This window comes from Danio aesculapii, chromosome 7, assembly GCF_903798145.1.
Source record: "Danio aesculapii chromosome 7, fDanAes4.1, whole genome shotgun sequence".
Classification (NCBI taxonomy): Eukaryota; Metazoa; Chordata; class Actinopteri; order Cypriniformes; family Danionidae; genus Danio; species Danio aesculapii.
This window is the reverse complement of record NC_079441.1, coordinates 15,780,060-16,068,417: the sequence shown is the minus strand read 5'-3', so window position 1 is coordinate 16,068,417 and position 288,358 is coordinate 15,780,060. Positions and strand designations below refer to the sequence as shown.

Below are 288,358 nucleotides of genomic sequence, written 5' to 3'. Positions count from 1 at the left end.
TGGATTGATAAAACGACATTGCTGAGAGGCCAATGTCTTGATCCAAAATGGTTTAATGTCATTTGGCCATTCCTGAAGTGAATCTAATGTGCTTGTAAGAGTTTGTATAGATGATATTCCAGCGACACAAGAAGCCAACGGACATGAAGGTAGGAGTTTTGTCATAGTAAATGTGATGTCTCGTTTTGGTGAACTTGGAAAGCAAGGAGTCCTTGCTTTTCTTGGGCAAGATGGCACTAAGCTCACCATACCAGTTAAACAATCCTCTTTTGATACATTTACAATTTGTGGCAAAATGGACTGGTTCTTCCGTGCTATTATCAGAGATGATTCAATATTGGATGGCCACTGCTGAATGATATTTTGAACAGCAAGGACCTTCGCAGATGGAAATCCAGCAATACTGGAAACCTTTGGACAACAATGTGAAATCCTGACCATATTTGGTACAACTGCTTTTGGAGCGGATGGAAATCCTGGAATCTTAGGTGAAGCTGAACAAGATGGTCTAAGTGCAACCATATTTCTTGTCATTTCATCATCTATCTTCATTGATGATGTTGGCAAAATCTGTTCCTTATTTTTCCTAAAACAAAACATTACATTCTCTTTAGGCCAGAGTTCATCTGTGCAAAGGCTTGAATATCTTGAAGAAAACCCTGTAATTTCAGAAACATCTGGACATAATGGTAGAAGGCTGGCCATACAGAAAGGCAAAGATGGAAATCCAGGAGTGCAGGTAGCTCTTGGACAAGCTAACTGTAGTGATATCATATTTTCCACTGTGCTTTGATTATACAGTGAGGTATCCATATCTTCAATTAATTCATCTGGTTTCTCTTTCTGGATATACTCTTTCAATATCTTAACAGACTCATCCGCAGGACACTCAGTGTCTTGAAAGCTTATAGATGCTATCCCAGGTACAAAAGTAGCTTTTGGACATGCTGGAAGAAGATATAGCATGCTGGAAACAGATGAAGCCTCTTCATCTGCAAGCACTTTCTTATCAACGGGTAAAGCACTGACTTCCTGGTTCATTACAGGAAGACCCTCTATAAAAACGTCTGTTATTTGATTCTCAGCTGTTTCATCAGCCAAAATGGATGGTGACCAAGGAGAATGGGATGTTTTTGGGCAAGAGGGCAGCAAAGCGGCCATGCTTTTGGTGCTGAGGGACAGGGACATTAGAACAGAGATCAGAGGGATGTAGAATGAATTTATGAATAAGCAAATGGATGGCAATGCATACATTATATGCTTTAAACAAGCTTAAAAAGCTTCATATGTAAATAACTATATACTAGGGGTGTCAAATATAATTGCTTCTTCATTGCATTGCGATGCAAAAGAGATGTCGGTTTTGTAATTGACCATAACTGGTTATAATGAACTGACGGATCTGCTGGTTGTTGAATTTGAAGCACATTATGGCAAGGGAGGTGAGATGCATTTGCAAGTAATTCAAAATTTAAAAGCCTACATATGAGCACATTACACTGATACTGAAGGTACAGTAAAACCCAAAAATACCCTGTCCTGTGTTACTGCTAAGGGCACACTGAGCAAAAGATCAATTTCTCCCATTCACTGAACAGCAAAAGTCAATGCTAAACATGTCTGTCACAAGGGGTGTGTGGTCGAACAGCCTGCACAGCATGTTAGGAGAGCGGAGGCTGAAAAGTAGATCAATAAAAAACATGACTACTTTAACACCTGTGTCTTTGCAGTGATTGAGATGGAGAGACGGTCTCCTAAAGGCTGATTTATACTCGAAGCCTCCTCCAGTTCGCTTGAGTGTGCGGCAACTGCAAAGTTATTGCGGTGTTTGCGGAGGTTCACTTTGGGTGCGCGCGACATGATTTCGGCTGGAGGAGCGCACTAAATTTTTTGAGACTCGAGTGAACAGTGTACAGACATCTTTATAATTCGTCCATTGCGTGATCATAGGGATGAACAGTTAATCAATAATTCTTGGCCAGAAATTTCAACGCAGTGGGAAAGGAAGAAAGTTTTTGTTAAAAAGTTTAGAAAAACTTGAGGGATAAGTTTGTTAAAACCAAAAAAAGAGGACAAGGCAAAAGGGGAGACATTTGGTTTTAATAAACAATTACTTAATATGTTTTTCCACCATTCATAGGTTTTACACTGATGTATATATTACAATTTTGAATTCAAAACAATTTAATAGTTACAACTAAAATAAAGTAACAAATTTTGTCTTTGATAGCTGGAAAAGACTATTTGAACCTATCGGTTTACAAAATACTGATGCCCTGTTTCTCTAGGCTTTACTGGTGATAATGAGCAGGAATGTTGGACCATTATTGTCTTTTTAGTATATAATAGCAGAGGATACAAACTAGCCAGACAGTAATGTGTGAATGTGGAGTGGGCTAAAACGTCAGTACTTTTTTGGTAAGTGTACTTTTTGCCATAATAAAAAATAAATTTGTCGAGCAACTCATGTTCTCTTGTCAATAATATTTTAATAAACCATAATAAGTAGAATGCTCTGAGATATGAACAAAAAAAGTGATGCATCAAAGTTTGATTTAAAAAAAATCTTAAATGGTTATAGAAGTGCTTATAATCATTCAAAGAGTTTATAAAAATAATAAATAAAAAAATCTTGAATGTTATAAAAATGCTTATAAATGCTCCGCGCAGTCAGCAGAGGTCTGCAACGCTGTGCTAGGCGAAAGTATAAATCAGCATTAACGTGTTCTCCCTCTATGTTGGCTGTTCGACCACACCCACCTCATCACAAAATGTCCTTATCACTTATTTGATGTTTGATATAGTAAAGAAGCATTTTGAGTTCATACTGTATATCCAACAGCTTGTATTTAATGGCAAAATTATATTCATGAAGTAAATTGAGGATGCAGTGCAATGCATTGTGATATTGAATTGAACAAAATTGATGACAAAATAATCCCAATCAATCTAAACCATGAGACCAGTGTAGGTTCACACCCCTACTATATACTATCAATTTTGATGGTCTTAGAACATGCATCATTCCATACATACCCCTCATCAGTGTGATATGATGGGGACACTTCTGAATTTGAGAGCACCCGTGGCACAGATTCTGCTTTGGCTTCTTGCTCTTGTATTTCTGCCAGATGAATGCTACTTGGACATGGCTCTGGCTTGTTTTTATGAGGAATTGTCTCGTCTTCTGTCTGCTCATGTGCAGCCGAGTGTAAAACGTCCAGCTCAGCAGGGCTCTGTGAATTCTCTGACTGATTGATCTGGACCTCAGGTAATGGAGCGGTGAATGCAGGGGCTGCAGCAGGTTCTAGGGCAAGGGTTTCAAGGGTTTCTTGAATGGGTACTTTATCTTTATGGGACAGTTCTGATTTTGGCAGTTCGAAATATGTGATATCAGTGACAGTGGATGAGGTATGATCACTGGCCAACAGAGAGGTCATACTCTCTGGTCTAGGAAGAAAGCACATCAAAACTGATGAGGTGTTATAGGATAACACCAAAAAATATATAAAAATCAGACTGATATAGTTATCCAATCTGTTAATGAAACACCATGCTGAATAGCAAAGGCATTTTGTAAAAAAAAGTTAATGTTAAGAAACTTTAATATATATTGAATAATATATATGAGAAAAAGAAAGACTAAAATATACTCTGCTTATAAACATGCGCATACAGTACATCATTTTAAGTAAGTTAAGTTTAACAGCTTTATTAATCCCACCAGGGGCAGTTAAATTAGGGCAGTAGCATCATGATACAACAAACACATAAAAAGATAATTCACTTACAAACAATATTAAAAAACACACTCCAGCATGCTTCATAATAACTTCATAAATAGTAATAAAATATATATTTAAATATATAAAAACTTTAAAACTTGCTTAAATGTAAGGTTGTAAAGCCTTACTGCCTCAGGAACAAAGGTGAATTTATATCTGTTAGAGGAGCATTTAATGCTTCTAAACCTTCTTCCAGAGGGCAACAGAACAACAGAACAGGAGCAAGTCTTAACTAAGCCCTGCAGGCACAGGATGTCAACATGACGTCATATCGACATTGTACCCCACCATACCCCAACGTCAAGGGGACGTTGGATTTTGTTTGGAAATGAAAGGTTGACGTCAGAACCCAACATCAGATCTATGTCAATGTCCAATGTCCAACCTAAAATCAACCAAATATCAACATCTAATCATGTCACACCTTGACGTCGTGTAGACGTTATCACTATGACATCTATCAGACGGATTTTGGTCACTTTCCAACACAACCTACAGTAAAATCAACCAAATATCAATGTAATTTGACGTCGTTATTGGACGTCAATATAACGTCCTTAGATGCTGGTTAGACATTGAATTTTGGTCACCTGACATCATGACCTAAATCTAACCTCATATTAACATCTTATGATGCCTGCTGGGAGTTTTAAAGGCGATTTTTGTCTCTAACAGAAAGTGAGGAGAATCAGCATAAAAAGGAAAAGCTTAATATACTCTCATAGGCGGTATAAAAAGTTCTCAGTATATTTTTTTCTACACAGAAAGACTTCAGTTTCCTAAGAACATACATTCTCTGATGCACTTTCTTAGCAACAGCTAATGAGTTTGGCTGGAACTTTAATGTGGTATCAAAGATTGTGCCAAGATACTTATATTCCTGTACCATTTCAACTTGTTTTCCATTAAAATACACTGGTTTCACCTCTGTGGCATTTCTTCTAAAATTAATTACCATCTCTTTCGTTTTGGTGATGTTCAGTTGTAGTTTAGCTTCTTTGTACCACTTAAAAAACTCATTATGATTATCGCTGTCATTAGTTAACAAGGATAAAAAAACGGTGTCATCAGCATATTTGACTATATGGCAATTGTGCTTAGTGGCGCGACATTCATTTGTGTACAATATAAAAATAATTGAGGACAGTACGCAACCCTGTGGAGATCCTATTGATGTAAAAAGCATGTCTGTAAGCACTCTGTTCAACATAACTCTCTGCTGCCTGCATGTCAAAAAGCCTAAAATCCATAAAACCAAACCATGACTCGCATCAAATTCACCTACAAGTTTATTTGCTAAAATAAAAGGATTCACAGTATTAAACGCAGTGGAAAAGCACAAAAGTGCCTCCACTCTCTAATTCTCTCTATTTTTACTCCATTCATTCCAGTTTTAACATGCAATATAATATAAAAACAAATTAAGTGATTTTAGCCGCACTTATTTTTACCTGAGGCTCAAAGTGAATACTTTTTGGTAGCTTTAGTTAACTTATTGTCAGTAGCCTAGTAATAACATAGTGATAATAGTAATATAGTAGTCAACATTTAAAGTGGATCATGACCTTTCATCAAGTCCTAAAACTATTGAACAACACCCATTTTTGTCTTAGAACAATTTTGAAAAACCTTTTCGATTCACTTCAAATGTTGGCTACTGTATATTATAACAATGAAACATTTCTGTTTTAATGCAGGGGTAAAGTCCTCACAGATTAAAGCAATCGTCAGTTTAAATATGACAAATATTTAGACAACAAACCACTACACATTCAGGTTAATTTCACACATGTGAAATAAAATAACACAAAATCAATTAGACTATTGCTGTTGCATCCAAGAGTTCAAAAATAAAGCAAAGAGCCAAGAGGGTTAGTCTTTACACAAAGTCACTTGTAGTAAATGCAACACTGTAATACACCAGAAACTTGTTCACTACCTGTGCATCATTGCTACCAACATTTGTTCACCGCATTAGATCTACACACATGCAACAATGAACAATTCAGCAAGTTTTTTTTTTTTGCGCACCCTTACTCACCCTTTAGCAGGTCGTACAACCTCAAGTTCAAAAGCAGGCCGCTGTTTGTCCAGTATGCTGTTTGGTCGTTGATTGGCTGTACTGAGGACTCCGGATCTGCGAGAGTGAGGCTCATGGTTTTGAGGAACATGTATGGCTTTAGTATCTGCAACCTCATCAGCTGTAAAGGTATGGACAAACAATAACTAATACTTCAAGAAAGATGCGCAAAATTCTAAACAATAAAGCCACTGTAATGTACTGTATACTCACCAGAACTCACTGTATTAGGACATTCCTCCTCTGTTAATACACTTAACTGTCTGTGTTTCTCTGAAACAGAAATATAATATAATATAATATAATATAATATAATATAATATAATATAATAAAATATAATATAATATAATATAATATAATAAAATATAATATAATATAATATAATATAATATAATATAATATAATATAATATAATATAATATAATATAATAATGCACAAAATAAGGCATTATTCATCATGCTTTCAATCATTAAAAATGGTTTCCCCTGCTGAAGAGAAAACAGCACACCACATGGAGTTGCCAGGAATGTCAAGCTTCATATCAGTTTCTTAAAACACAAGTCTGCTTGTAAGTTTAGAATTTTGTCACATTCATGCAAGCTGCATGCATAATTTAATGTATTTTATGCATCAAAATAATTAATATTGTGTATGACTCCCATGAGTTTGGAGGACTGCATCCATGCATCTCTGCAATGACTCAAACAACTTAGTAATAAAGTCATCTGGAATAGAAAAGAAAGCATTCTTGTAGAACTCCCAGAATTCATCAAGGTTCTTTGGACTCATCTTCAGTGCCTTTTCCTTCATCTTACCCCAGATACGCTCAATAATGTTCATGTCTGGTGACTGGGCTGACCAATCCTGAAGCCCCTTGACCTTCTTTGCTTTCAGGAGCTTTTATTTGGAGGCTAACATATGAGAAGGAGCGCTATCCTGCTGGAGAATTTGCCCTCTCCTGTGGTTTGTAATGTAATGGGCAGCACAAATGTCTTGATACCTCAGGCTGCTGATGTTGCCATCCATTCTGCAAACCATGATTTTTCCTTCACCAAACTTGACTGATTTCTGTAAGAATCTTGGGTCCATGCGGGTCCCAATAGGGGTTCTGCAGTATTTGTGATGATTGGGATGCAGCTCAACAGATGATTCATTGGAAAAATCTACCTTCTACCACTTTTCCAAATGATCAAGTAGAAGTCAAGTTATTATTTGTTGCTTTGACAACTGGGATCGACGACAAGACTTTTGTCAGGTAGTGTATCTTGCTATACTGTATATCGCACATCTTGATGATTAAAAAAAATATTCAGTATAGCATGTATTAAAACTCATTGAAAATTACAGTAAGTGACTTTGATATCATATTTACAAAAGAAATATATTTTAAATAAACAGTTCAGGACTTTTTTTAAAGCACAAAGCAAACAATGAAGTTTCCACAAAAATAGCAAGCAGCACAATGGTTTTCAACAACAAGAATAAAAAATTAGAATTTTGAGTGATGACTCCAGAAAATAAAACAAAAAACAGGAACATAAAAGCATTATTCTTATATTACTCTGTTGCCATTTTAAATAGTTATATTATAATGTTGCAATTTTAAATACTGCAAATTTCTTCATTTGTGATAATATTTCAAAATATTTCCATATTACTCTAAATAGAATAGAGTAGAATAGAATATAATAGACTAGAATAGAATAGACTACAATCAAATAGAATAAAATAGAATAGAATAAACTAGAACAGAATAGACTAGAGTAGACTAGACTAGAATGGACTAGAATAAAATAGAATAGAACAGACTAGAATAAAATAGAATAAAATAGAATAGAATAATCTAGAATAGAACAGAATAGAAAAGAATAGACTCTAGATTAGTACAGACTAGAATAGAATAGAAAAGAATTGAATAGAACAGAACAGAGCAGAATAGAACAGAATAGACTACAATAGAATAGAATAGAACAGACTAGAATAGAATAGAATAATATAGAATAGAAAAGAATAGACTCTAGAATAGTATAGACTAGAATAGAATAGAAAAGAATTGAATAGAACAGAACAGAGCAGAATAGAATAGAATAGAATAGAATAGAATAGAATAGAATAGAATAGAATAGAATAGAATAGAATAGAATAGAATAGAACAGACTAGACTAGACTAGACTAGAACGGAACAGAACAGAACAGAAAATAATAGAATAGACTAGAATAGAATAGAACAGACTAGAATAGACTAGACTAGAACCGAATAGAATAGAACCGAACCGAACAGAACAGAACAGACTAGAATAGAATAGACTAGAATGGAGCAGACTAGAATAGACTAGAATAGAACAGACTAGAATAGATTAGAATAGAACATAATAGAATAGACAAGAATAGAATAGAAAAGAATAGAATATAATAGAAAAGAAAAGAAATTAATAGAATAGAATAGAATAGAATAGAATAGAATAGAATAGAATAGAATAGAATAGAATAGTAAAAGGGTACTATATAATATAACATCAGCAGGTAGCTGTTACTCAGAAGTTGCCCTAGAGGGGGCACAACATCATGTCAATCCATATCAAGATTTACTGACTGAAATATACTGACTGTTTTATTAGTTCTATAGTCATGAAATATGAATGCAGTTCACTGGGGAGAATGGAATGCTTTGGCTTTCTGACACTGCACTGTTATGCAACATTGGAGCGAAATCAAAAACAGATCTCACAAGCTCAAGACATGTTTAAAACCTGCTCTCTGAACACACACACACACACACACACACACACACACATAAACAGAAAAAAAGTCTCAGCCAGGCCAACATACTGCATGTATACCTGTGAGTGAATCGGAGGAAGGCACGGAAATGGAGGTTATGGTAGATGTTTGGGTATGAATGGAAGAGGGTGAAGGAAGAATTAAAGAAGTGGAAGAGGAACGAGAAGAAGGAGCATCTACAGGACAAGGAGCTATTGGTCTGCGCGAATTCGGTATAACCACTGTGGGCACAACCTGATGTCTCCATTCAGACGTCTGGGGCTCTGGGACAGACTCTGAGGTTGACCAGATGAGAGAGGACAGAGGACAGAAAAAGGAGAGAATGATTAGAAAGGATGAATGGAGAAAGGAGATGAGTGTTGAGGGGAAGCAAATTAGTTTGGGAGCAGGGTGGATCAACATGTTCAGTTTGATGATTACATACGTCAGTGAACCAAATTTATATATTTAATTCAATTCCATCTAGTTTATTAATCAAACCTATTGGATTTTTCAGTGTTTTAAGGCAGGGGTTTACAAACTTTTCAGTCAGTAACCCCTAAAATAATAATGCCAGCGACTTGTGACCCCCAAATTCCTCGGAGATGGTTAAAAATATTCAAACATTGCTCATACAACAATAGGCCTATATAAACACGAGCATATTGACAATACAAAAAAGTGCAACAGTCTAACAACCATATCATTTTTACAGTCATTTATTAATTTGATTTAATATTAACCTTAAGAGGCAGCACAGTGGCGCAGTGGGTAGCACAATCACCTCACAGCAAGAAGGTCACTGGTTTGAGCCCCGGTTGGGTCAGTTGGCATTTCTGTGTGGAGTTTGCATGTTCTCCCCACGTTCACGTGGGTGTCCTCCGGGTGCTCTGGTTTCCCCCCCAAGTCCAAAGACATGTGGTACAGGTGAATTTGGTAAGCTAAATTGTCCGTAGTGTGTGTGTGTTTGAATAAGAGTGTATGGATGTTTCCCAGTAATGGATTGCAGCTGGAAGGGCATCCGCTGCATAAAACATATGCTGGATAAGTTGGTGGTTCATGCCGCTGTGACGACCCCAGATTAATAAAGGGACTAAGCCGAAAAGAAAATGAATGAATGAATTAACCTCACCTAAAGAGACTGTTTTCAGCACCAGTCTATTCTTGGTTTAATTTTGGAGACCGCCAATCAGAGATCATTCTCAATGTTCAGTTGTGGTCTGTATTTAATTTTTATTGTATTTGATTGGCATAAATCTGTCAGAAAGTTTAACCTGGTGCTATAAAATCAATCTGCTGCAGCTGATGCTATTGCTGTGTTTTTAACCTAACGCAAACACACCAATCCTATGAAGTAAAATAATTTAAAGGCTGATGGCTTTTCATTTGCATGTTATTGTTTTTTACTACAAAAAACTACTATTTTTATCTTCTATGATCCCGACCCCCACTTTGGGAACCATTGTTTTAAGGTATGTTGAGTGTATTCTGACCTATAACCTCTAATTGACTATTGCAGCAGTGTGTGATTCTTAAAGGTGAACTAATTTTTATATAAAATAAAATGGTGACAAGTTTGCTTTCCTGCACCAATATATGTACGAACATGAAAAATTGCACACTTGATGATGATTTTACTGTTCAACTCCAATCTGTGAGCAGCAGTCTTTTTACAAAAAAAAAAAAAAAAAAAAAAATAGGTGTCTTGTGAACACTTATGATGTCTATCTGTGCTCTAGATCTCCCAGTTTTAGAACACCGAATGAATATTTTCTCTCATAGACAGTTTGGCGCAATTATGCATTAACAACGGTATGAACTGCTATAGTGGTGGTTAAATGCATATTTACATTATCTATTATTAATATTATTAATTATTAATATTATTATTTAAGATACAGATCAGAACTATTTCTCACTATTTAAAGGCAACATTTTTTAGATGTTTGTATTAGTATGTCAGTTTTAAGAATATTAATAATCTAGTGTGCTCCAAAACAGTGACAAAATTTGCATTTATAAGATATAAACATCCAAAGCTTGCAGTCAGTCACTTCCGCCTCAATGGATCAACTTTAGTTTCTCATCAAATCATATGACCAATCAAATGCTCGATACTATCTGACATGTCCTACCTCCTCCAAAATGCTTCTCAATTGATGCGCTTGAGCTCAACCGCTCTCACTCGCAGAGCTGTAATAAAACGATACGGTACTGGGCGTTTTTTAAGAAGAGGAGGAGCTATTCTATGTCCCAACCTCTCTTTGTGATTCAGTTGAGATTATGTCAAACATCCAATAATAGTTAAAAAAAAAAGAAATTTAAAATAAAATGTAAAATTTAATAAAAAATTGATTTAAAAAAAATAATTCATTCATTCATTTTCTTTTTGGCTTAGTCCTTTTATTAATCAGGGGTCGCCTGTTTTACACAGTGGATGCCCTTCCAGCTGCAACTCATCACTGGGAAACACCCATTCACTCTCATTCACACACATACACTACGGACAATTTAGCTTACCCAATTCATCTGTAGCGCATGTCTGGACTTGTCCCAGCTGAGGCTCGAACCAGTTACCTTCTTGCTGTGAGGCAACAGCGCTACCCACTGCGCCACCGCATCGCCCAAAACATAATAATCAATTCATTAATTAATTAAAATTAATTCATTTTGCTTCAGTTTGGTCTCTGATTTATCAAAGGTTGCCACAGCAGAATGAACCGCCAACTATTCCAGCATGTTTTACACAGCAGATGCCCTTCCAGCCGCAACCCAGTACTAGGAAACACTCATACACTCTTGCATTCACACACACACTCATACACTATGGCCAATTTAGCTCATGCATTTCACTTATAGCGCATGTTTTTGGACTGTGCGGCAGTGTTGGGGGTAATGCATTACATAACACATAATAACATTACTTTTCTAAGTAACAAGTAAAGTAACGTGTTACTTAAAAAAATTAGGTAATAGTATTTGAGTTACTTTTTTATAAATGTAACTTGAGTTACACTTTAGATTAATTTATTCGCTTTTAAAAAATACATTGCTGAATTAACATGAGTGTAGGCACGTTGAATCACACTCAGTGAGAGAATGCTCTCCCCGCAGGAACACACAGAAACCAAGAAAGCAGAGCCTTACATTTCTGCAATGGAAGTTGTAGGAGCCATATTTAATAGTTTATTGTTTTAGGTAAGTTTTATGGTTATATATATATATTTGCATGTTATATACTTTTTTATATATACTGTTTTTATATACTTCTTATGTTCTTGCCATTTGCATGTCATATACTTTACGTTATTTTCTACTGCGCATGTGTAGTATGCTTCAAAAAGTTTCCACAGTTGGTGTGACACACGTGAGTTTTTAGTGCAATGTGCAGAAGTTGGAGAGCACAAGCTTTTGACCGTAGAAGTGAAATATTGGAGTCATTGTTCATCAGGCTGGAACAAACAAGTTGTATGTGAGTGGATTTTGACAACATTGGCACGTGTGGATGTCTAATGTGAAAATAAAACGAAGATACATTGAATTAGATGGACTCTCGCGTCTTGATCGAATGTAAGAGCACTAATACGCGTCAGGACTTGTGAATTAAGCATAATGGTCACATGTACCCTACATGTAAAGTCAAAAGCTTTCTCCGTCGACAGAAGATAAGTGGTTTAAGAGCGCATTTTCACTTTCACTGCACGTTGTCAACTTATTGGATGAACGAGCGCACGCGGATGGAAGAATGCATCAGGACAGGTGCATATTGCGGACGCAGCATCACGTCCCGCCGAGCGCAGATTCGCGCCTGATTCAAGTTATGAATGAGGAAAGAAAGATCGCATTACAATGCACACAATGTGTATTGAAAAGTACATGCAATAGTGAATGGATTTGCATGCATTAAGGTCATAAATGGCGGACGACGGTGACGATGCGGCTATTACCGATGTTGAACGCAGGAGGGCGCTCACAGACAAGGGTTTGGAAGAGAAGCTTCACAATAAGATCAACGCAAGAAGAGGCAAGTTGAGACAATTAACTGCAAAATCCAACGAAATTGAATCGCTTATGGAAGATGCTTGCAATTTGAATGATATTGAAACAAAGCAGTTTAAGGTTTATAAAAGACTATTTGAAGAATTTGTTGAAAGCAATACTTCAGTGCTGATGTACTTAAATAAGGAAGAGTGTGAGACAGATCAAGAAATTTGGTTTCATCCTAAAGAGTCGTGCTGCAAAAGGTTCATAGAAAAGATGAGGCTGTGGATTGAGGAAACTACGGACACCATTAAAATGTCTCAAAGTTGTGACAAAGAAGTGTCACCATTAGACAGTGTATCAATGGTGTCATATAAGACACGTGCTTCTAATAAGTCTGGAAGTGCAGTGACATCTGCATCTAAAAGGTCCTCAAGGTCTACAGCATCATCAGCTCGTCTTAAGGAAGAAGCAAACAGAGCAGCATTGTTAGCTAAAGCAGCAGCATTAAAAGAACGACAGGCATTGGAGCTGAAGGAAGCACAGTTAAAGGCTGAAATGGAAAAGCTGGAAATAAAAACTGCTCTTGCCATTTCTGATGCTAAACTAAAAGTATATCAAGATAGTGAAGAACAATATGTTGCAAGTCAAAGTGTTGCTACTAAATTAAGTGACACAGATCTTCCCAAATTACAGCATAGTGTGCAGAATGAGTACAGTGCGCCATCAATGTCTAGCAAATTGTTAGAACATCCTGAGACAATTCAAACAAGTGAACCTCCAAGTGTCAGACCTAAAAGATCAAGCATGATACATGAATGTTCTAAACATGGTGATGAGACTTCACACCACAATATTGGCACAGTACAGCTTCAACAAGTGATGCAACGCCAGACAGACATAACAGAAATGCTTGTAAAGAATCAATGTCAGTTATCCTTACCTCAGCGTGACGTTCCTTTGTTTCATGGAGATCCACTTGAATTCAGGTCTTTTATTAAAGCATTTGAACATGCTGTTGAATCTAGAGCTGATAGTGATGCTGATAAGTTATACTTTCTGGAGCAGTACACTAGAGGAGAGCCTAGAGATCTTGTGAAGAGCTGCCAGCATATGCCTGAACATCGTGGGTATGCAGAAGCGATGAAACTGTTACATGAGAGGTTTGGTAATGAGCTGAAAATTGCGACATCTTTGATGCAAAAGGCATTCAAATGGCCTGAAATAAAGTCAGAGGACGGAAAGTCTTTAAGTGCTTACTCACTGTTTTTAGTGACTTGCCGCAATGTTATGGAAGACATTGATTACATGGATGAGCTAGACAATCCTACCAACATGAGGATTATCATTTCAAAGCTGCCATACAAATTGCGTGAAAGATGGAGGGCCCACGCTTATGAGCATGAGGATCGCACAGGAAGGAGAGCCAGATTCATACAGTTGGTGGAATTTGTTGACCGACAAGCAAAGGTAATATCAAATCCACTCTTTGGAGATCTGGACGTTTTGTCAGGTGATAAGAAACACACTAATAAGTCTTCTCAGGCAATCAAACTGAATAAGGAGGGCAAAAGAGGTAGCAGCTTTGCAACTGGCATACAACAGTTTAGTGAAAGGCACAAGGACTTAAATACAGCAAAAAATGATGGTGCATCAGTTATTAGTGCCTTCACTAAACCCTGTGCATTATGTGAGAAAAATCACACATTGGATGAGTGTTACAAATTCAGTGCAAAGTTATACAAAGACAAGTTGGACTTTCTGAGAAAGAATGGATTCTGCTTCGGATGCTTAAAAAAAGGACACGTAAGCAAGGATTGTACGAAGCGAATCACTTGTAAGTTGTGCTCAAAGAAACATCCGTGCATGTTACACATTCATGCACATGACAAAACTCATGAGAAGGTGGTAACAAAAGTGGATGAAACTGAAACAGTTAAAAATGTTCCTGTTGCAGTGAGTCATGAAACAAGTGCCTGTACTGGGGCCGGAGACAATTGCGTTCTTGCCATAGTACCTGTTAAAATAAAGTCCAAAAAAAGTGACAGGACAGTGAAAGTATATGCATTTATGGACCCAGGAAGTTCTGCCACTTTCTGCACTGAGTCGTTAGCAAGACGGTTAAATGTTCAAGGCAGAAAAGTTGACATGTTGTTAAACACCATGAACTCAAAGAAACGAGTAGAAAGCTATCTGCTCACTGACTTGGAGATTAGTGGTCTGGAAGAAAACAACTTTGTTGAACTTTCAAAAGTGTTTACACAAAAGAGCATTCCAGTGTCAATGGAAAACATCCCACAACAACAGGATATCGAAAAGTGGCCATACCTCAGCGAAGTAAAGTTGCCTCAGATTAATGCTGAAATTGAAATCCTCATAGGCAATAAGGAGTACAAGCTTCTAGAGCCCTGGCAAGTAATCAACAGTAAACACAATGGGCCATATGCAGTAAAAACTGCTCTTGGATGGATTCTGAATGGACCTCTCAGAGAACCTGTTGAGGAAATCATGTATGACAAAAGGCAAACAAGTGCTTCAGTCAACAGAATTTCCATTGAAAGTATGGAACAGATGCTAATACAACAGTATAACCAAGATTTCCCTGAACGGAATTGTGATGATAAAGCTGAGTTGTCGCAAGATGATTATCAGTTTTTGGACTCTGTTTCTAATTCTATGGAGTTTTCTAATGGTCATTATTACATTGGCCTTCCATTTAAGAAAACAGTTGTTCAAATGCCCAACAACCTAAGCGCAGCCATCCAGCGTGCGTTAAATCTTAAAAGGAAATTCAAGAAAAACCGCTCTTTTCATGAGGAGTATTCAAATTTCATGAATGACATGTTCACCAAAGGTCATGCAGTCAAGGTCACTACACCTCACCTGAGCCACCAAGAGGGTCATGTGTGGTATATACCTCACCATGGGGTATACCATCCGCAAAAGAAAAAGTTAAGAGTAGTTTTTGACTGTGCAGCCAGCTTTCAGGGAGTATCATTAAACAATGAGCTCCTGCAAGGACCAGACATGACGAATTCTCTCATTGGAGTGCTTGTACGTTTCAGGCAAGAATCAGTGGCTATGATGGCAGATGTTGAAGCCATGTATTATCAAGTGAAACTTCCTGAAAAAGACACTGACTTTTTGCACTTTCTGTGGTGGCCGAATGGAGATGTGAATCAGGACTTAGTGGAGTACAAAATGCTGGTCCACCTATTTGGTGCAAAATCATCTCCAAGTGTTGCTAACTATGCCCTTAGAAAAACAGCAGAAGAAAATCGCAGCAATGCATCATCTGAAGCAGTCAACACGGTGCTTAAAAACTTCTATGTAGATGACTGCTTGAAGTCAGTTTCAAGTGATGAGCAAGCCATCGCCTTATACAAAAATCTCACAGATCTTTGTGCTAGTGGAGGGTTTCACCTCACCAAATGGGCAAGTAACAGTCGTGCTTTATTGTCTTCTATTCCTGAAAGTGAAAGAGCTAAAGAAGTAAGAGACTTAGATTTAAGTCAGGATGCACTTCCTGTCGAAAGAGCTCTAGGGGTGCTGTGGTGTGTTAATACAGACACGTTCAAGTTCAGAGTCAATGTGAAGGAACAACCTGTCACCAGAAGAGGAATCCTGTCAATTGCAAGCTCAATCTATGACCCGCTGGGTTTTCTCTCACCCGTTATATTGCCAGCAAAGATTTTGATGCAGCAATTGTGCAAAGAGAAGTTGACATGGGATGACAACATTCCTGAACAGTTTGCAAAAAGATGGAAAACTTGGTTACAAGACTTGCATCAGTTGTCTGAATTCAGTGTGGTCAGATGCATAAAACCAGCTGACTTTGGAGTTACAACTACAGCACAACTTCACCATTTCTCCGATGCAAGTGAGATGGGATATGGAGTAGTCTCTTACCTTAAGTTGACAAATGTAGATGGACTCACACACTGCGCGTTCATGATGGGGAAGTCTCGTGTTGCACCACTGAAACAAATCACTATTCCACGCATGGAATTGACTGCGGCAGTGGTCGCTGTGAACATCGACAAGATGTTAAAATATGAACTGGAAATGGAATTACTGGACTCTGTATTTTGGACTGACAGCACAACTGTTTTGAGGTATATTGAAAACGAAAAACTTCGTTTCAAAACCTTTGTTGCCAATAGAATTGCCATCATAAGAGATTCAACCAAATTACAACAGTGGAGGTATATCAGTACCTCACAGAATCCAGCTGATCCTGCATCCAGGGGACTTTGTTGTGAAAAATTCATGAAAAGCACAAACTGGATTGAAGGTCCCTCCTTTCTCAAAGATTCAGAAAGTAACTGGCCTGAGAACATTTGTGACCTGTCAGTAAGAGATGATGACATTGAGGTTAAACACTCTGGCTCAGTTAATCTGGTGAGTGCTACAGAAAGCACAGATGCTGTATGTAAACTGCTTAGTTATTACTCTGACTGGTACAAGTTGAAAAGAGCTGTAGCCTGGATTCTTCGGGTCAAAGACATGCTTATGCAAAAAACAAAAAAGGTTAAAGCAGACGAATCTGATCACATAGCAGATACTTGCAAGTCTCTATCAACGCAGGACTTATCAAGAGCAGAAATTGAGATCATCAAATTCATTCAGGGTCGAGAATTCAAGGAAGAACTGGTCACTTTGCAGAAAGGTAACTCATGCGTAAAAAGGAACAGTTGCCTCACCAGAGTTGATCCAATAATACAGGATGGAGTGCTAAGAGTTGGAGGACGTCTTGGTAGATCTGCAATGCCTGAGCATGTAAAACACCCAGTCATTATACCTAAAGAATCCCATGTCACCACTTTAATCTTAAGAGACATTCATGAGAGAGTTGGACATTGTGGAAGAAATTATATGATTTCAAAACTGCGGCAAAAATTTTGGATCACATCTGCTAACTCAATTGTAAGAAAGTTTCTGTCCAGGTGCGTGACATGCAGAAAATTCAGAGCAAAGGCTGGCGAGCAAAAGATGTCAGAACTACCACGTGACAGAGTAACACCAGATCAGCCACCTTTCACAAATGTAGGTGTGGATTATTTTGGACCATTCGAAGTCAAACAAGGTAGAAGCAATGTGAAGAGATATGGTGTATTGTTCACTTGTTTGACAACAAGAGCTATCCATATTGAAGTTGCACATTCATTAGACACAGATTCCTGCCTAAATGCCATTCGACGGTTTGTAAGCAGAAGAGGGCAGGTGTCAATCCTGAGAAGTGACAATGGCACTAATTTTATGGGTGCTGAGATGGAACTTCGTAAGTCCATACAACAGTGGAATCAATCAAAAATTGAATGTACTCTTATGCAAAAAGGCATACAGTGGATATTCAACCCACCTTCTGGATCTCACTTCGGTGGAGTATGGGAAAGGCAGATAAGATCTGTTAAAAAAATCTTGAAATCAGTACTGAAAGAGCAAAGGTTAACGGATGAAAGTTTGCATACATTGCTGTGTGAGGTGGAAGCAATAATAAATGACCGACCACTTACCACCGCTACGGATGATCCCACTGATTTGGAACCTTTGACACCCAACCACCTGCTACTATTGAAAAAACAACCAAACTTGCCTCCTGGACTTTTCAAAAAAGAGGACACATATGCACGTCGCAAGTGGAGACAAATTCAGTACATTGCTGACTTGTTTTGGAAGCGGTGGGTGCGTGAGTATTTGCCTTTACTTCAGGAGCGTCAAAAATGGTTTCAAGCCAGAAAAAACCTTTCAGTTGGAGATGTCGTTCTTATTGTTGATGAATCGTCTCCAAGAAATTCATGGGTTCTTGGAAGAATCACAAAACAGTTCCCTGACAAAAAAGGACTTGTGAGACGTGTGTTGGTTAAGACTAAAACCAATACCCTGGAAAGGCCAATAGACAAGCTATGCCTTATATGTGAAATGGACCGTTAAGCAAGTATCTGACAATTTCTTTGGATGCAAATTGTGGACACTGGACAGTTAAGAAGATTAAATTGATGCTTAAACATTGAAATTATATGGCTCTGTTTCTGTAAAAAAAAAGGGAAAGCATAAAGTAATTGTCAGTCTGCCTGCCTGTCAATTAGGGGCCGGAAATGTAGGAGCCATATTTAATAGTTTATTGTTTTAGGTAAGTTTTATGGTTATATATATATATTTGCATGTTATATACTTTTTTATATATACTGTTTTTATATACTTCTTATGTTCTTGCCATTTGCATGTCATATACTTTACGTTATTTTCTACTGCGCATGTGTAGTATGCTTCAAAAAGTTTCCACAGTTGGTGTGACACACGTGAGTTTTTAGTGCAATGTGCAGAAGTTGGAGAGCACAAGCTTTTGACCGTAGAAGTGAAATATTGGAGTCATTGTTCATCAGGCTGGAACAAACAAGTTGTATGTGAGTGGATTTTGACAACATTGGCACGTGTGGATGTCTAATGTGAAAATAAAACGAAGATACATTGAATTAGATGGACTCTCGCGTCTTGATCGAATGTAAGAGCACTAATACGCGTCAGGACTTGTGAATTAAGCATAATGGTCACATGTACCCTACAGAAGTATTCTCATTATTTTAAAAACATGGAAGAAAAGGGGGATTGTCTCAATGGACAGTGATTTTACTGAACTAATAAGACAAAGTACAAAAGTAGCATTAATCTGTATATAAGGAAGTTCTGAGAGGATTTTATTTTATGGTAAGGTAAGTGAAGGTGTAGGTCATACAGTGTGTTGTTAAATGCAGAGCTCCTCTATTTACAAAAAGAAAAATATCCTGCAAGAGCTCATGCCTCAGCCAAGTAAAAAGTAACTCAAAAGTAACAATGCATTACTTTCCATAAAAGTAACTAAGTAAGGCAACTAGTTACTTTTTGGGGGAGTAACTCAATAATGTAATGCATTAGTTTCAAAAGTAACTTTCCTTAACACTGCTGTGGGGGAAACCGGAACACCCGGAGGTAATGGACATAAGAACATGCAAACTCCACAGAGAAATGCCAACTAGACTCAAACCAGCGACCTTCTTGCTGTGAGGCGACAGTGCTACTCACTGAGCCACAGTGCCACCTAAATGACACTTTCATTTCGGATAAAACTATTCCTTTAAAAAATTAGGCATGGTTGATTCACACAGCAAGTATTAGAGTTTTCACAATATTCACGCTCCACAAAAAGGGCATCCAAAATCTGTTCATACTGCAGACGATATTTTCATCTTAAACTCATAAGATGAAAACAGCTCATTAAATTAAATTAACACATGCAGACAGATTTAAAATAATCATCTAGAGTATATTTTCACTCTCTCTCTACCTGTATCGGAGACAACAGGAGTGATGACCACAGGACCAACATCAGAAGTGAGACACAAAGGAGCATCAGAAACAGCGGGATGAGGAGATGACAGAAGAACAGAAACACAGGGAAAAGGGGCAGATGGAGAACTAGAACTAGGAGAAATGGGGCCAGAAACAAATGATGCTGGAGGAGGGGTGAGGATGGCAGATGACAGTGTTTGAGGGACAGAAACAGGGCTGAGGATCTCAGAGGAGGGAGCGACACTGGGAGATGTTAGACCAGGATTTGGAGTAATAGTGGAAAACTCTATGGTCTGAGATGAAGGGAGTGTGGGAATGGGGGCATGCATTAGAGGATGTGTTTGTGCAGGGTGAAGCTGCTGGTTAGTATGTTGTGAGGATGTGGATGGAGCGGGACACAGAGCAGGCCGCAGCTTTGGAGATCTCCACTCTTTCTGCCAAGATGCTGGAGTGGAGCAAGATTATGTTGGTCAACGATTAAGGTTGATGAATGACACAGTGAGTGTGCATGTATACAAAACAAACGAGGGAAAAAGAGAAAAAGAGAGAGAAAAAGAAAAATGGTTAGCACAGATTTGCAATGTAGGAATAACGAATGAAAAATAAATAAAACTATTTTTGGGTAGGAGAAACGGAAATTAAACGCCCCTGAATGCTTTTGATACAACTTTTAATCTGTGTCTGTTTGTTACTGATGGTTAAAGGCAGACTGTATTTATAATTTAGGAGACCAGCATCTTCTGTTTATCTTTCCATGACAGATGGTTTACAATTTACATTTAAATTCACATTTAATTTTAAATAAATTATTTTTATTTATTCGTTATAAATAAACCAAAAGTGACTATAAACTTAAATAATGATGTTATTTTGAACTTACAATTTATCAAACAATTTGTAATGTAAAAATGTAAGACTTTAAGAACTTCATAAAGACTTAAAGCACTGGTGATAATAATTCAATTCAGGTTTATTTGTATAATTTGTATAATAATTATTGAGAAAAGCAGCTTTAAAAAAGGTGCACACTTTTGCATTAAAATAAAATCAGAAAAGTTAAGGTTATAAGTTACCTTAACTTTATTACTTACAAATAACTTTAATTTACTAATAACTTTAACAGTTAAAGTTCTTAACTAAAAACACAGTTAACCTGCAGCAAAGAGTTCAGAATGACCAAGAGGCGAGACTCTGTTGTTGTTTGGGATACAGCCACTAGAAGCCGCTGTTGCGTTGACAGGTGTGTGTGTCTGTGTATGTATCTGTCTCTTGCTGCGTCCCAATTCGCATACTATCCATCCTAAATAGTATTTGAAAGTAGAATTAGTATGTCCCAAATCGTAGTATGTTGGAAAGAGTATGCCAAAGGTTCCCGTATGTTTACTATTTCTGGTAAAAACTCGAAGTGTAGAAGCGTCCATACTCTAATCGCTGATATTGCCCACAATACATTGCACGTAGGACATGAATTCGATTTAGAACTACAAACGCAGGTGAAAAGTGTAAACAAACTACAAACATGATGTATGCGACTAGCCCATCAAGTAGAGAGGCTTCGGTAAAGATGTTTGTATGACTGTTAATTAATATCTAGTCGACTGGAACATGTTTTATTCGCGTTTTCTGTGTTATATTTCATCTGCAACAACAATACTAAACTTATATAAAGACATGTTTGGACATTAACGTCTGAATGCAGAATTATCCAAACACCTGAGGAGATTTCTCTGCATGAAAGAGAATGGGAGATGAACCTGCTGCTGTTGCTTCTCCAATAAGGTAGGGAATTAAATATGAAAGAAATGTGAATGATGTGTGGATGATTGACAGGGCTCGTAACTAAGCAACACAACGATCTGTTAACGAGGAAGTAGTATCTCCCAAAAGCTTGCAGACTCTTCTGTTACACACTCAAAAGTGTGTACTTTTCCTTCAAAAAAAAAGTACATACTTTTAGGGTGTAGTAAAAGTATGCAAATTGGGACGCAGCATCTCTCTCTCCCTCTCATTACATCTGCAGGCCCCGCCCTAGATACACAGACGAGATGACATGCCCTGTGATTGGTTGGAGTAACCCAGGGCGTCCTTTAAAAAGGGAAAAGCGATTTTTGGTTGGCGTATTGTTTTGAGTTTGGTGTGATATAAAATTATTCTTGTTGCTAAGTGTTATCGTTCATTGTGTTTCCTGTGTTGGTGTATGAGTTTTGACTGTGTTGTCTATCCATCCGTTGGACACCACACTTTTCTTTCTGTAAATATTTTCTCCTGTTTTTATACCTAGTTTGGGAGGTAGGGGTAGCTTTTGTATTTTTATTGCTGTTATTTTGTTCAGTTTAGTTAGTTTCATTTGGGTGTTTAGTTAGAGTGTACTTTTTGTTTAATATTTTTCTGTGGGTCCACTTTGAGGTAGTTGGCTTCACGTTTTTGGGTGATAAAACGCCAAAAAAAAAAAAAAAAAATAGACAAATAAAGAGACCCGACTTTAATGGGTCATAAAAGTGATTTTAGTTGTCAGGTGATCTTTTATGTTGGGGCCTTGTCCCTAGACCAGGGTCGTAACACCACTAGTGTCACGGCGGCCATTTTGGAATGAAAATTCCAATAGAACAACAGCATATTATAAGTATGTAGAATAAACTATTTAAAAGTGCTGATGATTGTGATAGTAAGTGTTGTATTGTCGTCTTTCAGATTGTATCTCAGCTTTAATGCACTTTTTAAATAAATAAATAAAAAAACAAAGCAGCTGCTCGCCATCGTGACAGCTTCCAGGTCCAATGGACGGCCGACCGCTTTCACTCCAAAATGCAGGAATCGCGGGGTTGTGCTGGGCGCTGCTGTTGCAATGGAACGTTCTATTGAGTGTCGCCTCTTGGTCATTTTAAACTCTTTGCCTGCAGTTATATAGTACATAGGTGATGCTAATAATAAGAGATATTTCTTAAAAAGCAAACCAGAACATTTATGAAAGACCTTGAGGCACTGAAGACAGGAGAAACTATACTAAAAATTCAGTTTTATCACCAAACAAATGAATTACATTTTCAAATATATTAAAAACATCAAAACAAAATATCAAGAAATACTCTTTTATCTGGATTTCAAATAAATACAAAACTGGGGTGCATACAAGTTCTTTCAAAATCATAAGTCTTTCCAAACTGAAACTTTTGAGCACCAGTGTTTCTGGTCATTTAAGAAGGGCCTCAAGTGAAAGAAATGGGCTGCGTCTGAAATCTCATACTTCCATACTATATACGTAGTATGTTAAAAACACTATGTGAGCCCGGTAGTATAGGGGTGTAAGAGATCACGGTTGATCCGTGATTCGTACGGATCACAACCCATGGTTCAGAACACACGTGGCCCGCATGTTAATACTTTTTTCTTTACTGGTAGATTAATCTTAAATTTGTAACGATCGCAGAGAGATCAGCTCTTGTGTCATTCAAATAACATGTATGAAAGTATTTAGGCTTTCCTGTAAAATATAATGATGACGGAAGAAGTTGTGGTAGGTTAATCGGGATGTGGGGGGTTTCATTAAAAAATCAAGAAAGATATTCAGTTTTTAGTCTTTTGAGTTAGTAATGAAGTTACAAACAGTCAAATATTACAGAAGTACTGTAAATTTCATAGTTTAGATAAAACCATTGTTTATGTTAACCTGATGTTTATGGTAAAGATTAAAATCACTGTAATATGTGACATTATTTAACATTATTTAATCAATAGGTGGTGACAACCAGCCATCAAAAACATGCCACTGAATAATTCTTCAAAAATGATCCATCTAGCAATGAAACATGAAGTTTTATGAGTGAATAACTGAATCATTTATTGGAAATAAGACTAAAAATAAATATGGGTTGTACAAATTATGTTAGATTTCTACATTTAGTGTTATCAGCAACAGTAGTAGTAACAGTGAATTTTTCACAGTCCTGAAAGTTTTACAATTTATTTTTATTCAGCTGATTTTTTTCTTAATTTCATTTTTAATAAAATTACAGGTTTTAAGTTTTGTTTGTTAAAACCAAAAGCGTCTTGCAATATTGTTTTTGTATAAATGGAAAGCAAATGACATTAGTCTCCTTCCCTTTTTGGCTGATCCAGGAAAATGGTCCAATCTGTGACTAAAAAAACCATTATGTGATCTGAACCATGAGATTTGTGATACGTTACACCACTACCCAGTAGTATGTCCAATTTATAGTAAATGAAAAACATTAGGCGAGAAGTACCCGGATGACCTACTACTTCCGGCAAGATTCTGAAGTATGCATCCAATGAACACTACCCTATCCCATGATGCCATGTCAAAGAGTTTATTCATTCACATTCATACTATATACTTTTCTAACGTTCATGTAGTAGTACCTACTCAAGTAGTAGACGATTTCAGATGCAGCCAATGGACTAACCCTAAACTATAACACTCTCATTTTGATTTCACAGAAACTTTAACAGCAAATTGCACCAATAAAAAAATTAAACATATATAATGTCAAATATGGACATCTGCCCCATGTACCTGTCTCTGTGGCAGAAGGCATGCTTGTAGGTTTCGTGAGGGCGGAGCCTGGCTCAGCCAATGAGGCACGATATATTTTTGAGGGCTGTGGTCCAGCTAGAGTCATTGAACCATGAGGGGAGGGGCCAAAATCAAAAGAGGAGGGGTCAGAAGCAGAAGGGGTGGAGCTTGAAGAGGGAAAGCTGTGTGGTCTCCAGGTCTTGCTACGAGCAGCAGGAAAGTTGGCTAATACAGGGCAGAAAATGATGAAACAGAAAGAAGAACATTTAAGAAAACAAGACAGAATGGAAGCAAGGATAAGATGCAACATTAAGAGACCAAATAAACTCAACGCAAAGTTAATTTTTGTTTTTTGTTTAGAGCTGAAATGGAGATCATAATGCGACAGCATCAGTCAATATATTAGGAAACATTCCCACTGTGTAAATTTGTTCAGCATGTTTTTCTAGAACTAAATAAACACACAACTAAAAATCCAGAGGTGAGAAAACAGCTGTTAGCAAAGCATCTGGTAATAGCCATGCAGATGTTTACATGAGATCTGCACATTTAGTTTGGGCATGATTTTGTTCCAATTAAAGGGATACTTCACCCTAAATTGGAAATTCTGTCACCATTTACTCACCCTTCACTTTCATTAAACCTTTTTGAGTTTCTATCTCTAAAATGAACAATAGAAGACATTTTAAAGAAAGATGGACACCTGTAACCATTCACTTCTATTAAAGAAAAACAAATACCATGGAAGTCAATGGTTACAGGTTTCCAGCTTTCTTCAAATGATCTTCTTTTGCATTCATCAGAAGAAAGAAACTCTAAATGGTTTAAAGAAAGTGAAGGGTGAGGATAAATAAATGGAGAGTTAAGTAAACTACCATCAAGCTCAAGTTCTTTCTTTGACTTTTTTTAAGTATTGAGGCATTTTTTATTAGTAAAGAGTAAACAAAATGGGAAAATAATGTCCAAAAACACATCGCACAGTTGCAAGCTACATGCAAGCTACAAACTGAGCAATCCACCTTATTTTTGAACATAAAAGTTTTCTTTAAATTTTTTTATTTTTTTCTGTAAATTATGCCAGAAATCTGATTTATAGGCCACTAAAAGTACAATAAAATCCAGTAAACACTAAAAGCATTTGCACATACAAGTGTATTTATGAATAACTTAAAATAATATAATAAAAATATATATAACACCAAATTCCACTTTGCAATATCAGGCAGTGTAATAGGCTGTACAGCTCGAATAACTGGAATATCAATCATTTGAATGAAATTATTAAAGTATATTGCAATGTTTTAGTAATCTGTGTACATATTTGTGTAAATTCATGTGCTCTCATAATCTTAAATCAAAATAACTTCCCCAGCCACTTAATAAAGGAACTCTCTTCTTTTTTGACATGTTCACTGGCATGAGGGTGGGATTAACCTGTCACTCACATGGGATCCACCAACAGCAAACCACAACCATCCAATCAACAACCCATAAACAAAAAACGCCTCTTGCATGCATTTGTTTTAAGTTCGAGAAGCCATTTCACTCAAACATGCATCACAAAATGAATAGGTGGACAACAACCATCTAATCTGACTTGCAGGCAGCCCTCTTTACCTCTCTTGGGTACATCAGGTAGTGTAGTCTGCTGAGGGGATGAGGAGGATTGAGAAGAGGACAGAGAGAAGGGTGTACTAATCCCAGGAAGAAAAGAGTGAGGCTGTGGGTGAGGAAATACACCACCTTCAGCAGATCGACTGCTCTCTGTTAATTCAGAGTTAGCAAGACCTCCAGGTGGCCTTTGAGTGACAGACACAGCAACTTAAAGGGAAAAAATATATAGCAAGATGAGAGACAGAGGGGGGGGAAAGACCAAAATAATGAAAGCTTTTTGTAAACATGTTGATGTTTGTGTTTTAAAAGATGCAACAACAAAACAAACACTCTTTAAGTGAAGTAAATAAAGATTCAATAGATAAAGTTGTGAGGGCAAGTATTGGAAAAGTCAAGAGCTTAATATAGAGCTAGATGATGATCAAATTCACAAGGTTCTACAGTGGTTACTGTGGGGATCAGGAAGACGACTGCTTGAACAGAAGCCATTAAATTAATTTGCTTATTTAAATGGGCCCTTTTCCAAAACTCAAGCAGCGGTGTTCTGGAAGTTATTTTCCCGTTTATTTTTTTACATATGGATTTTTTAAGTCAGTGTTCATTTAAAGGGATAGTTCACCCAAAAATAAAAATGTTCTCATCAATTACTTCCTCTGTTGAATATGCAAAAGAATATATTTTATAGAAAGCTGAAAACTTGTAACCATTGACTTCCATCATAAGAAAACAAATACTATGAAATTTAATGGTTACAGGTTTCCAACTCAACTCAATTTATTTCTAGAGCACTTTCAACCAACCACAATGGGTAAAGTGCGGTACTTAAAACAAAATACATGCAAACAAGCAAGGACCCAAAATACATAAACTCACAACACATGATTAAAGCTAAAGAAAATAAGTGTGTTTTCAGTGACCTCTGAAATGACTCCAAAGTAGGAAATGTTCTTAAGGAGAGTGGAAGTATGTAAAGGAGTAAAGGATAAAAAGTGGGTAAATGATGACAGAACTTTAGTTTGGGGTGAACTATCCCTTGCAGGGATAAGCAAAGACAATAATAATAATGATAAAAAAGTAAAAGAATACTTAATGGTTTTAATGACAAAAATAAAATTCATGTGAGTGGGCAGAGCTATTGGTCTCTTTTGGTGCAATTGGTGATATTTTCTGTACTGCATCATGGGTTATGTAGTATTCTGTTATCAAAATGAATTGAATAGAATTGAATTTTATTTGATAGATTTTAGACAAGCTGTACAAGTATCCCATACATTTTGAAATAAAAACTGTCAAGGATAAAAACACAATAAAGCCCAGGGCTTGTTTCCATTGCGGTCCTCGCTGTTAAATAAAACAAAGTATGGCTTCAAAATACAGATGATGCATAAAACAGAGGAATCCAACTGTTATGCTATAATAATACAATAAATGTATATAATATATAATAAATGTATATAATAATATAATAAATGTTTCACAATAACGATCATTTACAAATTAGTAATAAGTAAATTAGTAATTAGTAATGTCATGTAAGCAGTAATAAACTAATTATAATAATAATAATAATGATAATAATAATAATAATAAACAAAATATGCACATTATAATGATTTCTGCATTAAAAACTTAAGTTAAAACAAATTATTAATACATGCATTTTAAATAATTGTACATCATTACTGTGTTACTATACGCTCACTGGCGACTTATTTAAGTACACCTTACTAGTACCGGGTTGGACCCCCTTTTGCTTCAGAACTCCCTTGATCCTTCGTGGCATAGACTCAACAAGGTGCTGGAAATATTCCTTAGAATTTTTTATCCATATTGACATGATAGCATCACGCAGTTGTTGCAGATTTGTCGGCTGCACATCCATAATACGAAACTCCCCTTCAACCACATCACAAAGGTGCTCGATTGGATTGAGATCTGGTGACTGTGGAAGCCATTTGAGTACAGTGAACTCATTGTCATGTTCAAGAAACCAGTCTGAGATTATTCTATTTTGGTGAGCCTGTGCGAATTGTAGCCTCAGTTTCCTCTTCTTAGCTGACAGGAGTGGCACCCGGTAAGGTCTTCTACTGCTGTAGCCCATCCGCCTCAAGGTTGGACGTGTTGTGCGTTCAGAGATGCTCTTCTGCATACCTCAGTTGTAACGAGTGGTTGAGTTACTGTTACCTTTCTATCAGCTCAAGCCAGTCCAGCCATTCTCCTCTGACTTCTGGCATCAACAAGGCATTTGCGCCCACAGAACTGCGCTCACTGGATATTTTCTCTTTTTTGGACCATTCTCTGTAAACCCTAGACATGGTTGTGTGTGACAATTCCAGTAGATCAGCAGTTTATAAAATACTCAGATCAGCCTGTCTGACACTAACAACTGTGCCACGTTCAAAGTCACTTAAATCACCTTTCTTCCCCATTCTGATGCATTAACCATGACCATGTCTACATGCCTAAATGCATTGAGTTGCTGCCATGTGATTGGCTGATAAGAAATTTTCGCTAACATGCAGTTAGACAGGTGTACCTAATAAAGTGGCCAGTAAGTGTATTTTACTAAATCAATTAAATTGTGCAAAAAAGACTTCAAAATGCATGCAAACTAAAGCAAAATGCAAATAAAAAAATCTTACTGATCCCAAACTGTTGAACAGAAATATATAACATACCATTATTTACATCTCATTAATATAAAGCCTGCCATAACTAATGATTTCATGCACCTTTAAGTAATCCCATAGATAGGTGAGTATGTGGATGATCATTGAGATATGAGCATGTAAACAGTGGGGTGGATGGAGACCAGCATCAGGTAAATGAGTGTTTGTACCTGAGCCCGTCGGCGGCTGGAAGATTTTGGGTAGTGCAGGTGGATGAGCACGTGCAAATGCAGGTATAGTAAAGGCGTACTGGGACGGTCGTGTCTGTGGGACACTGGTGGCCGCATGGAGGGGTTGGAAACAGGACGGGGCGAGAGGCAGAACAGAAGGGTCAAAAGACAGAGGACGGTACTGGAGAGGAGCGTTAGGAGTAATGAAGGAACAGCTCATCCGATCCGGTTCAGAATGAGCTGAAAGTGATGATGATGATGATGATGATCGTGAAGAGGAACAGAAAAAAAACAGAGGAAGTTAGTGAATGAGTTTAGCTACTAAAGAAGAAGTAGCAGACCTAAAATTAAAGATGAGGAACTGAAATGAGCAGGGAATCATTCTGAAGAGAAGAAAACGAGTAGGCGAAAGAACAGAGATGCAGATGTCAGATAAACTCTCGCTCTCTCTCTCTCTCTCTCTCTCACTCTCTCACACACACACACACACACACACACACACACACACACACACACACACACACACACACACACACACACACACACGACCACTGGTATGCTGAGGTCATGGGAATGTGTTATGCAATTTCACCCACTTTCTGACATATGCAAAACAGACCTAGACTCAATCCAGTCTACCCATATATAGCTTAGCAACACTGGGTAGAAAATGCATCATTCTGATAACATATTTGTAGCTTCGGAAGCAAAATAAAAGTCTAAAAGGATTTGTGTGTCATTCATGTCATTTACTTTGGATTTGCAATACATACCTACAAATTGTACAAATATATGCATAATTTGTATAAAATAATATACTTACTAATAATATGCTTAAAATCCTTAATATGAACAATAGGAAATGTAGAAAATACTATAAATAGTATACTTATAATATAATATAATATAATATAATATAATATAATATAATATAATATAATATAATATAATATAATATAATATAATATAATGATATATAATATAATATAATGATATATGATATAATGATATATAATATAATATAATATAATATAATATAATATAATATAATATAATGATATATAATATAATATAATGATATATGATATAATGATATATAATATAATATAATATAATATAATATAATATAATATAATATAATATAATATAATATAATATAATATAATATAATATAATATAATATAATATAATATAATATAATGATATATAATGATATATAATGATATATAATATAATATAATATAATATAATATAATATAATATAATATAATATAATATAATATAATGATATATAATATAATATAATATAATGATATATAATATAATATAATATAATATAATATAATATAATATAATATAATATAATATAATATAATGATATATAATATAATATAATGATATATGATATAATGATATATAATATAATATAATATAATATAATATAATATAATATAATATAATATAATATAATATAATGATATATAATATAATATAATGATATATGATATAATGATATATAATATAATATAATATAATATAATATAATATAATATAATATAATATAATGATATATAATGATATATAATGATATATAATATAATATAATATAATATAATATAATATAATATAATATAATATAATGATATATAATATAATGATATATAATATAATGATATATAATATAATATAATATAATATAATATAATATAATATAATATAATATAATATAATATAATATAATATAATATAATGATATATAATGATATATAATGATATATAATATAATATAATATAATATAATATAATATAATATAATATAATATAATATAATATAATATAATATAATATAATATAATATAATATAATATAATGATATATAATGATATATAATGATATATAATATAATATAATATAATATAATATAATATAATATAATGATATATAATATAATGATATATAATATAATGATATATAATATAATATAATATAATATAATATAATATAATATAATATAATATAATATAATATAATATAATATAATATAATATAATGATATATAATGATATATAATATAATATAATATAATATAATATAATATAATATAATATAATATAATATAATATAATATAATAGTGAATATGTAAAAAATAATCATACATGATTTTATTGTATTTTAAAATATTTTAAAAGTAAGACCTAGAGGTCTGTCATTCCAGAGAATTAAAATTATAATTACAATTAATTAGTATTGATTAATTAATAAGTATTTTGCACATTAAGTAATTGTTAGCAATAAGGAATACTTTGTGTTTGCACTGGGACTGTATTTTAATACATCATCAAATGATGACTGCAAGAAATATGGCTAAAAGATTTTGTTAAACTACTCATACACTGATTAACAGTTTACTAGATATTTTCTTGTATACAATGTTTCTATATAATATCAAACAATAGAATATAAAACAAAACATTCATTACAACTAAAAAAATAATTATTGAATGTAAATTATGATTATAAGTGCTCCCAGCATTTTACAAACAATGATTTAAACAAGAATTATTAGCACATAAGGCTCACCGTAAAACAAATATAGCAAATTAATCTTGATATTAGCAGCAAGTTTCCTAATAAGGGCCTTCTTGATTGTGAGTAAAGTATCTACCAATTAGCAACTGCTCACAACACCTCATTAGAATATTAGAGAATTATACCATGACATAAAATGTCAAATCTTTTGTAAAGGAATGAAATTATAATATAGAGGGGTGGAAAAAGAAGCCATAGCAGGTATTCTGCTACCTGTGTCTGAGTCTACAACAGGTCTCCAGGCCTTGTCGTGTATTCTCCTAGCAGGAGGAAGAGGAGCTGAACACAGACAGGACAGAACAATAAATGAAAAGAAAGACCATCTGAGAAAAAAAAAAAGGTCTGCAGTGTGAACTAGGGGATTGCAATATTTATAGTCCGCTCTACAAAATGACTGCAATTGTTATTTTAAATGTGGAAACTGGCATTATTATTCTTGTTACAAACTTACACCTGCAATGAAACGTCAATGACCTTATAAAATATGGCAAAAATCATAATACTGATTATTTTGGTCAATGTTGTTATCACAATTATTTCTTAAAGACCAAATTTAGCCTTCACTCATGAAAATACTTTTGCTGCTTATTTAAACAACTTATTTAAGATGAGCTGAATCAACACAATTCTTGAGATTTTTTCAGGGACAACTGGATTGTTCAATCCACTTAAATTTGTAAAAACAATTAAGTTGACTTAATTAGTTTATTTGGGACAACCTGAAGGAATTGCGTGGAACCCAGCATTTTACAGTGTTGTTTTATCCAAGATGTCTATGTTTAGATGTCTATTGGGTTTTTTAATGCAAGAAAATGCATGCTGAGTTGCTTTATTTCAGAATAAATCGTTTTGTACAAATTGTCTGAATTAATAATAGCTGCACATACTGGCCCTTTTTGTGTCCTTTACTTTTTCCAAGACAGTCCTAAACCAGAACATTGTGAAGAAAGCTGGAAACCTGTAACTATTGACTTCCATAGTATTTGTTGACTTCCATAGCTATTTGGAATTGCTAATGATTTGTATTCATTAAAGAATCTGTTTTAATTGCAAAGTTGTTTTTACTAATCATTGTAATTACAGTTAACAAACTAGTTACTGCTTCTCTACACATACAGTATAGAAAAAAAGGTTTTGTTTTACTTTAGGTAAACCATAAATAAAGTGTATTTTCCCATATAGATATGTGTGTATACTTACCATTTGCCATTTTTGTGCTGCTTGAAAAGCATTAAACTAGTAAAACTGTTTTTTTTACTATACATATACCATTAAAACACAGTTTTGTTAATTTCTGTTTTGTAATAATCTGTTAATTTTTACTGTAGATATAATATTAAAACACAGAATCTGTTTATTTTTACTGTACATATAATATTAAAACACAGAATCTGTTCATTTTTACTGTACATATACCATTAAAACACAGAATCTGTTAATTTTTTTACTGTAGATATACTATTAAAACACAAAAAGGCCCATTTTTACTGTAGATATAGCATTAAAACACAGAATCTGTTCATTTTTACTGTAGATATAATATTAAAACACAGAATCTGTTCATTTTTACTGTAGATATAATATTAAAACACAGAATCTGTTCATTTTTACTGTAGATACAATATTAAAACACAGAATCTGTTCATTTTTACTGTGGATATAATATTAAAACACAGAATCTGGTCATTTTTACTGTAGATACAATATTAAAACACAGAATCTGTTCATTTTTACTGTAGATATAGCATTAAAACACAGAATCTGTTAATTTTTACTGTAGATATAATATTAAAACACAGAATCTGTTCATTTTTACTGTAGATATAATATTAAAACACAGAATATGTTCATTTTTACTGTAGATATAATATTAAAACACAGAATCTGTTCATTTTACTGTAGATATAATATTAAAACACAGAATATGTTCATTTTTACTGTAGATACACTATTAAAACACAGAATCTGTTCATTTTTACTGTAGATATACTATTAAAACACAGAATCTGTTCATTTTTACTGTAGATATACTATTAAAACACAAAATCTGTTCATTTTTACTGTAGATATAATATTAAAACACAGAATCTGTTCATTTTTACTGTAGATATAATATTAAAACACAGAATCTGTTCATTTTTACTGTAGATATAATAATAAAACTCAGAATCTGTTCATTTTTACTGTAGGTACACTATTAAAACAGAATCTATTCATTTTTACTGTAGATATAGCATTAAAACACAGAATCTGTTCATTTTTACTGTAGATATAATATTAAAACACAGAATCTGTTCATTTTTACTGTAGATATAATATTAAAACACAGAATCTGTTCATTTTTACTGTAGATATACTATTAAAACACAGAATCTGTTCATTTTTACTGTAGATATACTATTAAAACACAGAATCTGTTCATTTTTACTGTAGATATAATATTAAAACACAGAATCTGTTCATTTTTACTGTAGATATACTATTAAAACACAGAATCTGTTCATTTTTACTGTGGATATAATATTAAAACACAGAATCTGGTCATTTTACTGTAGATACAATATTAAAACACAGTATCTGTTCATTTTTACTGTAGATATAGCATTAAAACACAGAATCTGTTCATTTTTACTGTAGATATAATATTAAAACACAGAATCTGTTCATTTTTACTGTAGATACAATATTAAAACACAGAATCTGTTCATTTTTGCTGTAGATACAATATTAAAACACAGAATCTGTTCATTTTTACTGTAGATATAATATTAAAACACAGAATCTGTTCATTTTTACTGTAGATATAATATTAAAACACAGAATCTGTTAATTTTTACTGTAGATATAATATTAAAACACAGAATCTGTTCATTTTTACTGTACATATAATATTAAAACACAGAATCTGTTCATTTTTACCGTACATATAATATTAAAACACAGAATCTGTTCATTTTTTTACTGTAGATATACTATTAAAACACAAAAAGGCCCATTTTTACTGTAGATTTAGTATTAAAACACAGAATCTGTTCATTTTTACTGTAGATACACTATGAAAACACAGAATCTGTTCATTTTTACTGTAGATATAATATTAAAACACAGAATCTGTTCATTTTTACTGTAGATACACTATTAAAACACAGAATCTGTTCATTTTTACTGTAGATATACTATTAAAACACAGAATCTGTTCATTTTTAATGTAGATACACTATGAAAACACAGAATCTGTTCATTTTTGCTGTAGATATAATATTAAAACAAAGAATCTGTTCATTTTTACTGTACATATAATATTAAAACACAGAATCTGTTCATTTTTACTGTAGATATAATATTAAAACACAGAATCTGTTCATTTTTACTGTAGATATAATATTAAAACACAGAATCTGTAAATTTTTACTGTAGATATACTATTAAAACACAGAATCTGTTCAGTTTTACTGTAGATATAATATTAAAACACAGAATCTGTTCATTTTTACTGTAGATATACTATTAAAACACAGAATCTGTTCATTTTTACTGTAGATATAATATTAAAACACAGAATCTGTTCATTTTTACTGTAGATATACTATTAAAACACAGAATCTGTTCATTTTTACTGTAGATATACTATTAAAACACAGAATTTGTTCATTTTTACTGTAGATATACTATTAAAACACAGAATCTGTTAATTTCTACTGTAGATATAATATTAAAACACAGAATCTGTTCATTTTTACTGTAGATATAATATTAAAACACAGAATCTGTTCATTTTTACTGTAGATTTTTACTGTACATTAAAGCACAAAAAGGCCCAGTTTTTACTGTTGGTATTACCTTAAAAACGCAGAAAATAACCATTTTAATATTAAAAAACCTTAAACTAATATAAAATGTTTCATTTTTTTACAGTAGTTTAACCATCAAAAAACTGATATTTTTTAGTTTTTTTATGTGGACACATTAACGAAAGTTTTCTGTTTTTAATTTGCGATAAAAAGTCTGTGTAATGAGCTGCAAGTACATTTTCCAGTTTTTTTACGGTTTTTTTAGAGTGTACACTGTAAGTCAATCAATGGTTACAGGTTTTCAGCTTTCTTCAAAATATATTTTTTTCATTAAAAAAAAAAAGAAAAAAAAGAAAACTCATATAGGTTTGAAACCACTTTAGGGTGAGTAAATAGTTCACCCCAAAAAAGTACTCTCTATCCCAAAATGAGATATCAATGAGACAAAAAAAACTGAGATACTACTGTATGTTTGCAAACATTTAAATCTAAAATACAATATTAAATTGGCACAAACGCTTATTCAACACGAAACTACCAAACCACCAAAAACAGCAAAGAACCACCAGGTTATCTGCCTCAAAGCAAATTTACCTAAAACCAGGAAACAACGCATAAAATACTACAAATAGACCTTTCAGAACAGGAAATGCCAGTTTCTAAACTTGTTTCCAAACGTCTGTGCAAGCATGTCGACATTACCTATGACTGCTGTGGCATTTTTCACCGCTGCACTCAGTCTTCTGTCCTCCTCTTCATCACTATCATTAAAGTCATCCAGGTTTCCAATGTCCGACTGCTTCAAACTCATCAGACTCGCAAGACTTTGCATGTCTTCATCACTGAACACAGAAAACAACAATCAATATTGTTGATAAGTATTGACGATAAGAAAAGGTAATCTTGTTCTACAATATGCTAGCTTACTAAAACAGACTATAGACCTGTGACGTAAATAAAACTATTTGCCACTTTCAACTTGACACTGGTACCTACAGTTGAAGTCATAATTATTAGCCTCCTTTGAATTTTTTTCTTTTTTAAATATTTCCCAAATGATGTTTAACAGAGCAAGGAAATTTTCACAGTATGTCTGATATTTTTTCTTTTGGAGAAAGTCTTATTTGGTTTATTTCAGCTAGAATAAAAGCAGTTTAAAGTTTATTTTTTTTACTTTTTAAGGTCAAAATTCAAGGGCGTAGGTTTGCACTTGACATTGGTGGGGACGGGTTAATCAAACAACAGCTATAAATAAATATATATGCAATTATTTATTTAACTGCTATTAAATTATAATAATAATTAATCCTCAGTTTATTAAGTTTTAGGCCTGTAGCCAAGGGGGGTTCGAAAGACCAAAAGTTGGATTATTATTATTATTTTTGAATTTTTCTTATTATTCAAATGGCCAAATTCTGACTGAGGAAAGTTGAATGTTCTGGCTAGTTCTGAATGTTCTGGCTAGTTCTGAATGTGAAGGCTTCAGTTTTTAATTTAAAACAAGTTTTAACAGTTTCTAAAAAGAATTAAATGATAGATTATGATAAATTAGTATTTTAAAATAAAGTATATCTTCATATTTTGTAATAAAAATGTTCATTATTTATAAAACTGTAATATAAAACTCACAGTTTGAATGCACATTTGTAAATAAACACTTTAAATAGTAAAATAGTATGGTAAGCAATTTGACAGAATGGTTGAAAATATTTTTGGTACATCAAAAAGTGTGGTTATGATAACCATCTGACAAGGTAACCCAGCAAAAATTAGTTCTTAAAATGTCACTAAAATGTAAAAGGTATATTTATACCTCATAATTAAACAGAAAATTAGCTGAATAACTGCAAAAAGGTTTAGTTTTTCTGAAAACAAATAAGCACCCCTTTCAAAAAGCTAGCTACAGGCCTGATGGTGTAATTTTAAGAGAATGTTTATCAACTTATAACTGAGAGTTTAATAAAGACTTCCGTTTATTTAAGCCATAGTGCAAAGGAAACATGTCTCATATATCAGTATTATGCCTATACACGGGCTGTATTTTTTGGCGTGTACACGTGTATTTGGATATATCTGTTTTTTGACCACACTTTGTTATTACTGTTCATTTATTTGTTTGCTGGAAATTAGAACTGAATTAAGAAATAGTTTTGAAACAAGTCTTTGCCCTTAAACAAAATAAATTATGTAGGCTAATGGATGTCTTCAGTGGTGTGCACAACACCGTTCCACGAAGGAGAGAAAGGGAAAGTGAAAGTAAAGGCCAATTGGAAGAGGCTCATTCTTTATCCTCACGCTGCAGATGCTCTGTTTAACTGTTTTCTCACTAGTGAAGTGTTCAGTTTTCCCACTTGCAAAGTCCACCATAATAGCAAATGCGCCATGGCGCAACTGACTCTTTAAGGGAATGGTGGGGAGACTCTGATTGGTTTATTCTCAAAACATACCCATAACTCATGAAAGGGCACCTAGTTTACCCCTTTTTAAAATTTTTACTATTAATGTTATGGTTCTTTTAAGTGTGCCAGTTTAGGTTCAGTTCAAAACACAGTTCAGATTGTTTTATTATAATGTGTTAAAAAGTGTCATTTTGGGGGTGTGTACAAAGGTCATTGTTTTAGGGGTGTGTTGCTTTACATGAAAATTAGTTTCCCTTTGTGTTTGGCAACAGACAGGCAGACAGAGAGAAGCAACATGAGTGAGAGGACCAGCATTCAGCCGTACATGTACGACTCAGACACAGACCAAGCAGAGAGTACTGTTGAGGAATCAATATTTCTAATGTGCCAGAATATGTCAGAGTGGTAGTTACAAAATCATTTGTGTCTTTGTATAGTTTTACAGCCAACTGTGTGCTAGTTTAAAGTTCCGAGCTTGCACACCGAGACTAATAACCACGCACACTGAATTAACTTTGACTGAGGCTATAACTAAAGGGTGTCACACACCAGATGTGCTGCTCAGAGCCGCTGCACCTAGTTAAGATGACAGGGAGCTTCTGTGACCGAGGGAAATGCAAACGGTTGAAGTTTAAAGAAGACGCAATGAAAAGTACACTTGTATGCATACCCACCTAAAGTTACAAACAATGGCACCGATGAGAGAGATCATGTGGTGAATGTTGATCGTGTGTTGAGCCCAATGAGCCTTACATCTAAAAATAGAGCAAGGGTGTTTCTCGGATGTGGCGGATGTGAAACAACAAACTGAGGATATGGTGATGCGTGCCTGTCAATCAATATTGGTGGGTGGGGGGACTCCTAACTTCAAGTTGCGTTCGATCTTCAAGTAACACACTCCTAACTTCAAATTGCAGTCGATCTCAAAACCGCTCCAATTGGTCCACCGTTTTTATGTTGTTAAATTGAAAAAAAAAGCACTGGGTGTGTTTATATCACCCCAAAATGACAGTCTATACACTATACCTATACATATGTCTATCCAAACAGCTTGAAAAGTAGATTTTTCACCATAGGTGCCCTTTAAGAGAATAAGCACAGCCCTGTTAGACCATGCGCCACGGCGCACAGCGTATTTTCCCATGATTAAAATAACAAAAGTGGATTCCTTAATGCTTTTGCGCCATGCGCTTTAGACTTGCGCCTAGATCATTAAAAGAGCCCATAATGTTCGTATGGACATTCATTCATGTGTGTTCTGTTTTCATCAAACTTCTCACTGATCCCGCCACATTGTATTATTTGTAGCACAATGGATTATGGCTTTTGCCATGTGTATATTTCTGTATATGCAGTTTTGTGTCAGTTATTTGTGTCTTGTTGTGTTTGTAGTTTTATTTTGTGTATGTCCAAAAAGAAAAATATAGATAAAAACATTTAAAAAATAATAAAAAAAACACTTATGAAACCAAATCTAAGTATTATTTATTCAAGTCTCATGTATTTAGTTAACAAAAATTTATAATCAAATGTAAAATAACACTGCACAGTCTTTGTCCACAAAAACAGTCTTTTTTTCTTAAAAAAGCTACAAAAGTTGGTCTATTTTAGAGAAGCCAAACATGGTCACATTGCAAAAGATTTCGGGAAATTTTAAGCTGGTTTGTTACCTACGTTGTTATTGTTACTGTTATTTAGTGTTAAATTATTGTAACTGTGTCAGATGGCTTTATTGTGGATTCATTATGTACTTTTTTATATATAGTTTAACTCATTATTTTTTACTATTCTTCTTCAGTTTTAAAGCTGTTCTCTGTCAGAGCCAATAGCCTAGTGTACTGGTATATAGTGCAACTAGGGTTGTGGATGTCTTGAGTTTGAATCTCTGACTCCAACTTCACTTCCTGTCAATTATTACTGTCTACTGTCCTGTCATAATAAAGGCAAATGCCAAAAATAAATTTTTGAAAGAAAAAAAAAACTGTTCTCTAATGTCATCTGAAATTATTTTGAGTCTGTTTTTTTTAAGTATTGTTTCAGGCATCCATGTTTTAGAAGTATTGGTTTGGCAAAGGTATAGTAAAGAGGCCAAGTGATTCCCAAACCTACTTCTATAGTGTAACAATGACAGCATCAGAACTTACGTAGCTTTGCCCTCCTTCAGGAAGACGCAGGACAGGGTGAGCTTGAGTGTGGCATCCAGCACTTTCACAGAAAGAGGCTTTAGTGTAAGCGACAGGTCAAACTGAGCCGGGGTCGCGCTCGCAAACTTCTTCATGTTCACATCCACTGACGCTAAAACTTTTCTGTGACCCTTAGTTTCCTGTGGATGTCAGGATGAGATGGGGTTAGATGTTTTAAAAGACCATTGTACGTTCAAGCCATTTCTGGGAAGACATGAGCTTATTACAAAGCCAAAAAATAAAGTCAGGAAGTAGGCCACACTTTTTAGCATATTAGTTTGCATTGCACATAGGGCTGCACGATATTGGAAAAATGTAACATTGCAATATTTTATTACTTTGCGATAATTATTGTGATGTGAATACAACTTCCCCAGATGACTAGAATATCTCTATTTGGAAAGTATTTATAAGCTTAGACTGATTGGGATGATTCTGTAGTGGGAATGCATTTGCATAAAACCTAATAAGCAAATCTACAAGCACAGATCAATGCAGTTTCCGTTTATCATTTTCCGAGTCTAACAGGATTCAGGTACAGTAATTGAATAATGAAAATTAAATAATTCCATAAAATTAACTGTTACTAATGTTACAAATGGTTACATTTCTTATGCCTGAATACTTTTAAAACCCTTATTATCCATTATAGACCTCAAAAAAAAAAGGTGCAAATGATAAATTATAATACAGGCTCAACATTGCATATCCTGTGATGTGAGAATAGCAAATGATCACATTGCAATATCAATGCTGAAATGATATATTGTGCAGCCCTAATTGCAAACAGCTAAAGTTTGTGATTACAGGGTAATCAAACTCACATTCTCTATGATAAATGTCCAGTCTTTGTCCTCAAATTCATCTGCATTTGGATCCTATAGGAAAAAATTCATAATAAAAAAAAACATATGTTGCATATGGATATTTTTGGCAATAATCAAAAATACACTGTATGAGACACTGTATCAAAACTATTGATTTGACTTTTATGTCAAAAATGGTTAGTATTTTAAGTAAAGACCATGTTCCATTAAGATATTTTGTAAATTTCCTACTGTAAATGTATAAAAACTTTGTCTCACACTTCATTTAGACACATTTAAAGGTAATTTTCTCAATATTTTACTTTTTCTGATTCCAGATTTCCAAATAATTGCATCTCGGGCTAAATATTATCCTATCATAACAAACTATACATCAATAGAAAGCTCGTTTATTAAGCTTTGATGTGAAAAACTACACTTAGTACTGGTTTTGTGGTCTAGGGTCACATGTGTAGACAATATGTCTGCAACAATAAAACATATGAAGAGTTCTAAAATCTAAAATTTTATTCTAAAATAAACATTTTTATCAGGCTCCAGTGTGTAGGTTTTATTAATATCACTTTTATGGCAAAGAATAAGTCATTTTCATGGTCTTTAAAGTGAAATAACTCAACATAAACAAAGGGGTCTGAGAAAAATTTCCATTTTCTATGGAAATTTCAGATAAAGGTAAAGATAAAGGCACATAAAGGTTTTTGCATCAGAACTCTTCATATATATTTAACAAATCAGAAATCTCCACTTCATATTTTAAAATACAATAAAATACAAAATATGCCATAAAATACACTGCAAATATGCTGATCTGGGTAGGGTTGCACAAGCTGTTCATAAGTTCTTTCTTAAACTGAAGCATAAAGTCCACACTAGGGGCTTAGTAACTACTAGCTAGTTTGTAACTAAATTTGTTCTTACTTCGGTTGTACCACATGTTCTTAAGACAAACCGTAGTTAGTACTTCATAAGCACTCTGTAAAGTCATGTGTAGTCGCATTAAATAATGTAATATCCAATAAAAAGCATTTAAATCGTTAAACTGCTTTAAAATTCTGCAACTAATGCATCTATATATAACTGTCCTATGAAAATTAAGTGACAAATTACATTTTTAAAGCACATTTTTACAGTCAGTCACTATAACAGACGACGCACATACCTGCATCGCGAGCCGTGAATGCGCGAGAAATACACATGAAGTTATCAAAATATTAAACTTGTTTGTTTTTTATAATTCTTCATTATCATCTCGAGCTCCTCATTGTAAACTAATCTCGCTGTCATCTCTTTTCTACTGGTATACATGGGGGATGCTGCTGTAAATATTTAGTTGGAACGTAGCGTTACAGTACGTTTAAACTTCAGTTCAGTGGTGCGACACAAAAGTATTTAGTAGTGTGTAAATTGTAACTTAGTGTCACTTTAAGTAACAACTAGGTTATATTTTAACTCATGCACTGCTGGTGCAACTGGCCCCTGGTGCCCAAGAAGCATTTATTATTATTATTTTTTTTTAAAGATTTATTTTTGGCCTTTATTAAACAGATAGGACAGTTTTACAGACAGGAAGCAACGTGGGAGAGAGAGAGGGGGTAGGGACGGGACATGTCCATGAGCCGGGATTCGAACTCGGGATGCCCTGAAGTGCTAATGCACCATATGTCAGCGCGCTAACTACTAGGCTATTGCACTGACAGCATTTATCACTTTATCAAAAATTATAAAAAATAATCATTCAAAAGTAAATAAAATATTATCTACCACAAACTGTTTAAGTGTTACTCTAGATGTGATTGTTTTAAAATTACAATGCACCTTAAAGAGAGTGACGGTGATGTCCACGCTCTCAGGAACCTGCCAGACCACAGTCCCCCTGTATGGGTTCTTGATGCCCGGTTGCCAGCCATGAAGCTAATAAACACATTGACATTTAATAACACAGCTGGTGATACTTAAACACATTATATTTACACAAAGAGTTTTAACATGAACACTGCCTAGACAATGATTATGCATGCTCATGCACAATAAAAAAAAATGTAAAAAGGAAAGGATTAGTCTTCATCTATATCAGTGCAAACGTCCTGTATTCGTGACACTACATGCGTTGAAATTCTAACATCACACTGGCACCAACTGTTTTATGTGTGCTAAGAGGGAGTGTTCATTTCTGCTATGCAAACAAGAATAAATGATTTCTGTGTGGTTAATAATGACCCTAGTATATGCTGAGATTTCTTTTCTAAAAGATCTGAAAATCTTACATTTCAAAAACATGTCTTGGCAACATACTATTCAGTCATAAACTTTACAGCTTTAGTAATAAAAAATAAATAATAATAAATAAACAATTATAATGATTAATAAAATAATTAGTAATTACAGAAAATTATTATTTTTCATTATTATTTGATTATTAAATTTTTTTTGTACATTTGTTGAATTGACCAGCAATTTCGACATCAACTTTTTGAAGATTAGCATTTAAAATGGCTTTGAAAGCACTATCTTTATTGTGTCCCCTTAAAATTATAATAATGTACTTGTTTTAGTTTCATTTGCATCACTCTGGATAAGATGAATAAGATGGTTTTTAAGATGAATAAAGGCTGAGATAAAATAGCCGCAGTCATATATTCTTACGGACTTAAAAGCTATAGATGTTGCAATAATAATAACCCACGTCTGCCTCTCACCTTGCTGCAGATGCGTCTGTTTCGTCTGGTCCAAACAACTCGCAGTTTGTCTGGCTGCCTGCAAATGACAAAAAACATTATAACACAGAATAATAAAGGCTGGTTGCACACTTTTATCATCACACCTAACAAATAATTAAGATTGAGTACTGAGCATGTAACATTACATCTACACTCATCTGCCACTTTATAAGGTACAACTTCTTGTTAATGCAAATTTCAAATCTGCCAATTACATTGGCAGCAACTCAATGCATTTAGGCATGTAGACATGGTCAAGATGATCTGCTGCAAACAAACCAAGCATCAGAATGGTGAAAAAAGGTGATTTAAGTGACTTTGAATGTTGTATTGTTTGTTGGTGTCAGACGGGCTGGTCTGAGTATTTTAGAAACTGATGATCTACTGAGATTTACACGCAAAATCAGCTCTAGGGTTTACAGAGAATGGTCAGAAAAAGAGAAAATATCCAGTGAGAGGCAGTTCTGCGCAAATGCCTGGTTAATGCCAGAGGTCAGAGGAGAATGTCCAGACTGGTTGCAGCTTATACAAAGGTAACAGTAACTCAAATAACTACTCGTATGTGTGCAGAAGAGCATCTCTGAACGCACAACACCTTTAACCTTGAGGCTGATGAGCTACAGCAGCAGAAGACCACACCGGGTGCCACTCCTGTCAGCTAAGAACAGGAAAGTGACGCTACAATTTACACAGGCTCATCAAAATTGGACAATAGAAGATTAGAAAAACGTTGCTTGGTCTGATGAGTCTCAATTTCTGCTGCGACATTCGGATGGTAGGGTCAGAATTTGCCATCAACAACATGAAAGCATGGATCCGTGGTTCAGGCTGGTGGTGGTATAATGGTGTGGGGGATATTTTCTAGTCATACTTTGGGCCCATTAGTACCAATTGAGCATCTTATCAACGCTACAGCATATTGTTGCTGACCATGTCCATCCCTTTATGACCACTGTGCACCCATCTTCTGATGGCTACTTTCAGCAAGATAACGTGCCATGTCAGAAAGCGCAAACCATCTCAGACTGGTTTCCTGAACATGACAATGAGTTCACTGTTCTTAAATGGCCTCCACAGTCACCAGAACTCAATCCAATAGAGCATTTTTGGAATGTGATGGAACAGGTGATTCGCATCATGGATGTGCAGCTGACAAATCTGCAACAACTGCGTGATGCTATCATGTCAATATGGGCCAAAATCTCTGAGGAATATTTCCAGTACCTTGTTGAATCTATGCCACGAAGAATTAAGGCAGTTCTGAAGGCAAGATGGGTCCAACCCAGTACTAGTAAGGTGTACCTAATAAAGTGGCCGGTGAGTGTATATTCCACATGCTTTCAAAATATAACATAATTTCTCATGACTCATAAAACAGTGAAAATATAATCAGGATTTGCAGTCACACAGATAACATTCCCCAGGGAATTGCTTTAAGGAGGTTAGTCTCCATATATGTACGAAAAGGACGGCCATCATGTGCACTGAGTTTGGTTATTAGGTTACTCATCTGACCCACATACAGGAAAACATTAGCTGTCTCATTGTATGAAATGCTGAGGCTTGCTCAGGGGCAAGTCAATATATATTTGTTCTTGTTCTAACAGGCTTACACTGTTTTTGTGTGTAATGTATATGTAATGAGAGGTTATAAGTCCACTATGGGCAAACAAAAATGTTTTGGTTAATAAAAATAGTAACGTGAGATTCATCATGGTGTACAAACAGGACAGGCCAATATTGAATACATGTGATCTTCTGAAATTTTCCATAACAGAATTAAAGGGTAATCTCAGGATTCTTTTGAGATAAAGAAAAGTTATAAACAATTTAAACAATTATTAACCAGAAATAAAACATGAAATATATTCAAATTATTTACAATTATTTTAATAATTTGGATTCTATTATAGTAACATTATATAAATCAATAAATAGATACATTGCTGTAATGTTAGTGATTGACATATATAGAAGACGTTGCAAATTTTACAACTCAGTTATAAGTATATATAATTTTAAAAATGTATTATAATATAATCATTAATAATTGAAAAATAACAATGTTAATATTTATAATTACATTAAAATATATACTGTTTTATGTATCAAACAAATAAAACAATAAATATACGAATATTTTTTTGTAACATTAAAGAAACACTCCACTTTTTTTGGAAATAGGCTCATTTTACAACCTTAAACAGTTGAGTTACCATTTTTAATCCATTCAACCTATCTCGCGATCTGGCGGGAGCTTAGCTTAGCATAAATCATTGATTTGGATTAGACCATTAGTATCTCACTTTAAAATGACCAAATAATTTCAATAATTTTAAGCTTGACTCTTCTGTAGTTACATCATATACTAAGACCAAATGAAGAGACTAAATAATTGAAGTGATTGTCCATTGACAAAAATGTATGCAACATGTAAAAGAGTGTGAGGAGGGTTTCCTTTAGATGCTTGTGGGAAATATAACATGAGACTTGCTCTACTTTTCCCCAGTGTGTACGTCAAACACACTCACTCTCTCTCTCTCAATGGAGGGTGTGGCTTCTCTTCACACAAACACTATCAGGTCAGCTGTTAAACTGGCACACACTAAGCCATTTCCTTGTGGAAGTGCTTTTAGCTTCCAAAGTCTCATTTTTTAACCTATTTTTTTTGCCATTTCCCATCATGCTATTAATCAACAGATATGCTGGAATGCTTATTTTGAACAGCTGACAATGACAAAACAATGTCTGCTTTGTCAGCATTATTGATGTAATTACACAAAATTACAAGCTATGACCAACCGCTATTTATGCATGCAGATGATGGCAGTTATGCATCTCTCATCTCCTACAGGTCCTTTAATCTGGTAATATACAGTTCAAGTCAAAATTATGAATCCTCTTGTGAACTTATTTTCAAATCTTTCCCAGGTGATATTTAACTGAGCAAATAAATTTTAACAGTATTTCCTATAATATTTTTTCTTCTAAAGCAGGGATGCCCAAAGTTTTTCTTATAAAGGGCCAAAACCCAAACTCTATTGAGGGCTGTGGGCCGAATATATAGCAAAACATATTACAATGAATTTGCCAAGGTGAATTTGCTAATTTATTTGATTAATATTAACTAATCCAGTATAACTTTAAACATTTCATAATGAATTTATTACTGTAAAAATAAACAATCCCATTTATAACACAATGGAGTTACTGAATACACTAGTCGAGCTGCTCCTGCTTTGATTTTCTTGCAGATAACTTGTGCATTGTTCTCTATCTGTCAAGTGACACTATTTACAACATTTAATTAAATCATTTAATTTCAGTTTTTTTTTTGCATTCACTCAAACCCACATATCATTCTCCCTCTCTTTTCAGATGGGACGGTGGGCCAAATCAAAGGTTACCATAGGCCAACTTCAGCCCGCGAGCTCTCTGTTCTAGAGAAAGTCTTATTTGTATTATTTCAGCTAGAATAAAAGCAGTTCTTGACTATTTTTTTAAAGCATTTAAAGGTCAATATTATTAGTCCTCTTAAGGAGTATTTTTTTCGATTATCAACAAAATAATCGACGTTTATACAATGAATCGCCTAATTAACTGCATCCCAATCATCACAAACACTGCAGAACACCTACTGGAACTCGCATGGACACAAGATTCTCACAGAAATCAGTCAAGTTTGGTGAAGTAAAAATCATGGTTTGGGGTTACATTCAGAATGGGGGCATGCGAGAGATCTGCTGTGTGGATGGCAACATCAACAGCCTGAGGTATCAAGACATTTGTACTGCCCATTACATTACAAACGACAGGACAGGGCAAATCCTTCAGCAGGATAGCGCTCCTTCTCATACTTCAGCCTCCACATCAAAGTTCCCTGAAACCAAAGAAGGTCAAAGTGCTTCAGAATTGGCCAGCCCATTCACCAGACATGAACATTACTGAGTATATCTGGGGTAAGATGAAGGAAGAAGATAAATGAAGATGAATTTGAAGATGAATCCAAAGAATCTTGTTGAAGTCTGGGAGACTTTATTAAGTTATTTGAGTCATTGCAGAGATGTATGGAAGCAGTCGTCCAAGCTCATGGGAATCATACACAATATTAATTCTTTTTTCACTGCAGCATGACTTTATTTCTGTTAAGTGACAAGACTTTTTTCTAAGCAAAGTCAGACCTTACTGTCCCAATTAAATAATCAAGGCATGATCATATTTTATTTTGGTAAAATAAGCGTAATCTAGAGGTCTTTGCCTTTCATATAAGCCACCTCTGATACCAAATGATCAACTAGAAAGTCAAGTTATTACTTTTTGTTGAACTTGGATAGGCAACAAGACTTTGTCAGGTAGTGTACTAGTTTCTTGAAACATATCTAGTAAAATATTATCCACTGTCATCATGGCAAAGATAAAATAAATCTGTTAGAAATTAGTTATTAAAACTATTATGTTTAGAAGTGTGTTGAAAAAAATCGTCTTTCCGTTAAACAGAAATTGGGGAAAAATATACACGATGGCTAATAATTCAGCGGGCTAATTATTCTGACTTCAACTGCAAACCCACATGATTTGCCTATCCCAGGCATCTATCACTCAGTAGCACACCTGGAAAAATGCTGATCAACTCAATAAACGTGCTTCTATAAAATAATTTCCTCAAACTGACGAAAGTCTAAATGATATCTCCGCATGTAAACATGGCATCTGAAGTGGCAATGAAGGAAAGGAAAGGTGGAGTGGCAGAATGGTGGGCCTCTGGGTCTCGTATTGCAGGTCAGTGTCGGCAGCAGCTGTGTGAATGGATGCAAGAGGCCAAGCGGCGTGCTGACAGAGTCATGCGCTCCACAGAAATAGACTGAGAAATGGCACATGCATTGATATAAAGCCGCTCTGAAGCACTGTGCTATAAAACTATGCGAGAAGAAAGGGTTAGACTAGACTTATAACACATCTGTTTAGCTGGGCCTTTACTGAATGAGCACTGTGCTATGTCCGACAGATCGCATTATTATGTCTTTCCTTTTTCATTCCTTTAAAATCTGTTTTATCACATTTTAATTTTTCAATCTTAAGTTTGATTCTTTGTTGTTTTTACTGTCCTATACTTGTATTTTATGTTTCTTTTATTCATTTATGTAAAGCACTTAGAATTACCATTGTGTATGAAATGTGCTATATAAATAAACCTGCCTTGCCCTACCTTAGACAGCTGGTGCATTTACAAGGTGTACAATGTTTACATAAATGTATATACATGTAATATGTGTTGAATGATAACCCAATTCGAACACTATGAATCAACTAGTCAGTCTGGTAACACCATGGTTTATAAATGAATTTACATTCATTCTTCCATGGCGGGGCGCCACGCCAAAATTCATCCCGCCACTGCTACATTACAGCTTCTCATTCAAAACATCTTATTTTTTTTAATAGCGGGTGATAATCGCACCAAAACGTATTAAAGGGTAAGTGAATTATAACAGCGTGATCTTTTCTGTAACCGCCTGTAGTAGTGCTGTGCATCATTTGTTTAACCCTTTAAGGTTACGTACTGACTGACTGACTGACTGACTGACAGGTGCAAAAGGCCAGCAAACATGACGTATAGCCGTTTCACTCTACTTCAGGACCCATTAATACCGCTCTGCAGGTCTATTGGAGATATTCATAAATATTCCTAGCAAATCTAATAAATGTTGGAGACGTACTCGTTACATAAACGTACTAAATCACACTTCAGCACCGTTTATTTGCGAGCGCACAAGAAGACCTGCGCTTGAGCAGCGCGTATTTGAGGGGGCATGCAAGAAGTTTTGTGCATGAGCAGAGGAAATCGGCGCACAAGCAAAGAGATTCGCATGCTGTAGGCCAGGGGTAGGGAACCTATGGCTTGGGAGCCACATGTGGCTCTTTGACTAAAAATATGTGGCTCTCCTGTTTTCTCTCTTCAACAATATTATAAAGTTTTAAAAATTATAACTGTCACTCAAAATCAGTTTTCCATTGAGAATACAATTACAATTACATTTATAATGTATTTTTACAGCAAAATGAATAAGGACTTTAAAATAAAAGGATGTTTCAATCAATGCACATGTGTGGCGCTGTGGTTTAACTTGAATCGTGACACCAATAAAGGTTGAGCAACTTACATTTCTATGGTAACCTCACGCATGTAAATTCAAACATTTCATGAGTGGCGATGGCAAAAAGAAAAAACAATTATAAACACTGTCCTTTCTTAATACATTGTGATGCGTCATATTTGCTTATTTTTGAATTGTGCATGGACATAAACAAAGGTTTTGTTATGTTATATCCCCCCCCTCAGAAATGGCTCTTTGCTGAAAAAAGGTTCCCGACCCCTGCTGTAGGGTATTACATAAATGCATTCTTGACTCGTAATACTGTGCTCACGACATTTGTCATTGAAATAACGCAACAGGTAGTTAGTAGATCTGTGTAAAAAAGGCCTGCCGCCACAGCTGGAAAAAAGCCTAGAGGAAACACTGAACACTAACCGCATTTAACATCCAAAATATAGCTCAGTCATTGAAATTAATGTATCGTACAGCTGTTCTGAGGTCAGCTGTTACATCACAGGGGATGTCAGATGACATATTCACAGCATCAGCCAATCAAATCTTTCTTGTATAATGAAATGCTGAGAAATGTGATTGTATTACTTCGTAATGTAATGATTAACCTGACTCACGTTTCAATACAATTCACGATGCTAATCTTACGATATGATTTGGTCACGATTTTTAAACAAAACTATTTAAAACAAATTTAAGGTGAAGAGCCCTTTCATTGTTTCCTTAAATGCTGCACATTTTTTGCAAAGTTATATAACTTCTTCCATAACCAAATTGGCATTTTAATAACAAATAAACTCCCCGCCCAAAAAAGAATAATACAAACTAAAGAAGACTCATTAATATAAACAAACTAAAACTGTGACTGTGCTGGGATTTGACATTTTTAAAAAGAAATATTAGCATATTTATGTTTTCTGGCATAAGCTGAGGGTTTTGCACATTTACAATGTCCCCTGCTGATGAAAAAACTCTTTCACTGGAGACTGAGATGGCTGGTGTGGAGAGGTAAGCCTTTCCTAAACCAGAGAGCAGGGTGTGCAGAGGTGGTCAATAGACTCTCTGATACAAGCGACTGGCCACTGGCATAAAAAAACCTGATTATAAAATGACTAATTATAGAGTAGGATAGAGACAAGAGTTGAACATGATTATGAAGGTGAATAATTCATATTAATTGCATAATTAATTAGTTTAAATATCAGTGTGATACACTTAAGAAGAGATAATCTTGAACATTTTTAAATATTCAATAATAATAAGCAAATTATGAAAATATGCATAAACTAATTTGAAAAGGAGAGGGTAAAAATAATCTAATAGCTGCTTATGTAACAGAACAACTTTCTCTTTTAGTCTGAAAAACATCTTCACACTTTCGCTATGAAAACACTGATGCACAGTGGGATCTCCGTAGCACTTGTCAGAGCAAGCGGAGCTGCAAATCATCCGGTCCGCGTGGTTTGGCTTATTGATAGTTTTTTTGCGTATAAACATCTGTGACAGTAGTTTTTCCCTGTGCTGTTGGTTTATGTGCATCATATTAGTTGTTCTGTTACTGTAAGTCAGAGGTCACCAATCTCGGTCCTCAAGGGCCGGTGTCCCTGCAGGGTTTAGCTCCAACTTGCCTTAACACACCTGGCTGGGTGTTTCAAGTATACCGAGTAAGACCTTGATTAGCTCATTCAGGTGTGTTTGATTAAGGTTGGAGCTAAAATCTGCAGGACACCGGCCCTCCAGGAACAAGTTTGGTGACCCCTGCTGTAAGTAAACGTCTTTTCGCAGTATTTGCACAATTTGTGTTTTGTCTGGCGCACTTCACGGCTGTCATTTTACTCTGCCGCCCACCTCTTTTGCACCGCTGATGTGCAGGTAAAGCGAGTTTGCACCGGTAAACACAGCGCCCCCCTCTATTCAAAACATGTATCGCGAGTTATACAGCATTTCTATTATTTTCAACCAGAATCATTACATCCCTATGAAATACACTTGCTTTTATTACACTAATACCTTTATTCAAACCTCACGATTATGCAAATATGCTAAATATGTTGCAATTATGTAAAATATGTTCAATAATATGGGTGTAACTGCATATTTTAACAGAAATTGTCCATAGCTTGTAATCAACAGGTATATATATCCATTATTAAGACTTTAAATCTAAAATTCTGATTATATTGTTAAAAAAAATTATTTACATTTTTTTGTATATTTCATATTGGCTGAATTAACTGTGAAAATTATGGCACAAAAATGTGTAATGAGTGGCCAGTACTTTTTTCTGCTCTTAAATAATTTCACAATATTAGTTTTTTGCTATATTATGGATCAAGTAAATGCATTCTCTGTGTGCAAGGCTAACCAACCCATTTTAACAACAATAAACTATGTATTACAAAATATGCAAACATGTGGAGTCTTAAAATGAACAATAGCTTTATCCAATTATAAAGGCATTTATGTCTTATTATGGCAATTGCTGTCTTCATTCCATGGTTTGATGCCAAGTTGGCACAAAAAAAAAAAAAAAAAAAAAAAAATATATATATATATATATAACATCTCTAACTGTTCCAGCCTTTTCGCTTATTAACTCTTCTGTTCAGCAACATTCATTTTAACACACTGACTGATAAGGTCTAAAATAGTATGGAGTTGCGCTTGTTTGTGTAGAAACTATATCCTGGACACTGTTTGCTTTTAGGAAATGATCTGTTATTATCTGTTAACACGCACAATATATCACAAAAATTGATGTGATTTCTTTCCGTATTGCCGGAAACTAAATAAAAGCCCATTTCCTGTCTTTGTTGGAGGATCACTATCATATCAACTCACTTTATAAATAAGATTATGCTTCTACAATCATTGTCTTGATGGTATATTGATTACAAAAAAACAAATGCAATGTCTCCATGCTAATGCACATGGAATTATGATGATGAATTATGTTAGAGTGGTAAAGATTTACAAATAGGACATACTGTAGCTTACAATGTAGACTTTATAATCTTAAAATAAATTATTGACTTTATTGAACTGATTATGTTTATTAAGTCACATTTAAGCATATTTACAAAACCCTGTAAGTACTTTATACACTCTCATGAAGAAAAGAACACAATCTGCTATCTTATTTACTTGTTGATCAGCACCTCAGATGCCAAACAGAGACACTAGACTACCTTCAAAAGAAAAAATATAATAGGAAATACTGTGAAAATATCATTGCTCTGGGAAAACATTTGAATTTTTTTCTTACATTTCACAGGAGGACTAATAATTTTACCTTTTGTACATTTGACTAAATTTATTCAAGTACATTTTTGTATATTTGAAAGTGTACATCCTAGTGAGAGCAGACGAATTTATTTAAAAAATCCTCAACACATAAATATCTTGTGGAAAGTCAAAAATATGACATGTTTGTCTTATTTTGTGTCTTGTGATCTTAACAAACTTTCAGTCTAAATACTTATGCTCAAATGATTGAATTAAAATTTATAGGCTAAAATGTATTGTGCAGTATTATTGAGCAACAAGTGCTTGACAAGTACTCCTCCAAAAACTGTTTTAAAGCATCCCAATATGCACTTTATGAGTGTGTAGAACTGCAATCTAAACAAAGGTGGAGTAGTTGAAGAAAAATAACCTATAAAGAAGTGAGTGCATGACTAGATTTTAATGGGATAATTCACCCATAAATTAAAAGTCTGTCATCATTAACTCACCCTTTACTTGTTTCAACCCTTAATGAGTTTCTTTATAGTCGAATTACCAGTTTGTAAACATGCAGCATGCGCACCCAGTGAGGTTGCAGAAAAAAACGGGAGCGCTAGCATTTACATTGAGGGAATGACATCCGATGCAGTACAGAGTTTGTTGTTGTATTAGAGAGTTATATTGATTACATATTATATATATTATTTACATAATGCTTTCAGCGTATTATAACAGCTTGTCACCCAGTGATAAGCACAGTTACCGGTATTCTGCAAAATTAACGTTAAAGTGAGCTGTGTTCGTCTGAACGTTAAAGTAAGCTGTGTTCGATAGCACCCTCCTAATGGATAATGGATAAGACGAAATGGCCAAGCATCCAGCCAGAAATATACAACTATCTCATTGAAACTTCAAGTGATTTTACAAGATAGAAGTTAAAGGCCTACAAGTCTTTCGATGCCTACAATTTTGTTCTGTGTGGTCATGAGCAAGAAATAATGTTCCATGATTACCAGATTCAAAACTTTGCAGTGCTAAAAACCGAGGTTCTGCCTAGCCAAAGACAAGGAAAGAAGACGGAACTGTGCAAGGCCTGGGTAATCATCCACAAGCAAAACTACTGCATTCTGACTGCGAACTGCACCTGTACAGCAGGGTATGTGAACGTACGTTTTTACATTTACATCGCTGCAATGAAAAATGAGTAATGTGTATGATTCAGCATAGAGTGAACTTAACTGAATTAAAATGAGAACTGCAGAGTCCAGCATTTTTAATTAGGTCCTCACTCCATTCAGTTCTACTGATGGCTGTTAGCCAAATACATCTGAGGTTGGCATTAAAAGCAGTGTGGTGTATAGGCATGGGACGATAACCGTTTTCAAGGTGTACCGCGGTTTGGAAAAGTCAAGGTTTTAAAACTGCCAAAATTTTGTGTAATATCGTTCCTAAGGTATGTGTAAGGTTTTTATTTACATTTTTTTGTTTTTTATGACAACAGTGTCTCCAGCAGAAAAAATGTCCAAAGATTTAAAGCCGTTAAAGCCGATTTTAAGCTGTTTTAAATTGTAAAGAAATCAGTGTTTTTGAAACAAATGAAGTCAGCAGAAGTCAATGATTCATTTGAATTATTTAGCCTGACATGTTTACTGCTCCAAAATATCATAAATCTTTCCAAAAATAAAATATATTGTGTTCAAAGGGGAAAAAGTTTTTGTTTTTTACCCAGACATTTAAAAATAAAATATATTTAGAGCAGTAATCACAATACTCTGATACCGTGAAACAGTGATTTTTTTTTTATCCAAGGTTATCATACCGTCAGAATCTTATACCGGCCCATGCCTAGTGGTGTACGGTAAAATGTAAGTTTTGAATTCTAATTTGGCATCCTACCCACAACACAACATGTTTGCTATTGCAACCGGTCTTTTTTGCAACCAGTATGCGTGGTTGAACCCATGTGAAGCCATGTGTGACGTAGGTTGGTAAATTCTCCTATTCTGTTGAACACAAAAGAAGATATTTTGAAGAAAGCTGGAAACATTGCTTTTGCAGTATTTATTTTACCTTTTATGGAAATCAATGTTACCAGTTTTCAGCTTTCTTCAAAATATCTTCTTCTGTGTTCAACTATTTAAAGTAACTCATACACATCTGGAACTACTTGAGCGTGCACTGTAAAAAAATGCATGGTGCAACACAAATCGATTATTCATTCATTTTCTTTTGGCTTAATCCCTTAATTAATCAGAGGTCGTCACAGCGGAATGAACCGCCAACTTATCCAGCATATGTTTTACGAAGCGTATGTGTTTCCTGCTGCAACCCATCACTGGGAAACACCCATTCACACTCATTTACACACATACAATACAGACAATTTAGCTTACCCAATTCACTATTAAGGGCATGTCTTTGGACTGCGGGGGAAACCGAAGCACCCAGAGGAAACCCACGCGAACATAGGGAGAACATGCAAACTCCACACAGAAATGCCAACTGACCCAGCCGAGGCTCGAGCCAGTGACCTTCTAGCTGTTATAGCGACAGCGCTACCCACTGCGCCACATCGATTACGTTAACGTAATTGTTTTTACAAATTTAAGTAGACTGAACATAAAATTTTAAGTTGTCCCAAAAAAAACTCAAGAATTGTGTTGATTTTCAATTTTGAGTGAACTATCCCTTTAATGCTTCCACAGTTGGAACTCGGAGCTTCATTGATCAGCATTTGTAAGTCTCTCTCGATCTGTACAAGCAAATCAAACAAAAAGCTCTGTAGCGGCTAATGACTGTGCTGTGTCATTGAAGATGCCTATTACAATGATTGGTCATAAGAACAGAAGAACTGAAAGTAAAACGGAAGTGAACGAAGGTATAGGCTACTAATAACAAAACTCATTACTAGCCTACTGCAAACAAAAAAGTGCTCGTCAGAGTAAACAAGCTCTCAGATATCATTCCTTCTTGAAATATAACTACTTTAAATATAACTAACCACACCTCAGTGACAATAAACAAGGCTAACATTACATTATATATCGACTACATCACATATAGGCTTCAACACAAGCGCACGAGTTTCAGCGTTGTTTATAATAGGAGCGTTGCGTCACTCGCTAAACTGGTGTTACTGCAGTTACGTCAAACTTGTAATGTTAAACATACACGGCACTGTAAATAATGTGCATTCGTGACAGCAGTGTGACAATAAAGTGATAAAGTCTGATGTCTTACCACTTCTTAGTGCACTCTACGGTGAGTTCTTGAAAGGACGCGGCAAACTGAAACTTCGACGCTCTTTTTCCAGCGCGCTGAAGTCTCTTCCAAACCGATGTCATGATGGCTGGACTTACATTAGACAATTCCTCTGTGAAGAGACTGACGAGTTAAAAACACATCTCGGGAACTGCTGTGTCACTTGGCTTTCCCCTGGTGTTTGAGGGATGGCAGCTCCGCGCGCCACCGCCTCATTCACACATGCTCCAAATGTCAGATGAAGATAAGCGCAGACAGACACAGAGCAGAGGAAACGCAGGCAGCCACTGACATATCCTACAACTTACTATGACTGGAAAATATAGAAGCGCTGGGTCATGAATTATTCAAATCTAATATAATATTCATTGTATGTTTAAAAATGAATCTTAAAACGAACAGCGTTATTCTTCCACTTGAAATAGTAAGCTATTGTAGCCATTGCAAGCTCAGGTTTTATTGGGATTTACACGTACAATTTTGTGCTGTAAACACTATTTTCAGCTTAAGGTTGAACAAGTTATAACAACAACAAATATATATATAACTTTTTCAGAATAACAATACCAATACGATATGGAAATATCACTATATAGTTCTAATGATAATAAATAATGCTATTTTAATCAAAATATCTTCATGGAATGGTCACTTGACCTTTGGCATTAAAGATTAAAGAAAAAGATGTATTTTTTAACCATACAATGTATTTTTGGCTATTGTTTTTGTTGTCCAGGGTCACAAATGATTTTTTATTAGTAATAATATTAATACTAACAATAATAATAAAAAATAAATAAATAAATAGTAATAATAATAATAATAATAATAATAATAACAACATGCGTGAACTTACATGTCCTACAACTTACGGAAATAACCGGAAAATAGAAGCACTGGGTCATGAATTATTCTATGTAATTTAATTTTAAAAAAATTGCATTAAAAAAAGATTTGTATTAAATGATTTTACATATTATTTAGACTTTCAATAAATAAATAAATTGATTACTTTAAAAATTAAAAATAAATAAATACATTTTAAAAAGAAAATAAATGTAAATAAATAATTTAAAATAATAAATGCATTTAAAAATAAATAAAATAAAAATAAACAAATAAACACATTTTGAAAATAAAATAAATAAAAATAATTAATTTAATTACACAAATGAAAAAATAACATAAATAAATAAATACATAAAAAAATTTAAATAATAAAAAATTAATTAATGAATTAAAAAAATAATTTTTATAAATAAATAAATTTTTAAAATAAAATAAATAAAAACAAATAAATAAATGAAATAAGTTTAAAAATAATTGTAAAAAATAAATAAAAATAAATTAAATAAAAATAAATTAATCAATTAAATAATTAATTAATTAATAAAATAAAATAATAATAATAAATAAATAAAAATAAAAACAATAAAAAATAATAAATAAAAAAAAATTGCAGAATAATTTTGTAAATTGTTTGTTAATTTAATTTTTTCCAAGTAACATAATGGCTGGATCATATAAATTGTGGCACAAAAATGGGTAATGAGGGGCTAGAACTTTTTTCTGCTATTAATTTACTCACAATATTACTGTTTTTGCTTAATTGTGGATCAAATAAATACACTCATGGTGTGCAAGACTAGCCACAAAATTTTTATAATAATAATAATAATAATATTTTAAAAATTGTGTTATTTTAATTAGTTAATTAAACCCTTAAATCATAAAAGAAATTTCTGTAAACATAATAATTAAACAAACTCTATATAATTATAATGTTTTAATAGGAGAAATAATAATAATTATGATAAAATAAAAATGATAACATTTCAAATGTGAAAATAAAGACTTTTAATAACATAAACTGTAACATACACATACAGTATACATGTATATTTACAATTAAATGTGATTAAAGGATACTTTAACCAAAAATGAAAGTTCGATTCCCTGCTCAAGGTTCTTTGCCGATCCGTTCACTCTCACACTTTCTTGTCTATAATCTCGACTGTCCTATCACATTAAAAAGGTGAAGAACCCCTAAATAAACAATTAACATCAGAACATGTTACATTATTATATGCATGTGCCTATAATAAGCCAACTGAATGCAGGTTGATTATTTACCTAAGGAGCAAAACCAGGCTGTGATGATATATTAGCTATATTAGATGATATATTACATTCAAATGCACTTCATAACCTTTCTAACAAGTTATGAGTGTCCAGCAGTTGGTTTGTTTTGTATCTTCTTGTACACATTTAATGCTTCTCTACCAGTTTGCTGTTCATAAAGCACTTTTGGTCTTGAGGATTATCTATAGGATACAATTTTTTATTTGTGATTTGATTGGACAGGAACATGAGACTGATTATTCTAATTAGCCAATCATTGTAGATGAGGAAAAACCAGTAACCACTGACTTGGCATTTGTTTTCCTACTATGGATCTCAGTGAAAGGGATTTCCTCTTTTGAGTTCAGCAGAAAAACATATTCATCTCATATACGTTTGGAACTATGTTTGGGGTTGATTATTAATAATATTAATAATAATAACAACAATAATAATCATCATCATAACAATATATAACATAAATAGAATATGCCATATGAAATATTTCAATGACAAGTATATATATCATATGTTACTTGTATGATGTTATATATTACTGTAGTTGTCTGATACATTTAGCTGTTTAATTAATTTGTTTTGTCCTCAGTATTTATTAGTCTGAAACGGTTTATTGCCGGACAACATTCCCCACCATTGTCACTGTGTAAAATGAGCAGTAAAAATATTAGCTGGGCAAAAACGTGATATATAGCACAGATCTCCCCTGGGTGAGGTGAAGTAATATCTCATTGTGCTTTCTTACCTTGCCGAGAGAAGCAGTTTGTCTTGAAAAAGAATGGAGGTTGGCAAAGCTATTCAAAGTGCTCTACGGAAGGTCAAAGGTCATCAGTACCTCACTTGTGAGCACTTTTTTGTTTTTTAACTCTGCTGCTAACAATACCATGGGACTGATGATTAATGTCAACAAGACTGGGATATTACTTTGCATTACTTTTATATCTAATGCTGCCAAATGTGAGTTCTTGTTCAGTGCAGTACACTCCAGCCATGCTGTTTGATCTATGTTTAGGTGGGGCTAAAATAGCAGGTAGCCTGTGTTATTATGACCTGAGATCAGTTTTGTAGACATCATGATTGTTTTGGGCTTTGCGAGCTGATTCTAGAACAGTGAGAGGGAACAGGCTGAAACTTGCCCCTGTTGATCAGAGTTCAGATTAGCTTTGGCAGGTGTGGCAAGTCCAAAACCAAGAGGAACTTCTGCACAGCAAGCAAGATATATATTTAAAAAAAAGTTTGAGGTGGGATTTGTTTATTTGTTGTCTAAAAATAAAAAGAGAAAAAGTTAAAAGCTATTTGTACTGCATGTTTCATAACACGTTCAATAAAAACACTTTTCAGAAAAAAAAAAAGTCTGAGGCTTTCAACCCAGGCTCATTATGATCTATATTTACGGTACACAGGTCTATATTTTTGGGGACAATGAAATTTGAAAACGGAGTTCGACTTTTCGCAGTTTTTATTTTTGCAAATCCGCCAGAGGCCACGGTGTACACTTTTTGATGATCTCAAATTTCTCTCGCATGGCCTCTTCTCCACCAGAGGGTGCAATTTACACTTCAGCTGACCAGGCCAGCTTGCTGTCGACTGACTGACCGACTGACTGACCCACCCCTGTCCCTTAACCCAACTGATTTCAAAAGCAATCTAAAATAAAAAGCAGTCGCAGCCACGTGATTTCACCACATTTTCAGCCTGTTGTGTATTTATTTATTGTTTTGCTTTACCTAGTTTCTGGAACCGTTCTTCACCGGACTCGAAACCCATTGTCACGGTCAACTCCACTCTGTGTCCCAAGTCCATCGGTCAAGCGGTCCACATGAAGGTAAGCTGTCAGCTGGTAGAGTTCAAGACTGGGAAAGCCAACAAACTGTTATACTACTCTGTCCTGGAAACCAAACGTATCTCCTTTTAGGCCGTTCATGCTACAAGGCCCAAGTTTGGTCAAAATGTGCCTTTTGCATTTAAGATTGTTGCTACATCTCCTCGTGCCGATAAGATTCATAGTTTTTTAATAAAACATGTAAATATTTCATTTTAATAATCGATATATAAAAAAAATTATACAAGCCTCAAATTTGGCCAAAAGTTGTGTTCTGCATTAGATTGTGTTGCTTTTCAGGTTTATCAGACTAATAGTTTTCCAATAAATAATTTTAAGCATTATTTTTCTCTAAATATGGCAAGCCATAAGCTCCATGACTTAAACTCCATATTTTTTACTGATAAGCCATTTTTAAATAATGTCAAAGTCCAGTTTTTGACTGTCATGGAGACTGTCAGAGACATCAGGGTTGATTTATATCACTGATTTTGTCAAGAAGCTTTCATGTTCCATCACTAAGCTGTCAATTGTCCCCATAGCAATAAAACAGGCTAACATAGCAACCATTTAAAAACAGCAATATCTCTACATCAGAACATTGTAGGGACCTAGGTATTGGCTCGTTTAGCAAATGGGACTTCCTGTGTACTATGCATGGTAACAATGATAAGCCAAGAGCTAATAACGATTAGCTACATGCAATTAATGATTATCTAAGTGCAATAACATATGCTAGAAATGCCTACTAAGTATTAGCATTTGATCAAACATGTACACAAGCGTTGCTGTCTAGCAACTGCTTAGCAACCACCTAGCAATGCCATAAACATTTTAGCAACTGCCTAGCAACCACTTAGCAACCACTGTGCTTCCTGCCAACTGCCATTCCCAGTCCTAGCGCAGCCACATTGGCGTCAACGGACTTTAGATTCGAGTTGGTTTTTGTAACAATACTTTTTATGCATAAGAGCATTAAATTCAGCTTCTCTAACGTTGTTTTTTTTGGGGGGGGGTCAGAACATACTTAACTTTTCTGCTCTGCTTGTACATTTTGTTTAGCTGTACATTGAATGGCAAATGCTATTATTTACTATGAGCATTTTACATTCTAGACCTATCTTTAATTAATCCTGTATGTATGGTTAGTTTGATGCAGACGGGAATGTCTGAGCTAAGGCTAAATCCAACCTAATCATCTACGACCACCAAAAGAAAAGTTTGACCACCATTTGATGGAAATATTTAAGCAGTTTCCTTAAAAGTAACAGGTGGATTTTTCTTATCAGTAAACCTGTTGTAATTTGGAACTGTTAAGTAATTTAATTTGCATAATTTTGCGCTGTTTATTTAATTTGCATAATTTTACGTCAACTGGTGTACTCACTTTTTTAAAGTAAAGCCAACTAATTGCTTTTATAATGTAAAGAGAAAGGGAAGAGAGTGATGTAATTAACACTCACCAATCTTGAATACGGTTCCTGCTCAAAGCTGTAGACTTCCTGTTAGCAAAGTATGCCATGGTCTCAGAACTTCCTGTTTTCCTGTGGCATTGACCTCCTCATGCCCAAGTAACTGCAGGAAATGTTCTAAAACAAGACAAACCTAAACAAGCATGACTGGTGCGTTTCTTTAAATGCAAACGGGATGGTTTGTACAAAAAACACTAAAAATGTAACATGTTAGACAGAGATGATAGCAATATAGTTTAGGTTACGTTGTAGGTTATTTTATAATTTGACAAAAAAGTTAATTTGTTATAAGTTGACCCCCAATGAACAAATGAAATGACCTTTAATAATAACAGCACACAAGCTAGCACACAATAACAGCACACAAGCTAGCATGAATTTGAATAAACACTTGTGAAGACATGATGATCTTGTTCATTTTCATGTTCATTTAAATTTTTAGGTAAACTACTCCTTTAAATAGCTCCCTATTTTGGGTAAATAATTACAAAGATAACCATTTAAAAAAAAAAAGGTGCATTCTACACTCACTAAAAATAAATGTTGCTACTTTAAATGTTTTAGTTGACTTTTCTAGTCGTCTTAACTTACATCAGCCATACTGACTAAACATATTCAATTAAACTGTGTTGTATGCAGTTATAACATGATTAGCTTATTAAAATAAGTTAATGTCACTTAAAAACATTTGTTGTCCTGACTATTTGTCATATCATTCTTTACAATGCAGAAATAAAAGTACAAAATCTGTCACTGGGGCCGTATAGCTTTTCAAAAGGTCCATTTTTGTTCCTATCAGGTCATTAAAAGGTACAAATTATTACCTACAAAGTACAAATGTGTATTCAGTTCAATTCATCTTTATTTCTTTAACGCTTTTACAATGCAGATTGTCTTTAACCAGCTCAACATAGAAGTTCTAGTAAATTGAAACAGTGTAATTTCACATTTTTTATTAAGGTTTTTATTCCTTCACTTTCGGCAATTGGTGAAGTTTGTTCATCGCCACTTCCTTGCTTGGTTTGGGACTTGTGGAGCTGCGCATCGATGGATTTGCTCTTCAATGTTTGGACTTTCAGCAGTAAAAGTTAAACCACACTGAACTAAACTAAACTGAACTTTAACTCTGAAAACTGGACTGAAGCAGTTTCAATTTACTAGAACTTCTATGTTAAGCTGCTTTGACACAATCTACATTGTAAAAGCGTTACAGGAATAAAGATGAATTGAATTGAACAGTGATTTGCCTATATACTAACTACTGTAGTATATTTCCAATGCATTTCCAATGCAGCTCATCTGTATGTGCGTAGTGTTTTCTTTACAGTGACCTAGTAATTACTCTTTTCTTATCGATTTAAAGTTGAACATAAGATCAACCAAAGAAACAAAATTTAACAATATGATAACTAGCAAAAACTGATCAACAGACATTTGAGAGTTCTCTACATGCAAATGTAATCATATAGAGCGACATTATGAACCTGAATATCCAATCTGATGATCCTTTGACATACATCTCTCTCTAGGAGGGGAAAACTGAGTTGTGGTAAGGCTACCCCATCTGTTCGAGATCAGAGATAACATTTAAACCACTGTGGCAAATATAGACATGCGTGACACACCTGCTGAAGTCAGTCTGAATGACGGCAGTGTGAAAGCATTGAGCTCTATGGTAACAAGGTCATATGAATATACCACACACACACACACACACACAGGCTAGCCTCGTCAGTGTCAAACAAATGTAAAAAAAATAATAATAATGTACACAGTAAAAAATATCTGTTTATTATCCGTGTTTTCCGATTATGTACGGTTGTGAATTGCATTATGGGATTTTGATCTCTGCATTGTCCCTTTTGATGTTGATATTTCAACTCTACAGTTTAACAAAGTGACTTTCATTGACATTTTAGTAGTTTGAAATCATTTAATAAATATTATATAGAGAAATAAGTCTGTAAAATAACACAAAATCTGCTGGCTGTTTATTACCAGGTTTTTGTACCATAAAATGCAACACCAACCCAGACAATATATTACTTTAAACTACTAAAAATGTTTATAATAGTCACTTATTCAAACTTTAAGGTTAAAAGTTGTTGGAGTAAAGATTAAGATACCATAAAGCATTTCAAAAGTATTAATAAATGGAGATGGGGTTTGATTTAATGAGAGATATGTTCTGTTTTTAGGCGAGGATTTAAATACACATGAGGCCAGCAGGTTATGGACAATTATTGTTTATGCTTTATGGTGGTCAGAATAAACAGTTGGGGAAACCCCTATAATTTGTTGCAACTCCTCTGGGAAGTTCACGTCAGGCTTCTTTCGGTTAAGGACCCGTGTCCTGTGATTGTTAACAAATGTCAGCAGGTCTAAGATGATTTGAGGGGAGGCAGACTTACTCGTTTGCTATTTTTGTCCTACACATCTGCTACTTTTAATATTTCTTGTGTTCTTACAACTGACAGGTTATTAAGCTACTGTTTAAAGGGATAGTTCACCAAAAAATGATAATACTGTCATCCTTTACTCATGCACAACTTGTTAAAAACATGTTTGGGGTTATATTTGTTGATCACAAAGGAAGATATATTGAAAGCCATTGACCTCCATAGTGTTTGTTTGTTCCTACTATGAAAGTCAATGGCTGTTTTTTTTTTTCAACATGCTTCAGAATATCTTGTTTTGTGTTCAACAGAAGAAATATATTCATAAACGTTTAGAACCACTTGAGTGTGAGTAAATGGTGAGGAAATTTTAGTTGTTTTTTTTTTTTTGGGGGGGGGGGGGGGGTGAACTATAGCTTTAAACCTAGACTCTAAAAATGGGTTGAGGTTTCATTAGCCAGCACTGCAACAGCTTTTGGGGTCTAACTTTATTTCGGTCCTGACCTACATACAACTTCTGCAATCACATCAACCGAAGCAGAAGCAAATATTTTTTTCAAATGTAAATTATGTGGTGAAAAGCAAATATACCATTCTCAGTTTTAGATATAAATTAAAAGGTTTTGTCTTTATATCGTCTATGTTTTCATCATGTATATGTGTCTACAGTAAATATGTTGATTTTGCCTTCCAGAGTTTCATTTCTTGTCAGTGGAATCAAATCACTCGGAGCAAGTCACATGCTTTTTCTATCAGTGCTTATGCCTTGTTACAGTGCATCCGGAAAGTATTCTTAGAGCTTCACCTTTTCCACATTGTTTTATGTTACAGCCCTATTCCAAAATGGATTAAATTCGTTTATTTCCTCAAAATTATACACACAATGCCTCATAATGACAATGTGAAAAAAGAGTTTTTGAAATTGTTGCAAATTTATTAAAAATAAAAAAGCTGAAAAAGCACATGTGCATCAGTATTCACAGCCTTTGCTCAATACTTTGTTGATGCACCTTTAGCAGCAATTACAGCCTCAAGTCTTTTTCAATATAATGCCACAAGCTTGCCACTCCTCTCTTTGGGACTGTTTGCCCATCCCCCTTTGCAGGTCTTTTCAAGCTCTATCAGTTTGGATGGGAAGCGACAGCGTCCAGCCATTTTCAGATCTCTCCAGAGATGTTTAAAAAGATTTAGTTCTGGGCTCTGGCTGGGCCACTCAAGGATATTCAACCGAGTTGTTGTGAAGGGTTAAATCACAAAAATTAATTATTGGAATCGTCAAGGATCAAAATTTAGCTAAAATTCATCTTAATGTTCTACTGAAAACAGGCCCCTACATCTTGGATGACCTGAGGGTGAGTAAATTAACAGTATTCCCATTAATCCATCAGCCATGTTCATGATCACCAGCTAAACACCCTTTGGCTCGTTGCTGCTACTGTAGCCACGCCCCCAAACCTCACTATTGGTCGATATGGAAAGTGATTGACATATTTAAAGCAATAGTCCACCCAAAAATGAAGAATTACTCACTATTTATTCTCCTTCTAGTTCTAAACGCTTATGAGTTTCTTTATTCTGTTGAATACAAAAGAGAATAATTGAAGAAAGCTGAAAACCTGTAACCACTGACTTCCACAGAAGTAAAAACTAATTCTATGGAAGTCAATGGTTACAGGTTTTTAACATTTTTCAAAATATCTTCTTTTATGTTTAAGAAAATAAATAAACTCAAAGATTTGAAACAACTTCAGTTTATAGTGAGTTCATTTATTTATTTTTCTTTGGCTTAGTCTCTTATTTATCAGGGGTTGCCACAGCGGAAGGAACCGCCAACTATTCCAGCATATGTTTTACGCAGCAGATGCCCTTCCAGCCGCAACCCAGTACTGGGAAACACCTATACACTCACATTTACACACACTACGCCCAATTTAGTTCATCAGTTCACTTATACACTTCTGGGTTTGAAAAACTCATGAGTGGCTTAGTTGTTGTGATCAGTTAACAATAAACGAGCTTCAAAAATTTATTTTGCCATAAAAATCCCTTATACAAGAGACATAAAAAAGCCTGAGCATGTAAAGTATTTAAAAGTGTAGGTCACTCAAAATAAAACATTCTGACATCTTTGCTCACCCTTCACTTGTTTTAAACCAGTTTACGTTTTTTTTTGTTCTGCTAAACACAAAAGAAGATATTTTGAAGAATGTTGGAAACCTGTAACCATTGACATTCATAGCAGGAAAAACAAATATCATACAAGTCAATGATAACAGATTTCCAACATTCTTCAAACTATCTTCTTTTGTGTTCAAGTGAACAAAAATAAAGCAAAACACTAAAACACTTTGGAACAAGTCAAGATTGTGTAAATGATTGCAGAAATATATATATATATATATATATATATATATATATATATATATATATATATATATATATATATATATATATATATATATATATATATATATATATATATATTTTTTTTTTTTTTTTTTTTTTTTTTTTTTTTAGGTGAACTGTCCCTTTAAGTTAAATGCGCTCACTATTTTAGCACAACTAGGCTACTGCAGAACTGGACAATACATGACCATAGACTGTAAGAGAATAATATGAGATCATTGCAGAGTAAGAGGAGGAGCTTGTGAAGTGTGTTTATGTCAGACTGGCAGTGCCATCAGCGCTGGGCACAGACACAGTCAGGCATACACACACACACCTTCTCTTTCCCTGCTAAAACTGAAGAGAATGACATGCCAAACACTAACTTCTCAGACTGAACACTTTTATTGTAAAAGGCTGAATGCTGCAAAAATAATAAACAAATAACTCCTGTTTTTGACACTAGGAGTTCAAACATATTTGACCAAACTTAAAAAGCTTGCTCATTAAACATGTTCAATTTTGAATAGAAAGTGTATCTGCGTGTTTTTCGTCACTAACTTTTTAAATGCATGAATTTGTGGTATGCTAAATGGGAATTTTCTGCCGTCTTTTACACGCATTGTATTTTTTTGTTTCTACTTTCTATATATCTATGTCAATGACTGCTATTTTCTAACTTTTTGAAATACGTCTTCTTTTTTACACAAAAAATACGAAAAACTGCTAATTTATGTATAATTTTTTACAGCATAAAAAGAAATTCATAATTCATAATAGTTTTATTTTTAGGTAAACTAACACTATAAGAAAAAAGTATGAAATTCATGATATTACATGAAATATATGACAATAAATAAAGTTAACCACACTATTCTATACATTTCTTTTTCATTCATTCATTTTCCTTCAAATTAGTCCCTTATTTAACAGGAGTCGCCACAGCGGAATGAACCACTAACTATTTTGGCATATGTTTTTATGCAGTGGATGCCCTTCCAGCTGCAACCCAACACCCATTCACTCTTATATTCACACACACACACTCATCCACTACGGCCAATTTTGTTTACCAAAATCCCCTATAGCGCATGTTTTTGGACTGTGGGGGAAACCGGAGCGCCCGGAGGAAACCCAAGTCAACACGGGGAGAACATGCAAACTCCACACAGAAATACCAACTGGCATGCCAACTCTTGCTGTGAGGCAACAGTGCTAACCACTGAGCCACCGTGCCACTTACATTTCTTTTTGAGAATTTCTATTTTTTCTATTAAAAACTTACCAGCCCCAAACCTTTAAAGCTAGCGCAATTCTCATATTTATTTGTCATATTTGACTAAACATACACACATAAGGAATGATTGTATTCATATATAGACTAGTAATGTAAAAATATTTAACAATACAGTTGCTGAGATATCTGTAGTATGTTCCATTTTAAAAGTTTGTTTATATAATCTGCATTATTACTATAACAGCAGCCTCAGTACTGAAGAAAATAAACAAACACCGCCACCTAGTGGTCGCCAGTTTATAACTATTTTAGAAAATACTGCATCTTATGGAGGCATGCTGTTGTTGGATAACATTAGATCTTCTTACGTGGTCCAGTTTCTTTATATCAGTTACAGGATGTAGACTGACACAGATCTGAGGTGGGGTTTGGCCATAGTGAGGAGTGGTCATAATCTTTGGAGGCTGGTATGGACGGCAGGCCAAAGACTGGGAGCTGCTCTATTGTCGGAGTGGCAGGTGAGTCTGAGAAAGTAGGGGAGATGGTGGATATTGGAAGGGTGTATTGAGATTCCTCCTCTGAACCTGCCATGTCTCCGCTGAGCACGAGCTCATCCAAACCCAGTCCCTTCAGCTCTCTGTGTCGCGGGCCAGAGAAGAAACGCAGGACAGCCTGAAACTGCTGCAGCTCCCAGAAGCTTTCCAGAACCACAAGCAACACAATCAGCCCGAGCAACAGATAACCTGAAAACAGAGATTTCATACATTATAAATTCATTCAAAATATCACCTATAAGACTGACCAGCACATTAAAACTGTTTTAAAAGCGAGAAGTTTAGAGGTTTGACACAGCATGTATTATCTAATTAAATTAAACAATTTAAGTTGCTAACGCTAACACAGCCTAACACCAACATGTTTAAATAAAATACTAGCAAGATTCAATACATTGTTAACCTTTACACAGGTTGCAGCATGTGTCAACACACTGTTAGATTGTTTTAACCATTAAATTAAACAATGCTTGCATAGCATGACACTAACATGTTTTAACAAATAGCTAGCAAGTTTCAATACAATTTTAACCTTTATACCGGTTACAAGCATGCATTAACACACTTAGCTGGTTTTAAGAAATTAAATTAAACAATTTAGGTTGCTAACATAAATTAACATGACACTATCGTGTGTTAGCAAATTGCTAGTAAGTTTCAATACATTGTTAACATTCTTTAACTGTTACACTGTTAGCTTGTTTTAACAAATTAAATGAAACAATTTAAGTTGCTAACATGAGTTAGAATTCACTAACATGTTTAAGCACATTGATAGCAACATTTGCCAGTGGTAAATATTTAACATGTTGTTAAATACAAACACGTACTGTATCAAATTGTTTCCATGCTTTAAAAACTGCTGATGTTTTATACTGTTGATTGAATTTCCTGGCATGCTTTAATGCACCGTTTACATGTTTTGGCACATTTCTAACATTTGATCAACTTATCATGTTTTAACAAGCAAAAGCTTCTAAAGGAGAGACTAAAACAGAAAAATGTAAAGATCATGCATTTGGTCTCCTGACTGTTAAAGGGGTGGTCCACAGTGTATTTTTAAGGCTTGGTTGTGTTTATAAGATGCAAAGCAATGTGTGCTCATGCTTCACTTGTAGAAAAACATGTTATTTTTTCATATATCTTACTTTGATTATATACAGCTACTCAGCAAACATGAACACAACTGTCATATTTGCTAGTTCCTCTAAACGACCCGCCCTCGAGAGGCTCTGATTGGTCAGCTAACATTATGTGCTGTGTTTCGCGGATTGGCTCCACGTCATACCCCTACAAGCACGTGCGTTTGTGCTGTGTAAACAGTCCAGTCAGAGCAGCAATAGCAGCCTGAATCAGAAATGAACCTGAACCTGATGCCTGCTCTTTAAAATAAAATCTGACAAGTGTCTTTCACATATATTCAGAAGAAGCTTGTTTAAGTAATATAAAACATTCACATATCTTTTGCGAGCTTGTTATTTGAGATGTAGAACGCACAGAAAGCAGCTGCATAGAGAGAAACTGCAGCGCTGGTGAGGATTGTGGGTGTTTACAGGGGTTTGACGAATAAATATGAATTTGTAGCTAGATTGTTAGCGGTGCAAAACAGCATTTCCTGTAGTTTACATCCTTGTTTATGTCCTCGCTACAACATACCGTTAATGCTAGAAACTGTGCCTGTAGTTGATTCATTTTAACACTTACAGGTTTTGGCTCACAGCTTCGTTGGTTGGAGGAGTTTTTTAGCTGAATCCAGCACTGAACTGGGAGAGATTCAGGAAGCTATCCTTTTTCAAATGCTACCTATATATTTATTATAATTCTCTGGAACATAATTAAAATTAAACTGTAAACACTTCTCTCTGTGTGGTGTCCTTTGGAAGTCCAAAATCAGAAACAGAAGAAGATCTGTGGAAATAGCAGCATCTGGACAGCAATTTAGCGTTCTCTGCAATAACGTTACAGCACCTCTGGCCACGCCCCTTCACTGCGCGGTGTGTATGTGCATGGTATATGCGCATAGTAAATGAGCATAACCTGCAGTGTTTGTGGTCTCACCAACCCGCATGTATTTTTTTGTAGTGCCCAAACTTTGTTCGCTGTATGCTTTGCTAAGCTAGCTCTGTAAAAGTCAATGTTTTCCTTTGCATTGAACTCTGAGCGAATTACATTCAGAGATGTTGTTATGTTCACACATTTACATTAGACATCAACAAACGTTTAAAATACGCCATCATAGTGGAGCACCCCTATAAAATAAAACATAAAACAAATAAATACTTAAAATTCAATATTGAAAATGAAAAGGATTAAATAAATAAATTGTTTTGTATTGGCGATGCCAAAAACACACCATAAGACACACTTTCGACTACAAAAAAGTATATGTAAAAAATTACCAACCCAACATTTAAATGAAAGAAATATAATAGTCTTAATTCACGCTGCAAAAGGCTACAGAATATTTTTTTAAATGAGCTTATATACTTAAATGCAGATATAAATACATAAAATAAATACATTGGGGCGACATAGTGGCTCAGTGGTTAGCACTGTCCCCTCACAGCAAGAAGGTCACTGGGTCAGTTGGCATTTCTGTGTGGAGTTTCCATGTTCTCTCTGTGTTCGCGTGGGTGTCCTCCGGGTGCTCCGGTTTCCCCCACATTCCAAAGACATGTGGTATAGGGGAATTGAATAAACTATATTGGCTGTACTCTATGTAAAAGAGCATCTGTGTCAAAACATAAGTTGGCGGTTCCTTCTGCTGTGGCGACCCCTGATGATTAAAGGGACTAAGCCGAAGGAAAATGAATGAATTAATGAATACATTGAAAATCTATCAATAATGCGTCAGGCCAATTATCAAGCAGGCTGAAAAGCCTTCTCAAAACAAACTGCAGACTTACAGGAGGTGATGAACTCCAGACCCTGCCGCGCTGCTTGGTTTTGTATTCTGCCAGGAAGGTAGTCACCAAGTCCAGTCGTGCTCAGTGAGATAAAACAAAATACAGCGACTCCAGGTAGCTCCAGTTGTCCTCCAGGAGGCAGAGAGCAGCTGCGGGCAGCAGGAAGAAGAGCGCGGCTGTGCAGAAGCCAAGAACGCTGCAGTGCAGGAGGGCAGCATGGCTACGAGACATACCCCAGAACAGCTGCAAGTTCTGGATAGGGGTGTGTGTTACTCGGGGCAGAAGGGCATGAGTGAGGCAGGACAGCAGTAGCATGGTGAAAGGGATGCCCACGAGACAGTAAACCACACAGAACATGCGGCCCTCATCTGAAAGGGGCACGGTGGTGCCATAACCTGCAAAAAGAGGAATGACAGTAAAAAATAAATAAATAGCAGATCGTCTTTTTGTGTTAAAGTCATAAACTGATATCAGTCAAATCACTTATCACTCTCTAATTAACTCTGAAATAAATTAATAATTAATGTATTCCAATATTTTTTTCACTTTTTATTTATTTAAATAGTAAAAAAAAAAAAACATGCATTCATTAATCAAAATAACTAATAACTATAACTATAACTATAACTATATATATATATATATATATATATATATATATATATATATATATATATATATATATATATATATATATATATATATATATATATATAGATATAGATAGATAGATATAGTGCTTTAACATTAGCCCCTTTCACACAGTGATACCAGTAAATATCCGGAAAATTTCCATAAAGATTTTACCGGTAAATTCATAAAAAGCGCTGTTCACACAGACATGGACGTTCCGTAATTTTTTCAGAAAAGAGCATTAACACATACATTCCAAAATACTGGTAAATTCTGACATCATTAACCAGAAATGACCTCTAAATGGCTGTGATTGTATTTGTAAACATAGAAGGGATCGGGCTTTTGTTGATTGTTTCACTTTTATTTAAAGCTTCACGTTAGCATTCATGCAGCTGCTTTGTTAGACATCCAAAGGCAGAAACGCAAATTAAATTAAAATAAGGATTGTGAACAACTTATATGAAAACATATGGAGAAGCACTTTCACATGTTGAGATGTACATAATATGCGTGTGTGCTGGAAATCATCGGTTCCTTTACGTGCACGCGTGTCAAGCAACTGAAGCAGTGCTTGAAGGTAAACAAACAGCGATTTATCATAAGAAACGGTTTCTTACTAACATCTAGCAGCTAAATGTGTCTGGAAAAATATTCAAAGGCTTTTATTTACATAGACAGCGTGGATGTGAATGTGTCTGACTGTTCTGATTGGCTAAAGTATTACTTTAGAATTACCGGTAATGTTACAACTTCTTTTCCGGAAAATTGCCGGAACAAATTTACCAGTATTTTCAAAAAGGGCCTGTTCACACATACAGACCTTTCTTTCCGGAAAGGTCTATATGTGTGAAAGGGTCTATAGTGTACAAATAACAAAAACTAAAAAAATTAAGACAACATCAGCAGAATACAAGCAAAACCTGACAGCATCAGCATCGTTTTGTCCATTTACAGTTACATTTAGCTTTGGAAGTAATTTATGAATGGACGCCACATGGTAGTGAACTTGGACCCAGAACCGTTTAAATTAAGTCTTAGTTTTTCCATACTAATGAAATGCAACACATGATGGGCCCACTGTTTAAAAAAAGGGGGAAATAATTGTTTTCAATTGATTAAAATCAAGCGCAAGTAAAGGCAATGCAGTCCAATTCACTTTTTCAAATTATTATTTTCATATACAATACCAAAGACAGCTGTTAAGGGATTTAACAAACATCTATACAACATATTCTAGAGTAAGATTTAAAAATATTTGACCAAAATACAGATAATCTGTGACATAACCAAAACATATGGGCTAATGTAGCAGGGGGTTGCTTGCATCTTAAAAGTATAATAAATATTTCTGATATGAACTATAAATGGATGCATTTGGCAAATTCACTGTAATTGCAAGATTAACCATATTCTTTTCTTTCAAGTTCTAATGAATGCATAAACACTAAAAATAATTGTTTTATAATGTGAGTGTATATATTAAAATATTAAGTTATTAATATATTAATACTATATATTAATATTAAGTAATATTAATACTAAAATGTTTTAAATAGAATTATAATTAGATGCATTTGGTAAGTTGCTTGTATAATTATGGTGAACAAATGAATACATAAACAAATAAATGCATGACTATATGAATACAGTACAAACATAGTTGCATCGTTTTTAAGATAAACCATAAATAGATCATGGATTTGGTTTACCTGAAATAAATAATATATGCTTAATAAAAATGATTGAAAGAATAAATATGCAATAAATAAAGAAAGGTAGTGCACAAGTTGAGTTTAGACTTGATGTTAAAATAAACGTTTAAAAGGATTTAAAGACAGATAACCAACAAGTACACAAACACAAAGTATTGTAATGAATAAAGAGACCTTAATATATTTATTTTGATCTAACCCAAACACGGATCATGCACCCATTGACTGTATATTAAAATGAAAGTGATAAAAGTATAAATAATTCTAAATTAAAAAAATAAATAATAAAGAGTGCAATAATTATTTAAAGACCTAAACACAATTTGACTGTCAATTGCTACTACTATTCAGCGTCATTTACCAACAGATGACATGACATAATAACACTGAAATATTTGTGATCAATATTTGAAGTTTTAGATGAAAAATATCCAACCAATGTGATCATATCTCATCTGACCGCTGCTGTTGCTAGAAGGGATACAGCTGCGGCCGGATCGAGAATTATTTATATTATTTTAATAAAAATTACCCATTAAAATGACAATCACAGTAATAAAAAATAGTAATTATACCAAGTATTAATCATATTATTTATTAAATTTCCCATTAAATTGTATTTTATTGATGCCTACCCCATCCCAACCCTTAACCCACACCTCACAGTGATGTAAACATAATAATTATACCAAGTATTATTCATACTGTTTATTAAATTACCCATTAATTGTATTTTATTGATTTCTACCCCATCCCAACCCTCACAGTATGTAAAAATATTAATTATACCAAGCATTATTCATATTATTTATTAAATTATCCATTAAATTGTATTTATTAACACCTGCCCCATCCCAACCCTAAACCCATACCCTCACAATGGTGTAAAAATATTAATTATGGCAAGTATTATTCGTGTTATTTATTAAATTACCCATTAAATTGTATTTTATTAATGCCTACGCCTCCCCTACCCTAAATCTACCACTCACAGTAATGTAAAAATAGTAATTATACCAAGTATTGTTCATATTATTTATTAAATTACCCATTAATCGTATATTGTATTTTAATTTACATTTACCCTGACAATCACAGTAATATAAAAATAGTAATTATACCAAGTATTATTCGTATTATTGATTAAATGACCCATTAATTGTATTTTATTAATACCTACCCCATCCCAACCCTAAACCCACACCGCACAGTGATGTAAACATATTTATTATACCAAATATTGTTCATATTAATTACTAAATTGCCCATTAATAGTATTTTATTGATGTATACCCCAACCCTCAGTTATGTAAAAATAGTAATTATACCAAGCATTATTTATATTATTTATTAAATTACCCATTAATTGTATTTTATTAACGCCTACCCCATCCCAACCCTAAACGCACTCCCTCACAGTGATGTAAACAAATTATGACAAGTATCATTCATTATTTTACAAATTAATTGTATTTTATTGACGTCTACCTCCCATCCCAACCCTCACAGTAATGTAAAAATAGTAATTATACCAAGCATTATTCATATTATTAATAAACTACTCATTTATTGTATCTTATTGACGCCTATCCGTCACAGTAATGACAAAATATTAATTCTACCAAAAATGAATCATATTATTTATTAAATTATTAATTAAATGATATTTTATTGATACTTACCCCTCAAAGTAATATAAAAATATTCATATTCCAAACATTATTCATATTATTTATTAAATTACCCATTAATTGTATTTTATTGATGCCTAGTCCTCAAAGTAATGTAAAAATATTAATTCTACCAATTATTCATATTATTTATAAAATTATATTTTATTAACGCCTACCCCTCAAAGTAATATAAAAACATTAATTCTACGAAATATTATTCATATTATTTATTAAATTATTGATTAAATTGTATTTTATTAGTGCCTACCCCTAAAAGTAATGTAAAAATATTAATTATACCAAATATTATTAATATTATTTATTAAATTACCCAGTTTTATTGACGCCTACGCCTCAAAGTAATGTAAAAATGTTAATTATACAAATTATTCGTAATATTTATTAAATTATTCATTAAATTGTATTTTATTAACGCCAACCCCTCAGATGTAATGTAAAAAAATTTATTAAACCAAATAGTATTCATATTATTTATTAAATTATAAATTAAACTGTATTTTATTGATTCCTACCGTTCACAGTAATGTAAAAATATTAAATATACCAAACATTATTCATATTTATTAAATTATTTATTAAATTGTATTTAATTAACACCTACCCCTTAAAGTAATGTAAAAACATTAATTATACCTAATATTATTCATAATATTACATAAAATTTTATTAACGTCTACCCTCACAGTAATATAAAAATATTATTTATAGCAAGTATTATACATATTATTTATTAAGCTACCTACTAAATTGTATTTTACTACCTTTAACAGTGATATAAATATATATTTTGTAGAGCGTCACAACAATTACGCTATGTAGATGAGAGTGTCCACAGCTGTATCCCATCGACTTTGCCGCTGCTCACCTGTGGTCGTGAGGAAGGTAATGACGAAAAACAGCGACGACGTAAAGTCGAAATTACACTCGTCATTTTCTGCTTGCAGTGCAGCCACGCCGCGTTTACTCGCAGAAAGTACGTCCATTAACAAACCATCCAAACTTCGCTCCTCAACACACGGGTTATCCGCCAGAAAACGAGCTTTCAGTTCACGCACTTCTTGAACCAGCAAATTCTCCTCAGGTTGCTCCAGTACCATCAAAACAACAGCGCCCATGATGATAAACAGGCCATACGTGACCATCAGGAAGCTGAACGCGTGAACACGTAGGAAAGTCAGCGCTTTTTCCGCAAGAACAGCCATTGTTAAACTACATTTATGCGTGTATTACCTCAGTGCAGGTGTGCTGCATGTGTAACCAAACCTGGGCTCTGACATGGAGAGTTCAACACCTTGCTGAAAGTTTAATGCAGCGGGTCAGCAGACATCTGTGACACCAGCAGACTTCTCCTGTTCACTAAAACACAACCTAGAGCAAACATTTTAGGTTTTCAATTGAACAAAAGTCAATTCAACAACAAAAGTGTGTAGAAGATGGAAACAATAGCCATTATTTAAAAAAAAAAGTGCCTATAAAAAAAACTGGTTTGCTTTAAAAAATTCTCCTGAAGCCATAGAAATTAAATGTAATAAGTAAATTTCTGAAAATGTCTGTAGAACATCAGATCATAATCCAGAGTGTCTGTAGGCTCTTAAAAAACATTAAAATTTGATAAATCAATGTAGAGAAATTTAAGGCCCTTTTTATTAAAACGTCTCAAATGCTATTTTGCAAGGTATTAAATTTTATATCATTTTTGATTATGCAACGTATGGTTGTGCCCTAAAGTTAGCCTGAATTAAATCTGCCAATATCAGGATGCTGTGTAGTTTATGACATCAATGGAATCCTGCTAGATTTGACATCATGCTGCTCTGTTTACTGCAGTAATCAAGGCAACATCAATATTTCTGCAGTTCTACAGGCGCCAACCTGATGAATTAGCTAGAGTTAATAGATTTTTATTCAATATATGAATAATGTTTTCGTTTTGGATTAGTTTCTTACATTAATATTTAGTAAATATACGGCAAGTTAAATTCTCGCCAGTGGTTCCGGTTGAAACCTAATGTGGTTAAAAGGGATTGAAATTTACTCTCTGATTCCTGTATTTACTCTGTAGTCAAAATTTCACTAAAGAGTCACCATTTTCTTTGAGAGTACAAAGATGTTTGAATAAAAATAGAGGAAATTTGTTCTTTATTTACAAGATGTAGCTGATATTTCAACTAAAATATTAATATTCAACATTAAATAGGTTTTTAGCTGAAACCGTGGACGTTTTAAAATAGGACATTTATAAAAATGGATAAGAGTCAATGGCTAGTAGCACTATGAGAGTTAAAAAACGCAACTAAATGAATACGTGTGGCTCCTGATGATACATTGAGCGAGGTCTTATGAAGTGATATGAATTGTCTAAGTGAAAAAAAATATATATATATATATTCTAAAGTAACTTAATTTCTTTTATTCTACAGCAAATGGTCCTGAGTATATCAACAGTCTGGAGCATGGCCTTCATGGTGCATAATGATGTATACAAAATTACTGCAGTGTTTTGCTCAGAAGGAAAATGTGACTTTTACTAGTCTATTTAGCCACACCATATTGGTGTTTCGTAACATCTAGTTTTTTATGAGGGTAGTTGTTAGCCCAACGCTCGACCCTCAACCTGGAGGACCAGGACATATTCACCTACACTACGGACAATTTAGCTTACCCAATTCACCTATTGTGTGTTTTGGATTGTGGGGGTTACCGGAGCACCTGGAGGAAACCAACACGGGGAGAACATGCAAACTTCACACAGAAATGCCAGCTTACCCAGCCAGGGCTCGACCCAACAACCTTCTTGCTGAGAGGTGACAGCGCAAACCACTGAGCCACCGTGTGTTAAAAATAAAAATAAATAAATCACTGCCACTATTAAAAACCACATTATAGAGACAATAAAATAATAGATTTTGACTACATTACATAATGTATTTATTTTTAGCGGTTTATACATTGTAAAAACATCACTCACATACATACTGTTATAACTAAAGCCAATGTAGCAGTATTTGCTCATCTTCATCCAGCGAGAACATTAAATATAAATTTTAACTCCACTAGAAATCTGATTCTATTAACATCAGTAGATTCATTAACTATGAAATAATTCAACGTTAATTCTACTGAACAGAATCAGAAGAGTAATATGGCCATTCAAAAACAACTCCACCAAAATAATACTTGCCTTATTTGCGAAAAGCACTTTGTAAAGCCGTAGCTAGTGTTGTCACGATACTGGAATTCGGTACCAAATGATACTAAAATTTTAAAATCATTTCCCACGAACATTTGAGCGCTGCTGAGCACGTTCTTAAACAGCACTGATTTGCCATTGTGTTCATGTACTCAACGGAAATGACTGTGGCCGTTAAGGTCATCAGTTCATCGAACTCACCGCTGTTTACTGAGTGTAACCACAGATACAGAGACACTGGAGCATTTTAACACCGCGATTTATGAGCGGAATTCTCATATGTCAGCTTATAGACAAACCAGCTGATTGACATGACTTTGATACGCTCTAGTGTCTCTGTATCGGTGAACTGATGACCTTCACGGCCAATCACAGTCAATTCTGTTGAGCATGTCAACACAATGGCAAATCAGCGCAGTTTAAGAATGTGCTCAACAGAGCTCAAATGTTAGCTGGAATGGGCGTTTTTAACATTTCAGTATTGATTGGAAGCAAATTCCAGTTTTGTGACAACCCTAACCATAGCAAATTATTGTTTAAGAAATCAATTATAAGAAGTAAAAAAAATGCATCACTATTTTCTCTTAAATCGATTCTGAGCTTAGTTTTTAACAGCAGATGGCGCTGTATGCTTTACTGTTTAAACAACTGTACTCTGCTTGCATCCAATTTCTTATGAATACCACTTGAGCCTAAAATAATCATTGATAAAGTTTAAGAGAATTGAAAGAGTGTTCATAGTGATCCGTTTAAATTATTTCCATCTGTTACTCAAACTACCTCTGAATCATTCAAGAGAGAAGTGATGCATTTTGAAAATCGAATATATTTGCTTTACAAACAGCCATACTCTGCTTGCATCTAATTTCTTGCTGTTTGACTACTTAATTCATTTTGATGATTATTTTAGGTTCAAGTGGTATTTGTAAGGCAGTGTTTCCCAACCCTGTTCCTGAAGGCACACCAACAGTACACATTTTCAACCACTCCCTAATCAAACACACCTAAATAATCTCTCCAAAACCTAAAGTTAATGGGTTCAGGGAGACATCCAAAATATGTACTGTTGGTGTGCATACAGGAACAGAGTTGGGAAACACTGCCTTACAAATACCACTTGAACCTAAAATAATCATTAACAAGGTTTAGGTGAATTTATAACGAACGGTTTAAATTATTCCCATCTGCTGTGAAATTTAGCCCAGAACAGATTCCAGAGAGAATAGTGATGCATTTTGAAAATAGAAAACACTTTAGCATTAGTATTTTTAATCGCTATTACTAAAATGCAGCCACCAGATGAGATGTCACAGGAGTCTCGTGTTTCTAAACGTCCCATTCGTCACCCTCGGGTTTTAAAGCGGCAGCTAAAGCGAGTAATGTGAAGACGTCCAGCGGCGCACAGTATTAAAAAAAACTGCATCTAATACCTTACAACAGTGTTTCCCAACAATGTTCCTGAAAACACACCAACAGTACACATTTTCAACCTCTCCCTAATCAAACACACCTATATATCAACTCATCAGAACATCAGATGAGACTCCAAAACCTGAAGTTAATTGGTCAGATAAAGGGAGAACTAAAAAACATGTACTGTTGGTGTGCCTCCAGGAACAGGGTTGGGAAACACCGCCCTTCAAATACTACTTGAACCCAAAATAATCATTAATAAGGTTTAAGTGAATTCATAATGAGCTGTTTAATTATTCCCATCTGCTGTTAAAACTAGTTCGGAATCAATTTAAGAGAGAAGTGATACATTTTGAAAATAAAAAAGTCTGTATGCTTTACAAACTGCTGTACTCTGCTTGCATCTAATTACTTACAACAGTGTTTCCCAACCCTGTTCCTGAAGGCACACCAACAGTACTCATTTTCAACCTTTCCCTAATCAAACACACCTGAATCAACTCATCAGAACATAAGAGACTCAAAAACCTAAATTATTAATGGGTCAGATAAGGGAGACATCCAAAATATGTACTGTTGGTGTGCCTTTAGGAATAGGGTTGGGAAACACCGCCATTCAAATACAACTTAAAATAATCATTAATAAGATTTAAGTGAATTCATAATGAGCAGTTTAAATTATTCCCATCTGCTGTTAAAATTAGCCCAAAATCATTCCAGAGAGAATAGTGACGCATTCTGAATATCGAAAACATTTTAGCATTAGTATTTTTATCTGTATTACTAAAATGCAGCACCACATGAGATGTCACTGGGGTCTCGTGTTTCTAAACGTCCCATACGTCACCCTTGTGTTTTAAAGTGGCAGGTGAAGCGAGTAATGTGAAGACGTCCAGCGGCGCACAGGTTTGCTGACCCTCCCGATTACCGGCAGCTTGTGGGCATAAGCGCGGGGTGGGAGCGAGGTTAGAGGGGGAGTTGGGGTAAAGCTCGTCTGAAAGCGTCGGCCCTGACAGCGTCGGCCCATTTGACGCCCGCCAATGATGAAAGAGAAAGCAGGAGGTCCAGCCTGGGGCAACGGGAAACGGGCTTTAGGGAAAATGTCTCTGGATTGACTGCTCGAGCGTCCGGGACGTGATGAAGATGACCTGGAACGTGAGACGGATGAGGAGGACGAGGACGAGCGGGCAAGAGATCTGCAGACACAGGACAAAAAGAATATAAATGAATAGCATTCGGAATATACAGCTGAAATCAAAATTATTAGCCCTCCTGTGAATTCTATTTTCTTTTTCAAATATTTCCTAATTTTAACAGAGCAATGAATTTTTCACAGTATTTACTATATATTTTTTCTTCTGGAAAAATTCTCATTTCTTTTATTTCGGCTAGAATAAAAGCAGTTTTTTTATTTTTTAAAAAACATTTTAAGGTCCATCACATTTTATTTCTAATATATAAAAACACATATACATATTATACAATATAGATATATACATATTATAAAATACATATACATATATGTACATATTATAATATACATAAATACATATACATATATGTACATATTATAATATATACATATACATATATGTACATATTATTATATATATATATATATATATATATATATATATATATATATATATATACTGTTAATTCATTCATACTGAATTAAAATACTATTCATTCATTCATTTTATTTTCGGCTTAGTCCCTTTACTAATCAGGGGTCACCACAGCGGAACGAACTGCCAACTTATCCAGCACATGTTTTACACAGCAGATGCCCTTCCAGCTGCAACCCATCACTGGGAAACACCTACACATTTGAACACACTCACATACTCTTTGGCCAATTTAGCTTATTCAATTCAACTATAGGGCAACGTCTTTGGACTGGGGAAAACCGGAGCACCCAGAGGAAACCCACGCAAACACGGGGAGAGCATGGAAACTCCACACTGAAATGCCAACTGACCCAGTCGAGGCTTGAACCAGTGACCTTGCTGTGAGGCGATTGTGCTACCCACTGCGCCAAAATTAAAACATTTTAATTCTAATAATTCAGGAGGGTTAATAATTCTGACTTCAACTGCAGTTTCAAGACTTTACAGCAGAAACAAAAGCTGCTGATCTCGGTTTCCTTTTCCATTGTGTCCTTTAATATTCCGTCTCTCTAAAACAATTATTCATTGGCTTTATAAATGTCACTCTAAGCCATATTTCAAATTTCTTGACTTTTTACAGACTTTCAGTGACTAAAAGGCTGGATTTCCATCACCTATTAGAAATACTTGTGGCAGCTATTATGTTGAGCAGTTTCTCTAGAATTGATCAATTCTGTGATCACTGAATTTAATGCAAAAAGCAAGAAAAATTCAGGAGCTTGCACATTTTTTAATTGCTGCAGATTTCCTGCACTTTTGGAAAGCCAAGACACTGTTCAAATTCCTTTCAAACCATCTACACAAAATATACATCATCTTAAATATTTACACTCTCAGAAATAAAGGGTTTTGTACACATTCGTACCAAAAGGGTCAATGGTGATACCTCAAATGTACATATTAGTTCCCAAAAACTTAAAAGCTAATGGTTTTATTTTCTGCTAAGCAACATATAGGGATAGTTTTAGGCAATAAGAAACTGCTGTGATCTGTTTAAAAGAAATGTGGGATGTGAAGAAAATGTCTGATCCCCTGCAAAATATTAACAATTTTGAAAATCTAATTAATTAGAAGTTTCTAAAATATTTGTTAAACTGGTTTAAATGTGAACAATAATGTACATATGTTAAAAATGCTTAAGAAGTCATCTGAAAAGGAAGTAGCATTATATATTTTTACTTTAATCAAATCATGTGTAATCTATATTTAAATGATTCTACCTCTTTAAAATTTACTGTTTTTTAATACAATTATTATTTTTAGGGCTTTTTAACCTTTAATTTTTATAGCACAATATAGTGCAGGCAGGAAAGCATGGGAAGAAAGAGAGAGCGGCAAAAGGATCGGCAAATGACCTTGAGCCAGGACTCGAACTCAGGTCACCGTGAGCACCTCAGTACTATGTCGACACACTAATAACTAGCCTATTGGCAATAATAACTTTATGCCAACAAAATGTACTGTATTTTAAATGTAATTTGTTTACCTAAAAAGGTATTTTTTAACAGTATCTAAATTTAACTTAAGTATCCAAACAGTATATTTTACATGATCTAAATTAAGCAAACTTATTTTTGCAATATTAGATTAGAAAAAGTCCATACAAACGCCTGCACATGAGCTGCAATTAGTCTACCTTTTGTACTTGCAATCTGATCACCAAAATGTATCTTAAAGGGATAGTACATCCAAAACTGAAACTTGTCATCATTTACTAATATCATTGACTTGTTTTAAATCTTTATGCATTTCTTTATTTTGCTAAACACAAAATAAGATATTTTGAAGAAACCTACTGTAACCATTAACCATAGTATTTGTTTTCATTTATATCTTATTTTGTGCCTAATAGAAGTGAAGTTGGCACCCCATAAAAATAAATAATCCCCAAAACCACTGAAAGCCATTCATTTCTGTATTCCTTGTTTAGATATAACTGAAATATTTCAGAAGCCGTGATGTCACTTTCCACCCCAGTTTCTCTAAAGCTCACAAAACTGGCTTCATTCGTTTGTGCTCGATTTGGAAAAAGTCCGGCACAAACAAAGGACGAAGAATTTTAATATTTTGGTTGAATTTGGAGCGGCAAACCGGTTTAGAAAAATTTGGATGGCATGGGGTGTTCAGTGACACCACTGCTTTGAATTCTGTTTGTCATTTCTAAGGGAAAATATATTTGAAGATAATTTCAACGACACAAATCCAGCACGAATGACACTAGTTTTGGCCAATTTAAACCAACTGAGGAGAGTGACGTCACAGCTCTCGAAAACTCTTGAGTAGGCTATCTAAAGAGGGAAAATAGATACAGCGTTTGTTTTAATGGCACAAACCAGCACAAATGAATGACATCAGTTTCACGTCACAGCTCCCAAAATATTTTGGTTATATCTAAACAAGGAAAATAGATAACGTGTTTGTTTTAATGGCACAAACCAGCACAAACAAACTGTGATGATTTGGAGCGATTTAAGCAACATGGGGTAGAAAGTGACATCACATGGTCAAAAAAAATAATCCTTAACATCTCAGACACCAAACCTGCACAAATGTCCATTTTTGTGGCACAAACCAGCACAAATGACTGGCATAATTTTGGGGATTATTTATTTTTATGGGGTGACAACTTCATGAAGGTTTAACAAAAGAAGGTTTGGAACTACTTGATGATGATTAAACACATAGTGATTAAACTATCCCTTTAACACCATGTGTTAACAGGGCCAAATTCAAGTTCTCATTTGTTGTTTGACTCCTACCTCCCCGGGACAGTAGCAGCCAGACTGGGTGGCTGTGGTTCAGTACGTGGGCTTCCATCTTGCCGCGGGCTTATATTCATGCTGGCCGTCAGCTGGGGCATTTTTCGCGTGCTCTCAAGATTGGGGGCAGCAGTCGCCGGCTCTTTTCGGCCCTCAAGTGGTTGACTGGGACCTGCAGGTGCAGCGCCAGCTAGTGGTGGGTCAGTGCTGAAGCGCACAGCCAGACTGTCTCCAAAAAATGAGTAGAGTTCACAGTACATGGCAGGAAGAGATACAGGCGTCCACTCCTCCCACAGGCTGCCAGCTCCACCTGCTTGAAGATGACTTGCAATGCCAAGTGGAGGTTCAGAAAGAGGTTCTGGTGGTGGGCTGAGACCCGGTGAGTTTTCTCTGAACCCGACAGGTCCTGTAACGGAGCCCGAAAGAGCAGCACTGCTTCCTTCTGCTGCCTGGGTTAGACTGAGTGCCTTCATCTTCAGCAAACGCTCTACCGCCACCTTCAGGGAAGAAAAGAAAGTAGGCTGTTAATTTGAATGGTTTTTGTTTCTCAACCACGTTCCCGGAGGACCACCAACACTGCATATTTTGGATGTCTCCTTTTTCTGTCACACCCATTACAGGTCTTTCAGTCTTTGCAAATGAGCTGATGACCTGAATCAGAGACATGGGCTGTTTCTCAATTTCAAGAACGCTGAGAATGGACTGGTGTTCTTGTGAAGACCGGTCTTGCCAGGTCACTTGGAAGAACAAACTCGGGAGACCATGAGAACAGAGAAAGCGTCCTGTGAGAAATGAGATGCTGCGTCCCTCCTGATGGTCATACAGCATATATTCAATGACTTATCTTTTTCCATATATATATATATATATATATATATATATATATATATATATGTACGTACGTACGTACGTATATATGTATATGTATAAGGGTGTAACGATGAGTGTATTCGTATTGAACCGTTCGGTACGAAACTTTCAATTCTGTACGCATTACAAACCGAACGATTCAGACTAATATCTAAAAAGATACAAAATATAATGTTTTCAGTGCAACAACGTTCAACAAGGCATCCCAAAAGATGTGACATGCTGCCTCCAAACAAACACTACTCCAGTCAGGCACACGCTGCACTAGCTCGCAAAATGGCTAGTAACGTTAATGTAATCCTCCTATAACCAAAAGTGGGTCTGGCGTTTGGAAGCACTTTGGTTTACCTGTAATTTATGAGGGTGATGGCAAGAGAGTGGTTGAAAAAAAACAATGACAACTGCTATGACAGTAAGCTATTTTAGCGGTAATATTTGAGCATTTCAACTCATTTACACTGACATCACGGAATCAGTAACTACAATTAGAAGAAAACTGGAAACACGCGCACTACATGCAACTATCCCTGCAGCATTCAGGCAGGCAATTCCTATAGATTTAAACAGGGCAAAACAAATCCCTGAGGCGATCGGTACATTTATAGCTGTCTCGAAATTGCCCTGATGTCGTGCGACCAGTTTTCACAGCAAAATGTTCACCACATGCACGGAATTAGGAGGCATTCATACATTAAGCATATCTTTGCACCTAAAAAAGCCAAATGCAGTGCTCAGGAACACTTTAAAACAGATGTCATGTCAACTTGCTGCAGTAAACAAACCCCGCAATGCCTGCCCCGCCTTCAAGCTCTTCTTATTGCCACACTGCACTAGAACAGAACATGAATGGATTGGTTAAAACCAGCTGTCAATCACTGTTTCGATGACAGAGAGGTACAGTCGCAAAAACGTAAAGGTCTGGATAAGAGAGAATATTAACAACACTGACAGATTTAGTTTTAGAAACCACCTAAAGTTACTATAAATGGCACATCTGATCAGTAATCATGTAATGATTGTCAGTCCAGCATTTACACTTTTCGAAGAGTGGATAAAAGACTTCCAATGTTTAAAATCCGCTGTGAAAATCACTAAAGCATTCACCGCAAAGCCGGTGGGATGGAGTTTTCAGGTAACAGTGTTTGCCACTGAATCTACACATTTTGAGAACGAGACGTTCTAACGTTATTTAATCCTTCATTTAATCGTCACGATACTGTCAGTTGTGCGACTGCCACCGTGTTCCCTACCGCTAAAGAGCATGCATTCACTGAGATGAAACTAATATTGCAGCTCATGAAAAGACCGTTATTGCTATTAAGATGAAGTATGAAAATAATAGGTTATATGTCAATATCATCTGTGCAATATCAGACACCACCCGTGAGAACAACACAGCTATTATTGTTAATTCAGTTCATCTCATTTACGTCAAGCGGTGTGTGTAGGGCCGGGAGCGCAGGCAGATTTTTGTTTATTTGTTGTCAATTGTTGCGATTAGTGTTAATATATAATAGAATCTGAACGTGTAGTAACGTTGCTCATGATTTTTGGTGGGTGCAACTAAATTTTTGAAGTTAAGAGCACCGGTGCTACCAAGAAAAAAAAAGATTAATTTCGAGCCCTGTGAGACCTTAATCGGTTCATAAGCCCATTTCAGTCAGATAAATCCTGCTTTCAGATCCACTAAACTGGCAGGTGATAGACAAATCAAGCAGATCTGTGCTGTTTGAAGAAAAGGTGGACACTCATTTTTCTGAAAAAAAAAAAAAAAAAACGTAATTTATTGAAATCGAGTTCCATGTAAAAACTAAATTGTTCTTTTCTTTTTATTTGTTTAACTACTACAATATTACATTTATTTTTTTATAAGCAGCTTTTTGGTTTTGAGTATAAAAAGGATTTGTTTTATTTGCTGCTAAGCAGAAACCCCAGAAGTATTGCTCTATCACTGTTTAAAGTAAAAGAAAAAAAAAACAAGATCATATATTTATGATGTTTTAATACATTAAACAAATTTCAATCAGAGAAATCCTCTGGCTTTTTTCTTTTTTTGCTGTATCGAAAACATATGAACCATGACGCCACTGTGTCGTATCGAACCCAACCGTGATTTTTGTGAACCGTTACAGCCCTAATATATATATATATATATATATATATATATATATATATATATATATATATATATATATATATATATATATATATATATATATATATATATATATATATATATATATATATATATATATATATATTTATTATTTTTTTTTTTTTGCACAATATAAATAAAATATATTTTAATACAAATTTCAGCAAATAAACCCCCTTAATATGTTTATGCCTTTATTAAGATGTTCATGTTCACTTTCACAGTCTAGTTTAGGGAAACTCCTGAGATAAATAAGTGATATCTCTGAACTTTAATAATAAACGGGTATAAAATGTCAAGTCAGCATCGACGCATCTTCGATATCAAGAACATATCCAGGAACTTTCACACGTCCTCCGTTCTTGCGGTCTTGAATTTTGCAACTGAACTTTGGCGGTTGATGATGACATTACATAAGAACACGAAGAACATGAGGACTCAAGATTGTTGAAGAACGCATATTGAGAAACAGCCAAGGAAATTATGCAGATCTGGTGGTCCTCCAGGAACGTGGTTGAGAAACACTGGTTTAGTTAAGACTAAAATGCCATAAAAGTTTAGCATGATACTACTATAAACATATGAATAGATGCATCTCAATTTGCATCCACTATTCTATTCTGGTTTTTTAGAATAAATAGTGGAGGTAGTGCGTTCACGCAACAACAAAACCAAAACTTAAAACATTACCAGGATGATGCACTTATTAATGGAAAAAAATAATACACTGTGGAATGCGTTTCATACTCTATTGCAGCATTAATTACGTGGTGGAAGGGGTGGTGCTTTCAGATACTATATAGAAATGATGAATGCCAGAATAATGTTTAAAAAGTTCATAAGATGGTTGAGAGCGCATACGTACACAGTGTATAAATAAAATCATAGTAAATGCAGGTAAGACTCCACAATATTGGAAAGATTTTTTTGCAATCTATATACACATATGAAAACATTTCACCCAATTACTGAATTTGATTTCAGTTACGAAGATTATTTTAGAGATTTAATTATTTTATATTGATTAGGATCATTTCCCAGTACTGGGTTGTGGCTGGAAGGGCAACCGCTGCATAAAACAAATGCCAGAATAGTAGGAAAATGAATGAATGAATAGAAGGATTTTATAAGGAAGTGTATTTACATAAGATATAATAAACAAATTAAAAAGCATAGATAGATAAATATAACAGACAAAAATTAAATAAACTGTCCTTTGTTTTCTTAAGGAGTCTAACATTACTGTATTTAGTTACAGAAGTTAAATAATTTAAATGTAACATTGTATAGTCTTCATCATATAAATAATATTAATAATAATAATAATAATAATAATAATTATTATTATTATTATTATAAATGTTAGTAGTTGTGTCTGAATGGTTTAAACTTGAAATGCCATAAAAGCACATGTAGAGATGAACTTTTAGTCTATTATGGTTAAACTTAATTTTAACCAAATATTGCAAATATTTTGCAATATATTTTGCATTTCTGCAAATATTTTGTTTTTTGTTTTTGTTAAACTTAATTTTAACCATAATAACCAACATTGATCCTGCGATGTGACTTTTTCAAATGCGCCCATTGCAAAATAAATTACTACATTTTCCTGCCCTAACTGAGAAGATCAGAGACTCCATTCTATGCTTGATGCACTACAGTATCATACTTACTAGAATGGCTCCATACACTTTGTGTCCGTCAGCTTTCACCTGAGCATTAGACACAGAGTAATCATCCAACACAGCTTGCAGATTGGCCCAATAGGCAGGGAGGTGGGGATAGAGCACACGTTCAACAGCCTGTGTCAAAACACATACACACACAATCAAACAGATAGTGTAACATTTAGGTGTAAAGCTTGTGTTTATGTGTGTTGTGCTGTTTGGGCTTCACCTTCCAGCCGAGGGCATGCAGACCCACTACGGCTCCATAGTGAGAACAGAGAGGCCTAACAGGGTCGGATAGAACTTTTTGCAGAGAGAGAAGGATCTGATGGTACAGGCCGCTCACCAGATCACCATGTGTCCTACAAGACACAAAAAAGAAACAACCAGTCAGACCAATTTTGTGGACTGAATTAATTCATCTATTAAAAAAAGATTAGACTCATAAGAGAATTGAATAAGAAAGGGGGGGGGGGGGGTATAGCCATTTATGAATGTAAAAAGTCTGTATAACTTCACTGATGAATATGGCCAATAATTGGAGTTACTATCGCCCCAAAACAAAGTGTTTCATATGTCATTCATTCATTTTTCTTTGGCTTAGTTCCTTATTTATCAGGGATCGCCACAGTGGAATGAACCGCTAACTATTCCGGTATATGTTTTACGCAGCAGATGCTCTTCTAGCCACAACCCAGTACTGGGAAACACCCATACACTCTCACATTCACACACACTATTTTAGTTTAAACAATTTTAGTTCATCCAATTCACCTATAGCGCATGTCTTTGGACTGTGGGGGAAACCGGAGCACCTGGAGAAATCCCATGCGAATACGGGGAGAGCATGCAAACTCCACACAGAAATGCCAACTAACCCAGCCGGGACTTGAACCAACGACTTTATTGCCGTCAGGTGACAGTGCTAACCACTGAGCCACCGTGCTGCCAACCTACATGCTTGTAACAAATATGCTAATATCAGTGTATGATATGCATTTGCTGGCCATGGACAATATCTTATTTGACCCTCAAATACTACAGCTGCATCTGCAGATATTTTGTTTTTGGGTCCACTTAAGGTTTTTCTGTGCTGCAAATCAAACTCACTTCACATGCAATTCCAAAGGATGTGGACTTAATATGAATTTACACAGTAGAATCAACACTTTTACTGTTTGTATTACTGTATTTACCAATGCTTAGGAACCCTCAAAACCTATGCTAATGGCAAAAGATATATTAATGGGGCACAAGCTATAAGCAGTCAAATAATCATATAGACTTTGCCATCTGACCAATCAGAGCCAAGTAGTCTTTTGGAAAGTAGTGTTGGATAGTTTAGAAAGTGAACTGAGCCTTAAACAAACCCCTTTAAATAAATATGAGTGTTTTAGCCTTGAGTGGAAGATTCTACATCTTATATGTACCTGATCATGTCTATATTTAAAATGGTAATAGTAATAATTATTATTATTATTGTAGTATGCTAAAGAAATACCAGAAGATGTGGCTGAGCAGAAGGGCGGCATAGTCTCTGAGGGTCCAATGGTCATTGAGGGGGTTAATGGAGGCCGCCAGAGGCTCCAGGATGCAGTACATGACACTGGACACCAGACTGCGCACATACGATCCCAGATAAAGGTACGGATTCTGCACCAAACTCTTCACCATGTGGAGAAGCCGGTTTAACTGGTCCAGATCATGACTTACTGATTTTACCTGAGGAAGAGGAAACAAAGAGAATTACACATTATACTATGGATTATATAAAGACCATGGTCGTGATTTTTGTTTGTTTTTCTGTTTATATGGTTAACTTATGGCTATTTCATGGCATATCATAAGAACAACGTCTTGCATAAAGCTACAATAAAAAAACTTCAAATTTTTACATAAAAATATTAAATATGACTTTCAGTTCAATATATAATCCCATGGTCATTTAAAAATATTATTATTTTTTAGCAGCAATTACAATTATTGCAATTATGTAACTGAGGTAAAATATAAAAGTTGAGGGAGTTTTTTTTACGTCATGGACAAAAGCAAACTTACCCCACTGATGACGTAAACAAAGTAAGGCAGGAGGGCAGCGATCTTTGAATTGGACTGGAGGTCCAGCAAAGCCACCTGGCAGTAAAATAATACATATTTTACCACTTTATCACTTACATTAGTGATTTTGAAAGATGTTTAACATGCTCACTAAATACAATACCTGACAAAAGTATAAATACCTGACAACAATAAATAATAACTTGACTTCTAGTTGATCATTTGGTATCAGAAGTGGCTTATATGAAAGGCAAAGGCCTCTAGATTATGCTTATTTTACCAAAATAAAATATGATCATGCATTGATTTTTAATTATTTAATTAGGACAGTAATGTCTGACTTTGCTTAGACAAAAGTCTTGTCACTTAACACAACTAATGTACAGTATAGAATATAAAGTCATGGTGCAGTGGGAAAAGAATTAATATTGTGTATGACTCCTATGAGCTTGGAGGACTGCATCTATACATCTCTGCAATGACTCAAATAACTTATTAATAAAGTTATCAATTATACACTTTAAAATAGATCAGACAGGTTTATATTTTTATATAATTTTTTTCATGTAATAGCAAAGCCGAATTTCCAACAGTCTTAAGTGTCTTATACGATATATCTTTGTAAAAGCAGTGTGACATTTTTCAGGATTCTTTGATGAACAGGAAAAAATGAAATCTTTCAAATCTTTTTAGTCTCTTCTGATCAATTTAATGCATCCTTGTTGAATCTAACAGTTCATTTATACTGATAAAGTGACCTTACTGACATGCAGTGTTGTACACTAGTACAAGTACCTTCATGAGATGTGGATCCTCTCCTAAAATGGCCCGTGTTATCTGTTGATAATACTTCAGAAGATCTTCTGATAGAGACTGAACAGCAGTGGGCACTAACAAGAAGATAGATGGATGGATGGATGGACAGGTAGATAGACAGACATGTAGCATTTGCAATTTTTTGATTTGGTTTATTTAATGGCTTATTTTATTTGGTGCTTTTGTATAGGCCATACATAAAGGTTATGAATACTTTTAATAACTACTTTATTTAAAACAAAAAATAAATTAAATCCTGATACAGATGTTGCTGTAATGAAATACATTTGAAGTTTACCTGTGCCTTGAGGTTCTAAAGTGCCTTTCCCATCAAGATATGACACATGCACTGCAAATGAGACCAAAAAAATGAGTCTTTCTTAAAAAGAAGTGAAAGTAAATTTTCCTAATGACTAAACCAGTCTTACCTCGAACCATTGTCTCTGCACAGCCTTTGGGGATGTTGGTAGCAAGAGCTAACTCCACCAGATTTATCTCCCGATCCTCTACATAGAAAAGTTCTCCTTCCTTTAGTGGACGGAAAGGTAAGGTGTCTTGTGCACCGTAGCCGCAAACAGTCTGGAAAACATCTAGATGTTAAAGAGTCACAAAGAACGGCATTAATATGATTAATATTTACAATGCACTTAAAGCTATACCTCAGTATTGCTCCACCGCAGTGCTCTGTTGAAGTCTTCCACACTCAGTTTCCGTCTCTTTGCATGTCTCATAAACTGTGAGCTGTTCTGTGGTTGGAAAAACAGATTAAATGTATAGCATTAAGGTTTTTTTAGAACAGTCTTTACCAATACCCTTTCCTACTAATGCTTTAGAAGAATAAAATGACATGTATGAAAAAATATAAACCTATAAATGTCACATTAGCCTAAAATGTATTGAATGTGTTCACACAATCTGTTTTTGATCGTTTTTTGAATTTTAGGGAGATTTCCATTGTATTTCCACTTTGTTAGACTTGTGGTGTTCCCGGTATAAATGACAGGTCTATCAAAATAACAAAGAAGTTTTATTGTTATTTTACCATCCAAAATCCTTCTGTTATTTGTTGTTTGTTTGTAGTTTTTTGTTTGGAACTGATTGATTCCAGACATCCATTATTTGAGCAAAAAATGAATAAATGCACAGTTTATCACACTAGCGTTCTTTTACTAGGGTTGCGTGGTTTACTGGTACTTCGGCAGCAATGCGATACTATGGCTCCATAATACTGGCAATGCCTCTGTAGTTTGTAAATGGTAGTATCATCATTAACAGTTCTAAAATAGTTAATGTTGCATGTGGAAAAGTCCCTAAAATGCTTACACATTTGTGCAGGCAAATAATCAATAGACTTTTTTAGTATTATTTTTTAACAGTCTATTAAGGTTGCAAAACTGTGTAGAATCAGTCATGACAGATCATATGGTGTGGTCAATGATTTTTTTATTTATTTATTTATTTAAATAACAAAAAAAACAATCACAGTACATAGAAATAAAACAGAGAACGCCTATAAAAATAACAAATAATAGTTTTTCAATAATAAGGGAATTCTGAATTAAATTTAAGTAATGCAAGTATTGTAGTATTTCTGACAATTTGCTTTATTTTGTCTATTTGAGTTATGAATTAATACAGTATTGTGATACTACTTGAGAGCGTGATATTTCAGCTGGTAAAGTATGGTATGGTATCGTGACAAACCTAATGCCTACCTAGATGTAATGTAATGTAATGTAATGTAATGTATTTTTTTATTGCCATGTCAGCAACCAAGGCTATTTTATTGCCTACCTATTTAATGTTTTTTAAAAAATAAATGGAAAAGAAGCCGACAAAAAGAATGAATTTCACATTTGGCAATAATATAGCATAAGATTTTAAAACACTTTTAAAAGCCAACCATTTTTGACCAGAAACACCAAAAGTTTTTAACAGTTCACACAGATTTTCAGAGCACAAAGTTCAAGTCATAAACAGATGCACACATTACCTTATAGGAATGCAAAATATTTAGACAGAATTCATGCATGTGCATGTCAAATAACAGCCAAAAGTTTAGTTTAGTAAAATCCTTTCTAAAAATAACAGCACTAGGGTTGCACAATATATCGTTTCAGCATCGATATCGCAATGTGTGCATCTGCAACAGTCACATCACAGGATATGCAATGCTGAGTTTGAATTATAGTTGATTAGGGGCTACAGAACACATGTGGTTTGTAGAGACACTGCTAAGTTTAACCATAATAGAGTGAAAGTTTATTATTTGCCTGTGTTTTTAAGGCCTGTGACTGAGCATTTCAAGAACTTTTGGAACATCTGGCCACAAAAAAATATGATGTTTAGAGTAACAAGGATTGGTAACAAAGATTAGTTGCATTTAATTATTTATATGGAGAAAAAAAACATTTTTCTCATTTAAATTTTTTTCTAGTTTCTAGTCCAAAGATCTACATTTTAAAACAAAAACAAGACTATTTTTCCTTGGGCCGATAATTTAGCTTGTTTTAAGAAAAAAAACAAATCAAAATATTGACTTAAGGTGAAAACAAAACACTATTTTTATTTGATCTAAGAATTTCAGATATTTCGACTAGAAACAAGACCAAGCAAATTAAGAAAAGCATTTTTGTGATGTTTTATTCAATTTCTGTACCTAAATACTGTTAGACTCTCCAGAAAAATGTCAAATACAGTTAATCAAACCCTCTTTTGAAACTTTATTCATATCACAATATTTATTGCAGAAAAATAAAGTACTGCAATATAAGATTTTTAATATTGTGCAGCCGTAAACAGCACCCATAAACATTGCTTTAAAATAATGAATCTATGGATGCAAGAAATGCCTGAACATGTTAAAACCCCTAGAAGACAGACGTGAATATACAAGTGACTTCATTGGTCTCGATAGAAAATAACTTGCACAAAACAAACAAACGGATATATAGTTGAAGCCAGAATTATTAGCCCTTCTTTTAATTATTTTTTTTCTGTTTTAAATATTTCCCAAATGATGTTTAAAAGAGCAAGGAAATTTTCACAGTATGTCTGATAATATTTTTTCTTTTGTACAAAGTCTTATTTGTTTCATTTCGGCTAGTACAAAAGCAGTGTTTATTTTTTTAAAAACCTTAAAAACCAAGGTCAAAATTATTAGTCTCTTTAAGCATAGTTATACAATAACTTGCCTAATTACCCTAATCTGCCCAGTTAGCCTAATTAAGTTGTGTAGAAGTGTCTTGAAAAATATCTAGTCAAATATTATTTACTGTCATCATAGCAAAGATAAAATAAATCAGTTATTAGGAATGAGTTATTAAAACTATTATGTTAAGAAATGTGTTGAGAAAAATCTTCTTTCCGTTAAACAGAAATTGGGGAAAAAAATAAATAGGGGGGCTAATAATTCAGGAGGGCTTATAATTCTGACTTCAACTGTACATACATCAGTGCAAACTACAAAGCATGTCTATATAATACACTGTAAACAAAGCAGGTCCACATTTAGATGTGGACAAAATGGTTGGTGCCATTCAACTGAAGAAAGCCCCACAGTGGTCACTGAAATAACTTGAAACTGAAAAAAGTAATAAATAATCCCAAAATTGGTGAAAATAAACGAATGAAAATTAGATATTGCTTTCGAATTGTGGTTCAACAGAGACACTAAAAAGGCAAACTAATAAACAAAATTGAACGGTACCTACAAATTTTGATCATGTCTGTATAAGCTTAAAAACATAGAGGTAAAATTGGTTTTATATTCGCACATTTGTTCATTTTAAGGGTCCTCAGATTGTTTACCACGCTACTCTCAACATTGGGTCAGAAATCGCATACAAGTATGACTTCATTATAACCAGCATTAACGTTTGCACTATTTAATTGCCTGTGAACAATGTTGTACTTTAATAGTCAAATTTTGATAGTCATTGATTGCCAATTTGATTTCCCCATTTAGAACTTGCAAATAATACTTTTTTTGAAGTGATACAATTGACGTTAATAAGAAAGTCTGAATGTGGAAATATAAAACCAACAGAAGCACAGTCCTCAAAAGATGAACTGGTGTATGTGACCTGTGTGGCCTCCCTGAGCCGGTAGCACACATCCTCGGCCAGCAGACCCGCCAGCTCCTCGCTGAGCTCCACTCCGGCGCTTTCCGCCATCAGTTTGACGGACTCCCGGGGCACTTCAGCGAAGCGCCGTTCCTCCCTCTCGGTCATCTTCACGTTAAAAATAAAGATGCTGCGGATTAACTTCAGACCCGCGTAACATCAGCCTCTCCTCATTACTCCCCGCAAGGCTGCGTTAGCATGACAAACTGGGGCTAAAATCACGCACCGTACCTTCTTATTATCAACCGGTGATGTGTGCGCTCATAAATGTTATTTATTTAATGATTTTTAGCATTGTTGTGAGTACGTTAGCACAAAATGCTAAACTCTTCCGACAACACACTGCCGAACTTGAGGAGGGCGTCCGATTGGCTAAGAGCTCGGCCGCGCATGCGCAGTTTTTTTTTTTTGTTTTTTTTTTTGGTAGCTCAGTTTTATTCACTTCAACGATTCAAAAGTTAAGGTTACTAGATAGTTTGGAATTTATATTAGCAGGTGTTATGCACGACTGATTACACACACACTGTATTGTTTAACGATAATGTAAATACATTTCAGCCAAACTGTCAATGTGAACTGCTTAATTTAGGGCCTTCAACTGTCTGTGTGAAAATGTAAAGCCGCCATTTAGGGTAAAATTTAGGGTATTTGCAAAAATATTAAATATACAAATGTATATATTGCTAACCTTGCTGACAAAAACTGCTTAAACCAGTTGGTTTTGGCTGGTTTTAGAGGGGTTTGGCCATATAAGGCTAATTTCCAGCCAGGTCTTAGCGGGTCAGGATGGGAGCCCAGCCAACACCAGGCTGGTCAAGCTGGTTTTAGCTGGTCATTTTCCAGCCTGACCAACTTAAACCAGGTTGGAAATGGTCAAAACCCTTCTAAAACCAGGCTGGTCAACCAGCTAAATCAGCTTAGGGAAAGTAGGCTTTAAAATACATTAACATGGTTCCAAAAGTTCACATAGAACATATTATTGAAAAAAAATAAAGCATTTGAAAAATTTTAAAAGGGGACAGGCAGGAAGAATAAATGTCATTAACTGCTACTGACAGATCATTTGTCAAGATTTTTTTTTACTCTGAGAAGTGTTCAAATGCATGTGTGTGTGTGTGTGAATATATAAATATAAATCATTGTATAGGCTGAAAAACGCTCCTGACCCTAAAATCCATTTCTGAAGTAGGTTTTAAAAGTCTATTAAAGCCTAATTATCTTGACCTACCTATTAGCTGGATTATGAATTAAAATACATTTACATTAAGGCCCAGAAGTGTAAAATATGGGTCAAGGACTTCCAGTGAACTGCATGCAGTTACAAAATTCAGCTTATTTAAAAAAAAAAAAAAAAAAAAAAAAAAAAAAAAAAACTCCACTGCCTGATTGATACACAATATAAATTGGGTCACAGACTATACAAGCAGCACTGCATTAGATTCCTGCACCATGCCTTTAAAATCTAAACATTTATATTACTTGAGGATTTTCAGCATCCATAGGGTTTCTGCACTGCAATGGTTTCTCGTTTTACATTTGAGGAACTAAATGACATCTTAGTGTATTTTAAATTTATTACAATATTGATGCTGTAAAAGGGTCTATAAAAAAAATTAATAATAAAGCTCACCAGAAAAGTTTAAAGCAGTATGGGAAGTAATACTAGCGGTACATAAACCAGGGGAGATGAGTCCCCCTCACTTTTATAAAAAAAAAAAAAAAAAAAAAAAAAAACCACACACTTAGAAGCAACTGATTAAGAATGTAAACCTTAGCTGTCCCCCGCCCCACTTTTAAAATGTTCACTATGCCCCTGACATATACACAATCAAAAGCTACAGGAGACCAAAAGGAGAATTAATAAAAAAAAATAAAAAAAAAAAAAAAAAAAAAAAAAAAAAAAGCAACAGTCACTTCCACATGGGCCCTGCTTTAATTGAATAGAGTACTACAGTTAAATGCAGGGTGACTAATAAACCTGTTTGCATGAATTCCTCTGAAAAACCTAAAGGACAAGCACTTTAGTTCCCCATTTGACAAATTAAAAGAATCCGAAAATCATTTTAAGGGGTTTTATTAAAATCCAAGGATGTTGATGTTTCTAAAATAATTTAAGGGTCATTAAGTTCAAAAATCCATAAGTTAGAAACATTCATAAATCAAATCCTTCATATGTACAAAACAGTAGAAATTAAATCAGTTCACACACTTAAGGGGCTTCATGCAGTCTGTCAAAATAAGTGGCCTCAGAAGTACAAGACAGACATAAAATAAAAAATAAAAAAAAGCATTTGAGAATTGGTCTCAAAAGGCAAAAATTTAAAACATACTGTACACCATTACTAATAAAACAGTTAAATAGGAATTCAGCACAGTACAGTCACAGTTAAAAATCATCTCCAACGATCATCAATGCCAGGCTTCACTACAGCAGTGGTTTATCCAGGACATCTTGAGGTCCAGCACTGGCAGCTTTCTCCAGCTGCTGGAGCCGAAGGGCCAGAGGGAGCAGCAGGTCATTCAGATGCTGACTGCTGAAGGTGAACGCATTATTGGCCACAGCTTCCACTGACGGAGGGGTGATGGGACCAGAGCTGTCAGGATACACGGGAGACGCCAATGCAGATGGAGGAGACGAAGAAGGTGGAGATGGTGAAGTGCACGTGTCAGAGATGGGTGAAAGAGACCCTCCGTTGGTCATCTGCTGAGGCCAGGTTGTTTGGTTGGCATTGAGACCTTTGATGGTATTGGGAAGCCCATGCTGGAACCGACAGCGGGTGCCATAGAGGCAGAAGCCGAAAGAACTGAAGGTGCGGCAGAGGGCACCACGAGGCTTCCACTCTTGGGATTGTGACGGAGGTTGCCAGGTTCGCTCTTCCTCAGCACCATCCGATTCAGAGCCTCCCTCAACATGGAGAAAGTGGCATCTGGTGCCAAATGGGCAAACCCCAAATGCACGGAAGGTACGGCATGGTACGTTTCTGCGGCGAGGGCGGACAGGCCTCTGCTCTTTAAGGTTGTGCACAAACAGACAGCGTGTGCCGTAAACGCAGTAGCCGGCAGTGTGGTAGGTACGACACAGCTCAGTTTTGTACTTGGGGTGATGGGAGGGCACGTGGAGATCATGGAGGCCATGGGCAAACTGGCAGCGTTCGGCGTACTTGCAGGTACCCGTCTCCGCATAACGGCTGCACAGTTCCGTCTTGTAGCGGGTGGAGCAGAGCCAAGGGGTCATCGGGGGAGAGGGAGACTCCACCAGGGGAAGCAAGGCCTCAGCTAGAGATAGACCACCACCCCCTAAACCCTCCTCAGGGAAGAACGCCTCATTCTGGCCTTCAGTGGGGAACAGGAACAGGTCATCTTGACTGGTCTGGAAAGAAAAACTGCATTTTAGGATTTAAAAAATAAATTAAAATAATAATAATAATAATAATAATAATAATAATAATAATAATAATAAAGCTAACCATTGAATGCACAAGTACAATTTCGTGGAAGGTAATGGCTCACCTGATGTTAAAATGTTACCAATTTATTCTTCCTCATGCTTTTAAACCAATGAGTTTGAGATTTTCAATAATGCCAGTTGAAAAAAAAAAAAAATAAATAAATAAATAAATAAATAAATAAATATGGAAGCCAACGGGTACCAGCTATCCGAATAGAAAACATATTTTGATCAACAGAAGAAGTTGAAATAGGTCTTAAGTGAAGTGGTAGAATTTATTTGGGGTCAAATAAGCCTTTAGGAACTAGATACTGGAAAACAATTGAGAACACTTGCTATGGGGAAAGATTTCATTGATACATTTTGTCCAGCTTTCCAAACCTTGTTTGGGTTAAGAAATCAAGTTGTAGCCAACAATTGCCACAAATTTCAATGCTTAAAGGAATTTATGAAAAAAAAACAAAAAAAAAAATTCTATAGTAGGCTATAAGATCTACAAAGAGTGGTCGCCTAAATGGGTCTTCAGGGATTTTGTTTTTAAATAAAGGGTTAGGCTAACTCTACAGACCTAATCCCTGTTATTTAACATTGCATAGACCAAAGTAAGCACTTTTAAAAGGGTTCAGTTTTAACTACCTTCTTAAACTGCTACTTTTAACTTAAACCCAACTACAGATCATAGCTCAGATCTGCTATTATTTCATCCGTTTAGTAAATGTCTCAAAGATGACCTGACATAAAATTAAAAACATACTTCAAATGAAACAACAAACGAAAAACTTACCTCAAACATACTGCGTTTCAGACTGCTCCACAAATCTAAAGAAACAGAATATTAATCGTTCAAAAGCGTCCCCCACAAACAGTGGAGGGAGTTGTTAACACGCTTGGCTCCTTTGCCCAATCCTAGATGAAAGCCGCGGACTACACCTTGTACCTGGCAAGTCCCACGTACCTACAACCGCTCGAGCTGCTATTTTAAAGCGAGCAGCGTCCATTCCCGCGTTCCCTTTAAAACACGAATCAGCTGTGACGCGTCAACCTGCGAACCACCCAATCATTTCAACACAGGTGACCGCCAATCTAATTTGGAGCCCGTCTGAAGCGTCTGTGGTGGGCGTTTTCAATTTGATCAAATTTGGAGATCGCCGCTTTTCTTGCCCATTCCCCTGGAATAAACATTTGGCAAGTAGCTTGTTAGGCGACTTCAAAGGGCGAGCTGAGAATATACACACAGCCCCATCCTGTATCAATTACTGCGTCACACCTCCGGTTGTGCGTGTGTCTGTGAAGTGGAGATCCCAGGCTTTGTATTTTGCTTATTGGGAGGCTTGAGATGAGGATTTAGATTTACTGTGACCTTACACAATAACAACAGGCCATTCTCATCTAAAATGATGCCACTGCACTGATTTTAAAAGTAATAAATAACCAAATCTTGATATATATTTCAAATATACTGGATATATGTTGACTATATATATACATATATATATATATATATATATATATATATATATATATATATATATATATATATATATATATATAGACCATTTCAATGTGGTAATGCCATTGGCCCATGAACATTTCCTGCTTGTTATCAAACTATTTCATAACTGTAACAAGAGGTAATTCAACCATAACTTCATGTTAAAATAGCTATCATAGCATTATTTATCTGTGGCTCTTGTTGGATTCTCGGAAGCTATAGAAATTTAAAAACTGTAAAACAGGAAATACATTGGGACCATTGTTTTTGTTTACATCCCTCAAAATGATCCATAGAGAGAGATTTTTTAACGATGCTCAATAAAATACACTACATCAATTAAAGACTAATCTTTCAGCCACACTGTTACTTTCTGGTCTTGTTTGAAACGGTCTGATTTTGGGGGGAAAGTCTTCAGGTGTTTTTCTGCTGTTTTTTCATTATCAATATACCCACACCCCTTAAGAGCACTGTTTGGAATCCTGCTGAATATGTTGAATCAAATTCATTGCAGGCCTATAGTGTACACTGTAAAAGATGCAGGGTTCCACACAATTCATTCATGCTGTCCCAACACAAATCGATTAAGTTAACTTAACACTTTTAGCAAATTTATGTGGATTGAACATAAAAAATTAAGTTGTCCCAATGAAATCTCAAGAATTGTGTTGATTCAGCTTATTTTAAATAAGTAGTTTGAACAAGCAAAAGTATATAAATATTTTGCAACTTTACTGGCTCCCCTTCTTTTTGTCAATGGGTTTTTGATTTCTTACATGCTCTTAGAATGGAAAAGACTCGGTTCGCAATAAAACAAAAGCCAGAACAGTTGCAGAAAGTCTGGAGCCCTTTTCTAAAAAAAATTAAGGAGACACCTACAGTTGAAGTCAGAATTATTAGCCCCCCCTGTTTATTTTTCCACCAATTTCTGTTTAACAGAGAGCAGATTTTATCAACACATTTCTAAACATAATAGTTTTAATAACTCATTTCTAATAACTGATTTATTTTATCTTTGTCATGATGACAGTACATAATATTTGATTAGATATTTTTCATGACACTTCTATACAGCTTAAAGTGACATTTAAAGGCTTAACTGGGTTAATTAGGTTAACTATGCAGGTCAGGGTAATTAGGCCTTAAGTTATTGTATAAAGATGGTTTGTTCTGTAGACTATCAAAAAATATACAGCTTAAAGGGGCTAATAATTTTAAGACCATAAAATGTGTTTTAAAAAATTGAAAACTGCTTTTATTCTAGCTGAAATAAAACAAATAAGACTTTCTCCAGAAGAAAAAATATTATCAGACATACTGTGAAAATTTCCTTGCTCTGTTAAACATTATTTAGGAAATATTTAAAAAAGAAAAGAAAATCAAAGGGGGGTTAATAATTCTGACTTCAACTGCATATCTTAACTGCTTTTTTTTCTTTTTGCTTCTTTGTATAATTGATTTATTTATTCTTTTGTTTGTTTTTCTTATTACTCTTATTTTTATGTTATCTTATGTGTGTATATATGTGGTATTTTACCTTATTGCTTATATACTTATTTAGTGTATGTTACAATGTTTACCTGATAATTTCTTGTTTGGTGAATTATATTAGTGGGTAAATACAGGGATGGGCAAAAATACATTGAAATGTATTTTATAATCAAATACCAAATACTTCAGTTGTACATGTATCAAAATAACCTACAAAATACAGCAGCCACAAGTATCAAAATAAAATACTGTATTTTTGTATTTTAAAAATCCTACAAAATACTTTTACAAGGGAGCATGGCATTTATTCTCAAACCCTTCCATCAATTGGCCTATTGGATCAATCCCTTTACCACTAAACTGACCTAGTAAACAGTGTTTGACAGCAACAGCGTTACTCTGTGCAAGTTTAAGTCAGCTTCTCTGCTACCTCATTCACCTCTACTCCTGCACATGAGGAGGTATTCATAAACCTTTGTTTCTCTTTGATTTTAGTTGAAATTTTGTACGAATTTCATACAAAAAGTCCTGTTCTTCAGTTGGATCATAGTATATCTCTTTATTGTGCTTCCATCCATTGGGTGGCCAGTAAAATTGACACCATCTGTATTTTTCTAAAGCTCCTCTGCATTTCCACCTGCAGCACTGAGACTGAGAATGATTATGTGCTGTAGGCTCCACATTCCTGTTATTGGACAAACATTTTATTCCATCTCATTTCTTAAGCAAAGATGCTGATGAATTGTACACTATAATGCCATTAAAGATTTCTGGTCTTAGCATTGTGCAGTACGCCATTTTTAATGATTGTTGACTTGCTTCCAAATATACCCATGCCATTTGTCTGCTATTTTCTTTATGTGTGTTGCATAATTTCCATCCATACTCCAAGCATTGGCCACCTTCTTCAATATTAGCCAATTTTCTGTTGTGATCTCAAGCATTTGGATCAGTTGGATCAGTTGGCATCAGTTGGATCATAGTATATCTCTTTATTGTGTTTCCATCCATTGGGTGGCCAGTAAAATTGACACCATCTCTTTACAGTCTTATTTGTTAAAAAGGGTGATATATGAAGAGGTTATTTAATATTTTATTAAATTTCGATTTTTGCGATTGAAATCTTCAATACTCAATATAAAAACATTTGTGAAAAGTTGCATACATCATGTTTTTTGTTAATGTACTCTTCAATGGGCAACATGACACATGATGTCTCTAAAAAATGTTATCAGTTATTAGTTTTTACAAAAAACTATATAAATCCTGCTGCTGCGGTGTAACGGGAATCTGGAGTTTATGACCAGTCTGTATAGACTGGAATATTATTATATATTTGTCTTTAATATACTGTATTGTGTCACTTTGACATCTTTAGACACATTTTTCCTCTTCATAAACTGTACACTGCATCTGCAGATCAGCTACTGGCATTTGAAACAGCCAATGAAGTATTATCAGCCTGATCTCACGAGAAAAACGTGAGAAAAGTTTTTTCAGGGTTTTCACCTTTAATTGATAGGACAGTAGAGAGTATTGACAGAAAAGTGTGGGGAGCAGAGAGAGGGGAAGGATCAGCATAGGACCACAAGGCTGGAATCGAACTCGGGTCAACGTGAGCACTGGAGTGCATGTGTCGACGCACTAACCACTAGCGCAGACAGTATTTTACGTTTTGTCAGTTTAGTGGCTAATTCATACGAATTCGTACAAGTTCAATCATACGAAATTGTACGATTTTAAAAGGAGGCGTGACACCTAACCCCACCCCTAAACCCAACCGTCATTGGGGGATGAGAAAATCGTACTAAATAGCGCAAATTAGATCGTACGAATTCATACGAATTAGCCACTAAATCAAAAAGTTACGAATTGCTGTGAGATCGTGTTGGTATTGTAGATATTGCCACTGTAGGACTTATTTGTATGTTGTTTGTCTTATTAGCAATCCACCTAAGACAATTATTATTTGTGCAGTTTGCTCATTCTCCCAAGAGTTTTTTCAGTTCTTCTTTAACTGGAAGTCTCAGTTTACCCTCTTCGTGAACACCAGTACCCAGTCTTTTGGTGTTTTATTTTTCTAAAGCTCCTCTGCATTTCCACCTGCAGCACTGAGACTGAGAATGATTATGTGCTGTAGGCTCCACATTCCTGTTATTGGACAAATATTTTATTCCATCTCATTTCTTAAGCAAAGATGCTGATGAATTGTACACTATCCTGCCATTAAAGATTTCTGGTCTTAGCATTGTGCAGTACGCCATTTTTAATGATTGTTGACTTGCTCCAAATATACCCATGCCATTTGTCTGCTATTTTCTTTATGTGTGTTGCATAATTTCCATCCATACTCCAAGCATTGGCCACCTTCTTCAATATTAGCCAATTTTCTGTTGTGATCTCAAGCTTAGGCAAATAGCAGAGAAAGCACCAATCAGAGGCCGCATTTTTAGGATGCCATCATGTAGACTTCTTACAAAGTATTTTACAGTATTTTAAAATACAAGACACTGAGGTATTTTGATACAAAATATTAACACATTTCCATAAACCCCATAAAATACGAATTTCAAAATACTATTTTGTATTTAAAATACAAGTAAATACTGCCCATCCCTGCGTATATATCTCTTTATGTATCAATATTATGTATATTTTATTGTCTGACCTAAGATAAAGTTAATAGAGAAAAAAAAACTTCTTTCAGTGTTACTTTAATGCATTTTCCTAAGAATATTAGGCAAAATATATGTTTAAACAAACAAGATAAACACGTCCATAGACAGTATAGGATGGGGTATTGTCCTAAAGGGATAGTTCATCAAAAAATATAAGTAAACTTACCTATAAGTGGCTCCAAACTAAACCTTTACGATTTTATTCTGTGAAACAAAATAATATAAACAGATAACCAGTGAAAAATAAATACAATGAACGTCAATATTTCCAACATTCTTCAAAATATCTTCTTTGGTGTTCAACATCGCACTAGGTTGCACTATTTCATCTTGAATGTACATATAAATTAGTAATTATGTTCATATCTATCTGCAACCTACTGACTATTAATAGCAACCTGTACAGATACAGTAGATTCATCTATTGTAAATCTCTGTTCACAGCTAATAGCTCCTGTATTAAATGTTCATAGTACATCCATCTGTAAATATCACCATACTTTACACCTGTATCCTGCACTTGCTGCTGTTGCACTCCCGGTTAGACCTAAATTGCATTTCTTTGCCTTGTACATGTGTAATGACAAAATAACAATAAATCTGAATCTAATCTAATCTAAAATCAAGAGAACATAAAACATGCTGGATAAGTTGGCGGTTCATTCCGCTGTGGTGACCCCTGATTAATAAAGGGACTGAGCTGAAAAGAAAATGAATGAATGAATATTTTTAAACAAACAACATATACATGTCCACAGACAGTATGGGATGGGGTATTGTCTTAAAGGGATAGTTCATCAAAAAATATAATTTTACTAATCTGGTAATGGCAATCCTATTAATTAATCATACTAATCTGGTAATCATATTATTCTGTGAAACAAAATAATATGAACTGATAACCACTGAAAAATAATACAGTGGAAGCCAATGTTTCCAACATTCTTTAAAATATCTTCTTTTGTGTTCAACATTGCACTAACTCATCTTGAATTGCACATACCCATTGTACATATACATTAATAATCATGTTCATATCTATCTGCGTACCTCTGATTATTAATAGTCGAATCGTCTATTGTAAATCTCATAGCTAATAGATCCTGTATAAAATGTTCATAGTACATCCATCTGTAAATATCACCAGTTTTCTATAATTGCACTTTATAACTTACCCACCAAAGATATTTTGAAGAATGTTGGAAACATTGACTTCCACTGTATTATTTTTCAGTGGTTACCGGATTATATTTCTTTGTTCCACAGAATTAACTCATAAAGGTTTAGTTTGGAGCCATTTATGAATAAGTAAACTTATATTTTTTGATGAACTATCCCTTTAAGACAATACCCCATCCCATAGTGTCTATGGACATGTGCATGTTAACCTAAACTGCATTTCTTTGCCTTGTACATGTGTAATGACAATAAAGCTGAATCTAATCTAATCTAAAATCAGTAGAACATAAAACATGTGCTGGATAAGTTGGTGGTTCATTCTGCTGTGGTGACCCCTGATTAATAAAGGGACTGAGCTGAAAAGAAAATGAATGAATGAATATTTTTAAACAAACAACATATACATGTCCAAAGATAGTATGTGATGGGGTATTGTCTTAAAGGGATAGTTCATCAAAAAAAAGAAATAATTTCCTTTCCTTTTTTGGGTGAACTATCCCTTTAAGACTTTAATTTAACACATTTTCAGTTGTCACATGATTTATTTATTGCCAAACTTACATTAAATCTATAAATACAGTATCTCCCTTCATGAAATAGTACAACTGCTTTTAAAAAAGGATGAAAAATTGTCAGCTTAGGACCACAAACAAAAAAAAAATCTTTATTTTCTTATCACAAGATACATTAAAGGATACACAGACACTGGAATATTAAAAAAAACTGAGCTGTGAGTTGAAATTTCTCATCGATATACAAAACTGAAATCCTTCACACCCCTAAAATCCACCAGTCTTCCCTCCCCCAACTCTTAAAGGAGATCAATGTTAACCCAGATTTTGTAATATTATCATTTTTTTTATTTCAAGTTTTGCCAAAACACGGTGGGGTCACCCAAACCCCCTTCATAAAAAACCGGTGACACTTAAAAGGGGACAAGTTAACATTTATTTGTGTCTTTAGTGTGCAGTGCACGCTCCATTTGTTTAAGAAACATTACAAAACCCCGAATCGGGGGAAACGATTTACAATGACATTTTGTGTTGACTAATCTCAACAAGCCAGGAAAAAATAAATCAGTCAAAAAAGCCCAATGGTTCAGCATAAGGAGAGAGAGAGGAGGAAAAAAGAAAGAGGCTGAATTAAAAGGCAGAAATACACATCAGTATCAGCCTATAGTTGAGCCATGACTAGGAAAATTCAAAAACTATTTTTCCATTTCTCACTGGATCCAGTTCACGGGGAAATTATACATCAATATCAGCCTATAGTGGAGTTATTACTCGAGTGTTTTCCCTCTCGTTATCTACAACTGCTAATAAGCTTCTCAGTAGCCCACGAGACCTTTAGAAGACAAATGCGAGTGCGTCAAGATGAAAATAAAAGCTGAAGTGGAAAACAAACTGTTATGGCTTTGTTCATGACGTCACTTACGGAGAAAACAAAGGCTCAATTGAAAAATCGATGGCCACATCCAACCCTTCTACAGGAGTACCACCTCAAACCTACATTCATGAACACTTTAAAAGCAGAAGCCTTCCAAAATCATCCTCCTAAGACGGCTTTTAGCTAGAATCCTACAAGACCTTCAGATATCACTGACAGGAGTTTCTACACTGCTTGGATTCACCAAAAAAAAAAATCAACAACATTGTGTCTGAAAAACTGCCTCAAACATTACTGCAAGATCTGTTGTGTGTAGTGAGCAACTCCTTTGCCATGATGTCATCTTCCCACAATTCACCTGGGCCTGAAAGACTACAACCGGGGTGTCCAAACTCAGTTTTGGAGGGCCGGTGTCCTGCAAAGTTTAGTTCCAACCGCAATCAGACACACCAGGGTCAGCTAATCAAGCTCTTACTAGGCTTCAGGTCTCAAACTTGATTCCTGGAGGGCTGCATCTCTGCAGTTTTGCCCATCAAACACAGCTGATCCAAATAATCAAGGTGTTCAAAAGAGTCATGAACACCTTCATTAGTTGGATCAGCTTTGTTTGATTAGGGTTGGAGCAAAACTCTGCAGAGATGCAGCCCTCCATGAATTGAGTTTGAGGCTTTTTTGAAACATCCTTGCAAGTGTGTTGAAGAAAGTTGGAGCTAAAATCTGCAGGACACCAGCCCTCCAGGACCAAATTTGGACACCCCTGGCCTAGAACCAACAAGTAATGGCTGAGTAAAAGGAGCAGCGATTATTTATTAGCCTAAATAGCATGAAAAAGGGTGATCTTTAACACAAACGACCAAAGAAATGACAGTAAAAAGACCACGTTCTCCCCCTGGCACATTTAAATCCCACTTTCCATACAAACGCACACACACACATGAATCAAACTCTTGAAAAATCCTGTTAATATTATACAAATGACGACAGAACGGGAGGAAAGGAAAAGAAAGTGTGCTTTTACACCATCTTAGAATGAACATAATTTGCAGTACACAGTTAAAAATGATTTGCGATTTAAAAAAGAAAAGAAAGGGACACACACACACACACACACACACACAGCAGGGAACGAACCCTTGAATGCTAACACTGGGAGTAAAAAGGCGATGGAGTCTGGTTTATGCTGGTGTAAGAGTATGAGGGTCCGGAGGGAAGATCAGCTGATGATGGCAGGTTTTAAACATGCTCTGGCAACGGATGTGGTCTACTGGAGCGTCGCTCAGTCCTCCAACACGATGGGTTCGCTGATGCTGGAGGGTATGATGGGTACGGGAAGTGGCCGGGGTGGCAGGGGAAGTTTGATTTTGACTGGGAGGTGTGGTTTTCTGGCAGCCCGCCTCATCTCGGCCTGAGTGAGGTGTTTTCTTAGGGCTCTGCAAAAAGCGCAAAGTCTGAAGTTAGTCTCGTGGATAATCAGACATGTAGAAAAGATGTGTTTCTGAAGACATGTATACACTTGTAGTTACGTTCTTTTGGTCAGACCAAGAACGAAAAAAAAGTATGAATTTAGTTCACACCTAGCATTCACACTTTGAATCTAAAGAATACAAAAGAAAGTCTTTCAGCACCAGGAATTCAGGAACACTTATCAAAGCAACTAAAATACATTAACACACAAATACTTTGATCAATAGTTTTTTTTTTTTTATCTTATCCATGATTTTTAAAAATTTAGGATAAAATGTTTTGGTAATTTGTTTTCATTTTGTTTGCGTAAGATAACCAAAAAGAGTCCATCTGTTCATGCATGTTTATATTAAAGGTGCAGTAGGTGATTGTCTTCAGAAACATTTTTTGTTGTGCTGGTTGAAAGTCTCTTCAAGAGTTCACACTTAGATGATGATTGATAATAAAGCGTGTTTGGCATGCTGTCCCAGGAGAGAGCCCTAAGCTCATCAGATCCTCGAGCCCTGGGCTCCCTCCCGTTTGCAAGGCGAGAGGGGAGTTTGAGCTCAGGTAGATCTCGAGAACTCTCCTGCTGTAGTAGCTAATGAACAGATAGCGATTGCTCTTAGGAGATAACTACTTACTAGGAGCACGTCTATGGTGCTGATTTGGATTGGTCGGTTAACTTAAGTTGCATGTTTTTGGACAGTGGGAGGAAAACATCTGGGGGAAACCCACGTGAGCACGGGGAGAACGTGTAAACTGTATAGAAACGACAGCTGGCTTGTTAAGAACTAGAACCAGTGATGTTCTTGCTGTGAGGCAACAGTGCTAACCACTGGGCCACCGTGCCACCCATCTAGGAAAGGGGGAGGAGTAGGGGTGGGAGGGGGATTCTTCAAAGCAAAGATGCCTGTTTTATGGAACTTAGGGTTTTTATAGTGGCTTAGGAATCGTCTGATTGGTGAATAATAAATTGGATAATGCGGGATCAGCTGCAAGCAATCATAAGTACGTGATCCTCTCGAAATTAGTTTATAAATAAACTTCACTTAAAGTAAATGATTTACATGTATTTATATGTATTTTTATATTCTGGGTAAGGCATAAGATTAAAAAAATGTTCATCCAATTAAATACTGTCGGGCGGATAATTCCCATAATTCTGATAAGTAGCCCAAACTGTCTTTCAGCAAATGTGGATTTGAACAACTGTGCACCCGTTTACGCAGATCCACCGATGTGCATTCAGGCAGGATGACACCATGGCTGAAGTGTTCCTTTTAGCCAGGTAATGTTTTGTTTTAAAACTATTTTAGTTACGCAAAGCTGATGTAGATTTTTTTTTGTTTTTGAATGGGTTATATGCACAGAAGTGTTGTTCAGCAACTGAAATCTCCTGGCGAACAATTGATGTGACTATTTTCAGTTTCATACAGGACTTTTTACAGCATCGATAATGTAGATTTTTATTTGATTTAAGAACAAAACATCAGTAAATAGTGCTATTCCGCCTAACCTGCTTTACTGAGCTGAATTTGGTTTTATATTCACATTGGTTCATTTTTGAACAATGACAACCTGTGACGCGCTCCCTATATTGTTTACAATTCTATCTTGAGTATTCGCTGTGAAATAGCATGCAAGTATGGCTTAGTAATAAATGTAATTCCTGCAGCACACCGGCCAATCACCAGCTTACAGTAGTCGCTTTAGGACAAGGCTGGTGAGAGAGTGAGACTGATGACAAGTTTTGCTTGCAAACTACATAACTGAACGAAAAACTGTATTAGATCTAGCACATTTTCAGAGTTGCAGTATTATAAAGTACTATAAAGTTTTCTAACTGGCAAATAACATGATCTAGTGGGTCTTGGTCATCTTTAATATGCGCATTCATGATTTCAGGAGGCGTGGCTTTAGACGGCAGAGGAGTGATTGTATTTGAAAGATGATATGCTAACCGGTTAACATTTAGGCAGATCACCTACTGCACCATTAATTTTAGACTTAAACATACCAATGTTTTACTTGAAAATAAAGCTGATTTTGAAATAACAACAAATAAATATATTTGTTATTCTGACCTTTATTCACTGATAAATAACTTTTTGGATTAAAAAAATTTTTAACTTAGAATTTTTTTAAATTGTAAATCTTACAGCTATGGTCACGCTTTACATTAAGGTTGTATTAGTTCATTATTAGCATAAGCTGGATGAGCTGGCGGTTCATTCCCCTGTGGTGACTACTGATTAATAAAGGAACTAAGCCGAAAAGAAAATGGATGAATGAATAATCTTAGTCGTTAAAGATAAGCTCATTTGTTGATAGTTCATGTTAACTCACAGTGCATTAACTAATGTTAACAAGCATGAATTTGTATTTTAATAATGCATAAGCAATAACTTCTGTACAAGTTTTGATCATTCTTTCTTCATGTCAGTAAACACAATAACTAACTTTAACTAATGAAACCTTATTGTTAAGTGTGACCAAAGTTATATATAATCATTTTACTTATACCCATACCTAATAAATCCGAAGAAATTAATTTTATTATCATGCAACGATACACACAAAACAGGTATGCTTGAGCATTCTCTCCTTTTTAGGCTCATACCTGGAGACCTGTTAATATAGATTTTTTAGTCCATGTTGCATTTATATTTCAATCTAAGGGCTCATTCACACCGAATGCATCTTTGCTTTTAAAAACGCTTGACGCGGCACTCAAGAATGGGATAAAAAAAAAAAGTAGCATAGCGTGAGGTCCACGTGACGTGATTTTGTGAACGTGATGTAATAATGACAATAATGGACACATTAGAAATAGAAAAACGATGTTATGATAAGCACTTGAAGATACATCATATAACTCAGGATATTCTGGACAAAGCCACAACAAGCACTTGGTAAATAATGGTAAATAAAACAGTTGCCATGCCAATTTTCAATTATAAACAAAAGCTTGCAATGGTTGCGAGCTCTGAGCTCTTCTGATTGGTCCACTACATTTAGAGCACATAATGATGAGCTGCGCTGCTTGTGAAAGTAAAAAAAAAACGCTGTCAAACAACGCAAGACACGAACTTAACGGTCAAACACGTCCGTCAAGCGCCTTTACATTGGAAAGCAATAGAAAAGTAGCAAGTTGGAAAGGAGAGACGCATTCTGTGTGAACGGCCCTTAACAGCATCAGAACACATTAACTGAATGAAAGTAATCAAATGTGAACACACCCTGAAACGCATACCTGGTGTCTTTCGTAGCCACAAACACCACAGGATTGGGAGCATCGCCTTGACTGACTTTCTGCCTCTTGATGACGGACTGGTTGGCTGCTCTCATTCCCATTGCAAACGGTCTTCCATTGGTGGAGAGCAAATGACTTCCAGCCTGTGGCCAATGAGAGTGCTTAGATTGATGTACGATACTTTTTCTACCTTAGGGAAAGGTTAATGTACATTTGTATGGGATACTCACATTGTCAAAGGGCCTTTTGCCCAGCAGGGCAGATGCGCTGCGAGGCTGGTTAACCTGGTTACGGTTGATTGGTGTTGGAGCACCTCGAGGGGCTTTGAGCTTCAAAGGAGCTTGAATGGCTGAAAATAAATAAATAAATAAATAAATAAATAAATAAAGTACAAATTACTCTGAATATAATTGTGTAAAATAAAAAAATAAATAAAAATTATCTAAATCAAATGATCAGTCTTCCTGAGCCATACTAATTCACTTTTGGTAGTATATTTGTGGTTATTTTTGTGTGTGTGTGTGTGTGTGTGTGTGTGTGTATACACATTACAGCACAGTTGCAATTGTGCTGTTCATTACATTCACACCAGTGTTAATTGGTTAATTGGTAATTGTCAAAAACAACTTGACAAAACAGAAACGATGCAGCAGATTATCTCAAAAAACAGGACGTCGTTCAGTTTTTATCTTTTTAACTTCATTTTTGTCTTGTCTTTTAGTGCCAAATGTTCCTAGTTAAGCATATCAGAGTGCTTGCAATCAGAGTTTTCAGTCAGGCTACTACTGTGCATCGATAGATTTGCTCTTCAGTGTTTGGACTCTCAGTAGTGATTATTGAACTGAGCTAAACTGAACTGACACGGTTTCAAATTTACTATGATCTTCTATGTGAACCTGCTTTGACAATCTCCATTGTAAAAGCACTATAGTAATAAAGGTGACTTAAATTACTTCCACAAACATTATTCGCCCTCATATTCGTTGACGAAATGATCACTTATATTTACAGTAGAAAAATTCATCCTTTCTGGTGTGTGTTTTTTTTCTTTTTATCACTTTTTTTCTTTTTTATCTATTGTGTGTAGAGAGCAATTCCTTTGCCGTGGCGTCTTCCCTCAACTCACATGGGCAAGTTAGAAGTGCCAAAAATGTTAATATAGAGCTGCTCAATGCTTGATTCTGATTGGCAGATGAACAATTATTTTCTGGGAAACAAAAGTGGTTGGGTAAACTTTGAGCGCAGTGAATGGGAGAGTACGACAACACTTTTTACAATCCTATTTGTTTAATAAAAGAAAAACGCAACAATAGTCTTATCAAGACTTTCACAAAAAAGGAAAGAAAATTGTATGGCAGCCAGAACAGAGAACAACATTAAATTTACTGTCCAGCCCATAGACACTGCGTTAGAAACACCAATATGCATAAGCGGTAATTCCTTTTTTTGTCATTTGATGCAAATATGATGTAATACATGGATGAATAGATATAAATGTTCATATGCTTGTAATTTTTTTTCTAAATATTAAAAACTTTAAGGATTTAAGATGCTGATCTAATGAGAGATGACTTGTGAAAAGGGTGCATTCTGTATCTCTACACAGAACTATTTCAGTTATTTCAAAGCTTCAGTTATATTAAAGCGACTGCCAAAAATCTTACCAAAACAGAAGACTAAAGTCATCTTTACACTGACAATTTAAGGCGGATCAGTGTCTGCTGGGGATTCAGTGTTAAGATGAAATGCTGCATTAAACGTTTTGTGCTAATACAATTTTTAAAAAATGTATGCCACTTCAGGTTTGCTCTCTGTGCTGCTTTTGCTGTGTATAAAGAGGCCTTGAGGTTGTGTCTGAAACTGCATACAGTACATAGTATGTGAAAACAGTATGTGAACATAGCAGTATTCTGAAGATTCCGAAGTGTGCATCCTATAGACCAGGGGTGTCCAAACCCGTTCCTGGAGGGCCGCTGTCCTGCTGAGTTTAGCTCCAACTTGCTTCAACACACCAGCCAGGAAGTTTCTAGTGTATCTAGTAAGAGCTTGATTAGCTGGTTCAGGTGTGTTTGATTAGGGTTGGAGCTAAACTCTCCAGGACACTGGCCTTCAAGGACCAAGTTTGGACACCCCTGCTATAGACACTTTATTATCCTAGAAGTCCACAGGGGAAAAGCAAAGCAACTGACGCAGGTCATCATGTGATAACGACAAATGGTGCAAATTTAGCACATCTGAACACTTTTCTAAAGGTTGTGATGCAAATTCAATTTCAAATATCGCACTTACTTCAGTATTATGTGATTTCAGAATCAAATAAACACCCAAGTGGTGCCTCAAAATGTTACCTTTATTTTATTTTCTTATTTTAGCTCAACTGTCAGAAATGGAATGTTCAGGATAACCGGATAAAATTGAAAATTCATTAACTCTTGATTCAGGAAGTAAAGCAAGAATTTGGAATTGGACATGCCTTTGAATGCTGTATCTTAAGGCGACATTTAAGAGCTTTCGGACACAGCCTTTAAATAAAATCTGTAATAATTCTTCTTGTTTTGATCTATTTCTATTCTAACAGTCAAAAGAGTGGTCTGGTTGAGACCTAGTAGACAAAGTATATGCAATACCTGCTGCCAATGCACATTGTATGCCGACACTTGCATTATTATTTTCCAAAAATATCATATATGTTATTAAACTATAAAAATTTTATCCATAAGATACAGAATATAACAATCGTATTTAAGTTACATAAAAACAACATGCAAAAAACCCATCAGCCTTTCAATTCTTTCACCATTAAATTGCCACCCCTGGGGTTATCATGCTAGATTAATGACACCGCAAAAGTGTTAGTTGCAGCAGGTTGATTTTACAGCACAATGTTAAACTTTGACACCTTTACGGCACTCACATACATTAATAATAAAGCCCACGACTGAACATAGACACTAAAACAAGAATAGTCTAGTACTGTAAACATTCTGCCCAGCATTCTCATTAAGTGAGGTTAATATTAAGCGAAACAAATGAATAATGACTATAAAAAAATGATATGGTTGTTAGACTGTTGCACTTTTTTTCTTGTCAATAAGCTTGTTAATATATTTCCTATTGGTGTGTGCACTGTTTGTATGTTTATGACCACCTCCAGAGATAGTGGGGGTCGCGGGGTCACTGGAACAGTTATTTTTGGGATCACAAGCTGAAAAGTTTGGAAACCCCCTGCCTTAATGCCTTCCTGCCTTTGAATGCTGTATCCAAAGGCAGCATTTAAGAGCTTTCGGACACAGCCTTTAAATAAGATCTGTAATAATTCTTGTTGTTTTGATTCATCTTATCGATTTCTATTCAACCAGTCAAAAGAGTGGTCTGGTTCAGTGTTGAGACCTAGTAGACAAAGTACATGCATACATGCTGCCAATGCACATTGTATGCAGACACTTTCATTTACATAAAAAACCACTGACTGTATACTTCAGGCTTTAAAAGTGAGCTAATTTGATAAGATGTACGCGTGTCTCTATTTTGATTTAATGCTGAAGCCATACCCAAATCTTTAACTATATTGATGAGGGACGGTCGAGGAATAGGCCGGTTTTTCACACCACTCTTTGCTGCTTTGGGAAGTCTTATCATACCTAAAAGAAAAAAAATAAATAAATAAAGAGGCAGTCAGACACAGCTTCATGCAACTGTATAAAACTGTATTTAACTTATTTAGAAAACCTATAAAAAGACTCACACTCTGCTTTGACAGCATTGGCGTTAATGGAAGCATACGGGCGACGGGCTGCTCGACGGGACTGCAGGATGTCCTGGCACACACGACGGGCAATTCGAGTGAGTTTGGTGGTCTGCAGGATGAAGGTCTGCCTGTTTTTGGCCAGAAGTTTAGCACGTCCTGCACTGCTGGTAAACGGGGACATTCCTTGCACCTCCTGGCGGGTCATGTGACCACGTGGAGCTGCTTCCTATTGGACAGATATGACGGTCATTTTATAATATGCTCATTTTCTGGCGGTATATATTTTTAAAATTTAAGACGTGTGTGTTGACATACTGAGCTGGCTCTTGTGGCGCCCTCTAGTTGAGTTGGAGTCTTCAGACCACCGTATTTCTTCCAGTAAATCCAACAGGATGAACATAGTCGACACTGCATGTTAGGAGGACCCCATGCATACCACTGCTGAGACTGGGCAGCTGCAAGAACAACAGGTCATGATAACGCAAACATTAAAGCACACAGGAATTATTCGGCTTGTATCCAAATACTCTTTGTGGATGTTTGCAGTGGCGAGTTGACTCACTGTGGCAGCTTTCACAACTGAGGCCTTTCTGGTAGCCGGTGGAACCGTTCATGCCAGGTTTATTTCCAGGTGCAGTGATCTGGTTGGGGTTGGGTTTGGTGCTGAAGGAGGGATGAACATTTTGATTGGTAAACAGAAGATAGAAATGTACAAACCATTTGAGATTTTCAAGAGAACCCACTGCCGAAAGTTAATCGCAAGTATAAAATACACAAAGTAGAGATGCTCGCATTAATTGATTAACTGTTAACCAAAAGGATGCATTTTTAACCAATTAATGGTATCAGTTAAACGGTATAAAAAAAAATAATAATAATAAAAAAAAAGAAATCTTTTTTTTTTTCATTTAGTTTTTTTTTTTTAGTTTTGCTGCATAAATGTGCAAGATGTATTTGTTAACCCGCCGAGCAGTAACAAGTGCAACTACAGACGTATTTTGCCAAATAAGCAAAATGAAAGGAGTGAAAATAAAGACATTGATGGTCACAGTTTGACATAGACGAGTTGATGCCAAACCAGTGCTGATGGCCTCTCTCCTGGATCTGCATCATAAACACCTTGGTGTCTTTGCACAAGTGAAGAAACAAGCCGCAAACTTTCTGAAATGTCCACTGCTTTGCAAACAAGCTGGCCAACAAACTAACATTTTTTCCATTTAAAATATTGTTGTTAAAAGTTCTTATAAAAGATCTATTTAAAAAAAAAAATAGCCTACATAACTTAACTACCGGTACTTGATTTTAGCATGTTATATAGTTTACATAGCTATTAATATGTATGCAAATTAATGCAATACTATATTTAAAAATATATGTATACTATATGTAGCCTTCTCTTAAAAAAAAAAAAAAAGTCAACATATGTGCCTTGTTTGTCTCGCAAAGAGTGCACACGAACCGCAAGTGAAAAGGGAAATGAAAGCACAGAAGCTCTGAGGTAAAATCAGATGCTCAAGACGTAACCTTTAAAGTAATGACTTCTATTAAAATGTTGACAGAGGATATGTGATATAAGAATTATAGCGGGGCATTAATTAAATGCATATTTTCCGAGGAGCGATCGATTTGAGTCTGCTATTTTTATTTGATGGAGAAAAAAAAAACATTTGATTGTAAAAAACAACCCATGTTTATTAAAAAGGATTCAGTCAGTGTTTTTGTTTTATAATCTAAATTTGTCATTTAAATGAAAAATATCTAGGGCAGGACTATTTATTTTATTCTTTTTGTTTAGTTTATTCTGTATTTCTATGCTGTTGGAAACACTGCATGAGCGTGAAGATGTTCTGTTGTTGATATGCTCTGTATGCTGTTGTTCACATGTTAAAATAAATCATTACTTTAAAAAGCAATATTTCATGTGTGTCACACAAAATAGACACGTCAATTAATTTTTTTAAATAAAAATGTTATGTTAATCTGACCGGTTAACATTTAACTAATAGTTGACAGTGTTAGGGATGCTAATTTCGGTTAATTTTCCTAACTAAGGCATATCACAAGTTGCACAAAGATATTAAGGACCACAGATCATTTGAAGATGGTTGATTCACTTTCAAAAAAACCTAAAGTGGTTTCAGTGCCTAGAAAAGCACTATATCCATGTATTGAATTATTATTATCATCATGAATTTGTTTCTAAATGATCATGTGACATGTGAAGGAAAAAAATATGTATTTTCTTGCCATCACAGGAATACATTACTTTTTAAAAATATATTAATTGCAATTCTAAATAACTGTTTTCAATTTTAACATTAAATATCATACAATATACATTATACATTGTTTAATATTCAAGTAAATACATGGTAAGGAATAAACAAAAAAATGTGTAAAAATATAAATATTAGAGATGCTCCCATCAGGATTTTTGCAGCCGATGTCGGGTTCCGATTCCTTATCATAGGGATCTGCCAATACGGAGCACCGATTCTGATGCTTTAAGCTTTATATAACTTTGCTATTGCATAAAGCACATTTCCCTTCAAGTATGATGAAGTGGAGATCTCTCCTCAATTAAGGATGTTGAATATATCCCTTAAACATGTCTCTTAAAACTATTTACTGTGAACATGTAATGGTTGAAGCAGCTTTACAGAAAATTATAGATAAAACAGATCATTCTTTTGAAAACATGATGAAAGAATTTAACATGTCTCAATGAAGAAAAAGTTTGGAGTGCATATTTGATGCCTAAGAAGTTAAAATACACACCTATAAATCCATTACTTTTTCTTTCCTAAAAGAAAATAGGCCTATTTAAACTACTGTTTATTGCAACAAGTATATTTCAAGTTATATTATTAAATATAATAAAGTAAAAAAATATATATAATTTTTTTAAATTATCCTAATATTTAGAACCAGGTTTTAGTGAACTTGCACTAGTCAAAAACAGAACTTTCAGTTCTTATATATAAAAAGTCTAAATACAAGTGTATTTGCAAGGTCATTCAAATATTTTGCTCATCTCTAACTATTGATAGCAGCAAAAAAAAAAAGATGATTTAATTTTTTATTTATTTAAAAAAAAATTATTTATATATATATATATATATATATATATATATATATATATATATATATATATATATATATATATATATATATATATATATATTTTAATACACCCTTTAATTACATGAGATTTGTGTTAATTAAAAATAAATAATTGTTTGCCATATCTTTGAGAAAAGCCACTTATAGTTTATAATTACATATTTACTTCTATTTGCCACGTATTTAGAACCGGTTTTAAAAGTGCAGTGACACTAAATACTCACTAGGTGGGGATGTACACCTGCTTCAGCTTGCTGTCCGCCTCTGCTGCCTTTAGTCTTTTCTGGAGGGAAAAAACAATAACTTGAAAAACGTGTTCAGAAAACATTCACAGGCATACAGATGAAACATTCAAAATCCCCCTTATCCTTTACAGAAAAAACAGCACTCAAATGTTCTCACCTGCTGGATATAACGATCAGTAGTCTTCCACATGTAGTAGAACTGGACCACACTAGCTAATGACTTCCAGGGTAACTGCAGGACGACAGCAGAGTTTTACTTAAAGCGTCTGAAATGATGAAGTGATTAAATATGGTGTTTCAAACTCACAAAGTCTTGGCGAATGTCATTGAAGTCTTTGCCGTATTTCTCCAGAGCCTCCTCGAAGAGCATGGCTTCAGAAGCACTCCACTCTTCCATCTCGTCCCGGCACAGCACCGGGCCCCCCTGCGGCACCAGCGTCGACATGGCCTTGGCGAGGTCGTAGCCGTTCTTCTGCAGAGTGTCCATAGCGTGGAACTAGGAGCAGAGAGGACAGTGTAAATGTCAGATGTGCATGATAGTGGTTGCAGTGAATAAGTAAGGAACGTGCAATGATTGATTCTCTCACCAGTGTGATGTCTCTAGATGCTGCCGCTGCGCTCATGTGCAGACTAGGCTGGCGGATTGAACTGCTGCAGTCTAGTGCACGTGCAAATGTTCCAACAGCCCTAAAATAGAAATGAAATAACTTGAATTAACGTCGTTCTACAGAACAGTGGCTTTTTAAAGAAGCACAACCGGCTAGTCGAATGGAGAAATACTCACCGTGCCACTACCAGGAATTGGTCAATCTGTGGATCCTTCAGCTGGTTGTTTGGGTCCCAGACCTTTGTCTCGAGCTTTTCCTGAACGCGACTGTCTGCTTCAACTGAGAGAGGGAAAATATTGCATTTACAATTAGTTTTTGATTTTCCATTTAGCATTCACTGTCCATCATACAGGACGGGATGGTGGTAAGCACTATCGCCTCATAGCAAGGAGGTCGCTGGTTCAAGCCCAAGCTGGGCCAGTAGGCATTTCTATGTGAAGTTTGCATGTTCTCCCCGTGTTCGAGTGGGTTTCCTCCCGGTGCTGTAGTTTCCCCCCACAGTCCAAAGACATGCACTATAAATGAATTAAATAAAACTAAATTGGCCGTAGTGCATGCGTGTAAATGTGGGAGTGTATGGGTGTTTCCCAAGGAAAGCGAAAGAGTATCCGCTGCATAAAACGTATGCTGGATAAGTTGGCAGTTCATTCTGCTGTGGTGGCCCCTGATAAATAAAGGGGCCAAGCTGAAAATTAATGAACAAATGTCCATCATTAACCTTTTTCTGTGTACTGAAAATATCAGCTATAATGTGAAATTACAATAGATTCAGCATCTGGTGCCTGATTACTGTAAATCACGATTAGTGGTAGTTCTTTAATTCTTTATTAATTTAAAAAGCTCATTGGAAAATCCCTGGAGTGTTACTGAGGGTTATTGCAAGACTGCTAATGTTTCCATATTTAAATGTCAATAGCTGTTTCCATCCAAATTGCTAATTAAATATACGCATAAATAAGGAATATCGCATAAACATTTGAAAATAAAGCAAAAAAAGTAAAGAAATAGAGTTAAAGAAAACAAAATGGTCACTTCCTGATAAACTGGTGCCAAATATCAAAAATAAAGACTGTGGGCCTTTTTCTTATATAAAAAATTACTTGCCCCTCAGAAGAAAAATGCAATGAGCGTGCGGTGGCTTTTAGAGTATGTGAGAGGGCTCTTTGGCAGCACAGACATTCAATACAGATCTTGGAAATAATAATAATACCGAACAACTTTGATGATCAGGGTTTCTGCAGGTTTCACCAAGTCAAAAGACTTTTAAAGACTTTTTTTAGACCTTTATCAGACTTATATTGGGCTAAACGCCAAGGATTTCTTTTAATGGCCTAGCAGAAAAAAAATTTACTTGCCCCACCAAAAAACTAATTGTAATTAGCTATTTCTTAGCCACATACTTTAAATAATGTGTCTAAACAAGCAGACCCTAGTTGTGTACATACATCTCAGCCCAGCACTAAATATAAGTTATAAATATAGTTTTGCTAAAAGTTCTATCGCGGTGCATGATGGGTGATTGAATGCGTGTTAGATCGATTAAATAGCTTTACTTAGAGTAAAATTAAGAGCCGTTAAAATGTTTTAGGACCTACAAGTCAATATTTCATTGAACTTAAGACTTAAGGCCTAAAATTTAGTTTTTTAAAATGAAAGACTTTTTAAGACCCTGCAGATACCCTGATGATGGACTTTGGCTAAGGCATTTCAGAATGACCAAAACAGCATTTCAAATGTTTGTCAATTAATGCCATTTCACCATGTCTATTCTTGTCATCACATGATTTGTTAAATCCAAAAAATAAAATAAAATAAAATAAATCACATAAATTGAGGCGCATGCTGTAATGTATTCTGTAAATGTGTTTCAATCATAGTTTATGTACATTTTTATTTTAGGATAAAAAGTTTAGATCATTTTTTAATGCGCATTTTCAAAATGTATGTGCATCTTAGAGTTTCCATTAAGCATTTTCAAGCAATATGCCAAAACGCATATAAAAACAGGTGCATGAAAACATGGGTAATAAAGTTGACCACATGTGGTTCTTCCCCCGATAAAGCGATAACATATATGGAGGTTTCCAAATCAGAAAGAATTGTTTTAGGCCAGTGGATAGAGACAATGATAATCTTCTGACCTTCAGCCAGTTTGTCTGGAATCTCTGCCTGGTATTTAGACCCAACTCTGATCTCCCCCTGGTCAGCCAGCAGTGTTTTCTGCACTGGGTCAAACACCAGAGAGTAGAAGAAACAGTCCTGCAGAACAAAAAACATGTTAGAAACACAACCATGTGATGAACATTTAGTCATTTTGAACAAATAAAAGGTGTTGAGTTGTCTAAAAAAATGTTTTTAAAAGTAAAATATTTCTAATATCAGGGTTTCTGCAGGTTTAATCAAATCTAATTTAAGACTTTAAAACACTTTTAAGACCATTATGAATTAAATTTTAGACTTACACAGGGCTAAACACTAATGAATATTTTTAATGGCCTGGTCGGTTGCCGACTTGGCGACATAATTTAATGTGTCAAAAGAAGAAAACTCTAGTTGTACACACTTTTTATTTAACATAATTGTTTTTAATAACAAAAGTTTGTTAAAAGTTTATTTATCATGGAGACAATGACAATCAAAAATATACATTTGTTGGCTTCTGGTCCAAATTGATTGAATATAATGTCATCTTTATTTCTATAGCACTTTTACAATGTAGAATGTGTCAATTCACAACAGAATAGTCAGTTCACATAGAAGTTCTAATAAATTGAAGTTGAAACTGTGTCAGTTCGGTTTTCAGAGTTGAAGCAGCGATATTTCAAAAATCTAATTTTAAATACATATTTCGTACTTTGTATTACTAATAAAAAAGAAAAGAAAACGATTAAACATATCAGGACTGGAGAGAGATCATTCTACTTTATAAAATATTTTCATAAAAGATTATCAGCACCAAAGTTTAAAAATCAACAGCAGGTGGTGTTCAGCGGCCGTTGAAAATATATCCAGATGTACAGTAAGTTTACACTATTAGAGCAATCCTGTTGAATGCGTTTTTGGCTACCTCTGAATATAATGTATCACGTAAAGTTGCTCTGTTATTATCATGAGCAATTGTTTTTAATTTTCTTTCCCTGATAAGGGAATTTCATTCAGAGAAACTGCAGTAAAAAATGTCAAACAGCTATTGTAAATTGCATCTCTTTGCATTAAAAAAAAAAATGAAATATAAAGAGGATTTTCATGAGATGGATTGTTGATTGGATGAATGTCGGCCCAACTGGAAAGCTTTACTTGGACATAGGAAAATTAAGACCTGTTTAAAATGATTTAAGGCCTACAAGACAATATTTTAGTGATATTAGGACATTAAGACCCCGCGGGGACCCTGCTTTATAGAATTGTTTTTGCATTAAACGACAAAAAGCTACCATGTTTTCAGACAACTCCATACCAATGGTTTAACTTCAGAAAAGGTAAAGAAATCCCTATTTGGAGGAATAATCCTGATTTTTCAATTGCAACGAATGAAAACGTTTGTTAATCTGACACTCTACAAGAAGAAGCTTTTCTTTCTCTATTGCTTTTGTCAGTTTTGTAACACTTTAAAAAACTGCAAGGTAAATGCTCTTGTACTCAGGGAGGACACTTACCTCTCTCTCTAGGTAGCCAGTTAAAACATCAGTCTCATTTAAAAGCGTGACGTTGCATTTTCCCCTGTAAAAAAACAAAATAAAAAAACAACGCAGTATAAATGCTTTTGGTTCTTTTAGGATTTTGTCAGCCAATCCTGAGATGTTAATCGGCGTGAGTGTGTTTACCGTATATGCGTGGCCGGGAGAGACTCAAACTGTCGAGACAGGAACAGTTCTCTGTGCTTGAGCTGGTGTTTCTGCTGTTCTGATGTTGAAGGCTGCTTGGACTCCTCTTCAAAGTCCCCTAAAATACACACACCCAAACATAAGAGAGTGATGCTAATATCCTCAATTAGTTCTGATGCAAACCAGCTTCATCTTAGCGCACACACAGAGACCAAACCTTAACAGTTTACACACCACTTAAGGTTATTAGTAACGCTTGCGATCAATTTCACACTCATTCAGATACAAGTAAATTGAATATCCTTCATTAGGCTCTGTTGACTTATAAGGGAAGTAAACCATTATGATGCAACTCAAACCCACTGCATTCTGATGCATTGCTTGTGACTTCAACATGAATATGCGATGATGGTGGAGATTCTTTCTTAAATGGATGCTCGAGTGAGGTGAGCAGACTTGGCAGGACTTTATCAGACGATCTGACCGGACTCCACCCCTGCGCGGAGCCGAAGGAAACCCTGTCAATGAAGAGGGCGGGACTTCAGACCACACCCCTTTCCATTAACCCCTCCTGCCACCCCGGTGGCCCTGCCCCCTCCTTTCTCTCCCCTTGGCCAATGCGTCCCTGCCAGCTTTACTGGGAAACCCTGTGCAACAAACCTGAGGCGCCCATCCCCCCATTGAGCAACAACCTCCCCCCCATGCACAAGTACGCATTAAAAAAAATGCCACAAGCTCTCTCACACATGCACAAGCAGACAGCACTCAAGACACACGTACGACAGATCATTCATACATGCGCACACACACTCATGTATGCTTTTGATAACACTTTCACTCCTTGACAAAGACACCAGCCAGACAGCGTTAACCTAGTGTTAACCCTTTGAGCACCATGGCCCGGTGGGTCCAATGAAGGCTCTTTTGTTCTGAAAGCACAGGGCGGATGGCAGCTGAGGATAAGCACAGAGGAGCCCATTCAGGAGGGAGGGAAAGGGGGAAGATGGGCAGAAGGTAGAGAGGGGAGGAGGTGATCTAAATGGGAGCCCTGATCTTGTGTAACAGGACAGTGTGGGTCTTGTCGGGTGGCGCGACATAAAGAGGAGGATATGCTGAGCATTAAACGGGTAGCCAAGCAGACATTGACCTCGCATGACCGCAAAGAATTTGAAGGCTTTCTCCTGCCAGTGTCAATGACTTCCTCAACTCAAACCTGGACTGTGCATGCTGTATTTATTACAGCAACAGCAGATCATGTGTATAAAATTTAAACAGTTGCATAAATGCAGGTGATCAAGCACCTTAATCTATCACGTGAGGTGCTTGCGCTTAAATATGATGTGATGGTGTTCAGTAATGGCAAGAGAGCACAACACTGGGCTCTATTTGGCCATATTTAGATGCTGAAATTATGAACAGGCATTCACACCACACATTGTGCAGTGCCGATTGAGAGACAGAAGGCAAGACTTCAATTACAGAATGAGGAAAGCATCTGTGGTTTTCCAGAGGGTGCATCTCATCTGGACTTTGTCATCCATTGATGCAGAGACCAAAATTAGGCTGTTCAACACCTCCGTCAACCCATTTGCAATTTACATCAGGGAAACATGGACCAGTGTACAAGCAACAAGGCCTCTGGTCTACAGAACATCCTGAGGAGGAGTAAATGTCTATCTAACTATCATAACTGTGACTCAGAAACCCCTCTCTCCCAATTCATTTCCTGCTGAAATACAGTCCTATCCCATACATCCATCCATTTTCAACCACAGAAGCTTCAGCAGGGAACCCCAGACATTTCCTCCAGCTCCTCTGGGGGGATCCCAAGGCGTTCTTGTGTAAGCAGAGACATACGCCCTCCAGCATGTCCTGAATCATTCCCAGGGCCTCCTCTTGATGAGATAAGCCTAGAACACCTCTCCAGGTAGGCATCTGAAACAGATGCCCGAGCCACTTCCACTACATTTTCTCAAAGTAAAGAAGGAACAGCTCTACTAAAAGTTCCTTCCGGATGCAAAGCTCCTCACCCTTTTTCTAATGGTGCACCCTGCCTCACTGTGAAGGAAGCTCATTTCAGCCACTGGTATCCCAGATCTTGTCCTTTCAGTCATGACCCAAAGCTCATGACCATCGGTGAGAATAGAAACGTATATTGATCAAAATCTACTGTCCTACCCCAATAAAGGCAAAAATGGCAAATAAATTCACCTTTTTTTAAAACATATAAGACTTTGGACCACATTTCATTTGCATAAGAACACAACCAGTGATTTCTGCAGACGATTTACTATAAATCAAATTAACAAGTAAATACCAACTAAATATACCAAGCATATCGCAAATGACCATAGTGCACAATAGGGCTGTGCAATAATTCGAAATAATTGGTGATTAGCTAAATCGCAAGAGGCTGCGATATGAAATATGTATTAAATAATTTCCCCCAAATGCGTGACAGCCATCTGTGTGTTTTGCCAATTGAGTGAGCACACTTTTGTTCTGCCCAATCAGAATTGCGCAGCTGAACTATGCGGAATGCCCACAAAAAACAAACAAACAGAAAAGCGCAGACGAGTGGGATGATGGCGTCTGCCGCTTCAGAAGCATTAACAGGACATCTGTAATATGGGAATATTTTGCTTTCAAAGTCACAAGAAATTAAAGTTTAATGTTTTGATAACATCATGTGTATTTTGTGTGCATCCACGGCTCACAATGCAGGTATATGCGTTGTCTGGAGTGACTGACTACAATGTAATGTACTGTTTTTTGGCATATTTTGTCGTTTCATTTGATTGTTTTTCCTTGTTATATTCTGTTTTCTTTAATTTGTGATGTAATTTTATGGTTTGTTTCTGTATTTTTGTTTTGAATATCTAAGTTGTATAATTTATAAATCTGTATTTTTTGTTGTTGTGAGATAATAGGAGATCATATGATCCGGAAGTGTACAAAAAAAAGAGAACTTTACTGTGATGAACACTGTCTTCATAGCCTTGTGCTCGAAACATTACACGCTTTGTGTCAGCCTTTTCTAATTTAATAAATTAGCATTTGTGGATCTTTGGTGTTGCCGCCTTTTTTAATATATGTAATGTACTATAAAAATGCAATTTGTCATTTCATTTTCATAGGACAGTTATATAGATGCGTTCGATGCAGAATTTTAAAGCAGTTTAATGATTTAAATGCTTCTTATTGGATAATATGTCATTCAATGCGACTATACGCATGACTTTATGGAGAGCTTACGAACTACTATCTACGGTTTGCTCTAAAAACGTGTTACAAAGCCTCGAGTGTGGACTTCACCTTATAGTTTAAGAGAGAACTTACGAACAGCTGGTGCAACCCTACCCAGGAGTTAACTAATGCTATAACACACTACCTCGCTAAAGACACAGTGCCTTTTAATGCCGGGGGGACTAAAAAAAAAAACTAATCTAAATGCAGGATGGGAGATGAACACTTCCATCTCACACCTATATTAGCCATACGTTTAATGTCATGATATTTTGTGTAGCATCTGTGATAATTATTTTATTTTAGACCATTTAAGCTACAGAAATAGCCTAGTGGTTAGTGCGCTCTCTCTCTCTCTCTCTCCTTCTCCAACTTTGCTTCCTGTCTAAATACTGTCCTATCCAATAAAAGAAGCCAAAAGGGCCAAAAATAAATCTTAAAAAAGAAAAAGAAAGGCTCTTATCAGTCATATTAGTTTGCGGAGTTTTCTGTTTTTTTTTAATAATTATTAATACTTAATACTTTTATTAAGTATAAGTTTATTAAATTAATACTTTTGTTTGTTATAATAAGCTACACGATCTCTCTAATTTGAGTTCAACTTGTTTACAGAAAGGTAAGGTCATTTTATTTGTGTGTATTGTTTGCTCTAGAAAAAAAAAATTTAATTTCTGAATATTTAAAAAACTAATTTGAATAAATGTTTAAGTAATTATCTTTTGGTTCCTTTTTTAAAACTAATATTCACTGCATTTTAGCAGTAAGAAACTACAATACAGATTATTGAGCTGAAGCGTGACTACAAAAAAAAAAAAAAAAAAAAAAAACTCAATATCTGTCAAAAATAAATAAATACAGTTAAAATTAATTAATTTATTAATAATAATAACAGTAATAGCAATAATAATAATGATAATTTGCAATTAGATATTTTGCCCAAATCGCTTAGCCCTAGTGGACAATTCTCATAAGGTGCAGGTGATCTACTTAAGACTGGGAATGGCGCCAGATTTTTAAATATGTGGGGGGTCAATGTTAGCTTACTTTATAAATGGGGGGGGCCTCATATTCAACAGAAGTATGCGTACAAATATTTTTGTTCCAAAGTATAGATACACTAAACAACAACAAAAAAAGTCCACAAGCGACTACAAATCAATGATAAAAACCTATTACTTGCAAAGGTGAAAGACTTCAGAACTGGACAGCACCAATGTGCTCAGCTCTTCGCATGCCTTTAAAGTTCACTTCAGTATTTTAATGTTCACTCACTGTATTCATGTGAAAGTCACCAACAGCAGTTTTCAAACACGGTCCTGGTGTACCACCGCTCTGCATATTTTACATGTCTCTCTTGCTTAACACACCTGATTTAGATTACAGCTCATTAGACCAAGAAGGAACAGTGTTCAGATCGACAGATTCCCTACATTGTGTTCACTGCTCTCAACCCTTGCACACAGGAATTGAATGAACTCCATATACTTCACTTTAAAATTTACTTCATCACACTGATCGCAGCATCGGCAGACAAAACTTATTACAGAAGTGTGAAAGGTTATTTAACCATAATCACCACATCTGCATACAACTCACATCTCGCATGGTTTTATACACATTCAAATTAAACACTTAATTGGAACTAAAATCATGTATGGTCAACTGAAACAAACTTTTGAAGCGGTAAAAGAAACAAACAAAATGTCCAGAGTGGGGATAGACCAGGACCAGGTTTGAAACTGCCGGTCTACACAGCGGACATTGACAACCGTTTGTTAATTTGACCGTTCGGGTGCAAAGGAAAACAGGCCGCACACTATCTGATAGATCTAGGATCTAGGACGAGTTCTTTCAGCGTAATTCCATCTATCCTGGCTTCTCTTACTACAAGTCAATCAATTGTAAAAGATGGCAATTTTGTTCTATGATGAGCGTGGTTAACTTTGATTAGGGAATTTGTCTAGGCGTTAAATAATGGTGCATTAACGTTAGTAACTCGCATTACAAGATTAATTTAAATACTCGCATAAAATTTGCATCTGACAAAAAAAAAAAAAACTCCAAAATATGCATCTTCAATGAAGTCATGCCTATAAATAACAGGTGTCCATGTCTTTTCAGCACCAATTCTTCACTGTTTTAATGCCAAAAAGGGGTGCAAGCTGTCTGGCCATCGCTGTCTATATGGTTTTATTGCACAAAACCTACACAGTTCTCTCCAAAAATGTGCTTTACACACTTAATCCCTAAAATGCTCAAATCAAAAAGAAGATAAAGATAGGGTGGGACTTGACTATCTTTATCCAATGATTGGATGAATATATATATATATATATATATATATATATATATATATATATATATATATATATATATATATATATATGAATGAATGAATGATATACACACACAATGTACACACAATATATATATATATATATATATATATACACACACAGTTGAAGTCAGAATTATTAGCCCCCCTTTGAATTTTTATTTATTCTTTTACATATTTCCCAAATGATGTTTAACAGAGCAAGAAAATTTTCACGGTATGTCTGATAATACTTTTTCTTCCAGAGAAAGTCTCATTTGTTTTATTTTGGCTAGAATAAAACGTTTAATAAAAGTTAAATAAAAAGTTTTAAATTTTTTAACACCATTTTAAGGTCAAAATTATTAGCCCCTTTAAGCTATATATTTTTTGATAGTCTACAGAACAAACCATTGTTATACAATAACTTGCCTAATTACCCTAACCTGCCAAGTTAACCTAATTAACCTAGTTAAGCCTTTAAATGTAACTTTAAGCTGTATAGAAGTGTCTTGAAAAATATCTAGTCAATATGTATATGTAGATATACGTATATATATATATATATATATATATATATATATATATATATATATATATATATATATATATATATATATATATATATATATATATATATATATATATATATATATATATACGTATATATATACATATACATATATATATACATATACATACATTCATACATATACATACATACATACATACGTATGTATATGTATGTGTATTTATATATATATATACGTATGTATGTATGTATGTATGTATGTACACAAGTATATATATATATATATATATATATATATATATATATATATATATATATATATATATATATATATATATATATATATATATAGATTTCTATAGATATATAGATTTCTGGTAACACTCTTTAATATCTCTTTGAGTTAATTAATTTAATTTAAAAAAGCATTCTATAGTCAATAACAAGTGGGACAGACCAACAGAATAGGTTTTACAGACAGAAGAATGGGGGGAGGGTCCAAACCTTGAAGCATAAAACCATAAGTTAATAAAATAAAAAAATAAAAAAAACTTGATCACATTTTGTTTAAAAGCTATTAAAATCAGTTTGAAATGTCCTGCTGTATTTCATACCATTTTATTAGTCATCTATGTATCCCACTCCTCTTGCTACTTGCTAAATGTAACCAATGACTGACTATAGGTCTGATCTCTGCAGGAGGAAACTAGCATCTGTTTACTGCTTGTTTAAAGCTTCCTTGACGCATGGCCATGTAATATGCAAATAGGTTGACTCAAATATACATTGCACCGATCAGCTTTGAAAGCATTTAAGCTACTCTGAATGTGCCTGCAAAAGCTGTAAATTCTGGTTGGTGTTACAATTCATATAGTATGCTTGCATAGGGACAATTTATCTTGAAGGTGATAAAGACACATGAACTGATAGAAGACTGAAACAGTTGGCTACTCACGTGCATTGCTATCAGCCAAAGTGTTCAGGCTAGCAGATATATCCCTCCGCCTGAAGAGACAGACCACCTTGGCTTCTACATTTCCATTGGCAGTCTTGAGGGAAACATACAAGAAAACAATGTGAGGAAAAACTACATACAAGAGAATACATCAAGTGCTATTATTGTCTTTATGTCATGGACTTATAAAACCCCATCATATAAAGGAACGATCCACTTAAAAAAATATATATATATTTTACAACTTTAGATTTAAATTGTTTTACCATTCTTTAATTCAATCCATTTCTGAGTCTCCGGGAGCACGCTTAGCTTAGATCATTAAAAAGGATTAGACTATTAGCATCTCACTCAAAAACGACCAAAGAGTTTTGATTATTTTCCTATGTAAGGTTTGACTCTTCTCAAGTTACATCATGTACTAAGACTGATGAAAAATGAACAGTTGCTATTTGCTAGGTCGACATGGCTAGGAATTTTGCTGCCATACTAGTGTACTACCTAAATTTTGGTACCAATCAATACTGAAATGTTAAAACGTCCATTTCCCGCTAACATTTGAGCACATACTTAAACACCGCTGATTTGTCTTTGTGTTCATGTACTCAACAGAAATGACTGTGATTGACCATGAAGTTCATCAGTTCACCGAACTCGTCGCTGTTTATTGAGTAACCACAGATACAGGGACACTGGAGTGTTTTAAAGCCGCAATGATCAGCTGGTCTGTTTATGAGCTGACATACAAGTGATTCACGGATGAATCGACTGATTTTCACGGCTTTAAAATGCTCAAGTGTCTCTGTATCTGTGGTTACATTTCTGTTGAGTATGTGAATACAACAGCAAATCAGCTGTGTTTAAGAACGTGCTCAACAGCGCTCAAATGTTAGCGGGAAATGCACATTTTTAAAATTTCAGTACTGATTCGTACCGAAATTTAGTATCGTGACAACACTATGCGGTACAATGGCTGCAGCAGGCACAATGATTTTACGCACATCCTAAAGTCTTATTTATACTTCTGCATCAAGGACACGCGTATGGTCCAGCACAGCCTTTGTGCAGTCGCCTATATAAAATACACCTCTCAAAAAATTTAACCACACGTCGCAACACTGGTAGTGCAAGCTCTGTGATTGGTCAGCCTGTTAGCGCTGACCAGTGTGGGCGGGAGTGAGAGCTGCGTGAACCTGTTGGAGTGAGTGTTTACAAGCATCCCGTAAAGTAGCTCTAGATGGAAACTGTTGTTTTGTGTTTACCTGTTACACGTCTGCCAGTTCCCGCCTCAGAACGAGCGCGTTTTAGCTACTTATCCATTAAGGTCGCGTTCAGAAAAAACTAAACACCCACAAAGAAACTCGACAGAGAGAAGCATAAAAAAATAAAAAAAATAAAAAAAAAAATCACAGTTTCGGAAGTGTTATTGCAGAGCAACACAAACAGCACGCAGAAGTATAAATGCACAGCAGGCGCCATGGGTCACGGCGATCACTTGACGCAGAATTATAAACCAGCCTTAACTGGTGGCATATATTGGATTGAGAGTATAGTTCCTAGCTATATCAGCCTAGAAAATAGCCACTTTTAATTTTAAGTCAGCCTTAATACACGATGTAACTACAGAAGAGTCAAGTCTTAATTGGGAAAATTATGGCAACTTCTTTTTGTAGTAATTTGAGTGAGATGCTAATGGTCTAATAGAATTCAATGATTTATGCTAAGCTAAGCTAAAAGTTCTCCTGCCCGACCCAGACATCGGCTGAATGGACTCAAAAGTGGTAAAACTCAACTGTTTAACACTATTTTCAAAAAATAGTGGGGGTCTTCAAGCATATTTTAAGTCATTGTGGGACTGAAAGAAACTGTCTATTTATTAGAAAGAGCATCAATATTTAAGCAGCAAAACAAAAGGTTCAAATAAATCCTTGTACTTTTTAGGTACATTTGAGCACTAATATGCACCTTTGAGGTACTACTGTGGACTCTTTGGGTAAAAATATGCATCTTTTGAAAAGGTACTGCCACAGTGACAGCTCCTGTACCTTTATTTCTGAGAGTGTATGTGGAAATGAAAACCACATCTTTGTAATTAATGCAACACAGTGCGAGTTAGACTTCTGTATATTCAAGACAACATTGAACGTATTGAACATAGACACCACTTCCATCAGTTTACCCATCCTGCTGAGCTTCAGTCCTTCAAAACGAGGTTACATAAAAGTGTTTTAATCCCTGCTCCAGGAAACAGGCCTGTGTCATTCTCAGCATTATATAAGTCTCTTACGGCTGGATCTTCATCTCAAACGGCCCAGCGTGAATTGGTAGACAACGGCATGATGGCTGAGCATTAGCAACGCACAACAGAGGGAGCAGGTGACAGAGACAGTCTGTTACGCTGTCATGACTGACAATGCTTTAGCTGAGAGCTGGCATATGCCAATCATCCATGTTCAGTGTAACGTCAAAAATCCCTGCACAAAGCTATTGATGATGTATGATTGGAGGACATCAAAAGCCCCAACCAATCACAGCCGGCATGACTCTAGGCTGCAAGAATGGTGACACATCAGATTCATTATGTATGCATGCTGTAATATTGGCGCTATAAGTCATACCGGTCAAAAACAGCTCAAGGGCAAACAAATGCTAAAGGAAACCAAAAATATCAAGGCAATTGGAAGCAAAGCAACATGTGAGGATTATGATATCCTACTGAATCTTCATTTTCTCAGTGCTCCCTGCACAAACTCAGCGTTTCTCTGCTTCTCCAGAGTTCACACATAAAGGAAAGTCTGGCTTTTGACGTGTTCCAAAACTCACCTTGTTGAGTTCTTCTATTCGGCGGATGAGATAGGGGTTACTGGAGGAGTTTTCAAAATACACATAATCTGTAGAAGACAAAAGAAAGCATCTGTTAGTGGCATGTCGCTGAGCTTCATTTCTCTTATATGAATACAAGACACATTACAGTTGAAACAATATGGTGGGGATTGTACTAATGATAAACTTTGAACCTTGCGAACTCTGAGACACTAAAATCTATTAATAATTAACAGAGATTGACTTATATTCCAAAAAAAAAAAAAAAAAGCTGACAATAATTTTCATACAATAATGATGCATGATAAATTCAACAGTTGTTTTTTTAATGAAACACTAGGAACATTTGGGCTGCATGATATTAGAAAATCTGATATTGCAATATTTTATTTTTCTGCGATATGAATACATTTTCACAAGATGATTTGAATAGCTCTATTTGACAGTAATTGAATAATCACAATACAAAAACTTTTTTTTGTTTTGTCTCATTTCTAGTGCCAATATCAAAACATTCTTAGAACAAGTAAAAATATTGTTCAGCTTTCATCGCCAGAAAAAATACATGAAAATTAACAGTTTTTCTTAAAAAAACAAACAAAATTATCTGCCGGTGGGGTGAGTAAAATAATCTTGTTTTTGCTTTGAAATGTAGATATTTGAACAAGAAACAAGACGACAATTCCAAGTAAGAAAAACATTATGAAATTATAATGTACTGTACGAAAAATGGATATTAAATTTGACATTTACTATTTATTGAATTATGAAATAAGTATTTTTGAAAAATAAAAAATATATATTATTATTATTTTTTAAAACATGTAATTAAGCATTATATATAAATCTAATAATACCAATACAGACCACAAATATCCAATATTATTATGGATGAGGCTGGCCGATTTGGCCTAAAATCTAAATCTCAATTAATTGAACATTTTAACTCGATTGCGATTAATGAACGATCATTTTATTTTTCTGTCCTCATAGTTCACTGGCAGATTTTGTACAGTAAATTTGCTCACATTTTACAAGTGAGAGATTTTTGAATGAAGGGTACATTACTTGATTTTAAAATAATTGAAGGAAACACACACTGTCTATGATTATTTATTCAACATCATCGTTGAACAACCGAAATTAAAACACACATTGCCTAAAACGAACAGTCACAAATAAGTAACTAGCACTTTTAGAAACAAAATAAATTATTTTTAAATGTTTTCAAAAGCAGAAAACATGCAGTATCTCTTCTAAATAAAATAACTCTTATATATCCTGTATAGAATATTTTAAACAGTGCATTTCTTGAATCTTCTGTACACAAATATTTTTATGTAAATAATAATTTTTTGTGCAATAGAAAATATGCAGTCTCAAGGCATCTCTGACCACCTTCCAATCATTGTCAAGAGGTGCGCGAGTATGAGACCATGTGAAAGCTGCACCGCATCATACCCGTGCATTCGACGCAGAAGTATAAATCAGCCTTATCAGAGAGGGGTCATGTGATGCCACACGTGGTAGGGAGATGTAATTGAGAATATTGACCTAGAAAAATTTGATTGATTGTAGGATCTAAATGTCGATTTCGGTTACTTTTTCTGATGAATCGCACAGCCCTAAGTATGGATCATTATTATAAAAAAGTATAATATCAGCCGATAATGGTCAATGCTATAATTTGGGTAACACCCCACCAGAACCTCATGGAACTTGTTATCCACCAAATCCAGAACATTTTCAAAGAATTGGAACGCTCAACCATTTAAAATATATATAAAATAATGCACTCCACCAACAGAAATTCACCAAAGGAAACCATTTAAAAACAAATGGAGATTCCATCATTAAATACACCAACAATCAAATCAAAACTGGCAAAAACTTCCATGAGCTCCATACAGAACCTGATATGAGCAATGGTATGGGTCGATAAAATATGGAAAGACCATACAATGAGTCGTGGTCACACACATGCACACTTCCGTTATGCAATCAGTCTCTCTCCTGGTCTGGTCAGCTGGACGTTCTGGTAGATGTTGATCTTTGATCGGACTAATGCTTTCAGTTCTGGCCTCTGCTCAGCCATGTTCTTAAGCCGTGCCGCAAGGGATAAATCAAAATGGAGGTCCCTCTCCCAAGTTCATGAGCTTCATCAATCAGAGAGACAGTGAGGAGAGGCTGAGCGGCATGGATCAATAATTTCCTTCAAGGAGAAACGGGGTCTAGCCATCTGTTCCTCAAGCAGAGATGTGCTATATTGTTAACTCAGGGCATCTGGTATTCAGAGACATCTGAAAATCCACTGAGGCTTGGACATACTGACAGGGACAAAAATAGCAGAAAAACTGAACCTGAAAGATGTCATTTCTGTGTTACTAGCATCACTAAGCACATTAGCAAAAACTGTGGTTTTCAAACAGGTTTCCCGTGATTTGGAAAAGTCAAAGTTTTAAAACCGCTGAAATTTTCTGTTATACGATACAGGTCAGAATTTTTTTCAGGACCATTTAATTTACTTTTTTAGGGAAACAGTATCTCCAGCAAAAAAGGATGCTCCACATCAAAAGCTACTGGTCAGCCAGCGGCTCAGGAAACATTTGAGAAACAAAAATCACTTACAAACCAACATATAAGCATACTTTGGACCAGTGCAGCGGTTTACTTTTATCCAAGGAAAAGACATAGAAAGATGCCTTTTCAAGTTGTAAAGAAATCAGTGTTTTTAAAACTAATGAAGATAGCAGAAGCCAATGATTAATTCTAATTATTTAAACATATTGTTTACTGCTTCAAAATATATTCTTAAAATAAAATATATTGTGTTCAATGGTGAAAAAAAGACATTCAGACATTTAAAAAGAAAATTTTTTAGAGCAGTAATCATAATACCGTGATGCCATGAAACCGTGATATTTTTATCCAAGGTTATCATCCCGTCAGAATCTTATACCGACCCATGCCTACAGAATACCAGACAATCCTGTGCCAAATCCAGCCAATCAGATGAGAAAATGCTGACTGGGATGTTCAGGTAAATGTAGCAAGGTTAATAAGTTCACACTTGATAAAAGGAAAATAAAATCTAGTAATTAGAGATGCCCTGGAATAAAACTACTGGAAGCACTTGCTGAAAACTGAAACCCATTAGTAATAATTATTTATTTAATAATATAAAGTAATGTGTAAGACTTTAACCATATTCAGGACATTTATCAAAATTAAGAGACAAAATGTAACTCAGTTAAAATTATTCAGATTTTTTTTTTAATTACAAGCAAATAAAATAATCACATTTTATTGAAAGTAAATTTATTTTATGAGTTAAGAAATCATTTTACCAGCATTGCCATGCCAGCACAGTAGCGCTAATGCAAGCAGCAGGAACAAGTATGCTACATGGAAATGTCCAGTGTGCTCACAAGCTAGTCGATGTTGCACTATGCTGCTCTAGAGTAGCAACAAACTGCCTTTGCACAGTTCAACCCATTGAAATTAATGGTTTTCATAGTGTAGCACTTACAGTGTCTGGTGTGAAAGCCATTTCACACCGTGTAATGAAGACTACACCAGAAGAGAGACTGAAACCAACCTGCTAAATGCTGTTGGGCAGTGCAGCACAGGAAAGCCTTTTTTGTTGGGCTCATAATTACAGATTGGAAATAAAATTGGCCGATAATTTTCAGCATTCAGAAATTTGGTGCATCCCTACTACAATGGCTTTGTTTTCTTTAGAACTGGCAAAAATTATTACATTTCACATTATTTTAAGTCCTAAAAATTTGTCTGGTGAATGAACAGTGCACTTTGCATTATCTATTTTTTTAAACTACATTACTGAAGCTCAAACAGTTGACCGTAGCTATGTTTCCATCCATACAGGGACACAGCAATGTTTTCAATCTCTCTTTTTTTGAGATTACGAAAAAAGCAGACCCTAAAATCCTCTTATTTTGGTTCCTTTTTAATTGTTTCTCTATTATTTAATATTTCATCATCAGGCAGTGTGGGGCTGTGATAAATAATGACAAAATGCATTCACGGTAGTGATTTTTGTGTTCAGATCAGTTATTTGGTGCTGTACTGTAATACAAAGTTTATGGGCGACCAAATAAAATAAAGTAACGTGGGCAAGAATGACCGGATGCTTTTGACTTAGCTCGCCTGACCACAGTAACGTCTCCCCTCAACTGCAAAACTTTTCTACGCAGAGGGTGATGATCCAGATAAGAATTCTTTAACAGAAATCAGCTAAAGCTAATAAATCCCCGACATTTGAGTCGCTTTTCTGATCTTTAAAGTCTCGCTAAAATGAGGTATGGTTTTCTCTCTATCCAATGAGAGTGTGTGTTTCATTTACAAGCGAAAGAGGATTTTCTTAACTTGAGGCGAAAGTTGACTGATTGCTCCCCCAGTGTGGACTGTCTAATGGCATTCATAAACCCGATTTATTTTTTAACTCGAGAAAAACATGTAACAAAAGGAAAGGAAAAGCAAGTGGCAAACAAAGAGAGAAAAGCTTTTGTCCAATGCCTTTTTTAAAAGCTATTTAATTGTGCATTTAAAATGATCCATAAATATACGTTTTTATTGTTTTATTTATTAGCAATTTAAAACATGAATTAAACAAAATTTTATATTTATACATTTAAAAAGTTATTTTAAAATGCACTGATTTATAGCTTTATTAAATGACGTTTAAAAACACAATTTAAATAAACACATTTAAATATGTCTATTTATTTGTCCCTTAATTGTCCAATTAAATTGTGATTTAACTATACACATTTTAATTATTCAGTTATTAAATTGATCATTTGATTCTTCAGTTTATTTCTAACCGGCACTCCTGATCCTCCATAATTTTTATGTGCATTTTGGATATGCACATAAATAGATGGTTGATGGAAATGCCATAAATTTTGAAAATGTGCATTAAAAAAAATGTATGTGCATAAGTAAGTAGGGTTATTTGCACGTTTTTTTAATGCAATACTCCAGATTTGCATTTAAATTTAATTTTCATTTTTGAATGTTTTTGAAACACTCGCTCATGATGCTAGAAATGGTGAGGTCTTGGATTGATTGCTGGAGAATGCGTGATCTACATGATGATATAATGAACTTGAATGAAATACATTTTATTTTGGATGAAAGCATCTGCCATTTCAAATTGAAAAAGAAAGAAATAAAATCTGTATGGCAGTATATGCACACGCAAAACAGGATCCTTATTTAACACCACACAGCGTCATCCATACATGTATATATATATATTTGCACACACGCCCGCCCATGAGGAGAACTTCCTGTCTGCATCACTAGACAAGTACTCTCTTTGCATCTTTATTAGAAGTCTCAATTAACACCCTGTGATAAACGACGCAAGCTTCAATGAACCAAAACCATCTCAATTATAGTGCAAGTCTGAAACACTTCAATTCCCTCTTGCTAACAAACGAACAGCACAGTTGCATTTTGCCTTGTTTGAACTTGATGCACCACAAAAGAAAAGGCAAGCTAACATAACTTCCTTTGGAAAGCATGCATCATGCTTGTTTTATTCTAAGAACTGCAACGAATCCTCATTACCACTTTGTTCCAAAGCAACATAGTTTTGCTACACATTTAACATTCTAAATTTATAACAGGAAAGATAAAAAAAACCTGAAGTAGACTCTTAATTGTAAAACATTTTCAGTTCTGCCATGTTTATCTGCTGAATTCCTGCACATAGACAGAAGTATGCATTAGAATGCACCGAGGTGGCAGATTTGATATTGCATTATGTGGATACGGCCCTTCACATCTAGACTGTTATAGTAATATTTGCTACAGTCATCTATTGAACAGTGAGCCTTGTTTGCATGGCAAGAGAGTGACATTTAAACCAAGAGTTCAATGAGCACAAGTGACCTGGACAAAGATGAGATCTCAACATGTGATCAACCGTTATAAACCATTATTTATTGGCTCAATGCTAATAAACACAGGTTGCAACACTACCGGTTAATTTAAAAATGTACTAATAATTTTGACCTTCCATCCACACTGAGGCTGTTTTTTTTTGTCTTGAGAAGACAGAAAGTTCAAGATTTTCTCCCTAGAAATTAAATATTATTTTTACACAGAAAACGAGAACGCTTATTTGATTTTGACACACATTATACTGACAAATATCTGTTTACACCAGTATTGTGTCTTATATTAGCCTTTAACTTCATTTCATCAGCTGCATTTTAGACCAAAAATACTTATTGTGTGTGACCTGGACGTACCAGTTAATTTGAAAATATTTTTGTAAAATAAATGTTTCTGCCAGTAGTATAGGATTTATTTTGTTTGAATAATCTCAGAAAGCATCTCAGGGGTCACCAAAGCGGAATGAACCGCCAACTATTCCGGCATACGTTTTACACAGCCGATGCCCTTCCAGCTGCAACCCAGTACTGGGAAAACTTAAACATATTTATAATAGCAAAATAAAATATACCAATATTGGTTACTTTCATGCTGTTAAACACAATAATATTCATTTTATTAAATATCATATAACAGTCCAATATTTGGATGGCAAAATAAGATTGAAATTGAAGCTACTGAAACTGTTTTCTTTTGTATAAGTGTGATCAGATCACATAACCATGATGATCAGATGATTATGATGTTACCTTAAACTATAAGTGATCCTGTTAGACCACAAAATCTTAACGATCAAAGATGAATAATTAGACTTTCCATTGATGAATGGTTTGTTCCACTGATGGACTTGATGGAAAGTCTAATTGGAAAAGCCCATTTATGGAAATTGGAGTCTATTTGGAAAGTCCATTGATAGATAGTGTAATTGCAATGTTCAAACTAGACTTACCATTGATGTATGGTTTGAAACAACTATTTTAAGATATGGAACCTGAGGGCTTTAAAACAATTTAATACAGAGGAAGTCGCCTTTAAAGCTGACTCAACAAAGTGCTTAGTAACTCACATGTTTTAATGCAACTATTACAGTACGAAATTTACAAAACATCTTAATGGAAGATGATCTTCATATTCAAAAGAATTTTGGCATAAAAGAAAAATCAATAATTTTGACTTATACAATGTATTTTGGCTATTAGGCATGGGCCGGTGTTGACTACAGCTCGAAAATATGTTCTATTCAGTTAAAATACTTGGGTTAAAAATACCAACACATAACCCACCTATAGGTTATTATAGCACATTCCTAACTATGGGTTATTTTAACCCAATGCATTGGGTTATTTTGATTAAATGTTTTTTTCCATTCTAGTATAACTATTGCTACTACTAGAAGTAGCTACTAGTAGTAGCAATAATTATACCAGAATGGAAAAAAAACCCTATTACTAATACTATTAATTTTATAATTATGACTGTGTAAATAAATAACATTCAGTTTTTAAAAAATTGAAAATGCATTATTTCCAATACATTTTAAAGTTCCAGACATTTAAGCGTTTTTATCTGTTTAATATAGATCGACTATGAAGCGTGCATTTGTCTCATCAATAATTAAGAGTGCTGGTGAAATGGATATAAAAACGACACAGAGAGGTAATTTGATTAAAAAATAACATTATTGGGTTAGAGCTTAAATATTCTTAATGCAAAAACAACATTATGTACACATAATAATACAGCTGTTCTGTGTCAGTTAAATCAGTTGACTGTTGAAATTCAATATATTTAACCCAACTGGTTGAGTTATTAAATAAATAACCCAACAAAACACAAATTATTTTTAACTCAACCATTACAAATAAATAAGAGTGTTTTCAAATTTCAGGGTAAACATTTCACCATTGAACACATTAAATGTTATTTTAATATTTATTTTGGAACACTAAACATGTCAGACTAAATAATTAAAATAAATCATTGCTCTCTGCTGTCTTCATTAGTTTCAAAAACACTGATTCTTCACATCTTTCTTTTCTTTGGATATAAAGCAAAGCCACTGCACTGCTCAGCTCTATAGCATGTTTGGATGTTGGTTTAGAAGTGATTTGTTTTCTAAATGTTTGTTGAATCGTGGGCTGACCAATAGCTTTTGATGAGGAGATACTGCTGCACCAAAAAAACCAAATAGTCGTAAAAACACATTAAAAACGTAAATGTACCATAGGAACGGTATAACAAAACATTTTGATGGTTTTAAAACCTTGACTTTGTATCTGACCCCCCTTCATTTGAGCTAAATGTACCCCAATGTATCATCCAGGTAGGCATGGGACGATAACCATTTTCAAGGTATACCGCTGTTTGGAAAAGTCAAGGTTTTAAAACAGTCAAAATTTTCTGCTATACCGTTCTTAAGGTATGTGTAAGATTTTTATTTACCTTTTTTTTTTTTTTTTAGGACAACAGTATCTCTAGCAGCAAAAATATCCAAAGAAGTTTTAAATTGTAAAGAAATCCGCATTTCTGATGCGTTTACTGCTGCAAAATATTAAAAACCTTAAATAGAACATACATATACATATATAATGTTTTGAAAGGGGAAAAAAGTTTTAGTTTTTTTACCCAGACATTTAAAAAAAATGTATATATATATATATATATATATATATATATATATATATATATATATATATATATATAATTTTTTATTTTTTTTATGTCTGGGTAAAAAAAAAAAACTTTTTTCCTGTTTCAAAACATTATATATATATATAATAAAACTTCACAGCCAAAGCTTTGCAAATTCTACTGGACAACACACCAAAACCATACCTCTTTGGTAAAGAATTGAACAAGACGCTTGAGCCTAATGAACTTCTGACGCCTCAGACTTATTTTCATAATAAGTGTGACTTTGTTTATTATGAGTTTTGTATTCTGCCTGTATGTTAATTAATTTATTTATTATTTCTATAACTTTTGCTGCTATACTTGTGTCTACTGATAGCCTTGTCTTTGTCCTTCTTTTGTTTTTGTTTGTACGTTCATTAAAACCAATAAAAACCAAACGAATAAAAAAAACAAGACTTTCCCAAACATTAAAACCAGTTATCGTGCGATGCATATTGCCAAAAATATTCCAGTGCAACATAATTTTTTTTGTAGTCCACAGTCACATAAATGTGAATAATTCATGATTTTTTCTTCATTTATGATTTTTTTAAAAAATAGATGAGGAAATTTTTTGACACTTCTGAACTGGTTGACGGTCAAGCAGAGTTACTGTAAAATGCCAGTTTTTTCAAAAGAGCCAAATATTGACATAATTAGGTCTTCACGAAATCTGTGCGCTCAGAATTCCGCAGATTTTTAGCCCATCATTAATTCTGTTTATTTACTCGAGTAAATGTGTGTAAATCTATATTTATTCCATTTTTAATTAATTACAGTACTATTTTTGACTAATATGAAAATGTTGATCTGATTTATGTACAATGCAGTTTGTAAAGTAATATTTTCTGTCTTTTAGTAGATATATTGTATGAGAAACTTGCTTTGTTTACCAAATGAAGTGAATCTAATTGTATTTGCATTTTAAACATTAAATAAAAGTTAAAAATATATTAATATTTTTTATTTCATGTATTAAGGTTTTAGTTATGATACTCCCAAAATAATTCAGCAGAAATCCGCAGATTTTTACCAAAATTCTCAGCATAAATGGCAAAAAACAGTCCGCAGATTCCGTCTGGCCCTACTTATAATTGAGCCTGGCGCTAAACAGCAGATATTAGCCGATACCTCAGTCGATCACTAATGCATTCTAGGAACCTCAATGACAAAAACAACCACTAGTGAAATGGACTGAAAAAAAGAGTGACAGTATTTGAGTCACAAACCTCCATAACAGAGGTGAAAAATGCAGGGATGCAAAGCTTGAAGCAAAATTAGGAGGTCAAGTTCAATGACCTACCCAAAGCAGTACCTGCGTGTGCAAACCTCCTCAAACACTAAAGAACAGCGCAGTCAAGCTATGACGGAACATCATTACAGCGCGATCCTACACAGCACCTTCATTGGAGAAAACATTTCAAATGACAGTTGTGAGTTGACGCAGACTTCCCCTTCGTCTGAACCCAGTCTCGCGTCATAAACCCTAATACATTTTGACAAGCGTGTAATAAGTGAGTTCTTTCCTGCACAACTCCCCATCAGACGCTGCATGTTCAATCTGCAGCTGCAATAAAGCAATCAGCGGCGTCTGCTAAAGCAACACAGGCTGATTGCCGTGACCTATTTACGGCAGATTCCCGGATTTAAGAAAATAAAGGCACTGTAATGTAGATGCTTACAATGCAGTCAGTCAGTCAGTGAGTGATGTTAACGCACATCATCATCACCGCAAACAGCATCTTTAAGACAGAAGACCTCTCATATATATATATATATATATATATATATATATATATATATATATATATATATATATATATATATATATATATATATATATATATATATATATATATATGTCTAAGACCTCTCATATATATGTCTAAGTACAGTAGAAGTGACCATGTATGACGGTGAAAACTTCAGCTGGATAAGACAACATACGCGCCTTCTGCATGCATGAGAATACAAAATTGGAGACTTTTTTCTAGTTCTGAACTTTATTTCTAGGTTAACCATATAAAAAACTTAAACATGCGTGAAATACATTTAAAACTGTTTTTTTATTATTATTTTACTGCTTCCTTTCAAACAGGTGACGAAACTGAAAGTGCGGCGAGTCTCCCATATGATTCAGTTGTCAAAGGTTTGACAGATCGACAGAGTTTGGGAAACGTGCACGACAAAAACTCCAACACAAGTCTTGAAAAAGTGCGTAAAAAGCACTATGAGTGAATAAACTAACGCGAGGCTTTATGTATAATTAGCTCATTTGCTTGCGGCGGCTAATTATTTAAAAGAAACCAAAACTGTGGACTAAGGAAAGACTTTGAGATCCAGTGCTAGTTTTTAAACCATCGCAAGTGAAGTTTAACACATATATTATTGAGTAAATTCGGGTTATCCCTTATGCAGCCGTAACGAAATTAGCCTAGCTCGCTTAGCAACGGGATTCCGCTCATTGTAACTAAGGCGGAAACAGCCGCTCGCGCTAATGCTAATGCTAACCCCCGCGAGCCTGCTGCTAGTGTTAGCCTCAACAATAATACTCACCTCCAACTCGGTACATGTTGGCCGCCATTCTCTCGCTCTCCTAAACAAACGCAATAATCGCAGATTCCCTCTTTGTGGGAGTCAAAATGTGTATCCGAAAGTGGTGCTGGTTCTTTATATCCTCGCGTGTGCTGGCGTACTTCCCCCCGTCGCGAGACAAAGCCGGGACCCGGCACGGCGCTGCCGCTCTGGCGGGTAAAAGTTTAAAGTTTCCGCTACAATGTTTCTCCGGATGGTAAAAAAAGATCGCGTCTTTGTTTCGGCGCTGCGATAAAACTCCCATCGAAGCCCCTCTCAGACATTCACACTTGACACGAGCCCTTGATAGCCAGCCCGTCTCTCTCTCTTTCTCTCTCACTCACTCCACTCTTCCTCCCATCCTCCGCTCCCTGCTTCATCCTCCTCTTCTTCACCTCCGCTCTGTTTCACACACACACATACGGGCGCGCGCACGGCCACGCACCCCCTCTGCAACGTCATTTTCGGAAGCTCGCAACGTCACGTCGAATTCGGAAAACTCCTGGCAAATAGAAATTTCAGGCAAGAAATGGGTCAAAGCTAAGCCGAATAGCGAACATTTTATAAAGGAGATTAAAGAATATGGCACTACAGTGTGTAACATTATAAACTGAAAAAATAAAGCATTATGCAAATTTAATTTGATTAAATAAATGTTTTTATTACCATCTTACCTATTTACAGTGCTCAGCATATATAAATACACCCCTCACAAGTCTATCTTATAAATTCATATTTTTAATAGGAAGCTATACAATATTATATTTGTGCATATACATTAGATTAGTCAGTACTGAAGCCAAATCTGGAGCTAATCTAACAAAATAACTTAAGATAACTGTTCAAAAACTAGTACAGCTGAATTTATATGTTATAGAAAAATATTAAGTTAAATACAAATTTAAAAATAAGGAAAAATCATGAGAAGCAAAAAAAAAGAAAAAATGTAGTTACAATTTTGTAGGTTGTAATTTTTTGCAATATTTTGCTTGAATTGTATTATCTTTGAATTTCTAAATATGTTTGGTGACTAAAATATTATATATATATATATATATATATATATATATATATATATATATATATATATATTTAAAATATATGATATATATATAAAAAAAAAAAAAAAAAATATATATATATATATATATATATATATATATATATTATATATATATATATATATATATATATATATATATATATATATATATCTGTTTGTTTAATGAATCTGTTTTGTTTAAATGCACCAAAATGCATTGCCTATATTCACTGAGAAATTGATACAAATATTCATTTTCAAAATGGGGTGTATTTAATTATGCTGAACACTGTATTTGTTTTACCCCTGACATCTGTTTATAGTTTTATTGTATAGCTAATATAATTCATCTCATTTTTATTTTGTTTTATTTGTTCATAATTTTTGTGAGATGTACACTCCCCGGCCACTTTATTAGGTACACCGTTACAACTTCTTGTTAACGCAAATTTCTAATCAGCCAGTCACATGGCAGCAACTCAATGCACTTAGGCATGTAGACATGGTCAAGACGATCTGCTGCAGTTCAAATCGAGCATAAGAATGAGGAAGAAAGGTGATTTAAGCCCCCCCACAAGTGGTGCTCACTGAAGAGCCACTTGAGCATAGCTGAGCTCCAGCAAGGGGGAGCTTGAGCTCCAGCTCCTCCTTTCTTGCACTACTTCTATGAGTGATTTCACTGGGGGTTGGGGTTAGGGGTGGGGTGGGTGTACCCATTAAAACAGCTTATAGAAGGAGGAGCGAGAGCTCAAGCTCCCCCTCGCTGGAGCTCAAGTGGCTCTGCAGCGAGCAGTGTCTCGATTTAAGTGACTTTGAACGTGTCATGGTTGTTGGTGCCAGACTGGCTGGTCTGAGTATTTCAGAAACTGCTGATCTACTGGGATGTTCATGCTCAACCATCTCTAGCCTAGTATTGTTGCTGACCATGTCCATCCCTTTATGACCATAGTGTACCCACCTAGACGGCTACTTCCAAGCGCGAATCATCTCAGACTGGTTTCGTGATCATGATAATGAGTTAATCAAATGGCCTCCACAGTCACCAGAACTCAATCCAATAGAGAACCTTTGGGATGTGGTGGAACGGGAAATTGGCATCATGGAATCTCTGAGGAATATTTCCAGTACCTTGTTGAATCTATGCCATGAAGGATTGAGGCAGTTCTGAAGGCAAAAGGGGGTCCAACCCAGTACTAGTAAGGTGTGCCTAATAAAGGCGCCGGTGAGTGTATATTCTGTACTAAGTTTGTACATATTTAAAATTAAAAAAATTAAAAAAAAAAAAAAAAAAAAAAAGAAATTTAAGCTCCAATATTTTTTCATTCATTCATATATTGTCGTAGGGTTTATGCGGCTTTAAAATACCAATTATTTAATCTTTAAATCATTTTCCATTATCCTTCAAGTTTTACCCATGTTACCAAGAACGTTTTAATCATTGATAATGCAATACATTTTAGTATAATGACTTATCATAATGTGTGACACAATGGCTCAGTGGTTAGCACTGTCGCCTCATAGCAAAGAGGTTGCTGGTTTGAGTCCTGGCTGGGCGAGTAGACATTTCTGTGTGGAGTTTGCATGTTCCCCGTGTTCGCATGGGTTTCCTCCAGGTGCTCCGGTTTTGGTGTGTGTTTCCTAGTACTGGGTTGCAGCTGGAAGGGCATCCACTGTGTAAAACATATGCTGGAATAGTTGATGGTTCATTCCGCTGTGGTGACCTCTGATGAATAAAGGGACTAAGCCGAAGGAAAATGAATTAATGACTTACCGTAAGTATTTAAATCAGAATAAGCATTTGATTCATTCATTTTATTTTCAGCTTAGCCTCATTCTTAATCAGGGGTCGCCACAGCGGAATGAACCGCCAACTTTTCCAGCATATGTCTTTACGCAGCGGATGCCCTTCCAGCTGCAACCCATCACTGGGAAACACCCATACACACTCATACACTACGGACAATTTAGCTTACCCAATTCACCTGTACCGCATGTCTTTGGACTTGTGGGGGAAACCGGGTTTCATTCTTACATAAATATGTCATAAAGCATATCTCACACGCACATCTAAAGTTTGTGTTAACAATATAGTAAACACTTTACTTGCATTTAGTATGTATATAAAATCATTATTAGCATATATGTATAAACACGGGCGACACGGTGGCGTAGTGGTTAGCACTCTCGCCTCACAGCAAGAAGGTCGCTGGTTCGAGCCCCGGCAGGTTCATTTGGCATTTCTGTGTGAAGATGTGCATGTTCTCCCCATGGGTTTTCTCCGGTATAGGTGAATCGAATATGCCAGTGTATGTGTGTGGACGAGTGTGTATGGGTGTTTCCCAGTCATGGGTTGCAGCTGGAAGGGCATCCGCTGTGTAAAACATATGCTGGATGAGTTGGTGGTTCATTCCACTGTGGCGACCGCTGATTAATAAAGGCGCTAAGTTGAAGGAAAATGAATGAATGACTTACCGTAAGTATGCGCATTTCATTCTTACATTAATATCTCACAACAAAACTCCCGCATATCTAAAGTTATTGTTAACAATGAAGTGACACTTTACATGCATTTAGTATGTATATAAAATCATTTTTTGGAATATATCTATAAACACAATAAGACACATTTAATAAAAATGACAAAATTATTATTCATTTTATGACGATTTTATTTATTTTTGTTATTTTTTATCGTAGTTTACAAGATAACATTGTTTATATGACGTCATTCTGAAAACAAAACTTATCCACTATTCATATGTAGTCATCACTATTGCATACTTGAGTACATTTATGGATCTCAGGATATCAGTAAAGGTTAATCATTTCAACACATTTCTTTCAAGCAAACCACTAAATATGAACACACTAAGAGCTCAGGTGTACTTAATAATGTGGCCGGTGAGTATGTATATTGCTCTTCTAAAGCGGCTTACACTCAGTAAACTTTCCTGCAGACATGCCTTCAAATAAAAGCCAGTGTTCATTCTTGAACAACACAAGATCGGATTAGAACGGAGAAAACTGACACAGCACTGCCCTCTACAGGCCGACAGCGCTCATCACAGTCTCTCATTAAAAACTCTTCCTCGTATTGTCCTCTAGATGTCATTTAGTGGTCCTAAAAGCTCCATTTTCACATTTCATTCTTAATTTGGAAGTAGACACAGAAGGAAAAGCTCACTTTAAAGCATATTTATTGATTAAAAATCACATAAATTTCACATTGTTAAACAAGCTGATTTTATCCATAAAACACAAGCCTTTTGGATATTTTTTGGTCAAATAAAGTCACGAATATCCTGTCAGTTACACCATGCTTCACAGAGTTTTGGTTAATAATGTAATAACACAAATATGCATGTAGTATTTCATGTTCAGAAAAAAACAATGCGGACGATTAAAATAAGCAGATGAAAGGCATAATGAGATAAACGAGCACATGTAAATGTAAACCATGGTATTTTGTCCAAGGTTTATCATACTGTCAGAATCGTATACCGATCCATGCCTAGAACATAAAGATTGTCTTATTTCATTTAATGAACTCTTCTGATGTGATGCACTTAAAAGACAGAGAAATTTTCATTATTTATATTATTATTAATTTATTCATATTATATTTTGAATATTTTGTGTTCAAATTTTTGTGTATACAGTGTAAAAAAACAGAGAAAATATTTTAAGATTTTAATAATAAATTCTTTAAAAGTTTTTTTTAATTAAAAAAAAAACTTTTCAATGATTTACTATTTATATTTGTAGATCATAAGTGTTGAACATAAAGAAAGTTTTGTATGTAGAAAGTTTTATTTCATTTAATGAACCCTTCTGTTGTGATGCGCTGACACTGAAAAGACAGAAACATTTCAATTATTATTATTTTGTATAATTCTTCAATAATATTTTGTGCCAAATTTTTTTGGCCTTAAAATAAGTGGCAAAAATCTGTAATTTGCATACAGTATATAAAAATATTATATTTAATAATAAAATATTTAAACGTTTTTTATTATTTAAAAGTACTTGATAAAAAAAAACTTTTGGATAATTTATTATTAATTTCTTTTGATATTTCGGAATGGAATGTGACACTTTACATTTTTTCAATAACGCCCATGAGACATTTTTTTATTGACCATGTAAACTTCCAACAGGATAAAACGTCAGTTCATGAAAAAACATTGGTAGTGAATAGCTATGCATGTATACAGTTGAAGTCAGAATTATTAGCCCCCCTGAATTATCAGCCCTGTCCCCCGCAATTTCTGTTTAACGGACAGAAGATTTTTTCCACACATTTCTACACATAATAGTTTTAATAACTCATTTCTAATAACTGAACGATTTTATCTTTGTCATGATGACAGTAAATAATTGACTAGGTATTTTTCAAGACACTTCTATACAGCTTAAAGTGACATTTAAAGGCTTAATTAGGTTAATTAGGCAGGTTAAGGTGATTAGGCAAGTTATTGTATAACGATGGTTTGTTCAGTAGACTACCAACGAAAAATATAGCTTAAAGGGGCTAATAATATTAACCTTAAAATGTTTTTAAAAAATCTGAAACTGCTTTTATTCTAGCTGAAACAAGACTTTCCCCAGAAGAAAATATATTATCAGACACACTGTGAAAATTTCCTTGATCATTTGGGAAATATTTAAAAAAGAAAAAAAAAAAAAAAAATCAAAGGGGGGCTAATAATTCTGACTTCAACAGTCTCTAACTTTTGTAACATGTTTCACAAAATCTGGCATAACCTACCGAAGGCTTCATGTCACACATCAGATTGAGAAATAAGATATTTCCTCCTTGTTTCATTCCCAAGAATATCTTCATGCCTATTTTTTGCCCCCTGGATTCCTGGTAATTAAGTCTCTCTATGTTCCATTTTCTGGAGAAGCAGCAGCAGCTGAATGTTCTTTTGGTTCTGCAGTCCCCGCTCCTTTCATTCGCCATTGGAGGATGCAGGTATCTTTGCCGCCCAATGATAGGAGGTGACTGTCATTATGCGTAAACCGAACGTTGGTCACGTGACTACCATGGCCTTCATACTTATAACTTGGAGCCTGTTATAGAAATTAGAGAATATATGATTGATGTCTTGCAGCATAATATTTGATATATTAGAAGAAATGTCAATTATTAATGTGCATTTTGTAACTAAGGTTAATAGATAATAGATAATCGCTTTTAAAATCAAAGTTTGTTTTGACAATTTAGGTGTGTGTACTGTGTATATTTATTATACATATATAAATACACACACGCATGCATATATTTGAGAGCATGTTTATTTATATTTATACATTAAATATATATGTATATGATACAAATCATATATAAATTTAAATATCTATGAATCACTTTATTTTGTATAGTTTTATTTCTGTTTGTGTGTGTGTATCACATATACATTACAAATATTTATACAACAGTTCTGTCTGGTTCTCGAATCTGATTGGCTGATAGCTGTGTGATATTCAGCAATATCAGAACTTGTGCAGCCTCATCACCCTCCTGTATTACTCCGCCCACGTAGAAGTACAGCAGATCAATAAACTTACTACAGTTTGACAACTATTGCAGCTGTTGGACAACATAATGTACTTTTGAGGCTTATTTAGGCAAGAATGTTTAGATTGAAACTACGCAGTTTATTTATAAGGATAGTGCCTATTTTAAATATTTATAATTTCTGAGATACAGCGTGTAGAGATCCATCAGCCTGTCATACTGAGCAGAACAAAGATGGTGACAGAGACCGCATAACAAGCCCTTAGAGGAGAAAAACTCGTAATTTGTAACTACAGTTGATCAAATCATTATTTATTTATTTTTTATTATTTTTATAGGGGTTTTCACCTTTATTGATAGAACAGTGGAGATTTAAAGACAGGAAAGTGTGGGGAGCAGAGAGAAGGGAAGGATTGGCAAAGGACCTGGAGCTGGGAATCGAACTCGGGTCGCCGTAAGTTACATTCTAAGTAGATCTCTCTCTTTTGTATGTTGTAGCATTGTATTTATACCATAGTTTTCTGGTAGTGTTTTGTGTTTTGCTTTGGCTTTTTTAGGATTAATTATTGTGATATCCCAATTACAACAGAGAAATACTGGGAAAGGTCTCTAGACTGATGGCATTTCATGCCGTTCAGCCTTATAATCTTAAAATGTGAGCAAAATCACCTGTTTGGTAATTACTTTAGACATTACGCTAGAGAAGCATTCAAACACTAGCTCTAAAGTGACGTTTGTGAATTAGCAACGTTTCTGCTGTTCTGACGAAAGCTGCAGATGTCTATGAATGGCGGAAGAAAGTAGTTCCTCGTACAAAAGGATTTTTAGACTCTCCATGTTTGATTTTCTTTTTTATATACACAATTATGCTTTCAAACTGTTGTATAAACACAATATCACACTCGTAACAGTGCGATATGGCTGTATATCAGCACTGGTGGGACACTAAGGCAATGCATTCTAGTCAGCTGTCACCCAATCCATCCTCTGAACTTCAATCACTGTCTGGTTCGGCTGAGCTGCTAAAATTGACCTTCGTAGACTACAGCGAATAGTCCGGACTGCTGAACGAATCACTGGCACTACCCTTCCTACACTTTAAGAACTGTACTCTTCCACAGTGAGTGAAAGGGCTCGCAAAATCACTTTGGACCCCTCTAACCCAGCACACTTCCCGTTTGAACTGTTACCGTCTGGTCGGCGCTACAGAGCAACGAGCACAAAAACAGCCAGACACAGGAAAAGTTTCTGTCCTCAGGCTGTCCACCTTATGAACAGTTAAATATTCCCCTACTGTGCAATAAACATGCAATACTTTCTCATACGCACTTGTACACAGCACCTTTTAACAATATACAATGCAATACTTTCTCCATACGCATTTGTACACAGCACCTTATAACCTGTATATTTATAACACATCTGTACATACAATTGAACATCCAGAGCTTTTTGACTAACTGCATCTCTGTCTTTTTCATATTTATTTTGTGTTGTCACTTGTCACTTTATGTACACTGGAAGCTTCTGTAGCCAAAACAAATTCCTTGTGTGTGAAGCACACTTGGCAATAAAACTGATTCTGAATGCCTCCCACCAGTGCCGCTATACAGTCATATCACGCTGCTACTCGTGTGATATTGCTCATATAAAATACACACACATATTATGTCAATATATATATATATATATATATATATATATTTATAAAATTGTTTTTGCACCAAAAGAATCATTATTATACAAGTCATGACAATTCTTTTTGCTAAAACCATTTTGTTTCCATGTTTTTTTTCTGCATTTACCCGATTTTTATTTATTAAAAAGGGAAAAATAATTTATTGCACATGAACACACAAACCATAATGCAAATGTAAATACACTTTTATCAATATTCATTACACAGATGATTGTTGGATATATTATATAAAATATTTAATAATATAAGGATTTTTTAAAAATCAATTTTGCATAATCAATACACCTACAAATGAAAAAAAAAAAAAATCAATGTTTCATGCTGCAATGGTTTGGCATCTGGTGTCCATATACTTATTTAATAATTAAAATCTGTCCAAAATTAAATCAACACTAACTTTATGACCCATGTACAAAACAGGCAACATTTTAAAAAAATATTATATATTTTTTAAACAGCCTTAAAGTGTGAATATTGAGCTCCTTAATATAATTTTTATATAATCGTAATTATTTTTAATTATTAGCAATTATTTTAATGCATCTCTTCTGTGTCGAAATGGACCCAGATGTGTTGAGTTAACCACACGACATCTAATAACTTTATTTGTTTAACTGTATTTTCATTTCAAGATGATTATTTATTTTTTTATTTTGAGATGGTGACTGACCTTTGGTTTGGGACAGGGGTACTGGAACAAATGAACTTTACAGAAGTCATCGGCCACTGCCACCATTCGCTCACTGTGTGATCGACACAAGGCATTGATGTCTGTTCCGTCTGATCCCTCCAGCCACACACCTATACAACATCACACAGTAAACAGGGGAAAACACAATACGCACATACACTTAAACCAATCAGAACCAAAACTCCATAATAATTTACTCGACACATATGACTAAGTATTTAAAAACATTTATTGAAGCGTTACTATATCTGTGTGATTTATCCAGTAGTATCTGAATGCAGCCTTTAGGGTTAAGAGTGGGGTTAGGTGAGTGCATTAAAAAGCAATGGATGCAGCTCAGATTGCATCTGCACCGATTCTACAGCCAAACCCATCTCGATTTATCATGTACAATACTGTAAACCAAACCAAAGAAAATAATACCATCAAGATGTTCAAAGAAGCACATTGGAATATTTACAAAACTATCAGCCCTCCTGTGAATTATTTATTCAAATATTTCCCAAGTGATATTTAATGGAGAAAGGCCATTTGTCACAGTATTTCCAATAATATGTTAGTTGTTTTATATTGTCTGGAATTAAAACAGCTTTTTAATTTTTTAAAACCACGTTAAGTTCAATATTAGTAGCGCCCTTAAGCAATAACTGTTTTTCGATAGTCTACAACAAAGGTTCTAAAGCCGTAGGGTGTGCTCCACCAGGGGGGTGCCAGCACCTATTAAAGGGGGCACAAGACATTGAGGCGTGCACTCGAGTAAATTATGATGACGATTTTGATGAACAATGCGTTCACTAGAGGGAATATTACAGTTTAACTTTCACTCATTCATGCCCTGTGACAAACTAGGGTATTTGACGCGAATATGAAGGACTGGTGGAAGAGTGTTGCTTTTATTGATACCGCACGTTGAATGGAAAGAAAAAACCTCCGCATTTCATGATGTGTTTGTGTGTGTGTGTGTGTGTGTGTATGTGTGTGTGCAGTCCTTTACTGACAGGCGTGTGTGTGGAACTTGTCACAAAATGCTGCGAAAAGTCCTACATGACGGTAATTCTTTGATTGCGGTGTTTACTTCAGTAATGCCCTAATATATGCATACTCCACATCTTAATTCCATTTTTTTGTTCAATTAGGACTCAGATTCGGATTAAGGTAGTGAAAAATCCCTGTTTACATGGTGGACTCTTAATCAGTGTTGTCTTAATTATATTAAAATCATATTAAAGTATTGTTGCCCATGTAAACATACTCAGTGTTCGACTCAACCACACCGTAAGGGCTCTGAGCACTTGGCTTTGTGAAGCAGCATTTTCTGTATGTACATACATCCAAAGCAAGTATGGTTCATGCCTATTGACAGTGAAAGATGATATACGTTTAATCGTGTCACAAATTCAACCACAGATTAGTATATTGTCCTCACAGAAACAGGCTCAGCTATCACACTGAATCAGGTAAGCTGTATATTTATGTTTCAATGTAATTAATTATAAGCTCTTTAAACGCAGCAAGTAATATGTGAACGTTGTTTGCGCATGGATTTTTGGCTCGAGGAAGGGGTGCCGGAGGGCGGGGGGGTATGTCCTAAAAGTTTGAAACCACTGGTCTACAGAACAAACCACTGTTATACAATAACTTGCTAAATTACTCTTACATGCTTCATTAACCTAGTTAAGCCTTTAAATCTCACTTTAAGCTGAATACTAGTGTCTTTAAAAAAATATCTAGTCAAATATTATGTCATGCCATCATGGCAAAGAAAAAAGAAATCAGTTATTAGAAATGAGTTATTAAAACTATTATGTTTAGAAATGTGTTGGTGAAAAAAATTAAATAATTAAAATTTTACAGGAGGGCTAATAATTCTGACTTCAACACCAACTGTATGCGTCAAAATACAAGAGATTCGTTTTGGCATCAAATTGAATGTTAATTCATTAAAATTATTTTATTTACATAGAAAGCATGTTAAACTTAAGTTAGGAGCCTATGTTAATCTACTTGTGTGAAATAAAAAAGTCAAAATATGGGTGAAATAATGCTCCATTGTTATTTGAAGTAAAAAAAAAATGTATATAAAACTGAAACAACATAACAACGTAACTAGACATGTGCTTATTAAAACATTTAAAAGAGCAAGTTATCATAATAAATGTTATTACAATTTTAATGATTAAAAAACACATAGTTGAAGGCAAAACTACTAGCCCTTTTGAAGAAATTTGAATTCTTTAATTCGAGTATGGTGGCTCGGTGGCTCAGTAGTTAATACTGTCGCCTCACAGCAAGAAGGTTGCTGGTTCGAGTCCCAACTTGTCCAGTTGGTATTTATGTGCGAGAGTGTATGGGTGCTTCCCAATACTGGGTTACGGCTGGAAGGGCATCCGCTGTGTAAAACATATGCTGAAATAGTTGGGAGTTCATTCTGTTGTGGCGACCTCTGAAATAGAGACTAAGCCGAAGTAAAATGAATGAATGATTAAAAAACACACAGGCAAAAGCAAAACTATTAGCCCTCCAGTATTTCCTATTACATTTTTTCATCTGGACTTAATCTTATTTATTTTAGTTTGGCTTGAATAAAAGCTATTTTAGGGTCAATATCATTTGCCAAATATTACATATTTCAATTGGCTACAAAACAAACCAATTTTTAACCTAGTTGACCTAATTAACCTAGTTAAATCTTTGAATTAGACTTCAGGCAGAATACTAGTATCTTGTAAAATAACCTAAAGATAATATGTGCAGTCATCATGACGAAGAATAAAGAGATTAGTTATAATAAATGACCACTAATAACTAAAATCAGCAAAAAAGAGAGAGATTTTACCACAAATAGATGAAATCAGTAAAAGAAGAAGACATTTTCCCTCACCCATAACATGGAATCCAAGCACACAGGTATAGGACGCCCACTCCCGATCTTTACTCTCGAACCGGTTCCTCAACAGCTTGCAGCCGCTTGCCACATCCCCTTTTTTTCCACAAAAACAATCATCCAAATGCATTACAATTTACATTACTCACTGTCTTCCATGAATGGGGCTCAATATCTACACATGCAGGCATGCAGACTTACAGTATAGAATTTCATAATCGCCTGAATTAGACATGATGTATTTCCCATCTTTGGACCAGTCAAGGTGAGTAATGAAACTGGAGTGGCCCTGTAATTAACAGTTTAATCCGCGTCACGTATAGTGCACTCTAACACAAATACACTACTAGAAAACCACAAACACAACTAATTACAACAACAAACCACACTAAAGGGCTAGTTTACACAAAAGTGAAAATTCTGTCAGCATTTACTCACTTTAAACTTGTCACAAACTTATTATTTTGATTTGTTAAACATAAAATCGGTGATTCATTCCACTGTGGCGACCTCTGATAAATCAGGGACTAAGCCAAAGAAAAACGAATGAATACACACACAAAAAAAACATGGAAAACTGTAAACATTGACTAGCAGAGTATTTTTTTTCCTGGTCAATGGTTACAGGTCTCTAACATTCTTCAAAATATCTTTTTTGTGTGTTTAACAATAAAGAAACACATAAAGGTTTGGAATCACTTGAGGGAGAGTAAACAGTGAGTACATTTTCATTTTTGAGTGAACTATCCCTTTAATGCAAGACACTGCAGGTGTTTTTTTTCCGCTGTAATTCCACCCCAGCCACGCATGCACATATGTTTTGGTCTTGTATAAAGCTTAATTGCTTTTGGCACACTATTTTTAAAACTATATCTGGTTTTTTGGGTATATCTATCTCCCTTGCCCACTGATTGCCATTTTTGGAATTTTGCCTACGTCGTATAACCTTACAAAAATACAATCTGATTGCATAGCTTTTATTGTGCTCCTGGCAAAACGACTAATATTGCTTAGGTGGAAGGATCAGAAACCTCCAACCCCAACACAGTGGATCCGTGATGTCCTCTTCTTTGTAAAGTTGGAAAAAATTAGACTGTCTAGAGGTTCATCCAACCAGTTTAAGAAAATTTGGGACCCATTTAGGAAATATATCCAAGAACATGTTTTATTGTCAACTGCAGACCAAGTCCTTGTTCCAGCAAATTGATTTTCTGTCTTTCCTAAGTGCAAAGTAGAGTGTATTGTGTGCTTCAGATTATACAATTGTAGTTTTTGTTACATGATTATTATTTACATTTCTGTTTGCATGTGTTTTTTTTTCTCATTGTGTGTGCTTTAGTTGATATTGTTTATACTTTTAATTAGAAATATATTTTTGTTTTGTCATCTTTTTTTTTTACTGTAATTTGCTATAAAAGTCATAAATAATTGAATTATTACATTACATCATAGTGAACAACACATTTCGAAGTTTAAATATACACTAATTCAGTGGTTCTCAAAGTGGAGGGTCATGGGTTGTCGCTTGGTCATTTCTAAAAATCAAACTCATTTTATTAAACTATTGGAATAACCATATTTTATCCATAACATACAGAAGACAAAAATAGTAGTCAATAGTTACATAAAAAAAACAACATGCAAATAAAAAGCCATTAGCCTTTCGATTTTTTTTGTGACCCCTGGGGTGATTACGTTATATTAAAGACAGTTCATTGATTATATGGTACCAGTTTAAACTTTCTGACACCTTTATGGCACTCACGCACCTTGAAAATAAATACAGGCCATAACTGAACATGGTGGATGATCTCCAACTGGTGTTCTTCAAAGTTAAATGATGAATAGACTTGGGCCTATTGGTATGTGTGCGCTGTTGTGTGGAAGGTTTATATATTTATAACCACCTCAGAGGATATTGGGGGTTGCGAGTCTCTGGCATTGTTATTTTGGTGGTCATGGATTTATAGCTCAGTGCAGGAGAATTTGTTTGACGGCCTTTAAAAATATGTACTGTATTTGAAATCACAAATTGATGAAGAATGAAAAAACAAACACCTAAAAGTGCATGTTGGATATTTTCTTTCCATCAAAAAGAAAAGTAAATCCAAAAAGCCCAAAATGTCAAAATCACAAGGAATATGTTTTTTTTTTGCCTGCAGTGTCTTGCCTCAAAACAGTTTTACCAATGCGTTTTCTCAGCATGCATCGCTTACAGTGCATTTTCCAAATCGCGTGTAGCGCCGGCCACCCTCAGTGACGCTGTAAATGTAGATGAAGTTATCATGCGAACCAACTGCCAAAAAGCTGCCATCTGTGTTTGGGTGAGCAGTAAAATACAAGTTATTGACTGTAAACAGAGCAATATGCATTCAGTAAACTCAAACAAAAGACACAAACAAGCTAGAAACAGAGAAGTGAGACTGCATATATTATATTACATTACATTACATTACATTATATTATATTATATTATATTATATTATATTATATTATATTATATTATATTATATTATATTATTATATATTATTATATATTATTATATTATATATTATAATATTATATTATATTATAGCATTATATTATAGCATTATATTATATTATATTATATTATATTATATTATAGCAATATATTATATTATATTATATTATATTATATTATATTATATTATTATATATTATTATATTATATATTATAATATTATATTATATTATAGCATTATATTATAGCATTATATTATATTATATTATATTATATTATATTATATTATATTATATTATATTATATTATATCATTATATTATATCATATTATATTATATTATATTATATTATATTATATTATATTATATTATATTATATTATATTATATTATATTATATTATATTATATTATATTATATTATATTAAAAAGTTCCATTGATAGTTTTCAGTCATGTGACTTTTGCAGAGACCTGGTGGGTATAAAAACAATAGGTCATAATAGCAGCTACACTGGAATCTCCATAGAAGTGATGAATAAATCGCTTATTTTCCATCTATTTTAAGTAACAAATATTTGGATCACATATCAACAGAACAAACCAGAAATATGATCAAAAACTGTAAATTGTGGGCACTTGCGATCCATATTCTGCCCCCTCAACCAATTTTGAATCATTTAAAATCCTCATGACCCTGTCAGAGCTATAATTCGGCAATGTTTACATTTATCTTGAGGATACTCCTCAGCGATTAAGTCATTAGTAATGGTGTTATAGCGCGTAAGGGTCTGCTTTCATTTTTTGTGTCATTTTTTGTGCTTAGATTAATATTTGCTGATAGGGAAAGTCTATTCATTCACTTCTGCTATTTATACTTTGACTTTTGGTTTCAACTTATACTGTAATTGCACTTAACCTGCAAATTAGAATAGAAAGTGCATAGAAGGTTGTTATGTGCCAATGATGCTACCATTCAGCACAAATCCATACATTTCTTCTTCCTGGTTGTTCTTTTTCTGAAGGATTTCTGTAAAAGCACAGCTCGGGTCGTTTAGTAACGCTATAGAATGCTATAAAGGAGAAATAAATCAGCCTGTGACTTGCCGGTCAACAGGAGATAGTAATGTTTTACCCTCATCGTTCCGTTAATAGAAAACTATCAATAGAATGAAAATCTGGATATACCTAGGCATAGCTGAATAATAAAAGTTCAGTACATGGAATTAGCATACCATGAGCCTCAAACACTGATGCCACCCTAATGAGGTTAATTTATCGTTTGTTAGTTTAACATATATATTGTGAAATTTGCCATTTATGTTTAGGATTATACAGTATCATATTAATAATATTGCATGGTGATCTTGTTGAGGTCTGACCTGGTGAGTATCTCATGACAGACAACTGTTCATTGCCGTCAATCAGGTCTGACACCACTTCTTTAGTCTGCAGATCCAGCACAACCCATCTACATAGGGTGAGAGGATGGAAACCATCATAAAAGCCATTAAAAAAAGAGAGAACATTTCACAAGCACACTGTAAACGTGAAGTGGTAATTGTTATCGGCTGTGCTGTGAGTAAATATTTTCTACCTTGCAGTACTCAATCCAACAGACACAACAGCTCCATTAGGGCAGAAATCAGCACACAGACCTGAGTCCTGCAGAGATGAATGTGTTTCAGATGAATTTTTCCCATTACAGAACATGTTGGATAATACTGTGTGGACGTTTTACACCTAAATGAATGAACTGTTATACTGATAAATGTTTAAGATAACAAACATATGAAATCAGGTGTAGGAAAAAACTGTAAAAATGATATTTTCATTAAGAAACTTTTGTTGTTGGTGTTGAAGAAATCAATATTCTTTACAATTATATAGTTAGAAAAGATCCATTAAAGAGTGTTGGGGAAATATATTTCTGCAGTGTCATTTATGTCTGCTGAATTTTTTGTAGTTTTGCAATAATAATACTATATAAAATACAGTAAATACCTAATAAATTGTATGCAATAATGAATTAACAGCAATAAACTTTATTTAAAATTTTGATATATCATGACATTACTGTTTTATTGTACTTTTAGTCAAATAAATGCATCCTTAATTAGCATAAGAGACTTCTTTCGAAAAATCCAAGCATGTTTAGGCATGCTGAGACACATGATTGGACAAATACTATTGACTTTATGTCAGGAATTCACATTCTAACAAATACTTTCAGTTGTGCAATAAAGGTTGACTTTTTTAGGATTCTTTTATGAATAGAAAGATTAAAACAACAGCATTAATCTGAAACAGAAAGCTTTATAAATGTATTAATAAATGTACTGTCAATCATCTTCAATTTAATACATCCTTGCTGAATTATATGTATTATTGAATGAATGAATATATATGTATTATTTCTGAAAAGAAATAAAATGTTCTGAGCCATAATTTTGATCTGTAGTCTATAATGTTGCAAAAGCTTTCTATTTCAATTAAGTGCTTTAAAAAAAACTTTCTAGATAACAAATACTGTACACAACCATTTTAATCTCTGAAAACATTAAATAAAATTGAGCAGGAAATGCCAATATTAAATCATTAGGTTTCTGAAGAATCACGTGACACTGAAGAATGGATTCACGATGCTTTGAATCGCAGTAATAAATTACACTTTAAAATGTATTCAAATAGAAAATGTAATTTAAATTGTACAAATATTGTTTAGGCTAAAATAAATGAAGCCTTAGTAAAAAAGGTTTTTGTCAATAATTTTACTATACATAAAGCTGAATGCAAACTGTACATTAAAAAAAACTGTTTAATGGAGAGAAAATTTTTTCAACACATTTTAAACAAAAGTTTTATTAACTAATTTCTTTTGTCTTTTCCATGTTGACAGTGCATAATATTTTAATAGTTAGTAATCTGCTTAAACTGCAATGTGTAACTAAAATGTGTAACTAAGTTAATTAGGTTAACTAGACAGGTTAGGTTAATAGGCAACAGTGATTTATTCTGTAGCCAATAGAACAAAAATCAGTTCTTAAAGGAGCTAATAATATGGAACATAGCAGTTTAAAAAGAACTGTTTGACAAAAGTTTTTTTTTATTTTATTCTAACCAATAATTTCCTTGCTCTTTAAAAATCACTTGAGAAATATTTGAAAAAGTGCTAATAATTTTGCCTTCAACTGTATTTACTGTTAACTGATAAACAAAAAAAAAATATTCGAAAGGTTGTCAGTATACACTGTAGTATAAAGCCAGTAATACACACATAAAATACTTTGTGCGCTAAAAACTCAGTGACATTTATTGAGTGACTTCTCTGACCTCTAGCGTTGTGCACCAGTCCAGTCTGTGGTCCTCTGCGTTCCACACACACAGCTGACGATCATTTCCACAGGTTACAAAGATATTCTGAGTGGGGTGTGTCGCAAGACCCCACATTTCATCCACATGTCCCTGACAATTCAAGAGACACACACACACACATATACATATATATTTAATTAAAGTTTTAAGTCACACTAAATTATCCTATCTATCCATCCAGCCATCCATCCAGCCATCCATCCATCCATCCATCTATCTCCATTTGTCTGTCTGTCTGTCTGTCTGTCTGTCTGTCTGTCTGTCTGTCTGTCTGTCTGTCTGTCTGTCTATCTATCTATCTATCTATCTATCTATCTATCTTTTTTACAGGTATTTTAGTTTATATCTGGCCTTAATTAACAACAAATTGAAATACAAATGCAATCTATCTACCTGTACAATGGCCACAAAACCGTCTGAAAATGTTCCTCTCAGGATTGCATTTCGTGTTGTGCCAACGAGCAGCTCCTCTCCATCTAAATCTGCAATGGTGCGCACTGCTCCAAATTTCTCAGGAATCTGGAAAAACAAAGAGCATTCAGGACGTTTTTGATATACAAGCTATCCGATCAATGGTATTCATATTCTATAAACTATAATCTATACAGAGCTATGAACACACAATTCTCACAGACTCATGTTTTACCTCACACTCTCTTTCAGGTGCCAGGTCTGCGCTCCAGCGAATGATCTTGCGGTCTTTGCCGCCACCGCTAAGTATAGCGCCGCCCTGCAGGATGCACATAGTGAACACACTGCCCTCATGAGCACGGGTCTGCTTCATGATCTGAAACGTCTCTGCAGGGAGAGAGGAAAAAGTTTTAGAGTATACACAGTGTTTCAAATAAGGAATCATTAAAACAACATTAAAGGTGATATAGAGTGCATTGACTATGTTAAATTATTTTCTGATGTTAACATAGTGTGTATGTGGTTTAGGTAAGTTTTATATTCTGTGAGTTAAAGAGCTGAGTGATATGACATGGTGCATAACGTGCATTAAACACTTATATTCAGCAGTTTACATGTTTTTGTTGCCTCATTACAAACATACATTTCACAATATACACGTCAAACCAAAAAAAAAAAAGATACATTAAACGCCTCTTTAGTGTGGCATAAATGAGGCTCACTGCATGTTAATTCCATGTACTAAATAGTATTCTATAACACCTTGAAATACTGGAATAAAATCAAATGATCACTTATTTAAGATTGACCAATAGCAAACCACACGCATCCATTCAGTTCTTAATGAACAAAATCGCCCTACATTTTTACCTGTTCGAGAAGTTGTTTCACTCAGATATCCATTACAATAGAAAAGAAAAACTATTTCACACTTTGTTTAATCACATCTTTACAAAAAAAAAAAACGTTTATCATGCAAGAAGTCATTTTGCACACCCTTTGCTCCTTTTCCTAATGTTTTGATGTCAGCAGCTGATTTTCCCCATGTGAGAATGTTCCCTTCTGAGTCTCCCGTTAACACATCACCCGTAAGACTGAACACGAAGCACAGCACAAACTTTGGCTTTTTGTATTTCTGTAAATGAAACGATGAACAAAATTACGATTATCAAACAATTAGTAAATACACAGAGAGAACAATCAAAAAGAGCCTTTAAACCTAATTATATGCTAGCTATGCACCACACTGTAAAATAATTATTGCTGCTTTAAATTTTTTGTTCAAATAAACTTTTGTAGTCATCTCAACTTGCATCAATCAAACTGACAAAAAATATGGTGCACAAAAATTGCATACAATGTTTTGCAGAATAGAAGTGGCTTATTTCAAAGTCGTGACGTATAGAATACTGTTTCCCGGTCCAAGCCACTACTCATTTGAATTGAGAAAATATTAGTTCATGACCACTCTTTAGTCCTATCACACATTAAAGTGAATTTTATATAAAATCATGGTGTACACTACAGTCTCTGGATTTGACTTTCTGGCCATCTAATATTAGGTATTGATTTAGATTTTGCGATCGTGATTTTCGAAAGTATTACATCGCTTTGTAAACGTTTATTATTTCCATTTGTTGAGTCTCCCCATACAGTTTGATAGAGCGCTTGGACCCAGAAGCTGCTTCGCATGATGTCACACTTAACAAGCGGATATAATGCAGTTACAATAAAGCCCAAAAAACATGCACAAATGGATCACATATTTGGATTTTTGCAGATAGAGATACATTTTTGAATAGGACATTTTCCCAACAGCAGTTAGATTTTTTACTTTCAATATTTATAACAAATTAAGTCTAAACTTGTTAATTTATTTGTATTACTCATTCCTTTTTTATTCTGAATACTGTTGTTAAATTTGGTACAGCAGTGAATTACTGAAATGTGTACTTAATCCAGGTGACGCGGTGGTGCAGTGGGTAGCACAATCGCCTCACAGCAAGAAGATTGCTGGTTTAAGGCTTGGCTGGGTCAGTTGGCATTTCTGTCTGGAGTTTGCATGTTCTCCCCGTGTTCATGTGGGTTTCCTCTGGGTGCTCCAGTTTCCCCCACAGTCCAAAGATCTGCGCTATAAGTGAATTGGGTAAGCTAAATTGGCCGTAGTGTATGTGTGTGAATGAGTATGTATGGGTGTTTCCCAGTGATGGGTTGCCGCTGGAAGGGCATCCGCTACGTAAAACATGTGCTGGATAAGTTGCCGGTTCATTTCGCTGTGGCGACCCCAGATTAACAAGGGGACTAAGCCGAAAAGATAATGAATGAATGAATGTACTTAATGCATTAAAAGAATAATTGACAACCAGTCTTGGCTGCAGTCGGTACATGGCTATATTAAGGCTTGGCTTATTTCATTTTCTATTAAAACACAGTACAAGAACATATATACAAATAAAAAAGTCAAAATTGTAATTCTTTTTTTTCCAAATATTTCATGAATGATGTTTAACAGGACAAGGAATTTTTCACAGTATTTCCTATCATACGGTTTCTTCTGGAGAAAGTCTTATTTGTTTTATTTCGGCTAGAATAAAAGCATTTTTTAATTTTTTAAAGACTATTTTAAGGTAAATATTATTAGCCCCCCTAAGCAATATATTTTTTTTCAAAGGTTACAGAACAAATCACTGTTATACTGTACAATTACTAGCCTAATTAACCTAGTTAAGTCTTTTAAATTGCTCTTTAAGCTGAATACTAGTATCTTGAAAATAATCTAGTAAAACATTACGTACTGTCATCATGGCAAAGATAAAAGTAATCAGTTATTAAAACTATTATGTTTGAAAATCTCTGTAAAACAAAACTTGATGAAAAATATACAGGGGGGCAAATAATTCAGGAGGGCTAATAATTCCTAATTTTATATAATTTTTGTGCAATGAAAAGCACATGATACCCAAATTTACACTGGAACAGTCAACTTGGTGGCCAAACATAAACTCACTCCAAAGATGCCCTGTTTCTTGGTCATAGTGCCAGCACTCATTGTCCAGAAGTAGACATGGGACTTGCCACAGGAGATGATGTTGTTGGTGTCTGTAGGGCTGAAATCCACAGCCAAAACTGCCTCATTAGTGCTCTAAAACAAGAACACACACAGACAGGTTAATTTTTGTGAGTTAAGAGGATTATTCATAGGTATAATGTATTCTATACTGTAAAAAACACTTATTATATGACCTTACCCTACCTCTAAACCCAACCCTCACAGGAAACCAAATTAATATATTAAAAAAAAAAACATTAATTATGTTTTTGAACAGTTTTAAATTATGAGGTGACATAGCATGCCTTCATAAATCACCTATATACCTAGGCCATATACCCATGTGTCCTCATAAATCATATAAACAAGCACACACATACACACACACACACACTATAAAGGCATATGGTTTTCCACAGTGTATATGATCGTGTGCCAGTGGCTCTGTTATTACAGAAGAAAACTGGCAATTCAGCTTTAAACATCCAGTCAATCCTCAACTCCAATAGCAGCTTTTGACAGTGTAATGACAGAAAATCACTGTCATTTTCTTATATTATTAAAAGGTACAACACAGAAACTGTAACTACATCTTCTAAGTTCTGCAGAAGATAATATCATTGCTTATGACTTTTCTTCAGAACCCGTTCATGGTCTTTAATTTCACACAGCAACCATGTTATGTTTATAAATCTTCAGGCATTATTGTTTCCAGAAATCCCCCAAACATACTTCTATCAAAAAAAAAAGTGAGACGCAAATCTAGGATTGACTTCTGTCAGCAAATTGAACTCCCATGAAAAGCGTCATGCTATTCTAAGTCTACTACTTCCTAAATCCATTACCAGCAGCACGGCCCAAAAATAAAACACGAGGAAGAAAAATGACTTCATGCAAACGGCCAGCAATCACTCACACAAATGTACTGTAAAATATTTAGCTGCTCCCATGGCAACCACGCTCAACGCCGATGTTGTAGAAGTGGGAAGAAACATGTAGGATAAAGGGTCACACAGAACCAAAAAAAAGCCTCCACTATAAAGCTGATGGTTTTACACACAGTCTAGAAGCAGCTGGCTGGATATTCAGTCAAGAGCTGCTAAATTAATCACAGGGATGATTTATTTTCAAAACTGAAATATATTGGGAAGTAATTTATGAGACTTTCAGACATGATGAACGGTCGAAATCCACATTTTTTAAATTGGGGAATATTGTGCATGTGCTTGATATTACATTTCTAGACTATTAAACATGAGAATGTAAGCTAGATTTGTGTAGCTTCGTGTGGATGCTGTATTGGTAGATAATGTACAGTGCTCAACATTCACTCACCGGCCACTTTATTAGGTACACCTTGCTAATACTGGGTTGGATCTTCTTTTGCCTTCAGAACTGCCTTAATCCTTCGTGGCATCGATTCAACAAGGTACTGGAAATATTCCTCAGAGATTTTAGTCCATATTGACATGATAGCATCACGCAGTTGCTGCAGATTTGTTGGCTGCACATCCATGATGCGAATCTCCCGTTCCACCACATCTCAAAGATACTCTATTGAATTGAAATCTGGTGACTGTGGAGGCCATTTGAGTACAGTGAACTCATTGTCATGTTCAAGAAACCAGTCTGAGATGATTCGCACTTTATGACATGGCCCATTATTCTGCTGGAAGTAGCCATCAGAAGATGGGTACACAGTGGTCACAAAGAGATGGACATGGTCAGCAACAATACTTAGGTAGGCTGTGGCGTTGATACAATGCTCAATTGCTACTAATGGGCCCAAAGTGTGACAAGAAAATATCCCCCACACCATTACACCACCACCACCAACCAGAACCGTTGATACAAGGCAGGATGGATCCATGCTTTCATGTTGTTGATGCCAAATTCTGACCCTACCATCCGAATGTCGCAGCAGAAATGGAGACTCATCAGACTAGGCAATGTTTTTGGTCCAATTTTGGTGAGCCTGTGCGAAGTGTAGCCTCAGTTTCCAGTTCTTAGCGAACAGGAGTAGCACCCAGTGTGGTCTTCTGCTGCTGTAGCCCCTCTGTCTCAAGGTTAGACATGTTGTGCATTCAGAGATGCTCTTCTGCATACCTCGGTTGTAACGAGTGGTTGTTTGAGCTACTGTTGCCGTTCTATCAGCTCGAACCAGTCTGGCCATTCTCCTCCAACCTCTGGCATCAACAAGGCATTTGTGTCCACAGAACTGGATATTTTCTCTTTTTCTGACCGCTCTCTGTAAACCCTAGAGATGGTTGTGCGTGAAAATCCCAGTAGATCAGCAGTTTCTGAAATACTTAGATCAGCCTGTCTGACACCAACAACCAAGTCACGTCACTTAAATCCCCTTTCTTTCCCATTCTGATGCTAGATTTGAACTGCAGCAGATCGTCTTGACCATGTCTACATGCCTAAATGCATTGAGTTGCTGCCATGTGATTGGCTGATTTAAAATTTGCGTTAGCGAGCAGTTGGACAGGTGTACCTAATAAAGTGTCCGGTGAGTGTATATGAGTACACCCCTCACAAATCTCTCTTTTCAGATTTATATAGAAGCTATACAATATTATATTTGTGCATACACATTAGATTAGTCAGTACTGAAACCAGATCTGAAGCTAATCTAAGAAAATAACTTACAATAATGGTGTTAGGGAAAAATATTAAATAAAAAAATGTGTTCAAATGCACCAAAATATATGACCTGTATTAACTGAAAAATGGATAAAAATATACATTTCCAAAATGGAGTGTACTCGTTTATGTTATAATGCACTGTATATTAAACATGCATTTCTGTGCGTGTGTGTGTGTGTGTGTGTGTGTGTGTACAAACCTTGACTTCGGCTTGCTTTATGTTTTTATTCCAGTCCCACACAGAAAGCATGTGCTCATTGGAGTCATCAATGACACACAGGAATGTACCACCATCCTATACAAAGGAGCAAAGAAAAGATTAATGCATCTCAAAACTTAGGTATCTAAAATGAATAACAACTTACTATTCCAAAGACTGACGCTCTAGAAGTACAGGAATAAAAGAAAGAAAGAAAGAAAGAAAGAGAGAAAAAAAGAAAGAAAGAGAGAAAAAAAGAAAGAAAGTATATTTTTTCTTATAAAAGAAAAGTATCTTGCAGGATCATGTTTAAAATCCTGATTTTAATCGACTGCTGTTTTTATGAACCACAGAATCACCTTTTTCAGTCTATATTTTCTTATTTATGTGAGAAAACAACTTTACTTTTGTGTGTGAACCGGAATTCGCAGGACACTTGTTTCAGTTTGATGATGTATTTCCAACTAAAGTGGAACACTGAGTAAGGGGCGGGGTTTTATTTTTGCACTCCTCCTCTCATCTTTCACTTGCAGAAAATGAATGGTTTGTGGGGTGTGGCTAAGCAGAAGCTGTGAAACTGACATCATCAGATAAGCACTGCCATTCCAGAGCAGAAGCAAATGGTCAGATTTTGATTAAAGATTACCAAAACAAACATTTTATTGTTTGATTTGTTTTCAGTGGATTAACTTAATGGATACATTTTTCATCTTAAGACCAGGGTCAGCCAGAATCTGCTGTCATTGTTTTGTGCTTTTTTCTATGCAGAATTAAAAACTATAAATAAATTATGGATTTATGCGGAATGATTTTGGAAGTATAGCAACTAAAAACTTAAAACATGAAATAATAAAGATTATTTGTTTCACTTATATTGAAGGTTTACAACACAAATCTAATTAGATCTAAGTCTCTCATATGTCTACTAAAGACAGAAAATAATACATATTAATTACTATATTGATGAATATATTGAATATTTGTCAATAATATTAATACTAAAATTTATATAAAAACAGAAAAATATTAATTTACACACATTTACAAAAGTAAATAAATAGACTCAAGTGTGCACAAAAGTGTTTACAGTGTCCACACAAAAGTGTGTAGGAACCAAAACTTTCCATGTGGCTTCAGTAGTTTAACTGCAATAGTTGAACCACTGAAGCCACATGGAATGTTTTTGGTTCCTTTTCTTTGAACATCTCTGGACTGTTGCTGTCTGTGGAGGATGAGGGAGCTCTCTAATTTCATCTAAAACATGCTAACTTGTGCTAAATAATGGAATAAAATTCTATGGAAATTTGCAGACTTTTTACGGGGCTACTTAAGACTAACAATGTGCCCTCGCAAAATAAACATTTAATTTCATGTGTACCATAATATTATTTGCAGCAGATTTTTTAACAGAATATAAACATAATAAAGTAGCAAATTAAAATGTATTATGTGCTAGAAAAAAAGTTTATATTATAAATAAATAAATAAATAAATAAATAAATATATATATATATATATATATATATATATATATATATATATATATATATATATATATATATATATATATATATATATATATACATACATACATACATACATACATACATACATACATACATACATACATACATACATACATACATATATATATATATATATACCCATATATATTTACACAATACACATATTTATATACAATTCTAATTGAACCATCAAATTTGAGTCAATGCCTAGCCTTAGTTTCCAGTCTAAAAACCACACAGACTAAATAGAAAGGAATTTGAAGAGTGGATTTGGATTCTGGATTCCAATGTTGTCAAACATTTTAAATCTTTTTATAAAATTCCACATTTATTGTATATGGAAACAACATTAAATTCTCTCTCTGTGTTGCGTTTCAGCAGGAAAGAATGCAAAATGGAAGGGAAAACTCACTGAATTGGAAAATGCTATGGCTCCGACACCTCGCTCAAATATGCCGAGACCAATCTGTTGCAGCGTCACTAGCGTTTTAGAGTCCCAGATGTGCACAAAGGGCTGAAGAGGCTGACAAACACAGAAAACACAAGAGGGTCAATGTCACACACAGAAACAAAGGTGTGTAAATGACACAAATGATGAGGTGTGTAATTAACAAGTTTTTTATGCTTTCGTTCACAAATTTAGGCTCAAATTTTATAAACAAGTAGTTGATTTCACAATTATATCCCCATTTAGCCTTTACTTGTTAACTGAAATAGGTGTGGGATTTGAGAAGTTGTTATTAATAAGCGGTACATAAGTATAAGCGTGTCAGATCAACACTCCACAATTATTGAAGACAATAGTCAAAAACAATAGCCATTCACCTTAATGAGTGCATTGTGAGGGATTCAAAGTAAAGACATCTTTTATCATTCATAGCTTCATCTTTTATAAGAAAAAGACAATTTAAATTTCAGAACATTTCCGTCAAGCACATGTTTTAGTGTTTGTCTGTTTGTTTGTTTGTTTGACTTTATTAATCCCCAAAGGGAAATTCACGTCACAGCACAGCCCTCCATACTAAAAGTTGATAAAATAAGTTACATATATATATATATATATATATATACATATACACACACATATACATATCTGCAATCTGCACAGCGCAACTAATCGTAAGTCAAAAAACATGATGACAGAGCACTAAAGTGGACTAGTCGGTGCAACCCCTAGTGTGAATGTATCATTAGAAAGTATCTGGTCCAATTGTTGGTTAATGTATCAAAAAAATGAAAGAGTGTTTTCTACAGGTGGTTTGTCAAACCCATTCACCTGTGTGAGGCACACTCAGAATTGCATTATGTTTTTGGGGCTGTTGTGTGTGTGGTAGAGGGGGAGAGAAGATCATACATATAATCTCACCTTGCCATCTTTGTCCACACCTGCTGTCTGTCCAGATGCTACACGCACCTTATCTGGGTGGATGGCGAGACTAGAAGCCAAAAAGTAAGAGTAAAGTCAATAAAATATTGACATAAAAAGAAACACAAGTCTCTAAACTCACCATCTGACACAGTCTGTGTGCTTCCGATAATGTCTTTGCTTTTGGTTGCTGATATGATACAGAACCACCACACATGCAATAAAATAAACTGCTTCTCCAGATGGCAACAGGTAAAGGTTTGCTCGACAGTCTCGTCCCCGGTAACCATAGCTGAAAATATGAGTCAAGGAACATTTGCTAACAAGTATGCATTATATAAAGGGAATCTAATTCAGTGTTTGGCAACAAGTGCCCGTTTCAAATCACATCATAAATAAAACAAGGCAGCGCTTTACTGCCACCAATGAAAAATGAGAAAATGGACAGAACAGACATAAGAATTTGTTGGCCAATAATCGTGCTGTGCTGCATGTGCCAACATAGAGACCATGTCAGATTGTTGGAGAGCTGATTGATACTATTTGTAAAATAAATGGGAAAAGTCTTATAAAAAACATTACGTCTTGGGGACAATCCAAAAAAGTATGAAACTGAGAGAACAAGCTAAACCAAGTATAATTATTAAAGGGTTAGTTCACCCAAAAATGAAAATTATTTATTTATAAGTTATTAATTGCTCACCCTCATGTCATGCCAGTCCTCTAACACAGTGGTTCTCAAACTGGGGGTTGCGACCCCTGTGGGGGTCGCAGAATAATTTCAAGGGGTCGCGACAGGGATTTAAAAATTGTGTAATTTTCAGTGATTATAATTAATATTTTTCAGTATTACAAGTGAAAGCTTATATTTTCAGATTTTTAAAAGATATTACTGATTCATAAAGTATTCAGGACACATTCAGGCAGAATGCATCTTTGTACTTGAAACGCAGCGCTCAGGAACAGTTTAAAACTTGTCATGTCAACTTGCCGCAGTAAACAAAGCCTTTAAAGGCTTGCCCCGCCTTCGTGCTCTTCTTATTGGCCCACTGCTCTAACTGAACACGAATGATTGGTTAAAATCAGCTGTCAATCACTCAGTCAACGCCTCCTGTCTTCAGATGACAGGAGCTACAACCGCGAAAATGTAAAGCGCTGCAGATGAGAATGAAAACAACACTGACAGATTTTGTCTTAGAAACACCTAAAGCTACAAATAATGACACATCTGATTACTGATCATGTGGTGAATGTTAATCCACCATCTACACTTATTGAAGAGTGGATAAAAGACTTCCAGTGGCTTCAAGTCCGCTATGATAATAACTAAAGCATTCACTGTAAAGTCTGTGGGACGGAATTTTCAGGTAACTGTTTGCCACATCTACACATTTTAAGCACAAGAGTTTCTGTTTAATCCTTCATTTAATCGCCAGATGCTGTCAGCCGTACAAGTGGCAGCTATTTGTCAAATTTAACACCACGTACACCATCGCAAAAGGCCTTGCACTGACTAACATTAAACTAATATTGCAGCTTATGAAAAGACAGGTATTGCTATTAAAATGACCTATGCATATAATAAGGTGTATGTCAAAAGCATCCGTGCAATATCAGACACCAGGTGTGAGAACACAGCACCGTTAACGTTAACAGATTCATTCATGAATTCATGTCAAGCAGTGCATGCAGGGCCGGTGAGCGGTCCGTCCGTGATATCTTTTGGTCACTCAATTATGCTATAAAAATTTATTTTCTTGTTATAACGGGATTTCACTGAACATATTTTCCTCACGCATGCATATATATTTTTTGCTTGTTAGTTTTGATTAGTGTTGATTTCAAATGCAATAAATCTGTTTATAAAACTTGTAGTAACATTGCGATAAATGGTGGTGCGCCTACATTTTTAAGTTAGGAGCACCAGTACTACCAAGCAAAAATGTTAATTTCGAGCCCTGTAATGTATAGTAAATATAGTTAAAATGTTGTGAACAGCTTAAAAAAAAAAGCTTTTTTTATTGTTTGTATATGCTTTGGTAGTGGGGGGTCGCGAGTTCTTGATGATCTTACATTGGGGGTCGCTGGTTTAAAAGTTTGAGAACCACTGCTCTAACACATTCGTTCTGTCTTTGCCTAAATCTTCCACATCAGATTAGGGAGCATGTTTAATACATTCAATATGACACTTGTATGTTGTGCTGCTGATTATTGTGCTAATACGCCTTATTGCCCATAGTAAATGCACATGCAGATGGCATGATGTAGGAAAGAAGACAAAGGTGAAGCAGTTTTACAGTTTTTTGGTGCACAAATCTGTTCTTGGAGCTTCGTATGATTACAGTTGAACCCCTGAAGTCATATGCAATTATTTTGGCTCCTTTTCTGGACTTTGAACGTCACTGGACTGTCACTGTCTATAGAGGATGAGAGAGCTCTCTAGTTTCATCTAAAATATGCTAACTTGTGCTAAATAAAGAAAAGTCTCAGGGGATTGGAACAACATGAAAGTGAGTAATTCAAAACAGAATGAATATTTTTGGGGCAAACTAACTCTTTAATATCAATGTACTCAAAGAACATGTCCTGTATTTAAACAAATCAGTGTATATTTATGCATTTTACAAGATACAAATACAATATTATTGTATATTATTACACGGCTGTCTGAAATACTTGATTCTGATTGGTCTGTTCAAAGGTTTGTATTACCATTAAGAACCGAAACTAATTACTCATCCAGGTACTTCATATCATACTGACCGTCAGCGAATACATTCACATTCATATGCTTGTCTGTCTCTCTGCTGTTTTTGACCTTTAGGTGTCATCTTGTGATTGAATAATTTGTAGGTTAGTGTATGCTGCATACCCCTTACTTAAACAATACAGTATAATACATTTATAAACAACAATATAATTATTATTTAAAGATACACCCAGTCCAGATCCAGTTTCTGTGAGGGAAGATCCATTTTCAGCTCCTCGTAGTTTTGAATGTTCGAAGGAATGTACATGGTGATCGGTCGCCCACGGATGAACATCTTGATTGACTGATCTGTAAGCCAATAAATAAATTCGTTCATTCATTTATTAATTTAATAAATAAAACACGAGAATGCAGATTTAAACAAAACAAAAAATGAATGACCTAAATGTTTACGATAAGGGATACAGGAACTCTGTAAAAAGATTCTTGCTGTTTTCCATTTTTTAGAATAGAATGCCTTTTATTGTCACAGTACACGTATACAATGTACATTATATTTATTTATATATATGTGTGCCACGAGATACAATGCATCTCATTACTCAGTGAAAACATGTAAATATATCCTTTCAATACAAATCACACCAAACAGCAAGCTACAGTAAAAATAACTTGGGATGTCCAGATCCGATCACGTGATCGGAAATCGGGCCCGATCACGCAGTTTCAGACTCGATCGGAATCAGACATTACCTCCTGATCAGGACTCGAATATATATATATATATATATATATATATATATATATATATATATATATATATATATATATATATATACATACATACAGTTGAAGTCAGAATTATTAGCCCCCCTGAATTATCAGCCCTGTTAACTTTTGTTTAACGGAGAGAATACTTTTTTTTAACACATTTCTAAACATAATAGTTTTAATAACTCATTTCTAATAACTGATTTATTTAATTTATTTGATTGATGAGAACAAGAGACATACAGTTGAAGTCAGAATTATTACCCTCCCTTTGAATTTATTCTCTTTTTAAAATATTTAACAAATTATGTTTACCAGATTCAGGAAATTTTCACAGTATGTCTGATAATATTTTTTTCTTCTGGAAAAGGTCTTATTTGTTTTATTTCGGCTAGAATAAAAGCAGTTTTTAATTTTTTATAAGCCATTTTAAGGTCAAAATTATTAGCCCCTTTAAGCTAATTTTTTTTTCAACAGTCTACAGAACAAACCATCGTTATACAATAACTTGCCTAATTACCCTAACCTGCCTAATTAACCTAATTAACCTATTTAAGCCTATAAATGACACTTTAAGCTGTATAGAAGAGTCTTGAAAAATATCTAGTCAAATATTATTGACTGTCATCATGGCAAAGATAAAATAAATCAGTTATTAGAGATGAGTTATTAAAACTATTATGTTTAGAAATGTGTTGAAAAAAATCTTCTCTCCGTTAAACAGAAATTGGGGGAAAAATAAACAGGGGGGCTATTAATTCTGACTTCAACTGTATATAATATGCAATATTTAAATGTAAGATGATAAATAGTAGTATAAAAATAGGGGGTGAGAGGGGGGTAAACAGGTGGAGTACACAGTTCTGAGGCTGAACATGATATATATATATATATATATATATATATATATATATATATATATATATATATATATATATATATATATATATATATATATATATTTATATATTTATATATATATATAAGATGTATATAATTAGAATGTATATAATTAGATGTGTTTTGCAAAAAGTCCAGTCCCTGTGTGTGCATGTATGGGGTCAGTGCATGTGTAAGTTGAGGATGATAATGGCTTTTGTAAAAAAGCTGTTCTTGAGTCATAAATTTAGTTTAATGAAATTAACTTTTTTAGTCCTCTAAACTAGTTGAAACCTGATTAACTTATTAAAATAAGTTAAAGCAAAAAAAAATTGATGTCTTTTTGTCATAATTGTTTTTACAGTAAAGTAGTGATCGACACATAAAATTATTTTTGTTTTGCCGTTTTATTTTACATTCCTCCGGAAACGGGACACAAATGTTTCGGCTCAAAGCCTTCTTCAGTGTGTACAGGAAGTAAAACAAAACATCAAAACAAGAATATGTGTATGAGTGCCGATCACTTCTTCCTGTATTAGCAATCGAAAAGATCAACTCAAAGTATAAACTCATTATAACGTAATAAGAGCACAGTGAAAATTACTATAATTATGTCTCTTTAAGAAATGTATTCCAGATCTGTTTAAATGATTAAAATAACTTATTCGAAACACTTTGCATATTTCCACTTTTAACTGCAATATTTGAAAATTACTTTGAATTCAAACCATGCTAAAAACTTACTTTGAGTTCCTCTTCTAGACCCCTGAGAACCTGTTAAAAGATTAAAAAAAACACACACAAACAACATTATCTCTGCATCTGCTAAACACATTAGAAATTCCTACAGTTCAACTGGTCTCCAAGCGGCTCTATACGGGAAGCTCTGATGGGAACACCTCTCTGACTCATCTCTGTCACTGTCTGGACCTGGTTTTGGACTCTATCAAACAGGGAAAACCTGCTTTTTTTAACAGGACCTTTTAAAAGCAATGAAGCAAGCAAGTCAATCAGCGTGTCCACTGTAATGGAATGATAATAAAAACAACAGCCAGAAACGATTAAATATGTCTGCGTCACAACATCACTGAAGCACTTTTATATAATCAGAATTGTTTCGAATCGCTTTAGTGTTCCTCAAAAGAGTGTATGGTTTTGTATTTAGCATATACGACTCCATCAGGAAGGTTATGTCAATGTTAGTCACCCAGGTAACGGCGAAACAACATTTCATAAACGTGTCGGTTTCATCCTGAGGGAGAAACAACATGTATTTGATGTTGAGCGCAGTCGTGATAGGTCAAATAAAACCCTCCATTAATATTTCCCAGCTTTTAAAGAGCGCAGGTGAGTAAATTATTAAAACACTACACACACGTATGAGGAGGCCAAGTGCTGTGAAAATGTGGTGTGAGTTTTTGGCATGGAGGGAAAAGGAAACAGAAATCCATCATTTTGGTCAGTAGAGCGGTTGCATAACGGACAAGAGTAACTTTCCAGCATGAGCAACAAAAGCACTTCTGTGACTCACAGCTGAAGGACATTTAAATGATGAATAAACAAACAAATAAACATATATATAAAGACCAGACATCACTTATGTCTTGTTATGGTAATTAAATTCTGATGGTGCTCATAAATGTGGATATAAATGGTGATCTCAATGCCTCAAATTCATAGGGATGAATTCTGAAGTGTTTCAGGCAATATATAATATATAAGCCAAATGCTTAAGAAATCATTGGACGGTGCTTTGCAGTGCAGATGGACAATGACCCAAAGCATACTGCAAAAGCAACCAAAGAGTTTTTGAAGGGAACGAGGTGGAATGTTTTGCAATGGCCAAGTCAATCACCTGACCTGAATCCGATTGAGCTTGAATTTCACTTGCTGAAGACAAAACTGAAGGGAAAACGGCCCATGAACAAGCAGGAACTGAAGACAGTTGCTGCAGAGGCCTGGCAGAAGGAATGAAACCCAGCGTCTGGTGATGTTTATGCGTTCCAGACTTCAGGCTATAATTGACTGCAAAGGATTTGCAACCAAGTATTAAAAAGTGAAAGTTTGATTTATGATTATTATTCTGTCCAATTACTATTGGACCCTTAACAAGTGGGAGGCACATATGCAAACTGTTGTAATTCCTACACCATTCACCTGATTTGGATTAAATACCCTCAAATTAAAGCTGGCAGTCTGCAGTTCGCAGACACATCGTTTCTTTTATTTCAAATCAATTGTGTTGGTGTATAGAGCCAAAAATGTAAAAATTGTGTCGATGTCCAAATATTTATGGACCTAACTGTATATTTTTTAATGGCTACAGAATAAGCCATGAGCCCTTTTCACAACACTGTTATGACGCGTTTAGCGGTCATCATAATCTTAAATTTTTAATATAAAAAAAAAGGAAAAAAAACGTAAGAACATTTATATGTATTTATGAATGTATTATATCATCTTTGCGTCAAATTACAAAAAACGAATGATCGCTTACGTGAGGTAATGCAGCGTCTATGGGGCTGAAAGTAAATTTGACTTTATTCTCTCCTCTGGCAGTCTATTTTTCTTCCTTTTTTCTGAAAGTCTTGATAACCCCATTGTGGAGATTTTCTTTCATTATTTCAGCAAATACGGTTGTAAAAAAAAATATTTGCTGTACTCTTCGATTCACTGCGCTATAAGTTTACCCAACCATGATGCCTTCCACTTCTGAGAAACCAGGAAATGTTAAAAGGGTCAATTGTTAAAGAATGACTTACCTAATTAACATAACTTGCCAAATTAACCTACTTTAAATTGCAGCGGAATACTAGTATCTTGAAAAATATCTAGTAAAATATTATGTACTGTTATCATGGCACAGACAAAAGAAATCAGTTATTAGAAAATGTTCGAAAGGGTTGAAAACAGAACAGAAATAGGGAAAAATATAAAAGCATTTAAATTTAACAGGATGGCTAATAATTGTGATGTCAAGTGTATGTATGATTTCATAAACATTATTTTTTAATGTTCTCAGTTCTCACAAAAACAAACCCTAAAAACACAATCCAATTGCCAAACGATCAGTGTTGGGGAATATATGAAGCAGTGTTATCATAGGTTACCATTAGTGTTATCACAACTCATAAGATGGTAGGTGCTAACTTTTTTTAAAGAAATTCTATTAAAAAATATAATAAAAAAACAAAACAAAACATAAAACAAACCAAAACAAAATAAAATATAAATCAAAATAAAATAAATCAAATGAAAAATAAATATAAAATAAATTAACAAATTTGATAAAGAAATACATATTTATTTATTCATATAATTACTGGTATTATTATTATTATTATTATTATTATTATTATTATACAGATGAAACTTTTTATTATAAAGTATGTTACAGTTAAATATTGTATTCTCTTACAAGTAAAACATGTTGCACTCTTTTACCAAATGGTAAAACTGTTAAATTAAAATAATAAATCTAGGACATGAAAACATACGTTAAAGCATATAAAGCAATAATAATAATAATCCAATTATAGGATTTAAGAAAGTAATTATGGCAACTTAATTAGAAAAACAAAGTAGGTTGGCTGAGACAGTCTGGGTTAACAAGATAACAATAATTGAAGAGTTGTTTCAATTATTATTATTTCCCTGATCAACACGTCACTGATTCTGTAAACAGTATTTGTCCTTCTTTGGCATTTGCTTTTAAGAAACTGAATACTTTCGTGATTCGAGACTGTATGAAACTGAACAGACAATGAATACATGGTGAGAGATTTTCAAAAAGGTTAAAAGTGTCTTATTTTCCCAACCCATGACAGCTTTTCCAGTAATCAAACACTGCGAGGCATGAGAATAGAAAGGAGCATTGTGAACGGCATGAATAGTGGGACAATAATGAACTGACTCTCTCTCTATATAACAGACAGAAACTCCACAAATAAAATATAAATATAATAAAAAATAAAACCCATCGGTATAACTTATACAGATGAAATGTACAAAGAAAGGAGAAATGAAATGCAGATGCCTTCTTACCAGCACTGGAGATGAGGTCTTTTGCCCGACTGAGGAGACAAACAAAAAAATGAATTAGTGAATGAATAATTTAACATAAAATATATTGACATAACCACAAAAACCTTCCAGTGCAAATTTCGTAACAAAGAAATTGCATAATAGTATTTTGTTTGCCATTTTTAATGCCAAGTCAATGCCTGCTTTTGCTTATTTTCGTATACTTGGGTTATAAAATTAAAAACAGAATTTTAAAAGTTGGCGATGCAGTGGCGCAGTAGGTAGTGCTGTAGCCTCACAGCAAGAAGGTCGCTGGTTTGAGCCTCGGCTGGGCTGAAAATGAATGAATGAATGAATTTTAAAAGTTATGTAGAAGCAATATTAAAAGAAAATTCATTATAATTCAATTAATATGGCATAAACGTGGCCCACAAGAAAATTAGGATTTTGACCAGATTTAAAAGGACAGTTCACACAAAACATTTAAAGTTATTTGTCACTTCTACACCCTCATTTAATCTAAGATGTAAAAATTGTGTGGATGGGTGAACTATCCATTCAATTTAGTTAATTAATATAAATAAATAACATATTAAAAATGTTATAATTTTAATAAAAGTATACACACAATTCAAACTTCAAAAAAACACAATTTTATTATTAACTTGATTTTATTTTTATTAAATGGTATAAAATTAAATAGGGTATATGCAGAGCTAGTGTTTCTTCCCATACTGATAAACTTCCGGTTAACGGTTCAGTTTTTTTCCATTTGACATGGCTCCTTTTACAGCATCGATGTAGTAATGCAATTAAAATATAATCAGTTAAAAAGACTTTGTAATTCACTTAGTTGCTCAAGCGTAAAATGAGACGAAAAGCCGTTTACCTGCACGCACCTGTCAAGATTAGCAGGCTAGTGCAGAAACACCATTGAATATACTGGGGTGAAATAAATGTTCATATGTTAATGACATGAGTGGAAAAATGTCATTTAATGCAGTGCTTGTACAATTTGAGACCCACTTTATATCAGATATCACTCAGCCAGTGGAGATCACTGATTTTTAAAGAACACAGACCTTAAACGTGCCAATTTTGTAATGGCATACAGGTCACCGGGAGCGCTTAACCCAGGTTACTGACAAAAAAAACGAGAGGGTTGACACGTTTGAAGTGAACAGGAAGTGTTACTGGAAAAACATCTTTGCGAGGGAAAGCAAAAACTTAAATATATATTTTCCTATGACTCTTTTTTTTTGTCCCATCCAATTTTACCCCCACCATCACGTCTCTTCCGGGTCCGGCTAATAATCAATGTGACTGAGTGAACAGGAATGTAAGAATTACAGAATTTCTTTAAAAATGTATTAAAAACCGAATAAAATTATACATTTAAGTATAATTAAAACTATAAACAATCTAAATTATTTTAGTTTGAAATAAACATGAAAAGAAAAAAAAACATAAAATTATTTAATTGCCGAAACATTGTTTTCATTTAGTTTAAATTTATGTAAAATAACCAAAACTTATAGAAAAATTATATAAAAACAAACTTATATTACAAAATATACTACAAAAATGATACAGGAAATGATATGATTTAAAGGGCACCTAGGTTACCCTTTTTTTCAGATTTAATATAAGTCTTTTGTGTCTCCAGAATGTGTCTGTAAAGTTTCAGCTCAAAACACCCATCAGATTTTTTATTATACCTTTTATTAAATTCTAATTTATTCATTTTTGCACCAGGAGGTGGTTTTGGTGTACTGCTCCTTTAAGGCTAGTCCTCCCCGCCCACTGTTTCTACGTGCCATTCTGTGTGCCTTAATCTCCTCCCTCGGCAGATTAAGACAACAGACAGACTTAAAGGAAGCTGATCTCACATAGCGTTTGTGAGAAATACTACAGTAAGGCCTTTACCTATGAGTATTTGTTGTAGAGTTGCTATGATGACACACAATGTTGTTACAAAGTTCACGCACACATACAGATACACACACAGACACAGCGTGGACACGACACGCGCACACACACAGCGCGGACACCACACGCACACACACACACAGAGATACACACACATACACAGCGCGGACACACACACACACACACGCACGCGCGCACGCACGCACGCACGCACGCACGCACGCACGCACGCACGCACGCACACACACACACACACACACAGAGCGGACACGACACGCAGAGACACAGACAGCACGCATTTAGCTTTAGCTTTGCACTCTTTTTGCACGCATATGTGACAGGATACAGGTTAATCTCCACTGCTGTATGAATATCTGTTATGTTAATGTACATGTTATGTTAATGTACATGTACATGTTATGATTTAACGTACACAAACCGTGATTGAAGCGTCTTCTTTTAAAATTATTCTGACACACGACTGTGCTGATGAAGTAAAGCTAGGCTAAATCGCTGTAATTCATTACACACATGCATGGTTTTAAAACCTTTTAAACTTGTAAAAATCACTCTTGATCACATTTGATGATGACTGATGATCCTAGCGAACTGAACAGACCTTTTATTCCCGGTTGCTTTGCGCACGTCTGGTCTTGTTGATATGATTATACATGTGACTACCGGGACATGGTAATACGCGCAGCTGTCAATCAATTCGGTGAGAAGGGGGACCGCACTCCTACGTAAAGTTGCGATCGCTCTGAAAACCGTTCCAATTGGTTCATCGTTTTTATGTTGTTAAATTGAAAAAAAAAGGACTGGGTGTGTTTATATCACCCCAATATGACGGTCTATACACTATACCTATACATATGTCTGTCCAAACAGCTTGAAAAGTAGATTTTTCACCATAGGTGCCCTTTAATTACTAAAATGCTGGCAAAAATTTAAATAGAAAAAAAAACTAAATAAGTAACACAAAAATCTCTGTTGTCTAAAGGCTCTCCATTATACACACATTACCACGACAATCTTTCTGTTATTCTATAAACTGAAGTCTGAGTCATAATGTTTTTCTGGGTTAATCGATAACATCTATAGATTGTGCAGATAGAGCTTTACTTACTTTTTTCACTCTAAAATATTACATGGAAGCGATAAGTACATAGCATTCTTAAAAAAAAAAAAAAAAAACTCACCTTTCCAGACTTGGAGACCTTGTGAGTAAATTGGTAGAAGAGGCCGCTTTCTTAGAGAGCCGCTGTTTGGTCTTGTCTTGAGGTTCTTTACATTTCTCACTGTTCCTCCTCGCCCTGATTTTAACAATACAAAACACAAGTCAGTAGCTGGATGGAGCGTTAAAGGGATAGTTCACCCAAAAATGAAAATTCTGCCATCATTTACTTACCCTTTACTTGATTCAAACACAAAAGAAGATATTTTAAAGAATGCTGAAAACCTGTAACCATTGACTTCCATAGAATTTGTTTCTCCTATTAATTTCAATTCAATTCATGTTTATTTCTATAGCGCTTTTACAATGTAGATTGTGTCAAAGCAGCTTAACATAGAAGAAGTGAACTGAAATGAGTTTCTACTATGGAAGTCAATGGTTACAGGATTTCAGCATTCTTCAAAATATCTTCTTCAGTGTTTAATAAAAGAAATTAACTCTTAAAAGGTTTGGAATCACTTGAAGATGAGAACATTTTCATTTCTGAGTGAACTATCCCTTTAAATCAATTCAATTCACATTTAAAATAACACATGCAAGTAATCATCACTGCAAAAATGAGCATGTAAACTAGCCGTCGCCAAACATGCATGGTTTAAATGAAATCTCCCATTAGGTTTGGACAGGTGCAGCATGCAAACACACACACTTCTTTAAACCCACAATCAGGCAGACACACAAACACCATCAGAGATCAGTGAGTTAACGCCACTGTTGCGTAGGAGTGAATTTGGCCGATATGTTTATTATGTGTGTGAGAATGAGTCTGTGTTCACTGAGGGATTGTTTCCTCTAAAACGCCCTGTTTCCTGTTCTTCTCAATACACTTAGAGGAGTCCAATACAAGCTACACGAAACAGGAAATAACTGCAGCCACGTGATCAATGACGATACTTGTGGTGGAAGACAGTGAAGTGAAACTCAGCTGATAAAAGCAGGCAGCATTTGCTGTGAATTTAATTATGCAGGGTTACTGAATTATTGGTTTCTTAACTCTTCCTTAATAAAACATTCTAATTTCTAATTTGCTCTAATTTATAAATATCATACGTTTATAGACTAAAGCCTAATTACATTTCTATGCATTTATTATAAATCTTGAGATAAATTTGCTGTGTGTCCGTGCTTTGTGTATATGAATTGTATATCATACATGGATCAAAAGATGAAAAGGGCTTTAAACATCAAAACAGCACAACTACAACTGACAATAGACAGATATGGGTATATAACTATGTTTTATCCAAGTACATTGTGTGTAATGTAAAATGTGGTTATTGTCCACTTGGTGCATGGAAACATCAAGCATTGGATGTCCACATTGTGCCAGTGTGGTCCATGGTGCTGTCATTAAAAACTCACATTTGTTTCCACTCAGTGCTATAATCCAGCAGAAGAGTGACAAGTTGCAGACGACCATCTGAACCGTTCCTGAATAATCGTATATGGGCCATTTTGTAACTCTCTTAACATAAAAATAAATAATAATAATAATTTAGCATTATCATGTTTAGTCTCACTGTTTAGAGTCAATTAGTAATTAAATCTAAGTTGTGAGAGTTGTGCAGTTGTAAACATAAAAATTCTTGAGAGCATATTTACATGCAATGATGTAAAATGCTACTGTAAAAATCTTGTAACTTGGATAACAGCGAGTTGCCCTAATAAATATACAGTTGAAGTCAGAATTATTATATATATATATATATATATATATATATATATATATATATATATATATATATATATATATATATATATATATATATATATACTGTTTTGGTTGTGTATTTGTGTTGTGTACAATGTAAAAATACTTCAGTCAGTACTTAAAACAATGGTGTATTAACACTATTAATAAATAAAATTAATATTTTTAAAAAGCCTTTAACAGTAAAATTCTGGCAACTACAGCTGCTATTTTTTTATTGTTAAATTTTATGGTTCTTTTACACTGTAGAAAAATCTAATTTTCTTGTCCTAGAGCTCTGTTGCAACACAACCTGGTTAAACATTCTTGAGCCTCATAACTCAAAAAAAATAAATAAATAAACATTCACGCAAAGATACCAGGAAGGAACAAGGCAAAACTGTTTACAAGGAGCATGGAACAGAAATTAAAATCCACCCACAAGAATTACGGCAAAATTTGTGGAAACCAAGCAGTACAGAAGTTAAAACAGACGATTACAACCCCCGAAAGACCACCCAAAGCATGCATGCAGATAAATCAGTCAACGAATCCACAGATTTGCTTTGTTCAGAAGATTAAGTGAGATTATTTGATGGGTTAGTATGATGTTAATGCTCCAGCAAGACTCAATCATGAGCTTTGTGTTTCTGCAAAAACCATGTTACAGCCAAGATTCCTAGCAGCAGTTTTGGCATATATACTGACTACATTCCTGTCTCACTCCGACAGCTTTTCGGATTTAGCAATGATCTCATATCTTTCATATTCACCTGAAGGAGAGCCGACAGGTCTGGATGACACAATATTATTGCCTTATTTATTGAGAAATGGCGCGGCGCTTTTGCAACCGGATCAACGGACATGCATACCGAGCTAAGTCAACATCGCAACTGAACAAACACAGAGAGCTGTCCTCCCTTTTTCTATAAAAAAAAACCTCAAGGCTGCAATTTCCAAAACGCTGACATCTGCCTCAACAAATCACAAATGCATTTCCAAAGAAGCATGGAGCGGATTCAAAAACAAATGTAAATGTTGGCATGCATCTGTTTCTTTCAAAGGGCTGAATGAATGCCAGAAGTACATCAATTCAGACATGTGTCATTCTGTAGAGCCCTAGGGATACAAACGTCTATGTCTTTGGTATTACTGAAGGACTCATACATTACTGTAGTTCAAAGAGTAGATGATGGCAGAAGCAATGCAACTGACAATGCAAGTAATGGGTTTGATTACCATGGACTGCATAACCTGATCAAACGTATACCTTGAATGCAATGCAAGTTGGTCAAATGCAAAAGCATAAATAAAACAAATGTGCAACTTAAAAATATATCTTGCAATAGTAAGTTTAACTAAACAGAAATCTGTAAAGTTTCTATATGCACTTTAATTTATTAAATATCTTCACATTAGTGTATTTATACATCAAATAGTTTTGAGGTCTATGATTTATATTTGGAATGTGTAACTCTTGGTAACTTCTATATAATAAATATTATATTAATTAAACATCATAAACATAAAATCATTCTTTTATTTGTGTATGACTGGGTCTTTATAGCAGTGATTAATATGTTTCTGGCTTAATATACTGTATATCAGCAATTAACTTAACCTAAACTGATGTTGTGTGTATATTTTAATGCTTAAGCAACCATTTGAGAAGATGTATACCATGGTCATATTTCAGGATGATGATACATTGACCAGTCTCAAATGCTTGTTTAAACTGACCACTTAAAGACGCTTTCCTGATTTGTATTATGCATGTCATGAAACTGGCGGCACAGTGGCTCAGCGGTTAGCACTGTCACCTCACAGCAAAGCTGGTTCGAGTCCCAGCTGGGCCAGTTGGCATTTCTGTGTGAAGTTTGCATGCTCTCCCTGTGATGGTGTGGGTTTCCTCCTGGTTTTCCCACAGTTCAAAGACATGTGATATATGTGAATTGGATTAACTAAAGTGAGAGTGCAAGAGTGTATGGGTGTTTCCCAGAACTGGGTTGCGGCTGGAAGGGCTCCCGCTGCGTATAACATATGCCTGAATAGTCTGCTGTGATGACCCCTGATAAATAAGGGATTAAGCTGAAGGAAAATGAATAAATAAATGTCATGAAACTGGAGCAATGGAGCAAAATCAAACTGTATCAACTGGTTTACACTTAAACTGTGACCTGAAACTGCTTTACCTGATCACTTGCACTGTCAGCACTTCAGGCATAAATGGTTAAAGAATGTAAATGTAAACACACTGAAAGAATAATAGTTGTTTTAGAAGTTATGCGGTAAAACATCTGTAAATTACTAATAAATTAGTGGATGCACCAAAATTTGAGCCGAAACTGAAACATAAAACTTTGAATAATATAAGACTTTTTCCCAATGTAACTCAAAAACCTAAATTATACTGTAAAAAACATGCCAAATAAATTTTATTAACACTAAAATTTTATTGAAAATTAACAAATTTATTAGCGCTGCCATAACAGCAATGTACGCTGTAAAAAGGGATTATTTACCTAAAGCGAGTAAACCAATTGCCTTAAAAGCAACAAGTTGACTTTACAAAAATAAAGTACACCCATTACAATGTGGAACTGTTAAGTTGACTATGCTATGCTAATTGTACTAACTTTTTTCAAGTAAACTAATCCCTTTTTCCAGTGTCAGACTATTTTAGCCCTTCGGTTTTCAAATAATTACTGTAATGATCTCAATATTATATATTTGGAGCTTCATTAAGTCTTTAAAATCTACATTTATAGCCTGCATTGAATTTAGAAGACACACTGGAGTCTGGAAGAGCATGCCATTTTGCTAGATACAGAAAAGCTGGGGGAAATAAGCTAATATAATAAAGGTGTCTTGGAAAAAAAGTGATTAGTCTACTTTTATTTAAAAAAAAAAGTGACAATCGGTTTACATTCATTATTTTTCTAAGTCATCTTGTTGCTTTTAAGGCAATTGGTTTACTCGCTTTAAGTAACTAATCCCTTTTTACAGTGTAACTACATAGAAATGTTCTGTCGGCATGTTATTTCAGCAGACATTGATTTTCTGCTGAGCATTATCTATTCAGGCATAGATAAAGGAAATATTCGGCTATTTTGATCTTTGATTGAGGTGAAAACACAACCTAGTTCAATACGCCACTCTGGTTTTGTGCTTTGGTCAGCGGAGCAACAAACTGCCCTTCTATGGTGAATGCCATTGAAATAAATGGGCTTCATAGCACTTCACTTTCTGCATCTAATGTCGTCCAGTGGCTACAGTTGGAGAAAGTGTAAAACCCGCGCATGCCATTGAAATAAATGGGTTTCAAAGCACTTCATTTTCTGCATCTAATGTCGCCCAGTGGCTACAGTTGGAGAAAGTGTAAAACCAGCGCATGCAATTGAAATAAATGGGTTTCATAGCACTTCATTTTCTGCGTTGCCCAGTGGCTACAATTGGAGAAAGTTTGAAAAAAGCGCATTGAACACTGCTGAGGAGTGCAGCAGAGCATAGACTAATATTTTTTGCCTTTTCTCTTTTCGCTTTCACACCCACCTAGACTTTTGTTTCGGAACCCATCTCGTTTACCCCATTAACACGGTTCATTTAGCATATGTGAATCCAGCAATCGCGCTTAGATCTGTACCAAAACAATCGGTTTGAGATGGCCTGAATGAGGTGGTCTCGGCTCAATTGAAATGAACTCTAGAGTGGATCGATTGTAGTGAGAAAGCAATACGATCCAACAAACTAACAAGCCAGGCTATATCACAGTGGATTATATAATACATATTAGGGATATGTAAAAGGCATATATGGTTATATGAAGAGAGAATGATGAGTAGGGCAGGATGTCATTCCTACCAGTAAATGTGCCAATCATGTCAAATACGAAAGTGAAAGCATGCTGAAATATTAACGAGAGCTGTTTATCCGTTAGGATAATTAACCGAACTGCAGTCTTGGTTTATCTGTTGTTTCTCTCTATAATGCAATGCATAATTCTAACCAACTGCTATGCACGAGAAAGTCTCACCTCTGATTTATATTTGGTGACAATGTCTGTGGGTGCACCATTCAAAATTAAAGTGCAGATTTTCGCTTCTGATGTCTTACTGCTCATCGTCATAAATTTAAATAATTAAGCATGACAGCTAAGCGGGACTCTGAAAAATAAACCATGAAACTGACCAATGTGAGAAGAGTTTACTCACAGGGGACTTGTTTTAGCTATTTTGGTCTGTTTAGAAACATTGCAGTGTGAAAGCGAACCACACCAAGAGCAAAGTGCAACATCGTAACAATTTTAATCCCTGTTTCGGAACAAAACAATTGATCTACAGGTATGAACGCACCCTTATGGCCATTTTCAGTTTTCAGCTGTAAATAGGCTCAAATTATTAGTCGTCTTTTGAGCTATAGGAAAAAAAAAATTGGTGCATCCCTACTGAGTATGTTTGTATTTTCACGGCTATTAAACAAAGACTTTCAGATATTTTGTTTTGCTTGTATACAAGTTTTACAAGACTTCAGTAAACTTATAATCCACTGGCAATTCTTTAAATTCAATCAAGTACCATGTTTCATCCTAAATCTAACAACGAAAATTCCATTCATCAAGTGATTCCTCCATGCTTTCAAGTTAATAAAGCTAGACCTAGGAGCCAAAACTGCCTCAACAAGCTGTAACTGTGGTTTGTGCAGCAACACAAGCATTAGTGTAATGATTAAAACCAAATTCAGAGGCGGTAAATTCAAGCAAAACAGCCAATGCCTGACTCCATGTTTTGGGGTGAACGCACAGTGTTTTCTCTCCTTCCTGAATGGGGGAGAGAGGACCTCCATGTGGGCTGGATGTTGGCTCTTTTGGGGGTGCCGGTGAGGAAGATGTTGGAGTTTGAGGACATGAACCCTGGCTGTCCTCGCTGCTTTTGCTGTGCTGCTGCTGGAGGGTTCTGATGGTGGTGGGCTGGATGGGGTCTTCAACAATGGAGCTCCAGGTTTGGTCCTTCTTCCGCTCGTCTTCATCAGCATCTTCCTCTTTGATTTGGATCTCATCTGTGAACTGGGTGCCTTCGAGTAAGGCGTCCTCCAGGGAGAGACTCTGCACATGTCGTGTCAGGGCCAGCGGGAGGGACTCATGGTTCGGGATCCACGGTTCAGTCTGTGTGCATCTCTCGCTAGTGCTCGGTTTGTGGCTGGGAATGGTTTTAGCCCCACCCTCCCCGTTTTCTGCTGTGTTTGAAATAAGGCTACAGATACACAAACAAAACAGTTTGAGATGATAAGGGTCTCAAATTATGCTTGTCGGGTCAAATGCTGCAGGTCAGTTGTAATGAATTCAACAACATTTTTATTAAGATCTGTCCCCATCATTTACTCCTCCTCGAGTTGTTCCAAACATGTATAATTTATCTTTCCATTTAACATAGATATCTTTTAATAACTTTTTGAGGCTCTAAAATTTTGCACCAAAAAGTTCTGAAAGCTGTATTTGACAAATTGAGTATTTATATGTCATATTTACAATTCAGAGGATCTGAAAGAATTGAAGAGAAATGCAGGATTCGATAAGTCTTGATGTGCTATTTGTGAAGCCAATGTGAGCAAGAACAACCTAAAATTTCAGTCTGTTTTTCACAAACCTACAGAATGAGTATTTTATTATTTATTAGAGCAAAGGACACCAACACATCGCTGGCGAGCTTCTAGTCCTATTAGTGGCTACTTCAGTTTTGATGTTTATTAATTTGAGAGTTATAATACACAACATGTGTATGCAACTATATTGTTGTGCTGACAACCAGAGTATTCAATTACACAAAGAACTGTTTTGTATAAAATAAATGTATTATTGATTCTATTCTTTTCAAATTTCTAAAATAAATCTGAGGTGTGTAACAGTTTTTTTTGTTAATGTGAGTTTTATATGATCTAGTATATTTGATATTTAATCAATAGACGGTGACATGAGTAGCTCTTGGTCACTTTTAGATTTTACAAAGTAGCTTGCATCTGAAATAAGCTTGGAGACCCCTGATTAAGAGAATCTATTTGCAGAAAATGACAATAGGCCAACATAAAGTATAGTTTTTAGACATTAAATATTGGAGGGAAATACATACACATTTTCATGTACATTTTTCCCCAATTTTAAAGTCTAAAAACATATACTATTATATATTCATTCATTAATTTTCCTTTATCTTAGTCCCTTTATTCATCAGGGGTCACCACAGCAGAATGAACCGGCAACTTATCCAGCATATGTTTTACACAGCGGATGCCCTTCCAGCTGCAACCCAGTACTGGGAAACACCCATTTACACTCATTCACACACACATACACTACGGCCAATTTAGTCTATTCAATTCACCTATAGCGCATGTCTTTGGGCTGTGGGGGGGAAACCGGAGCACCCGGAGGAAACTAACTTGAACACGGGGAGAACATGCAAACTCCACACAGAAATGCCAACTGACCCAGCCGGGACTCGAACCAGCGACCTTCTTGCTGTGAGGCGACAGTGCTAACCACTAAGCCACCATGTCACCCATTTTATATATTCTCCTCCTCAAAATTTTGCAAGTAAATGCAATGAATAGTTTAAGTTAAAATACTCCTGCACTTACAGTTTGCCAAGTATTAGCAGAAAACTACATCATTAAAGCTCAACATCCTTAGCCTAAAACTTCAGGATTTCCCAAAACATCATTTACAACTGTTCTTTTTTTTTAAATATATGTTTGACTAAAAAAAAAATGTGTAAAGTTGCTTGGATTGACATGAGGGTGAGTAAATGAGGACAATTATTATTTACGAATAACTAATTGGCATTAACCAGTACTCAAAATAGTGATAGCTCTAGTTTCAGTGTAATTATGTATAAATCTACAGCCTCCAGCTACCAGCCCAACTCTTTAATCTACACCATCAACATACAGTAACACAGACCTGCAGGAAACTTATTTAATTAAATTTAATTGAAATTTTCTGACATACAAACACAGAAATCTCATAATAGTAACATTATACTGAATGCTTTTCTCTGTTTTCCCCTTTTCCCTGGATGTTGTTCAGAATGGCTCAAATATGCAGATTGCAAAGAATGTTGCTCTGCTTCTTTGTATTAAACACATGTGGGTGACCAGGCTGTTCTGTTTCGCAGAGCATTTCTTCACAGTGTCATCGAGCACATCTGCAACTCCAGGAAGACATTTCTGCATTTCATTTATAAATGACAGTTGTGTTATTTTGATGAATAACTGTTAATCTTCTCGTCTCGTTCTATATCTTATATGCAGTGTTATGTAAAAAAAAAAGTCATATTTTACCATTTTAATCTTAAAGGGATAGTTCACCCCAAAATAAAAATTGTATCATCATTTACTTCCTCTTTACTAGATTAAAACATTTATGAGTTTCTTTCTTCTTCTATCCACAGCCATATCACTCTGTAGCTCAAGATCGGTTACTCACTGAAGCTAAGCAGGGCTGAGCCTGGTCAGTACCAGGATGGGAGACCACATGGGAAAACTAGGTTGCTGTTGGAAGTGGTGTTAGTGAGGCGAGTAGGGAGCGCTCAACCTGTGGTCTGTGTGAGTCCTAATGCCCCAGTAAAGTGAAGGGGACGTTATACTCAGATACTTTCAGATGAGACGTTAAACCGAGGTCCTGACTCTCTGTGGTCATTAAAAATCCTATGGCACTTCTTGTAAAGAGTAGGGGTGTAATCCCGGTGTCCCTCTCGGCCCTTAACTATCATGGTCTCCCAATCAACCCCATCCACCAAACTGGCTGTATCACTGTCTCTCCACTCCACCAATAGCTGGTGTGTGGGAAATGCACTGGCGCCGTTGTCCTGTGGCTGCCATCGCACCATCCAGGTGGATGCTGCACACTGGTGGTGGTGTGTAGAGAGAGACTCCCCCTCATGATTGTGAGGCGCTTTGGGTGTATGGCCATACATGATAAATGCACTATATAAATACACATTACACTACATTCAATGCAAATGAAGACATTTTAAAGAATGCTGAAAACCTTTAACCATTGACTTCAATTATATTTGTATTTAAAACTATGAAAGTCAATGGTTTCCATTGGTTCCATTTCCATTGGTTGGCCAACAGGTTTCCAGCATTCTTTGAAATATCTTCTTTTGTGATTATCAGAAGAGTGAATCTCATAAAAGTTTGAAATGAGCACAGATGGAGTAAATAACAGTATATTTTTGGTTGAACTCTCCCTTTAATCTTTAAAAAAATTAAATAAATAAATAACAAAACATTTTCACTTCATGTGTTATGTTAGTTTTGCATTTTCATTTATTAAAAGATTAAGATAAGGCTTAAAATTGTAATATATTATTATTATATTTACTCAACACTATTATATACTTAGATAATAGCTTTTAAGTTCATTACAAACCTAGAATCCTCTGTACCTGTTAGGTGTGTGGTGAAATCCATCAAGGGAGCTTGTAGACATTCTGCACGGTTTGGAGAATCCATCCACATAACAGGACTGATTCAACACTCGAGCAGCAGCAGGGTTCACTTTTGTCACACAGTGAAACATTTACATTGTTCAGGAAACACAATACAATAATATCTGTTGCAATACCTTTCAATGTGCTATAAACCTGAAGTGATATCTGTATAGTACCATGCTGTAATAATCAATAAGAAAGCTCATACCAGCAATCAGCTGCTGTTTAAGCAGGGGTATCTGTTGGTCGTGGAGGCGGAGCCTGCGTAAAGCATCGGCCAATGAGGACTTCAGTAGCGTTATTTCATCTTCCTGTGCTTGGAGACGCACCTCCATTGTAGAAAGCTTGTCGGGGTACTCTGTGCTGCTTTCTGCTGACACATCATCTAGATGAAAACAACACAGCATAAATACACACACACACACACACACACACACACACCAAAAAAAATAATCTTGAATCATATATTGAAATTGAAATCTAAAACAATAACAATAAATTTGAACACAATGATTTGTCTTCTATCTAGTAAGAGAGACATCTGAAACAGCATAATCATTTATGTAATCATTTACAACATAATAAAGACAGATTACACACTAAGCTAAATTGCCCGAAGTGTATGGGTGTGTATGGATGTTTACCAGTGATGGGTTGCAGCTGGAAGGGCATCCACTGTGTAAAAAATGCTGGATAAGTTGGCGGTTCACTCCACTGTGGTGACCCCTTATTAATGTTTTATGTGCTTACTGTAATGTTCATTCATCTTCTTTTCAGCTTAGTCTCTTTATTAATAAGGGGTCACCACAGCGGAGTGAACCGCCAACTTATCCAGCATGTTTTACACAGTGGATGCCCTTCCAGCTGAACCCATCACTGGTAAACATCCATACACACTCATTTACACTCATACACTACGGGCAATTTAGCTTACCCAATTCACCTGTACCACATGTCTTTGGACTTGTGGGGGCGAAACCGCAGCACCCGTAGAAAACCCACTGGGAGAACAAGCAAACTCCACACAGAAATGCCAACTGACCCAGCCAAGGCTCGAACCAGCGACCTTCTTGTAGTGAGGCGATCGTGCTACCCACTGCGCCACCGTGACGCCCATACTTTAATACTAACTTCTAATTAGAAATGCCATCAAAAGTGAAAACGCTGGTCAAAATTATCCATTTGCACACTAACTGACACCCAAGCAGCGCTTCGAGACCCCATCATTATTTTATCTTGACCCTTAGAAATGGAGCGCACAGAATTGTGGGATATCAAAGGCAGCAACAACAAAAAAAATCTATGAAATGAATGTTGCTCCTGAGACAGAAGTAAAGCAGAATTTGGATTCAGACGTGCCTTGATGTCTTCCTGACTTGGATTGCTGTCTCTGCAGGCAGCATTTTAGAGCTTTCAGATGCAGCACATGCTTGAACATGAGTTAGATTGCTGCTAACATGATTTAATACTGTTAACATTTTACTAGCATGAATATTTTTTAGGGGCAGCGCGGTGGCGCAGTGGGTAGCATGGTCGCCTCACCAGAAGGTCGCTGGTTCGAGCCTCGGCGGGGTCAGTTGGCCTTTCTGTGTGGAGTTTGTATGTTCTCCCCGTGTTTGCGTGGGTTTCCTCCGGGTGCTCCAGTTTCCCCCACAGTCCAAAGACGTGGTGTAGGTGAATTGGGTAGGCTAAATCGTCTGTAGTGTATGTTTGTGAATGAGTGTGTATGGATGTTACACAGTGACTGGTTGCAGCTGGAAGGGCATCCGCTGCATTTTGCTTTGGCGACCCCTGATTAACAAAGGGACTAAGCCGAAAAGAAAATGAATGAATGAATGTTTTTTAGTTTTATCACGAAGGTAGCATCTCCCTAACATGACCTAACACACGACCCATCAACATGATCTAACACACCGTTAGATTAACTTAGCCCAAATGGTAACCTGTTAGCAGTTTGCTAACATGCTTCTAAAATAATTTAAAATCTTTTTACATGTTTATAACATGGTTTAGCCTTTAATCAAGCACAGCATAAAAAGTCTAAGCAAAACTATTTATTATTCATAATAGATCATTTACTCAAATTCATTCATTTTCTTTTCTGCTTAGTCCCTTTATTAATCCCTCGCCACAGCGGAATGAACCGCCAACTGAGCAAACCAGAGCACCCGGAGGAAACCCACGCGAACACGGGGAGAACATGCAAACTCCACACAGAAATTCCAACTGACTCAGCCGAGGCTCAAACCAGTGACCTTCTTGCTGTGAGGCGACAGCGATACCCACTGCGCTACCACACCTCAAATACATTACAATTGAAATATTATACATACAGTCAAGTGTGACACAGCATAAACACAAACGCTCAAAAAAATCATCTTTCACACTATATTAAAACTTAAATATAAAACATTGATTATTATTCATACAAAAAATACAAATAAGCAAAAATAATGAATACGCCTGAAAAATTCTGACTTAATTTTGTTGTTCAGTTTTTGTGTCATTTCTGGTCAAAAATACACAAAATGCAGGATAAGTTAGCAGTTCATTCCGCTGTGGCGATCGCTGAATAATAAAGTCACTAGAAAATGAATAAATGAAGAATAAATTATATATTAAACTAATATAGATAGAATAAACATAAAAAATGATTTGAGATGATTTGAAATGATTTTGAATGAGAGTAAGATATCCTAAAGGTCTTAAAGTTAAAAGAACAATTTTTAAAATACTTCATTTAAAAAAAAAAGAGTGAGAATAATGTGTAAACTGAAGTTATGTAAAGTCTGGCAACGCATAATCTGTCCTTTGCATTTAACCCATCCAAGTCAATACACAGAAGTGAGCAGTGCATGCACACAAGCACACGCACACACACATGACTCCTGATTGAATGAGAACACTGTTCCTTCATTTTCACAACTAAAACTCCTGCTGCTATGAAAAATCCAACCCACAAACTTTGGGTAACAAGTCCAAGTCTCTAACTCTTAAAATGACATGTTGATAAATATATGATGTTTTAGTTGTTTGTGAACTTTTTATAACCTATAAATGAGCTTCTAAATTACTAACTAAAAAACAGGACAGCTCCTTGAGGCCTTAAATCTTGGAATGTAATGGAAACAGCATGAGTGTCATTAAGTGTCTTCAGTGAAACTAAATGACTGAATGTTCTGCCCTCTAGGCCTCAGCATACTGAATAAATGGGATGTGTTAGTTGTATTTAAACAGTAATAAATGCCTATTATCATAGTTACAATAGGCCACACAAAACAAACACACGGGTGCATTTATATGCAACTTCAACAGTTCCTCTATTAACAACACACATCATAAAAGCAGACAGAATATTAGATAGTTGTATTTTGCTACCAAGCTTTTTGCACATATTTTGCACAGACGAGAACTAAGTATTAAACACGTCACCATTTTCTGAGAAAACATATTTCTAAAGGTGCCGTTGACTTGAAATTTTCCTCCAGATGTTGGTAATAACCAAAGAAATCCACATATGCAAAGAAAACAAAACTATTTAGTTTACAAATGAAGTTATGCGTAATAAAATGAAATGACACAGGGAAAAAAGTATTGAACACATGAAGAAAGGGAAGTGTAGAAAGGCAGTGAAAGCCCAGACAGCAGCTGAAATCTCTCAGTAGTTATTCAGCAATGCTCTGCTCTTCCTCATTGTAAATGAACATTAGCTGCTTCAGTCCAACACCTACATTAGCAGAGCAATGAAGATGAAACCAGGGTGCACATTTCAGCAAGACAATGATCCAAAACACAGCCAAGGAGGAAACTCTCAAATGCTTTCAGAGAAAGAAAATCAAGCTGTAGAATGGCCCAGCCAATCGCCTGACTTGAATCCAATATAAAATACAAATTAAGGATCAGATTTGATAGACGAGACCCACAGAACCATCAAGATTTTTACACTCTGTTGAAGTCTGTGAAAAAAAAAAATCACACCTGAGCAATTCAATGTTCTCTCCATATGAGAGGGGTCCTTAAGCTGCCATCAACAAAAAAAGTATTTTTATATAAAGAATTAAATACGTTTCAGTACTTTCTCCTTGTGTCATTCCATTGTTATTACACATAACTCATTCTTCAGATTTTTTTTTTGTCTGTTTAATTTTTATATTTGTATTGTTTGGGTTTTACCAAAACCTGGTTCAATTCCATGTCAACAGCTCCTTTAGAAATATTATTCCTAGCAAAACACATGGCGCATTCAATACTCATTTCCTCCACTGTAGGTTCCTGGTCCAAAATCATTGACCAACAGCCTTAATTCACACTTATACTTCAGTTCCCAGAAAGAAAATGAGAAAAAAAAAGGAAAGAATGTTTGGTCATGATTAGGCCCACACGGAATCTGCGCGTGCAGAATTCCGCAGATTTTCCGCAGATTTCCGCAGATTTTTAGCCCATCATTAAATCCGTTTATTTACTTGTGTAAATGTGTGTAAATCTATATTTATTCAGTTTTTAAAATAATTACAGTACTATTATTGATTAATATGAAAATGTTCATCTGATTTATGTACAATGCAGTTTGTACAGTAATATTTTCTGTCTTTTAGTAGATATATTATATGAGAGACTTGCTTTGTTTACCAAATAAAGTGAATCTAGTTGGATTTGCATTTTAAACATTAAATAAAAGTTAAAATATAATTTTATATTTCACATATTAAGGTTTTAGTTATGATATTCCCAAAATATTTCTGCAGAAATGGAAAAAATGTCCGCAGATTCCGTCTGGCCCTAGTCATGATTCACTTAAAGTAATCTAACTGGTATTTCAAAGACCGAACCTAAAGAAATGAAACTTTTAAAAGATGTATCATGCATTTTGCTAAACAACCCAAAGTAGTGATTCACAAATAAACTCTTTATCAGCTCAATATGAAAATAATTTATCAGCAGATAAACTGGGCTGATCCACTTTAGATTCATGCTGCTAACTATAAGGTTTCTGACTCATACTTTCTACATACATACATATTGGCTATTGACTTCCAAATATATAGTTGTGAGGGACATCTGTAACCTAAACATTTAGTGTGCTTGGCTGAATGGGCCACATGTGCGATGCTATTTTGAACAGTTGAGAACACCTTATAAAATGCTTAAAGGAGTCAAAACAGCACTCTTGCCACACAAAACAATCAGAGAAAATTTGAACATTTGTACTGAACTATAATGTGCAACATCATGATTATAAAAACTGGTTATAAAATTAGGTATGCATAGGATTTCAGTCCTTTTCATGGTCGCATTTATTAAAATCCTGTTGTGTTTGTGGTTTGTAACAGGCCTTTGGTCCATATTGGATGCATATTGAATCCAAATGAATTATGGTGCAGTTTGGAAGTAGGGCTGCACAATATATCGTTTCAGGATCGATTTCGCAATGTGCAAATCCGCAATAGTCACATCTGCAATGTTTAGTTTAGGTTTAGTCATTCATTAGAAAATTTGAGTGAGGATTATAGTTGACCAGGAAAGGATAGTTTAGTCATTGTGAAGTTAAACCATAATAAAGTAAAAGTTTTTCATTGTGTCTGGCTGACAAACTGCAATAAAGTCACATCATTCACACTGGAGTAGTGCTGATATTCACTCTCACACACACACTATAGCCTCACCTTTACACACCCAGTTCATGAGGCTTTGATCACTTGAAATTACAGACTAATCTATTTCTCCCGCAAGATTCTTCAAGCCTGAAGCATTTCCTCCTCGGTGATGACTTTGCATTGGCTAAACTACAGAGTTGAGCAAGAGTCAAGTACAGTTGAGCCTTTACTGTATAGATTCAATTCAATTCAAGCTTATTTGTAAGTATTTTCACAATAAGTATTGTTTCAAACAAGCCTTACAATTGCATTACAATCAAAAATGTAGATCAACCAATGTTTTTTTCAAAAGTGGCACGATGTACTCTAAAAGAAAGTTGTGGTTCTGATAATCATTAATCTACAAGGCAGCAGAAACTTTGGCTTTTTTTCAATGCCACAAATAATATTTTGAACTTCCCTCTTTGTCTGTATTTAAATAAGCAGAAGCAGAAGTGTGTTTACGGTAATGAGCAGATGTCAACAAGCCGAGATATTCCAGGAGCTTTAAATGGTAGAAACAAGAAGTTGTTATTTAATAAAGCTGTCTAACTTTTGTCTACATAAATGACATTAATAATTCCTTTAGGTGAATTTATCAGTAATTCATAGGGCTGTATGTGAATAAAGTAAATAATAATATGATGTGAATAAAGCATAACCTATAATAAACAAATGACAGACAGTGAAATAAATGGTGCATTATGGTTTTCTGGGAGTTTAAGTTTTATATGGTATAGCCTTCAATGTATAAATATTTCAACAAAATGAATCTGACTCAACATTGCATTTTCTGTGATGTGACTATTACAGATGCGCACACTGTGATATTAACGCAGAATTTAAATATAGTTCAGCCCTAGTAATTTATGAATAGTTTTTAAAATGTATGTTTTTTTAATTCTATGAGTTGATGCATCTTTTTTCATCAACAGACTTGTCTTTCTACTAACACTCTATTTTGTTTTTTAGACTACTTTATTTAATGGTATGTTTTTTTTTTCTGCGCACATGCTCAGTTCGCTTTTTGATTAAACTACATTGCTTTCATCAGCGTTTGTCCGGTTGCACATAGAGAATAACGTCTTTATTCTGGGATTACCACTCTTAATAAATACACTTGCATATAAAGTAAATCGTATCTCAAAGCATTTACTGGGGCACTGGCGATTTTTACTGGGGCACGTGCCCCAGTAAATGGGGTCTAGCGATGCCCCTGGTTAAGGCGCATTGTTGGCACGTTGCTATTGTGAGGAACTAAAATAGACTGTGCAATTGACCAGCTGAAAGCAGGTCTAAAGTCCAGCGCAGACCACGTTAGTTGTGCGTCTTAAAAGTACACATTGCCGAATATACACAGGATGTACAGCAATACACAAATATCTTTACAAATGAAAAATAATTAAAGGATTAAAATATTTTAAAAATTATTATTTTCTACATAAATATAAAAATCACTTCATGCATGTCCTCATGTCAGGAGGCTTTATTCAGTTTATTTATTACAATTTGCTTTTGTATAATGTTATTATTATTAGCAGTATTATTTATTATATGCATATTTATATTTGTTTTAATGAAAACAAGTTTAGATTTCTCCACCTGCCGGGTTTTGGAGACGTATACCTCACCATATGGGGCATAAAAATCGAATGTATGTTTGGATAGAACTAGTTATTTGACCACACTTTGTTATTATTGTTCATTTGTTCGTTTACTGGATATTAGAACTGAATTTAGAAATAGTTTTAAAACAAATCTTTGCACTTAAAATTAAATATGTAGGCTAATGGATGTCTTCAGTGGAGTACGTACAACACCGTTTCCTTATCCACAAAAGTAAACAATTAAAGTAAAGAGAAAGTAAAGAGGCCGATTGGAGGAGGCCTGTTCTTTATCCTTGCTGCAGATGGTCTGTTTAATTCGCTAGTGTAGCATTCAGTTTTTCCACTTACCAATTCCAATAGCAAATGCACCATGGTGTGATGCAACTCTTAAAGGGAATGTGAGAGGAGACTCTGATTTGTTTAATGCATGTTATTCGCAAAACACACTCAATAAGAGAATAAGCACAACCCTGTTAGACCATGCGCCGCAGCGCAGAGCGTAATTTTCTGTCCTTAAAATAGCAAAAGTGGATTCGGACATTAAAAAAGGTTTAAACTGGGTTATTTCTTTATTCTGCTACAGCCAGTGCTCCACAGAGAGATCTGATCTGATCTAATCATCTAAGCATCAAGAACCAGAACAAACTAAGGCAAACGAAATCCAGAAGAACTTTCCAGAAATCTAAAAGAGCTTAAAAAAATCTACCTGCAAGGCTACAGTACTGTTCAAAGTTTTAGGCACTTAATAAATACACTTTATTTATCAATTAACCTATATTAACTAAATCAACATTAGACTCCTTATGCAGACAATAATCTTGCTGTATAATTACAATTAATGACAAAAATAATGTTTGGAAATGTAAATGGATATTTCAAACTGACATTCTACAGACAAATATAGAAATTACCCACCTATTTTTGGTAAAATACTAGTGGCCTAAAACTTTTGCACAGTATATAAATATAATATATACACAAAATTTGTGAACTGTGTTAGACTAACTAGGGATTGTCATATTTGCATATTGCTGTTCTTTTGTTGCTTTGATTACTTTTATTGTCCTCATTTGTAAGTAGTTTTGAGCATAACAACCTTCAAAATTATTTAATACTTTTAAAATGATATTTTTTAAACACTTGTAAATGTAATTCTTTGATGGCATTACACCAGTTTTTAGTGTAACATGTCCAGAGATGGAAATAAATAAACAGCGTTACTAACGGCAATATTTTTTTCAGTAACAAGAAATCAATTGAATTATTGTTTTCCCATTACAACACTGTTACTTTAATAACAATGAAATGTGTGTTACTATAATTGCTATATAAACACTGAAGCGCTTTTCATACAAGCAGCAATCAGAGGCAGAGTAGGGAGAGTGTTCACACAAGCATGCGCACAGTCAGTGGCACACACCAATGACAAAGCCATGACATCGAAGCAACTAAAACTTGATTTTTCCTCCACTGCAAACACTTATTACTCAAACAGACTTAAATAAAATAATATCTATTAGTTCTAAACCATCTATTGTGTTTTATTGTACAACTATAATGATGATAATATGAAATGTTGAATTGGATGGTTGTCTCTCACATTGTCCCACAACAACATTAAAATAGCGTAGATTAGTGTCCAATGTTTTATATTTATAGTCATTGGACATTAGATTTATGTTTAATTAACGTAATAGTTACTTTGTACTTAGTTACTTTTATAATTATATAACTCAGTTACTATTTGTGAGAAGTAACTAGTAACTATAACTAACTACTACTTTAAAGGAACATACCCAACACTGAACATGACACATAAAATATATTTACTGCAAATGCCATAGGGTTGCACAATACATCGCTTCAGCATCGATATCGCAATTTGTATTGAGTTTAACTTTAATCTTATGGTGTGGAAGATTTTTATTGGGATGTGTTTTACTTTTAAGGCCTGTGACTGTAAGATTTCAGGCAAAGTTAAACCATTTGGGCACAAAAAAATTCCAAAGTTTGCCACTTAAAGATTAATTGTGTGTAATTAAATACAATAAAGACTATGCAGTGTTATTTTAGATTTGATAACTGAATTGCTGTATCTCAAACTGCTGACGTTGAAACCGGAAACCATAAAGTATCTTTGTTCTATTGTTTTCATCTGTGCTTTAATATCTTTATTTCATATAGTATATTTTGTGTACTTAATGCAGACAAAATTATCCCAATCAATGTTAAATGATAAAATCTATCCAAAATAGAGTCGTCTTGTGAAATGATATTGATATAACAATGTATCACAGGAAAAACTAAATATCGCAATGTCAGTTTTTTCCAATATCGTGCAGCCCTAATTTGGTGATTTCAATCTCAATAAATATTTCTTATTATTATCAATATTTAAAACAGCTGTTTCTACTTTTTTATTGAAGGGAAAGTAAATAAATTATCAAAATAAAATTAAAATGAATTTATTTCTTAATTAAAGATATGTAAAACTGACCAAAAGTGATAATGACTTGTCATTAAATGTTATCACGGATTACCATTTCAAATAAACCATGTTCCTTTAAACTCTCCATTCAACAGTATTCTGCAAACTGTGATTAATAACACTCCTTTGACAATAAAACAAAATTACCATCTGGCACGATATAAACAGGTTTCAGCCAATTATTAATTTAGCTCTTCCAAAACATGGCCAGACATGACCCATTTTACTCACGCAGGCTGCGAACGATTGGCTCAAGTTCTTTAAAATACAGCAGGAAGTGCGCACAACCAACGTCCAGACTTCCTGAACCACAATGTTATGTTCTTTCAGACAAAAAAAAACCAACCCTAAAGTCACACGCAGAACTTTATTTCTCCATCTCACACACAGACAGTCATAAACAGAGCAATTCAACGCCTCTGGGCTAGAACCGTGACTCCTCTGCACTCTTCCCACAATGGCTTCATTGAAGATTTGGGACGCTCTCATCCAGCTAACATGTTTTTCGCTTTCACAAGACCGACCGGCGTTCAAAACCACAAATACACCAAGCAGATTTAAACAGGGCCAAAGTGCAACGAGTGCACAGCGGCCACAAATATGGACTAAAAGTGAATCTACTGTAAGGACCTGAGATTCATGATGAGATACGAGCGCTACAAATCATTCAATAGCGCTGTTTGCATTAAATAACTCCTATTTATGACTGCAGATGGTGGTGAGTCACATTTGCGGGAAATAGTTCGACCGTTTGCCTTCAAGTGATAGTTCAGCCAAAAAATTAAGTGCTATCATTATTTACTCAATTTTATAGTGCTGTCTAATGATTAATCTCAACTAATCGCATACAAAAGAAAAGATATATACACACACATATATACATACACATACTCAAGTGCAATCTTTTATTTTATACACGAGTAGTCACGATTACTTGTTAAACAGCACTACCCTTTTATATTGTATATATTGAATATTAAAGGGCACATAGTTTACCTCTTTTTCATGATTTAATATTAATATTATGGTTCTTCTGAGTGTGCCAGTTTAGGTTCAGTTTAAAACACAATTCAGATTTTTTTATTATCATGTGTTAAAAAGTGTCATGTTGGGGGCGTGTCCGCAGTTCGCTGATTTATGGGTGTGTTGCTTCACATGTAAATTAGTTTCAGCTTCCCGCCAACGTAACAAGGGGGCGGGGCCATGAGCTCACCCGCTCTGCGTTTGCAACAGAGTCTGACAGGCAGACTGAGAGAAGGAGTGAGAGGATCACCATTCAGTCGTACATGTACGACTCTGACACAGAACAAGCAGAGAGTACAAAATCATTTGTGTCTTTGTACAGTTTTACAGCCAACTGTGTGCTAGTTTCAAGTGCCGAGCTTGTACACAGAAACTAATAACCACGCACACTGAATTAACTTTGACTGAGGCACCGGATGCGCCGCTCGAAGCCGCGACACGGCACACCAGACACTCTCTGTGGCGCACCAGAAACAAGAAGTGTCCCGAATCGTCGCGCCACGCATTTTTGAATTCTAAACACAGGTTTCTGCAGCGGTCCGCGGCGCCCAGCCGTCGACTTGAGTGTACCCTGATAGAAACCAATGTTTAGAATTCTAAAACGCATGCTAGTTAAGATCACAGGGAGCTTCTGGGATCACGAGAAATGCAAACGACTGAAGTATAAGGTAGACTCAATGAGAAGTACACATGTTTGCAAACCTACCTAAAGATACAACCAATAATTCCGATTAGAGCGATAATGTGGAGAATATTGATCTTGTGTTGAGCCCAATGAGCCTTGCATCTAAAAATAGAGCTAGCGTGTTCCTTTAGTGATATTGCTTCGACTCACGCTGAAAATGGCGGACGTGAATCAACAAACTGAGGATATGATGACTGTCAATCAATATTAGTGGGCGGGGGGACCGCTCTCCTACGTAAAGTTGCGGTCGATTTGTAAACAACTCCAATTGGTCCACCATTTTTTATGATGTTAAATTGAAAAAAAAAGCACTGAGTGTGCTTATATCAGCCCAATATGACGGTCTATACACCATACATGCACATATGTCTGTCCAAACAGCTTGAAAAGTAGATTTTTTACCATAGGTGCCCTTTAAGGCTAAATAGTCATGGGCCGGTATAAGATTCTGACGGTATGATAACCTTGGATATAAATATCATGGTTTCACGGTATTGTGATTACTACTGGGTAAAAAACAAAACCTTTTCCCCCTTTGTACACAATATATTTTAATTTGGGAAACATTCAAAATATTTCAGAACAGTAAACATGTCAGGCTAAATAATTCAAATGAATCACCGACTTCTGCTGTCTTCATTTGTTTCAGAAACACAGATTTTTTTTTAAAACTGCATCTTTTGGGATCTTTTCTGCTGGAGATACTGTTGTCCTAAAAAAATGTAAATAAAAAATCTTACTCATACCTTAGGAACGGTATAGCAGAACATTTTGACGGTTTTAAAACCTTGACTTTTTTTCAAAGGGCTAAACAATATATCATTTGTGCATTGATATCGCAATGTGTGTCTTTGCAATAGTCACATCGCAGAGTTTTTTTATTTATTAAAGATTAAAACAAAAAGTACACTTTATTTGAAATTAACATGTGTATAAAATCAGTTTTGTACATTTAATTTGACGCAAACACTCTTTTATATCTCGCATTTTTTTATATTCTCGCATTCAATCTACCCAGTTGGTGGAATGAACTCCCTAACTGCATCAGAACAGCAGAGTCACTTGCTGTCTTCAAGAAACGAGTTAAAACTCAACTGTTTAGTCTCCACTTTCCTTCCTAATCTGTAACTGCCTCTCTGGCTATACCACTAACTGTACTCTCTCTCAAAAAAAAAAAAAAAAAAATACATTACTAATGCTTTGCTTAGACTTTACACACCTGAAACTTGTCTATAGCGCTTGTTCACTGCTGCTCTTATAGTTGTGTAAATTGCTTCCTTGTCCTCATTTGTAAGTTGCTTTGGATAAAAGCGTCTGCCAAATGACTAAATGTAAATGTTATATTAAAACATTATATTTCTAAAAGATTTTACATTACTAAAGGGTTAACAAATGGTCTTATACTAAACTAAAAAGGGTTGCCAATCACAAGGCTGCATGGTCAATTTAGATTATTCAAAGTTTCCCACACACACATACACTCACACACAATTATACACACACTATTTTGCTTTGGCAAATAGATCTACAGTATATTTACATTAAAATCAAACTCTGGCTGAAATCCATGTGGGCCGACAGTTTCCTAACAGCTAAAAGACAGGCAGATACACGCTCAGGAAAGAGTCAAGTCATGTTTAAGATCCTAAAGATGTTAGCAAACTATGTCCATGGTAAAACATATAACAACAGAGATAGCTGAATTGGAGATATGCCAGGATCCCATATCAGTCATTCCGTGCTGATACTGAATCCGGTTTTATACCCTAAAGTATTTTCTTTATTAAAAACAACATAAATTACACAATGGTTTATAAGTGTGCTACAGAGAAGAGTATTGAATCCAATTTATTCAGGAACGGTTTTAAAAAATTTAACGGTTTATCATGAAATGTGTTTTACAGTCAAATTTAATATAGTGCTGTTAATAGGGCTGCGTATTGTTTATCAATATTTGGTGCCTAAACTGTGTCTGAACTGGTACTTGTTTAAAAAAAAAAGCATTAGTATTAGTAATATTTTAAAAGTATTAGATGACAAAAGATTATAGAGACTTTATTTGTAATGCCAGAGAAACACTTCGCAAACTTATTGTTTGCCAAATGTTATTTTTAATTTAATTTATTATTTTTTTAAATTTTTAATTATTATTTTTTTTATTTATTTTTAAGCTAATTTTAGCCAGATTTAAAATGCTACGTGTAAGGTCTGGGCGATAAAAACGGTATCTGTATCTATGTATTTATTGACCGAACACCATCGTCAATAAAGAAAAATAACAATAACAAGTTAACAAATAACAAAACTATGCTAACTATGAAGCACCATAGTTTTATAAAAATTTGGCTGCAGAGCGCGTGCCTTGAAAGGAGTGCCAATAAGCTTAGGGTTATTTCTAATCAAGGTGCAGGGCTTGCATGCACAAATATGGAGCAATAATAAAATAATAATAAAAAAAAAAAATATATATATATATATATATATATATATATATATATATATATATATATATATATATATATATATATATATATATATATATATATATATATATATATATATATATGTCTTTGATGAACCCAAAAGAGCACATGTCACTCCGCTACTCACCCGTTTGCACTGGCTGCCAGTTGCTGCCCGCATCAAATTCAAAGCTCTGATGTTTGCTTACAAAGTGACCGTTAGCTTGGCTCCTTCTTATCTGCTCTCACTTCTGCAGATTTATGTGCCCTCCAGAAACTTGCGTTCTGTGAATGAACGTCGCCTCGTTGTTCCATCCCAAAGAGGGAAGAAATCACTTTCCCGAACTCTCACATTCAATCTGCCCAGTTGGTGGAATGAACTCCCTAACTACATCAGAACGGCAGAGTCACTTGCTGTCTTCAAGAAACGACTAAAAACGCAACTGTTTAGTTTCCACTTTCCTTCCTAATCTGCAACTGCCTCTCTGGCTATACCACTAACTGTACTCTCTCTCTATCTCTATCTCTTAAAAAAAAAAAAAAAAAAAAAAATTTTTACTAGTGCTTTGCTTCTTAGACTTTACACACCTGAAACTTGTCTATAGCACTTGTTCACTGCTGCTCTTATAGTTGTGTAAATTGCTTCCTTGTCCTCATTTGTAAGCCGCTTTGGATAAAAGCGTCTGCTAAATGACTAAATGTAAATGTAAATATATATATATATATATATATATATATATATATATATATATATTTATTATTTATTTTTTATTTTTTTGTATTAAGACATATATTAAGTTTAATGTACATGTATAAAAATATAATTAAATTTAAAACACAACAACTCTAAATAACACATTCACAAAAGTCAGTCCATCTTACCTAACAACACTAAATAACAGTCACAGGACTGCGACAGCAAATTAGTGGGAATTCCTGTTTTGCTTAAAACTTTAAGTTTCATCTCGAGGTTCAAAGCATATGTGTGAGCTGCTCATGCATTAAACGCATGGAAACATGCTGCACACATACAGTAAGCAGGTTTAATAATGAATTTAAGTTGAAGTTATATTACTCCTGGCGATGCAGTGGCGCAGTAGTAGTTCTGTCTCCTCACAGCAAGAAGGCTGCTGGTTCGAGCCTCGGCTGGGTCAGTTGGCGTTTCTGTGTGGAGTTTGCATGTTCTCCTTGTGTTCGCGTGGGTTTCCTCCGGGTGCTTTGGTTTCCCCCACAGTCCAAAGACATGCGGTACAGGTGAATTGGGTAGACTAAATTGTCCGTAGTGTATGTGTGTGTGAATAAGTGTGTATGTGTTTCCCAGTGATGGGTTGTGGCTGGAAGGGCATCCGCTGCATAAATCAAATGCTGAATAAGTTGGCGGTTCATTCCGCTGTGGCGACCCCAGATTAATAAAGGGATAAGCCGAAAAGAAAATGAATGAATGTTATATTACTCACATTGTTGATTTTAAATTGTAGCCAACTAATTTCTTTATTTAAAGAAACACCTTTTTAATCCTCTCTTATTATTTTAATAGACATTTCAGTTGCAACAAAATCTGTGTTCTGAATCAGTTCAAGTAAATCTTGGTTATATAGGTACAGATGCCAATAAATGTTTTTACACCAGCTCTACCAATTAGGGTTGTCTCAATACTGGAATTCGATACCATTTGATGCTGGAATTTTAAAAGCGTCCATTTCACGCAAACATTTGAGTGCTGTTGAGCATGTTCTTAAATAGCGCTGATTTGCCATTGTGTTGACATCTTCAACAGAAATAACTTTAACTCGGCATGTAACTACAGATAAAGGGACACTGGAGGATTTTAAAGTCACTTCAATCAGCTGGTTTGTCTATATGCTGACATACGAGTGATCCACTTTGAAACGTTTGATCCGTCGTTAAAACGCTCCAGTGTCCCTATATCTGTGGTTGCACTCAGTAAACAGCGGTAAGTTCGGTGAACCTATGACCTTCCCAGCCAATCGTAGTCATTTCTGTTGAACACAATGACAAAGCAGCGGTGTTTAAGAACGTGCTCAAATGTTTGCAGGAAATGGACTTTTTACAATTTCAGTATTGGTACCAAACTCCAGAATTGTGACAACACTACCAGTGAAATGTTCTTCCAACTGTCCAAATATACATTTAATTTAACATAAAAAGTGAACATAAACTAGAAATAATGGGCCAGATTTACTAACAGCTTGAGCCAGCATAATTGTCTTATTAGCATTAATCTGTACTGACGGTGTTTGCTAAACACATGCAGAGAAGACATGGCCATGGCTATTTGTGCACCTGACCTTACTGAAAATGCATTTGTAGAAGTAGATTTAAATGAATCATGCAACGCAATTTACTACAGTTTGCACCATTATTTAACACCCTAAAAAAGCACATCTTCAATGTTTACCTGGAAATGGTTGCAGTTGTTGTCGCCACACCAGACACATGAAGTGTCAATCGCGAGTGATTTACATGTTAAGTCAATATAAACATGTGAATTGTCATCCTGCGGCACGATTCGCGCAAATGAGGTGGTGCGAATTACGCGATTCACGTGAATGAAGCAGCGCAAATTGAGTGTTTGGCATGTTTGACATGTTTTATGTGCTTGACGTGCCAATTGCGCGAATCGCTGAAGTTGGAAAATCTTAAACTTTAGCAGACATTCGTGCCACGCAAACCAATAAGGAGCTTGCTCTTGTAGTGGCGTGACTATGGCATAGTGCCCCAGAGGGGAAATACTCCTGTTGACACCAGACAACAGCTTATCAAACTGGGGTCGGCTCAGTCAGAAGCACCGCTGAAAGTTTCCATAATCCAGGTATAGTTTCTGGAGGAGTTGAAGAACTCCCAGGGTTGGGTGCACCTCTGAAAGAATCTAGTAGACTCAGACACGGAGCTGAACGAATCTACGCTGTTTTTCAGCCTTTCTAAAGCATAGCTACTCTCTCAATAAAATCCATGTTAGCCAATTAGCAACGAAACGTCACCAGGCAGACAGAAGCGCAGCCTAAATTTGGTGCGCGAATTAGGCGAATTTGACACGCGAATAAAGGGAGAAAACTCAAAATGTTCACGCATCTAATTACTTCCAAATAACGTGATTTATTTGTGCATGCCGCATCTGGAGTGAACACAGCAGAAGACAGAGACTTATAAATTTGTAATTTCAGAGAAGTACTTCACCCAAATATACTGTTTGCCAAATAAGTTATTATTAATTAGCTTCAGGAATTAAAAGACTAGGATGAGTCATGTGACACCAGCGTAATTAAAGTTCCCACAGACAGTATGAGATCAATTTTCTTGTTCCTGTATTGTATTAAAAAATTTTTAAAAGTTGTCAAAGGTCCCATTTACACTGCCAGTTAAATGTGACCTAATTTCGATTTTTTGCTTATAAGTGACACAGATCGGATCTCTACTATGGCCGTTTAATCATGAAAAAAAAAACACCTGCATTCGGATATTCAGAGATCATTTTCAGGTCTCCCTCATATGTGGAAATAAATCAGAAATAAATTGGATATGTGACAATGCGACTATCATGTAAACAGGCAGATCAGATTAATTGAGGCATTCCGTTTTTCAACTTGTGACACTGTGGTACTTCTCTGTGGTTTAATGATGTAGAAGGAAGAGCTTGTGTGGAGACGCCGAAGCGGTAAACAACAACAACAACAGAGGAAACACGGTGGATAAAAGTAGTCGGTTGCCACAATTTGCTCCCACCAGACCGGAGATCTCTCTCATACCCACAAATTCCTCTGAATGGTGGAGGACACCATATATAAACCATAGACGCAAGGTGCAGTGATCGCCCTTTCCCTCCTCCTCCGCCTCAAAACCATTTTAATGTTGGGCGAACTTTGCATATTTCGCAGAGCTAAAAGCAAGACAATTTCTTCCATTGTGGCTAGTGTGGCGCAGATGCTAGTACCCGCCTTTACACATGCGCGACGTCGTAAATAGTAAGGCAAGTGTAAACACATGAATCGGATATGGGTCACAATTAAAAGAATGTGTAAACGGACAGTCAAAAAAAAAAATCTCATATAAATACAAATACAAAACGGAATTGGGCATCAAGACCTGACAGTGTAAACGTGACCTAAATGTACATCCTACTAATCAAGTGCAGGAATTTCCATGCCCAATTTCTTCATTTTGGAATTGTGTTCTCGCAAAAATGTAACAAATTCTGACCTATAATCTGCAATTTTTCTTTAAGCAAATTTTAGCCAGATTCAAAACGCTACTTGAGTGCATACTGTGGTGTTTATGCATCAAGTCAGATTTGTGCTTCCCTCCACTTAATATAAGCCTTTACTGTCAAAACAAATGTAGTAAGGGTTAACAGCGTGTTTTGCAAAGCTCAGTGCATACGCTACAGTGCCAAAACTCTACTCAGCTCTCGCTACTGTAAAATGGGCACAGGCACAAAAATAATTAGCAAGGCTTAAAAACAGTCCTAGATTCCATCATTAAGACCACCTATGTTCTCTCTGTGGTAGATTCAATGCAGTTAGAGAACAAAGGGCCGGAGTTGCCAAGTACATTGTGTGTCAGCACAGAGAACTGCAGTGTAACACAATATGACCCAACTGGTTTGGACCGATATCAAAAGAAAGGAACAAAGAAGCGCTTATTTTTTGCAAGTTCTTCATTTTAGCTTTGTGTGGGAATTAGACAGATCCAATTCACTATACATATCCAAGGTTATATAACGCACCATATTGTCTAAACACCTGTTTGAATGAGAAAACCCAAATGGTTTATAATGAAAGACAGATGGCTGAGGAATCCAATCTTTCCACATTAGCTTAATCCGATCAGCCCTTTGATCTGTCAAGTTCCCACATATTCTGATTGGTGTAGATCTTCATAACTGCATCTACACTAACAGTACAGTATAGATGAGGGCTGTCAGACTAACCAAATTTCAGCAGTCAGTTTAAATACTGATTAAATTGATAAAAACGGATAAAATTTGATTGCTTTTTTATTTTAAAAAAATAGTATGAATGAAAAATAAAAGTAATTACTAAATTAATTTAGTTTGAAATATTAATAGCATTAATAATTGAGTCAATAATATAGCATATATCCTTTTAAATAATACAAATATTAAACTAACTAAAGGTAACATGATCAACAGCAGGTCTACTGCAGTGAGAAACACTCTTTATTAGTTTATTCATTTTCTTTTTTAGCCTAGTCACTTTATTAATCTGGGGTCAGTTGCCCTTCCAGCTGCAACCCATCACTGGGAAACATCCATACACACTCATTCAGACACAAACACGAGGGACAATTTAGCTTACCCAATTCACTTATAGCGCAAGTCTTTAGAATTGTGGGGGAAACCGGAAGAAACTTACGCGAACACGGAGAGACTTTTATATATATTGTTAAACAATATGCTGCAAGAATACCTAACTATAATATTATTGTAATGGAGTATTCTTCTAATTCACTGAAAAGCTATTTTATCAGATCTTAAAAATGATCTGACATGTGGCCCAAAAACAAAAATGTGAAGTTTCTAGCGAATCTAAAGACCAGGGGTCACCAAACTTGTTCCTGGAGGGCCGGTGCCCTACAGATTTTAGCTCCAACTCTAATCAAACACACCTGAACAAGCTAATCAAGGTCTTACTAGGTATACTTGAAACATCCAGGCAGGTGTGTTAAGGCAAGTTGGAGCTAAACTCTGCAGGGACACCGGCCCTCCAGGACCGAGATTGGTGACCCCTGCTAAAGACCTTGATTAGCTGATTATGTGTTTTATTAGGATTGGGCTCAGTGGTGTGTAATAATGAATTACAAATAACTAAATTACTGTGAATGAGTATTTTTTTCTCAGGAGTCATACACTACCATCAATAAGTAAAAAAAAAAAAAAAAAAAATGTAATTGAGTGCATTTTTATGCAGAGTTCACGCGAGACACGAATAGACATCCTGCGGCGCAATAAGCACTAATGAGGTGGCGTGAATGAGGGGATTTGCACGAATGAAGCGGGGCGAGTTTTGAGCAATTGGTCGAGTTGAAAAATTTGAACTTCAGCGGACATTCACACTGCATTAACCAATCAGGATCTTTCTCTTGTAGGGGCATGATTATGACGTAGAGCCTATTGTTGGTGTCCCGAGGGGAAACTCTCTTGCCGACACCGGATAACAGTTCATCAAACTGGGCTTGGCTCAGTCTGAAGCACCGCTGAAAGCTTCCATCATCCAGGTATTGTTTCTGGAGAAGTTGATGAACTTACAAAGCTGGGTGCACCTCTGAAAGGATCTAGTAGACTCAGACACGGCGCCGAATGAATATACGCTGTTTTTCGGCCTTCCTAAAGCACATAAACACAGCTATTTTCAATAAAATCAATGTCAGCCATTAAGCAGCAAAGCTACAGTCACCGGGCAGACAAAAGCCCTGTCTATGACACGAATCTGACAGGGTAAGTAGAATAATCAGATTCATGATTGCCATTGGGTGACACAGTGGCTCAGTGGTTAGCACTGTCACAGCAAGAGGGTCACAGGTTCGAGTCCCGGCTGAGTCAGTTGGCATTTCTGTGTGGAGTTTTGTGATGAGTCTGTGTTGGCATGGGTTTCCTCCAGGTGCTCCGGTTTCCCCCACAGTCCAAAGACATGCGCCATAAGTGAATGGAATAAACTAAATTGGCCATAGTGTGTGTGTGTGTGAATGAGAGTTTATGGATGTTTCCCAGTACTGGGTTACAGCTTGAAGAGCATCTGCTGTATAAAACATATGCTGGATAAGTTGGCAATTTATTCCGCTGTGGTGACCACTGATGAATAAAGGGACTACGCTGAAGGAAAATGAATGAATGAATGAATGATTGCCGTTCAATCAAATCATGCATAGTAATATTGCATCAGACAGAGACCGACATAAAGACACTGATACTTTATAAATGCAGCAAGCGTAGAGTGTAGGGCTGGGCGATATGGGAAAAATCATATCCCGGTACTTTTAGGAGGAACGACGGTATACGATATATGTCCGGTATTTTCCCATAAATGGTTACTTGAGAGTTAAAGTCTTTATTAAACATTTTTTAAGCAAAATATCATTCAAACACAGGGGTTTCCCTCCCTGTTTACAAAATAACAGCTGCACAAAATCTTTAATAAATAAATACAGTACAGGTTTTTCTATTGCTTAAAACTATAAGTTGCACAACATTTTAAATTATAAACAAAATCTTTGATAAATAAATACAGTACAGGTTTTTTTCCTGCTTAACAGTACTACTGTGCTGCTGTGCAAATAACAAAGTAAACAGAACCATAGAAAACATAGCTTCATTGTCAGAGCAAAAAAGGGAACACACTTAAACAGTAACACAACAAAAATTATTGTATGATAGAAAAGAACCACATTGAATGTAAATATGAGACACACAGTATTTTGTCGCAATTACAGTGTTGTTATAAGTAATCCTGTATACCACAGTTGTGTGATTAATAAACAAAAATTAAATCAGCTGTATATGTTTTTTAGTTACACATTTACATGTATGTATTGTGCACAATTATTAAACAGTACACATATTGAAGATATCTAAAGATAAGCCTTTTACTATATGTAAAAAATCCTACACTTTTTCTTTTCTTTTGTTTTGACTAAACCTGTTTTACTAAATATTAAATAAGGAGATGAAAATGAATAGACTATTGATATGAGAAGTAACAGAATTGTTTCAGTGTACTTTAACGAACTGCTGGTTAAGCATATAAAATGTAAACAGTCATTATAACAGACCAGAACGCAGAGCTAAATGTGTTAAAACGTACATGTAAAGAAGAGACCGTTGTGTAATAAATACAGTATTTATAATCAGTGAATCTGAGGTGGTTTCACTTTCGACATGCGGTATTAATTCATCCCATTTTGGCGTTTTTAATTTCTGTGAACACATTCAGGTGCAGCTTGTCAATTTGACAAGGCTTCTACGTACGTTCTTGATGTCAATTGTGGAAGAAATGATTGATAAAAGGTTTCTGATAAACTGCTATGACAGCTGCAGGAGCTGCGTGACATGTGTGCATGCGAGGGGGAGTCAGATTTACACGGGAGTCAGATTTTGATACTACGCCGGCCCTGCATGTTTCTCCATGTCGCGTCAGTGATGCGTCGTTCTTGAATGATTCGTTCATTTTGAACAAATCTTTTGTATGGAGTGAATCATTCATTTGCGCATGAGCACATTTGTGCAAGTGGAGCTTGTGTGCTGCCTTGGAGTGGTGTTTTACGCAGAATGCGCATGTGTGGCCTAAAACCATATCGTTATGAACAGTATTGGATAATCCCACATCGCGTTGGGGAATCTTATCGATATATCCCCAGAACTCGATATACCGCCCAGCCCTAGTAGAGTGTGAAGGTAGCTATTAAAAGTGTCCAAGAAGACACAAAATCATTAGATGCAATGATCGAGTGACTGTTTAGTCTGCATGTTACTGATGAAAAGATGAAGGATACTGTATTGCAGATTGAAACTGCGAAATGGCCTTAAACAATAAGTAAATGCACTACAGAATGTTACGTTTTCAAACACATGCGTTTTATCATATGCAGCACAAGCTTAGTTTGTGGTACCAACTGCTGGACACTTGTAGCCTGTTAGTCAGGGTTCAAAGTACATAAAAACACATTAACATGTTGTCACAGGGCTGCCCGATATGGGAAAAATCTGTTATCTTATTTTTCTGCGGTAAATATTGCGATATGTATACAATTTCACAAGATGGTTTAAATATATCTATATGACAGTTTTTTGGGAAGTCTGACAGTATTCAGGTACAGTAATTGAATAATCACAATGCAAAAAATGCTTTTCTTACTTTGCTTTGTTTTGTTTCTTATCCAAATACCTATTTTTTTGTAGATCAAGTAAAAATATTGTTTTGTTTTCACCTTCAGAAGAAATAAATTAAAATTAGGAGTAAGACAAGCAAATTATATGCCAATGAGTTAATTAAAATTACCTTATTTTCACTTTGAAAAGTAGATATTTGGACTAGAAACAAAACAAAAGTTTAAAGATTTTTTTTTTTACATAAATTATGTAAATATCTTTGTTACACCTCCAAACATCATACTTTTTGTACCCAAAATATCTCGAAACGCGTAGTCAAAGGTCTTAAAACACATGCAAATGATAAACTTTAACTCTATTATGGTTAAACTTAGCAGTGACTCTACAAATCACTTGTGTTCTGTGGCTCCTGGTCAACTATAATTCAGACTCATCATTGCATATCTTGCAATGTGACTACTGAGGACGCGCACATTGCGATATCAATGCTGAAACGATATATTGTGCAGCCCGTCACAGCTTGATTTTGCCCCATCATCCCCTCCTTTTTATTTCTTAATTTTTTTTTCAGCAACTCGGATATCATTCTGCTTGTAAATGCATCAACCTTTATTCTTTCGGATAATTATAGGTGAATATATTGATTTAATTTTGTTCTCACATTAAATTAATCACATAATGAATGGCAAAAAAATATAATTTAAACTCTTAAAGGAAAATGCCACTGTATATGGTAAGCTTCATTTTTAATTGGCAGGGTATAAGGTGGAGTAATTAGTACTTTTAGAAGGTCTACTTTTTACTCACACTTTGAGTAGCATATATCATCACTTATATAACATATAACAGATCACTTTAATCTACTTGCTGCACCAAATTGTTTGGTACTTTTACTGGAGTATGATTTTTAATCTTTCCATTTGGTTGGAGCTAAACTCTGCAGGACAATGGATCTCAATGTACATGTTTGGACACTTTTTTTCTGAGGTATTTGAAGCAGTTTTTAGCATGCTCGCAAAGAATTCTTGGTGAGTTTTGGTATTTGCTGGTCCAAGAAGAAGAGCTTACTAAAAGGGTTTATGTCATTCTAGTCCTAAATAGACTTTCGATAATAGTCTATATAATTTTTTACACACATTTTATCATCCACCCTGGGAAAAATCTATTTTGAAAGCTCAGAAAAGTAATAGTTCATACCGCAAGCCGTCCAATTTGAAGTATCATATATCTCGCTAGCATAAATGGGGAAAGTTCAGTCTAAGTTTAATGCTTGAGGTTTGGTAAAATAACCATCTGTATAAGCAATAATAACAGTAATGTGTGCCTAAGCATGATGCACTATTAATAAATCCAGTTCACAAGCCTAAAAAGTTCAGATATTAAATAATGTTTTTGCATTTCAATGGTGTAAAACTGCTTTCTGTCACCGTTTATGTATAACTCTAAAAGACTATCCAAATGTAGCCCTCTAAGTCTACTAAATGCAGCTATTATGGTCACGAAGCACTCATAAAAGAAATTATGAGGGGTTTGTTTTATTCTGATTGCACCTATTAAAATCAAGCACGTACACAGAAATGCAGAAAATGCCAGTGGGCTGGTAATGCTGGCACTAACAAGGCCGCGATTATGTGGCACAGTCTGTCTGCCATTGGAGAAAAGAGTGGGCGAGAATGGCAGAGATAGCAACAAGTGGTAAGAAAAGACTTTAATTGGCCTCAATGAATTTCAACTGTTGTTTTAGTCGCCAGACTCCACCAATATGGCTTCATTGCTTTTGTGCTTCTGGTTTGTAAGTCTGCTGCAGCCTAAGAGCTAAAAGGGACAGGGTCTTAACATGTTGGCTAAAGATTGGTCAGTTTCATTAACAGCAGGCCAGTTTCTTTCCAAGAGTCTCGTATGGTCTGTCGGATGTGCTCCGAGCCACATCTATCAGGCAGCGATGTGAACAGGCACTCCTGTGCACATGAGGAACCAATTAGTGGTTTGTGTTCAATCTGGGTTTTTCTCTTCCCAAGTTTTTTTTTATTATTATTATTTCTTCATTCTGCAGTTTTCACTTTCACGCAGCATATGCATGATTGCAAACAAGCTTCGTAGCTTGGAAAAGAATGCTTGAGAAAACTGTTACACTGCAAAAAAAAAAAAAAATAAAATAAAATAAATAAATAAAATTATATATATATATATATATATATATATATATATATATATATATATATATATATATATATATATATATATATATATATATATATATATATATATATATATATATATATATATATATATATATATATATATATACCCTAACCATAAGCAAGACTTAAAGGGGTGGTCCAGTTTTTTTTAAGGCTTGGTTGTGCTTATAGGGTGCAAAGCAAAGTGTGTTAATGCTTAATTTGTAAGACATCTTTATTTTTTCATACATCTTACTTTAATTATATACAGCTACTCAGCTAACATGAAAACGACTGTCATATTTCCTAGTTCCTCCAAAAGCCCGCCCTCAAGAGACTCTGATTGGTCAGCTAATATTATGTGCTATGATTCACGGATCGGCTTTACATCACCAGGAAGCGTCACGCCTCTAAACCGCTAACTTGTCCAGCATATGTTTTACGCAGCGGATGCCCTTCCAGCTGCAACCCATCACTGGCAAGTCCATACACACTCATTCACACACATTACAGACAATTTTAGCTTACCCAATTCACCTGTACTGCATGTCTTTGGACTTGTGGGGGAAACCAGAGCACCTGGAGGAAACCCACGTGAACACGGGGAAAACATGCAAACTCCCCACAGAAACGCCAACTGACCCAGACTTAAAGCAGCGACCCTCTTGCTGCGAGGCGAACATGCTACCCACTGCCCCACCGTGCAGCCCATTTTATAATTCTCTGAACATAATTAAACTTAAATTGTAAGCACTTCTCTCTGTGTCGTGTCCTTTGGAAGCCCAAATACAGAAACAGAAGAAGCTCAGTGAAAATAGCAGCACTGTGTTCGCGTGGGTTTCCTCCAGGTGCTCCGGTTTCCCCCACAGTCCAAAGACATGCGGTACAGGTTAATTGGGAAGGCTAAATTGTGTAATAGTGTATGTGTGTGTGAATGGGAGTGTGTGTTTCCCAGTGGTGGGTTGCGGCTGGAAGGTCATCCGATGCATAAAACAAATGCTGGATGAGTTGGCGGTTTATTCCGCTGTGGCGACCCCAGATTAATAAAGGGACTAAGCCCCTTAAATAACTTAATAACCATTTTGATTCACCAAGTAAGTGCTTCATATTTAGGAATGTTACATTTCTGATTGTTTGAATATTTGTACTAAAAAACATGACAATAGAGTTAAAAAAGGAACAAAATCAACTTTTGCAGTGTACTCACATTTGACAGCCTTGTTATTTTGGTCTCAGGGTTGTTATTGTTTACCAAAATCTATTTATTATACATCTTTTTTGAAAATTAAAATAAACATAACAAATATAACTTAAAACAACTTGGGAAAAATCAAAAATGTTGCCTTGAAAATTAAAAAAATGCGAACCTGAAATAAAAATAAAGGTAAAAAATACATCAAATAAATAAAAGCTAAAAGAATATGCGCCAAAATTATTCAAACTTTACTAAATAACTTTACTAATAACAATGAATCTGTTTTTGTTTACTTTCAAACATTTGAAACTTTGCTTATTTGCATAGTTAATATAATTTTTTTTCCTGTCTGGCCTTAACTGTTCAAGTTGAAGTTCATTTATTGGTCACCCTTTATTTTGATGGTGCATTTTTGAACTTAAGTTACATTGCATCTACACACCAACTAATGCTCATTAGATTATAAGTAGACTGTCAGGTTGGGGTTAGTGTAAGTTGACATGTACTTGCTAAGTTTCTTATAGTTAGTTAAATGTCTGTTGATGGAGCACTAATAACAGATATTAAGCAGACAGTCTCAATGGACCATCAAAAAAAAGTGTTACCCATTTATTTATAAAGGACATTTAAATACCGCCAAAAGACTGACCAAAATGCTGTGCGTAAGATTGAGTAATATTTAGTAAAAATATAAAGAAAATACAGAAAAAATAGAGCAAAACTGACCCTCTTTATGAGTTCAGACTTGAAAATGCTAAATGATATATGCATATAGTATATAGTCGTTCAAGATAAGTTCAGATTTACACAAAAAAACTTCCCACCTGTGATATGGTGACAGTTAAGGGGCAAAGATACCAACACTGACACTTGCACAAAGCAAACCTCCAATATTCATTTGGTAAATGTTTGCGAGAAACATCAGTCTCCACATCCTGTATCTCAGCTGCAGATTTTCAGATAGGTGGAGTCTGATTGAGACCAACGAAATGAGTCCAGTGAGATTTCCAAGGCCAGAGAAGGATACAGTCTGTAAAACTTTATGAACAAAAAGCACTTATTATGCCTAAAACATTGGGAACGTTGAACGAATTTACAGTCATGTTGATATGAGAGAAAAAGTGACATGGAAAGAACCACAGAGATGCAGGCGCGGCATGAGATCTGTATATTCTAGAAAGAGAAACCAATCTGGATTTGGCGTGCATAGTTTCTTTGAACGGCAAAGCCAACCCATGTCCCAAATTACATTCCCCTATTCCCCTTCCGTTTCCCTAAATGTTTCTTCTCTCGCATTCTCACTAATGCACACCATATGCGAAAATGGATTTATTCAGTCTAAACAACAACAGCAAAAAAAAAAAAAAAAAAAAAAAAAAAAAGTCTTGTTTGGACAAATCAAAGAGCTTATAAACATTTAATGTCATATTTTAAAAGAATCATAACTATTTACGAAACATAGACATTACAGAATGAATTTGTTTACTAAATATGTACGATTCTAAATGTGTCATTCCAGTCTGCAAACGGATTTCCAAAACAAATTTAAAGAGCTCAAATAAGTTCTGAGAAAAATATGTTCTGGCATGTTGAAACATTTAGGGCTGCACAATATACCACTTCAGCAACGATATTGCAATATGCATATCCACAAGTCACATCGCAAAATATGCAATGTTCAATCAACAGAATTGTATTTAATTACTGTGGCATATCAAGGCGAAAACAAGATTATTTTGCTTACCCCACTGGCTTATTTTGATGTAAAACTCTTTTCTTCTAAAGAAAACTAAACAATATTATTACTTCCTCTAAGATTTTTTTAATATTTGGACTAGAAACGAGACAAAGCAAAGTTTGAACAGCATTTTTTGCATTGTAATTATTCGATTTCTGTACCTGAATACTGTTAGACTCCCCAAAAAATCATCAAATAGAGCTATTCAAACTTCATCTGAAACGGTATTCATATCACAATATTTATCACAGAAAAATAAAACAGCAATATCACATTTTTCCAATATCGTGCAGCCCTTATGTACAGTAATGGATTACAGCGAATTCATTTTTTCGACTAGCTCTGGAAGTACTAGAAAGTGAACAAGCAGGCTCTATTTTATACTTAATTTGCAATGTGAAATGCATGTAGCTTCATCCACTTGTGATGAATATGCTTGTCATTACATGATGTCCGGTACATTGGTGCCTTTACTAAAGCCCTGCTCACACCTTGCAATTTCAGTCACGACTTAGTCCTCTGAGACATATTTTGAAAATACTAAAAGATTTCTATAATCCTAAACTCAAATGTGTGTTCTTTGATCGTTGGTTTGCCGTGTTCACTAACAGTTAATTAATAGCCACTGTGATAACAAATTATAATGAAAGTTCTTGCAGTGTTAGAAGAACTCAAACAATTTTCCTTCAGTGTGATTTCTCTTACTACTAGGCCTGTCACAATAATCAATATATTGACTTATCTTGCAATACTTGGAGATGACCTCAATATTACCTTTGCTGTTGCAATATATATTTACAAATTCACAAATAACGTTAAAGCCATTTTACAAATGACATTGACATTCTACCTCAGTGGCGACAACATTTATAATTGGAAATTTACCTAATAGGACATTTAATAGTTTACATAATAGGACATTTACCTCTTTAACATCAAATTATAGAATCTAAATAACCTTAAGAATGATAACTATTTTAAAGTGTTTGTGGCTATTTGCGCTAATATACTGTTATATAATCATTAAATAATCAGTGGCATGAAATGAATAACATTGCTTATATTAAATACAATAATATGGCTTATCGCAACAATTTTTGTGATAATATATCGAACAGCAAAAAATACATGCAACAAGCATCAAACCAAGAACTGATAAGAACGCTAAACCTGATTACGCAATAAGCTCGACAACTTCAAACCACCTCAAGGAAATTTAGATTTTTTAAAATCTGGCTTTAGTATCCAAGAATGTTATGAGTAAAATTAATGTTACATATGTTTATGTTTGCTGTGAGGCATTATTTCAGAAAGTGAGTTAGTGAACGTGTCATTAGCTATGTTTCCATCCACCTATTTTTTTGCACATGTTGGATATGCGCATAAAAGGTTGCTGGAAACGCAAAGATGCGCATACATTTTGAAAATACGAATAAAACACATGCGAATAACTGAGTAGGATAAACTTTTTAATCGATAAGATGCACATAAACTACGATGGAAACACTTTTACCAAACAAATTCCTGTATGCGCATTAACAAATGTCATGTGATTTTGTTATAAGAGATATTTGATGATCAAAATGTGTGTAAATAAACAAACCAGCAGACTGAGCACCCTTTAAACCATCTGAACTGTTGTTTTGGTCATTCTAAAACGCCTCGTTGGATGGAAATAGGCATGGGCCGGAATAAGATTCTGACGGTATGATAACCTTGGATAAAGATATCACAGTTTCACGGTATTGTGATTACTGCTCTAAAATATATTCTTTTTAAATGTCTGGGTAAAAAAACAACTGTTTTTTTTTCTCCTTTGAAAACAATATATTTTATGTTTTGAAAGATTTAAGATATTTTGGAGCAGTAAACTTCTGCTGTCTTAGTTAGTTTCAAAAACACAGATTTCTTTACAATTTAAAACAACATCTTTGGATATCTTTTCTGCTGGAGACACTGTTGTCCTAAAAAAAAACAAAAAAAGTAAATAAAAAACGTACACACGGTATTACAGAAAATTTTGGCGGTTTTAAAACCTTGACTATTCCAAACCACGGTATACCTTGAAAACGGTTATCGTCCCATGCCTAGATGGAAACACTGCTTTATTCACACGTCTTTTATGCGATAATCCAGTTTTGCGCATAACGTTAATTCGCATTTTTAGATGAAAACACATTTTCTCTGATTTATCAGGTCGTCAGATTGTGCATTTACTACGGACAGTACAACGTATTGAGTCAGCAAGAGTAATTAATAACAGGATTTTCATTTTTGGGTGAACTAACCCTTAAATGGACTCTATAGTAAAAGATCCCAATCCAATAGGGCACCTTTGGGATGTGCTGGAACAGGAGATTTGCATTATGGACGTGCAGTCAACAAATCTGCAGCAACTATGTGATGCTATCATGATAATAGCACTTTTCTAGCATTTTGCTTAATCTATAGCACTGAATAAAGGCAGTTGTTGTGACAGCAGAAATGGTTCAACCTGATACTAGCCTCAGGTGTATCTCATAAAGTGAAAGTAGTATGTTTTTTCAACATTATTAAGCAGATGAGAAGATTTGTCAAGCCTACTCAACAAGGTTGAGACATTCTTAAAAATACATGGCAATCAAAAGAAGGTATGACAGCAAGAAGGTCGCAGGTTCAAGCCTCGGCTAGGTCAGTTGGCATTTCTGTGTAGAGTTTGCATGTTCTCCCTGTGTTCATGTGGGTTTCCTCCGAGTGCTCCAGTTTCCCCCACAAGTCCAAAGACAAGCGCTGTAGGTGAATTGGGTAGGCTAAATTGTCGGTAGTGTATGTGTGTGAATGGGAGTGTATAGGTGTTTCTCAGTGATGGGTTGCGGCTGGAAGGGCATCCGCTGCATAAAACATATGCTGGATAAGTTGGCAGTTCATTCCGCTATGACGACCCCTGATTAATAAAGTGACCAAGCCGATAAGAAAATGAACGAATGAATTTTAACAATGCAATAGACAGGCATTGAAATAAGAATGTGAAAACAAACATCCCAAATAAATAATAATAAATGTTAACAACAAAGTTGTTAAAAAAATCTACTATAGTAATTTATAGTAAATACTACAGTAATTTATAGTAAATACTACAGTTTTAACCATACTGACGCTGAGATGTTGCGCAATCAGCTAAAATGTTGCTAGAATTGGTTTTTATGGATGGTTGATTTACAGTTGAAATTCAGAATTATTTGCCCACCTGTTTATTTTTCCCCTAATTTCTGTTTAACGGAGAGAATTTCTAAACATATTAGTTTTAATAACTCATCTCTAATAACTGATTTATTTTATCTTTGCCATGATGACAGTAAATAATATTTGACAAAATATTTTTCAGAACACTTCTATACAGCTTAAAGTGACATTTAAAGGCTTAACTAGGTTAATTAGGTTAACTAGGCAGGTTAGGGTAATTAGGCAAGTTATTGTATAACGATGGTTTGTTTTGTAGACTATCGAAAAAAAATGCTTAAAGGGTCTAATAATTTTAACCCTAAAATGGTTGTTTTTTTAAATAAAAACTGCTTTTATTCTAGCTGAAATAAAACAAATAAGACTTTCTCCAGAAGAAAAAATATTATCAGACATACTGTGAAAATTTCCTTGCTCTGTTAAACATCATTTTGGGGAAAAAAAATGGGGCTAATAATATTGACTTCAGCTGTATATTGCATCACCAAAAATAATTGAGGTCATGTCAGTGTGTTGTCCATATATTGGTTATTGTGACAGGCCTAGTGAGGTACACATTTGTAATATTCCTTTAATGACCTGTTGGGAACAAAAATGTATCCTTTGTGACAGATTTTGTACCTTTATTTCTGAGTGTGCAGTTTTGAAAATACCTGTGTTCATGTAGACATAGCCTAAGTCAAACAGCTCAGAGTAATGTAATGAAATGTGCATTTATAGAGTGATCGTGATTCCAGAGTAAAAGTGCATACATCTGCAAGCCCAAATAAACTAAAGATGTTAAAATAAATAATACTCTAAAAATAAATGACACTCTCATGAGAGACTACATTTCATACGTGGTTTACAAAACCATATGCTCCATGCAAAACAGTTTAGCTGAACCAAGCCTGTGAAACATTTGCCGATCATTGATTATGCAGCAATTTCAACAAACCTTGGCATAAATCATTCCTTTCAGAAAACATAATATTAATCAAACTCTAATATGAGCAGGCATGTTTTCACTTTGAGCCATGATATGATAAACGAAAGTATTATAAGCCCTGTGTGATACTTCTACTCTTCAGCTCGCCCACCTTTCTCTGCGCTCTTTCCTGTCAGCGCTGCCTCGCACCGTTCATGGCTACGACGGGGCTTCCGGCACTGTCCGCCCCTGCATCTTCATTCTTACTCAAACTTCTCAAACATAAGAACTCTCACCTCCCACAATGTGAAAAGGAGCAAGAGAAAACCTGATACAAAACCCTTGGTGGTTTATTTGAAGAAACTAGCTGGCAGATTTCATTCTGTACAAACAATTTCGTCAATTACGTTTATTTGACTCTACAGGATAAACAGAAACAAATGACACAGATTCATTCCAAATTTTCGTCCAAGCCCATTCAGATCTGTTTGCGTTGAGAATGTTATGAAAGAAACATTGTTGTGTCTTTCGGCAGCGCATGGCCAAAAACTAAACATTCATAAAGACTAGCAAGAAAGATTAATTCATGTACTTGACATCTTCCAAACCCAAGATTACTTGAAACCATCTAACAAACTGAACACTGCAGTGTTATTTTAGTATCACTAGCTATGTTTCCATCCAAAGTTGCAGCATTTATCTATACAATAAACTGAATTATTGCTTTAAATGTCAGTGAATGCAGCACTATTTCCATTACATGTGTGCAAGAACATAAAATCATAATTTCCTGGGAAACTAGCACAATGTATCAGTAATAAAAAATTAAGCTCCTCCAGGCAGAGAAACCATTTGCATTCATAATGCATTAGTTGTGCTTAGAGAGGAAGACTACACATGTTAATTATTGTTGAATTAATCCAATGTTATCTTGCGTCTCTCTTATACTGCGTCCTCTAAATTGTTGATGATGGTCCTTTGCCTATTATTTTTTGCAGATTATTAAAAGAAAATGATTAATTATAATGTGAGATAATGATAAAGATAATAATGTGATTGAGCAGCCTGATCTCATGAGAAAACGTAAGTATTTTACGTTTTGACAGTTTAGTGGCTAATTCGTACGAATTCGTACGAGTTCAGTCGTACGAAATGGTACGATTTTAAAAAGGAGGCGTGGCACCTAACCCCGCCCCTAAACCCAACCGTCATTGGAGGATGAGCAAATCGTACTAAATTGTACAAATTAGATCGTACGAATTCGTACGAATTAGCCACTAAAAAAAAAAGTTACGAATTGCCGTGAGACTGTGTTGGATTGAGATGTTTGTTTTGAAAGTTACTTCATCTATTAAAGCGAAAATCACATTAATCTTTTGACATGCATTAAGGAAGTTATACTCTAGGTAAATGTGTTTCTATGGTAGATTAGGTGTATATTCTTTAATCCGATAAATATTTATATATTTTTATTTGCACATTTCTATCAAATTACAATCAAATTAGCATTAATATCACAGGTTTTTTATGTAATATTTCCCACTTTAATTTTAAACATGTTTCTAGTTTTATTTTTATTCGCTTTGGCCGTACATTTTAGGGCTGTACGATATTGGAAAAATGTAAAATTATACTGTACTGTACTACACTGTAACTGGAGTTTTGGAAAATCTTCACCCTGGCCGGAGTTTTCAGAAAGTTTTAGTTTCGGTCACCTAATAACCTGCTGCTTTTTCATGTTTTATTACAAATAGCCAAACCTTGTGTAAAAAAAACTGCGGATTTAGAAATAACAATGTTCTTGTGGACACAGGACCTTAAAACTATTTATATTTATGCATAAAAGCTTTTAAACAAATAATAATGAAAACACATTATCATGTATATGTAACATCAGATTTAAGTTTCTTGCGCTTTTCCCGTCTTAAACATTATATAGACACAGTTTTCCCTGCCTTTGTTTAAAAAAAAAATCTCTGTCCACATGAAAATGCAATAATGCACTGTTATACATGATAAAGGCATGCAAACCAACAGGTGATAAAAGCCATTCATCCTGGGTTCATATGCAGAATTAAGTATTTGCACTGCATACAAGTTAATGCAAAAATAAGAAAAACGGTGGATTACTATCCCGTGGTGTGGATGACGCAAAATGTGTGACGTGTTTGCTGCAAACTCACAGAATTCACTTTAATCAGTCAATGCCAATAGCATAGTGGTTAGTGTGCTGTCATCACAGCAACCTGAGTTCAATTCCCAGCTCAAGGTCCTTTGCCGATCATCACCCTCTCTCAATTCTCTACACTGTTCTATCCATTAAAGGTTAAAACCCTCCCTAAAAAAAGTATTCACTTTAATCGCTTCTTCTGAATTTGGTGTGAACCCAGCCATGTTGACCAATCAGAAAGAAGAAAACAGAGCGCACACCGATGTCATGAGGTAAAACCTCAGTTTAGTGGTCACACGACTGCACTGTAACTGGAGTTTTGGAAAATCCTCACCCTGGCCGGAGTTTTCAGAAAGTTTCAGTTTCGGTCACCTAATAACCTACTGCGTTTTCATTTGAACGATTGGCCAAACCTCATAGAAAAAACTGCAGTTTTCAAAATACCAATATTCCTGTGGAGAGGGCCATAGAAACCTATGTAAAACTATTTACATTCATATAAAAGCGTTAAAACAAATTACTCAAAACACATTAATGTATAAGCTCTTTTCCACATCTAAAACTTTTTTTGAATTTACAGACTAACAACAACAAACTAAAAAAATGCTTCCACTGCAATATTAAACCATAAGCCAGACACTTTGACACATTGTCAACTTGTCAATCACTGTAATTGCACCAATCAATTCTCTGCTCTTTTTGGCAATCATTATGATCTTCTTGTCTTTGAGGCACACAAGATAGACAGAAAGCCCATCACAAAAAGACAAGCTGGGAGAAATTAAGCATCTGTGGTAAAAGCATGATGCCAGAGGGCTTCCTCCATGACATTTACTGCTCACCGCTGGCCCAGCATGCTAACAGACAGTAAACAAAACAAAAGCACATGTGGTGTCACCACTACAGACATCCATTTAGCACTGAAAACCTACACTGCAAGCAATATCACACACGACGACAACCCAGTTTTAACCAACAATGCCGTCTAAACAACAAACTACGGCAAGCAGTTTAAACATTGTTTTTTTTTTAAATAAATAGTATTTCTTTTTTATACATTTGGGGTAAAAAAAAAACTAGAATAAAAATTTAATAGGGATGGGTGTGTTTTCATTTTAACTGATTGTTATATTTGAGCAATTCCAGCATTATGGATGTGACATTTACAGTAAAAACTCAAAACATAAATTCACAGAGAAAGTATATGGTAACATTATATTAAAACATCTGTTTATATTTTCCAAAACAAGTAACCACAGAGTTATGGGATGAGAAAAATATCAACCTGTAAACATTTTTTATATTTTAAATGAGGAAAATAGACATGCATTATGGATGTGACCAAACAAAGTCTGCGAGTTTACAGTATATAACCCACTTTGTAGAAATTCTGTGAATTAAACTACACAACTTAAAAGTAATAATGCTAATCAGTAGGTCTGCACAATATTGGAAGAATCTGATATTGCGATGTTTTATTTTTCTGCGATATGAAAAGACAGTTTGAATATTTAGCAGTTTTCTGGCGAGTCTATGGGCGAGTCTAACAGTAATTAGGTACAAAAATGAAATATTCATGATGCAAAGAAATGCTATTCTTCCTTTGCTTTGTCCTGTTTCTAGTCCAAATATCTAAAAAGTCTTTGATCCAGTAATAATATTGTTTTGTTTGCACCTGAAGGAATTAATCATTTTTTTTAATTATCTCCCAGTGTGGCAAGTAAAATGATCTTGTTTTCACTTTGAAATGTAGATATTTGAACTAGAAACAAGACAAAAATTCTAAGTAAGAAAACCTTTTTTGTTGCATAAATCGTATCAATTCTGTATAAATAATTATATAAAATAAATTTTTGTTACACCTCCAAACATCATCATTTTTGTGCTCAAATGTTCTGAACTCTCTTGAAATGCTCAGTCACAGGCCTTAAAAACACAAGCAAACTGTACAAATCGGAGGTTTTCTGTGGCTCCTGCTCATTTCAGACTCAACATTGCTTATCTTGAGATATATCTGGCTCACTATAGAGCAAAAATGATTGATTTTATTTTACTTTCCATTTTTGAATTTATGAGGAAAAAGTTAGGTTATGGATGTGACACCTCTGTGTTATGGATGTGACAGATGTAAAAATTGGCACCTGTGTCACAATAGTAAATCATATATAATTGTTTGAAAACACTGACAGAGACATTTTTGAGTATTTTTACAGTTCTGTAAAATACAAGCATACACAAAAAACCTAAAAGGGTTTTTTTCATGGCAAGGTTGACATTTACATGGAACTGCTCTTTTATGATAGACTTGATTAAGGGTGCTTTTACACTATCACTTTAGGTCCGCACCCGGGTTCGTTTGAATCAGTTCAGTACATTTAACTATTATGATTTGTGAATTAACATTGTCTTCTGAACTCAGGTGCACATCTGTGAACTGTACCCGAGTCCGCTTGAAAGAGGTGGCCTGGGGTATGGTTTGCGTGAACTCTGGTCCGGTTCACTTCTGGTATGAACGCAATCGTACTAAATAACGGAAGTGAAGTTGCTAACTGTACAACAAACTATCGTTTTTATAACGTTCATTCGTCTGTGTGAGTGTCTGTATATCACGTACTGTACCTTGGTGACAAGCAGGGTTGATCCAGGGCAAGCACAGTGATAATGTCTGCTTGTCTCGCCCAACAGCTTCAGCAGACATTGCATTATGTTCTGAATGTTTCTAACATTTTTGCAGCAGATGGACGGGAGTCACTTTCTGTATGTCCAAAACCAAAAGATTCAGGAAAAGCAGAATGACTGTGATGTGCGTTTGTCTTTCCATTTTGGTGATTTGCTTCTGCAGCAGCAGCTTGATGACGCAAGTGTACCAGGGTTCAGAAGGAAAAAAGACGGTGTGAACAAACCAGCCGAGAAGGTGGCAAGGGGAGGCAATCAAACTTGGGTTCAGTCCAGGCAATTGAACCAAGGGTAAAGCACCATACAACTTATAATGGTGTGATTGTTTTGTAAGTGTAGTTCATCTTGAATAAGTGTGAATGCTGACATTTTTCAGAGGCCTCATAAAAGCTACTTTTTCTTAGTTTGTTTTGTACAGTAATTAAGAACTATTTAAACAGTAAATGGACTAAATACAAAATTTCCTTTTTCTTAGTTCGGACCAAACTAACCTAAAAAACTGAATTAATACAAATGTGAGCACACACTTACAGTATTATTTAGATCTTTTGCTATGAACAATATAAAGGTCTTGTGAAATGAAAATAATACATTTTAGATGTTAGTTTCAGGATAGTTAGATAGATCGTTTAGTTTTAAGGATATCTATTAGCTAGTGTGCACCAAAACAGTGACAAATTTAGTGTTTAATTCACTTAAGCCTAAGTGGATCAACGGTTTTATTCACCTCACCTCATACTTGACCAATCTAATGCTCTCTAGAATCAGACATGCCCCGCCCCTTTCAAGATGCTTCTCATTTGCTTTTCATTTGATGCGCTTGAGCTTCATTTGACCACTCTCACTGGCAGAGCTGTGATAAAAAGTAAACATTATTGTTTTTGTGGAGGAGCTATTCTGTCCGCCCTGTCTTCATTTTTCTGTTGAGATTTCATCAAACATCAAATTAAAACTGCACATTTCAAAGCACTTCAGTTTAATTTACTAACTTTATTATTATTATTATTTTATTATTATTAATACTACTAAAAAAAACTTAATAACCCAAAGAAAAGGCTTTAAGACCAAGCGGAATCCTTTATTGGCTGCCTCTTCAGTGGGACTTCAGCTAATCCGTTTTGGCCAATGCTAACAAATATTTTTCACGAGTTTTTTCATCCAGCTGTGCACAAAAATATACAATCTGACATAAGAGAAGTCTTCTTTCGCTACTGTATTGTTCTTAAATAGGAAAAAAAAAACATTTTACAAGTGACTTTCATTCTAAATGTTTTAATTATTATTTTTTAAATGGCAAAATTGAGTTGAATGTGCTGGTCAGTTTGTTATTTGCCTAATAAATGGCCATAGGCAACAGTTTTTAGTTTAAAACTTTAACAGACGCCCTTTTATCCCTAATGATATATGATGTAATAAATTTAAAAATAAGTCTTTTTTTCACATTTCTTTATTCCAAATCTTCGGGAAATATTTTGTACATGAGAAAGTGTGGTTTTGATGACCATCTGACAAGCTAATCCAGTTAAAAATAGTGCTTAAAATGTCACTAAAATGCAGTATTTAAATCTCATAATTAAATGGAAAATGAGGCAAATAACTACTGATAACACTTTTTGAGAAGAAAGAACCACCGCTTTCACCAGGCTTGCTACGGGCCTGCAGGGTCTGGTAAATTATTTAACAATAAAACTAATAGAGACCTAAAAAATAAAATAAACAAGATAACTAGTCATTTCTAACAAATAACTGTTAAAGTGGCTTGCCACAATGTTTCAGAAACAATCAAAGTAAGATAAGAAACAGCCATCAGGCCAACAGAGGAAGTGAGAATTTTCTTTTTCTGTTGTATTCTGTTGACAGAAATTATGCAATGAACTGCCGCTGTTGTTGTTGTAGGTGTAGGTCTGTCATTAAAGCAAAAACATCACAACAAAATGTAACACAAATTCAAACCAAATAGTGCAAAAGATTACACAAAACACTATAAAAATCAATAAAAACAACAGCTTGTGCAGAAATTGATCATATGTTTTCACAAAAATCCATAGTTTCTATAATTAGTGTTAAAAATACATTCAAACGAGCCTCTTAGCAAGGTGCGAATTAAAAACAAGATGTATGGGGGGTTTAATAGTAAGAAATTGCTTTCTCTGATCTCTAATCTTTATAATAAATATTAATCATTAAACATGTTTAGTATAAATATACATTTGATTCCCCTATATATCAATGCTAGGAAAAATATCATTTGATAGTCTGAAACTGGCCGTTCTAGAGCACCGATAGACATCTGAAGTATTTACAAAACACATTTCTTGTAAAATAGGGGTTTATATCTGCATGTAGCCTAAAAAAGAAATATTAGACACATAATAAACCCAATAAATGAAGAGAACTTAAACCAACGGAGTACAGTAAAACCCAATAAATTAAGGCAGCTCAAACTGTTTGGGGAAACCGATTGCTACAAACCATTTGAGTAAAAAAAAAAATCAATCAATCAATATGAGTACTGTGAACATACTCCATTTAAGTTGAATGAGGTATTTAATTAACGCATTGCCTTCAACACTGAGTTCAAAACTCTTCAAATAAGCAGAATTAACTTTCAGTCCATTTTGAGTTAACTACACTCATTTCATTTGATAAAGTTTACTATTAGGTTTTACAGTGTATAATACGTTATCAGAATTTGTGTTTAATTTAGCTAAAGCCGTTGGTTTAAAAGTATTGAACGCATTCTTACGCTAGTCAGGCCTGTTTTCTGATTTTTTTAGACACATTTCAGTTAGCCAGAGCTCCCAGCAAAACACCAGCCTGTCTGGCCACATTACGAGACCAACAAACAAGTTTAGACTTGCTTAAGCTACTCTTTTAGCTCAAATCAAACAATCGTAAACGCTATAATACAATAATTACAGTAACCGTTGTCGGAAACTTTGTTACCATGGTGTTTTTTTTCTACGAGGGAAGCCTGATACAGTGTCAGTAACTGTTACACCCTGCAGTTACATACACACGCGCTTCATATATAATAAAACAACTAGATATACATATAAAAAGTGTATATTCATTAAATAAAGTAAACTTAATTACGGTTTAGTTTAGTTTCAACCGTTTTAACCGCATGTTTAAATGTCAACAGTAGCATGCGTTGCTTCATTCGCATTTTAACAAACTCAGTTGTTGATAGTGTTTAGCTAAACTAAGTTAGTTAACTCAACAACAAACTAAAAACACCAAACTAAAAAAACAAAAGTTGCTTTAACAACAAACTAACGTTAAAAACAAAAGTTCTCGTTTATATTCATGTTACGAAGACATAAACAGAGTAAATGACAGTATTTATCAACTCACCAAGACTGGTCGTAGATCCATCCATGACTGAATCAAACACTCCTTGCAGATTTCACAATTTTCGGATTAAATGAGTATGTCCCATTGGCAGTAAGGCAGTGTGTGCAGTCAGCTGCAGCATTGCCTGGTGTTTGCGGGACCCTCACGCACAATAAACACTGAGCCACTGAGAGGATTGCAGAAGTTGTTGTAACTCTGAAATCACGAATCCAGGAAATGAGCACAGAGTGAATCTATCTTTCGCATGAGGAGGCAAGTGCAACTCAGGCTGGATTCGCTCCAGAAACCGCGTCCGTGTAAAAAACGTTGATTTCTAATTCATCCTTCTCTCCACGCGAAGCGAAACTGAAATAAATCGCGCTAATCCGCTGCTCTACCGTTCCCTCTCTCAAAACCCCGCTTAAAGGCAAACTAAAAACAAAACTTTGACAGCTGCAGATGGGAGTTTTTTTAGTCGATACATCTCTGCCATCTAGTGTTGATGGATTGAATAACGTAGGAACCAATATATGAGGGAATGCGTCTTTCTAGCGTTTCAGGGGGAGGTTTGTGGATGGCGCACCAGGAAACTCGCCGGTGCGTGTTTGAAGGAGACTTGACAGCAAAATGAACCCACTCAATTCAGGGATCGTGAGTACATTTAAAGTATTATTTACGCTTGTTTTGTAATTCATAGTCTATTTTTTATTTCGGATAATTATAAATATGATACAATCCAACAGCGAAAGCCACAGATAATGTGATTGTTGCATTATATAATCATGCATTACACTTGTTTGGCATTGAATTCCCAGAATAAATAGATAGATAGATAGATAGATAGATGTCACAAAGTGATGATCATTGATTTTAATTGAATCATTTAGATATACCTCTATTAAGAAATATTGAGACCACTTGAAAATCCCGTTTTTATGCTCCAAATCTAATTATTTAATATGGGGAAGCAATTAGAATATTAGAATAAAGTATAATTTAAAAAGCGATATTTTGAAGAAAGCTAGAAACCTGTCAACATTAACATCTACAGAAGGAAAACCTGTCACCAACTTTTATCATAGGAAAACCTGTCACCATTGACTTCTATAGTAGGGAAAACCTGTCACCATTGACTTCTATAGTAGGGAAAAACCTGTCACAATTGACTTGTATAGTAGAAAAACTATTGTCTTCTATAGTAAGGGAACCTGTCACTATTGTCTTCTATAGTAGGAACAGGTTTTCAGCCTTCTTCAAAATATCTTTCTTTGAGTTCCAGTCCACTTGAAACCACTTTGGAACAAGGGAAAGGTGAGTAAATGATAGATTTACAGTTTTGGATGAACCATGCCTTTAACATAACAGTATATCATGACAAACTCCTGAGAAACAGAGAACTTCCAAGTGGTTAAGTTATTTTTAATTACGTTAAGATACATTGTTGTCACAAAGAGTTAAATATTCTAATACGTTCTGTTGTTTCCTTCTAGGCTTATTTCAGTACATCTGTAATTGATCTGAAATGATTTGTGATGTCGTCATCATGAGCGCCTCTCATCATCTGCTACGGTTGCAGTGCGTCAGGTGCGTTTCCCGTTTTTTGGGAACCCCTGTAAGGCGAGTGATCCTGCCTGGCCGAGCACATCTGAAAACCCCTGGATCACAGCACATCCATGTTCAGGTACATCTTTACATCTGAATAATGCTGGATTAGAGACTGTGGGTGCCTGCATTAAAGGGATAGTTCACCCCTACTATTTACACAGTGTTTACAAACTTTCTTTATTCTCTTGAACACAAAAGAAGATATTTTGAAGAAAGCTGAAAACCTGTAACCATTGATGTCCATAGTAGGAACAAAAATACTATGGAAGTCAATGGTTACAGGTTTTAAGCATTCTTCAAAATATCTTCTTTTGTGTTCAACAGAATAAAGAAATGTTTGGAACATTTACTCACCTTTTACTTGATGACACAATTTCATTTTTTTGTGAACGGTCCCTTTAACCCCTCTGCTTGTTTGTTTTTTAGCTCCTGAGGCCATTCCACCGCAGTGCAGTGTGTTCCACGGACCGCCAAAATCGGACAGACATTGAAAAATTAGTTGAGGACGAGACACGTCATAAAGACAAAACTTTAGTCACGCATGATGATATTTTGACCGAGCTGCTGGAGACTCAAAAACCAAAGTCGAATTTAACAGGGTCGTGGAAGTTTTCAAAAGCAAGGACATTCGGCGACGAGGGCATGTGGAGTTTATATACGCTGCCCTGAAGAAGATGCCCGAATTTGGTGTCGAATGTGACGTTACCGTTTACAACAAACTCCTGGATGTGTTTCCTAAAGAGGTGTTTGTGCCACAAAACTTCATACAGAGGATGTTCAACCACTACCCACGGCAGCAAGAGTGTGGAGTCCAGGTGCTGGAGCAGATGGAGAATTATGGTGTGTACTTGTGTGTTTTTGTTTTGAGAAAATAGAAACTGATTAAATTGCGTCATTGATTTTTATTTTTATTTTGTTTTTTTAATTCTTTGCCTTCAATATTTTGCCAGGTGTCATGCCGAACATAGAAACCAAAGTTTTATTGGTTCAGATTTTTGGGGAGAAGAGTCATCCCATAAGGAAGTTCCAGCGTATCATGTACTGGTTTCCTAAATTCAAGCACACAAACCCATACCCCGTCCCACATGTGCTTCCCAGTGATCCAGTAGAGCTTGCTCAATTCAGTCTAACACGGATTGCTGCTGATCTGGATGCTAAAATAACAATCTACCAGGTATGTTTATTTAAGTTTGACAAGGTTGCATTTCTGTGATAGTACAGTGTAGTGATATACAGGGTTCCCACTTTTTCATGAACGCCACATTCAGGGCTTTTTTTAAAGCACCATTCATTTTAAATCAAGCACCTTTGTAATTAATACCACAGCATATGTAGCACCATGAAAGTCCTTACTGTACTTAACATTTCATTTACACTTAATATTTACATTACAAATGTACAAATTACAGAGTAATTTTCAAACATTTTAACTGTTTAAACAGTCATTTTTAAAGAACTCCTATAACATGTTTAAATGCAGATTTTGAAATATTGATAAATGATTATATTTTATTTTCTATTTACATTTAAGATTTTTTTTTAAGATTATTATATTTCTGGGGGTTTTTGTGTTCTGTTTTTGACATCAGCACAGTACTATTTTTATTTTATTTCAAATCTAATTCAAGCAATTTCAAGCACCTATGTTGTTTTTGAGTATTTTCCAGGCCTTAAATCCTTATGCCTGAAATTAATGAGCTTTCAAGAAGGGTGGAAACCCTGGAAATATTATACCAATTTAAAATAAATTTTCTATTTTTAATATTTTATTCTGATTTAATTAATTATATTTGAATATATTTTAAAATGTAATTTATTCAGGGTGTCCACGGAGTCTTAAAGTTTTAGGCCTTAAGTCTTAAATTCACTGAAATATTGTGTTGTAGGTCTTAAATCATTTTAAACAGGTCTTAATTTACCTATGTCCAGGTAAAGCTAACTTATCGGGCCGACACACAACAACAGTTTTTTTATATTTAAGGTTTTTTTTATTGCAAAGAAATGCAATTCAAAACAGCTGTAAAGACATTTACAGAAAATTCTCAAATTCATTCACTGATTTATTTTCTTTTCGGCTTAGTCTCTTTATTAATCTGGGGTCGCCACAGCAGAATGAACCGCCAACTTATCCAGCACGTTTTACGCAGCAGATGCCCTTCCAGCCGCAACCCATCTTTGGGAAACATCCATACACTCACTCACACACTACAGACAATTTAGCCTTCCCAATTCACCTGTACCGCATCTCTTTGGACTGTGGTAAAAACTGAAGCACCCAGAGGAAACCCACGCGAACGCAGGGAGAACATGCAAACTCCACACAGAAAAGCCAACTGACCCAGCCGAGGCTCAAACCAGCGACCTTCTTGCTGTGAGGCGACAGCACTACCTACTGCGCCACTGCGTTGCCTATTTTCCAAAATAAATTTGCTAATCTAATTTAGAAAACTAAAGCAACACATCTATTACATGATCTTCCATTAATACAAAAACTATTTACAGACGTTAACCTGACCATTAGAAAAAATCCTTAGTGTTTAGCCCTGTATATGCCTAAAATTTCATTCATAATAGTGTTAAAAAGTCTTACATTTGACTTGAAGAAACCTGCAGAAACCCTTTTTATTCCACTGATGCAATGCTGAATATTCAGCAGCCATTTTTTTCAATCATTGTAATACACAGATTTGTTTCTTAGGAAACAATTATTATTATCCTATTGAAAACTGTTTATTTCTGATTTAAGAAACATTATAAATCTCTGTAGTGTATTTTGTATTTAAAGTGCCTCTGCTAAAAAGAATCTCATTGCTCTCATACTTTTTATGGTAGTGTGTATTTCACAATATTAGGAAATAATGGCTTTCAGTCTGATAAATGTGATTTATTATATTTTAATCTTTGCAGTATCCATCAACAGACATCACAGAATCAGGAGAAGAGATCACACGTCCTCATATTGTTGGTACGTACTGTAGGAATAACCATTAAATGAGTTTTCCATGTCTTTTTACTGCCACAGAAAATATGAAAAACTCATTTGTTTATAAAAAAAGGGTCCTTTTAATACAAATTGATGCTATCCACTAATTAATTAAATAAGCCCTAAGGTTTTTAAGAATGTTTGTAACCAGTTGATGATGGCCATTAACTTTTATAGCATTTCTGGATATTGTTTGGTGAAATAAGCACGAAAAAAAGCCTATTGCATCTTTCATGTTGTCAGGTATTCAAAGTCCAGACCAGCGCTCTCTTCTGGCCAAACACAACCCCTGCAAGCCTGTGTTTGTGGAAGGCCCATATCCACTGTGGCTCAGGCAAAAGTGTGTTCATTACTACCTACTCAGAGCAGACCCTATACCAGCTGAGGAAAAGGTACTGGCATCGGGCTACTGATGGCATTTAATATATTAACATTCACATATTTTATGTTCTTTTGAAATTAGCCTCTTATGGTGCCTAAAGCTGCATTTGTTTAATTACAAATACGTAAAAGTACCTTCTTATTATTATTATCAAAACTGAAGAGTTTTTACTGCCTAAAATTATTGTGGAAACTTAGTTTAATAGTTTAGATGAAATTTTTTTATACATTTAGCAAGGATGGATCTAATTAATTGACCCATTGCTAAGCCACACCCGAAACCGCCACACACCAATCGTGGCTTAGCAACCGTAGCTACGTGCAGGAGGCCTGTCAAGCTTTTGAGAGGTAAACAAGCCAAAGCATTGTGCGTATGGATTGTGCAAATCTGTTACCGGTATTCTCTATATTATGAGCACTGCTTCGTTTAAGCCCTCGCAACAGTAGTCATAGTAATAGCAATCATATTTCCATCTGTTTCAAGCTACGAATATTTGAAATTACATATCAACAGAACAAAACGGAGATGTGATCACAATTGGAGCACTTGCGATCAATATACTTCACCCGCAGCTGTTTTTCAGTCATTTATAACCCTCATGTCCATGTCAGAGCTAATATTCACTGTTTTCACCTGCCTTTTAGAGATTTAGTCATTGGTAGGGCCAGATGGAATCTGCAGATGTTTTTTGCTATTTCTGCTGAGAATTTTGGTAAAAATTTGCGGATTTCTGCTAAATTATTTTGGGAGTATCATAACTAAAACCTTAATATGTGAAATAAAAAATACCTTTTTAACTTTTATTTAATGTTTAAATTGCAAATCCAATTAGATTCACTTCATTTGGTAAACAAAGCAGGTCTCTCATATAATATATCTACTAAAAGACAGAAAATATTACTGTACAAACTGCATTGTACATAAATCAGACGAACATTTTCATATTAGTCAATAATATTACTGTAATTAATTAAAAAACTGAATAAATATAGATTTACACACATTTATTCGAGTAAATAAACAGAATTAATGATGGGCTAAAAATCTGAGGAAATCTGTGGAATTCTGCGCGCACAGACTCCGTGTGGGCCTAGTCATTGGTGACGGCGTTGTAGCCGGTTAGTGTCTGCTTTTATATTTGATGTCTGATTAATATTTGCTGGTAAGGAAAATCTACTTGTTCACTTCTGCTATCAATACTTTGATTTGCATTTCAATTTATTTATTTTCCACTTAACAGCAAATTAGAATAGAAACTGTATAAAAAGCACACAAACATACTGACAGTAATAGGTGCTGTAGATTGTTATGGGTCAATGATGCTAATATTTGGCACAAATCCATCAGTTTCCCCTTTCTGGCTGTTCTTTCTATAAATGAATTCTATAGAAGCACTGTTCACGCGTGTTTCCTCGTCGGTTAGTAACGCCATATTTCATTGCACAACAATTAATCTATCAGGCTTTTTGACTAAAAATAGAGAAATTACGGTTTAATTTGTTATCATTAGATTATTTTAAAATTTCACCTCTCCTGCTGTGCATGCGTTGAATGGTCAGCTTATGAGGTGGCTAAGCTAAGCTAGCTTCAATTTTGATTGAATTATTCTCTAATCGGTTGCCTTTTATGTCATGAATATACCCCTGAAATGCATTCTGCTGTCCTTTTTTGCCTGGCTTTCTCAGATATCTTACCTGTTCGGCAAAAATGACTAATATCCCTGGCATTGTGTGACACCGGCACATACATATTGTAATAGACGTGCCAGGCACGAAAGCTTGACAGGCGTAGCAACAGTACCTAAGGAGGGTGGGGCTTAGCGAAGGGTCAATTGAAAGACAATCGACAGTCTGTGTTAATTATGTTACAAAGGAAATCAATTTTCAAATAAATTGTGCTTAACTGTTTTTATGCATCAAATAATACTATATGCAGTAAAAACTATTTTCAACAGCATCATGTTATTTAAATCCTTAATTCAAATCCAATAATCATTTGGAATGAGTAGTAATTAATTAATACTGCAAGGCTTAACAATAAAATCAATTGATTCTTCGAGAATTTGAATTCTAGATTAAGCATCTGATTTCTCGTCAGGTTGAGGAAGAAATTGACCCTGAGATGATCTGCCCAGAGCAGAGTCTGTTCTTCCCTCAGCGAGTGGAGCTTGATCTGAATGTAGACATGGGTGACGATCACAGTTTCAATGTGGATGACGGTGAGACTCCTACTGCTTTATTAACTGAGGCTATGTTTACATGACGATGATGTAGCCAAAATTGGGAACATTTTACGTCTACATGTTCAAAATTGAGTTTACAAAACAATCCACCTTTACAGACAGCTGCAAAAATGGCCAAAAATGCTGTATTAAATATTAATAAATAATGATCTGCAGTTATAATCAACTCATGTTTATAGAAAAGTTAGTAATAAACATTTCTACACAAGTATTTATGTGTATAAAGCATCTGTTTTGTGAGAAGTGCTTCTCATATGATATGTGAACGACCTGTACAGCTTTATAGGACATTTCCTTGAGCGAGAATGATGTTGACTAAAACTTTGTCGTACACCATGCCCACCAAAAGAGTACCCTTGGTACCCTTTAGGCAGTGGAAATGCAAGCATGATAAAAGGGACCCGAACTGTACCAGTTAGTGGAGACGGGCCTATACAGTATGCAGCTTCTTCTCCAACTGTTTAGATTCACAGACATAACCAGCATTCTTAACACAACACAACCTTTTGTGTATTAAAAAAATGTTTCAATATTCTATGCATAGAGTCATCTGACGGCCAAATTCTGTGTGCATACTTCATCTATGTGCTTATAAACCGTTTGATTGGCAAGGCTTAAAGTACACATGAAATCAAACCAATCATATTGATTTTGTTAGCTCACATTGTTAGTTTTGTAGTGAACAATTCATCTATGCATGCCATTAGGAGAAAAAAAATAGTTTGCCCTTGTAATCTAAAATTGAAATCTGAAAACGCACTTCCTGTTTGTTTTCAGTTATATTGGGGGTAAGGTATTGGTTGGAGGTGCATTAAATATGTTAACCACACCTCTCCAATTGTTGGCAGCGCTATGACAACAAACAGAAATGGTGAGGAGAGGTGTCTGTTAGTTTGTAATAACTCTCCCGAAACCCTTTTCCCGATCTTTCTGAATAAAAAGCCTACTTTACTACATCCAATAAGCTCGCAGTAGAAAAAACAAGCCACTCCCACTGTTTTCTAATTTAATATTCCGTTTCTCCAGGAACTGAGTCACAATTAGAGCTGCACGATTCTGACTAAAATGAGAATCACGATTTTTTGCTCAAAACGAAGATCACGATTTTCTCACGATTCTGTAGATGTAAAATAAAGGATAATATGAGTAGGCTATTATTATTGTTATTACCCAAATATATGGTAAAACAACAATATTAATATTAGGCCTATGTGTAGCTCTACTGTTGATTAAACTGCAACATTTTGTATAGACTTGGAATGGTAGAATTGAACAGACTTTAAAAATGTGCTGACATATGCTTGTCATTTGTCATTGACAGCATTATTAGACCATTTGCTCACTGGTAAAATTAAACATTTGTCATTATCAGATTCCCTCTTGCATTTATGTAATGTTATATAGGCTAGAGTAGTTATACTGACACCGTTAAACATTTATTTTCATGCACAACACCTTGTGTTCGCTATGAAAGGGAAAAAATCTAATGCTTGTGGTAATTAGAACTCTAAAATGTGATATGATAATTTAAATGATGTGTGACCAGTTTCACTTTCCTGGCTGCAGTCACCCTGTAAAAAAACATACATGGAAATCATACTTCCCGCGTGGCTTCAAAACGATCGCTCTGTGCAACAGATTAAACATTATTAACAGCTTTATTAGCTGTTATTCACAGCCTATGCAGGTTCTATTCACTAACGTAGACATTATTGGCAGGCATGTGCACGTCCTCTCAGTAGTAAACAAACACTGCGTCCGCTCACGTGGGATTTAAAATTTTTTTTTTGAGCCCACAAATGTGTAATTACATTTCAGACAGAAATGAAATTGAGGTGAATTATACCTTATAAATACAGTATGTGACACTTTTGAAGCCATTTGCTGTCCATGTTGCTGTGAAGACTTGTGTGTCCGCCTTTATGCTTCTCTCCTGACCTTGAAAATATAACTGGCTAAATCGTAGAATATTAAGATCACGTATAAGGTCGAATCAATATTGCGATCCAATTGCGAAGATTGCAAGATTCAATTAATCGTGCAGCCCTAGTCACAATACGAAAAAAAGTCATAGTTTGCAATTCATGCAGACTTTAAAAGCCAGACAGATGTTTTGTTTGTTGTTGCCAGAGTAATGCCGCAGTCACACTAGAGTTTGAGCTTGCAACGCAATCGTACAGCGCTGCGAAAAGGGGCGGGATTAAACAAGATAATTAGACGTTTTAAAAATCAAGCGATTGGTCCATTTATAAAATTTCTGTCCAGAGAGGTCATGTTTTGATCCTCGATTGGTCTCATGCAGTCAAGTGATGCGATTTCGCAGGTCAGAGTTCACAAAGCTTGAACTTTGCAATGCAGTGATTTGCGAAACTTGACGCACAAACTTGCGTTTCCGGTCTGACGCATTCGCATGCGTATAAATGGAAGTCTATGGGGAGAAAAGTCCAGTGTGACCGCAGTTTAACTGATGCACAAGCTGTGAAGGCCCACTTCTGGAAAAGGGGCGGGAAGAAGCAGCAGCTCATTTGCATTTCAAGTAATATACACAAAAATAGCGTTTTTTGCTTCCCTAAAAAAACATGGCATTTACAGCATGGAATAATAAATAATCTGTAAAGTCTTATTTAATCTCTTAAAATGATAATAAATGGAATTATTTGCATATAATTCCTAATTTTAAGCAATAAAACCTAATTTTAAGCAATGCTTTCTGCTGATTTGCTCCTGCAGTGGAAGAGGGGGCAGTTTATGCTATGTGTATGGCCGGCCAGGGTGACCAAGCCACTCTGTCTCAGTGGATTTCTGGTCTTCAGGAGACCTGTCCCATATTGGGCCAGATTCCTACAGTGTTTCGACTGGAGTCTGGATCCAGAGAACTGCAAACCTCAACAGATGCTCAGCAAAGACCCGAACAGGAGGCTGAAACAGATCAAATTATAGAGGACGACGAAGAACCGCGACACTCACGAGGAGTCAAACAGTAAGAGTTTGGCGTTTCACGGTGGCATGTCAGTGGATGGGCTGTTTATGAAGATCTCAGTGAATATCTAGAAGACTTTGGGAGCTGTACATTAATCCAAACTAAATATTTTCAATGTACTTGATGTATTGTAATGTCTCATTTCAGTTAGTTACCAGATACGGACTGATGTTTGGTCCGTTACACGCTATTTTTGAGATCTGTATAAATTATGCAAAGTGTCTGTATACTGTATTACAAACTGATCTGGTAGTGCATTAAAACATTTCTTCAGTATTTTGATTTTGTAGGCTGTTTATTTACGTTAAAGATAAATATGAAAAAAATGTCATATAAATACATACATTAAATATATATATAAAAAAGTATTTTAGCTGACATTTTAAGGTATTGGTGTTAAAAACAACTTAATTTTTTACAATTTGAAGCAAATGTATACCTGTATTGTAGCTAAACCTCTATGTAATCACTCCAAAATTCAAAAACTACTTTATAAAAAGGTTTATATATTGCTAAAAGACATGCAAGGCTAGTTGTTTGAAATTAAAGACAATAAAACAAAAAATGCAAAAGATTTAGTAGATAGACTAAAGCAAAATTCATTTAATGTTTACCTCCTTTATATGTTTGCTGAACTGTATATGATCTTTGATGATTCTCATCCTTGTACTTTTTTAAAATTGTGGTTTAACCAAACATTTGCACACGCTGCACAAATATTTACCACACTCTCAGCTAGTAATTAACTACAGCGGTCTAACATAAATTATATCTGATAGTTCATTCTATAAACTATATATAGCGAGGGAGAGAGTAACCAATCATGTATTCAAGACATCAATTCTAAGGCTCATGAAAAATCAACAAATGAAGTACAAAATAATATATACATTATGCAGCGCAAAAATTTATTACAAAAAGGACAATTTTAAAATAAAAAAAGATTATTATCATATGTATATGAAATCTGCAATTCTCATTATTACAGAACAGCATTCAATTTGTTTGTGTAAATGTTTTTATAGACTGATCTTAAATTTCTGTTATGTTATTTACAGGCCCTGCATGCTTTTGAATGTTTCCAGAATCTAAAAATACATTTAAATGAGGCCCAGCAGTGCCTTGAGGAGGAAAAATGCGCAATCAACATATCAGAACATATTCATTTCTTACATTTCTATACTAAAACTGATGGTACTCAAAACAGTGTAAAAAAAGAGAGAAATCTTTACACACATTTGCATGATATTAATCAATATGGCAAGAAGTTAAATAAGTTAGGTTTCAGTGGACAGTAATGATAAATATAATAGAAGTCTAGTGTACTACTGCTATATTTACCATTGTACTTACTAAACAGCAATACCCATGCCAAAATCAGCTATTAGTGATGTCTCAATCAGGTTTTTTTTTAAAATCTACTAATAACAAGTCCCAATCTGATACTTGTCTATTCTAGGGTTGGACGATATTGCTATACATATATATACATATATATACATATATATATATATATATATATATATATATATATAAAAAATTCGATATTGATAATTATTGAATATTTTTAACAATCCATTTAGGAATATTAGGATTTTTTGTTATTTAACCATTTTATTTTAATTTACCAACATTACTAAAGGCAAATAGTTTTAACAGTCAAAAACAAAAATAAACTAAATACCAGATCTCTTTATAATAAAAAAGTTTTAAAGAGACTCTTAAACTTCATGAATAAAATGTTACAAAGTGTGTGCAATGGTAAAGGTACATCCACATCTGTAAGGCGTAAATAATAATGATACAGTAAACCTCAAACTTTTTAAACAAAACAAATGATAATCAAATCTGAGCTTTCAAGTAAAGGAACCAGCCGTCATTTTTAAATACATACTGCAACATAACAAATTGTGTAATTAAATGACTATATTACCCCCTATGCTTAAAAATCTAGGGCTAGTGGGATGCACAAGAATAGAAACAAAATCTACCCTGGCGCCATCCTTACAGCCTTTTTTATTTGCAATCTCCTCACTGCTGCTATAGGGCAATTATTTTCACGTGTTGTTATTCTGACCTCAAGTGACAAGCACGAGGTTTCCTTCACCTTTTTCTATAGCATCTCTCATAATTAGGCGACCATCAACCGTTTTCTCAGAGGATGACAAACAGAAAAACCATTGCTGCAGCTCCTATGTAAGTTTATGGAGAAAAGTAAAAAGCGCTGTAGTGTTTGTGGGCACTGTGTTTGTCTCAGGTAATTAGTCAGCCGATATTACTGAAATATTTATATTCCACACAAAGTGTGAAGCAGATTGGATAGTTCTACTTGCATGAATTGCGGTGCGCTTACGGAATTTGGAAAAGTTCAGATGTTTTTTTTAACTAGGTGTACCTGGAAAATGTTGTGTTGTGCAAGTCGCGCGCCTCCATTGGAAATGACAATCTTACACCCTAAGCTTATTGGCATTCCTTCCAAGGCGCGTGCTCAGCAGCCACATTTTAATAAAACTATAGCGCTTCATAACAAACCTTTTTTTTAATAATTATTGACAATGGTGTTCTGTCAATAAATATCAATACCGATTTTATCGGCCAGCCCTAGTCTATTCTATAGGAATGCATGTTGGCACGCACTTCAGATTTAAGTTACTAAAATCAATTCAATATACATATAGTCGTGCAGATATATGATGTACAGTCAAGTCCGAAATGATTCATACCCCAGGCAAATTGTGACTCAAAATTACATTTATTCAACCAGCAAGTGTTTTTTTTTCACCGCAAATGAAGCAGGCTTCTCTTTTAAGATGATAATAATACGATGTACAAGAGGCATTACTGTGGAAAAAAAATTGCAGTAAGAATTTGCCAGGGGTACGAATAAATGCAGACTTGACTATGATTTGTGTGCATGTATGGACGTATATATTATTGTAGGGCTGCTCGATTTTGGGAAAAATCATAATCACGATTATTTTGGTCATAATTGTAATCACAATTATTCAAAACGATTATCAGTTGAAGTCAAATTCACCCTCCTGTGAATTTTTTTTTTTAAATAAAGATTTCCCAAATGATGTTTACCAGAGCAAGGAATTTGAACAGTATTTCCTATAATATTTTTTCTACTGGAGAAAGGCTTATTTGTTTTATTTTTAGAATAAAATCAGGTTTAAATATTTTGAAACCTATTTTAAGGTCAATATTATTAGCCCCCTTAAGCAATAAATATTTTTGATTGTCTGGAACAGAAACTACTGTTATACAATGACTTGCCCAATTACCCTAATTAAGCCTTTGAATTACACTTTGAATCTGACTGCTTGTATTTTGAAGAATATCTAGTCAAATATTATGTGCCGTCATCATACCAAAAATAAAAGAAATCAGTTATTAGAAATGAGTTATTAAAACTATTATGTATAGAAATGGGTTGAAGAAAATCTTTCTATTAAACAGAAATTGGGGGAAAAGGGTCGCTAATAATTCAGGATGGCTAAGAAATTGACTTCAACTGTATATATACAGTTATTTTCCTCCCTGCAAAGTAAAGAGAAATAAATACAATAGAAAAAAAATATAAAACAAACTGTGCTTTAAGCATCTTCACTTTAAGAAAAACACTTTAGCTACAAAAGTCCTTCAGTCAAGAGCAGTGAGGGATTTTCTCCTTTTGTTGTTTGATTAATAATGATGAAAACAGACGGCAGCAGGAATATTATGCGGTCACTTTAATGGTTTCTCTTTCACATGTCTTTTGATTCTCAACTCGTTTGTTTATTACACAAATAAGGGTTAATATGAATAATCTCTAAACACCGCGTTTTGACCATTAAAGCGCTCACGTTAACATGACTTTACATGTGTGTGCTACTCGTCTCAGTGTGCGAATGAGACCGAATGCGGCGCACACACAGAAGCATGCGGTCTCGTTCGCGCTTTAAAAAACATGAATCAATGAACGATGAGCATACCGTGCTGCAAACAGTACATTACAGTACATGCTTTTAGTCATTTTCATGTGAAGCTGAGCTTTGAAGAACAACAACTGTGTACAACTGGAAAGGGGGCGGTATATGATGGAATAATCGTTTATCTCGATTAATGCTTTTTCATAATCGTTAGAAGCCGAAATCGAAACCAGATTTTCGATTAATTGCACAGCCCTATATTATTGTTAAACTCCTTTTGGCTGAGGAGACACCAATATCTTTCACATTTGTGTGTTCTTGAGAAGTGTTAATTTACAGAGTCAGATTTTTTTATTTAACTGTAACAATAATTGGTACACAAATGTCTTCTCTTCCTTGTCAGGTGACCACAATTGATAACAGATTTAAAATATTTGGGAAAACTAACCCTTTAAGAAAGTTGGTTTTGATCAGTTACCCAAAATGCTTGATGGGTCCCAGTCTCGATTCTTGAGACATGCCTATTAGCTGTTTCCTGGCGGATTTCTCATTTTTAAAAGCAGAATAAAATAAATTGAGTGAAATGAAAATGTCAACATTGTCTTTCCCTCCCCGGTTTGTAATATGCCATTTCACTCAAAGTCCTTGGCCTCGACCTTAACTTTCAGAAAATGTATTATTTCCAAATTGAATCCAGATTCCCCCATTACCTGTAGAAGTTCTTCATTGCTGTTGAAGCTGATGAGTGATGAAATGCTCTCGTAAGGCCACCTGTTTATCCCAGGCATCAAGAATCCCTCGATGTTCAAGGTCTCCGAGTGACAGTGTGTGGGGATGAACCTCTTCAATGTGAGCCTTTACCCCTTCAACACTCAACGAGTACTGTTGCTCTCCACAAACCATACACACCAACAGCGGGATGACCGGGTCCAAGTCCATCAGGTAAACGTTTCTCCATTGGGCCTGTGATAAAGGTCGCTCCGCTGCATTGTTAAGTACAAAGCTTGACTCCTCTTCTAATGGACATAAAGTTGTAAAATTAATTACCAAATAATCAATCACTATGTACTGGAAAATCTGTAATAAACAGTACCTTTCAATACAGTCTGGCAAGATGCATCTGTGTAGTTGAAACTTTCTGTATTTTTGCTGTTTGGAAAGAAAATTTACATTAATTTAAATAAAAAAAATGTTAAAAAAATATATAAAAACTAGTGTTCAAATGTTTTGAGTTAGTAAAAAAATTTTTTTTAAATAATACAAATTAAAGTGTTTATATTTAAGAACTTTTATGAAATAATCACTATTTTATTATATGTGAAAAGCTTTAAAATTGAATAAAGGGTCTATATTTGAGGACTTTAACATTTAATCACTTTTTTATGATGTGTGAAAAGCTTGTCATTTAAAAAAAAAAACAAATGAGACCAGCTCTATATAGTCTAGTTTTTATAAATATAATTTATAATTAAATTATAACAGTAATTTAAAAGATAAGAGACCTTTCAATATATTATTTAAAGGTCCCATGAAGTGCTTTGAAATGTGCACATTTTTTTATTCAATGTTTGATGTAATCTCAACTGAAAAACAAAAAGAAAGTGAGACAGAGTAGCTCCTCCCCTTCTTAAAAGCAGCCAATAGCATTTTGTTTTATCACAGCTCCACCAGTGAGAGTGGTTGAGCTCAAGCACATCAAATGAAAGTCAAATGAGAAGCGTCTTGAATGGGGGCGGGGCATGTCAGATACTAGAAAGCATTTGATTGGTCAAGATTTGATGAGAAACTGGATCAGGTGATACGAATGAAACTGTTGATCCATTTAGGCAGAAGTGACAAACTACAACCTTAATGTTCATATCAGTTTTATATCTTAAAAACTCAAATTTTCTCCCTGTTTTGTACCACACTAGCTTTTAGATATCTTTGAAGACTAACATATTGATACTAACATCTGAAAAACGTTATTTTAATTTTACTGGACCTTTAAAATCTTACTGACCTTATATGGTAGAAAACATTGAAACAAAAACATTATATATAATATACTATAATATAATATAATATAATATAATATAATATAATATAATATAATATAATGATATAATATAATATAATGATATAATATAATGATATATAATATAATATAATATAATATAATATAATATAATATAATATAATATACAACATATATGGTAGCTTGAAAGTAAAAATAAATCAATTCAATTGCTTACCTAAACTTTAATCAATTTAAGTTACTACTCACCGCTGAACTACTGCTGAGCAGAAGCTGCTGGTATTCTGACCCTAGGAGGTTATCAAAAAAGAAAAAAGTAAGGATAATGTACAAAAAAAATATCCAAACATCAACTAGTGACAGAATGGCAACAATAAATCTTAAAGAAACATGGTCATTTGGGTTTTTGAAAAATGTCTATATGGAATTTGTAACAGCTGTCCTTCAATGTCCAAAATCTGCAAAGTTGTTAATAAAAAAACTGCATGATAAATATATTGTCTCTTAAAATATGACCTTAACATGTCATGTTGTGAAATCTACATAAACATGATCAATATAATATACTTGCATAATAGCTCCCTGCCTGTGAAGATATGAACACCCACTCACGTTTCATTTCAACATGGACAGGATCAATCAATTAAAATAGAACTTGTCAGCTGACCAATCAGCAGAGTTAGCTTATGAATGGGAGGGTTTTACATACCCTATTCAAAATGAATCACTGAATCATTAAAAATGCAATTACAGAATACAGAAATGACATAAATATTACAATGTTTTCTGACCTTACATGCATTTAAACCTGATGTTTGCCTCACTTGTATGTATGTACCTAGTGAAAGAGCCAGTGTACATTGGACTAAAAATAATTGAATGTTTAATCGGAAAGTGAAAAAAATGAAAACGAAAACAAATAATTGATTTGCCCCCAAGTGGTCCTTTATGAGTTTCTTTTTTTGTTGAACACAAAAGCAGATATTTTGAACAATGTTGAAAACTACAAGCCATTGATATCCATAGCAGGATCAAAAAAATAATATGGAAGTCAATGGCTATCGGTATGAAAAATTCTACAAAATACCTGCTTTTGTGTTCAACAGAAGGACATTTTAACAGGTTTGGAACAAGTGTACAGTGAGTAAATAATTACATGAAGAAATAATGTAAATAATGATGAATAGTGTTTAGACACCAGCTTTTTTTTTTTTACAAAAAAGTATTCTAGAGAAATCATGCAATTTAACCATCAATCCCAGCCAGGGAATTTAAGAAACTGGGGGGACAGAACAGTAAGTGATGCGGTGCCAATTTCCCTCCAAAAATACAAATATTCATGTCAGTTACTTGCTTTTAAGTCTAAAGTAACAAAGCTAAAGTACAAAAATAACCTCAAATCAGCATGCGTAATGTAGACATTTTACATGGTAATTTCCCACAGACGCACACAAACACACACATACCACCACCACATTATTCTGACTTTTCTCCTAAAGTTTTCCATGTCTCTCCAGTATTCCAGTGCACATGCCTGCAGGCACCAGGGCCCCACACAGGGCCTCTGCACGCTGCTCCAAGTTAAAAGAGGCCTCCAAAATGCTCCTGCAATATTCTGGTGCTGAGGTATGACTGGGGCCCCACGTGGGGCCCTCTAAACACTGCTCTAATTCAAAAGAGTCTACCCCCATACGTGCCTGTGAAATTCTGCTGCAAGATATAGCTGGGGGCCCCAGGGGACATAAAGCATGCAGTGTTATTATTACAGGGTTTTGGTATACTGCAATGTTTGGTTTTCAGTATATAATCACCCTCATGCAATTCCAACCTGTATGACTTTCTTTTTTTCAGTGGAACACATGAGAGGTATTTTGATTTACATGGTATAGGCAAATATATATATATATATATATATATATATATATATATATATATATATATATATATATATATATATATACATATACATACACAGTTAAAGTCAGAATTATTAGCCCCCCTTTGACTTTTTTTTTTTTTTTCTTTTTAAATATTTCCCAAATGATGTTTAACAGAACAAGGAAATTTTCAAGGTAAGTCTGATAATATTTTTTCTTCTGGAGAAAGTCTTATTTGTTTTATTTCAGCTAGAATAAAAGCAGTTTTTAGTTTTTAAAAACCATTTTAAGGTCAATATTATTAGCCCCTTTTAAGCTATATATTTTTCTCAATAGTCTACAGAACAAACCATTGCTATAAAATAACTTGCCTAATTACCCTAACCTGCCTAGTTAACCAAATTAACCTAGTTAAGGCTTTAAATGTCACTTTAAGCTGTATAGAAGTGTCTTGAAAAATATCTAGTCAAATATTATTTACTGTCATCATGGCAAAGATCCGTTATTAGAAATGAGTTATTAAAACTATTATGTTTAGAAATGTGTTGAAAAAAAAAATCTTCTCTCCATTAAACAGAAATTGGGGAAAATATACAGGGGGCTAATAATTCTGACCAACTGTTTATAGAAGTGGAAGAAAGAAAGTTTGAAAGGACATGAGGATGAGTAAATGATAGGTGGTTGTTTATCCTGATAGCGAAAATCACATCAGTTTCCACAGTGCAGTCTAAACCACAGATTGGTTCGACAGATCTGTCACACGAGTAAACAAATGCATGAACTGTGGGTTCTGCTGTGTGGGCATCACAATCACAGCAGTGCTGCACTTTGGTCTGTTTTTGCTCTTAGAGCAATCTGTAAATGAGGGGGACGTGGTCAGTGTTCCAGTTGTTTGTACATTTTTTTGTACAGAGTCTTTTCTCTGTATGCTTTTACAATATTTCAACATTTTGGCTCTGTGAGATTTTAGTTTAGTCTTTTATGCTCAACAAACGCTGAATTTATTGTTCACTTTACAATAAGGCTTCATTAGTTAATGTATTTATTAACATAAACTAATAATGAGCAATACTTGTACAGCATTTATTAATCACAGTTCAACATTTACTAGTGCAGGGTGCAAACTACTACTGCCCTAAAAAAGATGATTTGTGAAATTCTGGGGGGTCTCAAAATATTGACAATGCGTTATTTTGACATGAGGTTTTAGTATTGTGTAATGTGATCATAGATTATTGTGTGTAAAAGTGCAAAAATATCATTCATGCATGACGGCGATTTACACAACAAAGTGTAAAGGTGTGAGGGCGCTGAGGACCAAAGACTGATAGCCAGATGCTTTCTTATGGACGTTGAGACATTGCTTATTCATTTTCCGAAACAAAGGATGTGACGTTATGTTTCGTTTCATTTGCTCCATTATTTGTTTGTTGATTTTATATACAATTGAAATCACAATTATTAAACCCCCTTTGAATTTTGTTTTCTTTTTTTAAATGTTTCCCAAATGATGTTTAAGAGAGCAAGGAAATTTTCACAGTATGTCTGATAATATTTTTTCTTCTGGAGAAAGTCTTATTTGTTTTATTTCAGCTAGAATAAAAGCAGTTTTTTAATTTTTTAAAAATCATTTTAAGGTCAAAATTATTAGCCCCTTTAAGCTATATATTTCTTGATAGGCAAGTTATTGTATAACGATGGTTTGTTCTCTAGACCAATTACTCTATCCTGCCTAGTTAACCTAATTAACCTAGTTAAGCCTTTAAATGTCACTTTAAAATTCAAAGGCCACGGTATAGTTCGAACACTGTACTAGTGCATTATTAAAATCCAAATACATGCTAGTTAACATAAGTTAATGCACTTTGAGTTAACATGAACAAAAAATAAACAACTTTATTTCCATGGACTAACATCAACAAAGATAAATAAATACTGTAAATATTAGCCGCGTTTCCAAAATCACGCCTAAAGCAAGCGTGCCAGGGTGAGCCAGAGCCAGTCATGTTTCCACTGTCACTTCCGGGGCCTGATCGGGCCAATGCGGGGCTTCCTCTGGGTCAGCGGCCAGCCTTTTTCGGCCTGCCGAATACCTTGGGCCAAATAGGGCCAGCTGGGGCTTCGAGGCGGAGTGAAAGGAGAGGAGGAGTTTGCCTGTGTCTGCTAAAGATGGCGTGCCGCCATTACACTAGTTTTCCGATCACACACACGAGTACATGCGCCAAACAAATAAATAAAAAAATAAATAAGGAAAAGAAAAACACATAGCTGGTCAGTTTAAGATAGGCTATTCCATAAAACACCTTATAGGCTGGGGGTCTTTTTATGATCGCTCTGTTTCCCTATTAAATGTAAGGCTGCTGCATAAAATAATAAAGTAGTAGTTTTAATTTATAAGTGATATTTCTTTGCTGCGTCCTTGATGTTTCAATAGCATACAATAATCTTTACACCATATTAAAGACACAGCAGCCAGTAATTCAGTTGTCGAGAGTTTTTGTCAAGTTTAAAAGGTGTGTTTGTGCATGAAACGTGCGCATTTACTGTAGATGCATTTGTGTGTGAAAGATTGGGCGAAAGAGCACTCGCTTGACAGCTCTATTGATGCTGCGAGCTGCTGGGTTTCTTTCTTTCCTTACATCCTTAATTTATTCTCTAAAATAAAGGGGGATTACCTATTAAGTGTCATATAGCCTATGGAAATATTAATATGTTTTAGGTCTCTCCGGAGCATTTGGGCTGAATGTTTGACGGCGTCTATCAAAACGAGGATGTTATAAAACACATTTCATACCGAGTTAATACCGGAAAATTTCTGTGGTTTTATATTATGGATGGTGCGCTGGGTCATCCCTCCGTTAGTGGCGAGACCACTCGATGTGCAATGCCAACAGTCGGTCGGAGAGTAAACAAATAATAAATGAAAATACACAGGTCTGTGTGTATAGACATATAATGTAATGCTGTACAGTAACATGTCATTTGTTTGTTTCGGTTGTCTTCATTTTAATCATTTTGTGATGATGCGATGGTGTGCTTTATCTGCCTGCCTGATTCCCGCTGAACTGGGTGGGTTGTGTGACGTTTGATTCATGGGGCATTCTGGGGACGGGGTTTGCATGCTGCGTTGCGAGTTATTGGCCTGACAGTGAAAACGCGACATGATTTTGGTCTCACTGCTCAACCTCCCGGGCAATTGGCCCGGCCCGTTAATAGCCCTGGCTCGCACTGGCCCGACAGTGGAAATGCAGCTAATTGTATTGTTCATGTTAGTAAATACATTAACTAATACAACTTCACAGTAGAGTGCTACCAATTTATTTATTTAAACAAAAATACTAGTAATAGCCTACTATGAAATATTACTGCAATCATAATTATTTTGATGAATGATTATTTGAAATGTATTATGAATGAATATAAATGAATATAAAGCTGAAATCTTTAGTAATGTTACCAAATTCTTGTTAAATACAAACCTCAATTTCTTTTTAAATAACTTCACTGACACCAAACTTTTGAATAGTACTGTATATAAATTATATTAAACAAATCAAAACTGATTTAAAACAATATAAATGTACCCGTGTAGCCTGGCCATGTGGAGTAGCCATCATCTGGTGTAGCTTTTTCTCACATGCTGCTTTTCTAGCTCTCTGCTCCTGTTTCTTGATCCTCCATTGCATGCGTCTTCTGCGTATAACCTCTTCTGGATCTTCTTGTGGATTTGGGGTTGCCATTATTTGGCTTCTGTTGGTTCTTGATTTATTTGAAGACTGTGTCTGTAGACCTGCTACAGGTTTAGTGCAACGTCTTGCTCTTTTCTGACATGGAAGCAGTCTGCACGTGGAGGTGTCCTGGAAAATATCTTGCATGACAGTTGTGCTGGGTTGTTTCTTGCTGGGAGTCTGAAACAAGAGCAAACAAAGTCACATTACAGAACTAAGAATTACTGAAAAAATATTACTCATTAATTATCAGCATTAATTATTGTGCTCAGTATATTTGAGTAGACCCCATTTTGAAAATGAATATTTGTCCATTTCTCAGTGAATATAGGCAATGTATTTTGGTGCATTTAAACAAAACAGATTTAATAAACAGATGTATTTATTAATATAAGATTTTAGCTACCAAACATATTTAGAAATGGAAAGATAATACAATTAAAGCAAAATATAGCAACACAAAAAAAATACAACCTACAAAATTTCAACTACATTTTTTTATTTTTTTGCTTCTCTTGATTTTTCCTCTTTTTAAAATTTGTATTTAATATTTTTCTATAACATATAAATTTGGCTGTACTAGTTTTTGGACCGTTATCGTGAGTTGTTTTGTCAGATAAGCTCCAGATTTGGCTTTAGTACTGATTTATCTAATGTATATGCACAAATATAATATTGTAAAGCTTTTTATTAAAATCTGAATTTAAAAGATAAATTTGTGAGGGGTGTATTTATATATGCTGAGCACTGCATTTCATTATTTGTCAACCAATATAACTAAATTTTTTTCTTCCCTATTTGTATATTACTTCAAATAACTAAAGGGATGTGGACATTATAGGGTTAGTTCACACGAAATGGTGTTAATTACTAACTCTCATGTATTTCCAATCCTCTGAGAGCTTTGTTCAGCTTCAGAAGTCAAGTTAAGATATTTTAGATAAAATCCCATAGACAGCAATTGTCCCAAGACATTTAATGTCCAAAAAAGGAACCAAACACATTCCAAAACATTCCATGTTACCTCAGTGGATAAACTGTAATCATATGACACATCTAACGGTCATCAGCCTCTTAAATCCTTTAAACCTTTTAATATTTTTACATGAACATGAGCCTCAAATTACTAAAAAACAAAATTACCACTTGTGTGAGTGCACAGGCAGGACAGTGAATTTGATGTTGTATGTTCTCTCTTCTGGCTACCATTTTTCTTTTCTCTCAAAGTCTTGAGTTTTTCTTTTATTATTTCAGCAAATAGGTTTGTAAAACAATTATTTGTTTTAAATACCGGAGCCAGGAACACTTCCCAAAAGACATTAAATTTGAACGCCGTCTGCCCTTATGTTAGTCTTTTTTTATTATTGCTGATGTTTCCATAATCCTGGACCAGGCCATATCCTAAGCAGCTACTGTGGTGGTCATGGAGAAGAAGAGAGGATGAGACTAATTCCTGTAAGACCTCAGTGACAGATGAGTCTTCGCATTGATACTGAAGGGCCAGCCTGTACACCAGCCGGTGACCTCTCCCACCTGCAGTTTCTCAACGATGGCCGTACCATGTTCTCCAGCCTCCAGTGCCTAGACTGCAGCTTTGCACAAGACCTTTGGCCAGAGGAGAAATGGTCGTGCCCAATACAGCCTGGTTTCTTTCGAGTTTTTGTTTTTGTTTTTTCTTCACTTTCATCAATTGGTGAAGTTTGTTCCTCGCTGCTGTCGCCACTGGCTTCCATGGTTCGGGACTTGTGGAGCTGCACATTGATGGATTTGCTCTTCAGTGTTTGGACTCTCAGCAGTGAAATTTAAACCACACTGTACTTCAACTCTGAGAACTGAACTGACACAGTTTCAATCTACTATCATCTTTTATGTTAAGCTGCTGTCACACAATCTACATTATAAGAGCATGATACACCAGCATCATATTGCCTGCAGACCAGACAGAGAAGCGATAGAAAAACAAAGCTGATCCAGTGAAGTCGACTTTGAATGTTTTGACAATTTTTTTAGTTTATTACCTAAACTATGAACTTTCAGGTCTGATTGTCTATGGAGAGACAGAGAGCTCTTGGATTCCATGTAAAATATCTTTATTCATGTTCTGAAGATGATTGAAGGTGTCAGAGCATTTAAACAACATGAGGCTGAGTAATTAATAGGAGAATTTGTATTTTTGGGTAAACTAACCCTTTACAGAATTGACATTCGAATATCAATGCAACCTACCTGTGGAGGCAGCCTGCGAATAGCTGCATCTTTGTTGGCCTTTCTGGCCCGCTGTTGTCTCTTCATCAACCGCCAATACTCTCTCTTTCTTTGAAGTTCATCGCTCTCACCAAGCTGTTGCTCTTGCAAGGTTTGTAAAGGATAGGACAGCATGAGATCTGCCCTATCATCATTAAACTTTTTCATGTTTTTACACTGAGCCTCTGGAGAAAATGTACTGCTTTCATCTGCAACCTCTTCACAGACATTTTGAGATATATGACTGGTGTCATCAAAAGATGATGCTCGAGGACTCATTTTGACCACTTTAAAGCTTGTTTCTGCAGAGATGTCACACTCGAATACATCTTGTTGTAAGGTAATGTCTGGCTTTGCATCTTCAGTCAACTGAACAGGCTCATTTTCACTCTTCACACTCATTTCGATGGCATTATCTTTTGGTGTGCCAACTAATTCCTCCAGGAGCTTTTTCATGGAGGCCACAGCCTGCGGAGTGGTGTCTTGATGGTCCACAGCTGTTTGAAGATCAGCAGGTGTCTCTTTAATACTGATGCAAGGATTTAATTCTGGGATGGAAAAGACAGCATTTATAGAGGGATAGACGTGTTCTTCTTTTATTGGAGTTGGCGTATTGGTTGAGGACTCACAAACTGTAGTGAAAACAGATGAAGTAATACTATGCCTTTGGTTTGACATCTTGTTTTGCTCTCTCTGCTTTAACACTAAAACCTTGGACCTAAGAAGACCATTCTTGAGCCGGGCAGCCCGCTTAGCCCTTTGCTCTCGTTTCTTTATCCTCCAGTACTCCCTCAAACGGGCAATTCTTTGTTCTTCTGTTAGGGTTTCTGGCTGGATTGTGATTGGAATACTGCTATTAACTGCATCTCTGGCAAACTTAGACTTTTCCCAAGAGTCTTGAAAAGCGTTAGTAGAAAAACTGCATGGAGCAGAACCTAGCCTAGTGGCTGGTTGAGGATTTGAATGTAGGGGTGAACCTACTTTAACCTGGAGTTTCCTCTTCCCAATGCTTTTTGTACTGAAAAAGTTGTAACTTGCAGATAGAGAAGCCTCAGGAGAAGTCTTTGAAATGGAGCCCATCATAGTCCTGCCATCTTTGATAAAACCACCAATGGTCTGTGAAGAACTTGCAAGTGCATTTGCTTTGCTTGTGTGAGCACACATCTGTTTGAAACTGCTGTGGTGGGATCTCACTTGATGTTTTAGCACATTTCGTTCCTTTAATCGCGCTTTCACCACCATAGCCAGCCTTGCTCTCTGTTCACGCTTTTTAATTCGCCAATACTCCTTCTGTCTGGCATGCCGATCCTCTTGAGACTCAAATCTGGAAGCACCAAGAACAGGTTTCCTCATTTGTTTCTGACAACGTTTCCCTTGAGTAGGCGCAAATGTTGGCACTTTGGATTTGTTGAGAGTTTGGGTGGTACATGAGGATAGTTGCAAGATACAAGAGGTTAATGAAGCATGGTTTGGTTTTGTGCCCTGAAAATGTTGTTTTCTTGTCCGAAAGCTATACAATTTTGCTCCCAATGGCTGTTGATTGAGGCAAATTGGATTCACTGAGTTGAAGTTGATTCCTCTCAAAGCTTTACTGTTAGCAGGAGACAAAGCATGTGTGATACCAACACGGGATGGCTGTGCTTTTCCAAGACTCCCTTCTTGCTCCCTGGCCAGCCTCGCCGCCAGCTTTGCTCTCTGTTCTCGTTTTTTAATGCGCCAAATCTCTCTACGCTTTGCAGCAGTCTCTTCTTCGGTCATAGCCACTCTGGTGTTCTGCTTTGAAGCAAAGGCACGTGATCTTCTCTTTGTTATATGACTATTAAGGACTTCATAAGCCTTGCAATCTGCAGAGTTCAAGGGTCTGAGACAGTTCTGGTTGTTGTGCACTGGTAAAACCACAGCTGCATGCTTTTGCTGAGACATTGTTAATTGCTTGCCATTTATGGTTGACACTCCTGTGTTTTGAGCACCAGTCCTCATTGAATACAACTCTAAGCATGTTGTAGGCAGCGGATGGCTTGTAGGGTAGGACGTCTCAACTATTTTAGCATCTGTGTTTGATGTTATATTTTGACTGACCTTCAAAGAATTGGTGCTTGTTTTTTGGATTTTTTGAGGCAAGACATGGTTGAGCTTCATCTTTTGAAACCATCGATCATTTTGGCATGGCCCTGTAGCAACATTACTCTCAGACACTGACAGACCTGAGCTGAAGGAGTTTTTAGAAACGTCACCCTCTTCCAGTTTGCATGAAAAGTCACAATTACGTAGAGGAAGACCACCGCTAACTTTGGGAATCTGCACGAAGTGTTCATGTCTACCAACTGACCTGCACAACCTCACATTTTCATTTCCAATCTTCTTTTTGGCAGATGACTTTTTCGCCCTCTGCTCTCGTTTCTTGCTCCTCCAATACTCCCTTTTGCGGGCGAGAGCTGCATCATCAATCTCACTTGATGGTTTATAATGTCGTTTAGACGAAGTCTTTTTGGACATGCTTGCTGTTTGGTTACAACATCATCAAACTGCTGATTAATGTCAACCACTGAAGTATATCTTCTCAGGCAGGATAGAACCTGCTCTAAACAGCATTGCTGCTTGGTCACATCTTTAATTTAGGTTATGCAGTCTCTCATAGTCTTTTTATGTAGATGGATTTTGCATGTAGTGCTTGAGGCATGCTCTATATTTTCCTGAAATAAAGCAGGAGTAAGTGACCTGCAGGGGAAACAAGCATACAGAATTCATAATCAGACTTTAATAATGATGAGGGAAATATTTGTAAATGATAGAATGTGAGCTAATACTAAACCTTCAGCAGCAATAAAATGAAAAATGTAAATAATTTAAAAAAACAGGGCCATTTTAAACTTTCACAGGCATGAAAAGGGTGCACCATCCAACATCAACTGGGCCACCATAAATTTCTCCAACACAATCAATCCAACACAGGACCTACAAACAGTCAATAAAAGCACTTTACACAGCATACAATACGCTTCTTTCACACGGCTGCCATTTTAAAAACGAGGCCACGGTGGGAAGAAACCGGGAAGTAAGGATCAGCACTGTAAACATTGCAACAACATGCGATTTCAAAGTGCAGATGTGGTGTAAACATCAGTTTAATATCATTCATTTAAGTTTCATTTAAACAATTAAAAGCATATTAGGCATCAAACAAAACTATAATCTCTTTAAGAGTAATAAACTTAAGTGTCCTCTTAGGCTTCAGTTCATACTTCCAGGTTTCTTCCCACTTCAGCCTCAATTTCGCTTTTAAAATGGCGGCCGCATGAAATCAGCCTATGCCAAATGCAAATAAATCCAATGTATACAGCTATAAGAATGACAGGTACTAAAAGATTATCTCTATGGGGAAAAAGAAAATCTAGGTAAGTTTTGGGGAAATGTGCCCCACATGCTGTGTCTGCGATACTGATCTGAATTACAGGAACATCAAGCACTGCATGGCAAGCACTGATATTATATAGTTTACAACAGGGATGCTCAACCCTGTTCCTGGAGATCTACCTTCCGACAGAGTTCAGCTGCGGTCAAATTGCACTTTTCCCCACATAGACTTCCATTCATGCGTACGCAAATGCGTCAGACTGGAAACGCAAGCTCATGCGACAAGTTTTGCAGTTCACTGTGTTACACAGTTCAAGCTTGGTGAACTCTGACCTGCGACCAATCGAGGATCAAAACATGATCTCTTGGAAAGACATTTAAAATATTGACCAATCGCTCGCTTTTTAAAATATCTAATCCATACCTGCCAAGACTTCCGTTTTTCCTGGAAGTCTCCCGTATTTCAGACCCATCTCCCGCCACCCTCCTGTTTTGTTATTTCTCCTGGAATTTCACCCGCCCCCGGGCCTCAGCTTTTTGGTACAGTCTGTAACACACTGGGGTCGCCGACTTTGGTATAATATCCGATCACAGCGGCCGCCCGAAACCCGGTTCTCAGCTGTGTTATTCAGACACCTCACCTCCGACACCAAGCCACCCCCACCCCGGTCCTCAGCTTTTTGGTACAGTCTATAACACCCCAGGGTCGCCAACTTTGGTATAGTATCCAATGTAGGCAGATATGATCTAATCATCTTGTTTAATCCCGCCGTTAGTGCAGCAGCGTACGACAGAATTTCGTTGCTCAAACTCTAGTGTGACTGCAGCTTTCAACTCCAACCCTGATCAAACGCACATGAACCAATTAATTAGAACCTGAACAGCACTTGATAATTACAGGAAGGTGTGTTTGATATGGGTTGCAACTGAAATCTGCATGAAACTAGATCTCCAGCAACAGGGTTGATCACCCTTGGTTTAGAATGAGGTGTCCAAACTCGGTCCAGGAGGGCCAGTGTCCTGCAGATTTTAGCTCTAACACACCTGCAAAAATGTTACTAGAAAGCCTATAAGAGCTTGATTAGCTCGTTCAGGTGTGTCTGATTGGGGTTGGAACTATGCTACAGAACAAATAGATCAACACTCATCAAGAATATGGTCCATGAACGCATTTAATATTAATGTATGTGTTGCAGAATATTCCAGTAGGGTGCTGTCACTAAAATATGCTAATTTGCAAGCTGCTTTGTATAAAAAAAAATAGGCAAATATGAATAAATATCACTGCCAGAGTGTCACGCTATGAGCTCCCAAGTGATTTAACTGCTTTATTCTTATAGGTTAAATGTATTATTTACATTACATTGTCATTTAGCAGACGCTTTTATCCAAAGCGACTTACAAATGAGGACAAGGAAGCAATTTACACAACTCTAAGAGCAGCAGTGAACAAGTGATATAGACAAGTTTCAGGTGTGTAAAGTCTAAGAAGCAAAGCATTAGAAATTTTATTTTATTTATTTTTGAGAGAGTACAGTTAGTGGTATTATGCAATAGGGAAGTGAACAATTGCACTGCATTGCATTGCATCTAATAAAGCTACTCACAAAACTACTGACACTTTATATTCTGAAAGCTTACATTTAGTCAGTAATTATAATGCAATTCAGTTAAAGCAAGAATGAAATCAGTAGATAACTTTATTGGGACCCAACAATAGTAGCCCACTCTAGGGGTTACTTAAAATTTTCAAATTCTTTAAGTTAATTTTTGAAGCTTTACAGCCACTTTTCCTGTTTAAGTTCACTTATTGAAAAGAGCAGCCTGCACATTCTACAAAATATGCTATTCTGCATTACGCAAAAGACAGAAAAGCATCCAGGTTTGGAGCAACACGATCATGAGTAAAACATTTGCACAACCATTTGTTTAAGCTAATCTATAAATAAATCTATAAATTAATCTATAAAGAAAGGGGTTTCTCCACAACAGATATAAATATTCTAATAATCAAATGTGTTTTAAGGCCAATTATGTATTAACTGAAAGAAGCTCAAATAGATGGCAAACATTTTATTGTCCTTTTACATCTCACACTCAACATAGCTGTTTTCTATTTAGACCAACACTTGCGTTTAGATGAGACGCTACAATTGATAAACGAGTTAATTTAATATATAATCAATATCAAAAACAGCAGCATATTAAAAAACTTGAGATTTTAGTGAGCTATCGCGATCTTCATTGTATGACAACAATGTTGTCTTCCTACTTAGCCCTCGTGAGCTGCTTTATGCGTTTCTATCGGTTGTGGTGTACTGTCGTGTCTTAATAGCAAAAGCACTAGGTGACCTGACGACAAGTTCATTAAACATGCGTTTGTTTTACCTGGTATTAACACCTGAACTTTCTTTAAGCTCAAATTCAGGACACCGCAGTATCTTCCTGGTGCAGCCTTTCTTTCTTTCGGTGCCTTGACAACGGGGGAAGTACCAGGATGTACAGCGTGTGCGTCTTAAAGCACCAGCGTCCCTTGCTTCCTGAAAACAATTACGTTTTGCTTTTAAAAAAATACCAAATTAATTAACTAAATTGTTGATATTATTATTATTGTGTTTCTAATGTTATAGATTTATAGGTTAAGAATTTAAAACGACTACTGAACAATGAGGTAATTTCATGAAAAGGTGCCATTTGCGTCCATTGACAATGTAAACAAAAAGAGGCTAGCAAAGGGTGCCGGACCAACTTTCACTTGCTGTGCACTTATTGCATTTTAACGAACACCTTGGCTTACGATTAAATACACAAAAATAAAACAAATAAAGAAAGGGAAATGTCTTATTCGTCATTTTAGTTTAATAGACGTGATATATTTAAGTGAATAAGGATTAAACGACCAAATTAATTTAACATTCATTCATTTTCTTCTCCGCGTAGTCCCTTTATTAATCAGCGGTCATCACAGCGGAATGAACCGCCAACTTTCCAGCATAGTTTTACGCAGAAGATGCCCTTCCAGTTGCACCCATCACCGTGAAACACCCATACACTCCCATTCACACACATACACACTACGGACAATTTTGCTTCCTCAATTCACCTATAGTGCATGTCTTTGGATTTGTGGGGGACATAGAAGCACCCTGAGGAAATCCACGCAAACACGGGGAGAACATGCAAACTCCACACAGAAATGCCAGCTGACCCAGCCGAGGCTTGAACCAGTGATCTTCTTGCTGTGAGGTGACATTGCTACCCACTGCGCCACCTCGCCGCCCCACATTCAATTATACTACATTATTTATAAAAAAGCATATACTTATCAAAATGGATACAAAAACTAATTGATCAATTGCCGCCTTTTGCTATAAGAGCAACCTTCAGAAAACAAAATACTCAGAATTTGACAAATTCTGTTTTATAATAAAATTGTACATTGACAAATTAATAAAAAATTAACAATTTAAAAGTAAATAAACATATGCAAGTATAAATAGTGTTATTTTTCTCATCATTACACATAAGTCCCCCCCTAAAAATTGTATTTTGTTTACAATTAGGTTTTTATTATGATTATTATTATATTTTTATATATATCCAAAGGGTGCCTGACCAACTTTCACTTGGTATAATTTTTGCACTGGCTTTCGATTAACACAAATAAAAAATAAAGAAAATAAAAAAGGTCTTATTCGTGATTTTAATTTTAGTTTAATTGATTTATTTAACTAGAGCAGGGTTAAGCATAGGCACAAATTAATATAATTTACCAACATGGCATTATTTAAAGCATAAACTTTATAAAATGTATGCAATAACTAATTGATAAATTGCTGCCTTTTGCTATAACAGTGCATCCTTCAGATAACAAAATATTTAAATTTGCCTGAAATTCAATTTTAAAATAAAATTATGCATTGATAAATTATTTAAAAAAAAATTAAAATGTAAGTAAATAAATATATGCAAGTATAAACATAGTGTCATTTTTCTCGTCATTACACAATAAGTCCCTCCTAAAAAATATATTTTGTTTACAAATATTATTATTTTTTATTATATTATATTTTATTATATATCCAAAGGGTGCCTAACAAACTTTCACTTGGTATCATTTTTGCATTAGCTTTTGATAATCACACAAATTAAAAACAAAGAAATGAAAAAATGTCTTATTCATGATTGTCATTTAATTGACGGGTTTAATTTATTTAACTACGGTAGGATTAAACATAGGCCCAGATTAATATAATTTACCAATATGACATTATATTATTTAAAGCATAAACTTTATAAAATGCATGCAATAGCTAATTGATAAATGAAGGCCTTTGGCTATAACACTAACTATAATTAGCTATAATTATAACTATAATTTTTTAATAAATATATACATTGATAAATTATTAAAAACAAACAAAATAAATGTAAGTGAATAAATATATGCAAGTATAAATATAAAGTGTCGTTTTTATCATTATTAAATTGTCAGGAATTTAATAATGAATTACTAAATTCATGTGTATTTTGCTTAAAATTAGTTTTTTTACTATAGCTTTATATATTATATTTAATTACATATCTAATATTAAACAAATTAGATTATTTTGTGTTAAGCATATTGTACTAATCCCTAATTTTTGATTTAAAAAAAATCAAAAGCTCATCTAAATTATTACAAAAATTGTAATAATATTAATGCTATATTGTATGCTATACATATTAAACACTATATTAAGCAGTGCTAAATGCATAAACACATCTGGTAATACAGACTTTTACTTTTCAGCCAGCCAACTCGACAGCTTCCTGTGAACTGTCTTTCCATTACAAAATCGCCACATTTAAGGTCTGTTTTCTTTAAAAATAAGTGATCTTCACTGCCTAATAGATATTTAATAAAAAGTGTCACTCAGACAGAAACACTGCATTAAATTCCATTTATCCCTGCTATCTCTATAAAAATGAACATTTATTTCAGCCCAGTATTTTGAATTGAGTTTCTGCGCTAGCCTGCTGGTACTGACAGAGAAGGATCCATCATCTCATTTTATGCTTGAACATCTAAATGAATGCTTACATTTATTTAACTGATTGTATCTTAATTACATTACGATTGTTGATGCTGTAAAAGAAACCTTATAAACTTTAAAATAGTCACAGAAACCTTTCACCAGATGTTTACTATTGGCTCAAAAACACTAGCTGTGCACAGGAGCAGATTTAGTGATTTGGGGGCCCTGGAGCGAATACCTCATGGACTTCGACCCACAGAGACAAGGCATGATCTGCATGGTGTGTGGAAGTTCACTGGCGACGCTAAAGCTGAGCACCATCAAGAGGCACATTAAACAGAAGCATCCGTATTCACTGCTCCGAGTGATTCCGGCCATGGGGCCCAAAAGTTCTAAAATTCACCTTTGGAACTTTATTTTTAATTGATTTATTTTGCGGTTTGTTTGTTTTTTCTTATGTCACTCAATCTCCTTTTCTATACTTTTTCTTAATGCAAAATAATAATAACAACATGTAAAGCATCTTGTAAATCTTTTTAAATTATTTGTTTTTTTTAAATAAATTCACAACTAAACTGTTTGATGTATAAATATTTACTTAATTTGACTGCCGGACTTCTCCATGATTACATGGGTGGGGATACATTTGCCCAGATAAAATGAACATTAAACTTTTATTTGTTTAGACCCTCATCATATGATAGAAAATGATGTTATATATAATTTATAAGTATAATTTATATTTCTAGGTATTTATTTGGGGACCCTCAGATTTCCTGGGGCCCTAAGCCACCACTTACCTTGCTTATTGGTGAAATCCACCCCTGGTTTTGCATATAGCCCATTAGTAATTAAAATTTATTAGCTAATCTCGTTAGAAAAATAACAAATTTATAAAATAATCTTGCGTATGCAAAAACAATCAATTTGGTTATTATATGTTCTGAAAATATATTAAGCTAACGCTCAACAGAAGGGCCCCATGGCGCACCGTCACTACCGCCGCTACTGTCTCTTTAAATTTACCCAGGAGCCCCTAAAGGAGCCCCAGGGGCCCCTAGCTCGGCTCTCCACCCTGAAGACAAGCAGAACATCTAAATACAAACAGAAGACCGCATAAAGTCACCGAGCATTTGACAGATATCTCCTCCAACTTGGAGCCAAACCCGACTTGCACCGTCACGTAAAGTTAAGTTTACTTAAAAAGCAGAGCGGTGGAGGCTTCAGTGCAGAGACAGACACTGCACACACTGTAATGGGCGAGTGCGCGTTTCAGATATTTAGTCAGCCACCCGACGAATGCATCTACGAAATCCTCCGGTCGTGACATTTCTACGTACACAAGGTGCGAATCCTGTACGTTAAAACGTGCACAGCGCAGGTATGGATGAAGCGGTGTCGGTGCACAAAGCTGAGCAGACAGAATCGCGCTCATTAATAATAAAAGCCGAGGAAGAGGAGGCGACATCGCAGCGGGGGCTCTTGGGGGACCTCTCGGCAGGTAAATGTTGTGTTGAGCATTGCTGTTTGATTATTAGATCGATGGCTTGTGTTTTTTGAAGCGTTAAAAGCCGTGGCGACCAATAGCACGCAGCGGCATGGCCCCTAATCTTTTGGGCTCCACTATAAACAAAGGCTAAATAAACCATGCTGCATATGTGTATACGCTATGCGCTGTCGCCATCTAGGGGAAATACGACGGTACCGCGCCACGCCGCCGCCCCCTTCTTGTAGTCAATATAGGAAAATACACAACTTCTGCCTTTCACAATTTATTATTATATTATAAAATAATTATATTAGCTGTGTTTACAAGCTTGTGTATAAAATGAAATTATATTGATTCACCATCACATAACATTTACTCAAAGGAGAAGAACCCCCATATGTCTATATTACAACAGAAACCAAACTGTTAAACATATTCTTGTGGAGTGCCCCATTTTTAATGTTATCAGAAAACAATTTTTATCTGGAGAGACTTTAAATGAAATATTTTTAAATGTGAATCCGTCTAAAATTGTAAAATTTTTATCAAAAGCAAACCTTAAAAAACTGTTTTAGATTTTTATCTTATATATTATCATTATTATTTATGTATTTTACCTTGCTGTTGATTACTTTTAATTGTTAATATATTTTTATAATGATAGAAAATTGGTATTTATAAAACGTGGTAAACTTTCTTTTATTTTTTTTGCCATGACAAGCTGAAATGGCAATAAAATTTAAACGCTCTCTCTCTCTCTCCATCATCACACTGAAATCACGTTTTAGTACTGCTATTATTAATATTTTTATTAATTAATTTATTATTATTATTATTAACCGCTTATTTACAGAGTTATGCACAAATTGCCAAATAGTTATGTTTATACATATACCATGGAGGGACATAATTATATATTTTTTTCTGAAATGAATAATACTTTGTATATTTAGGCTACTAATTATGAAATGCAACTACAATATAGTATGTGAGAATGAATTTCAGTCTATCAGTAAGAGGGTTCTAAATATTATTGTTAGCAGTAATTTAAATATATGCTGGTAGGGTATTTAAAAAAACGGTGGACATAAATAAAATATGAAAAAACTGATGATGATAATAATAATAATAATAATAATAATAATGAACATTAATAGTTATGTAGGGTTCATAAGGACAAGTTATTATTTTATTAATGATTATTATTATTACTATTAATGTTCTTTGTGAAAAGCAAAGTGATTTGCATATTTTTCTAAGTTTAGTCCGACATAAAAATACTACTGCTACCATGAATATAATACTGATGATAATAATAGTAACAACAATTTTTACATAGATTTTAAATATATTAATACACTAATTGGATAATATAATTCCTTTATTAATTTTCCTTCAGCTTAGTTCTTTTATTCATTAGGTGTTGGCACAGCAGAATGAACCGCCAACTTATCCAGCATATGTTTTACACAGCGGATGCCCTTCCAGCTGCAGCCTAGTACTGGGAAGCCCCCATACACTCTCACATTCACACACAAACACTACAGCCAATTTAGTTTATTCAATTCACCTGTACCACATGTCAATGCCAGCTGACCTAGTCGGGACTTGAACCAGCGACCTTCTTGTTGTGAGGCGACAGTGCTAACCACTGAGTCACCGTGTCGCCAATTGGATGATATAATATATACGCATTATGTTCAACATAAAATTTTAGTATTTTACTTTAAATGAAATATGAAATAAAATAATCTGTACATCACAAAGTCTAAAAAACTATTTAAATATTTTAAGGAACAAATCAGTTCTAAATATGTTTTATGAATGAACTAACTTAAGTAAGTAACTAAATAAGTAATAAATAAATAAATAAAGTCCAAAACAACATGCACATATATTTTTCAGGTATGGCCTGAATATACCATAGACAGATTATCTTTTGCAGGAATACATTTATAACTTTACTGAATAAGCACTGTGATACGTCCCACAGATCATACTGTTATTTTATTTTTTTCATTCTTTTATAAACTGTTTTAACACATTTTGATCAAATTTTTATCTGTTTGAATATTTTTTTTAACATTTTAATACTTTTTTTATTTGCTTCTTTTATTCCTGTTTATGTAAAGCACTTTGAATTATCTTTGTGTATGAAATGTGCTAAATAAATAAACCTGCACTGTAAAAAAAAAAATATCGTAAAAAAAGGTCAAATGATATCATAATATTACGGTAAAATTTCTTTATGGAAATAAAGTGCAAAAAATAATAAATCTACAGATATTTTCATTAAAATCTTTACAGAAAAACACTGTTATTTTACAGACTTTTCCTAGATTATTACAATCAAATCTGTTCAATAAATAAAATAGATAAATTCCGGTCACATGCACCTGCTCCGGATTACAATTTATTACTTTAATTTTACGTAATTTTAAATGTACTTCAAAAAAACTGGAAAAAACACTGTGTAAATAAAACGGCAATTGTATTGTATAAAACAGGAAAATTGCTGTAATTTGTCATTACAAATATTTACATTTACAAATATTGTTTGTAATTTTTACGGACTTTTGAATATAATTTCAAATAACAGAAAAAATACTGTATAAATAATACTGTAATTTCCCTGTATAAAAAACAAAAATGTCAGTAATTTGTTTTTAATGATAAAGTACCTAAAATGACAGTCAAACTGTTAATTTAGAAAGATTGTCATTTTACTAAGTTTTGAATTTAATTTGAAATGACAAAAAAATACTGTAAAAAAATTTGAGATATTTTCTGTAAAATTAGTTTTTTTTTTTTACAGTGTGCCTTACCTTGCCTAGAAAATAAAGTTTATTATTCTTATTATTAATCACTGTGATCCAATATGAGACATCATGTGTGACTCACTTTTTTACTGTGTCCTCTCCAGGTGAAGAGGAAGTGACCAATGGCCTCAAATCTGATGACATCCAGGATGGTCCCGTCTGCTCTCCAGGCACCAGTTACTGGTGTGTCTCGGAGAGCACAGACTCCCCTTTCCTTCTCAATCCCCTCCCAGGACCATCAACACAGGAAGCCCCTCCATTGAAGAACACTCCTGGCCGGGACCACCGTCGCTACTATCACGAGTACTGGCGCAGCGAATACCTCATGGACTTCGACCCACAGAGACAAGGCATGATCTGCATGGTGTGTGGAAGTTCACTGGCGACGCTAAAGCTGAGCACCATCAAGAGGCACATTAAACAGAAGCATCCGTATTCACTGCTCTGGACCGAGTCAGATAAGGACGTGATCCGGTCGGGATGGGAGAATCATCTGAATCGGGAGAACAGCCAGAAGAGGCCATTATGCACCGATCCAGAGGTTCTTCCAGAGGCCGAGGAGATTCTGGATGTGGACAGGCACTCCACAGGTATGTGTTCATATATTTTTATTTATGTGACCTTGGACTACAAAACATTGGTGTCAATATTTAAAATTGAGACTTATACATTATCTGATTGTGCATAAATAAGTTTTACGTTATGGTTCATACTGGCAGGACAATATTTCTATTTGGAAATCTGTAATTTAACGGTTCAAAATCTAAATATTGGCAACTCCCCTTTACTGTTGTTTAAACTAAGTTCTTGCATATGCATATTACTAATCAGAAATTACGTTTTGATATGTTTAAAGTGGAAAATGTACACAATCTTTACTTAATACTATAATGAAAAACTGTGTAATTTTGACCCATACAATGTATTATTCCCAAAAATACATTTGGTGACATAAGACTACCTGGTTACCTTTTATATAATTTGTTAAGTCTAAATCACATGAAACACATGACAAAACATGTCTTAGGGTTGACTCAAAAATCATATGTAAAAGTGAGTGTTTTCATGTGACTATTTATTAGTAATATTTAGATTTTAAATTATATATAAAATTATATATAAAAAATTACAAGCAAATTGTATTTAATTATCCATATTAACCCTGTTAACGAAACAAATTCGGCTTAAATTCAACTCATGATTTAAGAAAAATATATAAAAATATTATTAACATAAGTAGTTTATTTTTCTAAAATTAATATAAATAACTTATATTTATAACCTTTATTAATCAGGGGTTGCCACAGCGGAATGAACTGCCAACTTATCCAGCATATGCTCTTCCAGCTGCAACCCATCACTAGGAAACACACATACACTACAGCCAATTTGGCTTATTCAATTCACCTATAGCGCATGTCTTTGGACTGTGGGGGAAACACACGCAAAGATGGGGAGAACATGCAAACTCCACACAGAAATGCCAGCTGACCCAGCCGGGACTTGAACCAGTGACCTTCTTGCTGTGACGCGATTGTGCTAAACACTGCACCACCAGAAACCATTGTATATTGTTTTAAACATATAAAGTACTATAAATGTTATGGTGTATGGTCACAGAGTAAAGCAAACGTTGAAAAACTTTGATGTTGGCTTGAGGAAATCTGGTGAAATATTTGTAGTTTAAAAAACTGACAGACAGACTTTTGCTAATAGTTAACATAACAGTGCTGTTAGCATTTTAAACATATTGTTTAATGCAACATCCATCCATCTAGGATGTTGGAAAGATAAAAGCATTATCAAATTGTTTAAAGCTATTATTTTTCCAAGATGGTTAAACACATTTCTAGCATTTCTATTGCAATTGCTAAGACACTGACAGACACACAGACAGACAGACAGACTTTTGCTAATAGTTAACATAACATTGCTGTTAGCATTTTAAACATATTGTTTAATGCAACATACATCCATCTAGGATGTTGGAAAGATAATTGCATTATCATATTGTTTAAAGCTATTATCTGTCCAGCATGCTTTAGCACTTCTAGCATTTCTATAGCAATTTCTATGACTTTAAAAGACAGACTCAGACAGACAGACAGATAGACTGATGGATTTTAGGCTATTGTTAACATAATATTGCTGTTAGCATTTTTAAACATTTTGTTTTACCGTAATGCTAATCTCAACATGTTTCAGCACATAGCTAGTATAGAAGTTTCTAATATGTTTTAGCAAGTCTATCATATTAGTAAATAGTTAGTTGTTTTAGCACATTTCTAGCATACATGTTTTACCAAATTATTAGCAGATTTATAAAGGCACTTTAGAAAAACCATGTTAAGACCTCTGCTCTTCGCATATTTCTAGATAAGCCTACTGGTGCCACCTCTCCAGACCTCCAGGCTCAGTCTGGTCTCAGCAGGGTCTCTCCATCTCCTCCGGCTCCCTCAGTGCAGGAGCTCAGCCCGGGCCCCACAGCTCAGGTGATGGAGCGCTACCTGAACGATTCGCTGCACGCCTGGTTCCGGCAGGAGTTCCTGATGGAGTACCAGGCAGAGCAGGGCCGTCTCGTGTGCATGGTGTGCAGCTGCCTGTTGCCTTCACTGCACCTGGATCACATCAAAAGCCACATGCTGGAGCTGCACCCCAACTCTCTGCTGTACAGCGCTGAGGAAAAACACGCCATCCTGCAGACCTGGGCCAAGATGCACAGTGAAGGTAAGAGACACAACCAAACCGACCACATTTCAGAATGTAAAAATAGTTTGGATGCCATACACACAAATGGTTCGCAAATTGTAAACAATAAGGTTTCGCAGTTGTAAATAATAGGGTAAAATAACTTTACAGAGTAATAGATTTGTTGAGTTGTAAAAACCAATCTGCACATGACAGGAAAGATTATATTATAGATATTGAATGATAGATGTAAGAAATGTAGATGTAAGTTTTTTTTAGTATATATTATTTAATAAATTGCACATATATGTTTTATTTGTAAATTAAGTAAGTAGAGATAAAAAGTAAATTAAATTATTAATTTACATATTAATTATTAATTTACAAGATAACATATTTATTAATCTAGATTTTTTAATATTGGTTTCTGTAAAAAAAAACAATTGAAAAAAGTATTAAAGTTATAAATAAAACAAATAAATAATGAATCGTCTAAACATAGTTTTGATCATATGTTTACATTCACCTGGCAGATAAGCCTAAAATATCATTAATTTGAAATATTATTATGATTTAATGGTTTTCTGGATCATTTACTTTACATAAAATATAATATAATTGTTGAAATTTACTCTGCAAGACAAAATATTCATATAAATGTATTTATTTGTGTGTATCATGTATATTTTTTACACCAAAATGCGTAAAATAAACTCTATGAATTTATACATTTAATGAATATTATTAAATAATATATATATATATATATATATATATATATATATATATATATATATATATATATATATATATATATATATATATATATATATTTAATAATGTTGACAAATCTCATGATTGTAATTTCATATATATTTTATCTTGTCTTTTTTAAAGTTTTAAACACGGCCAAATACAGTGCATCCGGAAAGTATTCATAGCGCTTCACTTTTTCAACATTTTTTAATGTTACAGCCCAAAATGGATTAAATTCATTTATCTCCTCAAAATTATACACACAATACCCCATAATGACAATGTGAAAAGATTTTTTAAAATTGTTACATATTTGTTAAAAATAAAAAACCTGAACAATCACATGTACAGAAGTATTCACAGCCTTTGCAGTGAAGCTCTAAATTGAGCTCAGGTACATTCTGTTTCAACTGATCATTCTTGAGATGTTTCAGCAGCTTAATTGGAGTTCACCTGTGGTAAATTCAGTTGATTGGACATGATTTGAAAAGGAATACACCTGTCTATATAAGATCCCAGGGTTGACAGTGCATGTCAAAGCACAAACCAAGCATGAAGACAAAGAAATTGTCTGTAGAGCTCCGAGACAGGACTGGGTAAGGTTACAGAGAAATATCTGCTGCTCTGAGCACAGTGGCCTCCATCATCCGTAAGTGGAAGATGTTTGGAACCAGCAGGACTCTTTCTAGAGCTGGCCGGCCATCTAAGCTGAGTGATCGGGGCACAAGGGCCTTAGTCAGGGATGTGATTAATAACCCGATGGTCACTCTGTCTGAGCTCCACCGTTCTTCTGTGGAGAGAGGAGAACTTGACAGTAGGACAACCATCTGTGCAGCAATCCACCAATCAGGCCTGTATGGTAGAGTGGCCAGACGGAAGCCACTACTCCCCTGGAATTTGCCAAAAGGCATCTGAAGGACTCTCAGACTATAAGAAACAAAATTTTTGGTCTGATGAGAAAAATGTAAATAAAATTTTACTCTTTGGAGTGAATGCCAGGCATTACATTTGAAGAAAACCAGGCACCGCTCATTACCAGGCTAATACCATACCTACAGTAAAGCATGGTGGTGGCAGTATCATGCTGTGGAGATGTTTTTCAGTAGCAGGAACTGGAAGACTAGTCAGGATAGAGGGAAAGATGAATGCAGCAATGTACAGAGAAATCCTGAATGTAAACCTGCTTCAGAGTGCTCTTGACCTCAGACTGGGGCGACGGTTCTTCTTCCAGCAGCACAAAGACCCAAAGCACACCACCAAAATATCAATGGAGTGGCTTCACAACAACCCGGTGAATGTCCTTTAGTGGCCCAGCCAGAGCCCAGACCTAAATCCTATTGAACATTTCTGGAGAGATCTGAAAATGGCTGTGCATCGTCGCTTTCCATCCAACCTGATAGTGCTTGAGAGGTAAGCTTGTGGCATCATATTCAAAAAGACTTGAGGTTGTAATTGCTGCCAAAGGTGCATCAACAAAGTATTGAGCAAAGCCTGTGAATAGTTATGTACATGTGATTTTTCAGTTTTTTTTTTTTTTTTTAGTAAATTTGCAACAATTTCAAAAATGTTTTTTTTCACATTGTCATTATGGGGTATTGTGTGTAGAATTTTGAGAAAATAAATGAATTTAATCCATTTTGGAAGAAGGCTGTAACATTAAAAATGTGGAAAAAGTGAAGCGCTAAGAATACTTTCAGGATGCACTGTATAGAAACTCATGTGTTAGTTTTACTTGTGGAGCAAATGTGAATATCTGTTATGTGAAATAGTTTAATCAGAACAATGCCAAATAAGAAATAGCATGCATTTGAACAAATGAGACTTTAATAGTCCCTTTATTGTGATCAAATGGCTTTGGAAACAGCTACATTCTTAGTCAAAGTCATTTACAATTGCAATTTTCCTTATCTCTGGTAAAAAGTCAAACATAAAGTCTCTTCATTCAGTTGAATGTTCTGGATGCTTCTGTGCAAACGATATAAGCCCCACGCATAACTCGCATTACACATGCTTCTTAATCTTGATAAATGTCTTTCTGCATTTCTCAATTATCTCACAGAATCCCACCCTTTACAACCGCAAATCAAGTTGGAACAAAATACCAAAGAAATAAACTTGGACAGTTCAGCCTCATTTCACTCTCCAATCATGGATCCTGTTCAGGGAAACTTGGAGAGTTACACAAGAGGAGACGAGAATCCACCAGACACTGTTCAGAGACCCTCATCTTTACCTTATTACCCCCGAAAGAGAAGGCTGAAGTACGGCAGCCCCTGGCACCTCCGGCTAGATTATTTAGTGGCATACGGCCCTCCAGAAAACCCTCTGTGCTACTGTATGGTGTGCTCTGAACACCTGCCTGTGCCGAGGGTCACAAACTTCCGCAAACACATTCAGGAGTGTCATCCGGAGACCAGCAGCCTGAGTCGGAGCGAGAGAGATGCTGTGGTCAGTGCCTGGATTAAGGAGGAGAACATCGACAGAGCCACGCCAAAAGAAGATGGTGCGTACAGACACAAAATATATAAATAAGTACATGCTAGAAACAAATTGCCATAACTGTAAATGCTTGATTAATAGTGTTAACAAAATAAACATCAGAATATTTAAAAAAAAGACACTAAAATTATGCTAATTTACATGAGAAGCGAAATTGACTCTGAAAACAGAAGGATATTTTCTGAGGTTAATTTATCTTGTTTTAATGATTAATTCGCAGTAGGCCTATACTGATCATGGCAATATTTAGATTAATGTAATTTTAGTAAAAAAACAAAACAAAACAGTAATACCTTTCTTGTCTCTAGTGTTTTCAGTTAGCCTTTGCTGAGTCAGCTAAGCTAACAGCTTGAAAATAATTCAACATTTTAAGTGAATAAATCTATTGATCATACACTTAATCCGTTTATAATGGTCTTTTAAATCAGATTTTCAAGAAGTTTAAATTAGCCAAACATTTATCTTTTTTCGTGCAATTAGTTAGCATCAAGACTACAGCTTGAAATTTTAACACATTATTTAGCATCTCTGGTAAATATATTTTAAGCATATCAAGCTTATGATTCAACATATATTGATTATACACCTAATCAGCTTATAATGTTCTTTTAAATCACATTTTAAATTATTTTCAAGATGTTTATCATCAAAACATTTATCTTTCCTCGTGAATTTAGTTAGATTATTTAGCATGTCTGGTAAATTCAATTCAATTCAATTCAATTAGAGTTTATTTGTATAGCACTTTTCACAATCATTATTGTTTTAAAGCAGCTTTACAAATGGTGCACATTATTGCATTACAATCAAAATTAGAAAAGTTAAGGTTATTAGTTAAAAAAAAATCAGTTAAAAATAGAAAATTTCACTATAGTTAGCTTTTTCTTAGCAAGCTAAAACGTTAATTAGCACCTCAGGTAAAAAAAAAATTGTTTTAAGGATGCAAAGCTTTTCAGAAATGTACTAAATCTGGGATGTCCAAACTTGGTCCTGGAGGGCCGATGTCCTGAAAAGTTTAGTTCCAACTCCCAACCCCACTCAGACACACCTGGGCTAGCTAATCAAGCTCTTACTAGATTTCTAGAAGCATCTGTCCAAGTGTGTTGAGCCAAGTTATGGCTAAAATCTTCAGGACACTGGCCCTTCAGGACTAAGTTTGCACGCCCCTGTACTACTAACTCATAAAAATATTCTGTACTTTAAATTACATTGCATATCAAGCAAATAATAAATAAATTAACAATGAATAAAATGTTAACATTTCTCTTAACTGTTTTCAGTTAGCCTCTGCTTAGCAAGCTAACAACAAAAGTCAACAAAAGCATGCAACAATATTATGGTGTATTGGTTATAAAATATATCCATTCTTGTCCTTTAAATGACATATTTATTATATTCTTGAAGCTAAAAAAAGTCTAATTTTAACCTTTGGTAAATACAGTTTTAAGGATGTAAAGATTTTCAGTATGCAAACATATTCATTATGTACTTACTCACGAAAATGTTTATAAATGCAATTTAAAGTAACATTCAGCTTTTTTTTCCTTAATAGGGTCAAGTCCCTATTATCATCTTGCTAAAAAAAGAGACTCAAATCTCAAAAATAAATATCAAAACTCTCTTTAATTTTTTTGAGTGAGTTTGAGCGAATAATTAATAGTCTAGCCCGATTCAATGATTTATACTATGCTAAACCAAAGAGGATAGAATACACAAGACATGTCACTCAAAAAATTTCCAATGGCGAAAAGTGTAATGGACAATATGGCGAGTGAAGCCCCGTCTACTAGTACAGGAGCAAATCAGTGATCGCTATAGAGATGGGGGAAAAAGCTTATACCTTACGTGTGCTTTTACAACAGTTTTGTGGTCAACAAACACACTAGAATCTCAGCGAATACTCCACAAACATAAGAAATATATCCACATAAAGCTTAAAATCTGTACATTTAAATGAACCAATGACAATGGAAAACAAAAGTTTTGTAATTTGTATAAAATTAACAGGAGGTACAGTCTGTCCCATCAAACACACTTCTTATGAAAGCTACTAATCGAATGTCCACAAACTTGTAAACAAAGAGTCGCTGTCATTTTGGAAGGAGATTTACCATCAAGAACAAGTTGGGAATTCATTAAGAAGAGCTGCACGATTGGACAAGATATTATTCAGTGGATGATAATGTGTAAAACAGCCATGAATTAGATTGGTGTAAATTAGTTTTGGAAAATTTGATGTTTCCCCATTCAGACACAATGCCCGAGCATACTGCCCGAGAGGGGTTTCAAAGATGGCCGCAGAGTGAAATTATGTGCCTTAAAGGGACTTTGGCTAAGCTAAGCTGAAAGTGCTTTCGTCAGGGTTGTAAAATTAGCTTATTTTCAAAAAAGAGGCAAATATAGTCAAAGATTTTGCTAGCTTTGTTTTTTATTGCTGTTTTTTACAGTTAGCTTTTGCTTAGCATTTAACAGTATCAATGTACTTTTAGCTCATATCTCATCTTAGAGTTTTTGAATGAACCAAGTAGTTTTCCATTGTGATCATGCTCTAAATCAAATATCTTGCTGCTGCAGGTCAATAATATTTCTCTCTCTTTAAATTAGATCCACAGAGTGTCCCAATCACCACAGAACCGCAAGATTCGCCTGTGAAAACTATAGAGCAAGGTGGTGAAGCAGAAGATAATAACAGCACACAGATCACACCTCAAACACAAACAGCAGGGCGGCACAGACACTACCCCGGGAAAGACCAACGGCGCAACTACCAGCCACGATGGAAGATGGACTTTTTGATGGACTACGACTGCAGGAAACATGGATTGATTTGCATGGTGTGCGGCGCGACGCTCGCTACACTAAAGGTTAGCACTATCAAGAGACACATCCTACAAGTTCACCCTCACTCGCTAGACTACAGTCCCGAGGAGAGGCAGCTCGTCCTGCTCTGCTACAACCAGATCTCTGCGCACTTTCATTCGGACGACTGCTTTTCCGGTTCAAACCACGGCCATAAAGAGAACACTAACGATAACACTAACGATAACGCTTTAGTTCAAGCCGAATGCACTTCGAGCCAGAGCACTTAATTGAAAAACAAGAGGATGTGTTTTTGACATCCTGTTTTATTTTTGGCTTTTGTTCACTCAGGAAGTTTGCTGCGGGGTAAAAAATAGTACTTTTTTTTCTGTGAAGGATAATTGAACTTTTTTTTTTTAATTAACGTTAAAAAATGAATATTTATAAAATAAGTTGTTATTAAAGGGATAGTTCATCCTTTTTTTTTGTTTACCCACCTTCAAGCAATACAAGATGTTGTTGATTTTTCTTTGCTTCAGTAGATCATTAGAGAAGTTTTCAATTAAATGGTGGTTCACAGTAATTAAAAAATGTTCAGGTTACCCAGCAAACAACTTTGACGTCTAAATCTATACAGCTGTTAAAGGGATAGTTCACCCAAAAATGAAAATACTGTCATCATTTGCTCATCCTTAACTTGTTTCAAACTGATTGGGTTTCTTTTTTCTATTGAACACAAAAGAAGATATTTTGAAAATGCTGGTTGCTGGGACCCATTGACTTCAATAGGAATTTTTTCCTAATATGGAGGTCAATAAGTTCCAGCAACCAACATTTTTCAGTATATATATTTTTTTGTGTTCAACGGAAGAAAGAAATACAAATAGGTTTGAAACCACATGAGTGACAATAAACGATTGGGTAATGTTTCATTTTTGGGTGAACTATCTCTTTAATTATCTTAATAATGTACCGATAGTAGTTAATTTTTGTTTTTAAAAGATGTCTAATAGATGTCTAAGCATAGTCGTCTTGGCTAAAAGAAGGCTAAACTTGGGCTGAAAATCTAATAGACATTCAAGAATAGCCCAAAACTAGACTAGTCGTCAAATAGACATATTAGACAGACTTTATATGTGTAGTCATTCACTTCTGTTTATTTGATGACTAGTTTAGTTTTGGCCTATTCTTAGACTTCTCTAAGATTTTCATTGACAGCCCAAATTTAGACTTGTTTTAGCCAAGATGACCATTAAGACGTCGATTAGACATCTTTTAGACATCTTTTAAAAACAAAAAATACTTGCTGGATAACTACTATCGGTACATTTATTAAAATAATTAAAGGGATAGTTCACACAAAAATTAAACATTAGCCCATCGTTTATTATCCCTCATGTGGTTTTAAACCTATTTGGGTTTCTTTCTACTGTTGAACACAAAAGAAGATATTTTGAAAAAATATTGGTAGGCTGCTGGCACTTACTGACCTCCATAGTAGGAAAAAAAATAAGTCAAAGTCAATGGGTCCCAGCAACCACCAATTTTTAAAATATCTTCTTTTGTGTTGAACCGAATAAAGAAACCCAATCGGTTTTGAACTACTTAAGGGTAAGGAAATAATTACAGTATTTTCATTTTTGGGTGAACTATACATTTAACACCCATGGCTCCTGGCAATACATTGAGAAACTGAACATTATTTACATTAGTTGAAGTAAATAAGGTTATAAACGATGTTCAGTTTCGTGCACAGGCATATTATTTAAGTTTAGAAGCCCGTGGCTCCTGATTGATACACTGAGATTATTAATTTAGTTTTGCCTGTATACTTTGCCTGTATGTAGTTTTTTTACTATAAAAGTTCTGTTGGTCATTGACAGCCATTCATTTATATATAAATTCACAAGGACCACAGTTTGTGCTAATATTCCTCTCTAATGCTCTAACAGAAATTAAAAAATGTGCAAGTCAACTGCTATCGGTACATTATTAAAATAATTAAAGGGGTAGTTCACCCAAAAATGAAACATTACCCCATTATTTATTCTCCCTTATGTGGTTTTAGACCTATTTGAGTTTTTATCTTCTGTTGAACACAAAAGAAAATATACTGAAAAATGTTGGTTGCTGGCACTTATTGCCCTCCATATTATGCAAAAAATGCTATTGAAGTCAATGGATCCCAGCAACCAGCATTTTTTTTAAATATCGTCTTTTGTTTTCGACAAAAGAAAGAAACCCAATCATTTTTGAACTAGTTAAGGACAAGCAAATGAAGACTATTTGAAGTATTTTGACTTTTGGGTGAACTATCCCTTTAATACCCATGGCTTCAGGAAACTGTACACTATTTACAACATTATTAACTTTAACAAATGTAAATATTGTTCGGTTTCTTGAACAGGCCAATTATTTCAGTTTAGAAGACCTCAGTGTATTGATCAAGAGCCACGGGTATTGATTTTGTTTTGCCTGCATACTTAGTTTTTTTACTATAAAAGTTAAGTTGGTCATTGACAGCCATTCGTTTTTATATATAAATTCACAAGGACCACAATTTATGCTAATGACAATATTCCTCTCTAATGCTTTAAAACAACACATTTTGGATTGCTCGAGGTTGAATAAATGAACAGTAAATGTCAACAATTGGATGTACTGTCCCTTTAACATTTAAACAGAGTTCAGTTTTTGCTGAACTTCTATTTCCTTTTCTGTGAATAAGCACTCTCAAATGCGTTTATTGCTCTTTTGTAGACTGCGGCGAGACTTACTGATTCAGCATGCTTCATATTTTGCATGACGTCATGCATTACAGTGGAATATATTATTTTACATTCAGCACTTAAAGGTTGGTGCTCGGTACATTTTTTTGGGGGTGGGGGGGTTGGGGGGGACTGCTGACGCAATGGAAGAAAAAAATAACTTACCATTTTGTTAGTCCCATTTTGAGAGAAAAACAAATATATGATTTATAATGTTTAAAATTATATATTATTGGTTCAATTCACCAAAAAAAAGTTATATTGAAATAAAAAACCTTACAGAATTTATTTTTGGGTAAAGTGCGATTTGTTTGGAATGAGATCCAAGTCTCAGGGAGCATGTTTTATTCATGATTCATTTTCTCTATCCCTCTTCTGCATTTAAAGGAATAGTTCATGAAAAAAAAGATTCTGACATTTTTTTCACCTTTTTACTTGTTCAAAACCTATTTGTTTCTGTTAAAAACAAAAGAAGATATTTTGAAAAATGCTGATTGATGGAACCTATTGACTTCAATAGTAAATGTTTTCCTACAATGGAGGTCAGTGCCAGCAACCTTCATTCTTCAAAATGTCTTCTTTTGTGTTTAATAGAAGACAGAAACTCATAAAGGGTTAACTAGGGCTGTGCGATATGGGCAAAAGAAACCTATCTCGATTTTAATCATAGTTTTGACACAACACACACTCACACACGTTTTACAGTGGGAATCTAAAGCACACTTCCAAATGAAAACAATTAGATCTTTATCAAAGACCTGTAACATGTCTCTAAAACAGACATAAGGCAAAAAATAAATAAATAGACTACTGTGTGTGCACCATCAAACACAAGGCTCTGATGTTTTTGATTTTTTTTTGCCATGCTTAGATCATAGACCTCTTTGTGATGCTGCTGTGAATTAGTCTGTTCACATATTGCGTCTTTTGCATACACAAGTCTGTCATTTACAATGAAGGCGCCCGGCTTGCGCGCATATTGGGAGTGATGCATGCGCGTATTCAATACACACCCAGTTGAAAACATCTCTACTTTTCAGAATGCTGCAAGCGCACCGTGAGTCATGTAACAAAAACTGAGCTATCAGCTTCATACTACTTCATACTTCATATTATATAGAATATAATACACATTTCAGTAGACTAATTACCTCAGAAAAACACAGAACACCCAAACACCCAGTGCTTTTTAATTTTATCCATAAATAAAACTTATTTCAGAGCTGCAGCAATGTTTTGTTAGTTTGTCATCCTCTGAGAAAACAGTTGAGGGGCGCCGTGCAATGACAAAAGAGCGTAACACGAGTTGAATGTTGAAGGAAGTGACGCACCTAGTGCTTTCACTCTCTTTTGGACGCGATATGTGACTGACAGGTCTTACAAATTACCTGATTCGGGCGATACATCAGCCTTCCTCTATTCAAAGTAATCCCACACCACAGATGTTGACTTCTTTTGGGCACCAAGTCGTCCTGCGCTGAACTCATCATCCCAGTTTATGGAGACTATGTGTCATTAAGCTTAAGCAGGTCGCACACCAGAAGCGCCGCTTGGCGGCGCACCGCGTAGCGTCACGCAGCGCCATACATTTCATAATTCTAAACATAGGTTTCTATCAGGGTACACACACCGGCGCCGCAAGTCGGCGGCTGTCCGTGGCGCCCAGCCACGATTCAGGACACTGTTTATTTCTCTGCCACGCCACAGAGCGGCATCTGATTAGTTTCATGTTAAATATCATGTGAATGTGCGCGTCTGGTGTGTAATACTTTTAACTGTCATATGCGTGCCGTATTGCGGTGCCGAGCGGCACTTCTGGTGTGTGACCTGCTTGAGTCTCCTGTTCTTGCGCTCTGTTTAGACATGCTGCGTTATGTGGGAAAATCGTGCTGCAAGGCGCGCATGTTCAACTCGCGATTTAGATACGATTTCAATTAATTCAGGGGTGCCTAAACTCGGTCCTTGAGGCCCGGTGTCCTGCAGATTTAAGCTCCAACTTGCCTTATCACACCTGCACGGATGTTTCTAGAAAGCCTAGTAAGAACTTGATTAGCTAACCCAGGTGTGTCTGATTGGGGTTGGAACTAAACTTTGCAGGACACCGGCCCTCTAGGACCGAGTTTGTGCACCCCTGAATTAATCGCATAGCCCTAGTTAAAAGTGAAGTGAACTATCTAGCTAGGGAGAAGTGAGTGAACTATCCCTTTAAGATCAGTTTAAATATTCAAATTATCACAAAGGTGCAATTCAAATATCTAAAGTAAGTCTGTTAAATTAACAGACGGTGCATGCGTGTTTTCTAATCATTAACATTTACTGGCTGCATTTATTTAAAAAAATACATTGTACAGGATAAAATGGGTGATAAACAAATGCCCCTTTTTTGCTTATTTGCACTGGGCATTCAGAGAACAGTTCAGTTCTCTTTTTATTCCTGCACAAAATGAACTGAAACTCTTATGTCAGCATCTCCGAAAGCTGACGTCATAGCAGGACTTTCTGATTCTGCCAACTCTTCTTTTAACAATATTTTCTTTTGTTGACCAAATGCATTTCGGAAGCACTTTCAAAGTTTGGAGCATCTCTCAAATCTTTCTGTGGATATATCTTGAAAAAACGGTGCACAATCTTTTTCATGATGATGATTAAGCCCCGGTCAGATCATACGATTTTGTCAGCACGATTTCCTTGACGTAGGATGTTGTGGGGATTTGTAAATGACAAATGGGTGTCGTGACGCAAGATATAATAGTTTCTTCTTGTGTAATGTGGCATAGTTCATGATAACTGACACTATGTCTGCAATGCCTCACGACACCATCGCAGAAGGTTTATGTTTAATTTTTATTCCCGTTTTTGGGTGACACTGGGCTATAGGAGCACATAACTTCTCAGTTATATCAGTGGGTGCTACCATTAATTTATGGGTTAGGTAATCAAAATATAGGCTGCATATTTACTTATAGGTGGGTTGAGGGTGGATAAGATCATTGGTTATGCAAACTACTTTCTCTAAAATATTAATGTTTTTAGCAACTTTATCTGACAGACTGGCACAAGTTTGTTTTGTCCTGCTTAGAGTTAAATTGAAAACTGATCACAATACATGATTTTGTCATTAACATTAAATATTTCACTTTAATTTTATTTAGGCTAGATTTAATTTTAATTTAACAAACCAGTTCGTGTTTTGGCGCTGAAGCATATAGCGGACTTGTTTTGAAGCACTTCATCTCAAATGTTATTTGTTATTCTTATTTATCTAGTAGATAACTGACCAACAAAAATAAATTAAAATTAAGATAAAAAATATACCAAACAAAATTCATTTAAAAAACTTTTTTTTCCAAAAAAAAATACACAAATTATATTTTTGTTTGTTCCCGTCCGCTACACATCTCTGCGGGTGAAGGATTTGTTTAGCTCCATGGAAAATAAGGATTTAATTAATGCTCCACTGTAATTGTTGTATCACAAACCTCTGCCATATATGTACAAATTTTTTTAATATGTCATTTTTAAGATTATGTCTTGAGTATCTGATTTTTCCTCAGTGCTGATGTGCATTCACTTTTTCCATCTTACTTGTGGCAAGTTCAGGCGAGGGAGTGTTTAATAAGCAACCTTGGCAGGAAAATATACGTCAAGATTTCAAAGAAAATATTTTAATATTAAGAAGGAATCATAAGTTTGATCCTATCAATGTCTTAACGGATACTCTCAAATAGCCTAGTAGTCAGCAAGCATCGGTGTTCATTGAGGTTGAAATAAGTTTTAAAAAATTTAAATTGAGATAAGAAATATTGTTATAGCAGCACTTGTGACTGCTTTGGAAAATAATGCTCGTCGTAAACGTCTCGGGATGACTGATCATGAAGGAATGTGTAGTCTGGCACATTTGTTACCCACGAAAAATCAAGATTTTATCAAGACAAAAATCGCATAATCTAACATAGTGACTTTCGTAATCGACAATAAAAATCGTGTAATCTGACCGGGGCTTTAGGAGGAGGAGGAGGAGGAGGAGGAGGTTGGGGGTTTGAACTCTCAGGGTTACCATCATTTCCAGAGTCACATACAGTATATAACGAACATCAATCATCACATGTAGATATAGCTTTTTTGGATTAAAATATTTCTTTTGAATTTCTCTTGTATAATTTACTGCAACCACCAATAATCAATAAAATTAATGTTCATCCTGTTTGTGGATTTGGAAAGCCTAGTTCTTTGATTAAATTAAATGCGTTTTCAATATTTCTGCTTAATATGATTTGCTGTGATACTTGTTTTTTCAGGATTCACAATAATTACTTAATCACAGTTTATTATGAATATTATGCAACATTTGCATGCCTTTTTATCAAATAAGTGGATCTTTGGTGAATAAAAGTATCAATTTCTAAACCTTCATACACTCAAACAATGATTCTTGCTGCTTGTTCAAGCTAGTTATTTCAAGAGTTCCCACTTAGATATGCTTGGCGTATAAAGCTGGTTTGGCATGCTGTCCCGGGAGAGAACCCTGAGCTCGGAGATCTTTGAGCCCAGGGCTCCCGCCCGGTCGATAAGCATATCAGGGGATCCGAGATCAGGTAGGTCTCGAGAGTTCCCCCTTTTGAAAAGGGAGGAAAGGAGGAGAGAAGGGGTGGAAGGGGGGATTCTTCCAAATGAAGATAAAACATTAGGGAGAAAATGATCCATTTATAGTAAACTAGGATCGCTCTGATTGGATTATTACTGATTACAGATGAGTGGCCAGACGTGCTCAATCATATCACGTGCTCCTCTCGATATTTGGTTTATGAAACTTCACTTAAAATGAGCTGAATCAACTATTGAGGTTTTTTTCCGACAACTTAGTTGTTTTTTTGTTCATTCCACTTAAATTTGGGTTGGGACAACTTGAAGGTATTATGTGGAACCCAGCATTTTTTTACATTAATTTTTGTCTATTTTGGATGGAAAAAAATATGATTAAAGGTGCTGTATGTAAGTTTTTGACTTGTCTAAAGCTTAAAAATACCATGATATGTTTGCAGATATTTAAGAAACGTGCTAAATGAACATTCTTGTTTATCTGAAAAACAATGCTAAAGTCAGTTATTCTGCTTTGAAAATGGGCGTTATGTGCCAGAACGCTGTCTTTGTTTTGGTCATTTTAACTGACTGATCACGGTCGATACGGAAAAAACTGACTTTAAAAACATTATTGTCCAATCGACTAAAGTCAAGGGGTAGGTAAATTATCAGGAAATGTTTTATCAAGATTTTATTATGATTTTAGCGTTGTAGCTGCCTGTGGACGGAGTGCTGAAATGTTACTCGCTCGTTTTTTATTTCATTATGGCTTATTTTTTAGTGTAATGTTGGAACAGATTGTTGCCTCATTGAAACGGAAATCGTAGGTTTGTTTAAATATTTTATTTAACAACAAGAAATAAAGCAATACTCACGTATCCTCGGTCGTTGATGAGATGCCTAAAGGTTTGTTGAAATTTAAACTGATTCAGCTGTGATGAGTAAATGTACAGTGGTCCTCCACGCCACCTAAGGACAACCTAAAGCACGCGGCCCTCGTGATGTTTAAATGGCACCATTATGACATCGTTGTGACAACCTTCAGCAACATTGTCGAATCCTCAACCTCTTTGAAAGGTTTATGCAACGTTGTAGGAAGGGCGCTACGTTGAGGCGACGTTGTGTGTGTGTGTTTGTTGGGTTGCTGGAAAATAGCGTATTTCATTCTTTCATTCAGAAAGGCTCCGAAATGCGACACCTGGTGGACAGTAGCAGACCCCAAAATGAGACGGATTCAGTTCCACATGAGGTTAATAATAAGCAAATAATAGAAATATTACGATCGCATACATTAGATGTGCAGGCATGAGGTAAACTGCTTCTGCTTTCAGTATATGGCAACAAATATGGCATTCAAACTCACCTTGTTAGCATTTAACCCTGAATTAAGCACATGAGGTTTACAAGACTAGTTTAATATTCATGTATTTTTGTTAAGTTTTATATATTTAGCACATCATGAATGACCAAAATTGGTTATATTTAAACTAGGAAACTATTGTAAAACTAATAAAATTATTTTCAATGGGGTTAATGCTGGTCATTATCAGACAGCGTGCATATACTATGGAGTTACATTGTAACCGCGTGTCCTAATAACAGGCTGCGCGACGAGATACGCAGTGATAAGAAATGTGGCTGTTTGCACCAGAGGAAACTCGACAGAATTTTAAATACAGCCATTCAGAAGCACAGAATACTCTTACAGAATGCACTTACTCACGAAATGGTAAGGTTTATAATCTATTTAATACATATTAACCCTCTTTGACATTATTAAATGCTGAATCACGTGTTCTAAAGTTCCATTTCAAACAGTTTATTTTAAAGATCTGAGGTGAACTATCTGCTGCTGCTTTCAGTATATGGTAATGAATGTCATGTAAAATGGGATTCAAACTCGCATTGTTAGCATTTAGCTCTGAATTAAGCAGATGAGGTTTACCTGAGGTGATCATTTTCATAGTTTTCTGTTGTTCACCTGTGAGAAATAGATGCCGTTTCTAATATATCAATATCAGGTGTTGGTTAAGACAAAAAAAAAAACTCCTTTTACTATTCCTTCTATCGGATGCCGTTGCTTTTATGTGGAACACGGTTTAAATCACTTGCTCCTGTCCTCAATCTGGTAGTTTAATATTCATGTAC

General features: G+C 35.1%; 9 protein-coding genes and 1 long non-coding RNA gene across 19 annotated transcripts in view; 2 read left to right on the top strand and 8 right to left on the bottom strand.

Annotated features, from left to right (window-relative positions):
* Positions 1-56,270, bottom strand: part of ehbp1l1a (EH domain binding protein 1-like 1a) — an 86,610-nt gene extending 30,340 nt beyond the window's left edge. For 2 of the 8 annotated variants that reach the window (XM_056461120.1, XM_056461122.1), the window contains exons 1-16: positions 56,004-56,270; positions 43,411-43,468; positions 42,530-42,625; positions 40,712-40,765; positions 39,849-40,027; positions 36,008-36,147; positions 31,728-31,793; positions 28,925-29,164; positions 26,089-26,292; positions 24,472-24,696; positions 19,933-20,382; positions 8,708-8,923; positions 6,079-6,138; positions 5,827-5,986; positions 3,037-3,450; positions 1-1,171 (exon numbers count right to left, since the gene is read on the bottom strand). The exon at positions 1-1,171 is cut by the window's left edge and continues 1,184 nt beyond it. In XM_056461120.1, coding sequence (XP_056317095.1) covers positions 1-1,171; positions 3,037-3,450; positions 5,827-5,986; positions 6,079-6,138; positions 8,708-8,923; positions 19,933-20,382; positions 24,472-24,696; positions 26,089-26,292; positions 28,925-29,164; positions 31,728-31,793; positions 36,008-36,147; positions 39,849-40,027; positions 40,712-40,765; positions 42,530-42,625; positions 43,411-43,468; positions 56,004-56,107 — 3,837 coding nt within the window. In that variant the 5' untranslated portion in view covers positions 56,108-56,270. The remainder of the gene's footprint in view (positions 1,172-3,036; positions 3,451-5,826; positions 5,987-6,078; positions 6,139-8,707; positions 8,924-19,932; positions 20,383-24,471; positions 24,697-26,088; positions 26,293-28,924; positions 29,165-31,727; positions 31,794-36,007; positions 36,148-39,848; positions 40,028-40,711; positions 40,766-42,529; positions 42,626-43,410; positions 43,469-56,003) is intronic. The other 6 variants (XM_056461128.1, XM_056461123.1, XM_056461121.1 and 3 more) reach the window with 6 other exon arrangements.
* Positions 56,271-67,811: 11,541 nt separating this feature from the next.
* kcnk7 (potassium channel, subfamily K, member 7) lies at positions 67,812-76,179 on the bottom strand. The gene is given in 4 exon segments (XM_056462913.1): positions 67,812-68,218; positions 70,936-71,034; positions 71,037-71,330; positions 75,843-76,179. Coding segments are annotated over 4 exon segments (1,086 nt in total). The 3' UTR covers positions 67,812-67,862.
* A 1,740-nt stretch (positions 76,180-77,919) lies between these two features.
* taf6l (TAF6-like RNA polymerase II, p300/CBP-associated factor (PCAF)-associated factor) lies at positions 77,920-96,057 on the bottom strand. Its single transcript, XM_056461119.1, has 11 exons — positions 95,664-96,057; positions 92,238-92,324; positions 92,007-92,157; positions 91,877-91,927; positions 91,558-91,652; positions 90,763-90,837; positions 90,206-90,426; positions 88,934-89,066; positions 88,711-88,839; positions 84,010-84,506; positions 77,920-80,776 (listed from the first exon to the last, which is right to left on the bottom strand). Exons 1-11 carry the CDS (start codon positions 95,808-95,810, stop codon positions 80,437-80,439), a joined length of 1,926 nt encoding a protein of 641 aa, XP_056317094.1. The 5' UTR covers positions 95,811-96,057; the 3' UTR covers positions 77,920-80,436.
* Positions 96,058-97,824: 1,767 nt separating this feature from the next.
* Positions 97,825-100,181, bottom strand: cth1 (cysteine three histidine 1). The gene is made up of 2 exons (XM_056462743.1): positions 99,935-100,181; positions 97,825-99,072 (listed from the first exon to the last, which is right to left on the bottom strand). The coding sequence occupies exons 1-2, from the start codon at positions 99,941-99,943 to the stop codon at positions 98,128-98,130; spliced, it is 954 nt and encodes a 317-aa protein (XP_056318718.1). The 5' UTR covers positions 99,944-100,181; the 3' UTR covers positions 97,825-98,127.
* Positions 100,182-106,627: 6,446 nt separating this feature from the next.
* Positions 106,628-145,094, bottom strand: mta2 (metastasis associated 1 family, member 2). Of its 2 annotated transcripts, none has more exons than XM_056461117.1 (18): positions 144,651-145,093; positions 133,494-133,561; positions 130,671-130,764; positions 123,624-123,741; positions 123,456-123,519; positions 121,941-122,058; positions 119,976-120,078; positions 119,779-119,878; positions 119,499-119,687; positions 119,349-119,423; positions 119,171-119,229; positions 116,386-116,486; positions 116,139-116,278; positions 115,821-116,049; positions 115,627-115,716; positions 112,306-112,424; positions 112,076-112,218; positions 106,628-108,806 (listed from the first exon to the last, which is right to left on the bottom strand). In XM_056461117.1, exons 1-18 carry the CDS (start codon positions 144,676-144,678, stop codon positions 108,653-108,655), a joined length of 1,992 nt encoding a protein of 663 aa, XP_056317092.1. In that variant the 5' UTR covers positions 144,679-145,093; the 3' UTR covers positions 106,628-108,652. The 2 variants fall into 2 exon arrangements, with proteins under 2 accessions (XP_056317092.1, XP_056317093.1); XM_056461118.1 differs by having other exon boundaries at positions 108,713-108,806; positions 112,062-112,218; positions 144,651-145,094.
* A 3,796-nt stretch (positions 145,095-148,890) lies between these two features.
* Positions 148,891-233,872, bottom strand: eml3 (EMAP like 3). 2 transcript variants are annotated; one of them, XM_056461114.1, is made up of 24 exons: positions 233,489-233,872; positions 193,494-193,670; positions 193,241-193,352; positions 189,596-190,045; positions 183,072-183,185; positions 179,965-179,993; positions 176,665-176,694; positions 174,498-174,618; positions 171,703-171,852; positions 171,561-171,630; positions 170,607-170,717; positions 168,669-168,764; positions 165,779-165,913; positions 163,768-163,906; positions 163,007-163,158; positions 162,754-162,879; positions 162,319-162,450; positions 160,583-160,650; positions 160,368-160,456; positions 158,722-158,819; positions 156,707-156,794; positions 156,503-156,601; positions 153,601-153,731; positions 148,891-150,783 (listed from the first exon to the last, which is right to left on the bottom strand). In XM_056461114.1, the coding sequence occupies exons 1-24, from the start codon at positions 233,511-233,513 to the stop codon at positions 150,595-150,597; spliced, it is 2,931 nt and encodes a 976-aa protein (XP_056317089.1). In that variant the 5' UTR covers positions 233,514-233,872; the 3' UTR covers positions 148,891-150,594. The 2 variants fall into 2 exon arrangements, with proteins under 2 accessions (XP_056317089.1, XP_056317090.1); XM_056461115.1 differs by lacking the exon at positions 189,596-190,045 and having other exon boundaries at positions 233,489-233,871.
* Positions 233,873-234,010: 138 nt separating this feature from the next.
* On the top strand, positions 234,011-243,790 carry ecsit (ECSIT signaling integrator). Its single transcript, XM_056461116.1, is given in 9 exon segments — positions 234,011-234,118; positions 234,958-235,148; positions 235,499-235,619; positions 235,622-235,912; positions 236,023-236,246; positions 237,980-238,037; positions 238,299-238,447; positions 240,535-240,655; positions 243,410-243,790. Coding segments are annotated over 8 exon segments (1,377 nt in total). The 5' UTR covers positions 234,011-234,118; positions 234,958-234,989; the 3' UTR covers positions 243,664-243,790.
* Positions 243,791-245,186: 1,396 nt separating this feature from the next.
* On the bottom strand, positions 245,187-249,881 carry LOC130231727 (uncharacterized). The gene is made up of 3 exons (XR_008838069.1): positions 249,840-249,881; positions 248,667-248,722; positions 245,187-248,589 (listed from the first exon to the last, which is right to left on the bottom strand). It is a non-coding gene; the product is annotated as an uncharacterized LOC130231727 (long non-coding RNA).
* A 1,202-nt stretch (positions 249,882-251,083) lies between these two features.
* Positions 251,084-260,154, bottom strand: si:dkey-28a3.2 (uncharacterized). Its single transcript, XM_056462636.1, has 3 exons — positions 257,422-260,154; positions 255,052-255,375; positions 251,084-251,287 (listed from the first exon to the last, which is right to left on the bottom strand). Exons 1-3 carry the CDS (start codon positions 259,933-259,935, stop codon positions 251,084-251,086), a joined length of 3,042 nt encoding a protein of 1,013 aa, XP_056318611.1. The 5' UTR covers positions 259,936-260,154.
* Positions 260,155-266,852: 6,698 nt separating this feature from the next.
* zfta (zinc finger translocation associated) lies at positions 266,853-279,242 on the top strand. Its single transcript, XM_056462742.1, has 5 exons — positions 266,853-267,312; positions 270,224-270,709; positions 272,496-272,846; positions 275,623-276,066; positions 278,667-279,242. Exons 1-5 carry the CDS (start codon positions 267,195-267,197, stop codon positions 279,149-279,151), a joined length of 1,884 nt encoding a protein of 627 aa, XP_056318717.1. The 5' UTR covers positions 266,853-267,194; the 3' UTR covers positions 279,152-279,242.
* Positions 279,243-288,358: the final 9,116 nt, after the last annotated feature.

Excerpts from the sequence above, each read along its gene's own strand:
- taf6l (XM_056461119.1), bottom strand. The coding sequence starts at position 95,810 with ATGACCGAGAGGGAGGAACGGCGCTTCGCTGAAGTGCCCCGGGAGTCC. Across the intron at positions 91,928-92,006 it reads TGCAGAGACAATGGTTCGAG|TGCATGTGTCATATCTTGAT; the intron begins GTAAGACTGGTT and ends TCTCATTTGCAG. Across the intron at positions 88,840-88,933 it reads TGCATGCCCTCGGCTGGAAG|GCTGTTGAACGTGTGCTCTA; the intron begins GTGAAGCCCAAA and ends GTTTTGACACAG.
- mta2 (XM_056461117.1), bottom strand. The coding sequence starts at position 144,678 with ATGGCGGCCAACATGTACCGAGTTGGAG. Across the intron at positions 112,425-115,626 it reads CAATATAGTTAAAGATTTGG|CCATTCAAGCTCCTTTGAAG; the intron begins GTATGGCTTCAG and ends ATTTATTTTCAG. Across the intron at positions 108,807-112,075 it reads GTGGCTACGAAAGACACCAG|AGCCCTAAGAAAACACCTCA; the intron begins GTATGCGTTTCA and ends CGCTTTTTGCAG.
- eml3 (XM_056461114.1), bottom strand. The coding sequence starts at position 233,513 with ATGGATGGATCTACGACCAGTCTTG. Across the intron at positions 179,994-183,071 it reads AGGTCTCCAAGTCTGGAAAG|TCGGGCAAAAGACCTCATCT; the intron begins GTGAGTTTTTTT and ends TTGTCTCCTCAG. Across the intron at positions 162,880-163,006 it reads CACCTGAAAGAGAGTGTGAG|ATTCCTGAGAAATTTGGAGC; the intron begins GTAAAACATGAG and ends TTGTTTTTCCAG.
- si:dkey-28a3.2 (XM_056462636.1), bottom strand. The coding sequence starts at position 259,935 with ATGTCCAAAAAGACTTCGTCTAAACGACATTATAAACCATCAAGTGAG. Across the intron at positions 255,376-257,421 it reads TTCGCAGGCTGCCTCCACAG|ACTCCCAGCAAGAAACAACC; the intron begins GTAGGTTGCATT and ends CTCTTGTTTCAG. Across the intron at positions 251,288-255,051 it reads CACATGGCCAGGCTACACGG|GCACGTATGGGGGTAGACTC; the intron begins GTACATTTATAT and ends AGAATTTCACAG.
- zfta (XM_056462742.1), top strand. The coding sequence starts at position 267,195 with ATGGATGAAGCGGTGTCGGTGCACAAAGCTGAGCAGACAGAATCGCGC. Across the intron at positions 270,710-272,495 it reads TGTGGACAGGCACTCCACAG|ATAAGCCTACTGGTGCCACC; the intron begins GTATGTGTTCAT and ends GCATATTTCTAG. Across the intron at positions 276,067-278,666 it reads AGCCACGCCAAAAGAAGATG|ATCCACAGAGTGTCCCAATC; the intron begins GTGCGTACAGAC and ends TCTTTAAATTAG.